Source organism: Sinohyriopsis cumingii, chromosome 16 (assembly GCF_028554795.1).
Source record: "Sinohyriopsis cumingii isolate HCF-2022 chromosome 16, ASM2855479v2, whole genome shotgun sequence".
Taxonomy (NCBI): domain Eukaryota; kingdom Metazoa; phylum Mollusca; class Bivalvia; order Unionida; family Unionidae; genus Sinohyriopsis; species Sinohyriopsis cumingii.
The window spans coordinates 83,696,600-83,969,439 of record NC_142976.1 but is presented as its reverse complement, the minus strand read 5'-3'; the positions used below and the strand labels follow the sequence as shown (position 1 = coordinate 83,969,439).

The 272,840-nt window shown below is 35.5% G+C and overlaps 1 protein-coding gene and 2 pseudogenes across 1 annotated transcript; 1 reads left to right on the top strand and 2 right to left on the bottom strand.

Annotated features, from left to right (window-relative positions):
* Window positions 1-29,281: 29,281 nt before the first annotated feature.
* On the bottom strand, window positions 29,282-249,612 carry LOC149780916 (Golgi apparatus protein 1-like). Its single transcript, XM_089938010.1, has 25 exons — window positions 249,156-249,612; window positions 215,051-215,077; window positions 207,494-207,580; window positions 198,353-198,571; window positions 197,580-197,825; window positions 184,338-184,515; window positions 171,940-172,157; window positions 168,774-168,898; window positions 153,174-153,278; window positions 150,806-150,959; window positions 146,991-147,140; window positions 142,042-142,191; window positions 140,621-140,734; window positions 139,573-139,661; window positions 132,617-132,731; window positions 112,296-112,388; window positions 108,826-108,897; window positions 93,963-94,022; window positions 79,890-80,016; window positions 67,920-68,062; window positions 66,742-66,843; window positions 62,790-62,918; window positions 60,284-60,404; window positions 54,983-55,089; window positions 29,282-44,417 (listed from the first exon to the last, which is right to left on the bottom strand). Exons 1-25 carry the CDS (start codon window positions 249,588-249,590, stop codon window positions 44,250-44,252), a joined length of 3,534 nt encoding a protein of 1,177 aa, XP_089794136.1. The 5' UTR covers window positions 249,591-249,612; the 3' UTR covers window positions 29,282-44,249.
* Window positions 88,165-89,347, bottom strand: LOC149780918 (uncharacterized; annotated as a pseudogene).
* LOC149780917 (uncharacterized) lies at window positions 245,547-247,702 on the top strand (annotated as a pseudogene).
* Window positions 249,613-272,840: the final 23,228 nt, after the last annotated feature.

Genomic DNA, 272,840 nt, shown 5'->3' with positions numbered 1-272,840 from the left:
TGAATGAGACAAGGCCACGTGCGATTGGAGTTTGAGACAGCTAAATTTCGATAGACTTAAAGCCAATGCAACCATGGTATTACGGAGTTAAAAATATTAACATCCAACAAAAATGTTTTGGTATGAACTTGTGCTGTGGCACGTAGTGGTAAGAAGGTCGTGGTTCTGAGCGCAGATGTATCGCTTCAAAGAATCGAGTTTAGGTACCGTAGATAGTAAACTGGCCTTGTGAGCAAGGATTTAGGAAATAAAGCTGCTAAATTGCAATACCTTAAGTTGAAGAAATGTGAAATGATATATATGGAGATATTGTGACGTGTACAGATTTGTAAGAAACGAATATATATATATATATATATATATATATATATATATATATATATATATATATATATATATATATATATATATATATATATATATGACTCAGGCTTTTACAAAGAGAAATATATAAATTGGTTCTGAGTACGGATGCAAAAATTGATACGGTACTTTATAGGTCAGATGCATGAATCTTTTGATGTGAGTGAAAGAACATGAAAAGCAGGAACAGTGTGAAGATTGTTGATTTATTCCGGACACAGATTTTCAAATATGTTATTCAAGATTTTACTTAGAGCATGGTATTTCATATTTGAAGTTGTTTCGGTTCCCAGAGGGGATGTTATCATCGATGAAGTAAATGTCCGTATTCTGCATGTTATCGGCACATGCTTGTGAAAAGGACGTGAATTTATATGCGGCAGTAAAGATCTTATTCATTTTGTCATTTGTTCTGAAAGATGTATAAATATCAGAACTCTACTTTTATAGAATTTTCTTTTTACCAGGAATGGTTGGTTCTAGGCACGGATGTTATAATGGAACATGCAGTAAAGAATAGACTTTGGTCGATTGATACCCTCATGGTACGATTTGTGTCTAAAATAAGGATAAGTCCTTTCATTTACTGGTGATTAGTATCAGATGGTTATTGTAAACAATAGTATTACTGATGCTTATTTTGGCATCAACTTACGCTGTGAAAGGCAGTGGTAAGAAGATAGTGGTTTTGAGCGCAGATGCAGCGCTTCAAAGAAACGGGTGTAGGTACCTTGATTTCATAGTGGAACTGTCAAAATTGAAAATGTCCAGAAACCGTTAGTCGAAAACCTGGAAGGTCAGGATGACCCTAATTTTGGCACTTACAGGAAAAGGCGGTTTTATATTTTATCCTGATTAGTTACGCTAAATAAGGGGCATGTTTCCCACACGAAATTTCCTAGCTGTAAATATTCCCCTGCCCCCATCGAAAAATCTAGTTAGTCTAATCTTTGCTGCAAGAGTAAAGGTACAGATGACACCGAGAGTCAATATGTAAGAAATTCTCCCGTAAGACATTTGTCCAAAAGACCAGATGTCTGGAAGGTCGACGGACACAATTTTGGCGCTATAAACGAACAACGCTTGAAAGCACAAGGGGTATTTGCGTTAATTTCATCAAATTCGTTGATACCAATATAATGATTTGCTTCCATTATTTGATAACGTGTGCATGAATTTAGTTGTTTAAATTCGTATAACAGTTCCTCTGATATGAATAAAACTCTGTGTGTATGTGTGTGTGTGTGTGTGTGTGTGTGATTTGGATTTTAACATAGCTTTAAAAAAATTTCAGTCATTTCGCCACGATGTATGCAGTGTGGCAGTTCATAGTGATGTTATCACTGGGTCATCATGCCGCAGACATGTAGCATGATGTCCCACCCAATCACATTATCCAGATACCAGGCCGACCAGTCCTAACACTAACCTCTTAATGCTGAGCGCCAAGCGAGGCAGCTGTTAGTACCATTTTTGTAAGTCTTTGGTATGACTCGGCTGGGATCGAAACCATGATCTACAGCATCCGAGGCGGACGCTCTAACCACTAGTCCACCGGAGCGACATATATATATATATATATATATATATATATATATATCGTGCATATAATTTTCTTTATATTAGGCTGTTGAATTTTGTGAATTAGTCGTCGTTTTAATAGGAATTAGGTTCTAAGAATGTATATCTTTAGTTGATATGAGTTACGAGCATCCATGTGAATTCATGTATGCTAAATGCTTGAATGCGTGTATACGCTGAACATAACGTAAATCCAGGTAGTGATTTTCATTCATTCGTTTGTGTAATTGAGACAAGAGTAGAACTTCAAAGTCTCGTGTGTTAATGCTAAGTGATGAATTGGCCATTAGGAAGTCCATCAATCTTATGAATACAGGTTTGTTTTGGTCTGCCATGTTTGGCCCGTTTAAATAGCCTTTGGTATCTGTTTCGGTACGGATAGTAATTTCTGATAACGATAGGGCAGTAATGTTCTATCTCCAGTAGGATAACCGAGAGAACATATAGGTTGTTCTCTGCTCGTTTTCAAAGGGGGAAATAGCTCTTCATATGTATCCGCAGACGTATCCTCAGATGTACCTACACACTGATGTTTCCAAGTATATCTGTATCTACATGCTTACATATCCCCATACCCACACAAAGTCTGAGGGCCGAAGGATGGAGAAACAGTAATAAGGTTGGAGAGAAAAAGGAAAAGAAAGAGGGAAGGCGAAAGGACAGAGAACAGCTAAAGTGAGATTGGAGTGAACCAGATATAATCAGGTTATGCAATTGTACAAGGCAACGACTTCGATTGTTCACTTAATCGTATGATGAACTAATTCTATCAGTAAAACAGATCGGCTATTTTTTTCAAATTATAGTTGTGTTTTGAAATTCGGTGAACGATTTATTTCAAAAAGAAGCGTATCTTCCTAATGTATTTTATTACCACCATTGTTTATGTAATTGATTAAATTTTGATTTTTAATGTACGGGGCTTCGAGTCGTTCTATTCTACATATCTGCTCAGATCTCTATTTATTCTACCTGTAAGTCTATCCGATCCGGGCAATAACACCGAGAGCGATCATCTCCTAGATAACGAGAACCGAATAAAGCAGACACATTGAAAGAAGGTACAATCTGCCAATCAATCCTCACCCTTTAAAAAGAAGAGGTGGGCCGTTTACAACTTGTGATTAATAGATATGTTCACTGAATAGCCTATACCAGGGTGAATAATTAGTGATTTAAATAGTCGGTACTTTGGGATTATGTAATCAACATTCTAGGATTTGAATATCTAATTTCTATCGGATTATTGAAACTTTCCAGGACTTAAGTGATAGTCTACATTCACGAGAATACACTGAAGCAAATACATTTGTAGTAATAATTGTGCTGAGTTAAGTTGTGTTATCACGGTAGCAAGTACTCTACAAGCTCCTTTCGGATTACCTAAGAAGTTTTATTTAAACAATATTTATTTGAGAAAGTTTGTCAAATGCAATTATAAACATATTATTCGGAGGATTCAGTATAAAGTATAAGCACTGTCTCCCCAACCACAACAAGAAAGAAAATATAACATCAAAGATCTCAATGCCGGTACCCATGGTTTTACAGAAAATATGCATACACTTAGATACAAAGCATAACAATGAATATGAACTGATTAATTGCAATTCAAATGGTTGTGAGTTTAGTCAATTAATTAAATCTTTTAAACATTCCAATCTAATTTTGCACAGCTAATATATTTGTGTGTTGTTTTCTACAGTTAACATAGTGTTACTAAATAATACTGCTTCAGTCGTAAGAGCAAAAGGGAATGTGCACAGGATTTGATCTCTAAGATTTTGATATTTGGAACAGCCTAGAAGAAAATGTCTTGCATTCTCAATTTTAATGCAGGAGCAATACTTAATATATACATGATTCGTTTATAAAATAAGTTACTACAATTTGTTCTTAGCTTAGCATGCATGATCTGAGACATTCTATAAACAGCGTAGCAGTAACATGGAGTGGTTTCTTTCTCACGGTTCAAGTAGGTTTAAAATTATGTATTGAAATGTTGTTTCTCACTTCAACGGGTAACAAGTTCCAGATTGTAGAAAAAGGTCGTTCTACACATTGGGGGTCGAAGATCGTTTGAAGATCGATTGGAATATGTCTTACGTTCAGAAAACGGTTCTGTAAATAACGGTCTAATGAGGTATTGCAGTTATGAGGGAGACAGTCTGTGGTAAAGTTTAAATAACTGAAGCAGTTTGTGTTTATAACGGTGAGAGTTTAGGCTTTCCCAGCTAGTTTCCTGGTACAATTCCACCCGTTATTATTCTCATCCCTTCAACATTTATTTTTTCTTGGAGTTCTTTATCATGCATTGTACAATTGTCCCAAATGTGATCAGCGTAGTCATAAATTGGAATAATATAAGATTTGTACATCTTTTGTCTAGGATAGTCTATCTAGTTTGAATTTGAAGTTTAAAAATATTAATTTCTTTAAGGTTCTGTCGAAAATTTATTTAATATGTGATGCACAGAATAACATAATGCCCAGATGTCAGTGCTGAGTAACATCTTGTAGGTCTGTTTCAGCCATGTATAATAAAGGATGCTAGTTCTGGCTCCGTTTGCGAGTTATTAGTATTTATTCAGCCTTATCTGGATTAAATGTAACCAACCAACGTCTGGACCAAACTTGTATTTTTTGGATATAGGTGTTTACGATTTCACAAACTGTGGTCTGGTTATCAGCTATTTTATATAATGCTGTATCGTCAGCAAATATTCTGATTGATGATTCTATATTCTCCACAATATCATTGATGAAAATTACAAATGACAGTGGTCCCGAAATGGAACCTTGGAGTTAACCAGCTTTATAGCATCTAACATCTGAGGATTTGGAATTTTTAATATCTCGTTGTTTTCTTGACAGCAAATAACTTTCAAACCAAAATAACATATTGCCATGAATACCAATACTTTTTAATTTTGACAGCAAGCTATTGTGCGAAACTCTGAAGAAAGCCTTGTTAATATGGAACAAGAAAAAGAACCTAATCTCCTTTCCTAGGTCTAGCGCAGAACAAATTGTGTTGTAAACGCCTGTTAACTGACATGTTGTCGAATCAACCAATGAAAAAGAACACAGATTATGTGAAATGCACAGGTAGTACGTTTGCTAGTTTCCATAGGTCTGAAAACACTGAAGTTTTCAGGGAGATATTGATTAAGCAGCATCAAGTGTATTTCATTGACTGTGCAATATCTTGCAACAATTTAGGGTGCAGTAAGTCAGGGCCACATGCTTTCGAGAGATTTAAACCTACTAAGACGGTATAAACATCATCCTCAGTTATTTTAATCTCATCAAGTGGAAGATCTGCTAGTAAGAGTTAATTCGCGAATTTATGGTAAATATTTGGTTTGTATAGTTGACTGCTAACAAAAGAAATCGTTGAAAACGTTTTCCTTTTCTTCGTCCTCATTATAACCTTTTGATTCACAATAAAATATTCGAATAGTTTCCGGATTAGTGAATGATTGATAAAACATTTCAGGATTATTAGGATACTATGAATTCATAAACTGTAAGTTAATTTTAATTCTTTGATTTGATATTATATTTAAATGAATTTATATTTTCTTATGTCATGTGTTTAGGCTCGAATAAACAGTAACAAAAGTAAGAATGAAAACAACAAGCTTTGAAAAATACAATATTCTATTTTCCTGAAAAAATTCTGTAAAAATGAGATAAAAATATGAACTTACGGTTTTAGGAATCCAATCCAAAAATAATCCAAGAATAATCCAGGAATAAAATTTTTGAAGTCCTGATAACAAAATGTTCTACTGAATTCAATCCCGACGAAGAATCCAAGATGGAAGACGATGACGTATAATGCAATATGTAGTGTTGCAGTCTACAGTTCCTTGTAGAAACACAAATTATCAATCCGGTTTGGGAAATCTGAATAAATTTTATAAAAGCTGTCATTATTCAACAATTTCACACAAGCACATGTATTTTCCAGGAAAATAACAGAATTAATCCTTTTGAATCCAAGTAATTTGAAATAACTCCAATCCAAGTAATTTGAAATAACTCCAAACAGCACAACTTCAGTGTAACAGCACAACTTCTACTGAGAATATCTCTCCAAAACAAAGGTTATATCGTCTTCTAAAACGTAAAGAGGGGTCATGTGATCATGTTCTAGAAGCTCATAGAAATTAGGTACTTGTAAAAGATCACGTCCACCCAGTGTGTCCCTGACGAAAACCAATCATTTTACTCTAAAAAATAAAAAATATAAAAAATGTTTACATCTTAAACACGTAATCCCATCATGACCTCGACAACAACCAATCATTTTAAAATAAAAATAGAACGTATTTACGTGGTTGCTACTAATTTTGAATCAAGGTCAGGATCTAGATCAGCACCTGGTTGTTTACAAAACGAACAGTCAAGGTCAAATTGTTTTCTGAAGAAAGTATCATGTCTAGTGAATAAATTTACATTACAATATCATGTAATGAAAAATATAAAAAATTAAAACTTACTAACAATTAAATTAATATATATATATATATATATATATATATATATATATATATATATATATATATATATATATATATATATATATATATATTAAATCAGATATAATTAAATCGAATATTCATAACAAATTTGGAGACTTTAATGCTTACTGGGTTGTCTTGTTATGTTATTTACGTTTAAGCCCCCAGATGTAACGGAAAATTGAGTTACCTGTCCGAAATTGAAATCTATTTCAGTAATATCAGGGTTTCAATTTATTTAAATATTTCTTAATTTTAAATATTTAGGAGTTGTTTTATATTTTCGAATATATTTTAATTTCATTGTTTTTAAGTTTAGTATCTGATATTTTGATTTCATAACTGAAAAATTAACATTGAATCCAACAGCCTTTTACCATGACATCGAAAGTAGAGAATTTTTATTATAGATCCTACCCAGGAGGAGAGCGAGTCTTTAGCTTTTAGATCCTTTATCTGTATATAGTGTATTAAGACTATGCAGGAGTATGATAGGGAAATGCAAGAACGAAAGAAAAGAGAGAGAGAAAAGGAAGGTTGAGAGAAAGAAAGAAAGAAAGAAAGAAAGAAAGAAAGAAAGAAAGAAAGAAAGAAAGAAAAGAGTAGATGAAAGACGGAGAAAGTAGGCATCGGGAAGCATGACAATGAACGGTTAAATATTTTAGATTTTGTGAAAGTGAAAGAACTAAAGTACATAGATGATTAGGAGGTTTCATGGAAATGGTAATGAATGCGAAATCTTTAGGTTGGTCAGAAGGTGAAGTTAAGTCAATACAACTTCTGCTTCAGCTAGAAGAAAAGCTGATGCAGATACGCAGATAAATTTAAGAATTGGATAATCATTTAGTATTGATGTTAAAACATGCTTTGATGAGAAATGAGTTGAAACTTTAGAGAAGACAGCAAGTACAGATGATGATTATTCATTAATTCACAAGGTTCTATTTGTAAATATTCTGCTCAACACATGTTTTAGTTTATAAACCATTTCTGTCTCGTTTGAGTACTTACAAAGGTAACTGTGAAGAATCAAGCTTCTGATAAGATGGATCAGAAAACCTTGTCTCGCCCATGGTACACTTGCTGTGAGAGGAAAGTCCTCGTTAATAAGAGGTAATGGTCATGTATTGAAAGAGATTATTGTGTAGGGGCAAGCTTAGTCTGATTTTGCTGTTGAGATTTAAGAACCATTCTTGTCCAAGGGTCTAGTCTCACTCGTTTGTGACTTAAAATCACTTAGTAAGATATTAGAAGACACATACACTTCTCAGAGTTTATTGTTGTGGAGTATATTGCCCTTTTCTGAGCAGTCTTCTTCTAGTGAAAGTACTATAATAAAGGGAGTAGACTGTGAAAAGGTTAATATTCCTCTCAAGTGTGTGTGCCTTCAGACTTAGTTTGGGGACAGGTACCGCAAACCTCTTCGCCCAGTGAGGGTGTTCATTTGTTACTAGGTAATGACCTAGCATGAGGTAAAGTCGAAGTGAATCCACTTGTAACTGACAAGCCTTGTATGTATGGATCGATGAGTTGATCTTCTCGAATTAGAAATCCCAAGTTTGTATTCATCTTGCGGAGTTACTACAGCTACGGCAAAGCATGCTCTTGAGAATGATGTTGTTGAACGGTATGTTATTCCTTTAGCGGACACCTTTTTGAGTCAAGCTTTTAATGAGGTCGTCTTTGCTCCAAGTTTGGATCAGTCATGAAGCATTGATCACAGTGAAACTCCTTTGGCTACACATTTTCTTAAATCTAATCAGGGTAATAAAAGACGATTGCTAGTTGTCTTAAAGGAAGAAAATCCAGAGATCTCCTATTTCTCTCAGAGGACTTTAAGTGAAACTGAAGCTGCACAAGAGGGCACTTGTTACTTCTTGAAGAATTGGGCCCTTATGAGGAAATGGAGGCCACCTGCGGTACCCGCTGGTGACGAGTGGTCAGGTAGCTATCATATTTTTATTCCTATATTGTACTGATAAGGAACTTTTTGTCCAGCCCATGAAACGTCGTTATCTTGTCATTTAGGAGTCGGTAATATCTATCACAAGATTTTAAATCATTTTACTGGCTGTAGCTTAAAAGTGATGTTTCTAGGTTTGTAGATCTTATCATATTTGTCAAATGGTAGGAAAACCCAATCAGAAGATACCCAAAGCTCATATGTTACCTATTCCTGCATTTGAATAACCACACACATTTGAATGAAGATGAGAAATCGGATAGTGGCGACTTTGAAGCGACTAATCTTCTTAATTCGGAAGCTTTGGACAATCTGGACCAAAAACGTTTCGCATCTGCTGCAGCAGGAGATGAACGAACTGAACCACTAATCAAAAAATATGAACACTTATTTTCAGATATTCGAGCACGAACAAATGAGACTTTTGCCACTTTGAAATCGTGAATTGAACGCCTATGTGTACTGATTACAAAATAGTGAACTATGTAATTTCCAATTCCTAGAATTGATGACTGTATTTACAGGATTGGAAATGCCAAGTACGCCACAAAGTTTGACCTCTTGAAGGGATTCTGATTCAGTTAAGGAGAGAGCACACACAAAAAAATCAGCATTCCTGACTGCAGAATGAGATGGACTTTCCCACTGCAAAGTCGAGCATTTGGGATAAAGGGTTCCCCCATGTTCTTTCCAACGTTTGATGCACATGGTAACATCTGCAATAAGAAAGTGTGACGCTTACATCAATGACGTCATCATCTACACCAATACCTGGAAAGACAACATGGAAACCATCTGGAAGTTTTTCCAAAGGCTCTGCGAATCAAATATGACAACCAGCTTAAGGTAAAAGTGACTTTTGTCGTGCTCGTGTTACATGGTCAAATAAAACCTATAGAAGTTAGGTGAAGGCTGATTCTGAGTTTCCTGTGCTTATCAGTAAGAAGCAACTGATGCGATGTTTGGGTTATTATCTGATATTTTTTTTCTAACTTTTTTCAATGATTGTAGAACCCCTGACCAATTCGCTGAGTAAGAAGACCACGTTTCATTGCTCAGACACAAGTCAGGAGGTCAGGAGGCTTTTCATAAGTTAAAGGCCATACTCAAAGGTGCACCCGTATTGTCAGCTCCAGATTTCACTAAATCAATCAAATTGTCTCTAAATATAAGTGATATTTGGGTGGTGGAGTACTGTTACAAGCAAGATAGTGCAGTAGCGTACTAACGGGGGAAGGTGGTTGCCCCGGGCGCCAGAGGTCTTGGGGCGCCAAAACCCCTTTGGGTCATCATCGTTGCCCCGGGCGCCATTTGTCATTAGTACGTCACCGAGACAGTGATGGTGTGGATCATCCTATGTATTACATTTCAAAGAAACTGAATAAGCACCAGAGAAATTGTCCCACGTTAGAGATGTGTTTGGCTTTGCTGATGGCCTTGAAGCACATTGATACGTATGTTAGTGCAGCTCCATCTCCAGTCATTGTCTTCAGCGATGACAATACCATCACTTTCATTACTAAAATGAAGAATAAAAATCAAAGAAAGTTACGATAGAATCTGATGTTTACAATCATATAACATCGAAGTCAGGCACAACAAGTGGAATGTGAAAATTTGATTGTAGATGCACTTCACGTGCGTAGAAGTAGAGTACTGCATTGATTTGTATACATGACTGTATCATTCATTTTTATCATGTTATATCAATTACATAAATGTTTGATATTTGATAGAAGAAAGTTTTATGGTATAAATATGTCTTCTTTTAAGGGAGGAAGATGTTATGGAAATATGTATCATCTTTATAATATAATTTTTATTTATGTTGGTTGAGACTATGAAGTTATATTTCATACGTATCACGACTCCATGGTCACAACCTAAGTAACAGAAAGAAGCAGAACTAACAAGTTTTGTAAAACTTAACAAACAATACAATTATCAGTGTTATAAAGGAATATGTGCGAGGAACTTAATGTATTGTGAAGTGAATCCAAAATAATCCTGAAAAAGTTCTATTAAAGTCGAAAAGAATGAAAAGTTCTATATAAGTTTCAGGACCGGAAATGTACTCGTCCACCAAGAATTGCGATGTCATCAAAATGGCGTTGTCCAAAACTCCTTTGAATAACTCACAATAGTTCCAGAATAATATTAAAGTCCAATGAGCACTTTCTATTTCTAATGAACAGTCCAAAATGTTTTCCTTCTCAAGTATCTAAGGACAACATAAAACACGTCTGCAGATTTAATTATTTTACAACAGGATCACAAGAAGTAAGAATGAATTCAAAATAGGAACGAATCTGATTGATCAGTTCTCTCCTTGTATTCACCTCGAAGAATCTACTGCTACTATATATCACAATATACCCCACGTGACATCTTGCTACTGAATCTATTTCAAAATGCATATTCATGTGACCAACTCATCCAATAGGAATTAAATCAATTCTTCTAAACTACTTCCAGTCCAATGGGAAAAAGGCCGAATCGTGTCTACATGTTTACTAAAACCTGTATTATTAGTAACTATAAACACATACGTAAGCATCTATTTATAGATACTACACAATTTTGCGATCTAAAACATACGTTAGACCTTAATCACGTACACCAAATCCAACTATATATAATCACTACAACATACATTCGTGAATAAAGATTATAACAATTATAGACAAAATCATGTACCAGGAGTCACACAAATAACATATACAAAACAATTGTTCAGTTCAATGATTAGTACTATCGCAAAAGTATTTTTGTACTACGCAATAGAATTCATTCACAATATTGCTCTGAGGTGAAATAAACTGAAAGCAGTCAGGATAATACGCGAGTACTGCTTGTAGGCTGCGAAAACAAGTGTACAAAATCAAGGAACAATCGCCCTGACAAGCGCGCTCTAGGATTTAATTTGTTCAGTGAGATTTGATGATCAGAACAGTACTTTCTAATTACGACCAGGTTGATATGTGTTGAAACAATAAAAGCTGAGTGTTAGAAATAATTTTGAATCGTAAACTGTTTATTTAAAACGTAAAAGAACAGTATATATTGAAGATACACTCATTGTGTGGATTCCTTCAGTAATACACAGTGTATGTACGAATCGTTGGGAGAAGAACTTGTGATTCATTGACAATAGGTTTGCTGGATACAGCAGAGTGAATAATTAGCGATTTAAACATTGATACTTCGGAATTGTGTGATTAATATTCAAGGATTTGAATATGTAATTTCTATCGGATTATTTAAACTTTCCAGGACTTCAATGATAGTCTGGGTTCATGAGATTACATTGAAGCAAAAATATTTGAATCAATAATTTTGTTTAATTCAGCTGTTACCGCGATAGCACATACGCACAATACAGGCTTTTTTCGAATTACCTGATAACAGTTTTCAGATTAGTGAAAAATTGATAAAACATTTCAGGACTATTATAATGATTATGATACTAGGAATTCATACAATGTAATTTATTTGTAATCACTTTGTTTGATTTTATGTTTTATTTAAATAAATTTATATTTGAGAAACTTGAATGCTTGTTGGGTTACCTTGTCCGGTTACTTAAGTTTAAGTCCCTAGACGTAACACTTTATATCATATACTTATGTGTTGCGAAGTAAGTAAATATTTGCAATGCAATGGATGTAATCACGGAACGGGAGATAATGGTTTTGTTATAACTAAAGGAATGAAATAGTGCAAGAATGTTTATTTCGTATCAGCAACTTAATAGTGAAATACTTTCAAGCAGCTCACTCAGCTTTGTGCTAAACTGCTATCACTTTAATCCTGGTGATTATTTAATCTATTTCTTTTGTTGTGGCATCTGTGGTACAGCCCCACCCACCCACCCTGAAAAATAAACTTACATTCTTCGTTAATGAGAAAATGCCTTGCAACGAATCTATCGCACGATTCTGACCAGGTTATTTTGTCCCTCAGTCTTCTTTTCAGAGCGAACTGTTTCTGCTTACCTGCTATACATATTCTTATGCTACTAATGTAAGTACTTTATGTACAATGCAGATGTAATCATATGAGTCTGACGTTTTGTCAATAAAGTACGGCGAAATCTCTGACAACATGAAATCACCTTATTGGTAATATAAATGAACAACTGTTAATGGTTTAGTTAGGGTTATCTTTTACAGTATTGAACATGACACATATAATTTTACTACATTATAATAAAATAGGGTACATGGCAGTATGTGCCATATAACAGGAAATGTAATGGAGCTCTGTACTAAACAGTGTTTCCCTTTATTTTCATTTATGCATCATAGACCCCGAAATGTTTAATTTAAGCCCCGGTTATGACACCAAGGAGACTTTTGACACTGTGGTTGCTGATCCAGCCTGGTTTAATAGTAGGATTTTAACCCATATATTTTAAGTCACAAGTCTGGCATGCTGACTACTGTGCGTTTGTGACTCCTACCTCTATTAGCTGCCTTTTATGACATGTAGGAGAGCACATTGGCCTGTTCTACATAACTGAGCTTCAGAAGGAATAAGGGTTAGAAATGATACAAGTGTGATGGTGCATATTGGCATAATAACTGAAATTATCCATAATAAACTGGTACATTTTCATCTGCTTTATGCACTAAAATTCTTTGTAGTACAATTTCAGCTAAATTTTAATTAGGCTCCATTATGTTTTCTCTTATTACAAATTATCAGATATGTTCTTCATTTACTCTACATGTGTTGGTACTGTAAATATTTTCCTATGTCACACTATGAAATAACAATAATATGAATTATTATAGCATCATAACATTTTCTTGAATTCAGTAATATACCTCGTTCAGAACATAACACTTGTATAATTTGTTAATTGGCAATCTGCATATACCATATTTTTAATCTTGTGAACATTTTATGACTCACGGTATGTGTAGGTCATAGGTAGTCATATTTCAGTTGTACATTACCATCATCTGGGACATCCTTGTCTCTTTCCAATATGTGTTGAAAAACATTGACTCTCAGAAAGAGACTGAAATAATTGTACAGCTTTGCACAAGAAATGAATATTCAGCCAGAGGGGTGTGAGTTCATCAGATCAGCCCAGGTCAGCTATAATGGTGTGTCCTTGGGCAAGGCACTTGAGTTTAATTATCTCTCAGCATGAAAAAAACATACTTGCTGTGCCCTAAAACCCCAACCAAATGAACATTGAAACCCTTCAAACCTGAACCTGCTGAACACAGTAATCCACTCAAGACCAAATTCGAGGATGGAGTTCCTGAATTTGTCCTTCTTTAATATTGTATAATCAAACCTCTCTAATCCGGACGTTGAAGAAAATGTTCACCCCCAATTTCAATTTTACACTCTAAATAAACCTCATAAAGCTGAAACTAACTTACAAGTTGGAAATGTATTTTAATCTGAAATCCCTCTGCTCCTGAATCTGAAACAGAGTTTCATCCCCATCCCTAATTTCAATTTTACAATTTAAGAAAAAAACAGCTCATAAAACAAACTCACCTCATCTGCTCCAGAACTGAGACAATTTTTGTATATCCCTGATGTAAATTTTACACTTTTCAAAAAGAACGTCATAAAACTGAAACTCTCTTAAAACTTGGAAATATATTTTAACACCAAGCTCATGTGCTCTGGAATCTAAAGCATTTTTTATCCACATCCCCAATTCAAATTTTACAATTGAAAAAAAAAAACTCATAAAACTGAAACTCACTTCAAACTTGGAAATGTATTTTAGCTGCTGAATTCCTGACTCACACTGGACCAGATTGTTAATGGTTAACAAATAATGTAGTAGGCTTATTGGTGGGAAAATATCCCAAGGGCATGTGAGGTCATAACTATATCTGACAAAGGTGCTGGCAGGATTACATCGACAATAGACTAATCTGAACTTTTTGCAGCTTTTAAGGTAAATTATTAATAACAATGCCTGTGGATAAGCCATTTAAGAAAGATTATATTCATCAGCAAGTGCAAGTGCAAATAAAGTGCAAAATGTAAGCAGTGACCTTGAATATATACCTGGGTCAGACAAGAATGGTTCCAAACATTCTATGTTGTACAATTAATGTAAATAGGGAACTCGACTGCCAAATATAAGTACTTTTTCATTAGTCATCTGCCTTTGCTCTCTCTATCATCATCTGAAAATCATACAAGAATCAAGTTGTTCTCTCTCGCATCGTCATTAACTGTAATGTATCGTATTACATATTGATTTTGTCCGTCATTGCTATTTTTTCTCTCTCTCTAACACACACACACACACACACACCATCATCATCATCATCATCAGTGGCTAATCAGTGGTGTAAAGTATCAGCTATTCTCCTTTCCTATTGCTTTTTTTCTCTCAATCATTATCATCATCATCATAATAAATAGTACATCTCTCATACAAGTATCTTATTTTATTCTCCACTATTATTTTCTGTTATGAAAAAAATATCAGTTCAAACAACAGATAATCTTACCAGGTGGCAACCTCTAGAAAATCGATGAAACATTTCTTGTAATCTACCGGGTCCAGTATCCGTCTTTAATATTTGAAGTGATGACGTTATCAACCGTTATTACTACTATCCGAACTTTAACTACATATTTCTGTTCTGCAAATTTATATAAAATTATAAAATGATACAATCTGAAATAAAAAGAAAGCTAAACATTTTATCTTGTGAAATTACTTTCATAATGTTATTCAGCCAGCGGTAGAAACGCCAAGCCGTGAACAACTGAACAAAGGAAGTGCACAGAACAAAGGTACTCTCGAACAAAGGAACGATAGATCGTAATACAGTAATATAATTTAAACCTGCGGCCAATTGCATTCTCTCTGCTGTTTTGAAGTATTTTAGCTCATTACTGTTAACACTACCCTTATATATTTCTATTTTCTCTTAACTAACAATAACAATCTTATTCTATTGGCGCCATAACCCTAAAACAAGGAAAACAAGTCCACTTTTTCTCATCTCCACTAAGCAAAAATAAACTATTTAATCAAGAGTTAAAATCTTTTTAAATAAACAGATTTCAGTCAATACCTACAGCATATGACTGATAGCTCTACCTTACTAAAATATTAATAAGCAATCCAACTTACATAGGAAAAAAAAATAAGACAATACCATAAAACCAAAATTTACAATAAAAACCATCAATTGAAATCAATCTATACGCAAAGTAAACTAAACCTAAAACTATAAATATCCAAACCTAAGGAATTTACAAAAGAAAGGTCTCAACTTAATAGTAACACATCATTATTCCCACCGCCAGAAAAAAAAACCAAGATAGGCAACTTAACAATATCAGAAAAATGTCACTTACCAACCAAACAGAAAACAATTCCCCAATACGAAAAGGACAACTAGACACTAGCTTAAGCCCTTCAATAAAACAAATCCAACAAAAAAATCTAACATTCACTACCAGCTTCCCACACAATCGCAGCAATAAACGATCTTGACCCAACCCCACCTATAGACTTCAAGCACCCTGATCAGCTATACGAATATGAGGAATTAGATGACACAATACCCACACTATACATGGAACACATAATCGCACCCCCACCCCACCCCCTGAACTGAACCAACACTTAGATATCAAAACAACACTACCAACATACAAACTACTTGAAATTCCCCAATCCAAAACACCAATTGGCATCCTGATAAGCAAAGAACCAAAAACCACTATTACCCCACCCAAGCCACAGCTAAACCAACTTAATGTAAACGATCCAGCAACCAATATAAACGTAACAGCTCCAACTACAACTACACAGCAAACTACTACCCGCCCCTCCACACTCAACACAGCAAAATCCAACAATAATGGAAAACAGGATGTCTCAAAGAATAAACCAAAAAAAGAAAAGAAAATATCCACAACAGCCAAACCCCAGGCCCCTCAGGGACCAATCAAGGTAATAAAACCAACAGCCAACCACCTAAAAATACCCCCCCCCCCAACCCAACTACCCATCTACTAATAGACAGCACCAGGGAACAAGTAACCTATTTAGGTAAAGGAAAGCTTCCTATGCAGAAAAACCACACCACCACTCCAACCCGAACTGGGAAATAGGATACAAGTACTAACAAACCCTCTCCCCCAGGCAACAACCAGGAAGTAAAACCAAGATTTCATTCACTGGAACATAACGTTATACATAAGCAGTAGGGGCAAGCAACTGCTCCACCTAAGCAACAGCAGCATTATAGGCGCCCTTTCCCGAGCACACAGTGGGCAATTTAGGTTAATTAGACCAAATTAGACTACCTAATTGTTCACTGCAGTACGCTCAACCAAGTGGAAAAATTCCTGCAACTGGAAATTCTATGCCACATTAGAGCTAAAATCGAAAGGCACCACAAAACAGAAAATAAACCTACTAAACCTGACAGCAAAATCCCATCTGAATCAAAAACAGACAACAAGACTATCAAACCACTCCTAAATACGAACTTCAAATCAGTACTAACCCTCAAAGGATATAATAAGGATTTAAATGACCAAACAATGCTTAAAAAACTCAATGAGAATGGTGCAAAAATAGAAAAAGCATACCAACTTAAAAATCGTAAAGGACTACCCACCACAAAAGCAGTTATAGTATCAAAAGATACTTACAACCTTGATAAAATTAGGTCCCTCCGGAGTAAGACACAAACTAGAACCTTTTGTCAACAAACCCCGATTCTGCACCAACTGTCAACATTGGGGACACTATGCCAACAAATGTCGATACAGATATAGATGAGGCCGCTGCGGGGGCCAACAAAGAGAGGCATGTTAAAAGAGAATTATCAAATGCCCCAACTGCAGAGAACCACACCATCCCAGAGCATCTGAATGACTCTATAATATCAAAGAAAATCAAATAATTAACCTCATGAATGCCAAACATTTGATGTATGAGGCAGCAAAAAAAAAAAACAAAAAAAAAACAATTGATAACAGCAACTTCTATCAAACTGGAACAAAGGAAGTCACCTAACCTCTCAACTCCAACCACAACACAACAACAACAACAAAAAATCCACCTCCACAAAAGACTAATCCGCCCCTAACTGTACCAAAATCTGAAACCAAATTAGCAGGAATGCAATCAGGAAAAAATCAAAGGGATAACAATACCAACAAAAAAAAAGTCATACCCCCCCCCACCAAGGTTATCAAAACATCATCACATGGCAGATGTGGATTGAACTGTTCAAAGAGATAATTAAATCTAACAGCACCAGATCCCCCACATTAGAAAACATAATAGGACACCTAAACTCAAGTGTTACCAAACATTATCATGCTACACTCACAATTACAGGGGCCCCGAGTGGTCTAAAGCGCTCTCCGTCACAGATCACTGCCATCTCACCTCTGTCTGCGTAGGTTCGAGTCTCGGGCTCGGCCAATGTGGATATGTGAGAAAGCTTGCCGGTAGCTTCTCGTGGGTCGGTGGTTCTTTCCGGGGTTTTCCCGGGTACTTCCTTCACCATTAATACTGGCCTCCATGTATAGCCTATTGTGTGCTGAAAAATGGCATTAAACCCTATAACAACAACAGCAGCAACAACAGCAACAACAACAACTCACAATTATTCCTCAGACCACCATCATAACCACAACCACCACCAATCTCAATGGATAACACAACTAAAAATAACTTACTACAGTGTATCTGGCAATGGAATTGCAGGGACATATCCAAAAACCTACATAAACTAAGACACAAAATCATTAAACAATCAATAAACCTGACATAATCTGCCTCCAGGAAACACACTTACCAGAGAATCCGAAACTTATACCCAAAATCTTCTGATACTCACCAGGCATATTCAAAAACCTACATAAACTAATACACAAAATCATTAAACAATCAATAAACCTGACATAATCTGCCTCCAGGAAACACACTTACCAGAGAATCCGAAACTTATACCCAAAATCTTCTGATACTCACCAGGCATATTCAAAAACCTACATAAACTAATACACAAAATCATTAAACAATCAATAAACCTGACATAATCTGCCTCCAGGAAACACACTTACCAGAGAATCCGAAACATATAAACAAAATCTCCGGATACTCACCAGGCATATTCAAAAGTCGTAGCAATGGGAAAAAGGGAGGAGGACTTGCAATATTTGATTCCCTGCCCTACTCTGAAACATTAACGATCCCAATGCTAATCGACATAAATAACAAAATTGAAATTCAAACGGCATTAGTCAACACTGGATCGAATAATATAATAATAACTAATATATATGACCCAGGGGGCAGTGACAACCCAATCAACTTAGAATCTTATCGACAAATCTCCACTAACCAGTCTGGGAACCTAATCATTTATGGCGACTTCAATGAACTATGGGGAGAAAGTAGAAGGGATAAAAGAGGCAAATTAATTGAAGAATGGATTGCTGAATCAAACCTCTTAATCCTGAGGATGGCTCCCTCTCAGCAATCGATCTTACTATATGCGCACCCAAACTTACAAACTGGTGGGTTGATCAATATAACACATTAGGTAGCGACCATTTCCCCATCATAATCTCCCTCCAAATATCAGATCAGCACTACCCCCATGAAGCCCCACCCAGATGGAGACATGATAAAGCTGATTGGGATAACTTTAGAAACATCCTAACCGCTATTAATACCAAAGAGATCGAAGACCCAGATATAACAATATTCCATGACAATGTAATTAATGCTTTACTTAATGCAGCTACCCTAAATATTCCCCAAAAAACAAATACTCAAACTAAACAATCAGTTCCATGGTGGGATGATCAATGTCAAGAAGCATATAGAGATATAAAAAAAGCACTTAACAACTATAAGCGAACAAGAGACTCAATAGATTTCATCCAATATAAAAACAAAGAAAAACACCTTAAAGGGATCATCAAACTAGCCAAGGAAAAAACATGGCAACACTTCTGCTCAAAATTGAACCTGAAATCTAACTCTAAACAAGTAGGGGACAAAATAAAATCTATCCGGGGAAAGCTAACACCTAAGCTCAAAAAATGCTACAGCCAACCATGACAAAGCTGTCCTACATGCTAACCATTTCTCGGCCATGAGCAGTAATACCAATCACACTAGGAACTTCCAAGAACACAGACAGAAAGCTGAAACCACACTTCCTAACCTCTTTAAAGACTAGGGTTCAAGAACTCAGATTTAAATTCCGAAATCACCCTATACGAATGGAAAATAGCGCTATGGTCTCAAAAAGAAACCTCACCTGGGAAAGATCAAATTGGATATATCATACACAAAAATCTTCCAAACAACATTACAACAACCATTATAAAACTGCTCAACCAAATTTGGCGAAGTGGAAAACTACCATTCAGCTGGAAACAAGCAAATGTCACCCCAATCCCTAAACCAGGTAAAGACCCTAATAATATTATCTCGTATCGTCCCATCTCCCTCACTAATAACATATGTAAAATGATGGAAACAATCCTAGCCAATAGATTAAAATACCACATAGAAAGCAACAAACTCCTATGCGAAAACCAATGTGGCTTCCGTAACAGGCGCTCCACCACAGATAAAATTTTAAGACTAGAAGCTGATATCAAACTAGCTTTCAACTCCGAAAGAAAATCAGACAGACAACTTATAGCAGTCTTCCTTAACCTTGAAAAGGCGTTTGATCTTGTCTGGACCAAAGGATTGATTACAAAACTCAACCACTTTGGAATTACTGGACGCATGTTTAACTGGATCGAAAACGTCCTAACAGGTCGCACAATAATCACACCACCTCAGAAGAATACACCCTTGAAAACGGTACCCCACAAGGGAATGTACTCAGTCCTACGCTATTCAACATCCCGATTAACGAACTAGACATCAACTTAGCGACAAAACGGGTTAACATTTCCCAATTCACTGATGACAGCGGCATCTGGAGGACAGGAAACCGTTCTAGCAAATAAGCAGTCAAAGAAATCCAGAAAATCCTAGATAACATAGGGATATTGGCAGATAAATGGGGTGTTAAGATCTCACATGGAAAAACGGCAGCAATAATTTTCTCCCCTAAATGCAATAACCAGATAATTTACCCCAACTTCTATAGTTAAAACCAGTTAATCAAATATGCTTAGGTAGTCAAATTCCTAGGTATGTTCTTCGACGATCATCTAACTTGGAAACACCAGACTGAACAATTAATTCAAAATTGCAATAAAGATATTAATCTCTTAAAAAATCTTAAAGGGACCACATGGGCATCCAATCAAGAAACCTTATTAACCATATATAGATCACTAATAAGGTCGAAGCTAGATTATGGATGCCAAGTTTACAAATCGCGAAACAAACATTACTGAACAAACTGGATACTATCCAAAAGAAAGCATTATCTGTTTGCACTGGCACTCTACATCATTGGACTAACCAGGTGGCAAACAAATCATAGAACTCGGGAAAAGCTGCCAACACTTGCTCTACAAGAAGAGTACACTCACTTCCCTGACCCCGCCCCTTGGACAAACCCTATCCCTAGGATCAACACTAGAGTCATCAATTATGGAAACAAATTGGAACAAGAATCTAAACTCAAAACCATCGTAGCAATGGAAATACAAGACACCTACTCTGGCTTCGTAAAAAGTTTCACTGACGGATCCAAAACAACCGAACCCCCCAGAACAGCAGTTGCAGTTGTTATTCCCGAATTCAACATACAAATGTGATCCAGATTACCAGACCACTGTTCTACTTTCACCACAGTGTTCTGGGCAATAATATAATCATTAAAATGGATTAAAGACCAAAAAGTTCCAAAAGCAGTTATCATCTGCGACTCACTTAGTGTAATAGAACCCATCAAATCTAACAGCACCAAATCAAGAGAGCAATTCTTGGCTAGAGCTTTCTATAAGCTTAAGGAATTATCCACAGCATATCAGATAGTTTAATTCATGTGGATACCCTCGCATATAGGAATCCCTGGTAATGAGCTAGCCGACAAAGTCGCAAAAAACGTGTTAGGGAACCCTAACCCTGCCCCACTCAGATATAGCATAACAGAAGCACAAAGCATAGCAAGAAACTATATTAACCAGAAATGGCAGGAGCACTGGAACTCCACTACCAAAGGTCCATCAAACCACCCAAAGTGAACAGCCTGGACCAAAAAATTATCAATCGCATCGTAAACGGAAAAACAAAATTAGCAGGAAGTTTTGGCAAACATCCAGGACCCAAGCCTGCTAATATCAATTGCTATCACTGCAAAACCATTGAAGACCTGCCACATATATTCAATAGCTGCTCAAAATATCAGGAAGCTATAAAAAAATAATATTGGATCCCTTACCACCTACACAGATTTCCTTAAAAATAACAACCCCAACATAAATATGACCTACCAAAACATACTTAAATTCCTAAACACATCCAAGCTAAAAAAAAAAATATAAAACACCCTATAAACATAAAATAAATAACCCGACCTCACTTAAAAATAAATTTCCACTAGCAGATGGGCACCCTTGACATGTCCTGGGGGAGCTGAGTATTCAGCAAGAGTGTCCCTTCGGCTTAAAAATAACAACCTGTAAAACATACACAAAACACCCAAATACTCTCTAAAACCAGATTAATATACATAGACAGACGGGCGCTTTTGAAACATCCCTAGGGACCCGAATACTCAGCAAAGGTTCCCGTCCTCTTAATCCCAAATATATCCTTACAAATCAACAAAAATACTATTTTTAAAAAAAATCTTAGTCTCTGCTCTCTTCCTAGCCCTAACATGAAAGACAGCCAAGGTAATAATGCGGCCTCTTACTGTGATTCAGACCATACTAACACTAAAGCAGCACAGTTTTCCATCCAATGCAACCTAGCTCATCTTTAGAGCAATTTTAGACACAAGAATCAAAACTCAAAATTCGTGCAAGTACATCCATTTAGACCAGTACCCTGGAATGAGCGGACTCCTGCATGCAGATGGTCGCCTGCCTTCCTGGTCACTACTTTCCTTGCTTCAGTCGGACACAAATAAGCGTGCAACGCGTGCATGAAACACCTAACATAAACAAAAGCAAAAATAAATAAATAGCGAGTGGCACTATGGTGTCAGAATCCTTACACAATTAGATCAAGAGGCCTACACGAAGTACCCAGTCCAGCAGCTAGTAGAAGCAGCTAACTACATTTTTACGTTACACAGCTACCATTTTCCCAAAATTACCTGACATGAAAAAGGAATGCGGAGAAATGTAAAGAAGCAGAAGAAAAACGGGGAACTTTTGCTTAAAAAGCCCTTCTAAGGGCTACCAATATTGCCTCTTATCCTGGGAACCATTTTGGCTTGGTATCCCGTTTCAATAAAACTATTATGTACACTAACTTGGTCCTTCCAGACACCGATTCAAAATTCAAACCTTTTATGACCTAATAGTGACCAAATTTTGTATATGTCGCTCAGACGTATTAGTTATTAAAAATTTGTAGGGCATCTACAACGTACACTATGCACTAGAATTTTGACGATTGTCAGGACTAGGACAATTTTACAGCTTGTTTTAATTTGACCCAATTGCACAGGTGGCTAACACATTATTGGCATTTTTTATTGTCCATTAGTACAACTAGACTAAAATTTGACTTAGTACGGGCTGGCGTTCTTGGGAGTGCAGGACATCCATAGCTGGCTTGCCGAGTTCCTTGTCCTCTTGACTATCTCGGACATCGTATAACGGCGGAGATGTGGAACAATTTCCATCCGTTTAAAACCAGGTGTCTTGATGTGACGTCATCGTTGCGACCAATCGCAACGGGCGTTACATACTGCTTGGGTCGACACCTAGTACAGTCAATAACGGACTGAAATCAACTCTTTGTTAACACGAGTGTGTGTTGGGCCTATTCCCACTCATGAAAGCCCTTCATTCAGGCTAAATTAGCAGTGCACCTTGAGCACATAAACACCTGGGGGTTGTGACACTAATTCCTTCCCCCTGGAACATTTAGCATCCTGCTGTGCGGGAATAAACCGTCGCACATGCCCTTTTGGGCGCATGCGACGTAAATCCAAGTAATCAATCAATCAAAACGGTTTGTGACAGCAATGGTGAAAATAAAGGTTAATTCCCCGGACTGAATTAATGACATGCTCGTCCGAGAGTTATGCGTTGGGACGTCACTGTCTTTTGAACGTATATGTGTAGTTGTTTAGTCTCCTTGCGATTCTGAAGCGATAAAAGACGCGTGAAAAAAGTTGAATTGAGCGGAGGGTTGTGGTCACAGTTGCACTCATTGTGTTCATTTATATTATCGATAAGGTGATTTCATGTTGTCAGAGATTTCGCCGTACTTTATTGATAAAACGTCAGACTCCTGTGAAAGAAGTATCCATGTGTTGTCCTTGTACCACAATGTCCGCCATTTTGAATTAACGTTTGACTTTCGTATTTGGAGATTCTACACTTCACTTTTTTCAGTTATTCTGTCCATTAGGGTACTGATAAGTCAGTAATTGACATGTTTTAGTGATATTATGGTTGCAATAAGGTTGCATCTGTGTATGCAATTTATGCTTTGATGCGACAAGAGGTCGTCATCACTACACGGCGACTGTAATCTGCAACCACAGGCACTAGTCCTACAACGTAAGACACATCACCCAATATTTTTAAAGCACTAAAACAAAACCAACATGTGCCATGTCTTACATTGTAGGACTACCACATGCACTTGATTCATGGGAAAACTATTGTGAACACTCACCAATCATCACCAATCAATTGGCGAATTTGCACAGTAGTTTCCCGCTGAATATAGTGTCTGTGTTGATGAATTGATTCGATTATTCGAGATTTAAATTATCATCATACGATATTCTTTCTGTATAGACTACCCCTGCAATACTGAAATACTTACAGATATTTTTGTGTATATGTATTTAGTGTTGACATTTTGTACCATGCAAAAAACGTAAATTGCAATCCACGGTACAAAACAAGACACTGATTGGTTACATGGTTTGCTATCCATGCAAGCGATAAGTTTAATTGTGTTACGTTGTGTCCAGGGAAGGTAATAAATAGGGTTGCGTTGTCAGTTATGGACATACAACTGATGAGTCATTGCTCAGTTTGATTAAAATCAGATCTCTACTGGCCTATGTGTAGATCTGATTTTAATCAGATTGAGCCATCGCCAGAAGCCAAAGTTAGTACATTCTGAACTTTGAGAAATAGATAGTTCCCGAATGACCTCATCAGCAGCCATATTTGTGTTATGCTGACAAATTAACTTTGAGTTTATATGGTGCCTGGAAGTTGAAATAAATTCATTGAATCTGAAGATACTGTTACAAAAAATACATACATAAACGGTATGCAAACTATCTTTTTGTTAGTATCTATATTTGTCATTTATAAGTTGATTTTGCTTCAGTGTGCGTTTTAAAAAATAGTCAATTTTGGCGGTCGCATATAGGAGAAATGGCCAGGTTGCCCATTATCCATGTAAAATAGAAAGAATGTCGTCTGCTAGTAACCTTATCGGGGAGCATCTATAGTACATAACAGTATCAAATAGACAAGAATATTAGATTTATTCCGAAATAGATTGGAACAGTTGTCTTCAACCACACCCAACAGCTCCTGCTTCCATATCTCCAGTTTATATATTGTAGGGAAGATCGATAAATAGATGTCATGTATAGATTCCAGCTTAAGCAAGGGGTGTTACTCTGATATCGTGATAATAACGAAACAAATATATTTACTTTGACATATGATACTTAACATATATGTCATATAATACATGTCCTAATCTTAATATATACACTGCACAACTTGTAAATCAATTTGGTAACTGGATGCTACTTCAATGGCTCTCATTCTGTCAGCGGTAGTCCCCACCACCACCACCCCAACAATAGAATCTACCAAGTGTTACAACGAAAATAAATCGTGTTTCTAAGTCAACACCTGTCAATTACGAAAGCCACCAGAATAGAACAACATTTAAACATCCATCATGTTTTAACTCTTATTTGCTACCATAGATTCGATCTCTTGCTTCTGGACAATAATCTTGCAAAAAAAATCATTAGACATTATCAAACGACAAACTGGTTAACCGATTTGTTACAGTGATAACGATTTTAAGGAGATATAGATTTTATTTGAGAACATAGATACCCTATGTGTGTATGCAATTTATGCTTTGATGCGACAAGAGGTCGTCATCACTACACGGCGACTGTAATCTGCAACCACAGGCACTAGTCCTACAACGTAAGACACATCACCCAATATTTTTAAAGCACTAAAACAAAACCAACATGTGCCATGTCTTACATTGTAGGACTACCACATGCACTTGATTCATGGGAAAACTATTGTGAACAGACACCAATCATACCGGCCATTGAAATAGTGTACTTGCCAGCAGTTCCAACATTTTCCCAAAGTAAAACTGATGATGCAGAACTTTCAGACTTCTAACAATATTATGGTTATTCCGAATATTACTGATCCTGGTAAAAACCGCTAAGAACAACTAAGAAGCACTAAGAGGCAAGCCAGTTCAGAGGTAATCCTAGTTTCTAATGACCCTAGGGTCAGAGGAATTGTATTAAGCTGAATGAAGCAACGTGAATGAGCCAATCCAAATCAGTCATTCATAGTGTTAAAATTTATCATTTATCTTTGTTTATTATTTCATATTTGTTTTCAATCATTTATTTATTTAATCTCGTTTTGCTACTTTATGGCATACTTTTGTCCATATTTGCATTTCACACACACACACACACATATGTGTGTGTGTGTGTGTGTGTGTGTGTAGTTACATTTAACCAGTGATATTATTTTTTATTGAATTATATTTGTTACAAGGGTGGTACCAAGTATCTTCCATGTTGTTGCCATATCCATGGATGCCATTTTTAGCAGTCTCAGCATAAAACAAATATTTGAAAGGCATCCAGTATTTAAAGGGACTGTTACTATCATCCCGATGAGCCACATTTCTCAGCTATGAAGGTTACATAACTTTTGCATCCTGCCTGCATGCCATTTTTCAGCATTTGGTCTTAAAAAGATTATTTCACTGGTAGGAAAGGCTCTGACGGAAGTTGTTGCATAAAAATTGTCTAAAAAGAGCCATGTTTCACAATTATGGGGGTATTCCAAGTTGTTGCATGATGCTTGTATACCATTTTTTAGAATTTATGTTCCTGAATAAGTATTTTAAAGGTAGGAAAGTTAGTAATGGGAGTTGTGGCATAAAATGAATACTTGTATTGTTACTGTAACCCCATTAAGATATATTTCACAGTTATGGGGATTATTCCAAAACTTTTACCCGATGCCAGCATGCCATTTTTGGGAATTTAGTCCTGAAAAAATATTATAAAGGGACAAAGGAAAGGTCTTGTTGCATCAAAAGAATATATGGAAATGTATTCGAGGTCTTAATGAACTTACTATCCCCTGTAGAGTCCCATTTCACAATTATGATTATTCCAACTTGTTGCAGTATGCCTGCATACCATTTTTTAAAATTTAGTCTTTAAAACACTATGTTCGTGTACTTAATTAAACATACATCGATACACAGACACCCTTATTTATACATAAATTACTTAAATGGCTCCCTTATTTAAAACACTGCCTACTTGTTGGGCTGCCTTGAACAACCTTATCAGAACATATTTACAACACAGGTTACTTGTATGGTGCCCCTTTACAGCATGATGAGATGGGCTGCGTGCATCACCACTTTATGCCTGCTTTCATTGTATACATGTGTGGGGAAATTAGTACAAGTTGGACTACTTTGAATTACAAGTACCATGAGAAAATAAACATCTTTTATGATAGTACGCCAAATGGATGTTTTTGAAAGATCTTGTGATAAAATGCAGAATATCAGCTTATGTTGATGAACAAATGTTTTTTATATCAGTGATCAATATTATGATTTTTGGCAAGCAAGACAAAAATTATGATCCACTGTCAGCCTAATTTTCTTTTACCTACTCAGAGTAGACATTTCTGCTTTTTCAATAAAACTTTGATCTTGAATGTGTTATTGTACACCTGAATCCCACAAGTTAACAAAATGCAGCAATTTTAGTTCTAAAACATAATGTCAATAATAACTAGAAAATCACATTTGTCATCTCTTCATGAATGCTGACAAGCTTGACAATTAGTGGTTACCTTTCCTAATCTATTTAAAACCAGTTTTCTCTCTTGTCCTAATATATTAGCATGGCCCCTATCATCATCATCGACTACTGCTTCAGCAAGAACTGGCAGTCAGTAAAGCATGGGTGCCTGCAAATAGAAAAAAACTTGCCCCTGACAGATTTCACCTCCAAACATGTTTTTGCCAACGTCTTTAAAACTTAATAGCTGGCAACTACGTTTGCCCTCCCCTGAAAGTAATTCTGCAGATGCCCCTGCAGCAGTGTCAGCTATTCATAAACCTAACTTAAGTTAAGATGTAGTGTGCAGCTACTTTTAGTATTAATTTTCCATTCATGGGAGTCTAATCTGCATTTTACTTAGCATGGTTAACCATTAATTAACAGATAGTTATCTGCTAAAGTTACTGTAAACATTCATTTTTTGTATGGGATTATCTCTAGAGGAGCATCAAACTCAGCCAAACATATGCAATATATTCTAATTAAAATGTACAGATCTCACATATTATTCAACTGGAGACAGTGATGATAAAAGCAGATTTTCCAAGTTTGAGCCAAATCGAATCTAATTTGGTCTATATTATCTCATGCTTATGTGAAGATCTTGTTCATACTCAGACTTATCAAACATCTTGATAATATAATGCTATTTAATAAGCTTAATCCAAATAATATAGTTGCAAGACTGTTAAAAAGCTAAGCCAATCAGTTGTAAGATCAACTCATTAGTATGCATAGGTCTTGTACTCGCAATAAAACTTGAATATCTTTATGATGATCATTACAATATTAGCAAGTTTTGAAATTTTGTTAAAGTGTGAGCCAGAAATTATTAGAATTTCCAGCAAACTGATGCTAGCTCAATTCAAATGCAATCATGTTCATAACTAAGCTCATTGGACATATTGAGATAAGCATATTTTCAAAGTTGAATAAAAAATTGTATCAGATTAGTGTGGTAACAAGCTCAGCCAATCAGATGCAAGACCACCTCATTTATATGCACAAATCTTGCTCAGTGTCAATTTATTTCAGAGATCCTGATGATGCAAGTCCAAATTCCAAGTTTGATGAAAATTAGACCATAAATATGACCTTCAGATTGATAATGGGCTCAGCCAATCAGATGCCAGACCAACTCATTTAACTGGTCTGAAATCTTGATCATAGAAGCCCATGTTCCATGTTTGATCAACTGAATCTGGAATTTGGCCTCCAGAGAGGCAAGAAGCAATTACTAAAGGAAAGGACAACCAATTATGGCCAGTGCAGGGTCATATTCACATGCCGATAAGGCTGACATGGACAATGCAGGCCATCCTCACCTAACCTTAAAAATCAAAGACAAAAAAATATACAAGAATAGGAAGGAAGCAAGAAATATGCTTTAGGAAGACAGTTATGTGCGTATGTATATAAACAGGTACAGTAAAAAGGCACATGTAGCTAACTGTAAGGCAAGAAACGTGTACAAGTGAATAAATAAGAATGGAATATAGATATTAAGGTATAGGTACAGACAGGGGTTAGACAAGCATCCACCCATTAACCACGAGCCTTGTAAGCCAAATCACAAGACATCCAAATCAATATAAAATAAATATATTTTATTTCTATTTGTTATCACTCTACATGATACACATGGCTTACACAGAAACATTATTTATAATGGCTTATTATCTCTTAAGGAAATAAAAAAGACCTAAAGGATGACATTACGGTTAGCTGTAGAATTTTTTATGAACAGGTACAAAACAAAATACAATGCATCATAAAAATCTCCAAACACAGTTCTAAAGAAATAAAGAAGGCATCGAAGTATTTGGAGCAAATACATGTAATGGGTACATTTTCAAAGCTTACCAAAAAATACTTGTAATGTTTGCAACTCTACTTTACCAAATAAGACGTTATTTCCACAACAAAACCAGAAGTTACTGACACAAAATACATTTTAATTAGGCCAACAGTAATTAATTTAGATTAAGTTAAGAACCTTTAGACCATCAAGGTTCTGATAACTATTGCACTCTTAAAATTTATTTTGTCCAGATCATTTCCACATTTTTTCTTCTTTTCTACTCATAATAATTGTCAGTTTGATCTGCATATAATATTATGTTAATACATGAGTAATATTCATTAGCTGATAAAATTAATATCCTCTGGATACTTATCTCTCACCATGCAAGCTGTGTGAACTCCATTAAGCGGATATACTGGTTTAACTTTCCTAGTTATTTCATAAAAATTTCATTATAAAGTCTCACTGGCATATTCATGGTGATGCATTTACCACTCAAAAATTAATAAGTGACAAAAATCTCTGTAACACGTGGTTCGGCCTCAATACAAATGAGACAATTAAAATATGTACATGCCTTATTTATTAACAGGATTCATACTGACTCGTGTTCAGCCATGATGAACTTCCTTTTTAACATGTTGGAATCAGGTTCATAAGTGACTCGCTTGTTTACATCAGTCATATTTACAATGAGGCTAAATCTCATGAAGAGATTGTGTTTTAATTCACTTTTGTTTCATCAATATTCAAGTGTCTCATTCCCTTTTGACTTAGATTTATCAATATCAGACTCCAATAGGATCTCATTTACAGAACTTCAATTCTGTCCATGTGCGACTTTGTCACATTCATGTATGATTGAGAAACTATTACTCAGTCCCATCTCATCCATTTGAAAAATATCAACAGATCTTTACTTCTGAACAATACTAATACTTTTCTTTAAAAAGGCCAAACTATTACTTTTTCGTCCTTCAAAAACCTTAGCGTTAAAAATTTGCCATAACAGAAGACTGTATATTCTTTAAAAGTATGAACTTTAAATTAGGCTAGTGACATTTTCTCTTACAAAGAACTAATTCTAGTTCCATAAAAGGTCATGTATCTTCTAGAATTTACAAACACAATTTAACAAGTGCAGCTTTGATGGCTTGCCATTGCAGCACTCCATGTTTTTTTAAATTACATACTGAGATTCAAACCACACAACCAGTACTAGCACACAACTTCCAGTGATGAAGTAGTACAAATACGTTAGTTAAAGGATGCAACTTTCAGCTACAACTACTTCCATGAAGTTTTATCAGAAAATAATTGAAAATTTAATTTTGATAGAAACTTCTGTTCATCTGATTTTGAACACTCCTTCCAAGGACCAACAGCCATAAAGAATGCCAGCCCTTATGTACAAGTTAAAGACAACTACAAAAACTACCTGGCAGATGAAAGAACAGAAAATACCAAAATATTCCCCCATTTAATTCTAAAGCATTGGAATACACATAATGTCCATATAATTATGCTGAAATGATTTCAGATTGAACATCTGACAGATGGGTGAAGTGATGGAATGAGAAAAAGGTAAGTTGTTCTTTGTTAACATCAGTAATAAGCAAAAGATACACATGAAATGCACATAAAATGCATATACAAACACTTCAATCTACTGTTTATTCAGATAATGTAATCTCATGATTAAACTTTATTCTTCAAAAATGTTTACAATGAAAGGCATTATAGCTACAATTCTGCTTTTGTACAAAAAGCATATTCTATGTTTATACAGCATCCATTCATAGAATCGCACCTCAAAAACTAAAAAACATTTTCTCAAACATAGCAGTCGAAGTTCTATTGATGTTGGACAAGAACTGATTATGGGGTTCTTTCAAAATATTGCCCGATTCAGAGATAACGCACATCTAGCAAAGAGCAAAGAACTTTCAGTTTTTGTCTGAACTTGAGTTCTGTGTTAAGTCAATGAAAAGGCTTTTGGTTTCGTAATGCCACTTTTGAGTGGCTGAAAGTTAAAACTCTGTCTCAATTTCCAAGTTTTATAATCATCAGACCAGTCCTGGAAATCATAAAACTCTGAGCTAGAGATAGTTTTGTCAGCCACTCAAATAGAACTTTACTTTGTATTGTCATTTGATTGTGTGGAAACTCAAATCTCCAACTGTATGTTGGTTAAATGATTTTCAAGCCCCAAAAGCACCACCAAAGACAATCATGGAAACTCAGTTGGTGACTCACAATCCAAGCATCCTGCCCAGGCCATCCTAGGTTGGCTCCTTCAATGTATTCTTGGGTAAGGCAACTAGCTCTCATCTCCTCGACTAGATATAGTGAATAATGTTGAAAGTGCCATTAAAACCAACAAAACCAAACCAGCAGCATCAACCCTGATTCAGCATCTACTCTTTGATAAATGTTTAAATTGAAGTACATTAAAGATGAAATTGTACATTTTCACAAAAAAGTTTATAAATCTGCAATTCCCCATACAGCATTATTTACCTTAAAATTATGGCCATGTGCTGATTAGTTTCAGCTAATATTCAAGACCTTCTGAAACAACACATTCTAAACACACTGAAACACAGTAATGGAAGTCTCTTTTACCATATATACTCACAAGTCCAGTTTAAATGCAAACAAGACTGATGCTGATCTATTATTGTATAATGCACTGGAAGATCAGTGTCTGTTATTTATTCTAATGATTTCTCCAACTGATAGCATAGACTGAGATATGTTAATTCTACTTTTAATTTAAAGAAAAACTGTATAAACCCAGATTTTCTGTCACATAATGTGTATCAGGGTCTACTTTTTCCACATGTGATTAAAATCCAAATAGCATAAATCCAGATCTGCTGTGGCTGCAAAGATGACATGCATTGTCAATATTAAAAACATATTTTAGCCGTGGTTTAGTAGATGAATACATGTGGCAGAAAAGACAGATCAGGTCAGGACATATCAAATTCCATTTACCTGATTTATTGCATGCAAATGGACAAAAATTAGAACTATTGAAGAAATTTACAATTTTTAATATTAAAATATGCACATCATCTCATCAAATCAGTCCTTTCATTGTAATTGTTGCCATTTAAACTCTTCTTATCTGTATCGCCATCATTTCTGGCACTTCATGGGAAATCATTGCTAGATTATATTGGTGGCATTCCTCATTATTGTGGATCTTATCACTCTGGAGATGATGTACTGCTACTAGATCAAGGCTTCCTTTAGAGTCTGCATGAATTTTCCTCAGAATGGAAAACGTCCTTCTTAATGACTATTGAAATGTGGCAATATTAGTACAACTCTGACGAGTCCACCAAGAAATTTAAATTGTTTTCCGCTTGTGTGTAGATTCAGACTGCTGACTAACTGCCAGTACTGCTCATGACTGATACTGTCTAGGTCTAATGTTGGTTTAATGCCAGCAAGATTCTTCACATAAACACAAACGCATACATAATACCATCCACTCTTTGCGGCTAAACCTAAGTTGCATATACTTTTGTTTTCATCACTATCACCACTCTTTAATAATGTCAATTAAATCTGGAAAATGGTTAATCCCTTACTAGTATTATAGATGAGGACAAAAACCAAGGCCTGCCAAGGGAGTAGGTAGGGAAATTGCCCAGTGACCTCACAAATTTTAGGGACCCACCATCAACTCGGTTATAAAAATAAATTAATCTTTGCAGTCAATATTAAAATTTGTTCCTTGCAACAGTCCAAGTTATGGTAGATTACAACAGGTTTTATATGCAACCCTGTACACAGGTTCTTATATAGAAAAAAATTAATCTAGTTTTGGGGTCCATTACAGTTCTACTCAGAGGCCCAGAATTTCTGTTAATGGGCAAGTGAAGAACCCATTCAACCCAGGCATTACAGATGACAATGCCAGTTAGTGACATGAACTTTAGTCTGGTTTACATTCATGTTTACAAAGAATTAAATCAAAGTCAGTGGCACTTGTATCAGTTGTTGTGATGCATTGTTCACAGTAATGCCCAACACATTTTGACTAAAATTTGTGGCGACTGGTTGCATTCTGCAGATTGTCACTCACAACAGTGAGCTTATATAATAAGTTAATTTTATGATTATTATTATTATTATAAAATCAAGACTATGATTTCTTGTGAACAATGTCACTATGCGAGTTGTTATCCATTTGCACAAGAACTTTTGTGTGATTTATGACATTATTTAGACTAGATCTGAAAATGTATCTGCTACCAGAAATAGAAGATTATCTTGGTATGTGTAATTTTACATTTGATGCAGATTCTGCAAAAATGGATTTCAGTGATGGCATATTTGTTTGTCACAGTTCATATACTCTTGAGATTGGATTTTTGCATGATGTGATGTCATTCTTGCCACCATAACATACTTTAAAATCAGTGTTACAGGAAAAGCAGAATGCATATTCATGTCCCCTAAGTTTGACTGCAACCAGTGAAATTCCCATTTCCAATCATCACTAAATACTGTGTGATATCTTGGTTGCTTGGATTTTGGTGTTTTGGTATTGGCATGCTTCGACATTGCAGAGAGAATCAAAGTGATGTTTATTGATTTATTGAACTCTTTAGTAACCATAATCAGTTAGTAACTTTAATCCTTACAATAACTTTTGCTCACACACTGTATAATTCTCTTCGACAAACATCAGATAATGAAGCCAGCCAACCATTTCACCAGGATGAAACAGTGAAATAAGCAACTACATCGCCTTGCACAGCTTAACCCAGTTCATTTGATCACATGCAGTATTGAAAAAAAAATGAAAAAATTAAATTTTTTAGTAATAATTTTGCATGTGAGGGAGATTTCAGTGAGTGATGGGAATCACCCCTAAACTTTCTGAGCATAACCCTCCCATGCGAGAGGTTCACATGTAGATGACACTGTCAATTCCAAGGACATATAGTAGATGTAGTTCTCAAGATGACACAGCCAATATTGGGTACATATGGTAGTTTGTGGTTCCCTACATGAGACAAAGTCAGCATTAGGTATAAAAGTTTGGATTGGGGTGGGGGTAGGGGGATTTTTCATAGCTTTTAAAAAAAAAAAAATCAGTCATATCGCTACAATGTCTGCAGTGTGGCAGTTTATAGTGATGTCTAGCAATGGGGCATCATGCCACATACATGTAGCATGATGTTCTGCCCAGTCACATTATCCTGACACCAGGAATACCACTTCTAACACTAACCTCTTGATGTTGCCATTTATAGTCACGTAGTGTGTGTGTGTTGGGGGGTTGAACTAAGCATACAAGCCAGTAAATATAGTATGTGATTCTCTCATTTCATTATTCTATGTGCCTTACTTGTCTTATTTCCATTAATTTATTTTACTTTCTTCAATAGGTGATATTATACTCTGTTGAATTTCTATACACCAGTAAAAAGCAGCACAACTATCAATAGTAATAGACAACTGGGTGTAAATGCTCCAATAGGCTCAGTGCTGCAGAATAGGCCTGATGCACTCTCCTGTATGTCATAAGAGTCGACTAATTGAGGCAGGAGCTGTGGTGATTCAGTGATTAGTGTACCAGACTTGTAACAAATAGGTGCAGGTCCATTAGATCAGCTATGATGGCCTCTCCATGGACATCATACTCAACTCCAACTGCCATGGCAATAAATAATTTTCTTGTGTTGCTGGACTGTTGTGTTTCCAGACTGATGTCATGGACAATTTCTTTAAAAAGAACAAATTGGGTAGACATGCCTCTGCTTAACATACTTTAAAGAGATGCAAAAAGTTCAAATTATTTAATTCTGCTGTTTAATTTTATCACATTCATCATTTATTTTCTCAAATAAAAAAGTGAGAATTTCAGAAAATTGTACCTTGCCTGCTTCCTGCCTGGTACAGGTTTTCTTTCTAAATGTCCTTGACCTTGACTGAGAGGCAGAGAGAGGATAAAAGTGTATGGATATGATAGAACATTCTTCTATTTAATTATCATAGTTGTTGCCCATCCTTTGATTTGGGATTGCAGAGAGGGATTAAGGCCACAAGGATATGAAATGGCATGCTTAGTAATTCTATAGTTCTAGTAGGAAAGCTATATCTTCCAGGGGTTGTGACTTAAGACTATAACCAAACCTTTACAAATGCTGACAACAATGCCAACAGTCCTAGAACGAGTGATACTATGTCTTGTGAAGGACAAAAGTTTGTGATACAAAAGCTGATATTGAAAAAAATAAGTAACGCCAGTTAAAACCAATTGGTCATTGGCCAGGGAAGAAACTGTTGATGCTGCTATAATACCATTTTGATGGCCATGAAAATAAACTCATACATACATACATATGGACAAAACTGGGAAAAAGGCATGCTTTGAAGCCATTTAAGATCTATTGCATCAAATGCAAGTATAATGTCAAACAAAAACAGTTTAATCTAGTGAACATATAAATTGTAAATGACAGCAGGCAACAAACAGTAACAGTTGCAACCATCTCAACTGAGGGACATATCATAAAAGTCATGTACCATAAAAGAAAACATGCACACAAATACACATATAGTGATCCATGTACACAAGAAAGTTTAAATAAATTCAGCCACATAGTATACTTAATTATTTACATCTGTATGAAGTTATTAAATATATGTGTGAACTGTTCCCACCCCCTATGAGAATGTTAAATGTGTGTGAACCATTCCCACCTCCTAGGAGATTGTTAAATATGTGTGAACTGTTCTCACCTCCAAGGAGATAGTTAAATATGTGTGAACCGTTCCCACCTCCTAGGAGATTGTTAAATGTGTGTGAACCGTTCCCACCTCCTAGGAGATTGTTAAATGTGTGTGAACCATTCCCACCTCCTAGGAGATTGTTCAATATGTATGAACCATTCCCACCTCCTAGGAGATTGTTAAATATGTGTGAACCATTCCCACCTCATATATACATGCAAAAAGTTTAACAAAAAAGTTATGCATCAAGTGAAAAGATATTTTATGAAGGGAAAATTAAAACTGAAAGTTGGAAAAAAACTGAGATAGTTATTTATATGTAAATAACGTACAAGACCCTCCATTGGCAAAAATGTCACAATGGTAACATCAAATATATCAAGTAATACAAATCTGTGGCATAAAATTAATATAACCACTAAATTTCCCAAAAATGACTCAGTACTCTAAAAAGAAGAAAAATTAAAACTGTTAATGATCTGTACTTTTATTATGGAATCAAAAGTGGCATGAAAGTCTGGTTATATAGCAGAGTTAGTACAAATATGATGCAATATAATTTTCATATAATTTATGAAAATATAGTTTGAGAAAGACATTTATGACCTACAAACAAGAACACTTGCACTATATAAATTTGATCAATCTCAATATAACAGTTTTATGAATACACCTTTCCATATTTAAATCAGCTGTTTACAAGAAGCAAAAGATAAAACAGAAAAGGTAAAATTATCAATTCGACTAAATTTTAGGTTTCCAAAATTAAAATATCCTAGATTATCTCCCTCTGGACTGCTGCCAGTAATGCAGAATCTAATCTTATTCTCAAAGTTGGTCAATATATGAATTGTTACCATAAGGTCTCATTTTTCACCATGATAAATAATTGTTTCAAAGATGCCGTAACAAGCAGTTTTACACAAAAAGAACATTATACACAATTTTCACTTGTCTAATTTGCATATGTTATTATACTGATATATGAGTAAGTAATACCCATTAATTGACATTATTAAGTTATTATTTCTTGTCATACTAATCTTAGAATATTATGCACATAAAAAGCTTTGATACAGTATTTGATCAATTTCAATGTGAAGTTAGTAAAGCTGCTGAATAGAAATAAAAATAAATAAATAAAAGGAAAACATTATTAAAGCAACCAACAATCATGGCTTAAGTTTTCAAAGTTTAAACATCCTTCAAAACTCCCTGCCTTTTGGACTGAAGAAAAATGTTACTGTTACTTGCCTTAAAAATGTTGTGAAATCTGTTAATTTTTGCTACAAAGGCTCATCTCGTCAATGAGAGAACCATGATGGACTAATATGCCATAGAAAATCTTATGTATTGATTGTTCTCCTCATACTCATATTCAGAAACAATTTTATTAAATAAGGGCACATCACTGTTTGTAACCTGAAGTATCACTTTTTATTAGTTTATCTTTCCTCCCTTAACAGGTTTCCAAAAATGACTGGTTATATTTCACACAACAAACATTGCAAAATAGATGTTTCAATCTGTAAAAGAGAACATGAAGTTCCTAATAAGAAAACAGATTCTCTCAAATAATTAGAAAGAGATAAGGGAAAAGATACTCTTGTAAAATAGATTTCAAATCCTTTGGTAGCATCAACAAAAGAAAACTGGTTCTTCTATAATCAAACTAGACTATTCCTCTAAATGGAAACAAATTGTTTAAAAAAGAATTCTAAACCTGCTTTATTTTTGCAGCTACATTCTTTTGCAGTTATTATAAAGCCTGGGCACGCAGGTCAACCCCTTACCTTAAATTACTACTGTAACCTTCACTCAAAGCTCAAAAGGTTAAGCAAGCATACTGCAGAATAAATCATCTCATCATATCAATAATTCATTGAAACTATAAAGAGTATCAAAAATGAGTTTAGAAAATATGAGCACCTGAAACACCTGTAACCAAATCCTTAATATAAATTTTCCAGAACTGTGACCTTGACTCCAAGATCACATGTGAAGAATAAACTGTCTTAGATTTATGACGATACTTTCCATGTATGAGGCAAAAAGCCATTATGGGGTTTAGGAAATCTCAGAAATGAAAATCTTTACATGACATCATAAAACACAAATTTTCTGTGACCCTGACCTCAAGGTGAAAGGGGTGAGTAAGCGTATCATAAAATTAATTATCTTGCTTTCATAATCAGTCAAGCCAAATATAAGGTAAATCTATCCAGTTGAATATGTTCTGAAAATATGTCCAAATGAAAAACTGCGTCTTCCAACTAGCATGGGCTTGACACTTAAATCAAGACTATTCCTTACGACCCAATAAAGTGTCTTGAAAATAAAGGTAAGCTTTTAAACACATTACAGCATTTGTTATAATGACATTACATGTAAATTAAAATATAAATTACTTGTTGCAACTGTAACAGTACATTTATAGCAACTTTGACCTTTAATCTTTAGCCCAACTTTGCTTCTGATCCTTCATGTCTTGATGAAATAATGGCAATTGTTGAATGCAGATTGAAGACTTTTTAAAACTAATTTTATCTAAAGTTTAACCTGAACAAAAATGGGCTGAAACTTGTTTTGTAAAAGTTATCATAACAAGATAGAACAAAGTAGTATAAATCCATTTCAGTTGAAAGATTATTATGTTAAATGCCTACTGTAGAGATCTTAGTTTCATTCTTTGGTAAAATCTGGTATCTCAAAAATATTTCACTGGCTACACAGTACTATTTGAAACTAGAGTCTACATGTACCTCGACATAACAATGGCTACAAAACAATGAGATTAAATACACATGAAAAAAAAGCGAGAAGTCAACATATCCAAATTTTACTATTACAAAAGTCAAGGATATTAAATTACAGAAATGTATGATCAGAATAAATTTGAACCCCCAATTTAAAATGGATGGGATCTATCTGGTTTTGGACCACACATGACTAATGAGTTGTAGTTTGGAATGTTTCTTTACATTCACTGAGTATAAATGAACTAACACAAAGTACATTATGAGACATTCAATTCAATGCTAACATTTTGCAAAAAATGTGTGCAAATCTGCTATTTTTACATATCTGCAAATAAAAATCATTTAAATGACTAAATGATCAATTAATAATATAGTTACAGGATAAAAAAGTAAAAGCTGCAAAAAAACTATCAAGTGAAAACACGTCATCTAGAGATAACATATCCCCATGGGTACCTGCTTATGTCACGACTCCTACTGAATGTACTCCATGGACCAGTACTAAAAAATTTATACCACTTCTCTAGTACCCTATGTTATTGCACAGTTAATCTGCATACTAATAAGACTACATACTACTTGGCAACAAATATTTAAGAGGGACAATTCTAAGTATGAAAAGGCAACTCCACATAGTTTGCTCAACATTTATACCAAGATGGACTGCAACAGGTGCCAGAATTTGGACTTGAGTATTCAAAGCGCATGCATAGCTTGGCCTCAATTAGTTGAAATTCAAAAACAATAATTCAGCCTGAGAACATGCCTACCCACCCACCCACACCACCTTCTCTAGTACCCTATGTTATAGCATTGTTAATCTGCATACTAATAAGACTACATACTACCTACATACTACTTGGCAACAAATAAGTCTAAGTATGAAAAGGCAACTCCATATAGTTTGCTTGACACATGTATCAAGTTGGACTGCAACAAGTGCCAAAATATTAGGACTTGAGTATTCAAAGTGCACATATAACTTGGCCTCAGAGTGCACATAACTTGGCCTCAGAAATATGTTGAAAATAATATATATATATATATATATATACACACACACACACACACACACACATTTAGTAGAACACACTAAAAGCTCAGTTAGAAGAATTAGAAGTAACTGCTAATCATTTCAGCTAACCAATCAGTATGTAATATTTCATTTGGCATAATGCACAATGCCTAGCCAGCATGATCATAACCATAGGTAGACAAGCTGAAGCTATTCAATACCATAAAAGTAAGGAGATTGCTTTTAAGGCATGAAAAGTTGAATATCTGTGATAAACATCAGTAAACTTGTAATTAGGCTATGTGCAGGTGCAGGTTCCAAATTAGTTTCATGCAAAGGTCAGTTATGTGAAAGTGTTCTCCACTGTGTTTCTTAAAATAGTACAAGATACAAACCTCACATATGATATGTAAGAAAGAACAAGGGCTACTGGATGGCTAATATATGGTCAATTTAACTGAAAGCAAACTGTTGTTGTTGTTTTAGGGTTTAATGACATTTTTCAGCACACGATAGGCTATACATGGCGGCCATTATTAATGGTGGAGGAAGAACCCGGGAAAACCCCAGAAAGAACCACCGACCCACGAGAAGCTACTGGCAAGCTTTATCACATACCCACATTGGCTGAATCTGAGACTCGAACCTATGCAGACAGAGGTGAGATGGCAGTGATCCGTAACGGAGAGTGCTTTAGACCACTCGGGGACCCGAAAGCAAATTGTAACCTCTTCCAAAGTATCAGTAGTTGTCTCTTCTTTTTGCAGACTACTCCAAGTCCCAGATTCTGGCCTGTACTCAGATACCCAAGTACTCTCTGACTGGTTTGTTTGTTGCTTCAAAAACAAAGCCACTCATAGACAGGCAATGGACACTCCAAATGCTATATCCCCCAGTATTACAGATTTGGGTGTGTATGTAACAATATATATATCCACAAATTCTAACAATATTTAAAATTTGTGACACACTTTGAAAATAAAATCTGTACAAAAAAACTTTCCAACTGATTCAATATTTATGGAATTTCAAAAAGTCTGAAGATTTGTTTAGAAGAATTTATCAAAATGTATATGCATCTAGTGCAATAGTTTCACTTTTGAATAAGAGCGACCTTGTGTACATTAAAGCAAAGACTTTCTTAAGAAATGTTAGTTTAGAACATTTTTAAATTTAATAGGCAATAAACATCATTCAAAATAATAAAACTGTTCATTGTACAGGTAGAATGCTAGCATTATTACTATGTAACAAACTACTTTTACTGCAAAGAATACAATTATTTTTGTGAGAAGGCATTAGAGCTGAATAAAAGTACAGTAGTATATAGCTTGCTTACCAAACTTTAAAGTGGTCCTTGGCTGTACATGCAAAGTAGTCAAGCATAAAATGGAGATCATGTATTTTGTAACACTGTAAGCAAAGACACCAGTCAAGCATTATATTATTTACATTTAAGTGCCACAAAATACTTGCAACATATTAAATGCATGTGTTAGGTTTATATACCCTAAGGGGCTATCCATAAAGTATGTACACAAAATAATTGGCCAGTTTCAACCCCCTCCAATCGCACAACATACAATTTTGTATAAATAAATAAAAAACGTATATGTATGCTTGTGAATCATCCCCTCCCCTTCCATCAATAGTGGGGACAATCAAACTTTGAAAGATTAAGTTTCATTAAAATAAGCAGTTTTAAGTTTTAATGCAAGGTAATGAAACTTAACCAGAATGATTTTTAATGCTTGAAGACAAACGTGAGGAAGTATTATCAACTGTAAAATTTAGCTTGAATTTTACTCAAAGTCACCACCAAAGCTTTTCTAACGTACATGTAAAATACTTAAAGTGCAGAACATATGTCTTTATTAACAGTCCCCCAACTTCCCCCCTCCCAATATGCAGGTGTACGCTTTTTTCAAACCTACTCCCACCCACCCATGAGTATGCAATTTATGTAGGTTCCCTAATAATAATTTTTCCATATGTAACATGTATAATAGAAATTCATTAGATAAAAGGTGACAAAACATTATGTAATGCTAAGGCATAGTGATTGAGGATTATATGTACTTCACCTTCATTTTACTACATTATTTTACTTTTTTTGTTAAATAAAATTAATTTTTGTCACACTTCTGTGCTCATTCCAATCAAAATTTTAACAAAATTATTTGATGAGTTTCATGAATTTATTTTAAATTAGCATGCATGTGAGATCCACTATATATATATATATATATATATATATATATATATATATATAAAATTTCCATTTCAAATTTATCAAGGTCAGAGTACGGAACTGAATTATTATGCAACAAATGGTCTAGTCATGCTACAGTTTCCTGAATATCAATGCAATTTCGATGACAATGAAGTCAATATATAGCTTCAAGTTGAATACTAATGGATTTGTGCACCTTATATTTTGTGTCATTAATCCAAATATTGACATATTAAAAAATCATTACTTTTTTGCTGTTTGGACAAAAGGTATGCAATTAAAAATTAGAATATCATTCAGAAAATTAATATTCCTACTTTGTTCCAATGCACCTAGTGCATTCTGTCACCATGCAAGTTAGAAGTGGGACAGTTAAATGTGGTTGTATTATATCCTTGCTGGCACAACAAAAAGACTTACATAATAATGTCATGGCCTTTTCTTTTACAACTGAAGAATACTGTTTGCAGTTCTGGTTTACTGCTGTTGGAGATAAGTGTTCACAAATGTCAAGCTGTATTAGATGTTTACAAATGATCGATCTTTTTCAGAAATACGACACACACCATTTTGCACACAAGTCTGAAGAGTATGGCATGAAAAACATAACTGAAGTACGACAGTACTGAAAAATTGTATAACCTCTACACAGGGAAGTGAAATCAGTTTCATTCTAAATGTACTATGCACAGAAAGTAGCATTGTTTTGATAAAGTGACAGAGTGGCAAGAATATGATGACACCTCAGAAAAATAAAATCACATCTAAGAGTATGGTAAACATGAGTCTCTTGAATGGATTGATGCTCTACTGGCTGAAAAGAATTTCCAGTAATCTAATGTAAGTCTGTTGTTTCTTCTAACACCGGAGTGTTGAAACCATCCCTGATATTCTTGAGCAAATGCTCGCCAAGCTGGCCATTGTGGTGGGCATATTAGATATAAGACTGGTACCATTTGCTTTAGGACCAACTAGATATCACAAGAAGTCTAAATCAACATGATTATTAAATGTCAGATTGGCATATTTCTTGTTTTGGACCAATCAGACATCACAAATCTTGGTGAATACCACATGTCAATGACTTACATTTAGAAGGAACAGCAAAAATAAGACTTTAAAAAGTCAATGTAGTGGCAGTCTGATAAGCACCATTTCCATTTAGGACCAAGCAGATATCACATAAAGGTCTTTTGGTTCCATGGTGCCATACTGGATTTAAGACCAGCCCAATTTTCATTATTCAGGAACACTAGACATCATAAGAAGACTTTTGGAGAAAATCCTATGTTGATATGGAGCAGTGTTAAGATTTTGCACAATGCCACTGTAGTCATATTTGATAATTGAGAGGTACTATTTTCTTTTCATCACCAACGAGACCTTGAATGTGTGTCAAATTTTTATGACAATTGTACCAGTAATTTAAACAAATTAGCAATAACTAACCTGTTCTTATGAATGGATGGTTGACAGACAACAGGTCACCCAATAAGTTCTCTTGGTCCATAACAAGTAGAGTTAAATAAAAACGCTGGCAAGACCATTTAATCTGAGTAATCAAAACTGCATTAGGGTCTAACAGTTATCTATTCCACCACACATTTGTGAGTATGGGCAAAATAAATGTTAGTTTACATGCCAGCATGAACTTATTTTTAACTTCTTAAAAATAAAAGTACTTGCTGTCCAAAATTTTTACAACTACTGACAGTGTTTAAAAAATCTGGAAACATGTTGTCTAAGAACTTGAAGAATCCAGATATCTGGATTACTGATGATATGATTTAGTAACAAGCTTTTATTACAGGAAATTTCATATGTTAAACAAAACACCAGAAATATTTTCAAAACTTTTCTGGAAAATTAAAAGATTTGTTAACCAAATTTTGTCTGAACTTATAATTTATTCCATTTTTAGGACACAGGCACAGAGGGATTGGTCAGGACAAAGGTCATATAAAAAATAGATTAGTTTTGATCTTGTTCATCATTTGTTTTTCTGTTCTTTTCCAACTCTCTTTGAAACTCGACCACAGGTTATTCCAACACAAAGTATAAAAACTACTACTGTCATAAGGATTCCAATAAGATAGTGTCGGGCTGGCGATTCTATCACTTGGTTGTACATTTCATTCAATGACTCTGGTGGAGCTACCTGTAAGTACAGAATAACAAAGCAAAATTAACCACAGCTAAATAACGACTGTATTTCTCTAAGCATATCAGAAACTAAACCTCATCTCCATTTGTTTAATAAAAAATTAAACTTCTAGCAGACACAGGGAATCCTTGAAATCTTAGTCTCATTTTTCTAAAACATTTGCAAGCATTAAAAATGTTCTGTAATTTAGCTGCAAAGAGTCAAAAAGAATAATAGGTCTAAACGTTTTAGTTCACATGGCATGCAAAACACCATTAAATTCCAACAATCATTCAAACATGAATATCATGAATGGGACATTATATACACACAACGTCTAAAGGCTCTAGTACGGTCTGGTTTGACTCGGGAGATTATTGACCAATGGGTCTCAATGTCCTTAACCTTTTTTGCTAAGATACTGGGTCTTGAACTCAACTTACTGTGCAGGAACCATAATTTTGTTATCTGACTTAACATTCACCATGAAAATGTACAAAATGTACTCATTTCATCCATTTATTTATAATTTCTAACCCAACACTGTCATCAAGTGGTCCCTACCATCTTCATCTTCTTTGCATTTCAAACCAAACTGATGTTTTCAATGTAACCAAAGAGCATGTTCATTGTAATTTTCCGAATGCTGGTAGTTCATTTCAATGAAGGGGTGGATATTAGGCCTACATATACAGAGAAGATAATACTATGTCATCTGCATCCTATGTCTGCAATGTCTAATTCTAATATGTCTAAAATACTGAGGGGAAAAAAAGTAGTGTGGGAGAAATACACACTTACATCTCAAAGTTACAGAAATTTACAGATTGATCCAGAGTCTACAGAACACTAAGAACTACATCACTATTGCTGTCTTTACAACACATACTCACCTGTGTAAATATGGATGCGGCATTAGTGCTTAAGTTCCTTTAGGTATGAATTGCAAAGAAAGTGACTGTGTTAAGGCCCACTTGGTAGCAATAAATTTAGAAATTATAAAAGAATCAATAATTGATCAAGTTTAGTTTATTTATTATATCCTTGATGCTTTCAGTTTGAAAATCAGTAATGGGGTACAAGCTGCTGGCAGTGTAGGATGAAACTATAGTCAGATTAGAAGACAGATTGATAGTACACTGAAGAGCGAATTTATCACTGATAAAGCGGTAGTTAATTAAGAAGTTAAAAGCTCCCAAAGTTGGAGTTTCTAACTGTATATTGGATCAAGAACATGAAGGCAAGGTTTATGAGCTGATCCAAATACAATCAAGTGATAGTCAAACTGTATAACAGAGTCTGTGTTTGCCACGACTCATATTAAATCAAGGAATTAGGACACTTTGCCCTGAGGTAGCTAATATGTAAATTGCTAGTCAGATTTTAATGGTAAAAAAAAAAGTTCTAAAAATCTGGTCTCTTACAAAACGGGTAAGATGGTTTGGGTTGTCATGTATTTTACATAACTGGCATAAGTGCATACAGATAATTTTTATTTCAAAACCTCTCTGTCCAACATCAAAAGGCTGCCACTTGGTGATTTGAGTAGATTTTAAAGTTCTTGCCAATTTTTCTTTTTCAACATAAAGTATTGGTCTCTTATTTTCTGTACATTGACCTCAGTTATCTTACAGTTCAGTTCACTACTGATCTTACAATTCAGATTTGTGGGCAGCATTGGAAACACTATTATCAATCAAGTATCTGGCCATCTCTGCCTGGTTTTCCTTGCTGTACCTGTTATACTCTCTTCACTTTCTTTTCTGTGATGGTGACTGAATTAACACTAACCTCTTAATGCTGAGCACCAAGCGAGGTAGCTGTTAGTACCATTTTTAAAAGTCTTTAGTGTAACTCAGCTGGGGTTCAAACCTGTGACCTCTCACATCCTAGGGGGAAGTTCTAACCACTAGGCCACTGGAATGGTCAGCTAGAAAGTGAGGGGATCTACTGTAAGTTGAATTTTACCACACTTAAGCCATTGTGTTAACACCATCATATTCAGAAGTAGTGATGGTGCAGCTTTATTGACAATGGTTTAAGTAAGAGATCACACAGATGTTATTAATTGATTGCCTTAGTGTTGTTGGTTGCATTGGCTTCCACTGATACTGAGCACTTGTGCTTATACAAGTGGTAGCAGTTTTTAATTGTTGTTGGCTGTGTTGGCTTCCAATAATGTTATGAACTTGATAAAAGCACAGTGCAAGTATTGATCTGGTCGTGTCTTTGATTTGTAATCATACATGTAGTAGTATTGTTTTATCCATTCAAGTGACCACCATTGCACTGGCACAGTTTTGTTCTTTTGTATCCATTATTTTGTGTATTTCTAGATGTTAAACCACAACATTAAATGCCTACAAATAAGCAAACTATGACAGGCAAAACCATGAATTTATGTACCCATGAAAATAAATGATACTATGGTATTCATATTTCTAATGACATTTAAAAAAAGTTTGATCACACTGAGTACATAACATTCATGTCATTCTAAAGTGAAAATACTGATTCCTTCAAAAACAGTTAGGCCTTACTTACATCTTATTGCAATTATTACACATATCTATGTGATGCCCCTCTAGAAATGCACCTGCTAAAGAAGTGGTGGCCTCACAAGAGGGGTAGTGTGGTATCCTGGCCTCCAACAATGCTCTACACAAGAGGCCAGGCACACACTGTTGAATGGTCGATACCAGTGGAGAAATTCAAGATAAAGATGTCTGAAATGTTACTATGCAGCACCGTCATTTAAGCCATTATGTGTGAGTTTGGGGAGGGGGAACATAGTGAGAGACTGCAAGATGCTTTATTTGAAAAAGTCTGATCGATTGTTTTACCATTATCTCACATCACGTTTCAACATCTTATAATACTGTATTTACTGCATATATTGGAACACGATAACATTTTTTTTCCCTGTCCCAGAACTTATGGTGAAACTTTGTTTTCACCAATAAAATAGATAAAAATTCTTATTTGATAATAAAATGAAAGAAACTAATCTTATATTAATATCATTTATTATTCTTTCTTTCATCATGAATAAAATATGTCCACCAACTCTGTATATGTAGTGTAGGTATCCATACTGTAGCGTGTTTAACTTATGTCCGGTAACACACAACACATTGTTCATTAACATGAACACTGAGAAACAAATCGTGTTTGGTTGTACTCGAAAGTCTGAATGTATTATCTGACTGAAAACTGTATCCAACAAAATCGCAAACAAGATGGAAATAATCAACCAATTGCTGGAAGACAACTGCCATTCATGCATGACAATATAGGTGCTATATAATCAAGACTGAATTATATCCAGTCAACTATATGACAGTAGCCCACAAATAAAAATCATTATTTGAAAATACATTCACTTGAGTGCAGGTGACAATCTTTTTGCCAGCATGGGTTACAAAAGGTAGGTTTTTCTGTGTATACTGTTTACCCCCAGACATCAACGGCCATCTGTATTAGTTATAACTACAGATGCCAAGGCCAAGCAGATATAGAAGCCGAGCCTGTGAATCAACAAAACTGGAAGCAAACAGTAAACTCATTGTTTGAACCTACCGACAGGACATCAATGACAAAGGTTATTTTAATTACAAAGCAAGCAGACCTCGGTAGCCAAATATGAATACTTTTAAGCCAATTTTTACAAAAAAAATGATATTATTACAAAGCAAGCCGACTTTGGATTCTTTTAAATGTGTCAATTGTTTTTTTGTGTTTGTTTTATAAATACAAAGTCGGCTGAGATATGGAAGCTAACTTCCTTTTCACCAGTATTCAGGGAATTTGTAAAATAAATTGAAACAATGGAACATTTTTAAAGTGACACGAAATATAGTGTTTCATGCATGGACAACAACGACCCAGCATTGCCCAGAAGATTATATGAACAAAAAATTCAACTGATGAATTCATGAAGGCCAGAAGAGAAGATGATTTCGCTGACAATATGATCCTTTACATGGATGAAAGTCTAGAACTTTCATCTCATTCCTGAACAGACTGAAGATAATATGGGGGCTAAAAGTGTGAGAATTAGCATGACTGACTTTGGTCCTTCAAGTTTCTGCTTCAGGAGATGTGTTGCCTCTAACAATAATTTTTCATGGGAAAGCTAAAAAAAGATTCAAGTACTAAAAGAAAGGATTGTACGTATGCAGAAGGGTTGTGTTGACAAGATGCTGCTGTGGTGAATTAAAGAGTTTTGTCTCAGGTACAGAGTTTTATATTTTTTTAAATAAAATTTCAGTTGGAGTGCATTTTCCGACATGTAATTTTCCAATGATTTAAAAGGTGTCCCACAACTTCAGACTAAAAAAAAACCGATGTGTCTCAGAACATACAGTGCACAAAAAAAATTACTTTAAAAATTCATTAATGGCGTCACAACAAATACAGTATCCCAACATACATGGTAAATTGATTTTCATGCCACTGAGCATACAATGAATTTAAAATGCAAAAATGGAACAGATAACAAGGTTGGATGGTAGGAATCGGTAATACAACAGATATTTATTTATGCAATGTAATTTTGGGGGACAATTGCATGGTTGGAATCTTTGCTGCCAATAACTAACAAGTATATTAGCATAAAATAAGGAATAATGCTTTTAAACACAATAACTGTTTAGTTTGAAAAATTTATTTCCTATAATACATGCCCTGAGGAAATATATCATTAAAAGAATTCCCATTATATAAACAATTGCTAATAACAATATTTACTTGAGTTATATTTTGGTAATGATTGTTTATATTTGTTCATACTTCTTGCATGAGATCTATGTTTATATAGGTAGATTGTGACACCTGCCAATTGTGCAATGATTCATATAATTTGATTTTGGTAACCTTGTACAGTAAAACCTGTTATGAGAGACCGCCCCTTCTGCCAACCAAAAGCGGTCTCTCAAGACAGGTGGTCTCTCATAAGAGGTGTGTGAAAATGGACTGGTTTTCAGGGTCAATAGTTAGCATTGTTGAAAAATAAATAATACCCATACTCACTGTACATGTATCATATCCTTTATTCATGAATCTTGTTAAATAATGCATGCATTCCTCTCAAAATATCTTTATATAATAAAGATATACATCTATCAAACGAGAATAAAATTTATGTTTCAACATCACATTAATATATACAAAAAATTAACAGATATGATGTATATATCTTATTTTATACACTTATTCACTTGTTTTTTTTTAAAGAAATCCATTATACTTCTTTGTTGACATGTTTTACTCAGCTATTTAGTCTGAACATGTATCTCAGTTATTGCCCTTTCATGAATCAACTTCCCACTTACTGGTATGTTTTTACTCCTTGCGACACAAAACCACTCCCATACTCGCTCGTTCAGATCTCCGTAAACTGTCCGTCGTGCCGTGGCATATTTCCTCTTTGCTTGTGCACCTTTCTGCCATTCGTTTCTAATGGACTTCTTGTCTTTGATTACATTTTGAACTTGCGTTTTACCGACGCTTAAGCTGACTGCTATTTTGCGAGTGGTCTCGTCTTTTTCATTTCTTTCAATGACATTAATCCTTTCTTCCAGTGTTAAAATTTTTCTTTTTCTCAGCGGAGATTCTGCCGTTGTTATTAGTGTTGACGTTATAAAGACTATCGGTTTTGATCAGGTTTTGGGGAATTGTGGAATAAATATATATTATGTACCAATGAATGAAACCAAAAGACATAATTAACTCGTCAGGAAACAATACTGTACATTTATTCTGAGACGAAGTTTAAATCAACAGCGTTATAGCTCGATAAACAAATGTTCCGACCATCTGCACCCACGTAAACAGATTGTGGCTTGGTGAAACACTAACAAAAGAAATAAAAAATAATTTTAAAAAAATCCGGAAATGATTCTCACTTACTAGTATTAAAGACAATGAGCTCATTCACCGTCCAGGCATTATGGATTAACTGGAAAGAAAACGACGTACTCAAACCAACACTGAAGCCCTTTCAAACGATTTCTCACTTGGACATAAGGACTACCGGCGTTTTGTGAGTTTTCATACAGATAAAGAAAAAATACAAACCTCTAAATTGACTGCGTATATCCATCATTACTCCCTTTGATGTTACTCTTACTGGCTATTCACATGACTTCGGCAGTACAACGGCGGTTAGTGACATGTACTTTAGTCTGGTTTACTGCAGTTTACAAATGACACCGTACGCTGGAGTTGTAAATTTCACAAAACTGGTAAGACAAATTATTTTTAAATACTTTATTAGAGCAATCTTTGCTATTTATGCAGTCTTTGTTACAAAGGATTAAATGATGGTTAGAGGTGTTTATCCCGATATATGGTTGTTCAACTATAGTGTTATTTAATGTGCACTTTGTTTGCATACTACATTTATCCCGAGCTCTAGTGTTTACAAAGGATTAAGTTAAGGTCAGTGGTGTCAATCTGTTTTGATTTTTTGGCGATGCGGTCGTTCATAGCAGTGTCAAAATGCATATTTTGCCAAGAAATCGCGGTCGCTGGTCGCGTTCAGCAGGTGGTCGTTCATAACAGAGCGTTTATATAGTAAAATCGATCCGTGCATTACGATTGTGGTCGGAAATGACAGGTGGTCGCTCATAGCAGAGGTCGCTCATGACAGGTTTTACTGTACTTGAAAATTCAACATCACTAAGATGATAAAATACTCGAATTGGCATGATTAATGCACTAATGGCCATCAGCTTTTTTTTAATTACATATATTAAGCAGCAGTTCCATAAAGACAGTTTGCATATTTGAACAACCAGCAATATCCAAGCCAGTTAACTGAGCATTAGTCAATTGTTAATCATCTCCGAAAATTCTCAAAATTCCTCAGTAGTATGGTGATATATTCTTGTATTTTCTCACCCATGCGACAGTGTCTGTGTGTGTGTGATTTGGATTCTTAACATAGCTTTAACAATTTTTCTGTCATATTGCTATGATGTCTGCAGTGTGACAGTTTATAGTTATGTCTAGCACTGGGGCATCATGCCTCAGACATGTAGCATGATGTCCCACCAAGTCACTTTATCCTGACACCAGGCCAACCAGTCCTAACACTAACTTCTTGATGCTGAGCACCAAGTCTTTGGTATGACTCGACTGGGGATCAAACCCACAACCTCCCGCATCTGAGGCAGACGCTCTAACCACTAGGCCACTGGAGCGGTCCCATGCGACAGAGAAATCTAGCTGTTTTGCTAACCTTACTTTTCTTATCTCAGTCTAATCATCTCAGACCAGTCATCTCAGTCAAGGTGTCCATGTGCTCAGAACTACTTTTTAAAAAAACCTTGATGTCTTCTGCTGTGCCTGACATAGCTGTTCTAAAACCAAACAACAACAAAAATATTTTTTTAAAACATGGTAACCTAACGTCTATCCATCTTTGAGAACACACCATACAAAAACTTTTTGAGACAGACAAAGACACACACTGGTATTATGCTAGTTTGTTCCAAACAGCATGGTCAATTTTATCTTTATGCAGACCTAGCTCAGTACATTTTCAGGTCAGCGTCATTAAATGTAGCTAAAGCTACCTAACTAGAAGTTTTAAATACTTTGTGTGAAACAAATTATATACGGTTAGCTACATTTAATGATGCTGACCTGAAAATTGACTGTGCTACAGATAGGATAAAATTGTCAATGCTGTGTGTAATGAACTATGACAGAAAACAATGATCCATGCACATAGACTATATACCTATACACTTCATAGCCTCCCAACTCTCTTAACAACCGCGGAAAACTTAGTAACAGCCACAAATGTGTTATGTCAAACATGCTTTATTCTTATTTTGCTGAGCATCTCCATTGTGCCCCACTTGAATAAAAAATATACCTACAACATTTAATGACAAATAATGCACTTACCAGCCAGAAGGAATCATTTATCCATCAACACATTAATTCATAAGCAAACTTCACTATAGCACTTCCCATATTTCCAAGACAAACAAATAAATTTTCAAAGAATCTGTCAACTTGAAAGTTTAGCATATGGTTATTTGCTAGGGTCTGTACTTGGAGGGTCTCTTATACACAGGGGTAATTTTACAATCAATATTAAGGACAACACAAGTATGTCACAAACAGTTTCACCTCCTCCAAAGAAAAGGAGAGCTATATACGATAGTGACACAGATCACTAGCCCCTGAATAATCTAATGCAACATGTTACTCTTCGTTGCAGCTTGTACTAAAAGTAACTATAAATACATTAGAGTACCCAGTATTGTTTCATTATTTACAATATAACTTTTCAAAATTGGAACTGATGAAAATGAAAGAGTTTCTTGTCATAAATATTAATTATTTATTGTCAATTTCATATAAAATCCATATATTAAATGTGATCATACCTCATTACTATGCGACATTTTATGTTGTTATTTTTCTTTGCTCACGCTAATAAAATGTTATGCAAAAGTCACACCACAGCCCACATTAACATATTTGTATTAAGGAGCCACATGTAACATTTTCATGTGAACTATATTACACTAGTGATGAGTTCGTTTTACATTAAAGGAAAATATTGGGTGAGAAAAATAATCTACATTGGGGTCTGGACCAAGACGAGGAAATCCCAGTCACAGGGTTACATTATACATCTCCCCACGAGGCTTGCCTCGTGGGGAGACAAATAATGTAACCCTGCGACCGGGATTTCCTTGTCTCTGTCCAAAACCCAACATAGATTCTATATGTCACACTCTGAGTAGCAGTTCTAATATGTCATGGACAACCCTAAAATTTCTGCATATCTGACCAAGAGATAATCAAATTATAAGTAAACAGAAAGATAAACTATTAATATTTCTTTACATCAAACAACATCTCCTGAAATAAAAATATCATCACCACCTGTCAGACTAAATTATGAAGGAAAATATTATTAAATTCCAAGTTAAGTTATATTTTTTAAAAGTCTCTTAAGATCACCAGTGCTTAACAGCACATAGGTAAACCTAACATCTACTTTACAGAAAAGCACTTTTTTTTTTCATGTTAATGATACTCAGTTAACACATTAACCCCTGAAGGTTTGTCATTTTTGCCTGAAAATCGAGTAGGAAACACATTTTGAATGTTATTTCTGAATAGATCCAAAAACACCAAATCCCAAGTGATCTTTCAATAACATACTGCCTAGTTGCGTTAGAAACATCGTTTTTCATTGGTTATTTGGCTCGCGCATGAGCAGAAGGGTAAAAGCTGAGTTCTTTTTTTTTTTTTTTTTTGCTAAAGGGAGCCATTATTTTTGTATCGAGACCACTCTTTATTCCAAATGCCCATCTTATCCTACTTTTTTGCAAAGGCTCGTCAATCTGTTTGCAGTTCATACTGGTTTGCCTTAGATCTGAGATCAAAAGGTCTAAAATCCAGACACAAAATCGGATTCCGACCACGGGCGAATTTTGGGTAGAAAAAAGTTGGGTCCAAAAAATGAGATTTTTTAAATCCGTATTTTGTAGTGCAACTAGATATTCCAGATTATTTGATATGATTGTAAGCTACATCTGTCTACCTTTCTATAATACCACCCACTTTAGTGTATCATGCATGACTATGACGCTACAGAGCTCGGCAGTAGGCTACGTTAACTCGTCGCTAGGGGTTAATGTGTTAATAGCTACATATATCAAATAATTTCTGTGCAGAAACAAGTCAGTGATCTAAGATAGAGATTTATTCTCTGAGCATGTTTTTAATGTAGTACTAATAATAATACTTGACCTATCCAGATTTTCAGTCATGGTTATCACATTGCAACTAGAAAACTTTTATTTCTCTAAATGACATAGATAAAATTGGTAAAAATGTAGGGCTCCAAAAACTGCATTGCTTAAATAGGTATCTATTGAATTACAAAATCCAATCACATCCATCCTGAAAACATTATCTGTTCCATTAATGCATTTTAAAATACAAGTTTGCTGCATGACATGAAAGTTGGTATACTCGAAAATGATGAAACTTAATGTAACCTAACAGTAAACCACAAATGATAAAACTGTCCCTTAAATAAAGCATCTCAGACAATAATGGTGCAGCCAGCCCCCAAGTCACAAATAATGGTTGAAAGTGATGGTAGTGCATAGTGACACCTTAAATAAATGCGAAATACTTCTTCAACTGACATAGTTTTGACTAATACAACAAAAAATCCAGTGGCACAGCAGCTGGACATAACTTATTTAATGTTGTTTCTTTATTGCCAATGCATTTTTTGTATTACTTATGCCATCTTGTAGATTCGGCCAATGTTGGTATGTGAGAAAGCTTGCCAGTAGCTTCTTGTGGGTTGGTGGTTCTTTCCGGGGTTTTCCCAGGTTCTTCCTCCGCCATTAATACTGGCTGCCATTTATAGCCTATCGTGTGCTGAAAAATGGCATTAAACACAACAACAACAACTGCCATCTTGAACTTCTCCACTGTTATCAGCCATTCAATGGTGCATGACTGAACTCTTGTGCAGAGCATAATGGGAGGCAAGGGTACCACTCTAACAAGTGGGAGACCACAGTACTTACTTTGGCTGACAATTCCCAGAGTTCTTTTCTCTGCTGTAACAGTTTTAAACACTCTCTGCTCAATTTTGCTGGACGATCTTCTTGAATTGAAAGAAGGCATGTCATTTCTGGGAATAGAAAAAAAAATATACTTACGGATGAATCAAAGTTATCCATCAATATTTGTAATTCATGGAGCTCACTGGCTGGAAATATCTGAATTTCAATTGATATGATCAATGTAGTTTAGGTTTGGCTTGATGACATACTAATAAATGTTCAGATGGTCAAGATACAATCATGCTTTTTGAAAGTACAAATACTGTAAACAATACTAGCAAAATATGTGAAATCATACTTCCAATCGAGTCCAACCTTCTGACTGACCGGTTCATGGCTGACAAAATGCAAGCTGAAACTTCAAAGTTTCAAGCACTAGCTGTGGGTAGAAAGACATTCAATATGAAGCCTGTACTTAAGATAAACAGTAATGTAAATGATTGTGAAGAAATTCTCAACTGCTAGGAACTGACATTGACTATCAACAATAATTTGACTTGTATGTAAAAAAATCCCATCTTTGTAGGAAAGCTTTTCATGGCAACTATTTGTCTTGAAACATAATGTCAGAAGTTAACTAGACTCCACAAACTGATAATCTTACATATAATTATTCCCACCAATCTAATGTAAGGAAAAAATGCCATACCAGACTGTGTGCAGACTTTGGACCAGGACTACAGAGACTTTTACAATTCTGAATACATGTGTTTCCAAATAATGCAGTATCATCAATTTTCATGGGGGGACCAATTTTTGTGGCTTTTATTGTTGCCCTGAGCCACAAATTTAAATCCCCAACTAAAATGAGCCACGTAGGATGATGACACCCCCATCCCATTTTTCTTACAGTGTTTCAATCCTAGAGATCAACACAGCTACTAGCATTTGATACAACAAGAAGTATAAATCATTTTATATTGTTTCAATGCACATGTCTAAGTTGAATTTTACCACTCTGAAGCCACTGTGTTAACACCATGATTGTCAGAAAAGTACTGATGGTGAAACTTGATGGATAGTAGTTAAAGTAAGAGATCATTCATATGTATTTTAATAACCGATTGGCCTAGTGTTGTTGGCTGCATCAGCTTCCTTTGATGTTGAGCACTCAAACAAAAATATGGCGAAAGTGATTAATCTTGACAGGTATTTTATTTGTGCTCATAGAGAAGGAAGTATTGTTTTAGTGTTGTTTGCTGCGTCTGTTTTGACTGATGTTACTCACTTGGTCAAAAGCACAGTGTATGTATTGAACTTGACAGGTCTTTGATTTGTGCTCATGCAGGTGGCAGTATTGTTTTAAACATTAAAGTAACCGCCATTTGCGTCGGCATAGTTTTTTTCTTTTGTATTCTTGATTTTGGATATTTGTAGAGGTTAAACCATGCAATTAAAAAGCTACTAATATGCAAACTTTGTCAGGCAAAACTACAGATTTAAGTACCCACGAGAATGCCTTTTTTTAAATACAAAACCATGAAAATTGAGCCCGGTGAAAAAAAATAATACTACAGTATTTGGATTATTTGATAGGTTTTACAAACAATATATACAATTTTTGATAATCAAATTACTTACATGTCCTTATAATTAAATTTTTTATACTGATATAAATATATTAATAGTATATCTGCCTAACTATTGAAATACATTTAAAACAACACTGTAAAACTTAAAGTGTTCACAAGTAAACAACTACAACAACAACATAAAAAATCCACCCCAATTTGAAGTTTAATAACAATTCAAGATACTTTAAACTCATTCCAAAATCTTTTGGCAAATTTGTGGGGAAAATAGACTGTTCAATGTCAAAAAGATATCACAAATTAGTTAATATAGGTCCAGTCAAGTAATCCTTGAAATATACTCTTATTGAAATCACATTACAAATACATTAATTCAAAGACTGCATAATGCAAATAATTTGGCAGTGTTTTTTCAATGTGAATGAATCCTGATTTTGCAATTTTGCAGGAGGAACAAGTAGTATACCAAACTTAGCTGTTCATGAAGATCAGCTGCTGTCAAAGTTTTTTTAAGGAAACAGTAGTTGGGAGTTGACAGAGGGTGGGGAAAGCTGCTTAAAGGACAAAAATATTTTAATTTGCATACTAATTTTATATGGTTAGTGGAGGTAATCCAGAATGCTTGTAAGAGTTTTTGGGTTGAAAAAAAAAACCCAATTAGAATTATGTAGCTAGTGGACTGTATAAAAATAAATCCTTCCATGGCCCCTGTGCATTATTTGTTATGAAAAAGCTCTTATCAAATTATGACCTCTGTCTCAGACAGCTCTCCATCATCACAACACACTTCATTTTTAATATGATTCCAGCTATAACATGGTACCACTATGAACCCAATGAGACCAAAGTTAAACCAATGCATCTAAAATGGTATATTAAATATATGAGAACATGTGGTAAATGAAAACCTTGTGCATATTTTTATTTTCTGTGTAAAACAATACTTGAAAAATTTCAATCACTCTTGGTATACTGCTGTTTGATACATATGGTCCCCCCCATGTATAAGTTCAGTACATCATGTTTTTCTAGTTATATTTTGATTCATTACACAATGCAGTAATCTGTTATGAACCTCAACTACTACACTACCAAATAATGACAGTGAGCTGCATGAAAAATTAACTTCTTAGAAAAAGTATAATAATTTTAAACTTTTTCCAATAAACAAATGATGGAATATAATGAAATAATAATAATAATAATGAGGACTTTAAGCTTTAAGCGCTTTACAACATTACACAACACCTATAAGATAAAAAAACATATAATAATATTATTACAAAAACAAACACCATGAAATTAGAAAAACATTAAAAAATAAAAAACATGCTGAGAATATTTTATATCAATATCAATATCAATAAGTTGTCCTACTTAGCACATATGTTCCAAGCAATTAGGCTAATTGGGACTGCTCTTTAGGGAAGTAATGTACCTTTTTTCACAAGGAAATAGGAACATACTGCTCATTTGTATCCCAAACAAGATTTATCAAATGGCAAATATTTCTCACCTCCTTCATACCCCTGACGAGGAAAAAGTGTAATCCAAGTGGACAAAAAGAGGAATCCAAGCAGAAAAAGAGGAATCCACATATAACATGCTACAAATTCAATGAACAATGATTTATTTGCCCCTCTTGTCTTTTAACATCCTTTACTGCTTCAAGTTTTCATATGTAGCACTTTTAGCTTTAGAAAGCAACAGATTTTCATGTTGCATTTTAAAACACTTTGTACCAGCTGAGACCATGAATGTTTTGCACACCAGTAAGGCACAAAGTACTGGGTTACTGAGCCTGGATCTGAATTCACTTTCATGTTTGTTAACAATACTGAACAATCTCTCACAGTCAGCATTAGAATGGTAAAGAACCAATATTCCTTTCATAACCTGACAAACAAGAGGAAATTTATATCTTCCAGTGATTGTGTCTTTTAGCTGGGAAATAAGGTGCCACTGCACATCAACTCTATCTGCATTAAGTATATTGTCAGGTAGAATCCCAACTTTATACTTCAGGAATTCTCCTTCCAGATGATCCAAGGTAGACAAGGATGGTAATAGAAAGGGATATCTCTCGACAAAGAATCTAACACTTTCGAAGTTTTTTGACCATCTCTCATTTACATCAGCAACTGAAGCATTTAAAAGCACTTTATCTCCATAGGGGAATTTCTGGAGCATGTAATCACAGGCTGTAGCATAGTAATCTCTAACATTATCATAAAACACGTTCACACCTAGAGCAGAATTGTGTTCTATGAATTCTCTTGCTTCTGCACCAATAGCAAGATCTTCATTTTCTTTCTATTAAGAACTCGATAAATAACACCTCTGCATTTATAGCATTTATGTCTGCACTTTAGTTCTGCTGCAGATAAGAAGTTACCTTAGTATTGGAGTTCGTAAGACGAGCTAATTCAATGTATTTCTTTGTTTTCAAGTGTTTCTCCACATAAAATTTACCAACATGCCCAATATTAAAATCGTTTCCGCACAGACTGCAATGAGCATGATGCTGCTCTAGAAAACAGGGACTTGCATCGTTGCTTAAAACTGACCTGTCATACATGTACTATATAGTACATGTTTGACAGGTCAATTTTAAGCAACGATACGAGACCCTTTGCCCGAGAATGGAACGCTGTATTATGCCATTCATGTATTCATCTTTGAAGGATTCGTTTTTTTTGTCTTTTTCTGATCCACCTGTGAAATTCTTTGAAAAAATATATGTGCTCTAACACAAACATCGACTAGAATACATCTGAAGACTTTTAGTGCCAAATAGTAAAATTATTTCCACATGGCCTGCAATAGACGTCATGTGATGCTGCCCTCGTGTCCTCATGTTTGGAGTATTCTGTTATTTTTTTGTTTTGTTTATTTTTGGCCTTTCTCTAATCCATCTGTGAAATTATTTGAAAGGAGATTTGCTCTCATACATGCTTTGACTCAAATAAATTATACTTTTTAGCGCCAAATACCTATAGACTGGTTATGTACTAAATATAAATTAGAAAAAAGAATCTGCAAGTAAAGATTAAAAATTTGAAAACCAGTCTGGTCTCTCCTCACTAAGCCATACAGCTGCTATAAATAGAATACAAGGTCGAAAGTTTTAAAGTAGAACCAGCATGTTTCTGGGTAATAGGATAGTTGCTATAAATAGAACATAATACTGTTAGGAAAGTGCACGGACAAGCATACTCTTATACTGTAGAAGCCATCTTTTCTAAAATATGGTCTGTGGGATTAATGGGATGTTAATAAAAATGAGAAAACAAACAATTGATTTTTTTGGAAGGTGGATATACCGAAAAAGCGTAATCCATATACGTTTAAGCGTAAAGCGTAATTTAATGAAAAAAATCGTAATGATTATGCCAAGAGCGTAATGGTTGGCATGTATGCTCCTTCCCATTTATCCATAACACTACAACAGACAAATGTCTAGTTTTTTTTCCTCCAGTTTTAAGACTACTACATGCTAATATCTATGCCTTTGAAAATATTTATTGTAAGACATTGCCAAATGTCAAGTTACAAATAAAAGATCGAGGAAAACAAATCTTGAATGGCAGTCAATGTACATTAAAACAAATAACTAAATAAATTTCAAACTTAAGTAATATTTTCTGCACGAAAGTTATTTCTGAATCTACAATGCTCTATTTCCCCAACTTTTTCCTACATTAATTTTCACATTCTAATCTCCACTTACGCCTGCCTTCTCCAGCCTGCACATCTCCACAGAAGCGGTTGATATCATTCTGGCATGTGGAATGCAGTATAGGGTCTATATTCACATCTATTTTAACTTCTACAGAAAGTCGTAGCACCTCCTGCATAAATCAGAATGTATAATATAGTGATCATGAAATAATGAAGTTAAACAACTGTGACAAAGCTGTCATGTGAATACATGATATATTGGAAAATTTATATATAAATATAACTCAAGAGGGAAAACAAACTTTTTAAGGGAAGAAAAAAAGATGAATAAAATGAGCTGTCGCAGCAGATATTAACATGAGGAAAATCTGTTATTAGAAAGGAAAGAAACTGTCAGATGTCACTGATCTAGATGTAATGGAATAAATTAGATTTTTAATCATGTTTGGTTGTTTTGTGGCACAGCAATACAAGCAGGTTATTAGTGTCAAGGTAACTCCAGTAAAGTGCTTTAGATTTGTGTAAAACGATACAGAAAACTCAAAGGGATAATCTACTGGATGAAAAGACTTTCCAGGAATTCATGACAAGTCAATTTCTTCTTGTCAAATGCTGAGTACTGAAACTATATTTACCAAATTTGAGTGAGATACTAACAAGGATGATTGCATATTGCGGTGATTGGGAGGGTTTTAAGTGATGTTATTGGGTAAGTATTCTCTTGCTGAAATCCTAGTCCTGCTGGAAAGACTCCACAAACTTGATGATTCTTATTACATGAACATAAGGAAGTCATACTCGATTCTGGTAAGTTAAAAATTCCATGTCCAGATGGACAAACTTCTGGAATGGATGCAGGTCCGACTTTTCCCAGTTACCTAGAAAGCCTGGATGACCTAAAACAGAGAATTAACATATGTTTCTGGAGTATGTCAACAAAGGTACAGTGCCATCATTGGTGATGACTCCATTGGAACAGGGTGACGACATAATCCATAATCCTGGTAAAAGCCCAAGGGTTGATGTTGAGGCCTAAGGGAGAACTCTGAACTGATAAACTGTGTTGCAGCAAGAACAAACATAGAAAATGTGACACAAAGTGGATAGGGATGTGTAAATATGCGTTTGTTTGTTTGAGACTCGATGACATACTCATCCCATCGAATGGAGAGGCAGATTGATCATGCCATTTCCATTTGAATTGGCTGAGGTGACTCTAGTTGACGATGGGTCTCAACTTACTGTTTGCTGTCCCAAAAAGAAACAGCCGGAATAAAGCCCTAGGGATTGTGGTATTTGTGCAAGCTCCACCACCTTTTGATGAGCCACCATATTTCCTGTTGAAGGCATCCTTCTACCGGTCTGACAGTGCATCTGTGAAGTGGGACGGTGGAGGAGAGAGGAGAGGATTGCTGATGAACAAAACCTGCAGCCCCTTTGAATGAACTGAATTACCCACCCCTTCCCTGTTCTCAGAGAATGCTGGCGAAGGTGAGGTGTAACAAGACTTTCATGAGGAGCCACATTTTCATTTAGGCCCAACAAGACCATGGGATGTATGCTGTTTTTTTTTTTATAAGTTTAATGCCATTTCTCAGTGCAAGATAGGCTATGCAAGGCAACCAGTATAACTGGTGGAGTAAGAACCAGGGAAAATCTTAGTAAGAACTACCCACAGGAGTTATGGTTGCTTTCTCAGATACCAACATAGGCTGAAACTCAAACCCATGGGCAGAGCTGAGATGGCAGTGATCGGTAAAGGCAAACGCTTCAGACCACTACGCCAGGGGGTCCCTGGGATGAAATGTGTTTGTAAAGTTTTGCATCAATCCACTGTACTTTTGGAGACGTAGTGATAACAAACTTATACTGAGTGATGAAAACACTACTAGATGAAAGGCCATTACACAAGCTTTTTAGGTCTATGACCAATACAGCTATAAATTAAAGAAAAGATTTTCTAAAATTTCATTTCAAGGCTCTGTTCCTACTATCATGAATGATCAAGGGACAAAATAGTTTCAAAGTACATGTTGGAGCATTACAATCCAGTCATTAAGTAAATCTTCAAAAAGATTACCGAGCACACTCTCTTTGAAGTCCTATTTCTTTGTTCAGTATTTTCCTGCTGCAAATCTACCATCTTCATTTTGCAAAATGACCTCAATATACAACAGTATAAAAAATATAAATTCTCCATGAAAATATTTATAAAAAGGATGAAAGGTTCTGAGTTTTATTTTGGGAATTTAACTTTTAGCTTCATAATTTGGCCTGTTTATACTTACATAAATCTGATATAAATATTTTTTTACTTTTGTTATACATGGCAGCCAGTATATTATGTGGAAAAAACAGCTGATAACACCGGAAAGAACCACCAATGGGCAAGCTATCTCACATTCTGATGTTGGCTGAACTAAAGATTCAAACCCACCTGGACAGGTGAGATGTCAATGACATGTAAAGGCAAGTGCTGTGGACCACTCAGCCACCCAGGGTCACAATGAATCAAGTATAGAAAAAACAGCGATAACCACTTAATATAAACTCACCTGGAAGCATCGAGAGCTCTGATTTATTTTTTTGTCATAAAGCTTTTCCTTCAGACATTCCTCAATCTGTCCCCCATCATATCCGTCTGTTTCCAGCTTCTCAAGCTCCACGGGACAATACATTTGGATCTGAAATGATACATACAGAAGATCTTTCACAAGTGTTTGTTAGATCTGAAATCATACACAAGAGGTCTGTACATGTACAAGAGTGTCCATTAGTTCTGAAATCATAAGCAAGAGGTCTGTGCATGTACATGAGTGTTCATTAGACATAAAATCATACACAATAGGTCTATACATGTACACGGTGTTTGCTGGATCTGAAATCATATAAAACAAAAGATCTTACAAGTACATGGGTGTTCATTTGATTTGCAATCATATACAAGGGATCTAACACATTCATTGGTTGTGAAATCATGCACAAGAGGACTGAACATGGGTGTTCACTAGATGTGAAATCCTACAAACAAATGAGCATGAGTGTTCACTGGCTATGAAATCATATACACTGAGAAAAACAGTGAGTACTGAACATGAGTGTTCAGTGGACATGAACTAATACATATGCAGATCTGGGTGTTTATTACATCTGAAATTATACACAAAAATCTGATCTAAATGAAATGTTCTTTAGATCTGAAATCAAACAGAGGATATTAACATCCACAAGACCTAATATGATACACACAACGATCTTACATGTGTTCACTACATCTTAGCAACCAAAGACAATTTTGATGGAGTATGCTCTAAACAAGAGTCCTTCAAAGGGACTGATGCTCTGTTATCCAGAAAGAATTCCCAGAAATTTATGATGAGACTGTTTCTTTCATTTAACAGATGAGTGTTGACTGTGTGTGTCTGATTTGGATTTTTGACGTAGCTTTAAAAAAATTTCAATCATATCGCTACAATGTCGGCAGTGTGGCAGTCTAGCACTGGAGCATCATGTTGCAGACACGTAGCATGATGTCCCACCCAGTCACATTATCATGACACCAGTCCAACCAGTCATAACACTAACCTCTTAATGCTGAGTACCAAGTGAGGCAGCTGTTAGTACCATTTTTTAAGTCTTTGGTATGACTCGGCCAGGGATCAAACCCACAACCTCCCGCATTGGAGGCGGACGCTCTTACAACTAGGCCACTGGAGCGGTCTGGTGAGTGTTGAAACCATCTCTGATGTCCTAAAGTGACAAGTAGCAACCAACATATTGGATGTATGAACATAAACAATTAATTTAGGACAAACTAGACACCATTTGAAGACTATAGTGAAAACCACAAGTTGATATGATCATCCATTCAAGAGAACCAGTGACATGATTTTCAATATGTTCAATGTGGCTGCCTTGCTTGAAGTCAGATCAGCATCATTTTGATATAGGATCAACTAGATATCATAGTTACCATAGTCTTTTGCTGAACATCACATGTCAATATGGCTTTCCATTTAGGAGGAGGATCTGGAACCTAATTGTCTAGCTGGCTCCAATTGTGGCTATACCAGCTGTCAGATCGGTGCCACTTTGATTTAATACCAACTAGACACCATAAGAAGACTTCTGGCAAAATCCAAATGCTAATACTTTCCATTCAGGAGAAGAAATAAGATTTTTCAAAGATGGCTGCTGTGATAGCCATATTTGATATCAGATCAGCATCATTTTCATTTAAGACCAACTAGACATCACACAGAAAAACACCTTTTAGTGAAAACTCCAAGTCCAGAAAACAGCATTTTCAATTGGGACCAACTGGACATCATAAGAGGTGGTCTTGGCATAGATTGTACAACTCTCCAGGGATGGTTGCCTCTCTCCTCAGGTAAGGGTGAACAGTCTGCAGATTTCCTCCCCGGCCCATCTGGTCACCTCATCATGAGAAAGATGGACATCAAGGAGTTTTAAACTAGATCTGAGAGTTCTGCTGGTTCCATAACTTAAGCGTTTGGGAAGTGATTCTTTGCTGGTTTAGTTGGGGTCTGTACTGCAGCTAGGGATCAGTACTGCTGATCCTTTAAGTCTTGTGAGGCCACAGAAGAGATTAGCCCTCTGGCAGATGAACACAACAGATGGATACAAATCAGATGAATGAGCAGATAGAAATGGATTGACAGGGAGTGAGTGAGAATCGACGGACAAAGAGGTGAATAGAGACTAACTGGCAAAAAGTGATCAGATGGATAGGCAACTTGCAAATATAAGGATGAAGGAAATGATAGGTAGACAAATAAAAGGATGGAAGGACATTCAGAAATGGGTGATAAATGATCAATGGGCCCATACACAGACAAACAGATGAGTGGATTGAGAGTATAAATGGACAAATGCATAGACAAGTGAGTTTTGGACAGGTATTCAAGTTGCTTAATCAATAATTGGACAGAAGCATAAATAGTTTCCAATAATTCTATAGTATTCATTCAAACAAATGGCTGATTAAAGCATCTATCAGACAACAACACTCGAACTGGATGAAAAGAGAAGTAACTAATTCTGTGCCAATTTGTTAATTTAAAAATAAGGAGATGCTGCTGATGTCCAATAGAAAGTTGCCTCTTTCATGTAACTGCCCCCCATCTTCATCTCACATTAATCCTGGACTAGTTTTTGTGGAATCCAATTAATATGTATTCTGAACATCTCTCTTGATAGATTGCTCTTTACTGTAGGTCTACTCATTTGAACTACATCTCTATTTTGCCTTCTTTAAATTCCCTACAGCAATTTTGCTTTTTATTTCCAATAAGTTCACAACTCAACATATTTACATCATTTTGATAAAAAAAATATAGATTACAAGGAGTACTTAACATGTACACTTCATGTCTTCACACAAGTACACTATGACTACTGAAGCAGAAGAAAAAGCATATCCGATTGATTTCTTTGGTAAAATCCACGAATCCTTTAAAAACAGAAAAACTTAAGAACACAAATACTTTAACAAAATCAATCTTTACACATAATTTAAAATTATTCTTCAAAGTTTGATTTCAACATTTCAAATCTCTGCTTAAGTAGCATATGAATGATATAACATAAAACACAGAGACCTCTAAACCTAATTTAATAATGCTGTATATACTTGTGCATAAGCCCCCCAAATTGAACAGGTAAAACATTAAAAAGCGCATGACCCACACACAAGCCTACTCAAAAGTCCAGCCATATTGAAAATCTTGTCATTGCTACTCCATCTGAAAGGACGGTCATATTCACATGGAATTATAGTACAGGAGGCCCTGGGTTAAGTGTGTGGTCTTGTCTTTAGTGATCTACAATAACAATTTATACCAGTAGTCAACAAGAAAACTTATGTTTAGACCTTGTCCCATGTATAAGCAGACCTCCCTTCTTCCAAGCTTTAATTTTCCCTTAAATTACTTGGCTTATATGTGAGTATATATGGTATTTCTCAAGCAATTATGATTAAATAATTATAGAATTTCTTCCAAGTTTACTTTATAAATGTTGAACATTTTGTTGTTTTTGTGATTGTTTGATGATCTTTTGAAGAGTAATAAAGAACAAACATTCAACTTTATTTTTTATATATATCAGCCCTTACTACCACACGACAAAATATTGTATTGGTAGATGCATGTGTTCTATGTTAAATATTGCCCAACAGGTGTACTTCTGGCTAAACTTGCATTTCTCAGCATTCTACTACCATTTTGTTATGTGTCATGACATTGGCATATGCCTAAGACATCACAGAGGTACCAAACTGAACTTTTATCGATACTGTACAATTTATGACAACACAAGCCTATCCATGAAATGTATTTATGACTAGATTTTGAAACTGTTTAGATGATAAGGTGAACCTTTTCCTTTGTGTTTCCTACTCTTGCATAGAAACTTGCAGTTGTTGAGGACAAATAACACGAGTATATAAATAAATGAAATTAAACTTTCATGAAATTAAACCCTTACCTCCATTTTACAAGCCTTGGCAAGGACAGGGTCTTGTCTGTAATCTTTTGCTGCTTCTTTGATGATCTCGTATATCTCATCAGTGCATCGCTTGGATAGCATCTGCTCTCAAGGAAATGTTTGAAAATTACACTCTTCAGGTAAATTAAAGGTGCAAAACAAAATCCTTTTTAAATTAAATTTCATCAACAAAGACATTCTGTTACAATGAGAATTTCCTTGTTCCTCCATTAACATATTTTTATTTAATAATTGTTCATCAGAGTTTTGAAGAACTCACAAATTAATGTCAACGCAAAATTCTTATTTCATGTACTTGTATTATTTAACAAGTTTTAAAAAAAGTTGATAATTTTCTTGTTCAATGCTGCATTTTAGATTGTGTTCTATCAAATCTATTATTTAACCCATGAAATCATTTCCCACACTAAGAACTAAGATTTTTTTTAGAATCCTTTGTCTCAGCTGTAACAGGTACTATGACCACACCGCTTTACATTATCAAAGACAGGCTTGGTTTTTTGTTTTATAACATACCATATCATGTCAAGACAAGTAGGGAGAAGTGCCTTCTCACAGGACACACAAACATAGCTGATAAGGACTGGTCTAATGGTGACAATTGAACCACTTAATTTACAAGATATTCTGAGCCACTGTGTTGTTTATCGATAGGTTGCCCATCACCATAACTGTTCATTCAATCTAACTGAAACAAGATTGCACCAGTTATAAAATCAATGTTAAGCAAACCTGGGATGTAATGAGACCTAGTGAAAAATTGTCATTGTCCACTGACTGGTTAACTGCCAAAACCAACCTGGCTACACAATCTATGTACTTTCAAAAGTACCTGTGGCAAGCTGTAACAGAGGCAATCTTCACACACCACCTTGTTGACCAAAAAAGTCTGCATTGGACAGGTGTCAACTATATAAAGCATATTATAAAAGGATTTTTATTGGTGCTCCCTGAAAGTTCCAAATACAATCAGGTGTCCATTATATGGAAGTGTCTTCAAAGGCAAAACTTCTGGACACAAAGAGTTAACATAGCCTACTAAAGCTTATGCCACAATCATTGTCACTGTCAATCAAGCAATGCCATACATCCCCATGCTTACACAGATGTAATCAAAATCTGAATAATCAATACAAGACAATTACACTTTGCTGTACCTTTTTGACAAATCTTTGCTTCAAACACTGTATTACTTCTCCCTCCATGGATTGGTCCTCTTTGTTAATTTTAACAACATCTTTACAAAATTTGTCTATGTCCATTTTACAAGAAGTCTGCAGACTGGGATTCAGTCTATAATCTGAAAACAAGAAAATATTAAAATAAGTAATTTTCCCAGTGATTAAAATTTTGCAGTACACATATACAAACTATGTATACCACCATGTTATTGTTTGTGAATCCAAGTGCACACTCACTGATTGACTCTTAGTACATGTGCCAACATGGTGCATGCTGAATTTTTACTTCTTGTCCCAAATAATCACCATGTACACCATGTATCGTGATAATGAAAGGCATTACTTAACTGGAATGGAATAAAAACACTTTAAAGCATAATACTTCAAATTATACAGAAAAAATCCATCAGGGCTGTTCCAGTAAAACATATACCCCACCCCCGGGGAAGGCACTTTCAAATTCAGCCAACCCACAACAGAAGCAATTTTAAAAAATTATGATCCACCATCAGATGTGTTTTAATCGAAAAACACTGCTCCCTACAGAAGCATATTTTTTAAACATAATTTCTGGCTATGGGTTAGTGGGCGGTAGAAGCGATTTTAATATTGGGTTGGGGACAGAAGCGATTTAAATAGCAGCTGGCTGGAGGCAATCTACTGAATTCTTACAGATCATATAATCTACTCCATATTTTTATTTGTATTCATTCATTATAATCAATTTTTTTGTCCTTTTGTTTGTTTGTCTGTCAGCCAAGTATGTCTCTCATACTGTGAAATCACAAATTTTCATGGTGGTTTATTATTTGTAGATGTCATTGATCAGTCCCTTAATACCTACTAATTTACCATCCATGAATACAGATTTTATAATAGATATTTCTATACTAATACAGAAATCATGAATTTGTATCCTTACTAAACTGTGTGTTTACTAAAGTGATCACTATGTCTTGCTATTTTTCTATACTCTCAGGCATGCTGCTTTTGATTAGAATAATAGTTAAATCTTGTATTGCTTTAAATGTGTGGTCAGATTCTATGATTCCTTGCTTGTTTTTTCAATAAATGTTTTGGTAAACTTATAATATATGATTTGTCAGAAGAAAAAAACACTGATGCCTGTGGAAGTGATGTTGCATTATTTCTGTCTACTTTTACACTATATCATTTCTTGTAAGAACATCTTTTTCAGTTACCAATGTCTTATTTTTATGCCTTGTTGCAAGACTAATACAAAGTTATAAAGAAATTATAGCAAGTCAAACATTTTTATATCATAAGTTAGATTTTAAAAAACGGATGAAAGTCAAGGAATCATTTTCCCTAGAGTACTCATTGCAGTTAACTGTATTGTCAACAGCAGCATCATCATCACTGATGGCCTAGCAGTAACATTCTGCACATTCAATCCAGTTGTCACAGGTTCTATCTCCCACTTCTAGTCTTTCATATGAGACTTATACCTATGGCCTGTGGGGCTTTCATGGCAGAGTGGTATAAGATGCTAGTCTTGTGATAAAGATCTGAGGGGCTTCCATGGCAGTGGTACAAAATGCTTGTCATGTGATTACTTGCCTCCAGTGTGTAAATAAGAATGCTGCCAGTTACTTGTGGAAGGTCAGTGGTTCTACATAAGTGGTGTTTGGTGTCTCAAAAGGACTTGGATTTTCTTAGCATTAAAACTGGCTGCCATATATAGATTCTCTTCATCTGAAAATGGTGTAAAGGCCATAATGATCTACCGAAACCCAAGATCTCAAGTCTGCTTCGGCTGTTGGAGATAAACGTCAAATCAACAGAGGCTCCATGTGCCCAAGTGTACTAAGGTGCTTGCTTTTACACCACTTGCACATCTCACAATCAACCAATTTAGGCTGGTGGTCTTTTGGGGTTCTTCCTCCACCTAATATATTGTTAAAAAATATTTAAAAACAAATCAAACTAAATCAACCAACTAATCAACTGTGGCAACAGCAGCAAAGGTACTAGGCAATCATTTTTGCCACAGCTGTATGAGTTCATAACTTTTGACTCTAGTAATTTTTGTAGACTTTTGAATATCGTCAATTTTGCTTTTCTGACAGATACCTAAAAGTCATCATCAGTTAGTACAAATGGATTTTTCATGGTGAGCATATGAGATGTAAAAGTCGAGCAATCCTGCATCACACACTTCCGAAAAGTTTAAATTTCAGCTCACTTTAATTTTCTCTATCAATGTTCATTGTTCCAGCTAGAACTGTTATAACTTATTCAAGCTATATTCACCAATATCTGGAGATATGCATCTGTAATAAATATTTGTAACAAAGTATGAGAATGAATCAATGTTTTTCAATGATGCATTTGAATTGAGCAACAACCACAATCAACAAATCAAGAAATAAAATTATTCACATCTCAGGCAGAAGTAGTGTATGATCATAATCTGCCAAAAGATTTTTCAATTTTTAAATTTGCCAAATATTTTTTCAACCATACTGATTCAGTGGACATATCACCAGAATGGACAGAAACAGACCAGAAGGTTAAAATCAATCTGATACTTCTTTTATGCAGCTAAATTCATATTGGTTTAGTTAACTGTACACCCTTTACTGTCTTCCTTTTGATGAAATTTCTTACTGAAGCTGAGAAAATAATGTTTCACACATAAAAAGGAGGCACACTTCTACTCATTATTGTTTTTATTATATTTCTCCATTCCAGCCTGTTCTTATGATCTTGTCCCCCCACATACTGTTTGTCTTGTTTATGATATGTATCTAAATTTCTCACTTTTCCTACTACTACAGTGGAACCCCGCTATAACGCGCCCCGCCATAACGCGAATTCGGATATAACGCGGTCGTAGCATGGCTCCCGAAATTTCGTATATTTATTCACACATGGAGAAAAAAAATTTGGAGAAAAGTAAAAAAAAAGAAAAAAAGAAATTAACTTCATTTTGGGCATGAGATTAGTTGTGACTTTTAAAATAATATGATCGTGGCATGGGTCCTGAAATTTGAAATTCATTTACGTGTATTTTTTTCGGACCGTGAAAATATTTGTTTAACGTACGAGAAATAGTGTGTAAAACGTTTATTATAATTTGGTGGAAGAATTCGCGTATGACTTTTAATAATAAACGATCGGAACTTAACAATTTATCCAGGTTCTTTAAGTGATTTTGGAGAAGTGATCGTGTATGAATTCTAAAATAATACGATATATATAACGTACGAGAAATAGTGTGTACAACGCTTGGCTTCTGAAATTTATCAATTTGAACAGGTTGTGGTGAAGCTCCGTATTCTACTCTAGAAGAGAAAACTGGTTTCATTAGGTTTTTGAATTGTTAAGCCGAAGTAAACATTATCGGAAGTGTTACTTATTACGGATCCATGAGTAAAACCAGTAAATCGTCTTTGTGATTGTCTTCCATGAATTCTGTATACAGTCGTTGCTCAAACAATAGCCGACATGGGCTTCTTATTTAACTGCAATCACAGCCAAGCAGCAGACAAAGCTGTGGTTGATACAAGAGTCGCACAATTTAATAAACATCAAAGGACGAAAGCCGCCAACATGTATGCTGTGCTTGGCGGTGTGATCAAACAACAAACAGTTGAAAGTAAATAATATCCACTTTATTATCTGTAAATTAAAAGGGTATGAAATTGTACATCCGTTCAGCTTAATTTTGTTTTATATAAAAAGTGATTCGTAACCATTGCAGGCCTTCATTACTTAGTTATCGAGCTTTATCTGTGTACGTTGTTTGCTTATATAAAAAAATATTTTACTGTTATGGAAAAGCAGGTTCAAAAACGCAAGTCGTTTTCTGCTAAAGAGAAACTGTATGCCCTAGATCAACTAAAGAAGGGCAAACAACAAACTCAGCTTGCCAGAGATCTAGGAATCAGCGAGTCCACTTTGCGAGGGTGGAAAACAGATGGTTTGTACAAGCTCGCTCAGAAGGTGTTCCAATTTCTGGCCCAATTCTGAAAGCCCAAGCAGAGAAATTTGATCGCCGTATCAATGGAGATGATTCCAAATTTAAGGCGAGTAATGGCTGGCTAGACAGATTCAAGAAAAGGCACGCTATCAGCCAAGTTCTTGTGTCTGGGGAAATCCGCTCCGCTGACAAAGAGGCTGCCAATTCCTACCCGATTGGGCTTAAAAAGTTGCTGGAGGATGGTTGCTACACAGCCGGCCAAGTTTACAACTGCGATGAGACTGGTTTATGTTATAAAATGTTACCCGATCGCACCCTTGCAACCAAGACTGACAGTCACAAATGAGAAGGTTTCAAGAAGAGGAAGGACAGAGTGACTCTCTTATTTTGTGTTAACAAGTCTGGCAGCCACAAAGTCAGACCTCTGATGATTGGAAAATCGAAAGCTCCCAGATGTTTTCATCATGTAAATATGAAGGCACTTCCATTTCAGTACACTAACAGCAAGAATGCTTGGATGAATAGCTCCATATTTGACGACTGGTTTCACAAAACATTCGTTCCAGATGTTCGGGCTCATTTACGAAAACTCAAGCTGGAGGAAAAAGCTCTCCTCCTGCTGGATAATTGCCCTGCCCACCCCCCAGCGGAAAATCTTGTCAGCAGTGATGGCAAGATCAAAGTTTCGTACCTCCCGAAAAACACTACGTCAGAAATCCAGCCACTTGACCAAGGCATAATTTCCGTATTTAAACAAAATTATCGCCGTGAAATGATAAAGGGAATGGTAGCAGATAATAACGCATCCGTCGACACATCATTGGCATTACTCAACTTAAAAGAAGTATGTCACCTTGGAGGTAAAGCCTGGGATGCTATCACTGCACGCTGCATTGAACGATGCTGGATAAAGGGTCTTGGGCCAGCTTTTACGCCCTCGACACAAAATGATAGTGACGATGAGCTTGAATTTACAGGATTCACTGAAGACGACGTACGTTTAGCAGAAGAAGCACTCAAAAAATACGAGCACAGTCATCATGATATCCTTAACTGGTATTCAGTAGATGACATCTGCCCTATATACGAACACATATCAGATGACGAAATTGTTACAAATGTCAGCAGGAAGAATGAAGCTGCACAATCAGAACCTGAAACCAGTGACGATAATGATAACGATGACGATGGCACCCCAACTCCCCCACCAAAAGTGTCTGAAGCAGTAGTACATTTAGAAGCAAGTTTAAGGTGGCTGGAAACACAAGATGTTGACAGCGTCAAAGTCCTTCAATTAAGAAACATTCTTGACTTTGCTAGAACCCAACAGTTCGCGGCAAAGAAGCAAACGTCATTGGATATATTTTTCAAGAAATGATGAAATTTAAATTTGGAACCACACTGACTTTGCACTTTGCGCAACGATTAATTTAGCAGTTTTCACATGTTTCTTTTGATGTTCACAAAATCTGAAATAAAAGTTATTTGCATGCTGAAATCATGCGTTGATTGTTAATTATTCTTGCAGTTGTCGCATATGATAAAATTTTAGCAGTATGAAATTTGTACAGACACCGTATGTAGACCCGGGAATAGCTGCATGCAATGACCGTACGATATCAGACGGCAAGTAAATGGTTTCAATATTTTGTTCATCCTATATTTTACACGACGAATTCAGACTATTACAAAATTATTGAATATTTTAAATCTGTACGATTTTCAATGAAATTACATCCATTATGGATGAACTGCATGCCACGACGGCATGGTAGCATACGGTGTTGATACACTTTTCATGATATAGCGATAGTCTGGTATTATCGGTCAATCTGTATTATCGTTCAAACAAATAAAAATTAGTAAATGTTTTTAATGCACAGTAATAACCTATAAATATATTAGCCATCGATTATTTTGAATATATCTTAATTAATGCATTCCAGTTAATATTGATCTGATGATAAGCCGACTTTTGATCATTGTACATGTATACACGTATATGTTCTCGGAAAAAAAGTTAAATATTGTAAAACCCCGCATTAACGCGACCCCGCTTTTAACGCGATCCGATTTTATGGACCCCGATCATCGCGTTATAGCGGGGTTCCACTGTATTCAAATGTTCTGTGACTATGCATATCAGTGTGAAATGCAATGGGGAGACTAAATCCAAGATTGAAAACCTCTACATTTCTGGACGTATTCTGCTTGGATTCCATATTTCTGCACAAAACTCAAGAGTTCAGGACTTTCTGTACTAATTCAGTTCCCACTGTAAACCTGTGCAAACACCATGATATTAATATTCAATAACTTAAAATTTCGAGTGCTCATGATCAAATTTGTATCAGTATAGGCACATCTATGACGACAGCTTTTGTGAAAAGAAAGCCATAACAGCCGCACCATTTTCTGGATCTATACAAATTTGAAATGTGTGCTTTCAATACTGCACCAAAGAGTCAGCTGCTGATTTCAGTAATGAGTCATCCAAACTCAGGTTTGTAAAGGGACGGAAATTATGTTAATAAAACAATGTCCCTCACTCTTTTCAGTTACAAATAGGACAGGCTCTCAAAATTTTTTAAAACTAAAATCTTACTTTCATTATCAACCAATCAGAGACAGTCAAACCCATATATACTCTATTTTATCTTCACTGATTTAAAGTATGGTTCTCGTTCTTTCACATCTGTAGTAATACGAGTCCTTTAACAACTCTCAATGGTTGAAAGCCTTTTCAACCATGCTGACTGAACACACTAAGATAATGTTCAAGTAACCGAAATACCATGGGATAACCAGAGACCAATAAAATCGAATAGTCAAGTTATCTCCCCTGCAGGGATGCTGCCAGGATTTCAGGATTTACTCTGTGATCTCCAATGAGGAAGTGGTGGCAGGATGAATAGCCATTGTTAAATATCTCCATAACACTTAAATATCTTTCTTACTGTTCCACTCTGTTAAGGCTCTACTGAAATCAAAATTCTCGAAGAGATGTCATCTCTAGTTGTACAGTGATTATTACTGTGAAGTCATTGGGCATTGTCACGTGGTTGTGGTGGGGTCTTGGCTGGGATGGCATAAAGACCATAGGCTTACTCCATATTTGACAGCTAATTACAATGTTGTCAAAAGAATTAAAAATTTTCTAACAATTCAGTTGGACTATCATACTTGATTCACAGTCAATGAACAGGTTCAAAAACTGATGTGTTTATTTTAGAGATATGTTCCTCCATCACATTCAAGATCTGGATATACCAAAGGTGAAATTAGTACAGTTGCATCCTAAACTACTATCGTGGCTACTTCAAATGTTATTTAATGTGAGACTTTAATGCAAGAACTCGTAGCTTCAGTGATTTTTGGGTTAAAAAAATTAATTTCTTCTCAAACAACTCAATTTGGTGCATATTACATTGTTTTTTTAATGATCCTGTGAGAATTCTTGATGTGTAAAAATTGCGCAAGAAATGAACAACATCAGATCAGAAAATTACTACCACTGGGAAAATACTGATTGGAATATACAGAAATAACGATAGTATTATTTAAGTAGAATATGTGATGACAATACGAGCGCTAGTTCTACAACTTTGCAAAATACATCTTGTACAACTATTCTATTGTTTCTAACAACATTGTAATATGGCAATAATTTCTGCCCACTTTTTACTTTAGTCCCATGCTAATAGTTTTAGATTTTACAACACTAAGCACATTTTACCTTTTGAAAATAACACAACATTACAAATATTTAGATTCCAAGAAAATAAAAGTTACAGTTTTATTAAAAGCACTGGTACCAGTAAGACTAAAGGAGATAGAATCAGGATGAACAGACTAGAAGTGTAGTAAAGGATCCAAATATCAGAATGACATCAAGTATTTTTTCATCAATTTCATCTTTAGTTAATAACACAGCTTAAAAATATAGTGTACCAGATAACAGACTTTTTGAGTTATCGAATTTGTAATACAAATACCAAATGATGGCTTGGAACCAAGTGCCAAAAGGTCTGCAGAAAATATCACCATGATCAAAATATACATAAGAAGAACCGAACACACACAGGACAAATTTTATCCATCTTGCTCTGAGTTTACACAGACCAGTCATTTAATTTTTGCACATAGAGAGCATGTACTTCATTTGGTCATACATCTGTATGATATAAAACTTTATCTCTTAATCTTTTGTTACCACAGTGGTTCTGCCAACTAGCGATCTACACACACTTAATTATGTTGTATGGGGATTCTCTGATGTTCCCTATGAGCACTGATATGTTAATTGTTTCTGAATTTAATATGATCCTCCTCCTCTGTGTACGAATATTATTCTGTGCTGTGAACTCCTTTCATTGCCTTCTGTCTGAAACGCATATGCATAACTAGCTTGAACAAGTTACTGTTCTTTATGGTTGTGCAATTTTCAACATCTCCCAGGTATGGCCCCATGGGTATTCTCCCTTGGATATCTCTGTTCCAAAAAGAAAAGTTTTGAACCAGAGGTCTCGTTAGGATTTTAAAACTATGGCTCCCATTTTGGTAAAAATATGAGTCCTACCAGCAAAAGTTGCAATCCCCTTCCAGACAACTATGCAAATTATAAGAACTATTGGTTGCCATAGTTTAATTTCTATGTTCTTTATAACACTGACATAGCTCTTGTTTGTCCATCAGAGTGAGTCTGAATTTTTTCGATCCAAGGAAAGTCTTATTCAAAGCACTAAGCTAGGCATCACACACTTTCTTACACTTGGCTACTGTCCCATCCAAATTATCAGTTCTAGCAATTTTAGCACTCTCTTGAATCTCATTACAATCTTCGTCAGTTTGCCGTTGAACCCCAAAATACTCATTCAAGTCTAAGTCTCAACATGTCATGATTCCGAGGTCATGTACACTGCTTATTCCACTACACCTGGAAATGAACACAATAATGAAAGCTAAAGTTGTTTATTTGATGTACTGTTATAAATGACCACACGTACATCTCTGGGTCTTTCTGCCTCTTAATTCAAGCACTGTAAATATCAGTAGATCTTCCCATCCAGCTGCCAGTCAAAGCCTTTGATCTTGCCGCTCAGCTATTGCAGCATGTTCTTTTAATGTACTCTTATAATGGTGACGACTTGGGGGGGGGGCTTTCAGCCACTAAATTCTGTCATTGTAAATATCAACACTGCTAACTGATCAACACATTTTCCCACTATGCAGGTGACGGAAGCAGGACTGGCAAGTCTTTGAATTTTACTACCCACCTAAATAAAAAAAACTGGCATCAAAATACACGTGATTATAAGCGTTTCCGAGACCTCTGTCAGTTTTCACTAACACGAACTGTGCCAAAGATTCACTTCCTTGAATCAGTGCTTTGCTGCCTCTTATGCCAGATTTTTCTCTTCCATAATGCTGTATTAGGGTTTTAAGTCCAACACTCCCATAGTCTGCTTGTTCAGACATGGGTATCTTGAATAAATATAACCGGCATATTGTCCATCCAACACGTACATCAGACTCGCACTCAATATCAATTTTGGGCTCAAAATCACACACTGGTATTTCCAGTGACATTTTCCCAATGTTCAACAGACCGATATACATGAAATTTATTGTCATCATAGCTATCACCAGCCAGTATTTGCAGACTGAAGACGTCGTCTGAAGAAAAACCATGTTGTGATTCAGCCATTTTGGTTTCCTGTGTGGCCCTTATTTGAAACACGCATTTGTAAAACTTTCATGATGAAAGTAAGGCTAAAACTACCATAAAATGCTTTTTCCAGGGCAAATGAACCAATAAAATTTAGTTTATCAGCCATTCATGTTGAACTGAAGTATCCAGATATCTGGATGTCACATCAATTGCTGTGAGACAGCAGCGGCAGCGCAAATTACGTCGCGAAATGCACTTTTAAAGTTAAAAGTTTAATAAAAATTGCATACTCCGCAAAGCACATTTTTTTATAACTGCGATGTTGACGTAATTTGCTGAATGCGTATCACTGCTTTAAAAGTATGTGAATTCGTACAAATTACGTGCACTAGCATGTACTGTCATCATTTTCTGACCCAATGTTTTATTCACGTTAGACCGCTAGGAGGGGGTTAGATGCAATTTTAAATATATATTCTTTTTTTTTTTCTGACAACCCCAGCAGCGATTTCTCTTTTTGTTAACACAACCCACAACAGAAGTGATTTTCCTAACCAACCTTCCACTGTCAGAATCAAGATAGTTTGAAACACAACCTCCTTCAAAAGTTTTTTTGAAGTGCCGTCCCGGGGGGAGGGGGGAATATATGTTTTACTGGAACAGCCCTCAAGAGGTTTTGGAAATATAAACAGGTCAAAATCAAAGCCTTAACACAAAACTGTCTGACTACAACCGTGACACAAAAACCATAGTGGCAAGCAAAAAAATGTTGACTTTGCTTCATAACAATTAATACCAAGTATGATGAGAATCTGTCAATGGGTTCAGGAAAAATTAACAAAAGAAAAAATTTAAACAAAATCTTAATACTAGTTTTCTACAACTGTGACCTTAACCCTAAGGTGAAGAAGTAGTCAAGCTTCTTGAAGAATGAATTTTCCAAGAGTCATAACGGTTCCAGTATAATGAGAATATATGAAGGGGTTTTGGAAATATAAGTAAACAACAGACTTGAACCAAAACCATAAGAAATTGTTCTGGATGCCATTGTCTCACTTCCAACCAAAAAGGCACTTGGTGCCAAAATGCGTTTTTAACTTTAGTGACATTGCCATCCATTGTGTGAACAAATATTACCAATTATTGAATTATTATTTCATAAATTGCTGGCCACAAGTCTAGCTGGTTCAGAAAGTTTGTTTAATCCCACATGTGTATCTTTTGTGATTTGGAAATTCATCAGTCCCCCAAAAATTGGAAGAATTTGATTTTTTTTTAAACCTGTTATCAGACCAAGTCTTTTGACACCTTAGTTTTTTTTAATGAACAATTTTGTTAATGCACCCTAAATTTTTGAACAGCAACTGTTTTTAATTTTATTCTTGTTCCTCATTTACATATATAATTGATTTAATCATAATTTGCAGGAAGAAAAAGAAAAGTAATTTGATTCAATACAGAAATTGGTATTTGAACAAAATCCAAAATGATACATGATTCCACTAAGCTGCCATTTTTTTTATTTAACATGAAGTTTTATACATATATCTTGTGGGGGAAAAATACTTAAAATTATAAACTTTTAAATTTTTATATTGTATATAGTCATTATGATCAAGTTCACATTGATCAACGGATACAAGAAAAGAGAACTTTATATCAGTTGTAGGAAGAATTTCCAGTTTGAAATTCATAGTATACAATTTCAATTGCTGCAGACACATTTCTCAATGGTCTCTATCACTGTTCTTCAAATACTGATGCATGTTTTAACATAACCATTTATGATATGCCATTTTCACTTCAATCCTCCTTTGTTCAGGAATTTGAGCAAAATAATCCTACGCATGTGTGTTTGATAGGAAAATTCAACATAAAAGATTCTATTTTCTTTGAATTTTTGCATGAAGGCTTCAACAGACTACTCTTCATCTACCAATCAAAGTGAAACAGTTTAACCTTGTACACTGAGAGATGATCATGTATGGCAGTTCTTTCAAATGAACCAGGACTTCACTAACAGACACAAACAAACTGATGTCTCAATGGAGGTATTTTCTTGTTTGAAAAAAAAAAAACTATTTATAGCAAAGGTTTCAAGATCACCTGATATACAGACTACAAAGATTTTTTATTGTCATATCCATATTGCAAACAAAATCATTAACTGACTAACTCCAGAAACAAAACCATATGTCCATCTTTCTAGAAGTCAGCTAACTAACCCTCAGTTTTCTGAGAGTTTTGTTGAGAACTATTTATTTGTCCAACTGTTTTTGGACATTAAGAAAAATCATTATTTTTTTGCCATCTAAAAATAAAGGCCTACCTTTGTTCTCCTGGATCTGACGACGGCTGACAAACATTCTGCATTTTGCATCAAATTCTGGAAGATTTTTCTGTTTCTTTAGACAATCAAGAATATCATCCATTCTATCTGTGACTTGACAGTATTTCTGAAAAGGTAAAACTTGTGTATGTATGTATTGGCTTTAATGATACATCTGCACAATAATGACAGCATATTGTCAATTAACATTTTGGCTGTTTTGTTATTAATTGCACTTCAATATATTATTTGGCTAATTCTTGCCACAAAAAAAAAATGTCCTAAATACAAGCATGTCATGGTAAAATTTGCCAAACATTTGTAGGATGATAAACTCTTTACTCTTTCAAATCAGAATAAACATTTATTAACAGAAGATAAAATGAAAAAGGTATTAAAATTCAACCAAAACAATTACAGTAATACCTCGAACATTCGTGAGGTTAGGTTCCAGAACCAGTCACGGATCAGAAGGAATCGCAAATGTTTTATACGAGTCACTAAAAATGCTAATAAATGCTTATTTCTAGGGTTTAAACCCTAAATATGACCCAAATCATGCTCCCAAAGCACTTTAATTTCATTTAAAAGTTAGCTTAATACATTACCCTTAAAAGGAGAAATAAATGGTTGACGTTAAAATAGAGTACAGTATCGCCTAATGGGTATTTGCCACACTAGCACATTTACAGTACGGTACATGTATACTAATATTACCCCTATACTAATTCATTGGCTGCCGTTTTCTTTTGCGAATCCAGAAACACGATTGCACGAGGTATTACTGTAAAGACAAAGGAAAAATGAGAACCCCCAATATTATTCACTTTCAAACTTAACATGTCATCTTGTACACTTAAATAAACACACATTATGGAACTGTTGGGGAGAAAGAAAAGGTTGGCACACATAGTTGCAACATTGCCTTTTAAAGGACTATATTGAATAAGGGCCATTTTCTGCCCCCTCTCCAAATGTCCTTATATTATGTATAATGTACATATGAGGTGGTTAACATTTATTTCTGACATCAGTTTTGTGTTCACGTGTCCGTTGCCATGGTTACAGGGTGTCAAAACAATTATCAGAAAATACATGAAAAGCAGCATCTTTCCCATTTACTTCTCATCGATACTGCTCTTCCATGAGCTATTCACTCAGTTTCAAATTTGCAATATTATTATTTTAGAGGTTATAAAGCTGTATATATATATAAAGTTTAGTTTCTAAAATTATTCCACAATGGTCCATCGTAGACAAAAATAGAATATCAAACTTATACGTCAACTGAAAATTTTCTAAAATATGTTGTCAAAAAGGTATTTAATCGTACAATACAAACACTGTTCCTCAATAAAACATTATTTAATATTACTGAATGATGTTTAATATTATTTAATTATTTAAATTATTGTTTGATATTATTGAATATAACGGTAAAGGAGGCGTTAACAGACGCCTGTATGTTCACTTCTTCGCCGAATACATGGGTTTCTTACCTTCAATGTATTTATGTACTTTTATCCTTATATTTTCATGGCTATATAACACATACACTACTGTTTCTATTGTTAGAAGAAAAAAAAATCAATAAATTGTCTCCCACACCCCTTGATGTAGTCTTTAGTCAAACTGTAATCTAGTTATAAACTATATATTCATCCGTTTAAGATATAATATGGACATTAATAAGAAGGAAAAAAATAACTATTGGTTCAACACTTTTAATGAACTTCTGAAAACTGTGAAATATGTTTTAGAAGTAAAGGTATTGGAGAGTACAAGAAAGAAACACTATAGGTTTTGTACTCTCTAGACCTTTTGCGTCTATTTTTAAACCAGCGCGGGAATACTGATTGCATGCTGTTGTATGTGAAATGAGAGGATGTACACATTTATAAAGAACATATACCTATAAAAACAAATGGAAACACAGTCATTTTATTATGCGTTTTGCAAATGCTATTTACCAGCACTCAGAGTCGGCAAAGATGGTGATTTACATCGTGCAAGATTCAGGGATTCATAGAATGAATGCAGCTTTAAAGAATTTTTAGGGACAAGTTTGCACATAATCTTCGATGAAAAACTAGTCAAAGTATTTTTCTACCTTTTCATCGTTGAAAATAACTATATACGACTATAAATTCAAAAACGTATAGAAACATTTTAATGAATAAAATAACGTTATATGAATAAGTAGTGTTCATATATACAATTAAAGGAAAGCTAGTCGCATTATCTCATTGACTTTTATAAGTTTGCAATGGTTTCAAAGGCAATTTTTGTGCCTAAATATTGTAAGTACTGTAATACATACAGGCCGACGTGTTTCTCCGTATTCCTACGCAAACATTGCGAATATCTCGCCGTAAAGCTTTCTATATAACTGCAGGTTGAGGAACGTGTTAAAAAAAAATCTATGCAAGCAAGAGACGATGAAACATCTGATAAAAGAAATGCACTTACTAAACACACATTACCTAACGGTGGCAGTTAACCAAAACTAATAGTAAATCCGTTGCCATGGTTACAGGTTGTCAAAACACTTTAAAAAAAGACATGAAAAGTAGTCATCTTTTCCATTTACTTCTCATAGATACTGCTTTGTCAAGAACTTTTCACTCAATTTTAAATTTTGCAATATGCATTTTTATTATTTTTGGGTTATAAAGCTCTGTAAATAAAATTTTATTTCTAAAGCTATTCCATATGGATTTATCTTAGCCAAAATCATCTATATATATATATATATATATATATATATATATATATATATATATAACGAATACGTCCACTGAATACTACACCTAAATTACATTGACAAAAAAGGTACTTAACCATAAAATAATAAAAAATGTTCCAACATGAAATACTGATTAACATTATTGAACGATGTTTCATGTTATTGAATTATTTGAATTATTGTTTAATATTATTGAATGCTATGAATATATTTAGGTATTAACAGGGACCAATATAATTGCTTCTTCACCGAACATATTGGTTTGTTACCTTCACTGGAAATGACAAGTGTTCTTTATGTATTTTTATCTTTATACAGTGGAACCCCGCTATAATGCGATGATCGGGGTCCATAAAATCGGATCGCGTTAAAAGCGGGGTCGCGTTAATGCGGGGTTTTACAATATTTAACTTTTTTTCCGAGAACATATACATGTATACATGTACAATGATCAAAAGTCGGCTTATCATCAGATCAATATTAACTGGAATGCATTAATTAAGATATATTCAAAATAATCGATGGCTAATATATTTATAGGTTATTACTGTGCATTAAAAACATTTACTAATTTTTATTTGTTTGAACGATAATACAGATTGACCGATAATACCAGACTATCGCTATATCATGAAAAGTGTATCAACACCGTATGCTACCATGCCGTCGTGGCATGCAGTTCATCCATAATGGATGTAATTTCATTGAAAATCGTACAGATTTAAAATATTCAATAATTTTGTAATAGTCTGAATTCGTCGTGTAAAATATAGGATGAACAAAATATTGAAACCATTTACTTGCCGTCTGATATCGTACGGTCATTGCATGCAGCTATTCCCGGGTCTACATACGGTGTCTGTACAAATTTCATACTGCTAAAATTTTATCATATGCGACAACTGCAAGAATAATTAACAATCAACGCATGATTTCAGCATGCAAATAACTTTTATTTCAGATTTTGTGAACATCAAAAGAAACATGTGAAAACTGCTAAATTAATCGTTGCGCAAAGTGCAAAGTCAGTGTGGTTCCAAATTTAAATTTCATCATTTCTTGAAAAATATATCCAATGACGTTTGCTTCTTTGCCGCGAACTGTTGGGTTCTAGCAAAGTCAAGAATGTTTCTTAATTGAAGGACTTTGACGCTGTCAACATCTTGTGTTTCCAGCCACCTTAAACTTGCTTCTAAATGTACTACTGCTTCAGACACTTTTGGTGGGGGAGTTGGGGTGCCATCGTCATCGTTATCATTATCGTCACTGGTTTCAGGTTCTGATTGTGCAGCTTCATTCTTCCTGCTGACATTTGTAACAATTTCGTCATCTGATATGTGTTCGTATATAGGGCAGATGTCATCTACTGAATACCAGTTAAGGATATCATGATGACTGTGCTCGTATTTTTTGAGTGCTTCTTCTGCTAAACGTACGTCGTCTTCAGTGAATCCTGTAAATTCAAGCTCATCGTCACTATCATTTTGTGTCGAGGGCGTAAAAGCTGGCCCAAGACCCTTTATCCAGCATCGTTCAATGCAGCGTGCAGTGATAGCATCCCAGGCTTTACCTCCAAGGTGACATACTTCTTTTAAGTTGAGTAATGCCAATGATGTGTCGACGGATGCGTTATTATCTGCTACCATTCCCTTTATCATTTCACGGCGATAATTTTGTTTAAATACGGAAATTATGCCTTGGTCAAGTGGCTGGATTTCTGACGTAGTGTTTTTCGGGAGGTACGAAACTTTGATCTTGCCATCACTGCTGACAAGATTTTCCGCTGGGGGGTGGGCAGAGCAATTATTTAGCAGGAGTAGAGCTTTTTCCTCCAGCTTGAGTTTTCGTAAATGAGCCCGAACATCTGGAACGAATGTTTTGTGAAACCAGTCGTCAAATATGGAGCTATTCATCCAAGCATTCTTGCTGTTAGTGTACTGAAATGGAAGTGCCTTCATATTTACATGATGAAAACATCTGGGAGCTTTCGATTTTCCAATCATCAGAGGTCTGACTTTGTGGCTGCCAGACTTGTTAACACAAAATAAGAGAGTCACTCTGTCCTTCCTCTTCTTGAAACCTTCTCGTTTGTGACTGTCAGTCTTGGTTGCAAGGGTGCGATCGGGTAACATTTTATAACATAAACCAGTCTCATCGCAGTTGTAAACTTGGTCGGCTGTGTAGCAACCGTCCTCCAGCAACTTTTTAAGCCAATCGGGTAGGAATTGGCAGCCTCTTTGTCAGCGGAGCGGATTTCCCCAGACACAAGAACTTGGCTGATAGCGTGCCTTTTCTTGAATCTGTCTAGCCAGCCATTACTCACCTTAAATTTGGAATCATCTCCATTGATACGGCGATCAAATTTCTCTGCTTGGACTTTCAGAATTGGGCCAGAAATTGGAACACCTTCTGAGCGAGCTTGTACAAACCATTGGTACAAAGCTGAATCTAGGACATTGTCATTAGCTAACTTAACCCTTTTACGCTGTAAACCAGTTTCCTCTTCAAGAATGTTGGGTAGACTACGGAGCTTTCCTTCATCTGTTTTCCACCCTCGCAAAGTGGACTCGCTGATTCCTAGATCTCTGGCAAGCTGAGTTTGTTGTTTGCCCTTCTTTAGTTGATCTAGGGCATACAGTTTCTCTTTAGCAGAAAACGACTTGCGTTTTTGAACTTGCTTTTCCATAACAGTAAAATATTTTTTTATATAAGCAAACAACGTACACAGATAAAGCTCGATAACTAAGTAATGAAGGCCTGCAATGGTTACGAATCACTTTTTATATAAAACAAAATTAAGCTGAACGGATGTACAATTTCATACCCTTTTAATTTACAGATAATAAAGTGGATATTATTTACTTTCAACTGTTTGTTGTTTGATCACACCGCCAAGCACAGCATACATGTTGGCGGCTTTCGTCCTTTGATGTTTATTAAATTGTGCGACTCTTGTATCAACCACAGCTTTGTCTGCTGCTTGGCTGTGATTGCAGTTAAATAAGAAGCCCATGTCGGCTATTGTTTGAGCAACGACTGTATACAGAATTCATGGAAGACAATCACAAAGACGATTTACTGGCTTTACTCATGGATCCGTAATAAGTAACACTTCCGATAATGTTTACTTCGGCTTAACAATTCAAAAACCTATTGAAACCAGTTTTCTCTTCTAGAGTAGAATACGGAGCTTCACCACAACCTGTTCAAATTGATAAATTTCAGAAGCCAAGCGTTGTACACACTATTTCTCGTACGTTATATATATCGTATTATTTTAGAATTCATACACGATCACTTCTCCAAAATCACTTAAAGAACCTGGATAAATTGTTAAGTTCCGATCGTTTATTATTAAAAGTCATACGCGAATTCTTCCACCAAATTATAATAAACGTTTTACACACTATTTCTCGTACGTTAAACAAATATTTTCACGGTCCGATAAAAATACACGTAAATGAATTTCAGGACCCATGCCACGATCATATTATTTTAAAAGTCACAACTAATCTCATGCCCAAAATGAAGTTAATTTCTTGTTTTGTTTTTTTTACTTTTCTCCAAATTTTTTTTCTCCATGTGTGAATGAATATACGAAATTTCGGGAGCCATGCTACGACCGCATTATATCCGAATTCGCGTTATGGTGGGGCGCGTTATAGCGGGGTTCCACTGTACTTTCATGGCAATATAACACACACACACACACACACGTGTTTCAATCTATAGCAGAAATAAATATAAATACCTTTACTTCCATACCCCTTGATGTAGCCTCTATTCAATATATGATCCGTTTATGAACAATATATTTGTCCACATATTAATGCGAATCTCAAGCAATATTTAATATCCCTTACACCAACACTTGTGTAATTTTTACATACTTTTGTAAAACATGAATGGCAATGGGTAAATGGGCCACCCCCCACCCCACCACAAAAATGCATCTTATTGTTACGTTTTAGCTGTGAAATCTATAATGGCGAGAACACACTTTGTTAACCCTTTACCTCATACAACCGTCTTTGGACGCCTTTACAAAAGTCGCATAGAAGCGACTATTGACGCTTCTACAAAAGTCCCATAGAAGCGCCTTTTTACGTCTGCTGTAAACAACGGCCATTTTAAGCCGGTTTTCGTAGCGCCACCTTCGGGGAAAACCCCTTATTAGATACTACATTCATTTCTGTGAATGACAATTACGTCAGATCACGTGGTCACTGTTTATGTACTGGTCGATATCTGCTATTTAAAGTAACTGGGTCGTAATCTCCACTCTCCAAAATGGCGGTCGCGGATTTCATTCAGTACTTACGAAGTTTTCATGATTAGAATCACAACTATGAAAGATTCAATAACCTAGGTAAAGGCTCTGATATTGATATAGGCTGCAATTAGTTTTTATAAATTATCAAATTTAGGTGACTTAGTGATGTAGACACAGATGAAAAACTTGTAAATTTCGAGTATGAGAAATGGCAGCTCTACGGTTGGTCACACGGCCTCACTGATATGACGGTGAACGAATTCTCTCCAGATTTTAAAGCACATAACAAATTCTTCCGTGATAAATAATTACACAGCTATAACAATCGGACTTTACTCTTAAATTGTACCACATGTAATAGATGTGTACCAAAAATGTAAAATGGTTAAAATTGCTGTTAAACGTAACATACACTACATTGCTTAATAGTTCACAGGCAAGCTATGCGTATGCGGTCGACTAGGTAACCTCTGTTCTATGTACAGCGAGCTGCACTTTGTCACTATGCTCTATGAGGTAAAGGGTTAATATGCCAATGAAGCACAATAGTAGATTTCAAATGAAATGCACTGAATAAATAATTTGTACCTAACGTTAGTAGTTAAACACAATCGCAAATCCGGATGCTTGTAATCCAACCACAATAATAAGAGTCATGTACACCTGCTTATCATAAGGGTGAGATGAGTAACTGTTTCTGTACTTGCCATTTATCCTTTGACCCCTCATAGAGACACCAAGGGAGGTGGCCAAAAATTATACATTAACACTATTTCCAGTGCTTATTATACAGGCAACACATCACAAGAAACTAGTCAGCTACACCTTTGCCATTTTCTATAGACCGAACCTGCCATGACTGCACAGTCATCAATGATAAAAAGTATTGAAAAACAAACTAGTCAGTAAAACACAAACATAATAAGTCAAAATAATTGAAGAGCATGTCTTAAAAATACATCTTATATTCATTTAAATGTGGAATGTATTATCATTCTCACTTTCTTATTATCACCCAAATGACATGCCATAATAATATAAACATCTTGATAATGGATGACAATTAAAATTATAAAAAATATTTTTACACACACACACACACACACATATAAACAGAACCAGATGATTATTGGTGCAGGTAGTGGTCGCAGTGTAGTAATCAGTCCTCAATTGATTTACCGTCTCTATTTTCACATTCTGGAATAAATGATGCATCCTTAAGATGACAAGTTAGTGATTTTTTCTTTGTCAACTCATCATTTTTCCCATCTTTTGCAGCCCAGAAACCATATGACACTTGACATGTGTGCACAACACCCTACAACCCGAGCAACAACCTTGCAGGTACAGTACCATCCTTTGATGGGATCCGTGTAATCGTTAGGCTTGTATTGGATTCACAGTGAATGTGTTTTCTTTCTGGAGTGGCGAGACTGGATTTTTGCATGTAACAGGCCTGGAAAATCCATGCATACCATAACATTATAAAGCCCCTCATTTGTGAGATGTTCATTTGTATAACTTGGAGCCTGTTTGACTTGATAAATGCCCAAAGTGATGTAACGCAGGTAATCAACTGAGAGCCTGGGGAAATCAGTCAGTTCATCAGTGGATGCATCCTTTTTAAAAGTAGATTTTGCACTTATTCAGCAAGTTGTTCTCTTGAACCAGGATTTGAACACTGTTCGGTTCCTTTGCCTTTTTAACCATACTTCTTGCGGTCTCAGCAGTTGATGGATCCATGTTGGCCAGGGGTGGTTGAAATTTATTCATTAATGCACAGATAATTCAAAGGAAGTCACCTATATGAGGAACAAATGTATTTGGCACTACTTTGTCAAAAAACTTCCACTGTTTTACTCATGCATTAATGCTCTCTACTACCCATCATACTTTTGTGACCAGTCTTGAAGTGTTGGCATCTTCTGTTGAATGCTGCTTCTGTCCTTTATGTAGAAAAACTGGCATTTCAACTTTAAATCCATGTTCCTGTAATAAATCGACAGTTGCGGAACCCCGTCAACAACAAAAACATCACCCTACTGTAACCAATATCTTCAGCATTTGTTCTTACAATGTGTTTACTTATGCTTGCATCATTGTTATAATGATCAGCTAAATATGGGCCTAGAACAGTTAAAATATAACCATCAGTTCCCACAACCATCATTGGCTTAACTAATGGTCGATTTTTATGTAAACTGTATGAACGTCGTTGGAAGTTATAGTCAGAGCTCTTTTGTGTGTGTGTGTGTATATATATATATATATATATATATATATATATGTACCATCAAGGACAAGGACTGCCTTGTTGCTTCCATGATTAAATATCTCCCCTGCAGGTGGAGTAGTGTGGACAGATGAGAATACATCATGTGTGATGTGTTGAAAACCCAAGTGTTGACCAACAAAGTAAACCACAAGGGACTCCCGCATGGTTTTAATTATTCGTTGCACTTGTGATGCTGTTAGATGGAAAAATGTGGATAAAATGGTGTTTGGAAGGCCTACCCGCAGCTTTGTTAGAAAAACACCCAGTGATGTCAGTGGTGATCGACCACGTGTATTACGCAGTGTATTCAAGAAAGAAGACACTTCGAGGAATTGATCTCTTTTCAAGCCAGTAAGATGGAAATAGTCATCATCAGACAGGGAAGAAGGAATATCAAAGTTAAAAAATGACTTTGTTTTAATTAACTCACACACATTTTGCAAAAGTGAGGTAATGTCTGTTCTTGAAGTCTTCAAACTCTTTTTTTGCACTGATAGATTGTAAGGCTTCATTACTAAAGTATGAATTTTCCAAATAAAATTTGCAACATCTACTATAATAATTTATAAATATACCACACTCTATAAAAGACTGGGTAATACCACAGATTGGGACTTTAACAAGATGATTTTGATGCCCATGTGGTCTTTTACATACAACACGTCTTAAAAAGCCCACAAACAATTCAATTGTTTGTGGGCTTTTTAAGGCAGCACTTAAAGTAGTTGGTAGCTGAAAATCTGGATCATGTGTGGACTTGGTGAACTTGTGACTGACAGATTTCTGTAATACTTACTACAACAACTAGAGCAAACAACATCATCTTGTGTTACAGGCCTTTGTAATACATGTAATTTCTCTGTACGCTTTTCTAGAATGCTGTAAGTACTTTTGTTCTAGCTGATGGTTTTACCCTTTTGTAGCACCAGGAACATTAATATGCTTTAGACATTTCGATTTTTGTAGAAAATAATTGAACATTTTGTACTTCTAAATCACTTTGTTCTGAATATATTTTATGCTATATATGCTTTAAGGTTAGTTAGTACCCCCCCCCATTGTTTATTTCCCATACAAAAAATGGTATGTGGGCTACATTTTGTTATTATTTTACTACTGCTGTTATTAATTATTATTACTAGTAGTAGTATTAGTGATATTTCTTATTCAAGCATGTTCTACTCTGAATAAAAGATTTTCACCTGTACATTTTATGGCATTATAGTTTTTTGTTTTATTATACCTGATTAGTAAGTTTAGAAAGTTTTGAGGTGCTCTTTTAATGAAATAAAGAAATTATGTAATTACTATAAATATGCAGTAATTAGATAAGTAGATTGAACTAATAGGTTTTTGGCACAGAATGCAAATATTATTTTCAGTTATAGAATCATAATTACACACATGTACTTGGCTTCCATCGGGACTGTGGACATTGTTCCCACTGTTTGGACAGTTTACAATTTTAGCAATTGTTAATTTTTTAAAGCAATTGTTAAAAACATCATCAGTGTAGTAAGCAAGTTAAATTTTTTTATGTCATTCTTTAAACGATTATTCTTGTTTTGGACGAGTGTAATGGAAAATGTGATAAAAATTCAGTATGAAAAAATTTAATATAAATATACTTGCATGAAATATGGAAGAATAACCGCTTCACATCATGGGTTCCACTACCATTATTTTCTGATGCAGACATGATTGGCCACCCTTGTAATGTTCGATTTTAGATGAATAACATATTGATAAAAATGTTACCTTGCTTGAAATAAAAATAAAATGATTTTAAAATTGTGTATTATTTTTGTTGGTTTTGCTGAGCTGTTACAGTAGAACCTGTCTTGAAAGACCACCCCTTCTGCCAAATAATAATGGTCTCTCAAGACTAATTTTATTTCAAAATAAATTCACAGCTGTTGATATTATGAATAGTAATTCTTAAAAATAAAAAGATATTAAAAAAATAAAAAAAAGAATCGGAGCAAGGCAGATTCAAACTTGGTTCAATAGGTTTAGAAATAAATGCTCAACCATTTGAGCTATTCAAACTTTCGCAGTTGCATATGTATATCATGCAGATGACATTTTTTTCAAGCTGCTTTATATAACTGCAGACTATTGTTGTGTGCACATTTAATAATAGAATTTAATAAAATTGTTATTGTTACTATATAAAGAAAGACACAGTTCACAAAATTTAATGAAAAAGTACGTAGGTTGTAAACGTTATTTCCAGCAGAAAATTGACAGATTAATTTAGATGACATGTACGGAATTGCACTGTAATAGTGAATTAAACATAGCAAACGGTATTGTGATGTAAATGAAGAAAAACCCTTGTTATTAATGTATAAAATAAATAATATATATGTAATTACCCTATTATTTAAAGCATCCTTTTGCCAAAAATTGGCAACGTAAAAATACAATTTCATTTAATGTTTAATCCACGTAGCCTTTGTTTATATATAGTTCCAAATGCCCCTTCAGCGCCTCTTCGAAAAATCTTGTTCCCAATGCAATTTAGATAGAATGAAGAAAGAGAAAGAATGAATAACATTATTTTTAAAATATCTGAATCGTTATTATTCCAGGAATTTTTTTAATATAATAATGAAGGAAATAATATAGCGCACTCTAGAAATGTGGGTCTAATTGCTCACGCGTAGCAATACTTTGTCAGGTATGGTGCAACAGGGAAAACGACAATGATACATAGACAGCAAAATTCAAGAATTTTTTAATTTTTAGTGATTAGCGCAACCGTGAACACGAGTTAATATGAGAACCTTAAAATTTTAATAAATATTAATCAGTGTAAATACCTTGTCTCATCAAGCCTGCACTTATATCTTATTTCTAGTTTCAAGTTGTTCAAATGTAGCATTTTCTTTTAAATTTACCATACCATACCATGTTCAAAGGTTGTGTTTTGGTATGAAAAAGAAATTTATGTGCATATTTAATGCAGAATAGGGTGATTTATACATCGATTAATACAATAAAGCACAGAGTTGTTATATTTACAAGAATTTTTTCCCCCCATAAAAACGGGGGCAGAAAATGGCCCTTATTCAATATAGTACTTTGATGTCATTTACCTTCTTCCCTAGTCCAGATAATTTTCTCAGCCATAAAACACGAAGTTATATATACAACCAACATTGTTGCCTGGATCTCTCCTTCTTGGGGTCTTGGCCATGATTCTAAACTAGGAAACTGTTCCCAACCCCACAATTAAAGTATATCCTCTTACTTGGCATTCCAAGGACAGTAAAGGGATGGATTCCCAGGGCCCATGTCTAACCCAACCTGCTAGGATCTATGTCAATATAATTTTCTGTTCCAGATGATATGCAAGAAGAAAGTTTTTATGATGGCTGCAGTGATGGCCATACAGGATCCTGGATCAACACAGTCTTCAGTTAGGACAAACTAGACATCATAAAAAGTCTTCCAGTGAAAACCCCATCTTGGTATGACCATCCATTCAGAAGCAGAATCAATAAAAAGATTTTCAAGAGGGTTGATTTGATATTGATGTCAGACCAGCACCATTTTCAATTAGGACAAAGTAGACATCATATAACCATCCACTCTGAAGTAGCAATAACAAGATTTTCAAAATGGCAATTGAGGTGACCATATTGGATGTGTGAACAGCACCATTTTTTTCTAGGAATAACTAGTCCATAGGAATTATGTTTGTAAAGTTTCATGGCAATCCTCAAGTAGTTTCATAGTAGCAGCAATAATAAACTTATGTTAATGGAATCAGATCACAATTATTAGTTCCAGTTCAGTGCCCGTGAATGTAGTCCCTGTCTGTTTCAAGTGCATTTTTTCCTGTCTCCTGTTTGTGGGAATACAAGAGTTCGATTTAGGCATTCTTGGTGTTGATTTAATTTAAAGGTAATTAGAATTTGAGCATTAGGGTGTTGCTGTGTGTATTTTGGCAACAGTGCACAGTGAGTAATGATGAAGTTCAAGTAATGAAGTTTGGGACCCAATGTACAGTACTTTGTTATAGTCCAGTCTAAAAAAAAATGCCAGAAAACCTATAACAAAAAGAACCTCACTTTCATCTTTGAAGGTACTTTAGAATAAGATATAGTTTGTTTTTTCTCCAAAGATTTTCAAAATGGCAACTGTGGTGGTCATACTGGATGTGTGAGCAGCATCATTTTCTTCTAGGACCAACTAGACCATACAAATAGAGTGTGTGTAAAGTTTAATGGCAATACTCAAAATAGATTAAGTGGAGTAGCAATACCAAACTTGTGTTAATGGTGGGGTCGACAACAGAAGACAGATAACAGACCACCTCATAAGCTCTTCTGATCTATGACCAGTATAGATGAAAATCATGCGAGGATAAAGATCTGTCAATATGTACATCTTTATACTGATGACTATAAACACAATACAAATTTTCACTTCAATCCATAAAGAAAGTGCACAACAAACTGTGGTTGTTGGGGAAGGCCATGAGCCTGTCACAAGTGTTCAATAATCAGATAAATGAAAAAATGTTCATTGTCCATTCCCATGACAATGCCAAAGTTGCTTGTTATTTAAGAGGCTTACAAGTTGAATAAATCAAACCTTTTGGCATGTCTTTACTCTGAAATACAGAGAATTTATTACCTTTCATGGGAATGAATGGGACATAATTTTTGTTGAGTCTTTAAATTCACAGTTTGTAGCAAACATTAAATCTACAAAAACTGGTATTCCAGGAATGAAACTGAATTCGGAGTAATTAAGTAAATGGCTCACCTTAATCATCTGTTTGCAAACTGTGAAGAGAGTGTAGTCTCCAAGACTGGCCTCTTCTTTCTAGAAAAACAGAAGTACATTTTTGACCAATAAGCAAGAGTAGACGGTAGTACACACTATGTGAAGCACCTATGGGCAAAATTTTAAAGAATGGAGGAACACACTGAGGTATCATGAAACGGATGATTTATTCATTTATTCATATACAGTCTAACCCACTTATCTTGATCTCAGTTATCTCGAGAACCCATGTATGTTGAGCTTTTGGTCTGGTCCCAAAAAAATCCTTTTTTGTTATGCTAATTTTTCCTCGATTATCTCAACCACTGTTAAGTTGATAACCCCATTATGTCGGGCTTAAGTTTTGGGCCAAAGTAATGTGGACCTGGTTAATTCGACAAAATGCAACCATTTTCTTGGAGATAGTTTACAACAAATGATCTGGCATTTCAGCTACTGTATTACCGGTACCTCATACTGCAAGGACAGAAAATGTTGATACAAGACCAAATTTTACAGGTACAAATGCTAATCAGCCAATCTCATCAATGTATGGTTTTATCACTTGTATAGAGAAAAGTATGTTGTAAACAATACTTTAGAGTAAGGAAATTTAATGAATGTATTTCTGACCTTTATGGGAGCTGAAATTCATAATGGACAGCATCACATGTCAACACCATGACAATATAGTTTGTTCCACACAGCATTACAAATTTTATCTTTATGTAGCTCAGTAAATTATCAGGTCAGCATCATTAAATGTGGCTAAAACTACATAATTCATTTTACACTATATATTTAAAACAAATTAGGTACTTTTAGCTAACTGAAAATTGACAGAAATACAGACAGGATAAAATTTGCAATGCTTTGTGGAACAAACTATATTGTAATCACATTCCAATAGTGTCATGTCAGTCATCAACTTTGTTCATACATAATTAACAACTTTAGTTCAGAGTTAACTTACAAAGTAAACAGTTGAAGTGTTTCTATGCTTGGAGCAAGTGCAAGCCTTCAAATTCAGCATAGCTAGATCACTTGACTTATAATCTTCTATAAATAGAAAAAGGAAAAATTCCAAACCAAGCTGGTACCCACTCCCCCCCCCCCAATCAACAAAGACGTGGATCTTAATTTGTTTTGCACAAGAGTAAATATAAGCACAATTGATATTTTAAAAAATTCATAGCGCCTGGTATCTCTTTTTAAAAATGAAGTTGTCCATCACTATGCCATGATTACAGATTCTTCAATGCAAAAGAAAAGAAACAACAAAAAGAGGATTACTTTCATTTGTATTGTTTTATCTTGAATTGAATATCAAAGCCTTGCATTCCATCAAAGTGCCATGTTGCTGCCGATGATCACTGATCAAAGTAAGGAAAGATATGGGACTACAACTTTATGAAAATAATCAACTGCTTACAAAATTTGATGTTTAGACAGTTAACTTTAAAGATTTTAAACACATTTTATAGTTTGCTGGTACATAAATAATAATGATAATAATAATGAGGACTCTGTATAGCGCCTAATCTCTAGAAGCTCTAAGTGCTTTACAACATTAGACAAGACCTATAAGATAAAAAACATATAATATTATTACAAAAACAAACACCATGAAATTAGAAAAACATTAAAAAATAAAATACATGCTAAGAATATTTCAGGTAGGAAACATTATTAGGTCTTTAACTCATTCAGCCCCAGACCTGTTATCAGTATCACTGCTGCTATGCCCCAGCAGCACTAAGCTGTGTCTAGCTGCTTGTGCCCCAGAGAGATTTTACCTGTTTGGAAAATTGTGTAAACATCATGCACATGCATTCACTCTTACCTTAATTTCTCTTCTTCTATCCAATCCAAATCCATGAAATTTTCACCAATTATTCCAAATGAATTTGTCTACACAGTGATGTATTTTTTGTAAATATCATGCACATGTATTCACTCTTACCTTAATTTCTCTTCTTGTATCAAATAAAAATCCAAACAATTTTCACAAATTATTCCCAATGAATTTGTCTACACAGTGATTATTTCTTTCCTATTTGTCCAGGTCTTTCACAACTTATTTATATACTATTTACAAAATTATGTGCCACATTTTTAGAAATATCACGTCACCAGCCCTTAATTTCATTGAAATAAACCAGGAAAATTTAAACTGTGATATGGTTTGAAACATTTTGCACATAAATTTATTTGGCACTCTTCACATCCAGTTGTTGGTTCAGATCGAATTTTGTTAAGGGTACACATTTTGCAGGTTTTTTTCTTTGGCATGACCACTGGCCAATGTTGACCTTGCTGAATTGGGGATTGAACTAATACTTCCCTTTTCCTTTTACCTACAAAGTCTCCAAGTAGCTGATGTGCCAGATTCATTCTAAAATCCAACTGGGTTCTAGCTCTTTCCTTGTTGTTCTTGGTGACGATATTATGGTTTCCTGATTCTTTGATCAGCAAATATGAATTTACTATTGAAGTGTCAAAAAGGAAGAAAAACAGATACTTCCACCATTTCATGGACTTTCTACCAGTGTTGTAAGTTGCTCGCATTTGATCCGCATGGTCTACTCCATTCATGTACATGTTGTACAGTCGGACTGGCAGTGGACATGGAATATCCTTGATGGAACCATCTTTCTGCTTCCGACTAACAGATGTGGCCTCGCCGTCACAGTTGGTACACAGTATAGTGATATTCTTCTTGTCACGCCAAACTGTAACTGTCATGTCTCCTTTCTGTTTGATTATGCTTTGGCCCTGCTCCTTCAGCTTTATTTTGTGTAATCCAGATGGAAGACCCTTTCGATTTGATCGAACTGTTCCGCAGCCATACGTACCTTTTTGTCAAAGCTCAAGAAATAGGTCTGGAGATGTAAAAAAACTGTCAATGTAGACATGGTGTCCAAGATGAAACAAAGGCTCCATCAAATCAAGAACAACTCTTTGTCCAAGATTCAATTCTGGATTGTTGTCATTCCTTCCAGTGTAAACCTGAAAGTCCCCAACATAACCATTATGAGGATCCGCTCGAACCCATACTTTGATGCCTCTCTTGGTCGGTTTTAAAGGAACATACTGCTTAAATCCCAGTCGTCCTGAAAATCCAATCACTGCTTCATCAATGGACACCTCACGATGTGGGTTGTATTCTCCAGCACATGTTTTGCGAATACGCTCCAATATTGGTCGAACATGGGCCAGTTTGTCGTAACCAGGTGCTCTTCATGGTGGGTTGTTGCTCGTGTCAGTCACATGAAAATATTTTTGCAGATTTTCAAATCTTGTACGACTAAATTTCAGTTCAATGCAGGAAGGATGGAAAAGTTTATCCTTAAACCAATACATATCTTGGGCTGGTGCTGGAAGAACTCCCATAACAACATGAGCCCCAATCAAAGCTTTTATCTCGCCTGGTGTTGTTGGATACCACGTTTTGTTTGGTGACACTAATATGCATTTTTGGGCATATGCGTTAGTTTCATTTGCAATGTCGGAGTACAGTTCCTCTGGAAATAACAAATGAAAAAAATCAATTTCTCTTTTTTCCTTGTCCATTTTTGTTGTAGGTCCGGGATTTGGCCCAATAAAATCAACAATTTGGACAGGTCGAAGATGATCGTTCCAATTTGCTAGATCAGCAAGAAATATATCATCATCACTATCAGCATCCTCCTCTTCTGACGATTCAATCTCAGAAATTTCTATATCCGATTCTAAATCTACATTTCGCAAAATATCCAACTGCCGAGCATAACGTTCCTCTGCTTGCTCAATATTTTCGAGATCAAACCCGAGAAACTCCTCATTTTCACTCTCATCATCATCAAAAATTACTCTTACGTCTGCCATCATTTTCGACTTTTCATGAACAGACCGCGTTAAACTGCTCTCAAGCGGTAACCCTTGGCTTCTGAACAATTCAAATTTCCACAGATGAAAGTAAAATCATTTCTGATTGGTTTAATAGTTGTTTACTTCTTGGATAAACAACATTTGTAACCAATTAGAGACGTTGAATCTAACACACATTCATCATGCCTGGAGACGGGATCGGCCATTGAATGCAGTAAAAAAATCACGAGTACAGGCGGGATCGGCCATTGAATGCAGAAACCAGATCACGACTACAGACGGGATCGGGGCTTAAAGGGTTAAGTTTGTTCTTGCAGTCGAAATAAGTGAGTTTTGAGAGCACTCTTGAATGTGATCACTGTGTCTTTGTGTCTAAGTTCAGTGGGCAATTCATTTCACATTGCTGGGCCCTGGTATGCAAAAGAACGCTGTCCGTATGACTTTGTTTTCATAGTGGGAGTAATGAGTATACGATTGTTAGAAGAGGAGTGTAAGTATTGCTGGTATGTACACATGGGTGAGGTCGGATAGGTATGTTGGACTAGAGTCCGACAGTGAAACGTAGCACAGAGAACAAATTTTGTGTTTGATTCTGGATTGAATGAATAGCCAGTGTATGGTACAGAGCAGTGGGGAGGTGTGCTCTGATTGTGGTACTCTAAGTATGATCCGAGCAGCTGTGTTTTGAACCTTTTGAAGTTTCTGGAGCAGATGAACCAGACAGAATTGAGTTGCAATAGTTCAGTCTTGATAGTACTAATGAACACACAAGTGTTTTACTGGCATCAACGGAAAGATATTTGCAAATTGAGCTGATGCGTCTCAGCTCAAGATATGTAGCCTTGCATATGTTCATGACATGTTGGTGTAATGTGAGAGTACTGTCCAGAGTAACATCCAGGTTTTGTACTGACTGTGTGAATTTAATGTTGGTGTTGCTGATATTTGTTGTTTGAGGTAAAGGATGTGAATGAGAAAGTCTTTGTGTTGTGATCAGAATGGCCTCAGTTTTATCATCATTCATCTGCAGCTTGTTACATGTCATCCATGATTTCACATCAGAAATGCACCTCTCTACACCTTGGATGGTAGCATCAACTTCAGCTGGGTGGCTAGATTTGTATATTTGGGTGCCATCAGCGTACAATTGGTGAGACATTGGATGATGATCTATGACACTTGAGAGCGACTGAATGTACAGAATGAAGAGAACAGGTCCAAGAACAGACCCCTGTGGAACACCACAACATAGATCAACTGGGCTGGAGTGTATTCCATTTGCCGATACAATTTGTGTCCTGTTGACCAAGTAGGACTTGAACCACAGTAAGGCTGTATCATGAATGCCAAATATATGCTGAAGACGGTGAAGTAATATATCATGGTCTATTGTGTCAAATGCTGCAGACAAATCAAGGAGGGTGAGGACTGTAATCTTTCCGTTATCCAACGCAGAGAGAATGTCATTAACTACTTTTAGAAGAGTAGCTTCAGTACTGTGGCAAGGGCGATATGCAGATTGTACATTGCTAAAAAGACTGTTTGAATTTAGATGAGATACAAGCTGGGATAGAACAACCTTATCTAAGATTTTTGATATGAATGGGAGATTAGAAACTGGGCAGTAGTTCTTCAAATCATTATGGTCTAGTGTTGGTTTCTTCAGCAGAGGCTTTACAATGGCAGTTTTGAAAAATGATGGGAATTCCCCGGATGAGAGAAAGGTATTAATAACATCAGTTAGTGAAGGCAATACTGGATCTAAGCACTCAAGCAGCAGTGATGTTGGAATTGGATCAAGTTCACATGACTTTGGTGCACCCTTCATCAGGATTGTATGTATGAAATCCATAGAGACACATTCAAATGCTGCTAATGGTTGCTGCTCAAATTCTGTATCCCAACTGTATGGTGACGATGAATCAATTGAAATTGTGGTGTCAAGCTTATCTCTAATGGTTTGTACTTTGTCACGGAAGAAATTTGCAAACATGTCCGGAAGGTCGACTGGAGAGAAGGTAGTTGGAAGTGGTGTTGATTTGCTCCTTGCCATTAGCTTGTTAGTAATCTCGAAGAGCTCTTTGCAGCTGGAACTTTCCATGATCTTAGTAGTGTAGTGGGCTGATTTCGCTGCATGGACTATATTTGTGACATTCTTCTTAGCAACTTCATAGATTTGCTTATGAATAGTGAGTCTGGTGGAAAGCCAGAGCCTCTCAGCTTTACAGCGGTCTCTTTTAGCAGTGCGAAACTGGTCCCTAACACTGCTATACCATGGAGAACACTTTTGAATTGATACTCTCACTTGGTAGCTGGGGCATGTTTGTCAAGCAATGAACGCAGACAGTTATCGCGTTGTTCTGCGAAAGGAGGTAAACAAGTTATAAGGTTAGCTAGGATGTCATAGTTTGGTTCTATTTATCATAAGAAGGTTTCTCTTAGTAGCAGATAAAGGTGAATGGTCAGGGACTGATATGTCAAGATGGCATATAATGCAGAGGTGATCTGATGCAAGGTCATGGGATACCAGGGAGGACCATATAATGTTATCATCAGCTCTATGAAGAATCCAGTCTAAAATGTGACCATGTTTATGGGTGGGTTGGTTAACTGACTGTTTGAGGTTGAAAACATTAATGGAATCTATGAGTTTTGATGTATTTGAGTTACCGGGACAGTCAAAGTGAAAGTTGAAATCTCCAAGAATAATCAGGTTGCCACCTATTGAATTTCCATAGTCCAGGAGATTCGGAAACTGCTCCAAAAAGAGAGAGTCAGCCAACTTTTTTTTTCTACTAGGAGGAGGGCAGTATAGGCAGAAAAAATGGACTGACCTTTGCTCCAGTGTGAGTGTGGTTTGGACTAGTTCAAATGATGTGTGGTCGAAATTGAATGTTGTGGTGTAGTTAAGACGTTTTATCATGGAGTTCTTTGTGATGACAGCAATTCCACCTCCGCGAGAATTACGGGGGAATGACTTGATGGAGTAACCAGTGGGTGTTAGATCCGCACACTTGGGCACATCGCCTGGTGTTTTTAGCCATGTTTCTGTCAGGAAAAATATGTCAACATTCTGGTCATTGATAAAATTAACTATTTCTGTGCGCTTTTCCGGTGGTTCTATTGACTGGGCATTGAATTAAGTTATCTAAATTAATGGTCAAATTTTTTTAAATGGTTGTGCCAAAATAAGGGAGATAACTGGGATTTTTCTTCCTGTTCTACACCGGCCAGCTTTGAAACGACGTCTCTTTTTTCGCTTCTGTTTACATTTAGGTAATAATGAATGTAGTCTCAGTTCGTTTAGTCTAGAGCACAATGTAGTGTGGAGAGCCAAGGAGTGATCATTTAAAGTAATTAATGAGGGTCCATCGTAGGATAAACGGGTTGACTGGCGAGTATCACGTGATGGCGGTTTGTTCAAAAACAGTGGAGCAAGATAGCTGAGAAAAAGTCTAATTGTTCTCATTTCCAAAACAAGGAGATGAAAAAACACATACGAATTTAACATCCAATATATAATGAACACAATAACGAAGATGAAAACAGGCAACAAGCACAAATATCATGAAAAAGTCACTAAAAAACAGAACAGCTGCTTCAAGCCGGTTAAGCAAAAGTGGACATCTTGTTCAGACAGCCTCATCTCTTTTTCCGGTACAGAGGCAAATTTTATCGGTAAAAACTAGCTTACTGGTGTATAAGAGCCTCTGATGATTAAAAAAAGCAATTGATTTTCATGCACTCTTTTGGTCAGTTACATATTGCTACTAGTCACAAGCCAACACTAACAAAAAAAAATATTTTTTTTTTAATTAGTCCTGCAAGTACATGTACTTAAGTTGGCCTAGATTTTGGTCAGCATGAGAAAACAATTGCCTTGCTGAGGCTACTAAAGGGATGAGGCTATTAACAGGGAAATAAAAACAACTTTAAACCACCAACATTGTTAGCAAATTAAGTGTTGTAAAAATGTGTGACTTGCTACTTAATCTCACGGTCAAGTGGTCTAAAGTGCTCACGGTTCCAGATCACTGCCATCTCACCTCTGTCTGGGTGGGTTCGAGTCTCAGGCTCGGCTAACAGGTATGTGAAAAAGCTTGCCAGTAGCTTCACATGGGTTGGTGGTTCTTCCCAGGGTTTTCCAGGGTTCTTCCTCCACCAGTTATACTGGCTGCCATGTCTAGCCTATCTTGTTTGGAAAAATATCATCAAACCCTACAGAAACTTAGTCTCATTTAAAAGACCTCCAATCTTTTTTTTCTGCATCCTGGCATGACTGAAGTATTATTTTTATAGTGCATTAGAAATGCCATTTGTTTTTAGAAACAAAACTCCTCATTTTTGGTGCTTCAAATACATAACCATTGTTCTGCAGTACATTGTCAACTAAACCCTGGTATCTCCAGACCCAATATGTCAATGATATTTGATACCCCCAATGTAATCGAGATAACCAGGTCTGACTCTCTGTGTGGGGGCCTCAGACTGGTCTGTCTATATCTGGAAAAAACATCTTACTCTGATTTATAGCAAAATAACACTATATTATATCGACACTGACCGTTAACCATCCGACTCCAATATTATTAGAAGCCTTTCTTGTCTTAAGAGCAAGCCATCCACAAAGTCTGATTATGGTTTGGGACAGAAGACTTCCACTATTTTGTTGCAACAATTTTCCTTTTTAGAGAAACTCTGATCTTGACCATTGATCTTGTAATTTTAAGCACAATGCTTATTTCTTGTTTCAAATGCAAGCCATCTACAAAGTTTAGTCAAGACATGTTGTACAGAACTTGATGTGCTCAGTGGAAATCATTTTTCCTTCTTTGTTACCCTGATCAATAACCTCGAGATGTGTGTGTGTGTGATTTGGATTTTTAATGTAGCTCTAACAATTTTTCAGTCATATCACTACCATGTATGCAGTGTGGCAGTTTATAGTGATGTCTAGCAAAGGGGCATCATGCCACAGACACGTGGCATAATGTCCCACCTGGTCACATTATCCTGACAACAGGCCAAGCAGTCCTAACACTAACCTCTCAATGCTGAGCGCCAAGTGAGGCAGCTGTTAGTACCATTTTTTTAAGTCTTTGGTATGACTCAGCCGGAGATCAAACTCACGACCTCCCGCATCTGAGGTGGACGCTCATAACCTCTAGATCCCAAAGTGAATATTTGTCTTTTTGATAACATAAAAGCTATGCAATTTTCTTCATAGAGTCATTATGGGCTTGCTCTTTGTTTTGGCTGTTTGATCCCAAAATCAACAAGTGTCTTTTTTTTTATATCTTAAATGCAAGCCATTTACAAAATTTAGACAAAGTATCCATTAATCAAATTAGGTTATAGCATGGAAACTTATATTCTTCTTTCCTGCTTTCCCCAAAATGGAAGCAGTTTACAAAGTTTGGTAATGCAAAATGGTGGAGCACTTGAGTTATTATGAAGAATCCAAATAGGGAACAGGTGGGCATAACAACAAAACCAACTGATTGGAAGAAAATATCAAGACCTAAGGTCAGCATATAAGAAGAGACTACCCAACAGCTGTCATGGAGATTGGAAAATGTCTCAAAGGGAAATATTTTCATTGATGTTTTGAAGCACACATCATTAATTATTACATGACTACTTACCACATGTCCACAAAATTCTCCAAAACTGAAGGTGGATTTAAATAATCAACACTGACATCAAGCAAATTCCACATGAACATACTCGAAGGAAGATACATGTGTTGTTTATCCAAAAGTAGGACAAGGCATTCACATGCATAATGTGCATTATTACCTAGTATTAATCTTCTAGCTCCATTACAAGATGAGCCAGTATTTCATTCCAATAAATGTATTTTCTTTTAATGGCATATAATATAAACAAATTCACTTAATTTTTGTCCCCTGTCTACCGTAGTGCAGTCAAAATGGTTTACAAGAATGAAATCTGAATACAATCTTTAAAACAGAGCTATGACATTACTAGACAGACATAGAAAGCAACCAAATTGCATTGCCATATCTCAAAGAGCATTACAATAAAAGTGCAGGAAAGAGGTAAAAAGAAATTATCAGTGACCTTACCTTGAATATGAAACCTTCGCAGATACAAGGGATGACATCAAATTGAAAAGTACAATTGTCCCCTCATTAAACCCTGTAGCTCAAACAACTTGCATGATATAAAGTAGAAGCAAAAAAACAACCTAAACATATTGACCTGTGATCTCAGTTTTGAAGACAAGACCAAAGTGACAATATATTGTATACCAAATTTCATCCATTCATCTTGAACAGTGGTCAAGTTTGAAAGGAAATGGTAAATGTGACTGAAGCCAAAATATACACCTGTGAGTTTGACCCTGAAGATAGGATACCCAATGTGATAAGCAACACTCCATTCTTTGATTTCATATAGTTATACCAAGATTTGAAGCTCAAAAAAGTTTTTGTTGAAAACGGGTCACACATTTTTGGATGTCAAATCAAAACAGACATGGACTGGAATCACAGCTACTCCTAAATATGATAAGAATGACCAGAGCTATTTGAATGAGATAGTTGCTGGCAATAAAACATAGCTTTACTTTTTTTAAACCAACTCAAAAGACACTAATGAAGTATGTAATGGAGAATACAGTCCAAGACCACAAATCACACAATGTAGGTGGACAGTTCTGAACTTTTTATGTAAAAGGCAAGTTTGTCCAGGTACATGTGCCTATTTCTATCTCAAACTTTTTATACTTCCAAAATAATGTCAAAAATTGTGGAACAGTTATCAAACCACCTGTCTACACAACAGTAGCCAAGCTATCCAGGTATCAATCTATTCAATGACAACAAAATGACATAAAAATCCACTCTCATGACAGACTTCCTTAAAAAACATATCTTCCAAACTTTACCACATCCTTCATGCAGCCATGATTTAACTCTACATGAATTTTGACAGAATCCTATTACACCTCTCCCTCGATAACTCGCACACATTGGGGTCCACAAACATAGACCACACTATAAGCGAGGCGTGAGTTACTGAGGGACCTCCAAAAATTGAAAAAAATCGTTTTGACATCGATAAAACCGTAGGGAGGGGGAGGGTCTTTAGGGAAATAGGCTGTTTAATGACTGAATCCTCATTTTACAATCACATCAATAATAATTTGTAACAATGCACTTTTTCTAATTAAGTTGTTCATTATTCTGTTTAAATAACATTTTTTTTCAAAATATCCAACATATGAAAGATCGTTCCAACTGGTTTGTACAACCATCACGTGTATGCGAAAAATCTGTGTATTACGTCACTGCTTTTTGTTTTCTTGATGAGTCTGGTTCCCGTAGTGGTGCTTAATAGTACCTTGCCAAATCAGTAGTCCATAATTTGGGAACAAGACTAAATGCTGATACACCACCAAACAAGATTCCTTTTTTTTCAAAAACACGCAACATTGTTTCGTGACACGTCTATGTCGAAACTCAATTTTTTATTGTTCAATTAGTACAATGTTAATGTCATGATTTTAATGGAAGTAATAATGAAATTTCTTATCATCGCAGAGGATATCTCTAAATGCCAGTTCAAGAATTCTCTGAAACTCGCTTGCCCACAATGGTCCATATCTGTGAAATCAAGCTCTATATTTTATGATATATTCATTTTGCTTGGCTGCCTTGTTATCTTTGATCACAGTTATGAAAGAGTCAGTTAATTTAAGGTAGTCTCTGTTACATACACAATAACGTTTATTACAGTGTTCGATTGATGAAATGAAGTGAGTTCACCTGACATACGACCGAGGCCACCAGATTTTAAGTTAGTCTGGTTTTTATGCATTTTAACTTTGTTTTATTCAAAAGACATAATTAATGTGATAATACAAAGGAGGCCAGCTTTTAATTCAGTGCAACAATACAACAAATACTTCCGCAAGTCAGTTATCAAAACACGGTCGGCACTTAATTAGGTTCTCAGAGAAATGCCAGCGGACATAGCTGTTACAATAGATTGATGCATTTTACGTTTAATTACAAGAGAACACATTGCATTTATGGCGATTACACTTAAAAGGAACTAAAAGATGGATCTAGAACACAAATTTCAATTGATCAATTATTTTATTTAATTTGTATTTATTTATCAAAGTACTGCCTCCACTCGGAGTAAGTGACATTTTCAATGATCAGAATTTCCTTACATATCATTAATTGCAGTGTACAAGGAATGTCGTTTGGAAAGAAAATGTAAAACACTGTATGAGCTATTTTTAAATTTGATATTTTAAAGTGTTAATTAAAATTTCCAGGTCCTATCTACCGTTTTCAACGATAAAACGAGCGATACATTCAAGTTTCTGTTACCAATTTTGATCGAGATTTTCTTCAAGTTCAACAAATAGGGGTACATTTTTTGGTCATTTTTGGGTTTAAAAAATGGGATCCACACCTGACACCGCGTTATAAGCGGGTTCGCGAGTTATCAGGGTGCGAGTCATCGAGGGAGTGATGTATCAAAAATGTACTGACCAGTAGATGAACTGCAAGACACCATGCGGTGGGAATTGAAATTTTCTACTGTAAGAACAACATACCAATATATGAGTACAAAATAGCATTTATAAATTGGATGATCAGACTGAGAAAGTGAATTTGGAGTGCAGTGCAATAATATACTTATATTCTGTTCACTAATGACAACCTTGCTGTACGACTAACCAATTTTCAGAAGTTTTTTAATTCAGTCAAGATGACAACACCATACCCTATCAGAGCAATAACAATAACGTGTTAATGGAGTTAAAGCAGTGATTGATATTCAAACTGCTGCCACTTAATGCTATTCAAACATGACCAAGTGAAAGCGGGTTAAATAACAAGTGGATTAAGAAGACTGTTATTTCATCATTGGTCCACATGGTTTACCTCTCTGCAGATTCAGAGATCAGGCATGGAAAATATTTCCCCTTACACTTAATGCTTGGCATCATACACCTCTCCTGCATCAACCTGTGCACAGTGGGGTCAAAAGACACAAACTGCAGCAAGAGCAAGGTTGCAAGTTACTGAGGAATCTTTGAAAATTTAAGGAGATGCCATCCCAGCTGGACATCAATAATGAGAAGACAAGGGGGAGGGGCAATGTTAAATGTTTTCATACTCATTTGTAATCGTGTTGGTAATAATTTTCAATAAAATGCTTTTTCTAATGACATTGTTTGCTTTTTGTATAATGTACTTTTATTTCAAGATAACCTTTGAGAGTTCGTTAAAAACATTATTTCAAACATTTGGACACAACTTACTTCTGAAAACATCATCTATTACATAACTGCTTTTTGCAAGTGAATGTGGATAAATATGAGTGTTACTGTTAATTCTCAAGAAAATTTGCATTTGAATAGCTTGCATTACTTCTTACCATGTCAATGTTTTATTAAATAAAATATTCCCGCATAATTAGTTTATAACCACTAAGGGGACAGCATTTCATCCTAGTTTCAATAAGATTGTAAGCACTGATTCTTATGGGCTAAAAAATTCCTCCATTTGTGCCTTCAATAAATAAAATATAAATGGAAATGTATCCTAAAATGTTACTGAAATCTACTTACCATGTTCAAGATATGGAGGATTAATTTCAAACATTTGTGTCAATGGCCTGATGAACATAGTTATGTTGACACTGTGTCATATCTGGTTTATTGCCAATGCAATATCTTAAGACATTTGATTTTGTGATATAGTTCTGGATTTAAATAACTAAAATTGTTATCAGGATACTACAAAGCACTGCTTGCTAAGACATACTTTTCACATGAAATAAAATTATGTCCAAATTATCTCCAAACTTGCAAAGATCTACCAAAGCTTCAAGTCACTTTGATCCAACCAACAACTTGTCACATAACCTGAATGAACTTAACAATGTTATGGGGGCCCCGAGTGGCCGAGTGGTCTAAAGTGCTCTCCGTTATGGATCACTGCCATCTCACCTCTATCTGCACCGGTTCGAGTCTCGGATTCTGCCAATGTGGGTATGTGAGAAAGCTTGCCAGTAGCTTCTCGTGGGTCGGTGGTTCTTTCCGGGGTTTTCCCAGGTTCTTCCTCCACCATTAATACTGGCCGCCATGTATAGCCTATCTTGTGCTGAAAAATGGCATTAAGCCCTACAACAACAACAACAACAATGTTATGGTACACACTATTACTGCTTCCACAGATGAAGAGCTTACAAATATGGTGGTAGCCTATGCACTGAGAAAATAAATGACTGCAGAAAATAAATTGAGAAATCATTCCTTACTAAAGCAGTAACAAGCAAAACTGATAACTATTTTATTTTCTATGCATTTTATGTTTAACAAATTGGTCTGTCACAAATTGTTTTTCTTGGACCCTCCCTTATTACAGGTCAATATCACCTGTAAAATGAACTCACATGTGGGCAAACTACTACCTACCATTTCAAACAGGCAAAAACTGATATTCAAGGTTAAAGAATAAGTCTCTGTAAAGACAATCTAGCCAAAGATCAATATAAAAACACCTGAATCATAAATAATCAATGAAATGACTGTGAATGACTTAAAAGTTCCCATAATCAGAGCATGGATTATAGCTTATATACTATAGTGCCAGGATACTCCTTGATGTTGACCATTTTTGACCAGCCAGACAGTTCACATATCACCTGAATGTTCCTGATCCTTGGGTCAGGCATTAGGAAAATAAATTTTGATGCCAGTTCTATTTAGAGCTTTCATGTGAATGACTTCACTGATTTTCTTTACAAGCTGCATCAGAAATAAATGTGCATTCGGTCACATTTTGTTCATATCATCATGAGGTCCATGTTTGAAGACTGGCCACTGATGAAAAATAAATCTTGAAAATGAAATGTTGAATGAAAACTGCATGAAAAGTCTGCAGCAATGTATAACTGAAAACTATCAAGATTGTGAAAAATGCTAAATGATAGTACTCACCTCACGCTTAAAGATGACTTTGAAACACTCTTTGGATAATTTATCCTGGTTTTCTTTCAGACATTCAATAATCTGTAAATTGCATTTTAAGAACGTAAATGAACACAAACAAATATTGCTTCCTCTGTTATATTACAAACAGTAAGAACTACTATAACAGTGAAACCTGTCTACAATGGAAACTCCAATTCTGTGTTGACATAAATAGGTATCTTTATATAAAGATATGTATGTAGAAACTGTAGATAAGCAGTGTTCTAATATATTTTATGCATATAAAATTAAACGAAGTGATACAAATTTTTATTCATATTTTTAAAATATACAAAACTTTAATTTTAGGCAATTAGTCTAAAACAAATTAGTTATTACAGCATATTCTGTCAATATAAACTAAGTGAATGGGACAAGTTCTAGATTTTCCAGACATATATGATATAGTGTTACTTGATAATGGTTAGACAACTTATCAAACAGGGCCATATGATCGAGTGCATATAGTCGTGGTGACTAGTTCATCTGGTACATTGTCAAAGGCATGATAAACATCTTAATGATAAAGACCAAGTCTGGCATTACAAGCTGTACTATATACATCCTCTAGCCATCTGATACATTGTCAAAGGGATTAAGAGAGTCTTAGTACAAGCTGTATTGTACATCCTCTAGCCATCTGATACACTATCAAAGGCATGATAAACCTCTTAATGAATAAGACTCAGTATAGTACTGAAAACTAGTGTACATCAGTGTATCCCCCAGGGGTGTAAAACTGAGGGTAAAAAAAACCCATTGGTGTCAAAACTGGGGGTCAAATAAAAAATGTGGGGGTCAAAAATATACTGACAAATTTTCATCCAACTCGTACTTTTTTTATAGCTTGAAATAGAATATTGCAACTTGCACAACATACTCTCTCTCTCTTTCTCTCAACATACAAATAAACTAACAAATGCATTGTCCATTCAAAGAATAATTTTATTAGTTCTTTTTTCTTTTAAAGTCGTACTCTCCTTATAATCTTTTTGAAGCAATATTATAGACCAACACATTACATACAAGCCAATACAAAAAGACTAATAAATCTTTTTAACCGAATGGCAGTCAATTTACTGCCTGTAATAAAATGTGTACTATCATTGATTTCATTGTACTTTATTCTAGAACAAATTTACTCAAAAATCAAGGAGGCTAATGAATCATCTTGTTTCTAATAAGTTACACTTGAACTTTACGATCTTTTATTGCAGCAAAGTTAAAAACCAAACAAAATCTGCAATGACCCCCTGACTGTGTAATCCAAATAAACGCATTTGTCTCGGCAAGTTTACTTATCTCTTTGTTGTGAAAGAATGTCTTGGGTTATAATGTTTTCTCCAGATATCTTGTGGCAAACGAGGACAGATTTTTCTTAAATTCTTAAACCCTGCCACGAAAGGATTATTCACTTTTGCAGTCTTCGCAATCACGCAATCATAAGTCACACCGGTAATCCTAATGGATGTGCCGTATTCCAGTCAAGGGAATTATTTTCTCCATTTTTCATTAAAGTTAGATCCACAGTTACTCTTTTGTGTTCTGCTTCTTTCACTTTCTTCGCTAATGATTCTTAGTGCACCACGTTTTAATTTGGAGATTACTTTCTAATGCAACAAGCACTGAGGTGAAACGTCTATATGACATCCTGCTGAGCTCGATGGAAATCACGTGAGGGTTCATGAGATATGGGAAAGCTACTCCGTCATAACATTGCCTATGCTAGTCTGGTTCCATATTTCATATGTTCCCTGCATTGCACTCCGCTATACGAATAGAGGGGCGCAACAGAGGGAGTAAACAAAGCGGAGAACCAATCAATGCCTATGCTCAAAGTATACACGATGCCACCCCTTGTCCAATGCATTGGATATAAAATAAATCCTGATCGTATTATGCAAATCCTTTGTGTAAAAAAAACGCACAGCAACAAAATGTGTGCGCCAATTTTCTCCTGCGTGTGTCCCTGACGCACAAATGTGCGTAAAGGGAAACACTGGTACATCCTCTTGTCATCTGATGTATTGTCAAAGGCATGATAAAATCATAATGATTAATACTCAGTCTGGCATTACAAGCTGAAGTTTACACTCCCATGTCATCTAATGCAATGTAACAAATACAATAAGCATCTTAATGATTAAGACTCGAGCTGTGTGGTATTAAGTTCACAAAATACCTCAATGAAGTTAAATCAATACCTTATTAGGTCAATAAAACTTGTTGTTGTTGTTGTTGTAGGGTTTAACGCCATTTTTCAGCACACGATAGGCTATACATGGCGGCCAGTATTAATTGTGGAGGAAGAACCTGGGAAAAACCACCGACCCACTAGAAGCTACTGGCAAGCTTTCTCACAAGCCTACATTGGCTGAATCCAAGACTCGAAATAAAACTTGTAGAGGTACATTTGTCAGTGATGATATCACAGCAATGGCAGTTTTAGGGACAATTTCATGGCTGGTAAATAGTGAATAAGAGTACTGAATGTCACATTATATGCCGACCTATAATTTAAAATTCTTCTATATAGACAATAGTTGGTATGGTTGGCTCTCGAGATTATTGGCCAATGGGTCTGCATGACTTTGCTCAAGGTATTCATCCTTGCACTAAACACTGGGTGCAAAAACCAGTATTTTCTTATTTGACTCATCATAACTATGACCTCTGACCTTTAGACCCTTGACTCTAAAGGTTCTTGATTAAACCAAGTGAAAGCTATCCAAAATTTGGTAAAGGAACTTATTCTACAACAACAGTAAATCTGCCAAAGCAATTTTTCTTTGACAATTGTCCTTTTGACCTAAAAATCAACAGACCCCTCGTCAATATCTCAACTGGAAGCCCTGTCCAAACTTTGGTCAAGGTACATGGTCGATTTCTAATGGTATCATGCAAAAACATTTTCTTCTTTCAGTCAGTGACCTTGACCTTTGACAATCAAATCAACAGACTTCTGCGAACAAAACTGTTAATAAACAGATGGATTGATGGACATTATAATTACATAATGGCTCACATAAAAACTTGTATATTTGTGTAAAACATAAAAATGTGATCCCTGCAAAGATTTTTCACCATGGAAATTTAGTATCAGCCCAATATATGGGTAAATAAATTTCAAATCTCTTTAAGAAATGCATTAGTGTACTATTTCATTTATGCTTCCTTGTTCTCTATTTGATTTCCTTCTTAGTGTCTTCATCTTGTTGTATGAATTCATTCTGAATTTCATTTGCACTCCATCTGCATTTCATTTGTATTCATTCTGCATTCCATTTCTTTTACTAATTGATAACATTAATCATTCAGCATCTGAACAGCAGTTGTCAACTGAATTATCGCTTTCATTGTGGCAAGATCAGAAATCTACAATATGAAAGTAAACAAACACAATGAAACTCGACAATCACTATGAAACTAGACAATACCTGAGCATCTCCAGGATGCTTATCCTTGCAGAAACTTAAGGCATCACCAATACATGCAGCCTTCAGTTCTGGATCAAGATCTATATTCTCTCCCTACAAGAAAAAGAATTGTTATGAATTACAGTCAAACAAATACGTTTTTATATGCATCTGAAAATGCCTATTTATCTGCATTTTAATGCAATCAAGTATAGAATGAGCTCACACAGATCTGCAGCTTTAGGAGTTCTAAGAAATAATATACTGCTGAACAGCTGAATCTCATGAACAAGACATGTTTTAGGCCAAAATGTTTGGAAGACTTAAATTGTTTTGAGTTTACAGAGTTTGCAAGAAAAGTCTCTACAATAAGACCAAGTCATTTATTCAAGTGATACAAAGTTTGCAAGTGACTGATGTTAAAGAGTCTTTATTACCTATAATACATTTTATTTTACCTTTCCAACATAAATGTAAATATTAATTTTATATTATTACAGACAAAGGGAAAGACATTTTATTTTTCCCTCCCCTACAAGAAGCATCAAAAGGCATCTCACAGCCTGTCATAAAAAAAATAAAGTAACAACATGGTATATTCCTTATTGGCCTTTTGTACTTTTAAGTTCCAATTTTTAACGCATCAATGAGTATGTGGTCATGTTATTCCAAATATTGAGATTGAATTGGGGCAAGACACCAGCATGCTAACCATACTGTGGTAGTTGCTGGGGCGGATAACTTTTAAAATTTCAACTAAATGTATCTGTGTTTTATTGTGTATCTACAATGTCTCAGAAAAGCAGTCTATCTCCGTGTCTTTTTTTGATATCCCTATCCCATCCTCTCCCATTCCCTCCCTGGATGCCACACCAAGTGGTCCTATACTCAGGAACAGGCCTAAACTCTAAAAATGATTGTTGACATCTCCTAGGATACTAGTGCTCAAACCACCTTATACTTCAGGCCTCGTGCATTCTTTGTTAGTGTTACCAATGGAGACCTTTTATTTTACGCAAATTTTGCTAAAAATTGCCACTTAGGTGACAGATTTTAGGTCCATAATTAAGTTTATGACAGACTTACTGAATAATGGGACATCATGCAGGTTTTTTAAAATGCAAAACAATTGTTTATAGGTGTAAAACCGATTAAATATGAAATAAAATCAACTTTTGTGCAGGTTTGATGGTTTCTCATGCTCTCAATTACACACAAAGTTATGATTTGACCACTAACCATACAAAATGTGAAACTCTTGGAACCAAGTGAAATTCCAAAGTTTCTCAACCCCTAAACAGAATACTGTATTTTTAAGGAACTTTAAGACAAGCATTATGAAGATATTTAAGAAGTTACATAATATTTTATTTAAAAACATAGCATGTGCTAATTTACCTTCATTGATTGTTAGTCAACACTTTTCAGTAACAGACACCTATTTTCAGGGTTAGTCTTCAATATGTTAATGAAGTTATGGAGCAGAGCTTTTTTCTAAAGATGGAAAGGTTTTAATATCTCATAAAGTATGGTGAATAGTTTGTGTCTTTTTACAGTATTTAAATTGCTCAGCCAGAAAAGAAGCTGTTGAAGTGTCACAGATAAACAGTGTATCCATGTATTTCAGTGAATTGTAACAAATAATTTTCTTCCAGTATGCATACCACATACAGTGCGACCCTGCCATAACATGCCCCACGAAAATGCGAATTCGGATATAATGCGGTCGTGAAGTGGCTCCCGAAATTTTGTATATTCATTCGCACATGAAAAATATTTTTTGTTTAAAATACATGAAATAGTGTATAAAAAATGTATTATTATTTTGGGGAAGAGATCGAGTATGAATTCATATATTATATGATCATGGTGTGGTTCCTGAAAATTTAATTACATGTGTAATTTTCTCATACCAGGAAAATGTATTTTTTGTTTAAAGTACGTGAAATAGTGTATAAAAAATGTATTATCATTTTGAGGAAGAGATCGTGTATGAATTCAAATATAATACAATTGTGGCCTGGTTCCTGACATTTTTAATACATGTACATGTATTTTATTTCATACTGGGTAAAAACATTTTTTTTTAAGTATGAGAAATAGTGTGTAAAACATTTATAATCATTTTGGGAAAGAGTTTGTGTATGAATTTTAACATAATATGATCGTGGTGTAGCTTCTGAAATTTAACAATTTCACCAGGTTCTTCAAGTGTTATGCCAAAATAAACATGATCAAAAATTTTACTTATTCCATGAGTAAAGCCAGTAATTCGTCTTTGTGATTGTCTTCAATTAATTCTGTATACAATCGTTCAAATAATAGCCAACATGTGTTTCTTCTTTAACTGCATATACAACCAAGCAGCAGACAATGCAGTGGTTGACAAAAGATTCTCACAATTTAATAAACATAAAAAAATCAAGAGCCGTCAACATGTTATTAGATGCAATCAGTTGACCAGTAAATAATGTCCACTATATTAGCTGGAAATTGAAAGGGCACGAATTATACATACGTTCAGCTTTAAATTAAATTATACAAGTGACTCGTGACCTTTGCAGGCCTAGTGCACTTAGTTCTCAGGTTTTACATGTGTATGGTGTTTGCTTATGAACTTGTTATTCATTTCCTTTTTTATAAAAATATTTTACCACTATGGAAAAGCAAGTACACAAATGCAAGTCATTTTCTGCACTTTGCGCAATGATTAGTATAATAGTTTCCACACATTTCTTTCGATATTCAAAAACTCTTAAGTAAAAGGTAAATGGATGCCGAAAGCATGTGTTGATTGGTAATTATTCTTGCTTTAGTCATTCAAATGAATAGGCGTACAAGCATAAGCATTAATTATTAAAAATGTACAATAGATGAATGAACAACGTAAAGCATATGAGAAAATTTTAGCAGTAGGAAATTTGTACAGACACTGTTCATAGACCCTGGAACGTAATGAACCATGCACATGCTTCATGTTTCTTAACACATTAACCCTTGGAGCTTTTTTGTCATTTTCGCCTGAAAATCGAGTAGGAAACACATTTTGAAAGCTAATTTTGAACAGATCGAAAACACCAAATCCCCGGTCATCTTTCAATAATATACTGCCACGGTGGGTTAGAAACATCGTTTTTCATTGGCTATTTGACTTGCGCATGAGCAAAAGGGTAAAAGTTGGAGGTCTGTTTTTGTTTTTTGCTAAACAGAGCCATTATTTTTGTATGGTGACCACTCTTTATTCCAAATGCCCATCTTATCCTACTTTTTGCAAAGGCTCATCTGTCTGTTTGCAGTTCATACCGTTTGCCTTAGATCTGAGACCAAAAAGTCTAAAATCCGGGCACAAAATCGGATTCTGACCACGGGCGAATTTTGGGTAGAAAAAAGTCATGTCCAAAAAATGAGGTTTTTTATTCTGTATTTTGTAGTGCAACTAGATATTCCAGATTATTTGGTATCATTGTAGAGCTACATCTGTCGACCTTAATATAATACCACGCACTTTAGTGTATCATGCATGACCATGATGCTACAGAGATCGGCAGTAGGCTACTAAATCCAGCCCTGTTAAGTCGTCGCTAGGGGTTAATGTGTTAACCTAATTTTCCTGTGAATTTTTCCCACTGAATTCTGACAATGATCTGTGACAACATTATTTAATAGTTTAAATATGTATGCATTTTTTGCATTGGATTTACATGTATTATGGATTAATTGCAACCCCTGACAGTATGATATCAGACGGCAAGTAAACAGTGTCAATACTCTGTTCATGCTATATATCAGATGTTGAATTCAGACAAAATGATCTGGGACAAAGTTATTGAATATTGTAAATCGTGTGGAATTTTTTCAATAGAATTACATGCATTATGGATGAATTGTGTGCCACGATGGCACAATAGTAAATGGTATTAATACCCTATTCATCATATACATTAGACGTGAATACATTGATATGTGCCAATGAGTTGTTCTCTTAAAAAAGTAAAATACTGTAAAACCCCAAATTAACATGACCCTGCTATTAACGCGATCCATTTTTTTAAAACCCCAATTATTGCATTATAGCAGGGTTCCACTGTACTGAAGTATCAGAAATTTTTGTGGGGGACCAATTTTCATGATTTTTGCTGTTGCCCTGAACAACAAATTTGAAGAAAAAATTAAAAGTTAGTCATGTATGATGACAACACCCGACAAATTTATTTTTCTGCGTTTCATTCCTAAAGATTCATAATATCACTACGAGTGTGCTAGCAACAATAATAACAAAATGTAAAAAGTGTGCACTTACAGGTAAATATGTGCAATGTGGTACAAAAAAACACAAATTTATTTCCCCTGACAAGTTAAGGAAAATTGGTGGTGATATCGCTACTTCATTAGGAAAATTACCAGGAACTCCATGGGCTAAATACCCAGGAGAAAAACATCTTCCAGGATATAATTATTGTGGTCCTGGTACCCGACTTGATAACCAAGATCATCCAAGACCTGGTGAATATCCAATAAACATGATCGATAAAGTATGTCACGCTCATGATGTAACTTATAAAAGTAAAAACCTACAAGATAGATATATTGCAGATGTGAAGTTTATTCATACATTAAATTCCATAAAAAATAAATCTTTAAACGAATCATTATCTAATTGGTTGGTAAGATCTACGATGAAAGGTAAACTAGCATTAGGGCTGGTAATTAATTAATCAATTATTAAATAATGGAATCAATTTATTATAGTCCAAGGGGATACTGGAGAGGTAAATTTATTTGTAAATTTGCTGAAGCAGCAGGTGTTGAATGTTCTGCTGCCACAGCGTGGTTAGCACGACAGCAATATCGCAAATTTATCTACCACTACCTCAACGAATTCAGCATGCACATTTTGATGTCAGCACTCCTAATGAAGTTCATCAGGAACTCTGAAATAGCCATACTGTCACAGGATCCTTTTTACTTATTTAGTGAATAAAATCAAACATGTTTTCTCCACGGTCTTTCTCTGGATAAGATCTTAACAGTTCAATCTCGTAGAAATATTATAACTGCGCTGGTCCAGGCATGAGCATTACGCTCAATAATTTCAATGGAAGCCCCTCTCAATTTATTTTTTGATTCGTATAAAATCTCCCCAGTTAACGTTTTTACTATTATTGTAAACTTTATTTCCTAACTTGGTGACATCATTTTATGTAGCTCCGGTATCCCTGACAGATTCAGCCCATTTGTTTATTTTTTCACGTCGTAGATCCGTTAACCCATTTCCATGCATTGCGTTTGTAAAATGTTCAATTACTCGATCAGCTACACAATTCAGCCTTGACAGTTTCATAGGTGTAAGATCATTAATGTTGAGGTTATCATTTAGCTGATAAATTCCATAAACAACCATGGTCATAGGATATGCTCGAGCGTAATATGGTCTGTCAATTCCAGTCAGCATTCCTGGCTTGGTATTTTAACTTAACACAGTGGTTTTTCCATTAGCAAGGACAGGGTCACGTTTGTCATGGATAATCCACTCGGCGGAATCTGTTTCTGCTAGTACAATAATTTTCATTCTCAAAAAATATCTTTTATCGTTGAGATAATTGATAATCGTTTTCGCCTGCGTATCACTCATTGTAGCATCAATGACAATGTCATCACGTATAATTTTGAATGTCGACCATGTGTGAGATGCCCCATCATCACGAAATTCTTTTTTAGCATTCCGAATAATATTAATCAGATTATCTGACGGATCAGCCACACTTTGTCTCAGTAAGTCAGGAGTTATTCTGTCAAGATCGCATCTGGATTTAGGAAATGAAGTTTTCCAGGGCTCAAATGTAGATAATCTCTCAAATTCTTCCATATTATATTTCAGACAAGTATTTAAATTAAAAATATTATATACATGATGACTCAAATAAGAAATCAGTGCAAGTGCTTGATGGTAGGGTCTTCAACCTCTTGTAACAAATCTTGTGTAAATGAATTCTGCAGACAACATTCGCAAAGTGTACAAAGAGGAAGTCTTGGTTCAAAGCCGTGTTTACTGTGTGGTGTTGGAGTCAGGGGGAAAACGCAGTTGTGTGCGCATTGTGGTGGTAAATATATAGAGAAATAAAACGTTATTATGATTTAAAAAATAACAATCCTGTCCTTGATAAGATTATAAGAAACCCTGAAGATTATATAGCCAGATTTGTAAAGACAAATTATAATTTAGACAAATAATATTATATATAAATGGAGCAAAAAGAATTTCTCAGACATCCTATCATCAAAAATTATAAAGCATCTCGTGATGGTGTAATCAGCCACTGTTGGTTGAACTGACCAGTTGGCACTGTTGATAATGCTGGTTATCTTAGATTTACTGTTGGGAAGAAAAGGTAATTACAACCATAGGTTTGTATTTGAGACTTTTCATGGGGTGATCAAAGATGGTCTAGTGATCGATCATACTGACGAACAAAAACTTCATAATTCTTTACAGAACCTTCAAGCTATCACAAAGAATGAGAATTTTGTATGTGGGGGGACCGGGAAATGTAAGACTGTTTCAAGAAAGGCAGTTAAATCTTTCAATATTGAAACGGGTAAAGAAATAATATTTCAGTCAATGATCACAGCTAGTTAGTATTTTGGTATCAATCCACGGGCTGGGTGGGTTTTAATATGTAGCAGATAAAATAACCAAAACAGCGTTTTCACACAAGCATGAAAACTGGATTTTATTTTCTTATGTCCTAATCATGTTAGATACAGAAAACGGAGATAACTCTGCCTCGGTTATGTAACGGGATAGATTTCACAATAATACTGACTTATAAACATTTTTTTTTCTTATGGTTAACTCTCTCATCATGTATTCCTAAAGTCTCAAAGTCTAATAGTTGAAAAAAAAAAAAAAATCTGAAATACTGTAATCTTAATTCGACAAACTGTACTTGTTTACTTCCGCATTCAATTTCGGTTTGTCGAGAGTGGCTTAATCATTCTGTGTTATACACGAAAGTATCAATTATCTCCCTTGTACTTACCATTGTATTATATCAAGGACTGTCAGTACGGGTAGGAGTAATCGTTTATTATGGATAAATAATTTATTTTTTAAGAAACATTTTTTTTGTTTTATTAAATTCGTCCGGTTTCCTGGTTCATCTGTATTTTTTTCTGTGATTATATTTAAGAAAAACACAAGAGTCACACCATTTCCTGAATTATTTTCAGGTATATATATCATCCAGAAAATAAATAACTTTTAAAATCTGACTTGTTAAGTAGAAATACGTTTATATAGCGTAATTCTTCTGAAATTGTGTGTACACAACGAAATTCAAGTTGTATCTTGTAATCCAACTTATAATAATTTCTAAAACATATATCTATCAGATGTCTCTGTAGCTCATTGCTAAAGCATAGAACTCTGATACTGAGGTCTGGCAATCAAGTCCCTGTGATGGATATTGTCGACGGTTGCGCATATTTTGCGATTTATATATATATATATATATATAATTGGGGGCCCAGCCTCCGCCTCGAATCCAACAGGAAAAAATACACTCCCTCCCGTTTGCACTCCCCCTGGGGTTGATTATGGGGGAGGGTGTGCAAAAATCTGTTGAGCGTAGAGAATGGCTCCTGTGTATGTTGTGCTGTCCTTAATTAAAACTGTATATACTACATGTACTATGCCGTCCTTACTGTAAATACTATACGGAATGTGCCATCCTTAGAATTAAGATTTATATACTGTGCCATCCTTAGCATTAAAACTTACTGTATCCTTCTGGACTTGCTAGGATATCATATGGCACCCTAGGAATTCACATAAGTAATTGTGCCATCAAGGTTTATGTACTGTGCCGTCCTTATGGGGGTGCTCACCAATTTTTATGTTCTTTTGAGAGAGTGACATATGTAAGGTGAAATTGTTCGCATTTAAAACATGCACAAAGGAGAGAATGGTGGCATACCTCTATGCTACATTAATGTAATGTGGATGATATTTCTTTGGATATTGTACTTTTGGAAATTGTACAGATTTAAGCACACTGCTAACTAAAATGACTGCTTCCTTGTGCTAAAAAAAGATCCTGAATTAGTACACTATCCATAGGAGCTATTAAAATAGGAAAAATGAATTTTGGCAGGCTAGACAATACCAGCTTCTAAAAGTGCAATGAATGAATTACGAAATATATAAAATGTAAAAAAAGTTATCGGCTCTTTTTTTATACAATTTACCTCTGAAGTTCAGGAAGTGAAAATGACCAAGTAGAGCAAGCACTTTTTTGAAAGGTGCACATCTGGAGTAAAGCCAATCTGTATACTCTATAACAAATATTACACCCATCAATCATACATGAAAATAAAGGGAAGGGAATTAAAGGTTCTTTGAATTATACCTAAGATATACAAGGCATTTTTTAAATAGCCAGTATAACCAGTGAGAAAAGCCAGCGAAATTATTTTTCTTTAAAATTCTAACCCTATGCAAAATATGAAACTGTAGAGTGCCACCTTAACACGCCCTCTTGAGCCTGCTAGACTGTTGTTTGACAGGTTAGGGATTCACACGGGGTTGTGTTTCATGTGCCCCTGAGCCTCCTAGGATGTCATATGGCACCCTAGAGGTTCATATGGGTTGTGTCGTTCTCAGTGCAAAATATTTTTTTATTTTAAATATATATTTAGCATATAATGAATTATGAAAATATCAATGATATTATTTCTGCTATTGAAACATTAGAAAAAGTCAGCATAAATATATCTGATGAATTAAATCCTGAAAAATTTATTTCTGATTTTGAAGCATTACAAGAACGTAAATATGAAGGTGGATACAAGCTACCCGGAATACAAGTTCGTAAAACGAATTCAAACAGTGATGTTTCAATCTTTAGTTATAGTAAAAGAAAATGACGTGAGGGAATTCGTCCCTCTCTCTTGCAGTAGAAAAAATAATTATCTTGTGAATAGGAAACACAAGAAAAATTAACACTTGTATAAGACAAGAAAAATTATGTCAGATCGTGAAGCGATCCAAAGTAACTCTGTTACTGGTGAAAGTGAAAATACTGACAAAGTCACTGAACACGTGTAATATTTGTTTTAAAAATCTTTGATCTTTCAGATTTATCTTTAGTTAGATTTATTTTTTTAATTCTGATTATATTTTTCTTGTTGTTGATTTTCTTTGACAAATCCCAGATTTTTCGTCAAAATTCAACGTTTTTCACCGATTTGTCAAATAAATGATTTATCGATAAATCCATAAATTCTTGTATAACATGCCTAAAAATGATGTTTTTCGTGTGTATTTTTGACTGATTTTTGAGTAAGAAAAGAGAATTTATCGATTTATCAATAAATCATTTAAAAAATTGCTGGCATTTTCACCCTCAAGAATTAGGAAATCTGACAGATTTTCTTTGACAAATCAGTGAAAAAAATATGAATTTTGACTAAAAATTACGGATTTGTCATAAAACATAACAAAATTAAAATTAAAATAAAACATATTTTAGAAAAAATAAAAATCATTATAATAAAAGTATTGTCCGTAGATTCCCAAAAGTTAAGAATAAAATTCTTTGGATCATACTATCAAATCAAAAAGTTACATATGATACTAAAATATAATGAAAATCGTTAAGATTAAAAATCTATGATTTTACATACAGATTTGTATTAAGAAATTCTCCAAGTAAATGTAAAATATTTTTATTGTTCTGAAATATTTTTTGATTTTTATTTTTCTGAAATATTCTGAAATTTTGTTTTTTTTCATGAAAATTAGTCAAAATTTATCAGTTTTTTTAAAACCAATTTTTGTAGTTTTTTTATCAAGAAAAATCGCCAAATTTCCAAAATCGTGAGGGTCAAACCCCCAGCGTATCTCTAGTTGACTTTGAGGTTTTTTGTGATTTTTTGTCTTAATTTTGTTGAAAAATCGCTAAAATTAATCATTTTGTATTATATTTTAACCAAAAATCCTAAAATCAATTAGAGAAAAGGGTGCTTGGGTATTGCCCTCAAAATTTAAGAAATCTGATAGATTAAAATAAATCTGATTTCACGCAGAGGTTGAAAATTGTGAAGATCAAACATCTTTGATTTTATGTGCAGATTTATATTAAGAAATTTTCCATGAAGGTCAATTAACTGTCCGGACTGATCAGTAAGTTTGAAATGTATTAGCGATAATCGATAATTATGACAGCATAGATAAACAGGATTGATCGGTTCTTGTACAATCAAATATCCAGGAGGTACTTACGGTGTAAATGTATATAAAATATATCCTTGTTGAACTTGATCTGATTTTGCAAGATCTATTTGATAGCTGCCATCAATTACATCACAAACAAGATTGACTGCGATCGCTGAAGTTATGTTCACAATTCCTGGTGAAACATGATGCCTGCCTCCGTATGGATCATTGTCATGTTTGAGAATAACTGGAGGTGGAGCTATTTTTCTCCATGACTCGGCAATTTTAGTAAAGTTTTCATTGATAATATCATTGAGTGATTTCTTTAGTCCGTCAGTGGCAAATTCTGGTATTACAAATGTTGGTAATTGTTTTTCTGTAATCATATATGATTCTAGAAATAATTGTTTATTTGTTGAATCATAAACTACTCTATCAGCAAAATCAATTATGTTTTTAATAATTTGTTTACTGATAGCTTCGAGATCAAATATAACATGATTTAAATGTTTTATCATTGCAATGATCTGATATTTTATATCATCGCTGTAATGTTGTGTAATGCTTAAAAACAAATTTTGCAGATGAGTAAATATATATCTGAATTCCGAAGTGATTTTGTGAGAAAAATTATTAACATGTTGTTTGTTAAATTTATGTTTATTAGTATTATTATCATAATAAAAAACAAGTCTGATTCTGTGAAATGTTAAAACCTTCAAAATCAGGGGAAATATATCTCTCAGATACCCATGGTTCTTTGTCTCGATATTTAGTTGTTGTTATAAATTTCTTTTTGTTATGTGATAAAATCATCTTGTCACGGTTCTTGTGTTCCGTGATATTCTGGTGCTACTTCAGGCCAACCTAAAACAGATCTAATTGATCACTGATAAATATCAACGGCATAATCTTGGGAATATATTTCAATCGAGGATGATAAAGTTGGTTCATGAACTGAAATGGCTATTTTTGATTCTTTTCCAGTTACTGATTTGATTCTCCGTTGAAATTCATCATTGATTTGTTCGATTTGATAACTGCCAGTAGGAACAGAGATGACTTGCCAATTGGGGGTTCCATCTGGTTTATTTTAATTTGCAAATACAAGTGAATTATTTGCACGTAATCCACCAAATGATGTTTGGCCAACTGTAATATACTCGTAATTGTGCTAGTGCGATTTCTTTTACTGGAATTGCAGTTGGAACGTTGATGTTAAATTCAGGATTAGTCGAACTTGCTGATATCATCATGGTTTTCAATGGAGCTGTGTTCGTTACAATTTGCTGAAGTAGTTCGCCTGATGATATCATTATTATTATTATTTAAATTGGACACATTTGTACCTTTAATGGCAGTGTCATCATGGTAAATTTTAATCATTTCTGAAATCTCAAAATCAGAAATTATTCCATCATTAAGGCTCTTTGATAATAATGATGATAATTTGGAGCATGCTGTTGTCGCTGTGTGTAACTTTATCATATAATCATGCAATTCTGCATTTGTGCAAGTACATATTTTTTGGCAATGATATTGAGAACACCAGCAATTGTTGTTGTAGCTGAAATAGAGATTGTTACAGCTAGTGGCGCCATCATTGTTATCGTTGATAATAACACGGCCGTTCCAGTAGCAACAGCAGACACTGAATAAACAATTACATCAACAATAACTACATGTCTGCGATATTTCTTTATTTTTATTGTGTATTGTTCGACGGTATCTTTTAATTTTGTTTGCCATTCATGTGCTTGATTGTACCTAAATTTTTGAACGTCGATTGAGGTACTCATTATATTTTACTTAGTAACCAAATGAGGTGTTTCAGCTACAAATTCTAGACACCACCAGTAAGATGTTGTGGTTAATTTCTTATCAGCTGTTTCCAGAATAAATATTTCTTTGTTTCCTTTATTTAATATGACAGACACAACTCCAGAAAACTTATCGGCTGAATGCCGCCAGGGTTACGTTGTAAATATCTCAAATTTTGCAGCACTGAACACAGACAGTCTATACACACCAGTGACTTCAGCGGCATGTTTGAGAGTTTTATTTTGCTGTGACCTTGTTGAAAATCCAGATGATACTTTGTATACTATGCTGGTAATCTGTTCCGGAGTTAATCCCGGTGGATTTTAATCAGATTAATTTGTTAACGATCACAGGAATTCCACTTACGACATCTTCTAGTATTTTTTTAATGGTTTCAATGCTCGTCTTGACATCAGAGAGTTTCATGTCAGCGGTCAACGGAGCACCAAAGAATTCCTCTGCGATTTCATCAAGTTTCCTAAAGTTTCTACTGAGATTTTTAAATGTACTTATGTGAACATCATACTCGGCCCGCAACGTGGATAATTTACCATCTACAGTATTGTAGTTAATGTCCATATACTTTTTTGTTGCAGCATCTTCATCAGATGCTGGATCTCTTGAAACAGCTATCTTATTTCCGTTCATGCTGAGTGTGCCTGTCTTCATATCACCAGTGTTCAGTGTTCCGCAAACGATTAGCGCAACGCTTCTTGCAATTTCATTTCTAATAGTTGAATGATATATTTGAGTCTCTGATTCGACCGCCGTCAGTAAATACTGGAATGTTATCCATGGCCGCACCAAGAACTCTAACAATGATATCATTCCATTTGATGTTGCTTGTTTTTAAAACATCGTATTTATCCTGAAAAATAACTTCATCTCGGTCAACTCCAGTACGGTTCATGATATCAGCAAATTCATCTTTAGTTGCGTCATTTGATAAATCAATATCTTTTTTTTCCTTGCCCCCCAGTGATAACACTTGTAGAAGATCTTCCGTAAATATCAACTATTATACTTTAAGATCTGCTTAAAACGACGTGGTTACTTGTATAATCATGAACGACTTTATGAGGTGCATTGGAAGACTTTGATAAGGCATCAAGTACATTAATTACTTCACAACCACATATTGGTGGATCCGTTATTGTTTGTGTTGGTAATGTTGAATACCAGATAGGCATTGAAAACACAAGAGTTTTTATTGTGTTTATGTCTTTTAAAAACTCAAATGGTAGAGGAAGCCCATATAAATTGATTTTTTTGTTGTTGTTTTTCTAGGGTTTAACGCCATTTATCTGCACAAGATAGGCTATACATGACGGCCAGTATAACTGGTGGAGGAAGAACTCTGGAAAACCCAGGAAAGAACCACCGACCCACGAGAAGCTACTGACAGGCTTTCCCACGTACCCATGCTAGCCGAGCCTTGGACTCGAACCCATGCAGACAGAGGTGAGATGGCAGTGATCCGGAACGGTGAGCGTTTTAGACTACTCGGCCGCTTGGGGCCCCGCCCATACAAATTGAAATAAACGATTCCATATGGATAGTAATAATAATAATAATAATGAGGACTTTGTATAGCGCCTAATCTTTAGAAGCTCTAAGCGCTTTACAACATTAGACAACACCTATAAGATAAAAAACATATAATGATATGATTACAAAAACAAACAATATGAAATTAGAATTCATTAAAAAAACATGCTGAGAATATTTAAGGTAGGAAATATTATTAGGTCTTTAAGCTTCTTTCTGCAGTTGAAATAAGTGAGTTTTGAGAGCCCTCTTGAATATGATCACTGTGCCTTTGTGTCTAAGTTCAGTGGGCAATTCATTCCATGTTGCTGGGCCCTGGTATGCAAAAGAACGCCTCCATATGACTTCGTTTTCATAGTGGGAATAATGAGTATACGATTGTTAGAAGAGGAGCGTAAGTATCTTGCTGGTGTGTACACATGGGTGAGGTCGGATAGGTATGTTGGACTAGAGTCCGACAGTGAAACGTAGCACAGAGAACAAATTTTGTGTTTGATTCTGGATCGAATGGATAGCCAGTGCAGGGTACAGAGCAGTGGGGAGGTGTGCTCTGATTGTGGTACTCTAAGTATGATCCGAGCAGCTGCGTTTTGAACCTTTTGAAGTTTCTGGAGCAGACACTGAGATGAACCAGACAGAATTGAGTTATAATAGTCCAGTCTTGAAAGTACTAATGAACACACAAGTGTTTTAATGGCATCAACTGAAAGATATTTGCAAATTGAGCTGATGCGTTTCAGCTCAAGATATGCAGCCTTGCATATGTTCATGACATGTTGGTGCAATGTGAGAGCACTGTCCAGAGTAACACCTAGGTTTTGTACTGACTGTGTGAATTTAATGTTGGTGTTGCTGATATTTATTCGTCTGGAGCTTGTTACAGGTCATCCATGATTTCACATCAGAAATGCACCTCTCTACAATTGCATAAGACACCCAGTGAGTACCAGGTCCTGAATTATCATAAAGATTAATAATACCTGCTTCAAAATTGTTTGCTTGTTTTGGTAATTGGTCACGCATAAAAACACCTCTAAAAAAATTTATATTTAATTTTTTAGCAGCATCAAGTGAATCAAAATTTGACATCGGTAAAAAATCTATCGTTTTTTGCTAACGAAGTGTTCCTGGAAGTCTCAGACCTTTTCCACATCGATAAGGGGTTCCTGGTAATCTTATGCCTTTCCCTCTTCTTTTAAATCCTTGTCCTGTTGCTTTCTTTAATGCCATTCCAGCAGCGGTTCCGATGGCAGCTAACGCGCCCGCTTTTGCCACAGCTGGGGCTGCAGCGGCAATTAATGCTGGTATAGCTGCGAGAAGTGGAAATATACCATGAACTTTAACCATATCTTTATTAGCGCTCTGAGAAAGATGAAGTTGAACTCCCGTTTTTGATTCCAAGGCTTTATTAAAATGTCTGAGTCATGGTTAATGATAATTTGTTTGGACCGCCATTAGAAATTTGGTCATTTTTTAAGTGATATTTTTGTTCAGCATTTACTCGCGAGTTTTGATTGTAATTTTTTCACCTGACCAGAAATCAGAGTAACATTAACATGACTATGCAACATTTTTATAATATAAGTGATTTAATTAATTGTTTTCTACTGGAGCAACAATAACCCTCATTCTTCCACCAACAACTTCAAGTAACATTTATTTATCTGAAAGAATAGAATAACTGCAATTGCTCTGTAATTAGCACCAGCACCTGGATTCACATTAGCTCTAAAGTGTATATCAATGACAGATTGTCTAGATAAATCAAGATGTTCCAATGAAAAATAATAGAACGGATACAGATTTTTAAAATCTAACTGTTATATTTGTAGAACGGTATCTATATTTTGATCACGTCCCATAAATGTCATTAAACGATGATATGCACGTGCTATGTAGTTATTTTCAAAATTTAAAGTTACATCTTCAGATGGTTCTTGATGTCCATTTATCCGTAAAGAAACCTCACTAGTATTAAAACTGTCAAATATCATATGATTATGTTTTTGATTATTTAATCGTTCAGCATTTTGTAAAGCGATGAATATATGTCTTGACACAGAAACTCCTTGATGGGATGCAATATGCCATGTAAATAACCCAACAATATTACTCTGAATGCTGTGGTCATTGTCAACCATGATAGCAATGACTTACCACCTGAATCCATAAAAGAAAGTAATTTTTGTTCTTCACCAAGAAATGGGGTCATTACTGGCATCAATAATGTTGTTGTTGTTGTTGGGTTTAATGCCATTTTTCAGCACACGATAGGCTATGCATGGCGGCCAGTATTAATGGTGGAGGAAGAACCCGGGAAAACCCCGGGAAGAACCACCGACCCACGAGAAGCTACTGGCAAGCTTTCTCACATACCCACATAGACCGAATCTTAGACTCGAACCCATGCAGACAGGGATGAGATGGCAGTGATCCATAACGGACAGCGCTTCATACCACTCGGCCACTTGGGGCCTCAGGAATCCATAATGAAAGTTTAAATAAAATTACTTTACCTTCAGCAACAGCAGCTGGTCGCTAAATAGCATTATTATCATCACCCTTTCTCACAAGTAAAACTGTATGTTTCGCTCCGAAGACAACTTTTCTGACATTTCTACAAAATCTAAAGATATGAGATAATGGGATAGCGCATGAAAATCTTCTACGACCATCTTTCAACATTAATTTACTTGTAGCAAAACCTAAATTGTAATTTGGTCTGGTGTTAATAATGTTTTCAGCATCAATATCAGCAGCGCCTGCATTATTTCTTGGTCATCTTATACTGGTTACTTTCAGGATGATCAGTGTTATCCTTGGCAAACATCACTGATGGTCCAGATGATCTGTATAATCATCTAATATCTTGCTAAATTTATTAATGTTGTAGCAACATCAATGTCTTTTTGAATTGTTTCAATATTTCTTCCATCAATCATGTAAGTGGCACTATCAAATAACGCCATAATACCATTGTTAACAAACCCAACTATGACATCAGCTCCATATGCTGTATTAAGAGGAGCATCTGTTACAAGCTTTCCTTCTAACTCAATAAATGCTTCAGCGGGGAAGAAATATCTGCTTGTATCTTGAACTTGTAATTCGATTTGACCATGCTGGTTTGGTTGTCTTGCATCATAAGAATAAAACTGATAATCATGTATCGAATCATCTTTGAGAACCGGTGCGTTTATATCGAACACCGGAACGGATACACGTTTGAACATTTTATTATAATTGTTATCGTCTAACACGAAGACCACTTCCTGAAATAAAACTTGTATTTGTCGGTAAAATTTCACTAGTTAACTTTGTGGGAACAACTTCATTAGCAGCCAATTCCACTAGTTTTTGATTTGCAGCTTGATTTATTATTTTACTGACATTTGCGGGCATAACTTCAGTGCTGGCCAGTTTCACTGGTGGCTGCGGTTTTCATCTAATTTACCGTGCTAGTCTATCCCTGATAGTCGAGAATGCTTTACCGGCAACATTACTAATTGTGCCAGGAATTTTTTCATGAACAGGTTCAATAGATTTCATTCCTAGTTGTTTTGCAATCAGTATTGTTTTTGGGGCTATCCTCGCAAATAAACCTTTAACAACATCGCTGTAAACTGCTTCATAAGTTGGTAACCATGAATTTACTACCCTGATCATGATTGGTCCAAGCTAAGTATTGTGTATGATCATCTTATTTGTTATTCATTTATTTAATCGCAGCGATCTTTATCACTATAATAATCATCAACGACTTCATCAACGAGAGATTGATAAACATTGATATCCATGATACTGCCTGTAAATAATCTTCAACAAATATCAGATATTTCATTAATGATTTCTGGAGAATTATTTCCAGCACGTTTTAATCCAATCAGAATTTCTAGCCATTCAACATCAGAGAGAACATTGTTAGGACAAGTAACAAAGCCACTTCCTTGAGTAGTCAAAGGAAAACCACTTCCAGTAGCACTAGGAGGATCATCATAAAATTCTTCTTTAGAATCTTTCTTACTTGGTAAAAGAGACAATTTCTTTCTCCGCTCAGTTTCTCTCTCACTCAATTCTTTTTTTTTTGTCTCGCTTTTTTCTTTTTCTTGTTCCATTTCTCTCAACATCTGTTCCCCTTCATTTTTAAATTCTTTAATTGACTCCTGCCTCGGTGAATGATATTGTTGCTGTTGTGAAGGTGGAGAAAGTTGATACGAGGGCTCTTGCTTAAAAGATTTTAACACTCTTGGTAATCTTGATGGTTTTTGTCGTTCTATCTCTTGCTGCGGTGGAGAAGATTGTTGTTGTTGTTCTATTTGTTTCAGTGTCTCTTCATAAAGTCTTTGTACTTCTTCAACAAGACCTCCATATTCTAAATCATCATATCTGGCTTGTTTTTTGTTTTTATGTATGCAGTATATCCATTTAATAAGTTTATCATCACTTGCGCCCTCATAACCAGGTTTTAAAATACTAGATTTATTAAACATACCAATTAATATTTTTTCAGGTAATTCTTTACTTTTAGTATTTTTAATATCTTCGACAAAATCTTCCCTAAATTTTTTAATCATATCAATATTTCCTTTTCCTACTTTAGGTTTAGGTGCAAGTTCTTTTGTCACATCGCCGATTTCAGTACGAACTTTACCAATACCCTCAACCATTTCACCGACAGGTGGAGGTTGTGCGGCAGTTGGAGGTCTTTGTAAAATCTTTTTTGTTTGTTTAGTTCTTCTTGCTATCATTTCAGTTTGCTCAGCAGTTTGTCTTACTGATGGAAGAAGACCTTCAGTAGCTGTTGCAACTCTTTCAGTAACTTTTATAACAGGTTTAAATAACTGTTCTGTGCCTTCTGCAAATTCAACTTGTGCTTCTTGACATCCTTGCAATGTTTGTCTAACAATCACGAACAGAAGAAATTTTTTGATTGCTTCTAGTCTCTCTCAAGCTAATCTAGCAGTGTGAGATTCTTTAGCTGGTGGTATTATTGATATGATAATGATTTAATTATAGCATTAGAGAGGCGCAACCTCAAGTTGGTTCAATTTCGTAATATATTTGCACTCATCTCTGATTTTTCAGTCCGAGAAAAAAATTTAAAAAAATAAAATAAACTAACCCAATTAGAGAAGCCTTAGCTTTATTAGAATATCTTGATTTTTTAAGTTATTTACGCCATTTAATCTTTTTTTTTTTACAAAGGTTTATTTCAGCCTTTGGACCCTTCAAAAAAGTGGTATGTTCACCCTCTCTGCTGCCCATAATTTTAAAGCCAATTTGATCCGCGATAAAAAAAACCACTCCATTTTACTGCTATGCTGGTGACAGAATGTCTTGGATCATTCATGCTAGGCTAAGAACAAATTATAGTAAATTATGATTTATATGTAACTTAAATTATGATTTATATATGAATCATGTATCTAACAATAAGTATTGTTCCTGCAGTGAAATTGAGGATGCAATACACTTTCTTCTACTCTGTTCTAAATATTCAAATCTTAGAGTTCAAATCCTATACACACTCCCTTTTGCTCTTCTTACGACTGAAACATTATTATTTTGTAAACCTATGTTAACCATAGAAAAAAACACAATTATTTTTATCTGTGCAAAATTATATTAAGATGCCCAAGAGATTTAATTAACTGACTGATCTCACAACTGTTTGAATAGCAATTCTTATTAACTCTTACACTATGTATATCAGTTTATGTATATTTTCTGTATCACAGTTTGTACTGGCATCGAGATCACTAATGTTCTATTGTTTGTTACTGTAGGGGGGAGTGCTAATAAGCTTATGATTTCTACTAAATCCCCCATTTCATATATTGGTAAATATTACAAGATTTCTCAAATAAATATGGTTTTACTAACTACACTAATATTGCTAAATTTGATTCAACTTCAAACAAAATTGGTAAAGTCATGCTACTGAAACCACAATCAGCAGGTTAGGCAATCAGAGAGCACAACATCTATAAATGATGTCCTGGAAAGCTAGAAACTCAACTTGTTCAAGGTCTTGTCAATATAAAATTGCTTCCTAAATTTGGCTGAAATACAACAATCTCTGGTATAATTAAGTTGCTGAAATGAAAATTAGGTAGATGGATAGTCAGGACCATCTCTCACAACTCCTCTGGATGACACAGAAATCAATAAATTAATCTCAAGGTCTCATCAACAAAAATTTGCATATCTAATTTGCTTATAAATCAACAATTCACAATAAAGCTATCTTGTGGAATCCCAAATACTGACAGATGTATGGACATCATTGCTATGGGCTCCCATGCCTTCAGTGAGCATTACACCTGTAAATGATGTGCTGGAAAGCTGGAAATTGAACTTGTCAGTATCTTGTCAATATACTATGCATCATACATTTGGCTGAAATCCAACAATGTCTGATGGAATTAGGCTGCAGAAATGAAAGGCAGATGGATAATCAGGAGCAAAAGCTCACAGCTCCTCTAAATGACACAGAAAGATGTAAGTCAATTTCAAAGTCTCATCAAAATAATTTGCATACCTAATTTGCTTATAAATCAACAATTCACAATAAAGCTAACTTGATGAAACCAAAATAATGACAGATGTATGGACATCATTAAATTAGGTCTCTAAGGACTTCATAAAGTGGGGCCATCTGTGGCCAATAATTTTACTGGCATAGGTTCTACAGCATACAACTTGAGATATCCAAGACAGTTCCTTGTTGTGATAAGTTCTGTATATTTATTCTTACCCTTCTAAGAACCTCCACTTTCAACTGCTTGCGACACTCATGAGGAATCCGGTGTTTGCTTTCAAGCAGGATATCATTGCGGACTATTTCACTCAGGCAAGACACAACTTTTGATCTGAATGTAAGAAGTATTGTAATGACAAATTTTTTACAAAGTTCTTTAATGAAAATGTTCCTTAATTCATAAAGGATAACAAAATCTCAAAAATGTACATAACTTTCACTACTGTCAGTATTAACTCTTTTGAACTGCAAGTTTTATACCGCTACAGATATCAAGAAATTTGTAATCAGTAGGAAGGTTACTTAAACTACAATTTCTCATGGTCAGCTGAATGTATGGCCAGACATATGAATACCAATGTCTGGATTGTTCCAACAAATTTTACCCCCAAATTTCAGCAGTATTGATTATAACGGATATGAAAGGCCAGAGAAAACTCCAAAAACGAAATTTGCATGGGATACTCTGATCTCCACAATAAACCATTGTAGTTTGAAAGAAAAAAAACTGGTAAAGTCTTTTTTAAGATCACTGTTCTGCGAAATGCCTCATTTCAGTGGTGTCCATTCACTGATGTGACACTTATATATCCAACTTGAATTAACTTGAAAAACTTCAACATTATTGAATATGATGATGTCGCCATCAACACAGGTAAGAAAAATATACAAGCTGAATCCGAACAATTTCCCATAAATAATTTCCACTAAGGACATCCTATTAAAGCCATATTTGGATCAATAAAGATTTCACTTTTACTCCTCAGCTACAAATTTTCATAGATTCATAGCTGCCACAAACCACAAGTTTAAGAGCGATCTCTAAAGGCAATGTTACAAGGTAGTAGCTTATGTGATGCTTTCCATATTATTATCCTCTGACAATTTCGAGGCCAAGCTCATGCCAAATATGTAAGAAATTTTAACTTAAATAAGGCAGATGATTACTGTGTCCTTTCATCCCTTATGTACTTAAAAGTAAAAGACACTATGACAGAGACTGAAAAGAATGAACTTTCAATTTGAATTTCCTGTAAAGTTGTCACAAAGGGGAGAGTGCACAAGACTAATTTCTGGAGTAAAATACATTTCTTTGTTAATACTTACCTTATCATAATACAATAGAAATACACCCACTAACTCACAAATCCTGATCTCCCAAGCAAAATGGTCATCTGACTACCAAGGTGTAAGTCAGTCTAGACTTGTATCCACATGGAGACAGGACTGATACTAAATGGGTTTGTCATTAATTGTTACTTACACTCATCCAGGGATGTAACTGCTGGCAGGGTTTGGAAAGGTGTGCCCATAAAATGACTGGGTCCATATTATCAAAGAATATCATTTTACTCTAAACACTGGTTAATTATACTGATCATTACATATTCGGAGAACAGGTAACTGGAGGCAAGAGTTACAGCCCCTTATGCCCAGCTGACCCTGTCTCTGCTCTCCTAACATGCATAAGACAACTTTAAGTTTCATATGAAATATGGGCTAGAGTTAGCACATAGTTCTGAATGGATGTGGTTTAGTGAAAAAGTTGCCACCCTCACATATCCAGCAGAAGCATCATAACTTGCATGACACAAAACTACTGAATGACTTGGGATGGCAGCCTAATTTACTGCTGGTATAGTTTTCCCCTAGGTCAAATTGTGACTCCGTTTGGATGGAAGTTCTGTGAGGTAAATGCCGTCTTCCATGAACTAGATTTACTTGAGTAGCAGACACATTTGAACCATGCCAGTGGTAACCACTCTAACCTCATGAGAAAATATGCACAAGAAATGCCAAAGACTTAATTTTCAAGACAAATCTATATTCACAAGATGGGTGAAGTCCTTGCTATGGTATGTAATATCCTCTCCTTTATGAGGGCGAAACATATCCAAGTTCATGGAGAAGTAGCCCTTTTTAATTGTGATGAGACCTAACTTCATCTTGAAAAGCATATTGTTGTGGTACTAAGAGTTTAAAAAAGAAATGTCTGTTAGTTGGGTTTTTTGTTTTAAATGCCAACAAATTAATAGCTATATGTTGAGGAAATGGCAGCTAAGTACCTTTCCCAAGGAAGTACTGGGCTGGGCCGGAAGGGTAGTGAATCCTAAGTGATAAATGATCTCTATTCACACTGAGGACATAATTATCCACTTCCCCTCATAGACTTCCCAAGCGGTGGACTGTCTTTCAAATAGAAACCTGGATTCATATTTGATTCAGCAGGCAAATAAAAGTTTTGAGAATCTCTGATATTAAAATGTGGTAGCTAATCTGTGACACTTCCTAATTTAGGCGAGTAATCATTCACATTTTCTTATTTCTGCATGACTGGCAATCTGAGGGTAATGGGAATGATGTTTAGCAAAAATCATTTCAAATCTGGAAAAATGCATTGGCTACCCAGGCTTTCAGACCTGCTGGTGAGACAAGGATTATGGTGATGGCATTCCACTTCAATAAAAGGACCAGAAGTAACAATTTCAGTTGGTGCTGGTTTGACGGAAATCCAAGGGGCATGGATAGGCTGATTTGTCAGGATGGTGAGTCTAGAGACAACTTGAGCATGCCTGGTATGTCAAAGACTTCAATGTAGATTTGTCAACAGACACCATTTTTAGAAAATCCCATTTGGAAAAGCGGAGGTCTGGGGAATGGGTTCTTGTTTTCTAAATTTAAAGTCAATAGTCATGATAACAAGAAGAATGTGAGCACCCTTTTTCAGATAACATTTCCTACCATGACATAAGGTGTTTGACATGATCTAATGGCATTTGATATGGTATTCATCTCAAGGAAGTTGATATGTATTGACTGCTCCTGAAAGGGCCACACTTGGAAGGAGGGCATGAGATGGGCACAGGTGGCCACTGTGCCAATATCCATGCAGACAGTGGCATCTGGCTTTTGATCCTTCGGCAGTATACCTGCCATAGAACAGAAGTCATTTCACTGACCGAGATGGAACATCACATAATCTCAACACAGATTTGATATGTAAAGTATCCATTGCTAATGAAGATGGAGAGTGATGAGGTGGGGGTGGAGTGTGAACCAGCTGTTCAGGGCGCAGGGATTTTCAACTTTGAAAGGAAGACTCAGGAAGCAAAGAACTAGGATACAAATCTTTAAGTCTTCACGTTGAGGGGAGAGCCACTGGGGTTATCCCAAAGAGACATTCTAGAGGCAGATAAAACTAAAATTGTTTTTAGCCCCACCCCATATGAAGAACCCCACTATCAGAATAACGGCAAAATGGGTATGACATAATTTTTTTAAAAAGACTGCCAAAAACAGAAATTAGGTCAAAAATGGATGTTTTCTGCAGATATTGAATCTTTGATCACTGGATTGGCACAAGGTTTACCCTTCTGGCACCCTATTTTCTGGATACGAAATTTATAAGTAGGAAGATACAGGGTGTGGTCTGAGGATGGCCTTGTGATCGTCTTGTATCAGCATGGATGTGGTGAGGAATAATCCTCTTTACATAAGCTAGAGATTATTGGATGGCATTAGAGAATGAATTTGTTGGGCGGCACAATTAGGCATATGAGACAAATGTGAGACTGACTTCAGGAAATAAATGGGATTTAAGCTACGTTCAGGTTGCTAAAATAGAGCCATCAAGACCAAATGAAGACAATCATTTTGACTTTGCAAATTAGTTGTTGCATATCAAGCAGTTTCATGTCTATGCACAAAGATGAAGGATTCAACATTCCCAAGCCGTGATGTCTTTGTGATCATCTGGAACTGCAGTGTAAAAGATGGGTGTATGGTTTAAATAGCTGAGTGGAAATTTATGGGAAGTGTCACTGTGCAAAGAAAATACCTGCTGATGCTTCAAGATACCTTTTCAAGTAATGCAATATGTCTGCAGCTTGACCTGACTAAAGAAGATGTTTTAAACAAAAACAATCAGGAAATTATTTCCACCACCTACTGTGGTGAGATCACCAAAAGTATACAATGATGAAATCTGGCTATGACCCTTGTAACAGAGCAGCAGAGTTACTAGGCACACTTGGAAGGTAACCAAATTTCGTGTCTCTATCTCTAAGGACATTTTCGTACAGAAATGGGAAGAAAATTGATCAGTGACCCTGATCTTGATAAAACTGATGCAATGAAATACCATAAAATAGATAACACAAATGTACCATGGTTCACCCCTGAACCTCAAACATCTTTTAAGATATAAAGCAGAAACTAAACTAAAATAAAATATACAACTGTGACCTTGACTCAGAAGAAAGGACTAATGTTATAGAATGAAAATGACTAATGTTATAGAATGATAGGAAAGTATAATGAAAAAAACACCCCATAATATATTAACACGTGACCTGAAACTTAAGATTGGGCCACCAATGTGGTATGTAACACCTCTATAAATGATGTATAAATCACAGTGAGGAAGTGAAAGTATTATGGAAATGTTAAAAAACTGACCCATGACAAGTGTGAAGATACGACCAAGAATTCTGTGCATGACATGAAGTGAAAGAATGATAAGGTATTAAGTAAAAAGTTTCATCCCTAAATCTGACGATACAACTGCCAGAGCAGAACACAACATGCCTTCTAATGATCATATGTAAGTATACAAACTTTCATTCCTAAATCTCAAACAGATCAAATGTAATAGAGTGGAATGGAAAGTGTGGTGGAAGTCTTAAAAATACTGAGCAGTGACAATGACTGAAAACAGCACCTCAAACATGGTACACGACACACCTTCTATTTATGATGTGCATGTATGCCAGGTTTCATGATTTAATCACAAACAAATCTTACGTTATAGACTGGATCCAATGTGACTCAAGAAACACCTAATGATGATGTACACATGTACTAAATTTCATCTCCAAATCTCAAATGGCTGTAAAATTATTTAGTGGAGGGAAAGTGGAGGAAAAAAAATAATACCGAATCATGACCTTGATCTCAAAGATAGAACACCTGATGTGGAAGGTTGTTGCTGTTATAGGGTTTAACAACATTTTTCAGCACAAGATAGGTTACACATGGCAGCCAGGATAAATGGTGGAGGAAGAACCTGGGAAAACCCCAGAAAAAACACCAACCCACGAGAAGCTACTGGCAAGGTTACTCACACACCAGACCTGCCAACCCTGACGAGTCCGTCTCAGTAAGGCAGTTGATTTTCTTCCGTAACATTGACCAGTTTTCAGTAAGATGTAACAAAATATAAATAACTCCTACTGTAAAGCTGGAAAATGTAATTAAAAGTTTGACGCAACGATAAACATTATGTTCAACTGAAAAGTTTGTCAAGTACGTGTAGACTTTATTTACCCCAGGTACAGTTGCACAAAATCTAGTTCCAAACCCTATGCAGCTCAATGGCTTGTTGTATCTCTCAACTTGACATAGTTCCTGGAAATTCTTCTCTATTTCACATGACAACGGCAATCTTATCTCCCACCACGAGACATACTCAAATTGGCACGTGATGTCCAATAAACGTAATTGTGTCCTTTCCAGCTTTTATTCACAGGAATCTGAATACTCCTTTTTATTCTTCTGTGTTGATTATCAACACTTTTCTAGAAGCTTATTTTCAATTTCGTCTTAAACATGCATCTCTTTCTGGATACAATTTAAAAAAATTCTATAATCAACAGTTTGATCATGCAGATGCTTAGCATGAACAAATAGGTACAGTTTAAAGAGTCTGGGGTGCTGCTGTAAAGTTTGTCTGGTTCCCTGACTAATTTCACTAAGATGAAACCCGGATCCAAATAAAACACGGATGAACCAAATGTCCTGATTTTTTGGCAATGATAATTTTTCTGTAGATTTTGCTAGTATGCCTTAAGTCCGTATTTTAAGGGTAATTGTTGTAACACTTACAGCAAAATCATAAGAGTTGGCAGGTCTGATATACCCACACTGGATGAGCCCAAGATTTGAACCCATGCAGACAGAGGTGAGATGGCAGTGATCCATAACGGTGAGTGCTTTAGACCACTCGGCCACTCGAGGACCCGATGCATAAGGTAACACACCTTTTAACTGAGGATATATGAGTATACCAAGTCTCATTTTGTAACTGCAAAACAGTTTTCAAGTTATAAAGCAGACACTAAAGTGTAATGGATCAATGATGAAGAGATGGTGACTATGACCCTCCAATTATGAAAAAAGTGTGGGTGACAAAAAAGTTGGGCTTTTGGGATTTTTAAAAAGAGATGAGGTGATTAAAAAACTCTGTATGAGGCCATTCCATTGATGGAACAGGAAAATATGGAGGCCTGAAGAATATTTTGTGATGTGGAGAAGGCTGGATCTTCCCAAGACAATGTTTTTTCAAAGAAGATGGTGCTTGTGAACATTTTATTGAACTGAAATCAATGGGCTGGCAAGCTAACCTCTTGTAAATGTAGCAAACAACCTGTGAAGCAGGATGTAAAAAAAATAGGGGAGTGTGTCCATGCTGGGACAGGGTGATCTCCAGGCAATATATGCCAACACCCAGAGAGTTATAAGCATAATTATTACTAATATAAGGGGCAAAAAAGCATAATCTGAGCTTAAAAATGTAATTTATATACTTCGAGCACACTGTATGAAAATTGTACATTTATTTTTGCTACTAACCTGGATCTACAGTCAGTTAAAATTCTTGTCATAAATCGACTAAATCCATGTGGATTAGTACCAAAAATACAAACATTTTGAAAAATTATTTATATACAACACTCACTTTAACTAGTCTACATGTCTTTCACTGAATAGACATAAAGTCACAAAATTCTGCATTCCACCTCCATCCCACACACCACAACCTTAATTTAAGAAGCAGTCTTTGGCTAATGTTTTGGATGCCACAAACTGAAAAGCTTCCCTTAATGATCATGATGAAACAATTTGAATTTGCCACACTGAGGTTTCCTAACTGAACTCAGCTATACAGTACTTACTTGTCTGTCATTCTGTTGCAATGCTTGATAACAGACTCCTTGCAAGCCTCTTTAAACTTGTGACTAAATCTGTAATCTTTTAGAGTTATCTGAAATCAGAGTAAATGCATATCAGCTGAAAAGGTTCAGAAAACAAAATGCATTAGACATACTTTATTACTGATAAGATGCTTCTTTTTTTTTTATTACACGAAACCTTCTTTCCTGTGGTAAGGTATGGATTTTTCTAAGTGTAGTACAGCTCATAATATTCATCAATTCAGGAGCTTTTTCCACTAGTGATGTATGTATTGAAACACTACAAATTCGATAACGAAAATATTATTATAACATGTGTTTCCCAGTTTGTATGTGGTTCTCAGTAAGTACACTGACCCTATTCTTTCCGTAGAGACCTTCTGACATCTGCCTTATTTCTGGTGAATACAACCTGACTAGACAATATAATGAAGGCTTACTCTGAAATTAAAATACTTGCACAAAACTAAGATAAAAACTAAGATAAAAAAAATAAATAGTATCTTGCATACATGGTCCTTTCAAGTGAAATTTATAAAATGATTTTCTAACTTTTTTCAAGTCTTTGCAAGCAAACTTTTTAAATTATACAGTTTCATAACTTTCAATTAAATGAATACAGTTTTATGACATGGCAAAACTGAATTATTTTATTTCAATAAACTACTGTACAGTGTAGCAAAATTACAATGAAACACATTCAAATTGTTCCAATATTATACATTTGCTTTAATTCATTCATATCATGGCATTTATGACACATGGGCTTTTACTGCAGCATTTTATGTCAAACAAATAAACCATAATAACACAGCAGTCATGTGATAAAAAATATTTAAAAATCATAATGATTTCTCTCTATAAAAATCCAAAAAAATGTTCATTAATATTGCAAACAGTTCATAAACAACTAATTGATGTCACCAGAGCCAAGAAGCTTATTTGATATGAAACATTAGAACTTACTCAATCAACATTCTATCTTATATCTTTACAGGATACAGCCCTGCTAATTAGTGATCAAACATACCAGCTGGTGGTGTTCTATGCCTGCAGCACATTTAGGATCCATTTCTGCATCATGCTTATGCTCTATAAGGCAGCTCATTACATCTGATGCATCTGTGTCTCTTCCCATCTCAAACTGCAACACACATACAGAATAGTCATAGCATTTTAGTTATTAAACATAAAAATGGGGGAGGGGTTAAGATTTTGTTAAAAAATTTCAGGCCCTAATTATACACAGCACATATCCAACCATTTTTCACTACTGCTGAAATGAAAAGTAGAACTCGTCAAGTTTCATGATCCTTGGTGAATTCTGACGTACACGGCATGTAAAAAAAAATATACAAGCATATGAGCATGAAGTAAAATCTCAACCAAGAATGTACGAACTCAAATACCAGTTACAAATACAAAAGTTAGCTCCCTTGACCTCCTCCGCATGGGGTAGATGTAATTAAACCTACTCCAAACTGTAGCCAAGGACACAGGAATAACAACTGAGCAAAAGCTAGGCTGTTGATATGTATATGACTTTAAGTAGCATAACATTTTCTATGGTTGACTGAATTCGTCTATTGTTCCTGTGCAAATTAAATTTAAAATTACTTAATGTCAAATAGTCTACTTTAATGAAAAATGTAATATGAACTGTAGTCTTATCTATTTGGTACATTGAAACTTAATTGAATATACCAACAAAACACATAAATAGTAAATAGACTTTACACTTGCTTCATCAAAATATCCTATTATGTTCACCAAAACGAATCTGGATACACAATAATCCATTAAACTATAATTTATTATTCTTGATGTAAAATTAAAAAGATCTGCAGACAGATGTAGCTCTACAGTGATACCAGATGATCTGGACTTTCTACTCAAATTATATTATGCAGAAGGAAAAAAGTATTTTGTGAGATCTGTCTGTTTGCAGTTCATACCAATCTGCCTTAGATCTGAGACCAAAAAGTCTAAAATCTGGACACAAAATCGGATTTCGACCACGGGCGAATTTTGGGTTAAAAAAATCTGGTAAAAAATAAGGTTTTTCCCTCTGTATTTTGTAGTGCAACTAGAAATTCCAGATTATTTGGTATCACTGTAGAGCTACATCTGTCTACCTTTCTATAATACCACCCACTTTAGTGTATCATGCATGACCATGACACTACAGAGCTCAGCAGTAGGCTACTACCTCCTGCCACGTAAACTCATCACCAGGGGTTAATGTGTTAATGTAGGAAGAGATACACTGATAAATAAAAAGTGAATTTAACTGTATGTGCTCAATATTGTTAAAGCAAAACATGGCATATACATGCACTTGGAAAGTACCACCTCTAGCTGCTACATTATGATTTTTCAGGTCACATAATGATAGGTAACCCTAATGTTACATGTTTTTTAACCTTTCTTTGCTGGGCATTATAACTCTACCTCACAAAACTTTTTCAGCATTGGAGTACATGAACGCATCAAGATGTTGTCCAATTCTATGTCTTCATCCTCATCTTCTGTGAAGTTACCAACAGCTTTTTTACAGTCATCCCTCAACTGGTCAAAGTGATCCTGCAGACAAGCTATCTCCTACAATGGAGGTCAAAGAAAATTTAATAGAGGGTTTTCAGACCTTGCAAGCAGGAATTTTTAGTGATCCTAAACCAAAGACTTTTTCTTAAGAAAAAATACTGATTATTGCCGAGAAGTTTGCTCACATGAATTTACCCCCAGCCCTACAGAACTCCACCCGTATTCATGATGGATAATACTCAATAGTAAAAAAATCAAATAAAAAAGGACATAAATCTTCTAAAAATGATGCAAGTACAGTGATGTCTCATCAAACATAGCTTCTAATGAAGACCATAACATGTACTAAGCTTCAAAGCAATCCACACAAAAACTACATTAAGAAATTATGTCATACTTTGCATTCAGCTACAAGTCAAAAAGGGCAATAACTCCTACAAACAGTACAGAAGACCAAAGATTTGTTAATTTGTGCATGCTAAGATCATGAAGATAATAGGTACCATGTTTCAAAGCACACACACACACGCTACAAACTGTTTACGAAGTTTAATGGCAATCCATTACAAATGGCAAAACTAGTTATACTAACAAGATTGGGTCATACAGCCACATCGCAAATATGACAACAGTTCTGACAAACATATTCAAATAATGACTACGATAACATTTTATAGCAATCCATCAAGACTGAGAACTAGCTGCATTAATGAGATTGTAACATACACTGCATTTAGTTACAAGATAAAAATGGCAGTAACTCTAATAAAAATTGAGTGACCAGTGATTTGTCAAAGACAGATCTTCATATCATGACCAAAATATTTAGCCAGTTTCATTACAATGCATCAAAAACTGCAAGACTAGTTGCACTATTAGAATGTGTAACAAAAAGCTACAATGTAAAAATGTAGCAATAAACAAACATTGCAAAAGGAAACGGATTTGTTGATGTATACATCTTCAGGAAATGACAAAAATCCTTCCTAAGTTTCATAGCAATCCATCAAAAACTTGGAAACTAGTCATGTTAATGAGATGTCATCATACATTAAAACAAGACAGAAAAGCAAAATCTTGTGGCAGCAAAGCGATTTGCCAATATGCACATCAATAAAATTGACTGGGGGTGGGATGTGGTACAAATCTGAAATGGTTTTGTGCAAATCAGACTTTCAGTTCTAGTGGCCTTGACTTTAACCTCAAAATGAATAGTGCTTCTTCCTTGTGTCAAATATAAGTCACCCACAAAGTCTTTTTCACATACCTACATTGGTCAAGCTGAGACTCGACCTCATGCAAACAGGTGAGATCTGTCAGTTATCTGTAAAGGTGAGCTCCTTGGACTACTCTGCACCCATGCCATCCCTTTATCATTGGACTCCATATTAACATCTCTTATCTCAAATACAAGCAATTTACAATGCTCATTCAAAGCATCTGGTACACAAGTTATTGTTTGGAAAGTTTTCCCTTTCAGTTTATGACCTTAACCTTTGACCTTTTGAGCCCCAAAAATCAATATGGTTCTTCTCTATCCCAAATGTAAGCTATCTCTACCTCAAAGTTTAGTAATGGTAGATGATTGTTGTTGTTGTGGGTTTAACATCATTTTTCAGCACATGATAAGCTCTATACATGGCAGTCAGTTGAACTGACAGAGGATTTGTTGTTGTTGTAGGGTTTAATGCCATTTTTCAGCACATGATAGGCTATACATGGTGGCCAGTATTATTGGTGGAGGAAGAACCTGGGAAAACCCCGGAAAGAACCACCGACCCATGAGAAGCTATTAGCAAGCTTTCTCACATACCCACATTGGCTGAATCCGAGACTTGAACCCATGCAGACAGAGGTGAGATGGCAGTGATCCATAATGGAGAACGCTTTAGACCACTTGGCCACTCGGGGCCCCACCGACAGAGGAAGAACCAGGGAAAATGCCATTAAGAACCACCAACCCATAAGAAGTTCATGGCAAACTTTCTCAAATACCCATATCAGCTAAGGCTCACACTCAAACCAACAAGGGTGATCATTTTTTCTTACTTATAAAGTGAAGTGCATCAGACCACTCAGCCACCCAAGCCCTGGATAGATGACTGAGATCTGTAGTTATTATGTGGGAATCAAACAGGGAACAGATGGACCTACCAATTAAAAATATAAGATACTCTACCTTATGGCAGACATATAAAAATATAATTGTATTAGTTTTATCAGAAAATGTTATTTCTTATTTTATTTTACTCAGATAAAAACTGTATTGATAAAACCACCAGTCATAATGTCAGCATGTCAATGGTGGTTGTTGATGCCTGCCTTAACAAGGACAACATCACAGGCAATAGTGGTACAAAGTTTGTCAGTCAAAGTAAAGAACCTGATCCAAGACTGCCACTCAAAAGGGCTTTCAACTTTGAAAATTTAGTGATGGCCTGAAAATAATCCATTTTCAAATCCATTCATGATGCCTTTCTGCTTCATGATGTTTTCATTTACCATTCATCGTCATGCAGTTTGGATCTGTCACCGGTGTTTTTTTACCAAAATCATTCATTATTTATTTCTTCATTCTGCAGTGTGACGCCGCTATAGCGTGCTCCGTTATAACATGAATTCGGATATAACACGGTCGTGACATCGCTCCCAAAATTTCATATACATGTATTTTACTTGTGCACAAAATAAATTCTTAAAAAGTATGAAAAAAAAAGTAAAAAGTTGCTTTTCATTTTGGGGAAAGATCGCGTATGAATAATACAAGACGATTGTGGCCTGGCTCCTGAAATTTTATATGTATTTTTCTTGTACATGAAACAGTATTTTTCTCATACATGAAAAAGTATTTTTTTCTTCTTCTTAAAAGTAAAAAGAAGAAAAAAGCGCATATAAAGTTAATTCTGGTATAGCGTAGGTCTTCGCCAATATCACAAACTTGGATTGTTTTTCCTTATTGGCTGCAAAACATACCATGTGGCTTTTTTTATTTGTTGGCAACATTGTTGGCTGTTTAAACTTTTATATACAACCACTGGTTTGGAGTGCAGAAATTCAGAGGCCCCTTGAAAGGAAGCCACAAACAGGATATAAAATGCACTGAAATTTATCTATTGTTACATAAACAAATTCTTTGTCCATATTGACAAACCATCTAAACAGTGCATGAGTACTTTATGTCACGCAATATCCGCTTTTTTGTTGTTGACAGTTCTGGTAACGGAGATCAACCGGACGAGGTATTATCTTGTAATCTATCTTTCATCGGATTTTCGGCCGCTCGCTAGTATTTAATATATTTACAAAGACTGACATTTGTATGTGGATGGTAAGTAAAATTCCTCTTCTTTTCACTCAGAATTAAATCCTTCAGAAAACTCACATTTTCTGTAATAATCCCTGTCATCAAACCAGAACACCTGCGTCTATATCGTCTGTTGACCCTATGTTAATTTTCAGACGTATGCATGGAAGGCAGCATCATGCTGCTACCACAAATGTAAAAAAAATTAAAAAATAAAAATAAAAACTACATCTTACTTATTGGTTTCTTCAATAGGCATGGAAGGACAGTAACTAGAATAGTCCAAACGATGGCCAATTCCTTTTTAAAATTGTACCCAGATGAAATAGTCTGCTGAGATTTCAAAGGAAACTGATAACCTTTGAAGCACTGATTGTTATAAAAACGTACTCAGCGAATGGAAAAAAAAATCAGTCTCAATCATGCAATACAATTATTTGATGTTGCCACCACAATAAGGAATGGGCATTTGTTTGGTCCTCCAAAGCTGTCCTTTAGCGGTGACTTCAATAACGCATGCACCCTTCACCAAAGAAAGCCGACTACAATCTTTCAATAAAAACAAAGAACTTTTCATCAAAGGATGTCAGTACCAAACTTAAATAAAACTGATGGAATCTGATGGATTTTTGCATTTTCCAACATGACTGGAACATGTTAACTGTGCCGTGAAAGTTTTCTTTTTGTAGGGAAAAAGTTTATACTTACGACCACTACCAACGGCAGCTTAAAATGAAAACTAACTTTTACCGACTTGAGACGTACTGAAAAGTAAATGCTTTGTCAATCATTACATGATTGTGCTACATTTTCCCACTGAATTCAGACCAATATGACCCGTGACAAAATTATTGAATATTTTAAAGCTGCATGTGCATATTTTCGATGGAATCACTTGTATTGTGGATTCAATGTATGATGAGGTTAGCTGGTGAGTACACGGTGTTGATACTATCCATGCTATACATTAGACATGTATATTTAAACAGTATTCACGTATATGTATTAATTCTAAATAAAGTAAACTATTATATATGTCTTCTCTGTTTTCTGTTTTCACTACAGGTGTATTTCTCATTTAATATGCATCAATTTAAGATGGTAACTGTGCCAATGAAGCATGTATTTTACTGCCCGCATTTATTACCTACACCTCCTCCCTGCAATTTTTTTTGGGTACATGGATATTTTTCTTCAGCTAACTGATCTGGTTGCTTATAACACGGTTCAGTCTATAACGCGGCCTGGTTCTATGGCTTGGCAGTAGTTTCATGTGGGTCATATCATACAATGTCTGCAGTTTATAGTGATGCCTAGCAAATTTTCTGACATTAGGCTGACCAGTCCTAACACTAACCTCTTCATGCTGAGTGCGAAGCGAGGCAGCTGTTAGTACCATTTTTATAAGTCTTTGGTTAACTAGGCCAGGGATTGAACCCACGACCTCCTGCATCTGAGGCGGATGCTCTAACCACTAGGCCACCAGAGCGGTGCGAAGAAATGGCTATCCCTGATCTTAACAAAAAACCATTTTAAACTAGTGCAAACTTACCTTTCCCTTTTCACTCCGTGTAGATGTTGCATTTGAACAAAATTTGCCCAGGTCAACCATGCAATTATCCTCAATCTCTGGCTCAAGGTCAACACTTTTGGCACGCTGACGTAAAGTTCTCCTGATCTCATGCTTGCAGGCTCGAGTAACCTGTATATGGAGGTGATACAATAAATGTATTTTGTACAAGTAAATTAATTTTCTTAAAGAAACCTTACCAAACTTGCATTATCTCCCTCCTAAATGCAAATTTTAGTTGCAGGTTAAGCTGAAATCTGTGATTCTCATATATTCTCCATGAAACCTCATGGAATTAAGAGAAAAGCATACCAGATGAGCTAAAATTATCACACAAGCATCTGCTAATGTTTCAATTATATATGGAAGTGATTTTCGTGGTAGCTGTGTCATTCTTAAAGCAGCAACTGAATGAAATGTAGTGATTACTACAGGCAGTTTTCCATGAATTTTCTTGCTGAAGTACTCCTGTAAGTCTGTTCACAGATATGAGTATCAGTTTAAACTTTGGTGTTTTATGGCACAGCAACAAAAGTAGTTTCTTAAATGCCAAATCAACTGGGATAAAGTTCCTTGCCCAAGGACACACAATGGTAGTGAACTCAGGGTCATCTGATTGTAGGATTCAAAACTGCATCCTTCTGGTCATCAGCCTGGCATGCTAAATGCAGCTCCTGTCTCCATTAGTCGAACCTGTAACAGCATATGTGCAGGAGCAATGGGTCTATTATACACCACTAAGCCTGCAAGAGAAGGTGGAGGCAGACCCACACTATATTGTGCTGCAGAATATTATACTGGCTAATTTACAACCCATGAAGGTACAATCTGTTGCAAGTCTCTAGGGAAACTAGAACTACTTTACTGTACACTGTGCAGGTTGATCCCACCTGTGCCTGAGCAGATGAGTAGTGCAGTTAGTACCAGAATATAACAGAGCAATGTCACTAACTGCTCCCAACTGCACCTAATTCTAGTAGAAGGGTGACTAGTGCAATCCACTTTGTGTGCCACATCACTCATTAACTGACCTCAATTGCACTGAATAACAGCACAAATATAGCATGGTCTATTTTGTATGTATCACATATATCACTAACTGCCCTCAACTGCACCTAATACCAGCATAAGTGTAACATGCTTTTTGTGTGCTGCATATGTCACTACCTACCTTCACACAATACCTGCAACAAGTGTAACATGTTTAATACACTTTGTGTGTGCTACATGTCAATAACTACTCTCAACTACTTCCATTTCCAGGACAAGTGTAACATGGTCAAACCAAAATGAGTGCTGCATGTCACTAATTACCCTAAATTACACTCAATACCAGCACAAGCGTGACATGGTCAATATATCCTGTGTGTGGACTACAAAACACCAGCTACTTTGAATTACCCTCAGTTGCATATAAGTACACAAGTGTCATATAATCAAACCACACTATGTGCTACAAGTTACAAACTACCCTCAATAGCACCAAAAAAAACAGCACAAGTGTAAAATGGCCAATCCATTTTGTGTGTATTGTATCATGGGTTTTTAAAGATGTTAACAATTGTGCCAAGAGTATAACTTGTGATATGTATATCTTCATGAAAAAAGCAATAGTATATAGAATAACAAAATTTCTTGCTGACCATTTTGCCCTTCTTTTGAAGAACACAGATGTCGCAAATTTTCTTTGCTTCACATGCATGTTCAGGAGTCTTTGAAACTCTTGGTGACAAATACTATCCCCCACCCCATCACATCTGACATAGAAATGTCAAAATTTAAGGAAAGTTCTATCCAGTACCAGTCGATCCTAACAATCAGTTACCTAGGTACCTGATCAAAAGGAAATTGTATTAAATGTGAACCTGAACTGTTTTGTTGTGCGTTCACACATGCCAACCCCTAAGAGAGGAATAAGCATAATTATTACTAATATGTGGCCAAAAAGCAAAATCTGAGCATAGGAAGAACAATCTATATATTACCTGCCATAATTAGAGACATTTATAGGACAAACATACATTTATTTTTGCTACTTATCTGGATCTGCAGTTCAAATTTTTGTCACAGATTGGCTAAATCCATGTGGATTAGTAGCTAGGACAAGAGTATAGACACAGAAGAAACTGATAAATTATTTATGCATTAAACTCACTTTAACTAGTCTACATGTCTAAAGTAACTTTTGCAAACATGCGTAATTTCCACAAATGATGACTTTATTGTTACTGTCGAATGCTTATTTCAAAATATTTTCAAGTGCTATTGATTTGTCATTTTCTGAATGCAACATGTTTTTAAGTTAAATTCCACGTACTCTAACATTTTTCAGTCATATAACATTGATCAGTAACAATGATAAAGCCCATTTATTACAATAACTGGCACCATTTATGTTCAATTTAGACTGGTCTGCTATGTATGTGGCATCAAAATAGAATGAATCTGTGACACGTGTTTTCAAATTTAAGAAACCTGTCTGTTTTCTTGGAACTGTTTCATTTAGATAGATACACTACACCAGTGGCCTAGTGGTTAATTGTTCATTGTTAGACCTCCGTCTACTTTCCTTAATTTTTATTTACAGTATCTGCATGTGTGTGTGTGTGATTTGGATTTTTAACAGGGCTTTAAAAAATTTCAGTCATATTGCTACCATGTCCAAGTGTGACAGTTTATAGTGATGTCTAGCACTGGGGCATCATGCAGCAGCATGTCACTAATTACCCTAAATTACACTCAATACCAGCACAAGCGTGACATGGTCAATATATCCTGTGTGTGGACTCATGTTCCACTCATTCACATTATCCTGACAACAAGCTGACCAGTCCTAACACTAACCTCTTAATGCTCAGTGCCAAGCAAGGCAGCTGCTAGTACCATTTTTATAAGTTTTTGATATGACTCAGCTAGGGTTCGAACCTGAGACCTCCTGCATCCCAGGCAGATGATCTAACCGCTGAGGCCATGGAAGCAGTAAAGCAACCTTTAAGTATACACTGATAAATACAATCTTGAAGATGAGGAATGGAACATATCATCCAGTGACAATACACAAATTTACCAAATTACATTCATTGATCACAAAAGGCTCATTAAGAAGTAAAGCAGGGGGAAATGATGCTGAAACCTTAAATACTGGTGTGCAGCCTTGACCCTGACAACTGAACCTCCAATGCAGAACATGGCAAATACAGCAAGTTTAATTCAATAATATCATAAGACTCTAACAGTTATAGAATTGAAAGGAAAGTGTGAAGGAAAATACTAACTCATGATCACCTTGAAGTTAGGACCCACAATGTGGTATCCGACATACCTGCTAATGATATATAAGTATGCAATATTTCATCTCTTAATCTAAATAAAAAATACACAAGTAATAAGAGGGTTGTATAAAAACATGTAAATCTGTAAATTCCAAACATTATCATCTGACATCAGCTAGCTGTGTTGGTATGTCATCAATGGACAAGACTGGAAGTTTCAGCTAACTTAGAGTACCTTGATACAGCCCAAACAATTTGACCCCGAAATAAGTGAAGTTTGGCCAATTTTGATTACCCGATTAGCCACAACTTTGAAAATTAATATAACAGCTTAAAATGTTATGAGGATTGACAAAGTTTAAACTTTTAAGGTCATACTCACCCTTTAATGCAGAACCTTAAAATATGCACCAAAGTTATCGCGACCACTTAGCTGTTGAGGCCAAAGAAAAGATACACATTCACAGGAAAGACAAAAACTGATGTTCAACAGGAGTTTCAATATTAAAAGAATGATAACTGTACCTGTTGGTCCTTATCCTTCATGTGTCGATATAGACATGGCAGCACCATGGGTGAGTTGTCTGCTGAATAGGATTTGGCATTATACCACTCATCTGATGCATGGCACAGCTCCTTGGCCTCTTTGTGACAGTACTTATACAAGCTAGGGTCAAGTCTGCAGGTAAATCAAAAGAGTTATCAGTAAACATACACAAATTCCGCAAAATGCAATGTCTTGCCACATCTGCCAAGGCATATTCCAAATACCTACCATCTATACTCGCTTGTAAGTTGAGTCAAACTGCAAACAGCAATATTCATTTGCAGTATAATGTACCCGCAGATCAGGGTCTATGATGTTTGTTCTACTGATTACTCCTAACAAACTGCACAGACCTAGATGTGAGAGTGCATAATGCGTTGGCAAATCTGGGTCTGTGCCGTTTGCAGTTTGACTAAACTAATAAGCGAGAATATATGGTAACAATGTCGCTGGAGAGCACACACCTTCTGCCCTCCATGACTGATATATCCTTCTGTGTATGTGGTTCAAATCCACTCATTGTCCGGATAGCTGTGTACAAATTCTGACATCATGGATGGTATCTTCTATTAAACTCCTCTATGCTTTCCTGGTAAAACAATATAGGTTACAATTACCTATATCTGATGTGACAATAATCATCCAAACATATGCACACCTGCCCTCCTTAACAGTGCTCTATGAAGGCATTCATATGGAAAGATTAAATGGCAATGACCAATCTCAATGACCTTGACCACTTGTCAAAGTATGATATCTTGAACTAAAGTTAATGTGCAGAAACAATAATTTTCTTATCCCAAGTGGCCGAGTGGTCTAAAGCGCTCTCCGTTACGGATCACTGCCATCTCACCTCTATCTGCACCGGTTCAAGTCTCGGATTCAGCCAATGTGGGTATGTGAGAAAGCTTGCCAGTAGCTTCTCGTGGGTCGGTGGTTCTTCCCGGGTTCTTCCTCCACCATTAATACTGGCCGCCATGTATAGCCTATCATATGCTGAAAAATGGCATTAAACCCCACAACAACAACAACAATCTGACTTATAAAATGACCAAGACCAATAACATTTAGACCACAGAACCTATAAGTTTCTTTGTCATCCTAACTGCATGCCACACCCCAAAAGCAATCCAACCAAAATATTTGGTCCTGATAGAACTAATGCTATTGTGTAAAAACCATTCTATTTCAGTCACAGTGACATTTCGGCCAATAAAACAGCCTCACATCTGTAATGACACTGACTGAAGTTATGGGGCTGATCCCAATTATTCATTAAAACATACAAATATTTGCAGACACTCTTGTACATTTTATACACTTATTGATATTTCTCATAGCAGTTGTGTTACTATTGGTTGAAGGGTTCTTATGGCCATATGTACATAATATTTTCGGATCAAAGCCCATCTTCAATGACTAGTAAATGCACATGAAATAGCACAACCTTATGTCCTGTAGCCATTTTGAATTTCACATTAGATATGGTTGTTACCAAATGCTGGTAAGTGCATAAAAAAACTGAATGCAAGTGTGTTCCAAATAGATCTGCATGCAGGAAAATTGTACTTTTTAATGAACAGGTGAAATCATACCCACAAATCATCCATCATTATCAACAAAGATCTGGGGATTTATCGGACAAAGTGACATTTAGTTCTAACCCTAAAATCAATATATTTTTTACTATTCCCAAGTGAAAGCCATCAAAAACTTTCAGTCCAGGTATGTGATACAGAACTAATACTACTGCGCAGAAACCATTATTCTTCTTTAAGTCAAAGTGGCTGACACCTCTAACTTTTAACTCTGAAATTGAAGGAAGTCTTTCTATCCAAGGGTAATCAATACACAAAGTTTGGTGACTGTTTATGGTGGAGACCATTTCTCCTACTTTAGTCAGTGACTTTGACCTCTGACCTTTTAACTTCAAACATCAATAAGGTTCTTCCTTAAACCATGTGCAAGCCATCCACAAAGTGTCGAAAATGTAGATAACAGAGAACTCAGGTTATTCGAAGCTGGAAAAAGACAGATGGATATCCAGATGTATATCAAAAGAATGTATCAGGCATATTTAAATGAACACAGATTACATACTGAAAGGCTATAAGTGCTGCCAAAAGAGTATTACCTTATTCTTGCCATTCACAGGCAACACAAAACAAACTGTCCTACAATGAAAAACAGATAAAAAACAACCATTCCATAAACTTTAAATTAGCTGGACACCAACATCAACACAAGTGATTAAAATACAAAAGCTTTCTCCATCTAAGTATTTGAGTTAAAAAATAAATGTACATATGCAGATTAACAAATGTACAATTTACAAGAGACACTTACCTAAAATCTCTGACAACAAAATACTGAATTTCCATAAGCTTTTCTTCACAGTCTTCTGTCATGAATTTGGGGTTATCCAGATTTTCCATTAAACAGTTCATTATCCTACAAAGCAAAAGCAGTAAAAACATGAAGAATGAGCTTGCATGCTTTATTTCATATATTAAAAGTCTCTCTCCCTCTCTCTCTCTCTAGTTGGTTTGGACTGGAAACAAAAAAAGTTGTGTGGACAAGGAGGAGCAACTTAAATAATCTATTTCAAGCAGGAATATTTTAATTCTTGTGCAGGTGTGAGATTTGTCTGTACAAAGTTAACTACTGTCAGGGAGGAAACAGTGACCTACAGGTGTGGAATTCTGCTTTACAAAGACTACAGATCTCAGAAGGACACAGTGACCTACTTTCATACTTTATTAATCATAGGTACATCTTTCAGACTCAACTGCATGCCCATGGTTGACAGGTTAGTTTTAATGCCATTTGTTATGTATATGTAATTTAATTGTTTGTTTGTTAGTTTTTTTTAAATTTAATTCCATTACATCAAAAGTGGAGATCTTTTTTCAAATCCTACCAAAGAATACTTAGATTTCTTGATAAAAGATGAATTGCATCAACTTGCCAAAAAATATTATCTTTCTGAGGCAAAAGCTTCTTTAACAAAGCAATAAAGAAAGAATATTTTGGTCCAGTATTTGGTGGAAAAAGAATGTTTTGGATAAAAGTGCTTTGGTTTCAATCAGTAAGTCTGTACCAGACTCTGACATAAAAGTAAAGAAATTATAATTAAAATACAAGATGGAATTAGAGTTAAGAAAGCTTGAACTTCAGGGGGAAAAAAGAGGACAGAGCGGAACAAATGCAGTTACAGAAAGAGAAACAATTTGAGAAAGAGGAGAAAGAGAGACAGATGCAAATGCAAAAAGAGAAGGAAGAAAGGGAATATTAGTTTAAATTAAGAGAATTAGAACTGGCAAATGAAAAGCACATTCCCACTTTAACAAATTCAAGTTTTGATGTTACTAAGTATATTAGGTTAGTGTCCCCTTTTAGAGAAAAAGTAGTAGACAAATATTTTCCTTATTTTCAAACATTACTGAAAATCTGAAATGGCCAATAGCGCATTGCACTCATTACAATGTACACTTTTTGAGAGATCTATGCATCCCTGTCAGTACAGTAAAGTACCAACTATGATCTAGTTAAGGAATGCATAAGGGGTTATGAGTTAGTCCCCAAGGCTTATTAACAAAAATTCAGGAAGTATTAAAAAGAAGCTGGACAAACTCATGTCAATTTGCAAGAGAAAAAGAACAGTTATTTGATTAGGTGGTGCTTAGCCAAGAAAGTTGATAAAGATTATGAAAATCTCAGACAACTTGTATTACTTAAGACTTCAAAAACTGTCCATAGTGACATTAAGACTTATCTAGATGAGCATAAGGTTGAAACCTTGGAAAATGCTGCTTGTACTGCTGAAAAGTATTCCTTAGCTCATAAAGATTTTTTGTAAATAAGTCTTCCACAAAGCCATCATCTGGTAAATAAGTATTTCAGCCTAATATGAGCCCTTCCAAATTTCAATCTGGCACAACTTTTAGAAATCAAGTTTCTGACAAGACTGATCAGAAATCCTTATCTCTTCCTATACGTACGTATTGCAAGAAGAAAGGACACATTATTTCTGATTGCTAAAAGTTGAAAAATAAGCATCAGAATTAAGACAGGCCTATTCCAAATGCTCTTATTTCTAAGAGATCAAGGTCACGGTCATGTATGGAAAGCAATACATTTGTTGGGTCTAATAAACCCCAGTCTGATTTTATTATGGAGAATTATGAACCACTCATGTCAAAGGGTTCTATATCACTCATGGGTGATTCAGCCAATCCCATCCCTATTAAAATTTTAAGGGGCACTGGAGCTTCTCAGTCTTTTATTATCAGGTACTTTGCCTTTTTCTGAGAAGTCTTCTTCTAATGAGAGTGTTCTTATTCAGGGAGTAGAGTGTGGCTCTGTTAATATTCCTCTCCATTGTGTAAATTTGTCATCAGACCTTGTCTCAGGACCCATGACAGTCAGAATAGTGCCTTTTTTTACCTGTTGAGGGCATTCATTTATAACTAGGCAATGACCTAGCTAGAAATAAGGTTGTGGTTAATCCACTTGTAACTGACAAGCCTTGTTGGCTCAGAAAGCTGATCCTATTGAAAAAGAATTCCCTAACTTATACCCAGCTTGTGCAGTTACTGGAGCTATGGCAAATCAAGCTCTTGAGAATGATGTTGATCTGGAAAGTATTCCTTTAGCTGATACATGTATTGGTTAGGCTTTTGATGAGGTCACTTTCACTCCTTGTTTGGATCAATCAAAAGATGTTGATCACAGCGATCCTCTTTTAACTACTCATTCTCCTTATTCTAATCAGGGTGACAAATGACATTCACTTGTTGTTGAACTGGAAAAAGATTTTGAGATCTCCTGTTTGTTTCAAAGGGCCATTAGTGAAACTGAAGCCACAGAAGTACCCATTTGTGATTTTATTAAAAATGGGATTCTTATGAGAAAATGGAGATCTCCCAAGGTACCTGCTGGTGACGAGTGGTAAGTGAACTATCAAATTGTAGTTCCAAAATCATACAGAAAAGAAATTTTTAGTCTCGCCCATGAAACTCCTTTGGCTGGTCATTTAGGGATTAATAAGACTTATCACAAGATCTTGAATCACTTCTACTGGCCAAAAATTATAAGTGATGTTTATAAATACTGCAGATCTTGTCATACTTGTCAAATGGTAGGAAAATCCAATCAGAAGATACCTAAGGCTCATTTGCAACCAATTCCTGCATTTGATGAACCATTTAGCAGAATAATGGTAGATTGTGTTGGTCCCATACCTAAGACCAAGTCAGGTAACCAATACTTGTTGACCATAATGTGTGTGTCAACAAGATTCCCAGAGGCAATTCCTTTGAGGAATATTAAAACTAAAACAATGGTATAAGTGTTGATAAAGTTTTTTACTCAATTTGCCCTTCCCAAATCTGTCCAATCTGATCAAGGGTCAAATTTTAGGTCTGGTATTTTCCAGACAATTATGCTTGAATTTGGCATTCAGCAAATCATGTCAAAAGGAAATTATGGTTTGACAGACCTACAATGGAAAGAACTTTCGAGTTTGGTAATAGAGTTCTGTCTCTCTTGCTCATTCTTCAAAATTTTTTTCAGATAAGGTATTACAGCCCTTACAAAGTTAAGAAGAAAATTAATGAGTTAAATTATAATAATAGTACCCCTGGGATGTAAATAAATTAAACGAGCACCAGTATGTTGAGAGAGAGAGCCAGGTTAAACATACAATTGATTTTGTTGTACCTGTCCCACTCAGTGAGGACTCAAGCGAAGGAATGCAATCGGACTCTACTGATTTTGGAGAGAAAATCTTCGGAATTCAGAAATTATGAATAATCTGGACCAGAGACTTTCACACTTGAAACAACAAGAAAGGAAAACTTAAACAGTTATTACTTGAATATGAGCATTTAATTCTAGATATTCCTACAAGAACAAATAAAATCTTCCATGACACTGAAATTGTTAATTCCACACCTGTGAAACAGCACCTGTAGAGGATGAACCCTCCCAAACAGGAATACTTGAAAAAGAAATTCAGTATTTGCTGGAGAATGATTTCATACAGCCGAGTAAAAATGACTGGAGTTCACCATGTATACTTGTCCCAAAACTAGATAAAACTGTCCGCATATGCACTGATTACAGAAAGGTGAACAGTGTGACTAAAACAGATTCATTTCCATTACCAAGAATCGATGACTGCATTGATATAATTGGAAATGTAAAGTAAGTCACCAAATCTGACCTTCTTAAAAGATTTTGGCAAATTCCACTGACGGAAAGGGCAAAGGAAATTTCAGCCAATCATTTAAACTGTCTGTTGATGAAAGTGATGTTGGGGTTGGAGCAGTATTGATTCAAAAAGATAAAAATGGTGTTGATCATCCAGTGTGCTATTTTTCTAAGAAATTAAATAAGCACCATAGAAATTATTCAACAATCAAGAAGGAATATTTGGCCTTGATATTGGCATTACAACACTTTGAAGTTTACACTGGTTCAGCTCCTTCTCCGATTATTGTGTTTAGTTTTCACATTCCCCTTACTTCAGCGACAAGATGAAAAAGAAAAATCAGATTATTAAGGTAAAGTTTGCTATGCAGGAATATAATACTGACATCAGGCACATCAAGGGAAAAGATAATTAAATAGCAGATGCACTTTCACATGTATAGAAATGTATTTTTTCATGTATACTTTGCATCATTCATAAGATTTCTTGTTATGTTATTATTTTATACAAATGACATGTATAATTGACCTATGGTAAAAAGAAAGCTTTATTATAGTTAGTTTAAACTTTGTAAAATTCCATTACATGCTATTGTAATGTAATATTGTTTACTGGGCTTGTTGTTGTTTGTTGCTGTTGTTGTTCTAGTGTTTAACGCCACTTTTCAGCACAAGATAGGCTATATATGACGGCCAGTATTAATGGTGGAGGAAGAACCCAGGAAAATTCTGGAAAGAACCACCAACCCACAAGAAGCTACCGGCAAGCTTTCTCACATACACACATCGGCTGAGCCCAAGGTGAGATGGCAGTGATCCATAACAGTGAGCACTTTAGACCACTCAGGGCCCTTATTAGGTTTGATATTGTCCAGAACAAACACAGTTCAGTTCTGCTTGACTCGACTGATCTTTTTAATTTTTTTAATTTTTGATGTAAACAACTAATAATAGAAACATTGTATCTAGCTGCTGACCTTGTTTCAAAATCAGTGACAGTTTTAGGAAACAACTTTTTTATAATTTTTTGTCAATTATCCTTCTTAGAGTAAGAATCATTGAGTCAAGGTCATACATGGACTACATGACATCAAGCATGTCATGTGTCAATTGATAACAAACTTCTATTTATTCTAGAAGGATGAACTCTTGACCCCCATCTGGGAATCTATTTTGCATTCTAGCTAGTCATATAACCGATGCCATGATAAGAATTTTATCAGTCCTGCAATAACACTTGAGAGGTCAAGTTCTTTTATGTGGTGTCCAGTTTGGGTTGAGTTTATATTTTCTTCAAATTATTGAATTTCGAGTGTTGTCCCTAGAAATACAATAGTGCTCCAAAAATTCTTGAACAAAGACATTTAATGAATTTATATGGAATTCAAAAACTGGAATAATATTTTCTGTGATTCAACAAGTGACTGTTGACACATCAGTACAATGCTAACTACTACAGACATCATTGCCTTCCATTCTGGATTTTCATCGGGATTTAAACTGTGATTCACTTAGGACTTTTCATTGATAAAGTTTGTGTTTTAATTCTTGGATTAATTCTGGATTTAATTTGCAATACCATAAGTTCTATTTTTCTCATTTTTTGTAACTTTCTATTCGAGGGAAATAAATTATTTGTTAAATTTTACAAAGCTTGTTGTCTTCAATCTTTTCTGTTACTTGTTTAAGCACACAGACTCGTAACAAATTGCAATTTAAAAGGATGAAATCCCTATCTCTAATTAGGTCAAACTTGCTAATAATGTGATATATATCTCATAATTAAACAAATTTTGCAACACATTTTGTTCACAGGCTATTTCAAAACCCAACATTCAACCAAGCATAAAGTACAAGTCAAAGTCACTATTACTTCTTGTAAGATTTAAGTTCTGCCTCTAAAATGGACCACTCCAGTGGCCTAAGTGGTTAGAACGTCTGCCGAAGATGCAGGAGGTCATGGGTCCGAACCCAAGCCAAGAAATACCAGATGTTTATAAAATGGTACGAGCAGTTGCCTTGCATGGCACTCAGCATTAAGAGGTTAGTGTCAGGACTGGTCGGCCTGGTGTCAGGATAATGTGACTGGGTGGGACATCATGCTACATGTCTGGGGCATGATGCCCCAGTGCTAGGCATCACTATAAACTGCAACACTCAGGGTTCCTGCAATCTTTTAAAAATCTAATTCCATGACTTTTCCCAAAATTTTCCAACACCATTTTACCAATTTCAAGAGAATCTATTATACATGTTTATGTTTAATATGCTTCACCTGTAAATTTAACACAAAAACATTGTAGAGCTGGCTTTAGGCATACTTCATCCTATTGGATAGGTCATTCTCATTTGAGTGATGCAAGTACATGATTTTGAATGGTAGTAAGATCCCTGGATGTATTCTGACAGTGAAGATTTTGGAGAACCTACTTGGACAAATCCATTATCGAAGTCAGGTACATTGGTAAAACTTGCATTGGCTAACAAAAATAATGACTGGACTGTAACATTATACATGTGTAACTGACCAATCAGAACCCTCTATGCACAAGTCATAGTTCCACTAGTACCATCTACAGGCATCTGCCTCTTTGATACCACTCTGTGTTAAGACCTCACAGTAGTCATTTGTATATATTCAAGTTATTGATAGTTTGAACATGGCATCCCATCTTATGTTTTACACAACAACACAACATGGTGTCAGATGCAATCATAATTGGAATAGCACATGGATCATAAATGGATATTTTGAAACAATAACTTTACAATCCACAAAGATTTTGCATGAATTTAAAACCTTAAAAAAGTTGAAAATTCTGCATACTAACTTAATACCTTCGAAAGGGATCTTTCCGGTGTGCCAATCCTTACCATGGACTGGCACAATTCCAACTTTACCACATCATAGGCTAAATTCCAACAACACTGTGAATTGATATTTAACAGACCCATGAGTAGAAGAAGTGATGCGGTCAAAGCAAACTACATTCTACTTTGGGTAGGAGACAAAGGTAGAGATATTTTCAACACATGGACTCTAATGGATGAAGATAAAAGGACCCATTAATGCTCTTTACAAAATTCAAACATCACATGCAGCCAAAATTAACTCCGGTCTTTGCCAGATTCAAGTTTAACAATGAAATTCACGGCTCCAGGACAAGATACCAATATGTGACTTCACTGAAACTCTTGGCCAAGGAATGTCTCATCAAAGACGAAGATGGCATAATTCGTGATAGAATTGTTTTCGGGGTATCGTCATTAAGGATACAAGAAAAACTTATCAGCAAAGGTGAAAAGTTGACCTTGGACTACTAACATCAAAGCCATGAATATGCCCAGGAGTAGCTCCAGACCATGTCTGCATCAGCCAGACCAGAAGTGCATGTGACAATTCTACAACAGGCCAAGAGAAAAGAACTACAGCCAAAGAAGAAATGGACATCTTCCAGACATAGCATCAACGCAACCTGTGCACAGTGCGGATACAAATCACATTCAAACCAGAAAAAGTGTCCTGCAAAAGGAAAGACTTGCAATAAGTGTCATAAACTCACTCACTTTGAGAAAGTCTGTAGATCAAAAATGGTCAGTTTGATTAACAATGAAAATCAAAACGAGGATTGATATATTGACAGTGTTAAAATGGATATAATTGCCAATGGCCAGGTGTATGCGGCTATAGAGGTAGGACCTAATTTTGTTTCTATTGATTTTAAATTAGATACAGGCTCTCAAGTTAACATACCCTTGCTAGGCATAAAGCATCCCCTTCAACCTACATTATACACATTATCTGCATATGATGGCAAATTACTGAATACAATAGGTACAGTCAATCTCACATGTAAATGCACTGAACATGCACATGAACTCGAGTTCTACATTGTTAAAATGAAAGCACCACCTATACTTGGTTTACAATCTTGTATGGAGTTAGGCTTAGTTAAATTTACATACTCTGTTCAGATACAGCTGTCAAATTTACAATGTAACAAGAGTACGTCCCTCACTAAGGCAGTTGTTCTCAAGGAATATGCCGAAGTCGTCAATGGCATAGGTCTTTTCCCAGGGGAATGTACCATACACACTGACCCCAAAGCTACACCTGTAGTGCACTCTCTGCAGTGAGTACCTGTCACACTTCAAGATAGACTCATTGCTCCGGTTACATCACCTACAGCATAGGGTAAATTCTATGGTTGTCATAGAAAGTAACTGGGTAAACTAAGGGTATGTCTCGACCCACAAGTTCATAATAGAGCAATTTTGTGTCCCCATTACCCTATGGCCAAATTATCAAAACATGATACCAATTTGAGAAATGTTCTCAACTGTTCCCTCGAAAAAGGAATCCGGCTAAATAAGGAACAACTCGAAGCAGGTGTCATAGAAGTGCAGTACTTCAGGCACATTCTGTCAGCAGAATGTCTCAAACCCGACCCTGCCAAAGTAGCAGTGGTCAGAGATATGGAACCCCCTCGTAACTGCGCAGAGTTAGAAACCATTCTTGTTATGGTTAACTACTTGTCCAAATTTGCCCCAAATTCGGCAGAGGTCACCAGTCCATTAAGACAACTGTTAGCGAAAGAGAGTTTTCATGGGACTCTCTGCAAATAGACGCATTACAAAAGGTTAAAGACATAATTACTATAAGCCTGGAACCTGTTCTGTCCTATTTTGACCCTAAGAAACCACTGACTTTGCAAGTTGACATGTCAAAATATGGGCTCGGTGCCTCCCTAATGCAAGACGATAAGCCCATGGCTTATGCATCCAAATCCTTGACTACAACTGAAATTAATTATGCTCAGACAGAGAAAGAAATGTTCACTATACTGTTTGGATGCAAACGGTTCCATCAATATATATATGTGAGAAAGGTACACGTTCAAACTGACCACCTTCAACTTGTCTCTATAATGAAAAAGATCCTTTATGCAGCCCCACCACGACTACAACGCATGCTTTTGCAACTGCTGCGTTATAACCTAGAGATAAAACATTACCAAGGTAAGAAGATACCCATAGGAGACACTCTCTCGTAGGTTCTTATCTGATACACACCCCACCTTATCTGAAGGTATAGATATGCATGTGCATATGGTGTTATCAGCATTACCTGTATCTGATCCTAAGAAGGAAGAAATTCAATCTCTCACTGAACAAGAACCATCAGCTGGTCATATTGAAACAGGTCATAACTGAAGGTTGGCCTGAAAAGAGGTCAAACTGTCAATCAGAGATAATTGATTATTGAAATTATAGAGACAGACTTTCAGTTGATCTTGAAAGGTCAAAAAATAGTCATACCACAAGTCCTCAGGCAGAAAATGCTAGAAACTGTACATTCTGGACATTTAGATATTGAGAAGTGTCTGAAAAGAGCCAGAGATATCTTGTTTTGGCCAAGAATCTCAGCTGACATTTCCAACTTAGCGTCAAAATGCTCTATCTGCTTGGAGCACAGAAGTTCTAACCAAAAGTAACCTCTATTCACCCATGATGTCCCTGAATATCCATGGCAAAAAGTCGCCAGAGACCTATTTACATGGGATAATAAAGAGTACATTGTTGTAGTGGATTATTTTAGTCGCTACTTTGAAGTTAAGGCACTCAGAAGCTCAGAAAGTTGCACTGTTATCAATCACATGAAAAGCATATTCATGCAATTCGGAATACCAGAAGTCGTTGTCAGCTACAATCAAACATGCTATTCTTCCCGAGAGTTTGCAAGCTTCGCGAAAGAATGGGGCTTTAAACATGTTACATCAAGTCCCACATACCCTCAGTCGAACTGCCTAGCAGAGAAAACAATTCAAACTGTAAAGAGAATTCTTTCAAAAGCAAAAGCCAATGGTAGAAACCACTTTTAGATATATTAGAATATCGAGCCAGTGCTCTTGATATCGGGTTCTCACCAGCACAATTGTTGATGGGGTGACAACTCAGATCAATTCTCTCAATAACCCGCGAACAATTCCCAAAACAACCATCACTGCTGAAGTCAAAAAGAAAATTACACTTCGCAAGAAGAAAACAAATAATTATTATGATAAAAGTGCAAAACCACTAAAACCACTTAAAGAAGGGGAATCAGTCAAGAGTTCAATTCAAAGGCCAAAACTGGGAGCCTGCCGTTATAATTAAGAAAACACAGCGAAAGGTCATACTCAGTTCGCACCAAAGATGGTACCATTTATTGTAGCAACAGACATCAGCTCATGAAAACTAATGAAACACAACCCCTGCAATGTAATATAAATGCGCGCTTCTCTCAGATTGAAAACACAGTGTACAGCTGTAGCACTTCCCGCAAATGCCAGTAAATCAATTTCACAATCAATGGAATCTCAATGTTTCAGTCAAAGTACGCTGAAGCATGAAGCAACAATCCCACAAGATTGTCAGCAAAGTGGATACTACCACATGTTCTGGAAGGCTAATAAAACCAAAGATAATAGAGTCAGTGTAATATCAGTTCCTAAAACCTGTACATATCCTGGATAAGAAACAGTTGTGAAATCCTGTACTCACAGATAAGAGAGACTCAGCTAACAGAACAGTCATTAGTGTAGCACAATGTAGGGTTTTGTTGATAAACACAGATGGTGATTCAAGTTAAGGACCAGCAGTGTACATTAAAAAGCAATCAAACAAGCAACAGGATCTTTAAAAAAATGTACAACCCATTCTCAGTCTCAGAGATTTATTTGTTGACCATTGTAATCATTGCTATCAAAGACACGCTTGAATCTGATATGTTAGTTATAATGGCTCATGATTAATTTAGACAGTTTATTAAAACCTTTTCTTTGTAGGAAGAGACATGTAACATTATACATGTGTAACTGACCAATCAGAACCCTCTGTGCATGAGTCATAGTTCCACTGGTACTATCTACAGGCATCTGCCTCTTTGATACCACTCTGTGTTAAGACCTCACAGCGGTCATTTGCATATATTAAAGTTATTGATAGTTATAACACAGTGTCCCATCTTATGTTTCAATGCAATAACACAACATGGATAATGCAAAATAACAAAATTTCTTGACTTTTCCAAATCTCTGAATCACTTATGAAAATGTAGATATCATACCGATATGACTGGCATGGTTCCCACACTTAATTAAAGATAAGTTTCCAAGTCATTTCCAGGGTCTGTTCAAAAGGAAATTAATTATTTCAAGGTTCACATATGACCATTACTGAATGGAATTCAAAAACATTTTAGCTTATAAAACATGCATTTTTTTAAATCAAAGATTTTTCTATTTCTAGACTGCCAAAACATCCAAATTAGAAAGACAATTATGCACTAAACCAAAAATATGTCACTGGAAACAAGTCTGATTACTTTATATTCCTGTGAATTGAAACGTAAAATCATTTCAATGTACAGAATAAAATTTCTTACTTTACTTGGCTGACCTGCATTATGTTGGCATGAGGAAACAACATAATGAACATAAGTTAGTTTTGTTTCCTTTCAAAAATATAATTCTAAACAAATTAGAATAATCTGCTGTAAATCAAGATAACAATGTATATACATGTTATATAAAATAAACATTTCATATCACAGTATGAAAAAATAAACAACCAATAATTGGAAAGTGTTAAACCCAGAATTAATCTGTGCCAATAAAACCAAAAACAAGATTTTTCAAACAACCTAAACTTCTTGAGACAATCTGATTAAAATCAATGATTTCAAACATCTTTTAGAAAGGAGTAATTCTTACAAAAAGACCTTCAAAATTATATAGTACTGTATAAACAAGGACTGAAGTTTCTGTAAAATCAACATATGTCTGCTTGTAATGTGATAAACCAGTTCCTAAACCTGTATTGATACTCACAGAAGATCGTTTTGTGATATTCAATACAAAGGATGACAATCTTCCATTTCTTTCTGCAGCCTATGTAAAATTTGAAACCAATGTTTCAAGCTACATATCGCAGTGTAATAATTTAGCAGCAAAGTTCAGCTCAGATTTCTGACAGTTTTTACTACAAATATGACTTAAAAGGAATGGCAGTCCATTTTCTAATCCGGGTTTCCTCTGAATATAGCCACCAGTCTTCCCATTTGGACATTCAAGTTGGGATGTGGGGTCAGAGCAACTGCCAATCGAAAAATTGGAATTTGTCGCCTTGTTGTGGTAGTGGCATATTGTACTGGTTTACCAAAAGGCCTAGCAAACTTATGCAATGTTACATTGAGTCATACCTGCATGAATATGAAAAATTATTTATCAGAAATGGCAAGTATAATAATCATTATGTTGTTAATCTGCTGACAGACTAGACAAAACTACAGCATAGATGAAACCTGACCTGGTATTTGCCATTTGCATTACTAGGGACTAATTTTTGTAAGTACATAAATCTCAGACTATCACATCATCAGTCCAATAGTCATGGTATATTACCAAGCTCCTAATGTTGTTGTACAAATATTAAAATATATTAAATGAAAGTCAGATACCCTTTGTAGAAACCAGAAAGAACCCATGATTCTCAAAATATTTATTTCGAGAAAAATGACCAGAAACCTGCCACTGCAGCAGCAATCTGGAGAGTCAGATTCATCAAGCACAGAGCACATGTCAACGTGTTAGTCATGTGATACAACAAAACCTATGTAGTTGTTCATGGAATAAATATATAACGAATTTTATGTTCTTTTCATTTTTGTTCTTCATTATTACAACATTTTTTCTACATCTGGTGTGGATGTTGTGTGGTTTAATGCCACTTTCCATCACATGATAGGCTATGCATGGCGGCCAGTATTAATGGTGGAAGAAGAACCAGGGAAAACCTCGGAAAGAACCACCGACCCACGAGAAGCTACTGGCAAGCTTTCTCACATACCCACATTGGCCAAATCCGAGACTCGAACCCACGCAGACAGAGGTGAGATGGCAGTGATCCGTAACGGAGAGCGCTTTAGACCACTCGGGCACTTGGGGCCCCCTTTTCAACATCTAAAATGGGTTATTACTGATATCACGTGATTACTGGATCTATGATGTCATGAACACATGGTTTGCGAGATTTGCGTATTTGTGAGACTAGCAATGCAGATTGTGAGTATCTGATCAAATTTCATCAATGCTGTAGTTTCATCTGGTCTTTCAGCAGATTAAAGGCATAACAACGTAAAGCTCATAATTTCTGAGAAAATAAATAAATGTCATATCGATTTCATCCAGGTATGACTTTTTCTAGGACATTTGGTATAATCTGAATATACCTCCCCACCCATTTGTTTGTTCCCGCTGATCGATTTAAAAGACAAAAAGCACAAATGAGATAAAAGATGCACAGAACTTAGTGGTTCATTTATTGATTTATGATTTCAAACCTGATTATGCCCAGGTGTGACCCTAAAACCATTATCATCTGTGCATTTTATTCCAAACAGATGTTTTCAGTGTAAATGACAACCTGTTCACCAGTCATTTCCAGTTCCTGGACAAGTCGATTTTCAGCCATGAGATTTATTTACAACTACACATGTATGTACATAGAAGGAAAATATTATGTCATCTGCTTCCAATATTTACAATGTCAAATCAAGCAAAGGAAAAGAACAACAATTACAAATTTACCTTTCATGAGGATTTAACAAGAGGTGTAATTTCTATGTACATGTGTGCAAAGGATATAACTCTAAACTCTCAACATTATGGTAATTTACGGAATTATCTAGCAGTTACCAAATAGAACAAAATGTCGCAATGTTGTCTGAGGAAAGCAACTTGCCCCTAGTGTACGCAACATGGTGCTGTGTACATATGAAAAGTCCATTAATTCATTCAGCCCGGGAGGATTTTGTCGTTTTCGCCTGAAATGTGAGTGGGAAAGACATTTTGGGGGCTATTTCTGAGTACATCCTAATACATATACTTTCAACAGATTTTCCATTAGACTAATGCCTAGTTGTATTAGAAACATCATTTTTCATTGGTTATTTTGCTTGCAAATCAGCAGAAGGTAAAAGCTGGAGTTCTTTTTTGTTTGTTTTCATTGTTTTTTTTTTTGCTTAATGGACCCATTGTTTTCGTATGGAGACCACTCATTATTCCAAATGCCCACTTTATCCTAGTTTTTGCAAAAGTTCACCTGTTGGTGTCCAGTTGAGACCAGTCTGCCTTAGATCTGATGCCAAAAGGTCTAAAATCTAGACATAAAACTGGATTCTGACCACGAGCGAAGTTTGGGTGAAGAAAAAAAAAATGAGTAAAAAAAATTAGGTTTTTCCCTCTGTATCATGTAGTGCAACTAGAACGTCCAGATTATTTGGTATCATTGTAGAGCTATATCTGTCTGCTTTTTTGTAATACCACCCACTTTGGTGTATCTTAAATGACCGTGATGCTGCAGAGCTCAGAAGTAGGGTACAGCCTCATCATGCCTAAAGGCGGGATTGGGGCTGAATGAGTTAAGCCTGAAAAGTGCAGAGAATGCCAGGGCTAGGGCCTCTCTATTTTCAGGTTATAAATAATAAATCGATGAATGAATTGACTAAGTTCTCTGCACTTTTTATCACAATAAAGATTACTGTCATTAAAATCAGTAGGGGAGTACAAACAAATGGGTAAGTATAGTCAGACTAAAAATGGCTACGCTTTGCTACCACCACAGCTTCTAGTGATGACAGACTAGTTTTCAAACATAGCTGTCTGTGAAACAACCAGTCTAATAGCCAATTATAATCCAATGAGTGTCTGGATTAACTCAGCAAATATGTTTAAGGCAAGCGCTTAATAGGACACATGGTACAAATTATACGGAAGAACTGTGAACCAGTCTAGAAATGGGTGAACAAATAATAGAGTATTTATGGGTTTGGTGGTCCATAATTGGTTAATAATGAAAATTAAAATTTTAGTAAAAATATCTTTTGAGAGTTTATCCTATTTGTAATTTTTTTAAAAATATAGACAAAATTATATTGATGCAATTTTATTATTTTTACAGGCTTGACTACTCATTAATGAAAGTAGCACCTGATTCATTTGGTGCAGAATCAATAACATGTGTTTCATGCACATGTAGATAAACAAAATGCCGTGGCTCATGTGGTGTTCTCCACACATAAGCTTGCACCAAGGTTAGCTGTGCATGGAGAATTATAGGTCTCATCATCAGCACCCAGAAATTTTAAGTTATTGAATTTTGAATATGATATAGTGTTTCCATATGTTTACTACTGGAGTTGAATTAGTAACATGAGTCCTTAAATGATCCATCCTGCAACCTCTGAATATTCTGGTATGAACTAAATTTAACTCGCACTCAATTCAGTCATGACTCAATTTAAGTAATTGTTCCTGGTGTAAAGTGATGGTGGAAAAATCCAGGGTTTATCCCAACTTTCATCAGTATTTACAAAATTCAATGACTATTCACGGTTGGGAAAAAAATTATAATTTCTAAAGACTTTTTCCCAATTTCCCGGTATTGTGGGAAACATGGACTGAAAAACTGTAAAAGCTACATTAAATATCCACATCACACACACACACTTCTAAAACTGCATGTATCCATATGGTGTTATTTACTACTTTAAAAGTGAATAAAAAACCTAAAGCAAACAACAATTTTACACAGTTAACCAATCAGTATGATTGGAAGAGTAATAAGTACAGCACATACTGCTACAGACAAGACTAAAGCATAGTCTCTGTGTTTAATAAAAAATGGACCAACCTGTCGCCATCTGATGATGGGATGTCCTTACAAATGGTGTTGACCACAGGCTCACATGCCTCGGCTAGAACTCGGTCAATTTTGAAGTTGGACACTGGATCAGCTTCTCTGATTAAATCTTCAAGCTAAAGACAAAGAATTGTAACATTAACTGTTCATATACAATAAATTTAACTATTTTCATTGGAATCAATTATATGGATTTGTAAATCACTACCTTAATTCATTCTGGGATGTCTCTTGTCACTGATGGTAGAACATAATCTTTTTTGGTCTCATAATTCATGGTTGGAATCAAACAAAGATTCCATAAATCTAGTAAATCATGTAAAATAGTCATTATATTCCAGACAAAAGATTCCATCTATTTTCCACATCTGGAGATGCAAAGCATTAGCATTCCCCTAAAACAATCAAGAAACACATCCTTTTAAGAACCACTGACAAATAAACCATTTTAAAAACCAGTTTTGTTTTCTTAAAAATTTCCTTCTGAACAGATCCTATGAAAAGAACTCATTGAAAAAATGCCAGTATATTTATTTGACTGCATATGTGATCCCAACTGTCTTAACAATGCTGATTGTGCCACTTTTTTGTGTGGTCCTGCATATTTTATTTCCCATATAAAACTTTAATAGCTAGCATCCCCTCATGCCAATGCTGCAAAAACTCAAATGTCGTACAGTATATGACAGTAATTCCTTCGTATATATGAAAAATATATGACACAAAATAACCTTGCAATATGCCAGATCTTTACAGGTACATGCTGCTATGGTTGCCAGTAATGCAGACAATGAAGGCTATGGTGCAAATATTTCAATGTCTTTTAGGTTCAAGTTTATTAACAATGGCAAAGTTTGTGATAAGTGAGTGTGGAATAACATTGTCCCAAGTCCAACACTGTATACATTTCCTTTATAGCAAGGGCTGTTCCATTTAAACATGCATGGGACCCAGGGAAGGCATTTTTTTTGAAAATATATATGCATGGTGACCTTGATTTCACAGAGTTAATATCAAAATGAGAAGAACCTTCTAAACTGCATCTATTGTGAGTACCCTACATCAAAAGTGCCTTCCCTGGGTCCAATGTATGTTTTAATGGAACAGCCCTCATGACCAAACAACATGAATACCCATACCAAACTGCTGACAAAGAACAGTCAACAGTCAGTGCCCAAAATTACAGAGTACAAATGTGCAAAATAGAAACTTGATATCCAAAAAAAATTTTCAGTACATATGACTGCATCAAGATTCTTTGGTTAACTCCAAGCTCAAAAATCAAGTACAAGGAATGAAAAAAATACCATATATACTTGCATATAAGCCGAATAATTTAGGAAAATATAAAGACCTGGAAGAAGGGGGGGTCGGCTTATAAATAAATAAGTTAAATAAAGGTAAATATAGACTTCATAATTCGTGGGCCGGTTGGGTTTACCAGGGAGACCATGCTGAACTATAATGTACAGTACTTACACAGTGAAAAGTGTGCATAGCGTCACTTAAATCCTTAATTATTCACAAACACAGATGCAGATTTTGCTTTATTCATCGTTTTGACCAAAATGCATTCTTCTAGATAAAATTTCAGCTAGTCCTTAATAGCTGTTTCATTTACATTTAATCAGGTGCTCACTAGTTACTCATTTTCAATGATTTAAGCGATCCTACACTTTGAGGTGACATTTTTAAAAAGGTATGCACGTTTATTTGTACAAGGCACATAACCATCCTAATTTACATGTTCACGAAGAGTGGTAATAATAAAGGCTAAAGTTCTCAAAGAGATCAACTAAGATCAACATCAATCAATTGTAGTTTTGTGTTTTAGCTGAACAAACATAACTTTCCACACAATGGAAAGCTTGATGTCTTGGTGTCTCCTATGTTGATAGTTGGCGAATTTGTCTTTTGTTTTGCAACAGCAGTACAGGCCACTTAATCATTAAAACCCTGAAACTGGCTTGTGATAAGAGGGACTTTTGACCGGTAACTATACCAGTTTAACATTGGCATATATGGTATTAAAATGACAGGTGTTTACTCGTGTAAGTTTCATTCGTGGGAATGGAGCTATAGCATATGGAGTTACAGCATTCGTAGTGATCATTCTTGAAATCGAAATTAATTGTGGACGATTTTATTGTTGTGGTTTATTTTTTTGTTCTGGTTTATTTTTTATTTTTGTATTATTGTAGAGGTAAAAATAATCATTCATTTGCGTGAATAATGTTTAAACTTAACATTCTATTTAGTGAAGAAGCGAATCTTTTATACTAAAATAATTATTTTGGTCACAACAATAATTCACAGTGATACAACAGATCATGTAGGACTTTTCTTGTTTAGAAGATATGAAAACTGAAGACAATGTAATATCAGGAGTTTTCTACAAAAATCTTAAGATATTATGAAATCGGGAGGTAAGCGTGGAGTGACCCAAAAAATGGGGAGTTTTTTCCCCCTCTGGCATGAAAGTTGACAGGTATGGTGTAAGGTCGCTACATCAAAGCAAACTACAGCTCGGCTTTTACGGTATTAGCATAATTTTCAAAGCATTATTTCCAAAAGTTTATAAGAAACAGAAAATTAACTTAACTCATGCATCTTGAGATGTCTCGGAGTTGTAAGTCGGCTTGTACACAGGTCATGCACTTTTTAGTGTTTATACTTGTTCAGTTTGGGTGTTGGCTTATACGCAAGTATATACTGTAGGCTGCATATTTATCAAAGTTCAAAGTTTGACATAACTAACAAACCTGAGCAAGGTAACTCTGCCATGTATTTACTTTTGGTGTTACTGTTTGTACTGTATGTATACAGATATACACACTCTCACAAACACACACAGAAACTATATCTCGATTGAGTCAGAGATTAAGCCATGACTTTAGATAAAGCTGACATCCTAATTTTTTTTAAAGCCCATAAAAATAAATACAATTTATTTGGCGCTGCTCTTTTTCACCCTTTTATTTAACTGAAATTTCTAATAATTTGAATTAGCACAGGCTCTTGGCCTGACAGCATCAATTTATTCTTATAACATATCAAAATTTCATTATCCACTGACTCAAAACACATACAAAATCTGAGTGTTTTGGATGCCAAGGAAATAAAGGTCTTGTCCAAATAAAAGTTGGCCCAAACTTACAGCTGCTTTACATTCAGGTTTGATGAGGTCTTTGGTTTTCCTCTTGTTGGCAAAGTCCATCAGGCAGTGAAGGGTTCGACCCTCAGACTGGAGGCCCTGACACATCTTGATTTCTGTGTTACACCTGATCACAATCTCAGGTGAAATCTGGTAGTCTGACATCAAACTCTGTCTCATCTCACTCATCTCTGCCATGCATTCTGGTGTCACAACCTGATCTGTCAATGGACATTGTAATATTGTCAAGCCAATTCTATATTTATCACTTATATTTTCTTTGTATAAACAAATAACAATTGTAATTACTGTAAAAAACATTTCATTTATTTTTGTGCAACCAATCCTTTAGGCTGGGGAAAGATGATATTTTCTTAACAAAATTAGACCATTTTGTAACCAAGCAGTTTTCTTGTTACTCTGCTAACCCTTGAAATGGCACCAAGCATTTGTTTGTGACCTTGCATGGTCCTAAAATGACACCACGCCATCTGTAAGCAAATAATTATATGTTTACCTTACATAGTTCCGATCTCACTAGTTGTTTCAAAATCTGTCCATATCAAAAAGTTAATAAAATTTTTGTTCTTTTGTACCAGTTCTAGTGTTACAAGTTGTTTTGCAACCAATGCCATCTCATAAAGAAAAAAAATGTGCATAGCTTTGCTAAATATAATCAGAACGAAATAAAAGCATAACGAAAGATGGAAATATTTTGGTAGTTTCTGATTTGAATAGCACTGTATGTAAATGGATGAAAAATATTTTGAAACTGCATGAAGGCTGATTACCATTCAATTTCACTCATAATAAATAAGCACATTAACTGATCTAAACATTTTCATGTTGGAAATGGCTTCTGTTATGAAGTGATTTAGAGAAAAAGGAATTTGGTAATGAAACTTCTCCTGAACCTTTTTGAAATAGTTTTTTGACATTACAAGAGATTTCACTTTATTTCATATAACTTTATTTCCTTCAAAAAAGGTCACCTTGAGCTATTAATGATGGGTGCATTACAAACAGCTTCACTCACTACAATTTGTCCTTAAGGTTTTCCAGGGTGAAACTTGTATTGGGAAATCCAGCTTAACAGAAAAATGGTCATTGATCGGACCATAATTCACCTAAATCAGAAATGATTCTGGTCTTCCATAAAAAAAAGCTGAACAAATTTTAAGGTGGGTTTTGGGGTCCTCGAGAGGCAGCTCCTGGTGCAACTTATGATCATAAAAAAAACAAAATTAAACATTGGATAAACTAATAACCTTACCAAAAATGTTCAACTTGACTTACAATTCCACATTATTTATTATCACGTGAATTTGTTCTCCAATACTATTGATGCTGAAGTTATTTCATGTGCACATCAGTGTTCACATCGTAATTAAGTCACAATAATTTGTCAATTTTTGCAGCAAATATATTATACTTCTCTCTTTTCATAACAAATCTGTAAAATAAACACCAAAATATATCAATTATATACAAATAATCCCATACATTCGCTTGTCTTTTTCTCCACTGGACACAACCTGTTGATATTCCAGTTGAGCTCTTTTTGCGACTTTGGCAAATATTTTTTTAGCTTTCCTTTTTGACTGATGTTTTTGGATCAATGTGCAATCATTTCTTTTCCTTCTCAATGAAAGCCTTTTTCAAGCTGGTGCTTGTATTGGCAACATGCAGTGCGCATATTCTGACAGCTACATCTGTTCTCTCATGGATAAAATCTTTCTTCTTATAGTAATTAATTGCACTTTTTCCAGATGCCTTCTGAGCTTCAATTATTCTGTATGCAGCTTCTATTGTAGGTGCTGTTCCAAACTCTTACAACCACAATTACCATAATTCAGAGCTTTCTTGCAGAGGTCACAAAATGCCAGTCCTCTAGTGACCAGTTTTCTTATAAACAGAGCAACTAAAATTCTGTCAACTTTTCGCTCTAGCCATTCTGATTTCAATACATTTGTAAACCTTTATCTAAACATTTTATGTCATGGTCCCTCTCAACAACTCGGGAAGAAATGTTTTGCAAGCATGCTTCTTTTTTCCACTGCCATCAGTTTTCGTTACACTTTAAAGATTCTTAGATGAAAGTAAACTTTGTACCAAACAGAATACTCTTTACAAGAGTCGTGTGCTAACTAATATATGGAACAGATGATTTACAAGGGTCATTGCGTAATGGGACCAGAAAGAACATTTTTTAAAAACCAGTTCAGAGATGATATAAAAAACAGACTTTACCAAGATCTGATTCAAGTCATGAGAAAAGCAGAATTCTGCTTCAAAATGGAGAAAAATCATGTCTGCTAAATCATGATGTGGAATGCTTGAAATCCAACTCATTCAATCGCTCAAGGAAAATTCAATATAAAGATATGCAGCTGAGTGACAAGGGCCACAACTTTCCAAAACAGCGCAGATGAGACAAAGCCTAGAAAAATACATCTGGGTCTAATAAACAATGTTCACATCAAATTTCATCAGTATTCTTACAAACCTGCACCAGAAATATGCTGAATAGTTCTTTAGCTATACTGAATGCAAGCAGCACTCCAAGTTTCCATGTGAAGACAAATATTTACTTGATAAAGGGGATAATTTGTCCAAAATGGAGTACATGAGACTAAAGAAATAAAGGCACATACAAATCAATATGATGAAGTTTATACCAAACTGCATCTGAACATGCAAAATGGTAATTAAACTCTGCAGTTACAAGCAACATTGCATGTGAAGATATGCGGTTAGTTGCCAAGATGTCAATAAAATTTCTCACACCCAACCGTTTCTTCAAAAAACAAGATTTAAACAAACAATTGAAACATTGTAAAAAATGTGCCCAAGATGCAGACCAGTACTCTCATGTAATGCTATTTTTAGGATGTGATTCAGAGCAATACTAATATGCAAACATATACACGCAAACTCATTAACAAACACAAGTGCCATTTTCTTCCTGAGACTTTCACAGATTTTAGTCTAGACACAACAGCAACACACAATTTTAAAACTTGTTGTTTGAGAGATACTAATCATCAGCCTGACTGATACTGTTTACTATTATAACAAAACAATCAAAGGTGGGACCTATATATGGAGTTCATACAAAAGCAAGCTGGAAGTAAAACTGTCAACAAGTGTAACACATAGGATTCACTCCATCCTAATACCAGAAACTTTGATCATGAAAACTATGTGCACAAGCTTCTTTCCGATTGAAACATTAATGGTTCAGTTGATCATGTATCATGTGTAACTGGTTATGGAATTTAATAGTTGTCTCAGCCCATTCTGGCAATGGTTTTAACTATTCAAAAAATGCAAATGATGAGACAGAAAGGCATGTTTAGATCAGGCTCCGATTATGGTGAACTTTTCTTGAGTTAATGCTGGTAACATCCCTTTCAAGAATACAATTCTATCCAAAAATCTATATAAAACATATTTAGATCTATAAGACAACATATGTGCCAAATTATATCATATGTTGAATAGTTCCCTGAGCCACAGTACAGTTCATGTGATTCTTTTCAATTCCATATGCTTAGCAGGTGGGTGGGGGGTAGAGAGTGTGGACAGGATTAAGAAAAAAACATGGAAAATATCTCTGCACACTATGTTTTCTCACTGAGCTGGATATGATGACCACTGCAGAGTGTATGCAGTCTCGATAAAATAGACTTGGTTTACTGTTTATGACCCCTGCAAGCATGCTCCAGAGTGGTTCACGAGAGAGAGAGAGAGAAAGATAGGTGCCAAGATTTATCTACATCTTCATCTCTTTGAAGAACAATCTTTTCTTGATACTGAAAAAACATATCATTCAGCTAACTATAATCATTAGCTAGTTCTTATGAATATAATGTATGATCCATAATGCCAAATCAAATTTTAGATCAAATTCATGGACTTTGTTGAAAAGTTAACTGTGGGTGCTTATGCCCCAAATTTGGCTCCATGAGTGATGCCCTGATGGGGGCTCTGAGAGCAAAACCCCTGATGCTTACAACTCTTTTGTGGGTTTGTTTTCTGTGCTATTTATATTGAGAAAAATGTAACCATGGATAAGTGAAAAGTGTTCATATTACTGAATGAGTCTTTTGCTGAACCATACTGTATGCAGTAACCCACTGAGTTTTTTACTGTTAGATTCTCATTAAAGAAAATTCAGCAATAGAAAGAAGAATGTGTGAACTAATCAAAACAGCTAGCAATTTATCTGTTTATTCTCTTTCATTCCTCGCATTAGTCAGATTGCCCAAGGAAAAATTATTTGTTATGAGGAGAGAAAGACAGCTCAAAATAAGATCAGCTGTTTAAAATGCACACTGCCTTTGTTCCGAACTACTTACATTACAAGAATGTAATTTGACCTTTGGTTATTAACAATGAGACCTACATCACTTGATCATTTGGCACTCTTTCTATAAACTACCTTATATCAAAATTAATTCTTGCCTTTTACAATTCAAATGTTGAACATATTACACTGGACAACAAATTTTTACAAAAGTCATGTTACTGAAATAAAATTAGTCAATTCTTATCAATTTTTATGTGCTGAACACGAATATGACAGTCAAATTGCAAAATTGGCTCTAGTTTTTTTGTAATCTGCAAGAAATTAATGTTTACATAACGAAATGCATTCCAATAGTAAAAGGTCAACTGTAATAGCCTACCTATAAAAAATCAAGTCATTGACTACATCTTAGATTTCTTCGCCTGTCTCTTGTACAGCTGTTCGGGAGCATCTCTGAGGAGTGTCCAGCAGTAGTCAGCCAGCATTGTAGTGGACCATTTTCCCTGATATCTTTGTTCCATTGTTGCGATATCTTGATGAAAACGTTCGCCGTGTTCATCACTAACAATACCACAGTTGCTAGGAAAGAAATCCAAATGGGAATGAAGGAAGTGAATCTTTAGAGACATATTGCAGCCAAGTTTCTTATACTTCATCAACATGTCTTCTACTAGTTCCTTACAGTTTTCTGCCCTAACATTTCCGAGGAAGTTTGTAGAAACTAGGCGAAAAGCATTCCATGCTTGTTTCGCGTCACCTTCCAGCAAGTTGTTGAACCGGTCATCTTTGAAAAGCTCTCGAATCTGAGGACCCACAAAAACTCCCTCTTTAATCTTTGCTTCGCTGAGTCGAGGGAATTTTTCATGCAGGTATCGGAATGCTGGCAAAGTCCGGTCAATGGCTTTCACGAAGTTCTTCATCAAACCTAGTTTGATGTGAAGGGGTGGTAGCAAGATTTTCTGAGCCTCAACCAGAGCTGGGTGTTGGATATTCTTCTCTCCAATGGCTACATTCTGCCTGTGAGTCCATTCCTTCCTCATGTAGTGCATTTCCCTTGCTCGGCTATCCCACTCGCATAAGAAACACATGTATTTTGTATATCCTTGCTGCAGTCCCATTAAAAGGGCAACTACCTTCAAATCACCACAGAGGTGCCAGCTGTACTTGTTATACTCAATGGAATTCAGTAGCTGCCTTAAGTTATCGTATGTCTCTTTCATGTGGACAGCATACGCTACTGGAATAGATGGAAGAATGTTTCCATTGTGCAAAAGCACAGCCTTGAGACTCAGTTTCGAAGAGTCCACAAATAGTCTCCATTCTTGTGGGTCATGAGTGATTTTTAAAGCATTCATGAGGCCCTCAATATCGGAACAGAATATCAGATTACTTTCCTTTCTGAAGAAAGGCTCCAATTGCTGGTGGCGCTTTCGATATGCAGTAATTGTGACATCTTCTTCTAGAAGATTCCATTGTTGGAGTCTTGATCCTAGCAATTCTGCCTTGTTCTTTTATAAGTCCAAATCACGAATCAGGTCATTTAGTTCTTCCTGTGTTATTCTGTGTGGGGTTGATGATGCACCACAGTGAAAATCTGGATCACTGCATGCTGATGGACCAGGAGAAGAACAGGTCGACTCACCTTTGTCTTCGTCAGATGAATCAAGAGAATATTCTGCTGGAGGTTCTGGAATAGGAAGTCCCTCACCATGTGGAACTGGTCTCAATGCAGACGGAATGTTTGGGTAGACTATTCTCGACTTCTTTCGCTTCGTTATTCCGCCGGAAAGAGGAGGAACCAAGCAGAAGTAACAATCATTTAGGTGGTTGCTTGGCTCTCTCCACACCATTGGGACTGCAAACGGCATTGATGACCTTTTGCAATTCAACCACTGTGAAAGCTGTGTTGTACATGTAGCACAGCATATATGCGGAGCCCAAGGCTTGTCTTGGTCACCAACCTTGCATCCGAAGTAAAGATGATATGCCTTCTTCACTTGAGAATTGATACTTTTCTTCTGGTTGGCAAATGTCACTTCCCCACAAATATAGCAAAAATTGTCCGCGGTATTAACACACTTTCGAGGCATTACTGTTCTTTATTGTACGTAAATGGATAAAATAATAAGTTTTATGTAACAGTAGCTTGAACTGTCTCGCACAACGTCTAAAATATTTTAAATGCTGAACCTATCTGATTGGGCTTTATATAGTACACTGCTTACGTCAGCTTCAGCAGCCGCCTGGCATTAGTATAATAGGCCTACACATGTATAGTACACTGCTGACGTCAACTTACTTCAGCAGCCGCATGGCATTAGTATTGCATTGCATCAGAAAATGATGCAATCAACTGTGGATGATGTGAGCATGATGGTATTATGCAATGTTACATCATTATTCCGGATGTTGCTGCAGTCCTACTGGAGAAATTTACACAGTGAAACATAGAAAATGAGGTATATGAATATCTTCAAAACGAGAGCCAATACAAATTTTTCACGGTTATATTCGTGTTCGGCACACCAAAATACTACAGATTAGGGCCTTTTCAAGTCAGTAATGATTTCACTGTTGACCAGTGTTACCAACAGAAATTACAAGCAACTCATCCATAAAATATCTCAAACCTGAAATAAATATATTACTCCAACATGCACATTTTCTAACACTGATGATTGTGTAATCCAAATCCTGCAACACCCCCCTGGGAACCATATTTAGTAGTTTATGAAACAATCCATTTTTCAATTATTTTTCAATTATGCTTCCAACAGTATGTACTGTACATCTAAACATCAAAAGGCTGAACCCTTCCTATCAGCATGTCAACAATGTATAGCTCTACCACATCATATCATCACCATTTTGACACAGTTATGATGACATTCTTTGGCAATTCCATGTACTCTGGTGAAATTAAATATGCATATCTTTATGACAGTACAAACCTCCCTAAAATCATAAAAGCATTATTCAAATTAATCCTGTTCACAACCAAACCCATCTGTTGTATCTTCTCTTTAGTATATGATCTCTGCAATCACTGCACATACTCAAATTACTCATGTATATATTTATAATTGGTTATGATCCATCTACTTTATACAGTAGGCAAATATTGAATGTTACAGTGCTATTATGACATGGTTTTTAATAAACTTCTAGGTTTTCTACTGAATCTCCAAATACTGCATCATTATGAAATATACATTAAGATGTTTTTTTATAAAAAAAATTTTGTATGGAAACAAAAAGTTAAATCATTTAGCTCAGTCCTCCATTACTCAAGATGTGATACTTTACATACTTTCTGTGATGATGTTTGCAATAAATACTGAAGAAACCAAACCATACAACTTTATACATGGAAAGTGATATGTATTTAAAATGCTTTCTCCCCAGTCAAGTAGACAGATAAAATATAAACAATTTTGTTGTGTTTCTCTTTTAGATTTTTCTGTGCAATCATCTGAAATATATGCATGAACAATTTAAACAAATTACTGTATTAAGCAATGTAATTAACCATTAAAATATGCACTCAACAGGATACAAAATAGAGTCAGCTGTTTTTAAGGTTTTAAACTTTCTAAATATCTTTGTACCCATAATCATGTCAGAGCATCAAAGATATATCTCGGTTACATGCACCATTAGAAAATATAGTTTCATAAATTTTTATGCTGTTCTGCATCAGGCAGTAACTTTGATTTTCTTATTAAATGAGATTTCACAAAAGTGCTTCATCTACTGGTCATTAATTTGTCATTAATTTGTCATAGTTTACCTTTTATTTCCACACTATTTCCACACATTTTCAATTATTGAAATTACAAACACTAGTTCAACAAAAGTCAGGACAGTTCCTACCTGATAATTCATGTGCATCAGTGTTTCAAACAAAATATTAACTGTTAACTGAAAGTGTCAGAAAACCTTGCATCTTAAAACTAAAAGAATCTCAGTTTGTGAAAAACAAATCTGAACTGATAAATGCATTTGATGTTCTCATCTTATCTTGTAAAACTGGTCTCGAGCATTATAACAAAAGCTAAAATATAATTACTTCTTTTCCCAATTGGAGACCAATTGTTTAACTTAATTTTATAAAAGTGTAATTAACTTGATTAAAATCTTAACTCGGTTCCCTTTTTCTAAAATCCAGAACAAGTGTACTTGTTTCAAGTTATATGCCATCCATCCATCTTTCTCTTCCAGCCAACAACTCCCCCGCCACATATCGTCATAAGTGTTACGTATATCTGATTTAACATATATATATTTATTCACTGGAGATATTTTTCCAGAAAAGTGGTTGACCTGAAAAAGTGATGTTGGTAAATACTGTAGGTCTTGTCATACTTGTGAAATGGTAGTAAAACCAAATCAGAAAATTCCCAAGACTCATCTACAACCTATTCCTGCATTTGACAAACCATTTAGTGGAATTATTGTAGATCGTGTTGGTCCCTTACCTAAGACCAAGTCAGGTAACCCTAAAGTTTTTTACTTAATTTGGCCTTCCTAAGTCTGTACAGTCTGATCAAGGCTCAAATTTCATGTCTGGAATTTTACAGCATGTTATGTATGAATTAGGCATTCAACGATTTAATATCTTCTGCCTATCACTCTGAGAGTCAAGGTGCATTAGAAAAATTCCATCAGACTTTAAAAAACATGATTCGATCATATTGTTTTGAAACGGGTAAAGACTGGGATGAAGGCATTCATTTACTACTCTTAAGACTGGGATGAAGGCATTCATTTACTACTCTTAAGGAATCAATCCAAAATGAAGTTAAGATATGATAAAAACTCTTAAGGAAAGGAGTTTTCAGCCTGGTGATAAAGAGTCCTGGCTCTCTTGCCAATACCACAAAATCCTCTTCAGACCAAGTATTATGGTCCCTACACAGATGACAGGAAAATAAATCATTTAAATCACTAACACTCCTGGGAGGCGTAAACAAAAACAACTCTGTCACATTAACAAGCTAAAAGGGTATATTGAAAGAGATAGCCAAGTTAAACATGCAATTAATTTTGTTGTACCTGTCCCACTCAGTGACTATTTAAGTGAAGGAATATCATCAGATTCTACTGACACTGGGGTGACAAATCTTTGGAATTCAGAAATTATGAAAGATCTGGACCAGAAACTTTCACATTTGCAAGAGCAAGAAAGAAATGAACTTAAACAGTTATTATTTGAATATGAGCACTTATTTCCAAATGTTCCTACAAGGACAAACAAAATTTTCCATGACAATGAAATTATAAATTCCAAACCTGTCAAACAACACCCATACAGGATGAACCCTCTCAAACAGAAATACTTGAAAGAGGAAATTCAATATTTGCTGGAGAATGATTTTATAGAGCCCAGTAAAAGTGACTGGAGTTCACCACGCATGCTTGTTCCAAAACCAGATAAAACTTTCTGTATGTATACTGATTATAGGAAGGGGAATAGTGTGACAAAAACAGATTCATTCCCATTACCAAGAATCAATGATTGTATTGATAAGATTGGGAATTCCAAGTATGTCACCAAATTTGACATTCTGAAAGGATTTTGGCAGATTCCACTAACGGAAAGAGCAAAGGAAATTTTGGCATTCATGACTCCACATGGACTTTACCAATATAAAGTAATGCCGTTTGGGATGAAAGGCTCGCCAAATACATTTCAATGCCTCATGAATATGATTACCTCTGGTCTAGACAACTGTAATGCTTACATCGATGATCTCATCATCTACAACGACACCTGGAAAGAACATTTAGCAACGATTCGGAAATTCTTAAACTCACAGATGCATGTTTGACAATTAATTTATCTAAAAGTGAGTTCTCCGTGCTAGTGTTACCTTTTTGGGACACATCATGGGACATGGACAAGTTAAACCTAAGGTCAAGGCTATCTCTGAATTTCACATGCCTGTTAATAAAAAGCAACTGATGCGATTTTTGGGTATGGCCGGATACTATCGAATATTTTGTTACAATTTTTCTAACATTGCTGAACCCCTGACAAATTTATTGAGTAAGAAATAAAAATTCCTTTGGAATGAAAAATGTCAGGAGGCCTTTCATAAGTTGAAAGCCATACTTAAATGCACGCCAGTTCTTACAGCTCCAAATTTCAGCCAATCTTTTAAACTATCTGTTGATGCAAGTGATGTTAGGGTTGGAGCAGTTATGATTCAAGATGAATAGTGGTACTGATCATCCAGTGTGCTATTTTTCCAAGAAATTAAATAAGCACCAAAGGAATTATTCAACAATCGAAAAGGAATGTTTGGCGTTGATATTGGCATTACAACATTTTGAGGTTTACCTAAGTTCAGCTCCTTCCTCGATTAAAGTATATAGTGACCACAATTCCTTAATTTCATCAGCAGGATGAAAAATAAAATTCAAAGACTACTATGGTTGAGTTTGTTGTTACAGGAATATAATCTTGACATCAGGCACATCAAGGGAAAAGATAATTTAATAGCAGATGCACTTTCCAGTGTAAAGAAATGTATTATTTCATATACACTGTTTGTAATCCATAAGAGTACTTCTGATTTTCTTTTTTTTTTTTATGGGGGAAGGTGTTGCGTATATCTGATTTAATATATATATATATATATAATTTGTTTGTCAGTTTTAATTTTTTTTCATTTTTTTTACATGCTATGGTAGCGTAAATTTATTCACTGGAGATTATATTTTTCCAGAAAGTTGGCTGACCTGAATCATTCTATTCATAAACAACAGGTGATGGCCTAGATGCTGACCTTGATTCAAAATTAGTAAACACAGTTCTATTTTATTTTAAAATGGATGGTTGTTGTCAAGGTCATGATGGGGCTTTGGGTTTAAGATGAAAACGTTTTTATTGCTTTGAGAAAATTACTGGTCTAATCAAGGCCATATTCTGTGTATGTGATAAAAACATGATCACGTGACACACACACACACACACACACACACCCCACCCCGATTTCAAAACTTGGGGAATTTCGAAACTGCGTCTTATGATACAATATAACCTTTGTTTTAGTGAGAGAGATCTCAGTTTTGGGCTTTTCACACTGATGTCAAGTTAATTTGTTGTAGCCAAATTTTAAGTTAATTATCTTCAGATCATATGGATTTCAAAAGGATTAATTCTTTATTCTCTGGAAATATTTTGAGGAGTGCTCACATAGAAATTTTGGAAAAACACTGCTTACAAATTTAATTTGGATTTTTCAACACCAGAGTGCCACTATTTGTTTTTCGATAAGGAACTGTTGATAAGAACAGCACTGACTACAGCATATGTCATAGTCATCCATCTTGGATTTTCCATCAGGATTCGAACTTGAAATTATTAGAACATTTATTACTAGAACTTTTGCAATTTAATTTGTGGATTATTCTTAGATTATTTTTGGATTTGATTCTTGAAACTGTTAAGTTCTTCTCCTTTTTTCATTTTTACTGAATTTTCCAGGAAAATAAATTATTTGTCAAATTTTAAAAAGATTGTTGTTTTCACTCTGTGTTATTGTTTATTTGAGCCTAAACACATAACAATAAGCAAATACAGCTTTAAGTTTTAAGTTACTTAAATTTAGGCAAGTTCTTAGCAGCTACTGGTCAATGTTGCAACTCAATGGTTCAAAATAGACACTGTTGAATGAAAATGTTTCTTATTGTCACAAAACCAAACACTAAAAAATTATGACATTAGTTCATGAAAAAACAAATTAGAGAAGTGCATGTCCATTAAGTTCTGATATTATTGTGTAAAACTGATTTATAGTGGTGTTTAAAGCAAACCCAAATTAAATGTAACAAGTTATAATGGTCCTGATTCACAATTAAAATTAATAATATTTTATTTTCTAAATCTCACAACAAAAGTACTTTTTAACAGTTAAATCTGATCACACCCCCACACCCCAGTAGCGTTCAGAAAGGAAGGACGTAAAATTATTTAAATCAGGCTTCAAGCATATCATGGGAATTGTTATTAACAGTGACTGTGTGCTATGTCAGTTTATGACAGGTATAAGAATTAGATTGGAAAAAGTCCAATGAAAATTACCTTTCTTCATTGCATTCTCAAGACAAAGAAGGGCAGTCGACCGCCTGACAGCTTCATCATTATGGTTGATGAAGCAGTGGTGTCTGTCGATATCAGGTTTACAGGCAACAAAAAATGTCTTGTCTACTTTCACATCCTCTGCTATCATCTGTTGCCTCAGTACAAGCTTCTCTCGACACTGGATAAAGAATGAGGAAAATGCTTGAGTTGTATTATTTTTCCGTCTTAGTATTTTTGTAGCAATCTGAACTGCATTTATAAATTTAGAAAGTAATGAACAATTACACAGCTCACCCCTATAAAGCTTTCATTATTCTGCAGCACTTGTAGATATTATCATGCATAAAATAAATTCAGCATAAAGTGATCTTGAAAACAAAATGCTGGATCTTGACATTTTTAGAACTTAACTTTCGATCAGCACTATATAGCCAATGATGTACCAATAAACAACATGCATGCACATTTACACACACACATGGTATATCTATAAATTGTGTTTTATCATTCATGATTATTGTTTGTAAGGGTTATTTAATTATTATTTTAAATACTAACTTCCTTTAAGAATGAGTTTGTACTCTTAAATGTCATTGTAGTAATCATGTAAAAATTCATTCATAAGTTCCAAGGTTGAATCCATGTCTATATCACATGAGGTGAATGGAGATCATGGGTTTTTCTAAACAGACCAAGTTGACCTAATGCTTGATTGGTTAATAAAGAGCACATAATCATGTGTACTAGTTTAGATCACTGAATAACGAATATACATCTTACATATCTATTTCATTTTAGCATACTGTACAACAGAAGTAATACTTAAAATGAAGCATTCTTACTAGGATCACCAGTCCTGGAAGAGTTTTACTATAAGGAATTCATGTATTTAATTTAATCATTCATAGGAATTAGTGTTCGAAATATTTAGATTAATAGGAATAATAACAGAATAGAATTACTTTGAATCCATTTTACACATAACTGCCAACCCCAAAGTACAAGCCTTTTCCACACCTTGTCTTTTTAGTTATTATTTATTCCAATGCACCATCGTCCATTAACGATCTGAATTATGTGTGACTGGTTGTTTTTACTGAACTAAAAATTTTCACAATCAGCATTAGAATGTGGTAAAAATAAGTCATAACATAAAATAAGTCATACTAATGTTTTCATTCTAGCACAAGAGTAATCTTTTGCAATTTTACTGTCTGGAAATCATGAGCATCATTAGCAACTTAAAGGAGAAGGTTGCTTTCTAAAAGAAATTTAGTAAAACGAACTTCCAATCTAATTACAACAAGGTTCTCTCTGGTATTTACAAACGTAAGTTAAGGCTGTGCTGTTGATAATGAAGCAGCAAGCTGACAATTATTAGCTTTCTCATGCCATTTTATGTAATTGGCACCCCCATGCCCAATAATGAAATCACAATTGCACAATTTTCACAATGCAAAGTTTTCTCCTTTACTAGATGGTTTCATAAATTTAAACAGTTCTGTTTTCTTGTCTTTGCTGAAGAAAATTCTGAATCTTCTGCTTTCCTTTTCAACATGACAAAGATTATATACAGTGACAGTGGCACATACTTTTGCAATCCAATATGGTGGTTATAGACTGGCATGATAGCCTTGATTCGAATGATGTTGTTGTTGTAGGGTTTAACGCCATTTTTCAGCACACAATAGGCTATACATGGCGGATGAAGAACCCGGGAAATCCACGGAAAAAACCACAGACCCTCGAGAAGCTACTGGCAAGCTTTCTCACATACCCACATTGGCTGAATCCGACACTTGAACCCACGCAAACAGAGTTGAGATGGCAATGGAGAGCGCTTTAGACCACTCTGCCACTCAGGGCCCCCTGATTTGAATGAAACAGTCATAGTTTAGAACTCTATATCCCTATATACATGCAATACATTTACTCTAAGAATGGAACGGGTGCCTGTTCTAAACAGAAAATTACAAGAAAAGTTTTAATTAATTAAAAAAAAAACAAAAACAGATATTTAACACAGAAACAAACACCCATATTCAGTGCAAAATAAAGGGCAAATATGAAAAAAATGGGATGCTAGGGAGCCATGTTGTTGTTGTTGTTGTTGTGGGGTTTAACGCCATTTTTCAGCACACGATAGGCTATGCATGGCGGCCAGTATTAATGGTGGAGGAAGAACCCGGCAAAACCCCGGAAAGAACCACCAACCCACGAGAAGCTACTTGCATGCTTTCTCACATATCCACATTTGGACTTGAACCCATGCAGACAGAGGTGAGATGGCAGTTATCCGTAACGGAGAGCACTTTAGACCATTCGGCCACTCGGGGCCCCGGGAGCCATGTTAAGGTCATTTGGATTTATAGCTATGAATTTATTTGAAGATAAATTACATCCTGGTGATTCTTCTGTACCACTGATACATCAGTACATTATTTAACATCATTTGGAATACCATTGGAACTCATTCGGATTACTTTATAGAACTATTCAGGACTTCAAGATTTCATTCACCAAACTTTAAGTTATTTATACGTTTTCACTTTGTACTTCAGTGAAATAAATTATATCCTCAATTACAAAAAACTTGTTGGTTTTGCTCTTCATTGTTACTTTTTTAAGACCATAATCATTCATTAATTCACACATACACACACACACATATACATACAGCATGCATGCCTGCCTTGAGTGAGCATCAAAGACATAAAACAATCAAAAGAACATTCTTTTCTATCATATCAATGAACAGGTACAACAGAGAATAGATAAAAACAATGATTTTGTTTACATTATTCTTTGTTTTAAATTGTTATTCTTGAAATCTGCTTTACAAGCTAACACCTGCAACCCCTAACAAGACTCTCTCAAGAATAGTCATTTTTCCACAACTAATACCAATTTTTGTTATTGGCATTGTTGGGATTATTGACCAATGAATTTCAGTGGCATTATTTTCTTATCAGACTTTCCATGATTGTGAGATTTTACCCAAATGCAAGCCATCCAAAAAGTTTTGTTCAAGGAACTAGCTAGAACAAGAATTGTTATTCTTCATAGTTCTTCTTTGAGTCACAATGACCTTGAGGTCTGACCATTCAGCCCCAAGATCAATATGCTTCTTCCACACCTTAACAGCAAGTCATCCACCAACTTTAGTCAGCCAATGGTCTAGAATTAAAATAATTATGGAAAAACTAAATTCTCCTTGCAGTCGGTGACCTGACCTCTCAAGTCCAGAATCAAAGGGTATCTTTCTTATCCAAAGTTCAAGTCATGCACAGACTTTAGTAAAAATATATCTTTCAGAACTGAATTGTTTGTTTAGAAACCTATTTTATTTATTTATCAGCCAGTGACCTTGACTACTGCCTTCTGATCCCAACATCAGTAGGGCTTCTGCCTTACTAAAACCAGGGGCAAGTCAACCTCAAACATTTGATCAGATCTGTCTTGCAAGATTATCTTTTTGCTCAAAGATAATTTTTCTCCTTTCAGTCACGATTCCAACTCTTGACCTTTTCACCCTGAAATCTACAGAATTCTACAGTTTGGTAATGCCCAAAGGTGGATGGTGAAACCTTTGTGCAGAAATACAATAATGAACAGATGAATGGTTGGCCATATCATGGATGGACAACAGATTAACATAATATGTTCTGACATATGATGTGAATCAGAGGTTTCGGCAATCCTTAATCATGCAAATCTGATGCAGTAATTTTATCTGGGATACAGAAAATCACTTAGGCAGGAGTCCTGTGTACGTATGTAAAAGGTAGGTGGCAAAATTCAAGGACTTGCCAGACTTGCTTTAGCCATCTTCTGAGTGGGAAATGTGTTCATCAATTAGCTGTGCTGATATTTACAATGACCAAAATAAGTAGCTGACAAACCCCCAGATCAGCACGTTGCCATTATAAGAGTACATCAGAAGGACATGATGCAATAGCTGGGTGGTAAGTTCAAAAACTGACTGGCTGCTGGTAGGGAAAATGTGCTGATATTTACTGTGATTGAATTTAGAGGCAGAAAGACCGAGAGATGTACATGTGGTTATTTATAACACTACATCAAATAAACAACTTTAGTTTTCATAATTGTGTTCATTCCTGAGTGTACATGTAACCTAGAAATCAAAACATATTGAGACTTAGATAAAATCAGACCTGCCAACACATAAGAGACATTCTCAGTCAGTCAAAATTTTTCATTAAGTTAGAGAAATTTTCAGTAAGGTGTAAAAACTATTATGTACTGGCAACAAGTAAAATTTTAATAACCATTACACTTTACATCCATGTTGTAACTTACAATATATATAGTTATTGATGTGACTGGTACATGGGACTTTTGCACTTTCTAAGAAACTTCTGGTCAAATTCCAATCTCTCTCCTTCACTTTCATGACTTAGTATTGCTTCCAAGGTATCAACTGACATAGATGATAAATAATAATAATAATGAGGACTTTGTATAGTGCCTAATCTTTAGAAGTTCTAAGCGCTTTACAACATTAGACAACACCTATAAGATAAAAAACATAATAATATTATTACAAAAACAAACACCATGAAATTAGAAAAACATTAAAAAATAAAAAATATGCTGAGAATATTTCAGATAGGAAACATTATTAGGTTTTTAAGTTTGTTCTTGCAGTCGAAATAAGTGAGTTTTGAGAGCCCTCTTGAATGTGATCACTGTGTCTTTGTGTCTAAGTTCAGTGGGCAATTCATTCCACGTTGCTGGGCCTTGGTATGCAAAAGAACGCTGTCCATATGACTTTGTTTTCATAGTGGGAATAATGAGTATACGATTGTCAGAAGAGAAGCGTTAAGTATCTTGCTGGTGTGTACACATGGGTGAAATCGGATAGGTATGTTGGACTAGAGTCCGACAGTGAAATGTAGCACAGAGAACAAATTTTTTGTTTGATTCTGGATCAAATGGATAGCCAGTGTAGGGTACAGAGCAGTGGGTATGTGTGCTCTGATCAGAGTACTCTAAGTATGATCCGAGCAGCTGTGTTTTGAACCTTTTAAAGTTTCTGTAGTAGATATTGAAATGAACCAGACAGAATTGAGTTACAATAGTCCAGTCTTGAAAGTACTAATGAATACACAAGTCTTTTAGTGGCATCAACTGAAAGATATTTGCAAACTGAGCTGATGCGTCTCAGCTCAAGATATGTAGCCTTGCATATGTTCATGACATGTTGGTGCAATGTGAGAGTACTGTCCAGAGTAACACCTAGGTTTCAGACTGATTGTGTGAATTTAATGTTGGCATTGCTGATATTTATTGTTTGAGGTAAAGGATATGAATGAGAAAGTCTTTGTGATGTGATCAGAATGGCCTCAGTTTTATCATCATTCATCTGCAGCTTGTTCCATGTCATCCATTATTTCACATCAGAAATGCACCTCTCTACTCCTTGGATGGTAGCATCAACTTCAGTTGGGTGGCTAGATTTGTATATTTGGGTGCCATCAGCGTACAATTGGTGAGACACTGGATGATGATCTCTGATACTTGAGAGTGACTGAGTGTACAGAATGAAGAGAACAGGTCCAAGAACAGACCCCTGTGGAACACCACAACATAGATCAACTGGGCTGGAGTGTATTCCATTTGCAGATACAATTTGTGTCCTGTTGACCAAGTAGGACTTGAACCACAGTAAGGCTGTATCATAAATGCCAAATACATGCTGGAGACAGTGAAGTAATATATCATGGTCTATTGTGTCAAATGCTGCAGACAAATCAAGAAGGGTGAAGACTGTAATCTTTCCGTTATCCAAAGCTGAGAGAATGTCATTAACTACTTTAAGAAGAGTAGTTTCAGTACTGTGGCAAGGGCGATATGCAGATTGTACATTGCTAAAAAAGACTGTTTGAATTTAGATGAGATACAATATGGGATTGAACAACCTTTTCTAAGATTTTTTTATATGAATGGGAGATTTGAAACTGGGCGGTAGTTCTTTAAATCATTATGATCTAGTGTTGGTTTCTTCAGCAGAGGCTTTACAATGGCAGTTTTGAAAAATGATGGGAATTCCCCGGATGAGAGAGAGGTATTAATATCAGTTAGTGAAGGCAATACTGGATCTAAGCACTCAAGCAGCAGTGATGTTGGAATTGGATCAAGTTCACATGACTCTGGTGCATTCTTCATCAGGATTGTACGTACAAAATCCATAGAGACAGGTTCAAATGCTGCTAATGGTTGCCTCTCAAATTCTGTATCCCAACTGTATGGTGACGACGAGTCAATTGAAATTGTGGTGTCAAGCTTATCTCTAATGGTTTGTACTTTGTCATAGAAGAAATTTGCAAACATGTCTGGAAGGTCGACTGGAGAGAAGGTAGTTGGAAGTGGTGTAGATTTGTTCCTTGACATTAGCTTGTTAGTAATCTCGAAGAGCTCTTTGCAGCTGGAACTTTCCATGATCTTAGTAGTGCAGTGGGCTGATTTCGCTGCATGGACTATATCTGTGACATTCTTCTTAGCGACTTCATAGATTTGCTTATGAATAGTGAGTCTGGTGGAAAGCCAGAGCCTCTCAGCTTTATGGCGGTCTCTTTTAGCAGCGCGAAGCAGGTCCCTAACACTGCTATACCATGGAGAACACTTTTGAATTGATACTCTGCACTTGATCTGGATTTTGAGTGGTTTTTGCAACAAATGAGAATATCCTCTCACAACCTGCATTTGAATGAGGAAATATAAGTACATTCTTCGTGATGCTGGACAACAATTTTTAATTGAACTGGCCATTAGCATCCTTGAGTTTACTAATAAGATCCCATTGCTTGTCAACTCGTTTAGTGTTTAAGATCTCAGGATTCAATTCATCTACTTGGTAATTCAAAAACTCTGCTTCCAAGTTGTCTTGCCAGTTGGTTTCTTTGGGTTTCATGCATATAAACCTTGATGGGAAATACATCACACTGCTAAAATCACTCATCATCCTTTTTGACACAACAGCAACTGCACTGTGTTTCAGAAGTTCATTATTCAAGGGAAACTGCTTAACACATTAACCCCTAGCGACGACAACGGGGCAGGAGGTAGTAGCCTACTGCCGAGCTCTGTAGTGTCATGGTCATGCATGATACACTAAAGTGGATGGTATTATAGAAAGGTAGACAGATGTAGCTCTACAATGATACCAAATAATCTGGAATATCTAGCTGCACTACAAAATACAAATAAAAAACCTCATTTTTTGGACCAGACTTTTTTCTGCCCAAAATGCGCTCGTGGTCGGAATCCTATTTTGTGTCCGGATTTTAGACTTTTTGGTCTCAGATCTAAGGCAAACTGGTATGAACTGCAAACAGACAGATGAGCCTTTGCAAAAAGTAGGATAAGATGGGCATTTGGAATAAAGAGTGGTCTCAATACAAAAATAATGGCTCTGTTTGGCACAACAAAAAAAAACCTCCAACTTTTACCCTTTTGCTCATGCGCAAGTCAAATAGCCAATGAAAAACGATGTTTCTAATACAACTAGGCAGTATGTTATTGAAAGCTGACCAGGGATTTGGTGTTTTCAGGTCTATTCAGAAATAGCTTTCAAAATGTGTTTCCTACTTGATTTTCAGGCAAAAATGACCAAAAGCTCCCGGGGTTAATGTGTTAACAATGTATCACAAACAGTTGTGTAATAGTCTCTTAAAACTTTATAGAACTGACAAAGGCTACTTTCATATAACTTACTTTCAGTCAAGTATTTTTTAGTTTCTGAACCTACTATAAGCTTATCATCTAACTTTTGTTTCTTACAGTCATGATAATCGATATCAGTAAGATCCTTGGCTTGTGAAATTTCTGTAGCCTTTACAAACCTGATAAGCAATTGCTTTAATAATTCAAGTATGTTTTTTCTAAGTTTGTGGATCATAGGCTCCTCCTGTTGAATGATTAAGTTGTACTTGTTAAATAATGGAATTATGTGGTCTAGTAATAAGCAATAAATATTCGCCCTCCAGGACTGCAAAGCCTTACACACACTCATAGCCTTTTCCTCTCTGTAACTGATATTTTTACTGTCGTTCCGGTCATTTCTAGCCAATGGTGTCTGACATCTAGACTGAGCCTTTTTATCTGATTTCTTTGATTTAGCTTTCTCTAAGGAACATATCTTGGGTTTCATTTTCTCAGTCTTTCCTGCTGAGGCAGACTTGAGGGTAGAACTAGCCTGACTTCTAGATTTATCACAGCTCAAAGCTTTACTGCATGTGCCTGCACTGTCGTTGTTTCCTTCTTTGTTGCTAGATATATGTGAAACTTTATCCTTGAACTAGACATTCTCTTACATCCTACTTTTGGCTTTAGCTCTTTTGACTTTAACCTCTTGCTTCTTGGTTTCTTTACCAAAATATATTGTAAGGGTTCCCACTGTTCCAACAGTCTCTTTATACCTTCACCAAGAGACAACCATCTTGTTACACAATGCTTCAATATTTTTCTCTGTTCTTTCCCATAAAGAGGCTGAAGATCTTTTAGTTCCATTTGTCTATTCACACCTTTATCCAAATAATATGAAATGTCTACTAATAAGTCATCAAAATTAATAGGCAGCACATCAACCCCCTGTTTAGCTGCTAAATGTATCAAATGGCATGAACATCCGCTCAGATACACTGAGGGATTCACCTTAGTTATATATCCAAATACACCTTTACTGCAACATGTCATCACTGAAGCATTATCTGATTCAAAGGCAATACAGCTTTCTAACATATGTTTCTCTTTTTCAAATCATCATCCAATAATGTGAAAATATTTTCCTCAGTAGAGGCTCCATCACATGTTGGAACTAACAAAAGTGCTTCAGTTACAACCTCGTCTGTGTTATCAAAATATCTGACAACTGCGTACAGCTTCTCAGAATCATTGCTACCATCTGTTGCTATACTGAATGGTTGGGATGAAATATTATTAACGCATTGTTAACAACACCTAAGGCAATTGACTTGCACTGTTGTAATACAATAGCAGTAGCTTTTGTTCTGCCACACTGATAACTATTTGCTACTGACGATTTGGGAAACATGCACTTGAATAGTTTAGAAGCATGGTCAGATGCAGCAATTGCAACATTATGCTCAACCAAAAATTTTGTAAAATATACTTCGGCCTTAATGACCTCCAATTCAGTTTCTGGCACTGCAGTTCCAAATCCCACAAAGGTCAGCAACTTACAACTTGATTTGATTGCAACGTATTCTGTATGTTTTTTGGAATTCACATGGCGGCAACAGTCATCTCGCCCACTGTGGGAAATGTTGAAGTCAACATGACATAACGTGCAATAAATGTAATGGACACCTTTTTTACACTTTTCTAAGCATGACCAGGTATCTGAGTAATCTGTTTTATACTTTTACAACCACTGTTTCAGCTTTTAATGAGGCTGGTTGTCCTCTCCACCTCTGATGCATTTTCGTTTTGAAAACATTTTCAGACGACCAGATGACAAAACGAAAAACGAAGTCTAGATCAGATGTGCGCTTTTCACAAACAAAATAGGCAGGTTTAAAGCATCTGAGGTACCAGTCTGGTTCACAACCAAAACCCACTCAGTCTAAGATGAAACTCCGAATCCAAACACGGAGTCTAAAACGAAAATCCGGATCCGAAACAAACCAGTACAAAAAATATCAAGAACAGAAAAAATTATCATATTTCCATATTTTTTGCTATCGTTCCATAAGTCTGTAATTTTAGTGTTTTTTTGTAAAATCGTAAGAGTGGGCAGGTCTGTAAAATGCCATTTGCAAATTTGGATAAGTATTTGGGGTTAAACGGCAAACTGACGAAGACTGTAATGAGATTCAAAGAAGGCTAAAGTTGCTAGAACTGATCGTTTGGATGGGACATTAGCCATTTGTAAGGAAGTGTGTGATGCCTGGCTTAGTGTTTGGAATAAGACCTTTCCTTGGATTGACAAAATTCAGTCACACTCTGATGGACAAACAAGAGCAATTTGTCAGTGTTATAAAGAATGTGGAAATTAAACTCCATGTCAACCAATAGTTCTTTTAATCTGCAAAGTTCACATCTTTTGGGAGGGAAATGAAACTTTTGCTGGACTCCTAGTTTTAAAATCCTAGCGAGACCTCTGTGAATGTAAAATCTGAGCAAGACAGAAAAAACAAATAGGTATAAGTAATGTACATGCTGTACAAAATCAGCCAAGACAGCTCCCACCACAAGGTGTAGGTGACATGAAACTACTGCCCAGGACCTAGGAAGTGTGTGTGTGTGTGTGATTAGGATTTTTAATGTAGCTTTAACAATTTTTCAGTCATATCGATACGATGTAATCAGTGTGGCAGTTTATAGTGATGTCTAGCACTGGGGCATCATGTGGCAGACATGTAGCATAACATCTATGCATTTATAACATTCATGTCCACAACTGAGCTTTGCTGTAAAAAAGAAGTTACCTTAGTACTGGAGTTAGTATGACGAGCTAATTCAAGATTTCTTTAGTTTTCAAGCGTTGCTCCACATCAAATTGACCACCATGAATAATATTAAAATCCTTTCCACACAGCCTGCAATTGGCATGAATCCACCCTCAAATGAAACGCTGTATTATGTAATTCATGTATTCATCTCTGAATCGTTTTTCCGTCTTCAGCCAATATGTCTGTGAAATTATTTGAGAAAGTTTTATTCTAGCACAAGCATCGATTAGAATAAATCTGACTTGACTTTTAGAACAAAATACCTATATACTGGTTCCGTACCAAATACGAATTAGAACAAAGAATCTGCCAGCAAAAATTAGAAAACCAATCTGTTCTCTCCCAAATAAGTCATACAGGTGCTATAAATAGAATCCAAGGTCAAAAGTTTGAAAGTAGAAACCAGCATGTTTCATGGAAATAGGACAACCACTATAAATAGAACCTAATACTGTTAGGACAGTGCACACAAGTCACAGGACAAGCGTATTCTTATGTCGTAGTTACGTAGAAGCCATCTTTTCTAGAATACGGTTTTTGGGATTAATGGGATGTTAATAAAAACGAGAAAACAAATTACTGATTTTTTGGGGAGGAAGATATACCAAAATCGTGTATTCCATACATGATTAAGTGTAAGGCATAATTTAGTGAAAAAAGCATAATGATTATGCCAAAAGTGTAATGGTTAGTATGTATGGGCATCATCATCCTACTTTTGGTATAGACATTGTATCACTATATGTCTGTGCAAAATAAAATTATATATATTGAATGTATTGAATGATTTTACCAAATCTTAAACAAAATCTTGCATCAATACTAAAACTATATATGATCAAGCAGGGTAGTACCTTTAAAAATGCATATATATATTTTTATGACATCAGTTCTACTTGTAAGATCTGTAAAAATACCCGATATTAAAATTCTCAGAGTAGTTAGTCAATATGCAAAAGTAGTTATTTCAGCACTATTTCTTTACCACATTTTGCTTTCGAGACAATCTGAACCAAAAATACAATTGGTCTGATAAGGTCATTTTAACTTTACATCTTACAGGAAATCCTAAAACTCAGTTGGCAAGATTGTTCTTCAATGCCAGAGGTCTCGCTAGGATTTTAAAACTAGGAGTATAGGACTCCCATTTTGGTAAAAATAGGAGTCCCACCATCAAAAGTTGCAGTCCCGTCTATCCTATAGAATCAACACAGACCTGAGTGCATCTATCTTTAGATGGAGAGGTTTTCGTAATGTAATCACTCACTTTAGTATAGCTTCTTTACAACAGTCCATTGACAGGATTGCAAATTTATGGTTTATTTATTTGTCTACGTCCTTGTAGTAATTTTAGGCAATGGTTACATAGTATCTGTTTGCTGTTTTTTTCCCCATATTTTCGCAAATACATGTCAAGTCGGAAAACAGCTTAGACCTTAAAGCGCATCTCGCGAATTCCACAACATAGCATTGTCCCGTAAGTTTTTGACCTACATAATTTGCATTTTAAAGTTAAATCTTTAATAAAATAATACTTTATTTTGCTTTCAATGATTTGTATATTTTTCTGAAAATATTTGCCTGACGATTTACAAAAACAGACAATATAATAAACAGGTACATCCCAGACTTAGCGAAGTCCGACATTATTTCCCATTAGGCCTACTGGCTCACTTACAGTTTCAAACTAATTTATGATGAAACAGTGTACAAGAGGCAGTTAACATATATCCAGATCACCGATTCTGATCTTAAAACACATGTTTGTATGTTTTATCATCAAAAGATTTCATGCAGGAAATTGATAGTTGCTAGCTTACTCGAACAAGGGTTAATGGTCAATCAGCTATCAAAACATATGCTTATGAATGGGCAAGAGTTTGTTTGTCAACGTAATTGATATCAAAGCTAGGCCTGGCTACTGATGTATTGATGAATACATTTCGCTGCAACACTAGAACTAAGTGGGCTAAGGCGAGGGGCATTTTTTTAAAAATATGGTCAGTCAATGTACCTCTTAAATAGCTCTTGTTCGTCCATCAGAGTGATACTGAAATTTTGTCAATCCAAGTAAGGACATATTCCAAATACTAAGCTAGGCATCACACCCTTTCTTACACTTAGCTACTGTCCTATCCGAACTATCAATTCTAGCACTCTGAATCTCATTACAATATTCGTAAGTTTGCCATTTAACCCCAAAATACTTATCCAAATTTACGAATGGCATTTTGTCCAAGTCTCAACATGTCTTGATTCTCGTGCACTACTTATTCCGATACATTCGGAAATGAACACAATAACGAAAGCTAAAGTTTTTTATTTTATGTACTTTAATAAATGACCACATGTACATCTCTGGCTCTTTCTGCCTCTGAATTCAATCACTGTAAATATCAGTACATTTCCCACCCGGCCGCCAGTCAAAGCCTTTGAACTTACCGCCCAGCTATTGCATCATGTTCTTTTTTGATGCATGTACATCATGGGGACTTTCAGTCATTGAATTCTGTCGTTGTAAACATCAGCACAACTAACTAATCGACACATTTTCCCACAAAGCAGGTGGCTGAAGCAGGACTGGTAAATCTTTGAATTTTGCCGCACACTTATTATATGCATACAGAGGACTCTCACCTCAGTGATTTTCTGCATCCCAGATCAAAAATTGGCGTCTAAATACGCATAATTAAGCATTTCCGAGATCTCTGAATGCCTATGTTAACAATTTTAATTATTCACTTACATTTTTGGACATCTCCCGGTCAAACTTGTGCTTGAATAAACATTCAAAAACTTTGCCACCTCCTGCTGGAATTTTCTCACAGAACCTCTCACGATCCTCACGGCATGCATAATACAGAGGTCTGTCCATATGGTAATCATCTGACTGTAACTCTGCCACTCTCAATAATTGTCTCTTGCACTGGGGAGACAAAGTTGTCAAATGCTTGGCAAGACATTCAAGTGTTGCCCCCTGGGAATGGGGATGCTGAAAAAGGAAGAAAATGATGACATCAGATCAGGACCATTTTATTCCAGACCAACTGGACATCATTAAGACATTTTTTATATAAAAAAAACTCATGTTGAGGTGACCATTTTTGAAAGAGGAGTATGTAACAAGATTTTCAACATGGCCATTCAAGTGGCATGATGGACTTAAGAAAAGCACCATTTTCAACTAGGACCGACAAGACATGACAATAAGTATTTTTTGAAAACATCTCATTTAGGACAAGATAAAGAATGTGATCAATGTGTGTGAAGTCTCTTGGCAAGCTTTCTAGTAGTTTAGGGGGAGTAGAGATAACAAACTTGTGCTAATGGATGGACAGACAAAACCATCCCATAAGCTCTTCTGGTGTTTGACACTAAAGCTAACAAAAATGACCTAAACATCTGAGAGGTAAATACCCCCAAAGCATGAAAAGTAAATTGTACTGAGAAAACATATCTAACAGGTTAAAGTATACTTTACAAATATCTATGTTTATAAAAGATAAATAATTAATTTACCTTCTCACTGTCCTTTAATCTGCCACAACCACTATTCTTTATGTCGTCATTACACACATCTGCAAATTTGTAAATAAGTCTGTAGTCACTGAATACAATGGCAGCCATTCTTGTCAGGTACTGGCGACAGTTTGATGAGATCTGCTGCTCATCCAAGTGTTCTACAAGACAAGGGATTTTCATACCTTGACCATCAGGTTGAGACTTGCAGTCTTGAAACTGAAGAAGACAATGAAATCAATGGAATTACAGTGGTCCCCCTCATAAGGAGCCCCCCTTACCAGTGGCCAATCACTCTTTACAGCAAAAAGCCTTTGGCACCAACAAGTTTGTGTTCAAAAGTACCCCTCAAGAATGGCCACCCTTCTTATGCAACCAGTAGAAAACATATAAGTGCAAAAATGTAAAATGTACCTGTCACAAGCAGCCACATTTATTTTAAAATGTGTACAGAACCAATATTTAATTATGGTAAGGCAAGTAATTGGATTATCTTTCCCTACGACTGTTTCCAGATGTCAAGTTTTCATTATTGAAATTCTTGGCTGAAAAAAATCTTGGCTAATTACATGTACCACTAAGGTTATTATTATATCATTAACACCAACGTTTACAGGAAATGGGGTCAGCAATGTTTTGATAGAACTTTGGGTTCCACACGTCAGATTTTTTTAAAATTGACAATTATGAACAGATGTAATTAGCAAGATCATAACAAGGCCAGATAGAAATGGAGTCAGCAATGCTTTGGGCTTCACACAGAGGACTTTTTTTTATTGTATTGGCGATTACAACTGGACATAATCGTCCAGATCATAACATGGTCACATATGTTAAATATAGATTTTGTGGATTAACACACACGCAGAAATTAACCTTGTACAAAACAAGGTACTAGACAAAGACCAAAAATTCCTGTGACAGTACATGTATCACTTCCTTTAAACATGGTTCCCACACTTTTCTAAATATAAATTTCCAGGTCTTTTCCAGGATAAAATTAATTTTTTCATGGTTAACAAATGATCATTACTTAATGGAATTAAAGAACATTTTGGATTATAAAACATGTATTTTTTTATCTGAAGATGTTTCTCTTTCAAGGCAACACAAAACATATGGTATAATTTAGGAAAAAATAAAGGCCTGAAAGAAAGGGGGGTCGGCTTATCCGCGGGCCAATGTCTAAACTTGACAATTTTTTTAATTTTTTTTACTACTGTAATGGCTGTAAATCTTGGAACACGAAGCAATAATTTTGTCAGTGTCCTAAGACATGGGGCATGTAAAAAAAAGATCAACTTTCCGTGACCCGACAATTATTAAACTATTACATAGTACTATGATTTTGTTATTATTTTGCATGTGCATATTTTCTGATTTCTCCAACATGAAGTTAATTAAAGGTAGTTGTTGGGTTTAAAGCCATTTTTCAGCACACGATAGGCTATGCATGGCAGCCAGTATTAATGTTGGAGAAAGAACCCCAGAAAACCCCAGGAAGAACCACCAACCCATGAGAAGCTACTGGTAAACTTTCTCACATACCCACATTGGCTGAATCCTAGACTCGAACCCACACAGACAGTAATTAAAGGTAAACACAGACTTCATAATTCGCGGGTTGAGTTTACCAGGGAGACCATGTTGAACTATAATGTACAGTACTTACACAGTGCAAAGCGTCACTTAAATCCTTACTTATTCCCAAACATATTCAATGCAGATTTTGCTTTATTCATTGTTTCGACCAAATTGCATTCTTCCAGCTAACATTTTAGCAAATCCTTAATAGCTGTTTCATTTACGTTGAATCACACGCTCAAGAGTTACTCATTTTCAATGATATAAGCGATCCTACAAATTGAGGTAATATTTTTAAAAAGGTACGCACTTTTAATTGTACAAGGCACGTAACCATCATAATTTACATGTTCTTGAAGAGTGGTATTAATAAAGGCTAAAATTCTCATATAGTTCAACTAAGATCATCATCAATCAATTTTAGTTTTGTGTTTTAGCTGAACAAACATCATAACTTTCCACACAAAGGAAAGCTTGATATTTCGGCGTCTCCTATGTTGATAGTCGGCGAGTTTTGCAACAGAAATTCAGGCCAGTTAATCATTAAAACCCTGACACTGGCTTGTGATAAGATGGAATTTTGATCGGTAACTATACAAGTACATTGATGTGTACTTGCCTTTTTTTTCTTAATATTAGCATGATTACCGTAGTTTTGTAAAACGGGGGCAAAGGCATACCAAAATATCCACCCTCATGGTCAGGCATACCAAAATAGCCAGCCTCATGGTACTGTACATGTGGCAACTATTTTCCCCATTTTGTATATCCAACCATATTTCCTTATTGTAAACTCGTAAAGCATTTAGTAATGATTTTTATAAAACATGCATTCTAAATTAGTTTTTTAAGACACATTTGCTGTGTGGTATGCATTTTCATTCTTTCTTTTATAATTTTAACGATGGTACTTATCATCGGTATATACGATATAAAAATGCCAGGTGTTCACTCATTAAGTTTCTTTCGTGGGAATGCGCAATAGCATATGAAGTTACAGCATTCATAGTGATCATTTTTGGGATTAAAATTAATTGTGGACGATGTTATTGTTGTGGTTTACTTTTTTGTTCTGGTTTATTTTTTTAATTTTTGTATTATTGTAGAGAGGTAAAGAAAATCATTAATTTACGTGAATAATGTTTAAACTTAACATTCTATTTAGTGAAGAAGCAAATTCTTTATTGAAAAGTAATTATTTCAGCACGACAATAATTCACAGGTGATACAACAGAACATGTGGGACTTTTCTTGTTTAGAAGAAATGAAAATCGAAGCCATAATGTAATAATCGGGAGTTCTCAGCAAAAATCAGAAGATATTATGTAATCAGGAGGTAGGCATGGAGTGACCCCAAAACTCTGGAGGTTTTTATCCTCCGGCATGAAAGTTGACAGGTATGGTGTATGGTTGCTTACATCAAAGCAAACTACAACTCAGCTTTTACAGTATTAGCATCGAACCGTATTGTTTTTGTTCGTTGTGTTGTCATACTGGGATTACATTTTAATAAGTTAGGTATTTACAATTTCAAAGCAAAGTAAAAACGTAATTACCAGTGCACTGATATAAAATGTCCAATGCAATAATGCATAAACAAACAATAATCGAGTCAAAAGTGAAAGGTAGTATTACAGCAACTTGCGCATGCTAAATTCTGTCATCTTTCGATCAAATTATACACAAATCTAAATTAGGCAGAAACAATAAGAAAACAGAAAGTTAAATAAATTACTTTTCAAACAAGTTTATACCATTTCTTTTTAATAATCATGCACGCTAACCTCGAGATAAGTATACATGTAATTTTTTAAAAGTATAACTTTGCCTAAATAAATGCATTTAGAACTTACTTTGTGCATCTTGAGATGTCTCAGTTGTAGGTCGGCTTATACACAGGTCCTGCACTTTTTAGTGTTTATACCTGTTCAGTTTGGGGCTCGGCGTATATGCGAACGGACTTGTACGTGAGTACATATGGTATGTCAAAAATGATGATCATGTAGAAAACCACAAAATGAGTCCCACGAAACAATTTGACTATATGTCCATCAATTGGCATTTAAAGCCATTTCAATGTACAGAATACAAATTCTAACTTTACTTTGCTGACCTGCAATTTGTTGCTACATGGAAACAACATAATGAGCATAAATTATTTTGTTTCCTTTCAAACTTTTAATTCTAAAGAATTCTAGAGCAATATGTGTGCAAGTTATACAAAGTAAACATTTCCAATCACAGTATGCAAAACCCTAATAAATGCAAGGTATTAGAATCTTATCTTGTAACGAAAATAGTTTAACCATGAAATTATGTGTGCCAATAAAATCTCAAACAAGATTTTTCAACCAACCTAAACTCTAAGATGATTTGGTTAAAAATTCCATCATTTAAAGACATTTACAAAAGGGTTGATTTAAATTCTGACAAAAAACCTTCAAAATTATATATTACTGTATAAACAAGGACTGAATATTCTGTAAAATCAACTTATCTTCTTGTAGTTCAATAAACCAGTCCCCAAACCTGTATTGATACAGGGCTCTTATCGTTTCTTAATATATAATAAAAGGGACGACAATTTCCAATTTCTCCTGCGTTCCATTCAAGCTACATGTCACTGTGTAATAGTTTCGTACCACAGTTCAGTTCAGAGATTCAGAACTTTTCTAATCTGGGTTTCCACATAATATTCCAACCCCATTTTTCACATTTGGACATTTTGGATGGAGTGTGGGTTCAGAGCAATTACATATAAAAAATTTGGAATTGGCTGCCACTGTAAGATAGCTTACCAGCAGACCTAGACAATTTAAACTAGGTTATATCTATTTATACCTGCATGAAATCAATAGGAAAATTATTTAATTTCTCAAAAATGTTAGGTATTATAATTGTTGACTTTAATCTGCTGACAGACTAGACGAAACTCAACATGGATGAAACCTGACCCGGTACTTGGCATTTGCGTTAACAGTCACATGACTACACAAATCTCAAGAAATTTAAAGAAAAATAATTTCCCCGGCTTTCCTCACTGGTTATACTGGTTGCACTTTCAAAAGCTGGTATTACCTAGTCTGGCAAAATTCATTTTCCCTATTTTAACACATTAACCCCTGAAGGTTTTTGTCATTTTCGCCTGAAAATCAAGTAGGAAACACATTTTGAAAGCTATTTCTGATTTCTGAATAGATCTGAAAACACCAAATCCCCAGTGATGTTTCAATAACACACTGCCTAGTTGTGTTAGAAACATCGTTTTTCATTGGCTATTTGACTCGCGCATGAGCAGAAGGGCAAAAGTTGGAGTCATACTGGCTTGCCTTAGATCTGAGACCAAAAAGTCTAAAATCCGGACAAAATCCGATTCCAACCACAGGCGAATTTTGGGTAGAAAAAAGTCGGGTCCAAAAAATGAGATTTTTTTTATCTGTATTTTGTAGTGCAACTAGATATTCTGTCTACTTTTCTATAATACCACCCACTTTAGTGTATCATGTATGACCATGACACTACAGAGCTCAGCAGTAGGCTACTACCTCCTGCCCCGTTAAGTCATCGCTAGGGGTTAATGTGTTAATAGCTGCTATGGATAGTGTACTTTAGACTATTTCAGACTGATTTTTTAGCACAAAGGAGCAGTCATTTTACTTAGCAGTGTGCTTAGATTATATACAATTTCCAAAAGTACAATATCCAAAGAAATATCATCCACATTACATTAATGTAGCATAGAGGTATGCCAACATTCTCTCCAATGTGCATGTTTTAAATGAAAGCAACTTCACCTTACATACGTTACTCTTTCAAAAGTACACAATAAATGGTGAGTGTCCCCTCCCCCAAACAACGACATCCGAAGTCCAATAGTCACGTGATATCAAAATTTAAATTATATTAAATGAAAGTCTGATACCTTTTGTTAAAACCAGAAAGAACATATAATTCTTAACATATTTATTTCGAGAACAACTACAAGAAACTTGGCCAGTCTGATTCATCAAGCAGAGTAGACTGGTTCCCTGCTTCGTATGCTCCTTGTGTGAGAGAGCACATGTCAACGTGTTAGTCATGTGATACAAAAAACTCTGAAGTTAGTCTCGGAATAAATATAAATTTTGTGCTCTTTCGTTTTTGTATTTTTATTACAACCAGTATACTACTTTCATTTAATATTTTTCTACAATATTTGAAAATGATGGTTGTGAGATTCTGTGTGCTCATGCAACATGCTATCGAAATCGCTAGCACCAGCTCAAGTTGCATCAACGCCTTAGTTTCATCGACTTTCAGCAGATTAAAGACAAGATGGATTTTAATACTCTTGCAATTTCGGAGAAAATAAATAATTTTTATATTGATTTCATGCAGGTATAACTCGATTTAACAATGTTTAAGTGTGCTAGCCCATCCAGTAAGTGACTACGCTTTAACGGCACTATGTTGGCCTTTTGTAACGCTAGACTGGTTTTCAACCTTCCAGAAAAAAATACGGATATCGAGCTGTCTGTGAAACAAACAGTCTACTAGATGAATCTAAACCACTGAGCACTTGGATTGTCTCAACAAATATATTTATGGCAAGCACCCAAATGATCCATACTGTAATCTCCTAATATTCTGGTTAGAACTCGATAAATTTAAGTTCCTGGGTTTTTCCAGACTTTCATCAATAATAGCAAAATTCAAGGAGTTTATCATTTCTCCTGTCTTCTTCCAGATAGCGTGGGAACCCTGTTTAAAACAAGGCATTTCGTTTACAAAAGATTCGTTTGCAAAATTAAATTATAGCAATGTACAATTAGCAACAAAGAAATAAATGGTTGCCAAATTTTAACATGTCATCATACAAACATAAAAATAATACTTTCGAAGAGAAAACTAAAAGATAGTCAACTTGACAATGGGTAGGGTTCACTTGCTGAAATTTTTGTTGGGAGACTCAAATAAGCAAGATCGTAAAAAATAAGGAGAATATTCTGTAGCAGTGGTGAAATGGAGTAAACAGAAAGAATTCTTTTAAATTCGAAACAACGTATATACCAGATTTAAATAACATTTTTGAATGGTTTTGTACTGTGCATGCCAACGACACCCCATTCACATTTCACGCTTAAGAATAAGAACTATTAATTTAGTTACCTTGAAATAAAACTTTTTTTAAGACAAGAACATTTTAATAATTAATGCTACTTATCAAAGATATTAACTGCTTTAAATTATAAGTAGCTTTCCTACTATATACACATATATATACATACACATCTCACAAAAATAGTCTCCCACTGGAAAGGCCACCATCTTTTAAGGCCACTTTCCCAGTGCAGATGGGGTGGTCATATAAGAGGGGGACCACTGTTCTAAAGGTTACAAAACGTGCATCACCATAATACTGTATAATATGTAACAACAGATTCTTGCATAATATTCAAAATGTTGTATCAATGAACTCAGTAAAATACCATTTTAAGTTAATTTCAATCTATACATGTATTTTATAATAGCAACATATGAAACTAAAACCCAACATCAGAATTTTGACAGCATAAACAGTTACACTAACACTAGCTATCAGCACCACTCAGATTCATTCTCAAGACCAGAAGATCAAAGTCAAATGCACTGTGACTAAAGGAATGCTGTTCCTCAATATGAGATACTACCAGTTGTTTTATGATCCAATTCTGGTGACCTGGATAACCAAGTAATCACATGTCTTGGTAATGCAAAAAATCTTATGTCAACCATGCCATGGGATTGGACATTGCTGTGTTAATATCAGCTGTTGTTGATCTCAATCTGGAGGCAGTAAAGGAACCTCCGAAATAATTGGAGCCATGATTTTACAACTATTTTCATGCTCAAGCTCAGGCTGTTCTCATAACAAATGGTTAAATGACTATGACCAATCAGACTTCTAAGTTATTTAGAGTTTATCCTAGGCCGCCTCAGTGAATCCTAACCCAAGTGCCATTAAAAACCAACAAAACAATACAAATAACAAGCAAAGAAACATCCGAGGACATCGAATTAGAGTCACTTCTTCCTCAAAAACTACACTGAAATTAGAGGCTATCATGAAAAACTGGATAAATCTGGTCATCATAACACAATGATGAACTCCATTTTTCTTACTACTACTACTACTAACAATAATCCAACAAGAAAACTATAGGAAAACTGCAAGAAACATTCTGTAATCTTTCAAAATGCGTAACAACAGAACTTAAATTTACACTGCAATAACACTTGAGAATCTGCAAAATACTGAGGGTTATTGTTTTGTTTACAAATATGATAAAAGCTTTCACACACATACATGCAGGGATCACACTCTACTTCGCCAAAGTCGAAAATTGAGATTTTTTCCATTATTGGAGACAAAATATACTCTGGCAATTTTTTGGTGACATTTTTAGCTTTTAAAATATATATAGTCTTGGCTTTGGAGTGGAGAAATTCAAAGGCACCATGAAAGGAAGCTGCAAACTTGGATATAAAATGTACAAGAATCTATTGTTACATAAACAAATCCTTTGGTCATATTGACTAACTACGTGAACAGTGCATTGTTATATCATAATCCTCTTATGGTGATGTCTGAACTTACTACTGTAATGCAAGTGAAACAGTCATGCTCCCCGACACCACCTCTGAAGGGGGAAAATGGGAAAAAATATACCAGAAAAAATAGTTTTGCTGAAACTTAAAAGAAAACTGATTACCTCTGAAGCGCTCATCATGATGAAGGGTCACCTCTTAAAAATTTCACTTGTATGCAAAATTTCAATTTATTTTAGCTCCCCCCCCATAAATGTTCGCTCATGTCGACAATATTACCTTGGTCCCGAGGATGTCGAGACAAACAGATAGAACTCTATTAAAGAAAATGGCAAGATTTTTTTGAAAATTGACAACAAAATATTGAGGTTGCCGATTTTTTTTGTGACAACTTTATTTTAAAGCAAGCACCATCCCTGACATGTTTTCAATTTGACTCATTAAATTGATGGAAACCATGGGAAAGAGACAAAACCTGGGGAATCCAGCTGAACTGACATTCGAGTGTAAAAGGCGCAATTACTGCATCGGTAACAGAATCAAATAGCAACAGGTCATACAAGTTCGGTCATGGACAATCTGCATGGTTCATCTAGAAAACCAGTCATAAAAAATGTTAATGCCTGAAGCTTTTTGTTTTTTGGGGTTCATTTTTAGGCATTCCTGATGACACTATCTCACTGATTACATAAATGGATAATACAAAGTCAAAAGTCAAGACACATGTTAAGATCTGTTTATCTTAATGGGGAGCGTGTGGGGGGCAATGAAAATATGGAAATACTGATCTGAAAAGCTAACATAATGGCAGACAATACTTCCTAAATGAAAAAAGTAAACAGTTGCAAAAGAGATATGGTCCCTGTGGTGATAAAAGTGATACTGCCACTGTGGCCTGCATCATTTTTCACCCAATGAGATATTTCAATATCTCATTATGAAATGTATAATAAAATCACACATTCTGAACATACATATGATAGTTCTAACCATTTCTAGCTCTTGACTGCAAACTTGTTTGGCGGCCGAGTCAAACCTTGTATCAAGTGTTAAATTCCTCTTATACTGGTACAGGAACTGAAAAAAGATCAAATATCAGTAAATCATTCTAGCTGAACACAATGAAAGAAACAAAACAAGCATTTACTGTCAGTGGCAAACTGCTTTTTATTCAAGCTATACTGCACTAAAATGTACCCTGCAAGATGACAGTTACATTACATCACCTAAAGATCAAATATGGAGGATTGTTTCAACTCATTTTTTAATTATCCATACCTGAAAATCCCATATTTGTTGTCAATGTAAAATATTACTCTACTGTTTATGAATAATTACATTTAACACAGTAGACCCTGGAGGTTTTTGTCATTTTCGCCTGCAAATCGAGTAGGAAACACATTTTGAAAGCTATTTCTGAATAGATCCAAAAACACCAAATCCCAGGTGATCTTTCAATAACATACTGCCTAGGTGGGTTAGAAACATCGTTTTTCATTGGTTATTTGGCTCGCGCATGAGCAGAAGGGTAAAAGTTGGAGGTTTTTTTTCTCCTAAACGGAGCCATTATTTTTTTAACGAGACCACACTTTATAACAAATGCCCATCTTATCCTACTTTTTGCAAAGGTTCATTTGTCTGTTTGCAGTTCATACCGGTTTGCCTTAGATCTGAACCAAAAAGTTTAAAATCTGGACACAAAATTGGAGTCTGACCACAGACGAATTTTGGGTAGAAAAAATTGGGTCTAAAAAATGAGTTTATTTTATCTGTATTTTGTAGTGCAACTAGATATTCCAGATTATTTGGTATCATTGTATAGCTACATCTATGTCTACCTTTCTATAATACCACCCACTTTAGTGTATCATGTATGACCATGACGCTACAGAGCTCGGCAGTAGGCTACTACCTCCTGCCACTTTAACTCATTGCTAGGGGTTAATGTGTTAAAAGTAATGCCCTCACAAAACCGTCAGTTATTTTGCGCCCCTGACATAGTGAAATATCACTAGAATAAACAACCTGCTAATGTTGAGATCCCCCTACATATAATTTGCATTAGTTTATAAAATAAAGCAGTGCTCCTGTGAAAATTTAATTAATTGATACAAGTAATGTTACAACTACCATGAATCATGTCATCAAAAAAAAAGAGAACAACTGATGATGGATAACTGTTACAAAGAATAAGAATAATGAAACATGAATGGTACATAATTATACACCCACCCACCCAGTGGTCAACAGTCTGCCATGGGTCTAAATAACTTTAGACCTTTGGTCTTCATGAGCAGACTTAAATTAACAACGCTGATCTTCTGACACCACAATATTCTGCTGTCCGTCCAAGTCAGCCTCCAGGTCTCTAACAGCCATCAATTTGCAGAGTAACAGATAATATTCTCAACATATGAATTTTGCTCAGGAAAAGTAGCAAAAACCAAGATTTTCAAAACGGCTGATATGGCAGCCATATTGGACATCGGATCAGCACCATTTTCCTTTAAGGCCAACAAAAAATCATAAAAAGTCTTCTGGTGACAACGCTATGTCAATAGGATTTTCTGATCAAGTAAAGCTGTCATAACAAGATTTGTAAAATGTCTAATATAATGGACTGAATGAAAGATTGGCACCATTTTACTTAGGACCAACTAGACATCATAAGAAGTCTTTTAGTTGAAACTCCATGTTGACATGGCTATCGATACAAGTGGAGTAGCCATAACATGATTTTTTAAGATCACTGCCTGGTGGCCATACTGGATGTCAGATCAAAACTATTTTTCCTTTAGGACTGACTAGACATTATAAGAAGCCCTTCAGTGAAAACCCCATGATGATATAACATCCATTCTGGAGAAGCCGTAATAACATGGTTTTAAAGATGGTCAATGTGTTCATATTGGACATCAGATTGGCACCATTTTCATTACGGACCAACTAGACATCATAAAACCATGGCAATATTTTTTGTCAATCATGAGGGTTAGCAATAACAAGATTTTCAAGATGGCCACTGCATCTGCCATATCGGAAATAAATTGCAATTTAGCACAAACTAGACATCATAATAAGTCTTCTGGTGAAAATCTCATAACAATACATTTATTCTGATGGATTATCAATAACAAGATTTTTCATGAAGGTCAATGTGGTGCCCATATTGGACATCAAATTGGCATGATTTTCATTTAGGACAAACTACCAATCATAAGAAATCTTTTGGTGAAAAACACCTTGGCAATTATACATTTCATTCAGAAGAAGTAGCAGTAACTAGATTTTAAAGATGTCCAGTGTAGTGGCCATAATGCACATCAGATCCACATGAGGCTCACATTTTTAAACTAGAAAATACACATAAAATTGATCCCAATTTGTTTAACATGAAGAAAATCTCGATCAAAATTGGTAATGGAAACAATGATGTATCACTCATTTTATCATCAAAAACAGTAGATACAACCTGGAAATTTTAATCAACACTTTGAAATATCAAATTTAAAAATAGGTCATAAAATTTGTTACATTTTCTTTCCAAAAAACATTCCTAGTACACTACAATTAACGATATGTAAGGAAATTTTGATCAATGAAAATGTCACGCCAAGTGGAGGCAATACTTTAATAAAAAATATAAATTAATTTTTTTATCAATTGAAATTTGTGCTTAGTTTTATCTTTTAGTTCATTTTACGTGTAACCATCATAAATGCAACGTGTCCTCTTGTAATTAAACGTAAAATGCGTCAATCTACCATAACAGCTATGTCTGCAAGCGTTTATCTGAGAACCTAATTAAGTGCTGACAATGTTTTGATAACTGACTTATGGAAGTATTTGTTGTATTGTTGCACTGACTTAAAGGTGGCCTCCTTTGTATTACCACATTAGTTATGTCTTTAGAATCAAATAAAGGAAAATCCCACAAACTTAAAATCTAGCGGCCCATATTGTAGGTCGGGTGAACTCACTTCATTTGATCAATCGAACACTTATAAATGTTACTATGTATGTAACATAAACTACTTCAAATTAACTGACTCTTTCATAACTGTGATCAAAGATAACAAGGCAGCCAAGCGAAATGAATACTTCGTAAAATAAAGAGCTTGATTTCACAAATACAGACCATTATGGGCAAGCAAGTTTCAGAGAATTCTTGAACTGGCACTTAGAGACATCCTCAAGGATGATTATGATAAGAAGTTTCATTACTATTTCCAATGAAATCATGACATCAATATTGTACTAATTGAAAAATACAAAAATTGAGTTTCAACATAGACGATTGTCTCACAAAATAAATGTCGCGTGAATGATCTTTCTATGTTGGACATTTTGAAAATAAATGTTATTTAAACAGAATAACGAACAACTTCATCAGAAAAAGCATGTTATTAAATAGTATTACTGACATGATTGTAAAATGAGGATTCAGTCAATATACAGCCCAGTTCCCTAATGCCCCCCACCCACCCGGTTTTCTTGATGTCAAAGAGATTTTATTCAATTTTTGTAGGTCTCTAGGTAACTTGCGCCTTGCTTATAGTGCGGTCTATGTTTGTGGACCCCGATGTGCGTGAGTTATCAAGGGAGAGGTGTAATGGAAAAAAAAATGGAAAAGTAAAAAGAAATAATAAGAGATTTATGTACAGAGGAGCCTTATTAATCCGGTCTCCAGTTATCCAGAAACCTCACTCTATCGACATAATTCAACGGGAATGGAATACCCAAACATTAACTTGTTCCGTTAATCAAAAACCCGCATTCCAGATTTGGAAATCAAAATCAGGGACCAAAGTGTAAAAGTAATATCAAACTTGTCTCAACAATATGGAAATAATCTGTCCAAAAGCAAGAAAGTTCGAAAAATTGCATATGAAAATAGTAGAATAACACAGATTCGCCTACGCAAATTTGGAGGTGTGTCAATGTATCAATCTCTGATTGGTCAAATTCTAGTGGTATCTTAAAGTTATCAATTGATCACATGATCAAGTGTATGGAAAACTAAGTAGCGTGACCATATTATAACCAGCAATTGCATAAACAATGTCTGTTTTAGCTAGTCGCCAAGGGGGGTGGGGGTGGTGTTAATAATTAAATAAGCACACTGGGATCAAATCATCCATGCTTTTTGACCTAACATATAGTTAATAAATTAAGTGTGTCATTAAGCCTCTTTGTATATTACCAGTTGTATATAACACAGTTTATTGATGGCTGTACAGATACAGTTGATTGATTTAAGCTGTGGACAGTATAGGGCTTCATATCAGAATAAAATGGGGATGTCAATTATCAGATCATTAGCAACTATAACAGCTGTAAAATATGACAAAAAAATTACTGCATTCTATTAGTTTACCATAATGCATTTAACTGCAAGATATGTTTGTATGCGTTGTACTTTTTACATATATTATGGTGACACCATCAAGCAAACGTAGACAATCAGAGATACCGGACAACATAAAAAAACGATTTGCCAGCACAAAGAAGATCAAGCGCATGTTATAATAATGTGAAATAAACACAAGTCAATAAATGTATTCATTAATTTATTTCAACCATTATTGAATATACAGTACATTTACAGTTAGCATAAACTTGTACAATGTACATGTATATACCGTATGATGACATTGTAAAATAAAAATATGCAGGATTCATTTATCTGAAATCTCATTAATTTGGACATATTCACGGGAACAAAGGTGTCCAGATTAACAAGGCTCCTCTGTATAAAATTCATTGCATTTTTTTACATTCAGCATAATATGGCCACTGTTTATAAACCAAGACAATGCTGCTAACTGGCTATCTGATCCAGATCTATACAAATCTCATCTTGAGACTGGGCATCAGAATCTAACACTGTCATTGATGACCAGTCAGAATCATCGAATGATCCTCATCCAGCCAATGACTTGTCATTAATAACAGCATCAGAACTTAGACTCAATTTCCAAATTACAGCTGCCCATCAAATTTCAGCTGTGCAAAAATAAGTACCAGCAGTGAATTCCTAAAAATGGACCACATGCATACATGCCAACCCTTGGCGAGGAAAAAGTGTAATCCACGTGGACAAAAAGAGTAATCCGAGCAGAAAAAGAGTAATCCACATATAATATGATAAAAATTCAATGAGCATATGTACAAAATGATTTATTTATCCCTCTGGACGTTTAACATCAATTACTGCTTCAAGGTTTTGTATATAAAACTCTGAGCTTTAAAAAGCAATAGACTCTCGTATTGCATTTCAAAACACTTTGTACCAACTGAGACTATGATTGCTATGCACAGTAGTAGAGCACTAAGTGCTGGGTTACTGAGCCTCGATCTGAATTCAGTTTCATTTTTGTTAACAATACTTAACAATCTCTCACAGTTATGTTTATTCAAAGCATTATCAAGCAAATAAAAATATGTTTTTTCCAGTGGAATCTACTGTTAATTCTGGTAATGAAAGAAGAACACTCTAACTTTGCCGTTCTTGTTGTCAAAGTCTCTTACACTGACTCTAAAATGTGTGTATGGCTTTTTAGCTCTTCGATACACATGTAGCAAAGTTACCCAGTGCAGTGCGCTATAAACAGAAAACCTGTTACCTATTTAACTCCATACACATAGGCCTGTCTGTTAACTGTTAAACAGTACAGTGTATATTACGTTTAACAGCAAGTTTAACCTTTTACATTTCTGGTACACATCTATTATGTATGGAAAAATTTAAGTGTAATGTCCGATTGTTATAGCTGTGTAATTATTTTTCACGGAAGATTATTTTTTATGTACTTTAAAATCTTGAGAGAATTCATTCACCGTCAAGTCAGTGAAGCCGCGTAACCAACCGTAGCTGCCATTTCTCATACTCGAAATTTACAAGTTCTTTGTTTGCATCTACATCACTAAGTCATCTGAATTTGACAATTTATAAAAACTAATTGCTGCCTACATCAATATCAGAGCTTTTACCTAAGTTATTCAAGCTTTCATAGTTGTAATTCTATTTGTGAAAACTCGAGTAAGTACTGAATGAAATCAGCAACCTCCATTCTGGAGAGTGGAGAATACGACCCAGTTACTTTAAATAGCAGATTTCGACCAGAGCATAAACAGCAACCACATGATCTGACATAATGGTCATTCACAGCAATCAATGTAGTATCTAATATGGGGTTTCCCCTCGAAGGTGGCTCTACAAAACCACAGCTCAAAATGGCTTATGTTTACAGCAGGCATCAAAAGGCGCTTCAATGAGAATGGTGTAGAGGCATCAAAAAGCGCTTGTATGCGAACGGAGTAGAGGTGTCCAATGGCACTTGCATGAGAAAACAAATTATTAATTTTTCTGGGGGAGGGGGATATATAGAAAATGCATAATCCGAACAAAGATACGTGTAAGGCATAATTTAGTGTAAAAAAGCGTAATGATTATGCCAAAAGCATAATGGTTGGCATGTATGCAAATGCACACATATCATCAGATGCAGCTGAATAGTTCTCATTATCTTGGTCTCAGCATGTGTCGTACTTCTGTATGCTGTCTAGAGCTGATTCTTTTGAGGCTAGTCTCTCTCATACATGGCACTAAAGTCTGGTAGAGACAGGAGTAAAATAATCAAGTGTCGAAGGATTCAAATAATTCTACAAGCTGACATTGGGAATCAGCAGCAGCAGGTGTCAACAGATATCAAATAGATGCAGAAAACTTTTTATACTGGTTGTTGTTGTTGTTGTAGGGTTTAACGCCATTTTTCAGCACACAATAGGCAATACATGGTGGCCAGTATTAATGGTGGAGGAAGAACCCGGGAAAATCACGGAAAGAACCACCAACCCATGAGAAGCTACTGGCAAGCTTTCTCACATACCAACATTGGCAGAATCCGAGACTCGAACCCACACTGACAGAGGTGAGACGACAGTGATCTGCAACGGAAAGCGCTTTAGACCACTCGACCCCCCTTTTAAAACATGAACTGCAAGGAAATTTGGCATAGCAATGACAGCATTAAGCATGGCAATGACATAATTTGGAATTGCAATAATTGCATTGGGCATGACAAAGGCAGCATTAGGCATGGCAATGACATAATTTGGAATTGCAATAATTGCATTGGGCATGACAAAGGCAGCATTAGGCATGGCAATGACATAATTTGGCATGGCAATTAGAACATTAATTTGACAGTTATTACAAAAGGATTGGACAAGTTGATGAAACTTCATCGGTGTGTAATGTCAGGCTATGGCATAGATATTCATGCTTTTCCAGCTGCAACCAGGAACCGCAAGGAAAATATAATTCCAACCTTATCTGAGAGTATGGTAAATTGGTAATATGGGATCAGAAAACAACAGCATCGTTTTCCTACTTTTGTATTTACATGTAATAGCAAAATTCTGGGTCATTCATGGGTAGAAAACTGAAGGTATATAATTTAAAAAATACATATCACTAGAAAAGTTGGAACAATGCATGCAAAAACTATGATTTCTAGAAAGTGAAGAAAAAATGTTACTTACATGCTGACAGACTTCATTCACACTTTCCTGCAACAACAAAAATAAACAGGTAAATTCTGTTAATTTTTTGGGTCCTTCCTACCATGGCAAGGTCATAGAAGTTAACATTAACAATAATGATATCTATAACCTTTAAGACAGCTGTTAATTTAATGAAAAGACAATAAGAATGGGTTTAAAAAATCATCACTGACAGTGACCTTGAAGATAAAAAATGACAGTTGATATACGAGATATCACCAAACATTGAAGCACGAGTGTGCTATGGTACAAGTGTCTTTAACAGCTTTTATGAGACAAAGCAGAAACAAGAGAAACCTTAAAATACTGACCTGTGACCTTGACTTTAAGGGTAAGACCCCAAATCCACAATGCAAAACATCTTCTAGTAACAATACAGATATATAAATAACACTATAACTTTACCAAACTTCAACCATTCATCTTTAACACATTAACCTCTGGAGGCTGTTGTCGTTTTCATCTGAAATTCGAGTAGGAAACACATTTTGAAAGCTTTTTCTGAATACATCCTAAAGCACCAACTTCCATGTGATCTTCCAATAACATACTGCCTAGTTGTGTTAGAAACATCATTTTTCATTGGCTATTTGGTTCACTCATGAGCAGAAGGGTAAAAGTTGGAACATTTTTTTTGCTTAACGGACCCATTATTTTTGTATCGAGGCCACTTTTTATAACAAATGCCTATCTTATCCTGCTCTTTGCAAAGGTTTATCTGTCTGTTTGCAGTTCATACCGGTCTGCATTAGATCTGAGACCTTCAGGTATAATATCTGGACACAAAATCAAGTCCGACCACAGGCAAATTTTCTGTTTAAAAAAAACTGGGTCCAAAAAATGAGGCTTTTCCCTGTATTTTGTAGTGCAACTAGAAATTCCAGATTATTTGGCATCATTGTAGAGCTACATCTGTCTACCTTTCTATAATACCACCCATTTTAGTGTGTCATACATGACATTGATGCTACAGAGCTCGACCGTAGGCTACTACCTCCTGCCACGTAAACTCGTCACCAGGGGTTAATGTGTTAACAGATCTCAATGAGCTGAAAGGCAAACGTTCCAAGGTGAGCTGAAAGGCAAACGTTCCAAGGTGCCAACCCATCAGCATGCTTATCAGGAATCCTAAATTAAAATTTCATTATTTAGGCAACCTGTGTGGAATAGTCATGTTCATTACAAGTAACATTGTAAATAAGTATATAGCATCCTCCTATGTAAGCCTATACCATGTACACCGCTCCCTCGATAACTTGCGATCCCGTTTATAACGCGGTGTCTGTCTTGGCTCCCGATTTTTTTCCAAGAAAGAGTATTTAAAATATCTTTAAAATATGCTGAACTTGAAAAAATTACGATAAGAATTGGTAAATTAAACCTTGATACATTGCTTGTTTTATCATCGAAAATGGTGATTAATGCCCGTAACAATATAATCCATATTTTGAAATTTGCAAGTTCTAAATAAGAATTAATTTCAGTGATCTCGAAACGCTTAATTACGCATATTTGGGCGCCAATTTTTGATCTGGATGCAGGTGTCCTCCATACGCATGTAATAGGTGTGCGGGAAAATTCAAAGATTTGCCAGTCCAATTTCAGCCACATGCTTTGTGGGAAAATTTGTTGATCAGTTAGCTGTGCTGATATTTACAATGACAGAATTTGGTGACTGAAAGACACCTTGATGTACATACATGTTGCCATTTTATAAGAGTACATAAAAAAATAACATGATGCAATAGCTAGGCGGCTAGTTCAAAGGCTTTGACTGGCGGCCGGGTGAGAAAATGTACTGATATTTAGTGATTGAATTCAGAGGCAGAAAGACCCAGTTTTTTAAAATCCTAGCGAGACCTCTGTTTAAAGATACCATATATTATGTAAGTTTTTATGATAAATAGTTGTCAGTATACCGAAAATAAACAGTCTGGTGAAATAGCGATCAATGAAAACTTCTGGTAAATGCTAACAGGTGGCAACAGAGAATGAAATAAACACCAATTAAACGTCTTAATGTGTGAAAGTCACGTTCTAATCCTTTAATTCCATTTCAGTGTAAACATAATCGCAACATATTCTGTTCATTGAAAACATGAAAAGAGTCAATCGACCATCACATCGAAACCCGTGAGTACTTCTGTGAGAACCTAATTACATCCCGGCTTTGTTTTGATCAACAACTTGGGGAAGTGTTTGCAGCATTAAAAAATCAATTACAAGAGACCTGGGGTGCTGGATTAAGGGTCTTGGAGCTGCCTTTGACGTAAAGCAAAACAGTAACAGAGACAGTGACGATGATAGTGACTTTGAAGGTTTCAGTGAAACTGATGTCATTAATGCCAAGGCTGTTTGGGAGAAATTCGTACAGACTCATGGTCCTGAGATAGGCGTTTCTCTTGATGATATGGAGGATCTGATTTGTGCTGACAATGATTGCCCCACATCCGAATACACGTCAGATGAAACAAAAATTAATTCTATAACTAACAAATTTGCAGCAGAAGACAATTCTAACTGGAGTACCACAAGTGTTGAAAGTGATGCAGACGCAGATGTTGCACCACCTCCCCCCTCTGCACAGGAAGCAATCAAATCTTTTGATATTGTCATAAAGTGGCTGGAGACCCAAAATGTTGACTATGTAAAGCTCATGCAGTTGAGAAATCTGAGGGATTTTTCTCTGCAGCAGAGAAACCAAGTAGCAACGCAAAAAAATTAACTGCTTTTTTCAAAAAGTGAATTGATATTTGTCAAGCGTGGCACAAATGGCAAGTATTAACTTGTTTTAATTTATGTTATTTTAAATTTGTAGACCCATTAAATTCATGTTAGTACTGATTAACCCGTTTTTTGTTTTCCATTTTACTTCTATTGCAATCAAATCTATCTATATATCTATCGTTCGATCAACACTGTTTCTCGAAAAGAGTCGATCTTTTGTATATAAAAAAAACGTCTAATTTGGATCAAACAATAAAACTAGAATGTATCCAATTTAGCATAAAAATTAGTGACGTAGTACACAATGTGTGAAGTGGTACACATGTTAAGCGAACGGAAACCGTGTGGAATAATGTTTTCGATGATCACCTAAACATACTGTAATTTATCCTGAAATTAATGTTGTTCAGAAGGGTAAAAGTTGGATCATTTTTTTTGCTTAACGGACCCATTATTTTTGTATCGAGGCCACTTTTTATAACAAATGCCTATCTTATCCTGCTCTTTGCAAAGGTTTATCTGTCTGTTTGCAGTTCATACCGGTCTGCATTAGATCTGAGACCTTCAGGTATAATATCTGGACACAAAATCAAGTCCGACCACAGGCAAATTTTCTGTTTAAAAAAACTGGGTCCAAAAAATGAGGCTTTTCCCTGTATTTTGTAGTGCAACTAGAAATTCCAGATTATTTGGCATCATTGTAGAGCTACATCTGTCTACCTTTCTATAATACCACCCATTTTAGTGTGTCATACATGACATTGATGCTACAGAGCTCGACCGTAGGCTACTACCTCCTGCCACGTAAACTCGTCACCAGGGGTTAATGTGTTAACAGATCTCAATGAGCTGAAAGGCAAACGTTCCAAGGTGAGCTGAAAGGCAAACGTTCCAAGGTGCCAACCCATCAGCATGCTTATCAGGAATCCTAAATTAAAATTTCATTATTTAGGCAACCTGTGTGGAATAGTCATGTTCATTACAAGTAACATTGTAAATAAGTATATAGCATCCTCCTATGTAAGCCTATACCATGTACACCGCTCCCTCGATAACTTGCGATCCCGTTTATAACGCGGTGTCTGTCTTGGCTCCCGATTTTTTTCCAAGAAAGAGTATTTAAAATATCTTTAAAATATGCTGAACTTGAAAAAATTACGATAAGAACTGGTAAATTAAACCTTGATACATTGCTTGTTTTATCATCGAAAATGGTGATTAATGCCCGTAACAATATAATCCATATTTTGAAATTTGCAAGTTCTAAATAAGAATTAATTTCAGTGATCTCGAAACGCTTAATTACGCATATTTGGGCGCCAATTTTTGATCTGGATGCAGGTGTCCTCCATACGCATGTAATAGGTGTGCGGGAAAATTCAAAGATTTGCCAGTCCAATTTCAGCCACATGCTTTGTGGGAAAATTTGTTGATCAGTTAGCTGTGCTGATATTTACAATGACAGAATTTGGTGACTGAAAGACTCCTTGATGTACATACATGTTGCCATTTTATAAGAGTACATAAAAAAATAACATGATGCAATAGCTAGGCGGCTAGTTCAAAGGCTTTGACTGGCGGCCGGGTGAGAAAATGTACTGATATTTAGTGATTGAATTCAGAGGCAGAAAGACCCAGTTTTTTAAAATCCTAGCGAGACCTCTGTTTAAAGATACCATATATTATGTAAGTTTTTATGATAAATAGTTGTCAGTATACCGAAAATAAACAGTCTGGTGAAATAGCGATCAATGAAAACTTCTGGTAAATGCTAACAGGTGGCAACAGAGAATGAAATAAACATCAATTAAACGTCTTAATGTGTGAAAGTCACGTTCTAATCCTTTAATTCCATTTCAGTGTAAACATAATCGCAACATATTCTGTTCATTGAAAACATGAAAAGAGTCAATCAACCATCACATCGAAACCCGTGAGTACTTCTGTGAGAACCTAATTACATCCCGGCTTTGTTTTGATCAACAACTTGGGGAAGTGTTTGCAGCATTAAAAAATCAATTACAAGAGACCTGGGGTGCTGGATTAAGGGTCTTGGAGCTGCCTTTGACGTAAAGCAAAACAGTAACAGAGACAGTGACGATGATAGTGACTTTGAAGGTTTCAGTGAAACTGATGTCATTAATGCCAAGGCTGTTTGGGAGAAATTCGTACAGACTCATGGTCCTGAGATAGGCGTTTCTCTTGATGATATGGAGGATCTGATTTGTGCTGACAATGATTGCCCCACATCCGAATACACGTCAGATGAAACAAAAATTAATTCTATAACTAACAAATTTGCAGCAGAAGACGATTCTAACTGGAGTACCACAAGTGTTGAAAGTGATGCAGACGCAGATGTTGCACCACCTCCCCCCTCTGCACAGGAAGCAATCAAATCTTTTGATAGTGTCATAAAGTGGCTGGAGACCCAAAATGTTGACTATGTAAAGTTCATGCAGTTGAGAAATCTGAGGGATTTTTCTCTGCAGCAGAGAAACCAAGTAGCAACACAAAAAAATTAACTGCTTTTTTCAAAAAGTGAATTGATATTTGTCAAGCGTGGCACAAATGGCAAGTATTAACTTGTTTTAATTTATGTTATTTTAAATTTGTAGACCCATTAAATTCATGTAAGTACTGATTAACCCGTTTTTTGTTTTCCATTTTACTTCTATTGCAATCAAATCTATCTATATATCTATCGTTCGATCAACACAGTTTCTCGAAAAGAGTCGATCTTTTGTATATAAAAAAAACGTCTAATTTGGATCAAACAATAAAACTAGAATGTATCCAATTTAGCATAAAAATTAGTGACGTAGTACACAATGTGTGAAGTGGTACACATGTTAAGCGAACGGAAACCATGTGGAATAATGTTTTCAATGATCACCTAAACATACTGTAATTTATCCTGAAATTAATGTTGTTCAGAAGGGTAAAAGTTGGAACATTTTTTTTGCTTAACGGACCCATTATTTTTGTATCGAGGCCACTTTTTATAACAAATGCCTATCTTATCCTGCTCTTTGCAAAGGTTTATCTGTCTGTTTGCAGTTCATACCGGTCTGCATTAGATCTGAGACCTTCAGGTATAATATCTGGACACAAAATCAAGTCCGACCACAGGCAAATTTTCTGTTTAAAAAAAACTGGGTCCAAAAAATGAGGCTTTTCCCTGTATTTTGTAGTGCAACTAGAAATTCCAGATTATTTGGCATCATTGTAGAGCTACATCTGTCTACCTTTCTATAATACCACCCATTTTAGTGTGTCATACATGACATTGATGCTACAGAGCTCGACCGTAGGCTACTACCTCCTGCCACGTAAACTCGTCACCAGGGGTTAATGTGTTAACAGATCTCAATGAGCTGAAAGGCAAACGTTCCAAGGTGAGCTGAAAGGCAAACGTTCCAAGGTGCCAACCCATCAGCATGTTTATCAGGAATCCTAAATTAAAATTTCATTATTTAGGCAACCTGTGTGGAATAGTCATGTTCATTACAAGTAACATTGTAAATAAGTATATAGCATCCTCCTATGTAAGCCTATACCATGTACACCGCTCCCTCGATAACTTGCGATCCCGTTTATAACACGGTGTCTATCTTGGCTCCCGATTTTTTTCCAAGAAAGAGTATTTAAAATATCTTTAAAATATGCTGAACTTGAAAAAATTACGATAAGAATTGGTAAATTAAACCTTGATACATTGCTTGTTTTATCATCGAAAATGGTGATTAATGCCCGTAACAATATAATCCATATTTTGAAATTTGCAAGTTCTAAATAAGAATTAATTTCAGTGATCTCGAAACGCTTAATTACGCATATTTGGGCGCCAATTTTTGATCTGGATGCAGGTGTCCTCCATACGCATGTAATAGGTGTGCGGGAAAATTCAAAGATTTGCCAGTCCAATTTCAGCCACATGCTTTGTGGGAAAATTTGTTGATCAGTTAGCTGTGCTGATATTTACAATGACAGAATTTGGTGACTGAAAGACTCCTTGATGTACATACATGTTGCCATTTTATAAGAGTACATAAAAAAATAACATGATGCAATAGCTAGGCGGCTAGTTCAAAGGCTTTGACTGGCGGCCGGGTGAGAAAATGTACTGATATTTAGTGATTGAATTCAGAGGCAGAAAGACCCAGTTTTTTAAAATCCTAGCGAGACCTCTGTTTAAAGATACCATATATTATGTAAGTTTTTATGATAAATAGTTGTCAGTATACCGAAAATAAACAGTCTGGTGAAATAGCGATCAATGAAAACTTCTGGTAAATGCTAACAGGTGGCAACAGAGAATGAAATAAACACCAATTAAACGTCTTAATGTGTGAAAGTCACGTTCTAATCCTTTAATTCCATTTCAGTGTAAACATAATCGCAACATATTCTGTTCATTGAAAACATGAAAAGAGTCAATCGACCATCACATCGAAACCCGTGAGTACTTCTGTGAGAACCTAATTACATCCCGGCTTTGTTTTGATCAACAACTTGGGGAAGTGTTTGCAGCATTAAAAAATCAATTACAAGAGACCTGGGGTGCTGGATTAAGGGTCTTGGAGCTGCCTTTGACGTAAAGCAAAACAGTAACAGAGACAGTGACGATGATAGTGACTTTGAAGGTTTCAGTGAAACTGATGTCATTAATGCCAAGGCTGTTTGGGAGAAATTCGTACAGACTCATGGTCCTGAGATAGGCGTTTCTCTTGATGATATGGAGGATCTGATTTGTGCTGACAATGATTGCCCCACATCCGAATACACGTCAGATGAAACAAAAATTAATTCTATAACTAACAAATTTGCAGCAGAAGACAATTCTAACTGGAGTACCACAAGTGTTGAAAGTGATGCAGACGCAGATGTTGCACCACCTCCCCCCTCTGCACAGGAAGCAATCAAATCTTTTGATATTGTCATAAAGTGGCTGGAGACCCAAAATGTTGACTATGTAAAGCTCATGCAGTTGAGAAATCTGAGGGATTTTTCTCTGCAGCAGAGAAACCAAGTAGCAACGCAAAAAAATTAACTGCTTTTTTCAAAAAGTGAATTGATATTTGTCAAGCGTGGCACAAATGGCAAGTATTAACTTGTTTTAATTTATGTTATTTTAAATTTGTAGACCCATTAAATTCATGTTAGTACTGATTAACCCGTTTTTTGTTTTCCATTTTACTTCTATTGCAATCAAATCTATCTATATATCTATCGTTCGATCAACACTGTTTCTCGAAAAGAGTCGATCTTTTGTATATAAAAAAAACGTCTAATTTGGATCAAACAATAAAACTAGAATGTATCCAATTTAGCATAAAAATTAGTGACGTAGTACACAATGTGTGAAGTGGTACACATGTTAAGCGAACGGAAACCGTGTGGAATAATGTTTTCGATGATCACCTAAACATACTGTAATTTATCCTGAAATTAATGTTGTTCAGAAGGGTAAAAGTTGGATCATTTTTTTTGCTTAACGGACCCATTATTTTTGTATCGAGGCCACTTTTTATAACAAATGCCTATCTTATCCTGCTCTTTGCAAAGGTTTATCTGTCTGTTTGCAGTTCATACCGGTCTGCATTAGATCTGAGACCTTCAGGTATAATATCTGGACACAAAATCAAGTCCGACCACAGGCAAATTTTCTGTTTAAAAAAACTGGGTCCAAAAAATGAGGCTTTTCCCTGTATTTTGTAGTGCAACTAGAAATTCCAGATTATTTGGCATCATTGTAGAGCTACATCTGTCTACCTTTCTATAATACCACCCATTTTAGTGTGTCATACATGACATTGATGCTACAGAGCTCGACCGTAGGCTACTACCTCCTGCCACGTAAACTCGTCACCAGGGGTTAATGTGTTAACAGATCTCAATGAGCTGAAAGGCAAACGTTCCAAGGTGAGCTGAAAGGCAAACGTTCCAAGGTGCCAACCCATCAGCATGCTTATCAGGAATCCTAAATTAAAATTTCATTATTTAGGCAACCTGTGTGGAATAGTCATGTTCATTACAAGTAACATTGTAAATAAGTATATAGCATCCTCCTATGTAAGCCTATACCATGTACACCGCTCCCTCGATAACTTGCGATCCCGTTTATAACGCGGTGTCTGTCTTGGCTCCCGATTTTTTTCCAAGAAAGAGTATTTAAAATATCTTTAAAATATGCTGAACTTGAAAAAATTACGATAAGAACTGGTAAATTAAACCTTGATACATTGCTTGTTTTATCATCGAAAATGGTGATTAATGCCCGTAACAATATAATCCATATTTTGAAATTTGCAAGTTCTAAATAAGAATTAATTTCAGTGATCTCGAAACGCTTAATTACGCATATTTGGGCGCCAATTTTTGATCTGGATGCAGGTGTCCTCCATACGCATGTAATAGGTGTGCGGGAAAATTCAAAGATTTGCCAGTCCAATTTCAGCCACATGCTTTGTGGGAAAATTTGTTGATCAGTTAGCTGTGCTGATATTTACAATGACAGAATTTGGTGACTGAAAGACTCCTTGATGTACATACATGTTGCCATTTTATAAGAGTACATAAAAAAATAACATGATGCAATAGCTAGGCGGCTAGTTCAAAGGCTTTGACTGGCGGCCGGGTGAGAAAATGTACTGATATTTAGTGATTGAATTCAGAGGCAGAAAGACCCAGTTTTTTAAAATCCTAGCGAGACCTCTGTTTAAAGATACCATATATTATGTAAGTTTTTATGATAAATAGTTGTCAGTATACCGAAAATAAACAGTCTGGTGAAATAGCGATCAATGAAAACTTCTGGTAAATGCTAACAGGTGGCAACAGAGAATGAAATAAACATCAATTAAACGTCTTAATGTGTGAAAGTCACGTTCTAATCCTTTAATTCCATTTCAGTGTAAACATAATCGCAACATATTCTGTTCATTGAAAACATGAAAAGAGTCAATCAACCATCACATCGAAACCCGTGAGTACTTCTGTGAGAACCTAATTACATCCCGGCTTTGTTTTGATCAACAACTTGGGGAAGTGTTTGCAGCATTAAAAAATCAATTACAAGAGACCTGGGGTGCTGGATTAAGGGTCTTGGAGCTGCCTTTGACGTAAAGCAAAACAGTAACAGAGACAGTGACGATGATAGTGACTTTGAAGGTTTCAGTGAAACTGATGTCATTAATGCCAAGGCTGTTTGGGAGAAATTCGTACAGACTCATGGTCCTGAGATAGGCGTTTCTCTTGATGATATGGAGGATCTGATTTGTGCTGACAATGATTGCCCCACATCCGAATACACGTCAGATGAAACAAAAATTAATTCTATAACTAACAAATTTGCAGCAGAAGACGATTCTAACTGGAGTACCACAAGTGTTGAAAGTGATGCAGACGCAGATGTTGCACCACCTCCCCCCTCTGCACAGGAAGCAATCAAATCTTTTGATAGTGTCATAAAGTGGCTGGAGACCCAAAATGTTGACTATGTAAAGTTCATGCAGTTGAGAAATCTGAGGGATTTTTCTCTGCAGCAGAGAAACCAAGTAGCAACACAAAAAAATTAACTGCTTTTTTCAAAAAGTGAATTGATATTTGTCAAGCGTGGCACAAATGGCAAGTATTAACTTGTTTTAATTTATGTTATTTTAAATTTGTAGACCCATTAAATTCATGTAAGTACTGATTAACCCGTTTTTTGTTTTCCATTTTACTTCTATTGCAATCAAATCTATCTATATATCTATCGTTCGATCAACACAGTTTCTCGAAAAGAGTCGATCTTTTGTATATAAAAAAAACGTCTAATTTGGATCAAACAATAAAACTAGAATGTATCCAATTTAGCATAAAAATTAGTGACGTAGTACACAATGTGTGAAGTGGTACACATGTTAAGCGAACGGAAACCATGTGGAATAATGTTTTCAATGATCACCTAAACATACTGTAATTTATCCTGAAATTAATGTTGTTCAGAAGGGTAAAAGTTGGAACATTTTTTTTGCTTAACGGACCCATTATTTTTGTATCGAGGCCACTTTTTATAACAAATGCCTATCTTATCCTGCTCTTTGCAAAGGTTTATCTGTCTGTTTGCAGTTCATACCGGTCTGCATTAGATCTGAGACCTTCAGGTATAATATCTGGACACAAAATCAAGTCCGACCACAGGCAAATTTTCTGTTTAAAAAAAACTGGGTCCAAAAAATGAGGCTTTTCCCTGTATTTTGTAGTGCAACTAGAAATTCCAGATTATTTGGCATCATTGTAGAGCTACATCTGTCTACCTTTCTATAATACCACCCATTTTAGTGTGTCATACATGACATTGATGCTACAGAGCTCGACCGTAGGCTACTACCTCCTGCCACGTAAACTCGTCACCAGGGGTTAATGTGTTAACAGATCTCAATGAGCTGAAAGGCAAACGTTCCAAGGTGAGCTGAAAGGCAAACGTTCCAAGGTGCCAACCCATCAGCATGTTTATCAGGAATCCTAAATTAAAATTTCATTATTTAGGCAACCTGTGTGGAATAGTCATGTTCATTACAAGTAACATTGTAAATAAGTATATAGCATCCTCCTATGTAAGCCTATACCATGTACACCGCTCCCTCGATAACTTGCGATCCCGTTTATAACACGGTGTCTATCTTGGCTCCCGATTTTTTTCCAAGAAAGAGTATTTAAAATATCTTTAAAATATGCTGAACTTGAAAAAATTACGATAAGAATTGGTAAATTAAACCTTGATACATTGCTTGTTTTATCATCGAAAATGGTGATTAATGCCCGTAACAATATAATCCATATTTTGAAATTTGCAAGTTCTAAATAAGAATTAATTTCAGTGATCTCGAAACGCTTAATTACGCATATTTGGGCGCCAATTTTTGATCTGGATGCAGGTGTCCTCCATACGCATGTAATAGGTGTGCGGGAAAATTCAAAGATTTGCCAGTCCAATTTCAGCCACATGCTTTGTGGGAAAATTTGTTGATCAGTTAGCTGTGCTGATATTTACAATGACAGAATTTGGTGACTGAAAGACTCCTTGATGTACATACATGTTGCCATTTTATAAGAGTACATAAAAAAATAACATGATGCAATAGCTAGGCGGCTAGTTCAAAGGCTTTGACTGGCGGCCGGGTGAGAAAATGTACTGATATTTAGTGATTGAATTCAGAGGCAGAAAGACCCAGTTTTTTAAAATCCTAGCGAGACCTCTGTTTAAAGATACCATATATTATGTAAGTTTTTATGATAAATAGTTGTCAGTATACCGAAAATAAACAGTCTGGTGAAATAGCGATCAATGAAAACTTCTGGTAAATGCTAACAGGTGGCAACAGAGAATGAAATAAACACCAATTAAACGTCTTAATGTGTGAAAGTCACGTTCTAATCCTTTAATTCCATTTCAGTGTAAACATAATCGCAACATATTCTGTTCATTGAAAACATGAAAAGAGTCAATCGACCATCACATCGAAACCCGTGAGTACTTCTGTGAGAACCTAATTACATCCCGGCTTTGTTTTGATCAACAACTTGGGGAAGTGTTTGCAGCATTAAAAAATCAATTACAAGAGACCTGGGGTGCTGGATTAAGGGTCTTGGAGCTGCCTTTGACGTAAAGCAAAACAGTAACAGAGACAGTGACGATGATAGTGACTTTGAAGGTTTCAGTGAAACTGATGTCATTAATGCCAAGGCTGTTTGGGAGAAATTCGTACAGACTCATGGTCCTGAGATAGGCGTTTCTCTTGATGATATGGAGGATCTGATTTGTGCTGACAATGATTGCCCCACATCCGAATACACGTCAGATGAAACAAAAATTAATTCTATAACTAACAAATTTGCAGCAGAAGACAATTCTAACTGGAGTACCACAAGTGTTGAAAGTGATGCAGACGCAGATGTTGCACCACCTCCCCCCTCTGCACAGGAAGCAATCAAATCTTTTGATATTGTCATAAAGTGGCTGGAGACCCAAAATGTTGACTATGTAAAGCTCATGCAGTTGAGAAATCTGAGGGATTTTTCTCTGCAGCAGAGAAACCAAGTAGCAACGCAAAAAAATTAACTGCTTTTTTCAAAAAGTGAATTGATATTTGTCAAGCGTGGCACAAATGGCAAGTATTAACTTGTTTTAATTTATGTTATTTTAAATTTGTAGACCCATTAAATTCATGTTAGTACTGATTAACCCGTTTTTTGTTTTCCATTTTACTTCTATTGCAATCAAATCTATCTATATATCTATCGTTCGATCAACACTGTTTCTCGAAAAGAGTCGATCTTTTGTATATAAAAAAAACGTCTAATTTGGATCAAACAATAAAACTAGAATGTATCCAATTTAGCATAAAAATTAGTGACGTAGTACACAATGTGTGAAGTGGTACACATGTTAAGCGAACGGAAACCGTGTGGAATAATGTTTTCGATGATCACCTAAACATACTGTAATTTATCCTGAAATTAATGTTGTTCAGAAGGGTAAAAGTTGGATCATTTTTTTTGCTTAACGGACCCATTATTTTTGTATCGAGGCCACTTTTTATAACAAATGCCTATCTTATCCTGCTCTTTGCAAAGGTTTATCTGTCTGTTTGCAGTTCATACCGGTCTGCATTAGATCTGAGACCTTCAGGTATAATATCTGGACACAAAATCAAGTCCGACCACAGGCAAATTTTCTGTTTAAAAAAACTGGGTCCAAAAAATGAGGCTTTTCCCTGTATTTTGTAGTGCAACTAGAAATTCCAGATTATTTGGCATCATTGTAGAGCTACATCTGTCTACCTTTCTATAATACCACCCATTTTAGTGTGTCATACATGACATTGATGCTACAGAGCTCGACCGTAGGCTACTACCTCCTGCCACGTAAACTCGTCACCAGGGGTTAATGTGTTAACAGATCTCAATGAGCTGAAAGGCAAACGTTCCAAGGTGAGCTGAAAGGCAAACGTTCCAAGGTGCCAACCCATCAGCATGCTTATCAGGAATCCTAAATTAAAATTTCATTATTTAGGCAACCTGTGTGGAATAGTCATGTTCATTACAAGTAACATTGTAAATAAGTATATAGCATCCTCCTATGTAAGCCTATACCATGTACACCGCTCCCTCGATAACTTGCGATCCCGTTTATAACGCGGTGTCTGTCTTGGCTCCCGATTTTTTTCCAAGAAAGAGTATTTAAAATATCTTTAAAATATGCTGAACTTGAAAAAATTACGATAAGAACTGGTAAATTAAACCTTGATACATTGCTTGTTTTATCATCGAAAATGGTGATTAATGCCCGTAACAATATAATCCATATTTTGAAATTTGCAAGTTCTAAATAAGAATTAATTTCAGTGATCTCGAAACGCTTAATTACGCATATTTGGGCGCCAATTTTTGATCTGGATGCAGGTGTCCTCCATACGCATGTAATAGGTGTGCGGGAAAATTCAAAGATTTGCCAGTCCAATTTCAGCCACATGCTTTGTGGGAAAATTTGTTGATCAGTTAGCTGTGCTGATATTTACAATGACAGAATTTGGTGACTGAAAGACTCCTTGATGTACATACATGTTGCCATTTTATAAGAGTACATAAAAAAATAACATGATGCAATAGCTAGGCGGCTAGTTCAAAGGCTTTGACTGGCGGCCGGGTGAGAAAATGTACTGATATTTAGTGATTGAATTCAGAGGCAGAAAGACCCAGTTTTTTAAAATCCTAGCGAGACCTCTGTTTAAAGATACCATATATTATGTAAGTTTTTATGATAAATAGTTGTCAGTATACCGAAAATAAACAGTCTGGTGAAATAGCGATCAATGAAAACTTCTGGTAAATGCTAACAGGTGGCAACAGAGAATGAAATAAACATCAATTAAACGTCTTAATGTGTGAAAGTCACGTTCTAATCCTTTAATTCCATTTCAGTGTAAACATAATCGCAACATATTCTGTTCATTGAAAACATGAAAAGAGTCAATCAACCATCACATCGAAACCCGTGAGTACTTCTGTGAGAACCTAATTACATCCCGGCTTTGTTTTGATCAACAACTTGGGGAAGTGTTTGCAGCATTAAAAAATCAATTACAAGAGACCTGGGGTGCTGGATTAAGGGTCTTGGAGCTGCCTTTGACGTAAAGCAAAACAGTAACAGAGACAGTGACGATGATAGTGACTTTGAAGGTTTCAGTGAAACTGATGTCATTAATGCCAAGGCTGTTTGGGAGAAATTCGTACAGACTCATGGTCCTGAGATAGGCGTTTCTCTTGATGATATGGAGGATCTGATTTGTGCTGACAATGATTGCCCCACATCCGAATACACGTCAGATGAAACAAAAATTAATTCTATAACTAACAAATTTGCAGCAGAAGACGATTCTAACTGGAGTACCACAAGTGTTGAAAGTGATGCAGACGCAGATGTTGCACCACCTCCCCCCTCTGCACAGGAAGCAATCAAATCTTTTGATAGTGTCATAAAGTGGCTGGAGACCCAAAATGTTGACTATGTAAAGTTCATGCAGTTGAGAAATCTGAGGGATTTTTCTCTGCAGCAGAGAAACCAAGTAGCAACACAAAAAAATTAACTGCTTTTTTCAAAAAGTGAATTGATATTTGTCAAGCGTGGCACAAATGGCAAGTATTAACTTGTTTTAATTTATGTTATTTTAAATTTGTAGACCCATTAAATTCATGTAAGTACTGATTAACCCGTTTTTTGTTTTCCATTTTACTTCTATTGCAATCAAATCTATCTATATATCTATCGTTCGATCAACACAGTTTCTCGAAAAGAGTCGATCTTTTGTATATAAAAAAAACGTCTAATTTGGATCAAACAATAAAACTAGAATGTATCCAATTTAGCATAAAAATTAGTGACGTAGTACACAATGTGTGAAGTGGTACACATGTTAAGCGAACGGAAACCATGTGGAATAATGTTTTCAATGATCACCTAAACATACTGTAATTTATCCTGAAATTAATGTTGTTCAGAAGGGTAAAAGTTGGAACATTTTTTTTGCTTAACGGACCCATTATTTTTGTATCGAGGCCACTTTTTATAACAAATGCCTATCTTATCCTGCTCTTTGCAAAGGTTTATCTGTCTGTTTGCAGTTCATACCGGTCTGCATTAGATCTGAGACCTTCAGGTATAATATCTGGACACAAAATCAAGTCCGACCACAGGCAAATTTTCTGTTTAAAAAAAACTGGGTCCAAAAAATGAGGCTTTTCCCTGTATTTTGTAGTGCAACTAGAAATTCCAGATTATTTGGCATCATTGTAGAGCTACATCTGTCTACCTTTCTATAATACCACCCATTTTAGTGTGTCATACATGACATTGATGCTACAGAGCTCGACCGTAGGCTACTACCTCCTGCCACGTAAACTCGTCACCAGGGGTTAATGTGTTAACAGATCTCAATGAGCTGAAAGGCAAACGTTCCAAGGTGAGCTGAAAGGCAAACGTTCCAAGGTGCCAACCCATCAGCATGTTTATCAGGAATCCTAAATTAAAATTTCATTATTTAGGCAACCTGTGTGGAATAGTCATGTTCATTACAAGTAACATTGTAAATAAGTATATAGCATCCTCCTATGTAAGCCTATACCATGTACACCGCTCCCTCGATAACTTGCGATCCCGTTTATAACACGGTGTCTATCTTGGCTCCCGATTTTTTTCCAAGAAAGAGTATTTAAAATATCTTTAAAATATGCTGAACTTGAAAAAATTACGATAAGAATTGGTAAATTAAACCTTGATACATTGCTTGTTTTATCATCGAAAATGGTGATTAATGCCCGTAACAATATAATCCATATTTTGAAATTTGCAAGTTCTAAATAAGAATTAATTTCAGTGATCTCGAAACGCTTAATTACGCATATTTGGGCGCCAATTTTTGATCTGGATGCAGGTGTCCTCCATACGCATGTAATAGGTGTGCGGGAAAATTCAAAGATTTGCCAGTCCAATTTCAGCCACATGCTTTGTGGGAAAATTTGTTGATCAGTTAGCTGTGCTGATATTTACAATGACAGAATTTGGTGACTGAAAGACTCCTTGATGTACATACATGTTGCCATTTTATAAGAGTACATAAAAAAATAACATGATGCAATAGCTAGGCGGCTAGTTCAAAGGCTTTGACTGGCGGCCGGGTGAGAAAATGTACTGATATTTAGTGATTGAATTCAGAGGCAGAAAGACCCAGTTTTTTAAAATCCTAGCGAGACCTCTGTTTAAAGATACCATATATTATGTAAGTTTTTATGATAAATAGTTGTCAGTATACCGAAAATAAACAGTCTGGTGAAATAGCGATCAATGAAAACTTCTGGTAAATGCTAACAGGTGGCAACAGAGAATGAAATAAACACCAATTAAACGTCTTAATGTGTGAAAGTCACGTTCTAATCCTTTAATTCCATTTCAGTGTAAACATAATCGCAACATATTCTGTTCATTGAAAACATGAAAAGAGTCAATCGACCATCACATCGAAACCCGTGAGTACTTCTGTGAGAACCTAATTACATCCCGGCTTTGTTTTGATCAACAACTTGGGGAAGTGTTTGCAGCATTAAAAAATCAATTACAAGAGACCTGGGGTGCTGGATTAAGGGTCTTGGAGCTGCCTTTGACGTAAAGCAAAACAGTAACAGAGACAGTGACGATGATAGTGACTTTGAAGGTTTCAGTGAAACTGATGTCATTAATGCCAAGGCTGTTTGGGAGAAATTCGTACAGACTCATGGTCCTGAGATAGGCGTTTCTCTTGATGATATGGAGGATCTGATTTGTGCTGACAATGATTGCCCCACATCCGAATACACGTCAGATGAAACAAAAATTAATTCTATAACTAACAAATTTGCAGCAGAAGACGATTCTAACTGGAGTACCACAAGTGTTGAAAGTGATGCAGACGCAGATGTTGCACCACCTCCCCCCTCTGCACAGGAAGCAATCAAATCTTTTGATAGTGTCATAAAGTGGCTGGAGACCCAAAATGTTGACTATGTAAAGCTCATGCAGTTGAGAAATCTGAGGGATTTTTCTCTGCAGCAGAGAAACCAAGTAGCAACACAAAAAAATTAACTGCTTTTTTCAAAAAGTGAATTGATATTTGTCAAGCATGGCACAAATGGCAAGTATTAACTTGTTTTAATTTATGTTATTTTAAATTTGTAGACCCATTAAATTCATGTTAGTACTGATTAACCCGTTTTTTGTTTTCCATTTTACTTCTATTGCAATCAAATCTATCTATATATCTATCGTTCGATCGACACTGTTTCTCGAAAAGAGTCGATCTTTTGTATATAAAAAAAAAACGTCTAATTTGGATCAAACAATAAAACTAGAATGTATCCAATTTAGCATAAAAATTAGTGACGTAGTACACAATGTGTGAAGTGGTACACATGTTAAGCGAACGGAAACCATGTGGAATAATGTTTTCAATGATCACCTAAATATACTGTAATTTATCCTGAAATTAATGTTGCTCTATGAGGAAATAATAAACAAAGTACACGATTATGAAGAGATATTTATTCACAGTTAATCTCAGCACGATTATAAAGTGAGTATTCAACACTATAATCTGCCTACCCCCCCCCTTATTTTTCCTTTATGTCGTCGATCACTTTATTGGTTTTGGGCTTATTTTATAGGTTCCCCGATAACTCGCGCCTCACTTATAGTGCGGTTGATGTTTCTGGACCCCGATGTGCGCGAGTTATTGAGGGAGTGGTGTACATTCATGTACCTATATAGTCATGCAGAATTAAGTTGCATGGAATAAATATAGTGTTAGAATTTATCAAATTACAACACCGTAAATTTCTTCAACATTTTTGCACAATAATAATAATACTGTGTTAGAATTCAAATTCCATCACCCTGAATTCCTTCTACATTTTCGCAAAATAATAATAATAATCATTAGTTTTCCAAACAAATTAACTGCATCTTTCTTTTCATCTCTGCAACCATTTTTCATCCATTTACATACTAAAATGTACCAGTCTACAATACAGATTCTTAATTTCTTCTATCTGTACCATTATCCGACTGTATTATGAAAAAATACAAGATTTATATGCATTTAAAAATTATAGCAATTTCGGTGTCCCAACACTTACATTAAAAAATCAAAACTGAGATAAAATTGGCAACATTGCCATACTGTATTCAGCAATGTCCAGCTTTTGTTCATTTACTACTATTGTTCTTTTTATGTAATTATTCTGCATGTGCATATTTTCCAATATTTTCAACAAGAAATAAAATAAAAGTAAATAAAAACTTCAATAATTCATGGGGCGCTTAGAGTTTAGTGGGTAACTGGTACTATATATAGTGTACAGAACAGTACTTACAGTGCAAATTGTATATTTCCTGTTTATTCCCAAAAATACGAGATGCAGATTTTGCTTCATTCATCCTTTTTACACAATCTCATTCTTTCAAATCACACCTAAAAATGATGTCAATTGCTATTTTATTTAATTTGACCCACGTACTCAAGAGTTACTGTTTATTCAGAGATATAAGCAGCAGCATGATGCCCCAGTGCTAGACATCACTTTAAACTGCCACACTGTAGACTTCATAGCGATATGACTGGAAAATTGTTAAACCTACATGAAAAATCTAAATCACACACACACAATCTGAATCAAGGCAAGGAACTAAGTCAGCATTAGATACAAAGTTTCTATTATTAGTTGTTTACATCAAAACCAGTCAGAACTGAATAATATCAAATCCAGTACATAAGGTTACATTACAATAGCATGTAATGGAATTGTAAAAAAAAGACTAACAAACAAACAAATTAAATCAAATATACATAACACAATGATTTCCAAATATTTTCTGAGTGAACTTATCAATTTTTGTCCCAGATTTCATGGCAGTTGCTTTACACAAATACTGATATGTCTACAGGTTCTGCCATTTTGATATATGACATCATGTGCCACAAACAATGTACCATAAACAAAGATGTCATAAATATTTGAGGACAGTGAATAACTCAACTCAACACTACCAGGAGACCTCTTCTGCATTTTACAAAACACAAGCTATGAGATATGATATAGTAGCCTTAACCGACATTATGGATAGGTCCAGGACTAAGAAGCAAAATACAAGTTTTTAAAGGAGCAATAAAACTAAGGTCGAAGTTACCAAACAGATTAAACCAAAGTATGTTTCTTTAATGAAAAAAATAAAAACATACTAAGATTTAAGTGTCTTAACCGGTTTCAGCATTCCAGGCTTTCAAATGAAATTTAGGTGCTTGGCAGAGATCATGTATCATGTTACATCTATGCCAAAAACTGAATATATGTAAACAACTTTTTTTTAATGTACTAGTTCATACCTTTGAGCGCAATTTTAATGAATATTTATAAAACTGACCTCAGAGATTCATATTTTGAGTTTAACATGACAAGAAAAACAACACATTGAAAAAGTTGTGCATATAACCTAGTGTTTTCTTTTTGCACAAATTACAAGAGGATATAGGCATAAACAAGCATAATAATATAGAATATTTCATTTCACAGCAGTCACTTCTCCTTTTGGACAGAACATGGAGAAGTGAGACCTGAACAGGAAGAAGTGGGAACCAAGTGAGACACATAATGTGCATGTGTGTGTGTTTTTCATTCTCTTATTTGAATTATGACATCTATTTCCCAGTATGCATATTTGCATTTAACACTGGTTTTAAGCAAAACTTTATTTTCAAGTAGTTCTATCTATATAATAAACACATTTGGTGCATGTTTAAAAAATATCATACTCATATTCAGTGTATTTTCACAATATGACTTAAAAAGAGAATGGAAGCTGTATACTGTAATGAATTTTAACTGAGTAACTAGATTACAGTATTGTAACTGCAAGTTAGTACAAATGCTTCATCAACTACCCTTAATCAAGAATTTTTTTCTTTTAACTTTCTAAAAGTTCATTATAAAATGGCATTTGAAAAGATTTCTAAACATGCACCATGTACATGACAGAAAATGCTCACTTCTTTCAGATCATACTGTTCGTCTTAATTTCTTGGTTGCAGATAAAACTTTACCTTAACTGTCCACAGACAACACACTGAAGAATTGAAGTCAGCATATGAATGAAGTAAACCGTTTTTTTTACAACCAAATCAACACAGTCACCATGCAAGTGCATCTATTTTTAGAAAGAGGGGTTTCCTTAATGTAACCACTCACTCTTCAGCTTCATTACAACAGTCCATTGATAGGATTGCAGATGTAAGATTTATTTGTCTAAGTGACAAGGTGTAGTATTAGACATTGGTTAAATAGTATTTGCTTTGCTGTTTTGTTGTTTTCTTCCTATTATACAAAAATTAGGAAACTCAGAATACCACATTGACCTTACAGCATCTCATGGAATTCCACAACATAGCATTGTCCCATAAATTTGTGACCTACATTATTACATTTTAAAGCTAAATCTTTAATAACATAATCTTTAGTCACTGCTTTCTAACAAATTGTATATTTTCCTGAACATATTTGACCATAGGTTTACAAAAAGAGACAATCTAATAAAATAGTACTTTCTAGAACAGCGATGTAGGTCATTATGGTACCAAACAGATTTTTATCAAGAAAATAATGTACATATGACAGTTAATATAGTCATGTAACCGATTCTATTCTTAAAACTCCAACTGCTATTTACATAAATTTAAGTTCTGAAAAAACTAGTCTGTAGTATGTGTTTATCATCAAAAGATGACTTTCAGAAACCAGGCAGTAATACATGTAGTTGGTAACTTACCCAGGAAATGGTTAGTGGTCAATCAACTATCAAACACATGTCTGTGAATGTGCAAGAGTTTGTTTGTTGGCTTTTTGATACCAATACCAGCTATTTGATGGCTTGAAGTGTACATTTTGACTTGAGGTATATATGGCATAACACTGGAACTAGCATGGCCAAGGCGAGATAGCATCTCAAAAGAGATGGTCATTCAATGTTCATCTAAAAAAATCCACAGGGTGAAGTCATTTTCTCTTTCATAACAGAACGCAGCAAAGTTTACACCTCTTCAGGCAACTTAGCTGCCCACTCTGCCTGGTAGCATGACCCCTAATAATGATGTATTTTGCTGCTCTTACCTTTGCTAAAATTACATAGATCTGCTTCCAGGAAAGTTATGATGATCTAACAAAATGGTGGTATAAAAATAGCTCAAATTTTCATCAACGAATGCAAAAATGATAATAGCTGATTGTGCATGCTGGGGGTATTTTAATTATGACTTCATTTATATATCTACAGCTGGCTGCTCAAGGATAAACTTTTACCGTCGCTTTTACATCTAAATTCAGTCTGTTGCAGAGTTACAAATGATCTCAGCCAAGCACAGGTCAACATAACTTAAAAACGTCATTTTTGCTTGTGTGAGAATTTTAATTTATTAGAAAATATACATCAGAGTAAGTAAAGTATAACAAAAGCAATATGTCTTTAATTTGTGGAAAAGGAGCAATAAGAGCTGCCAAGCATATGAGATATTCATGAAAATACTGCCTCTTGTTCCCGTAAGTCGACTGGAAAAATGCTACACAATGCAGTTTTTAGGCAGCAAGATATTGCACCAAAAAAACACAAATATCAGGGGTGACATCTTATATCGTAGAACTACCTCACCCCCGACCTCAAAACACATTTTGAGTCTTAAAAAACTAACACTATCTGGGAATAAGGCAGGTTAGTCCTACAATGTAAGACATCAACCCTGATGTTTATGTTTTTTGGGGGGGTCAAGGTCTTACTTCCCAAATAACGGTACTGCATAGTGTTCCAATGTCGATTAACATCAGATCTAAAAGTCCTATTTTCAGGAATATCTTACACAGCCCATATTGGCGCTTTCCTACAAATTACAGTCATAATATTTTAGTCCAACTTAACTTACTATAACATCTTTTTTTCGAATAAATTCAAACTCTCAGACAAACAGACATGTTTTCAAGTTCCGTTGGCTGGAATGCAATGGACGCCAGGAATTCCAAAATCGGTTAAAAGGATGAAAAGAACTATGAATGAAACAAAAGCTATCGAAAGACTTTCTTCAATTTAATCTGATTTTGACATTTCTGGCTTCCACTGCATTCCAGGCAACTGAATTCATTGGAAAAAAAGACATCAGAGTAAGTAAAGTCTGACTAAAACATTATGACTTTAATTTGTAGAGAAGTGCCGATTTGGTCTTCCAAGTGTGCGATGTAAGGGATAGCAGTGGGCTTCACAAGGTCACAAATTGTCATTTTTATTTACTTGCTGACAACAAAATATACCATCTGACCATTTTCTTTGCAAGAACATTTTCGGGCTGTTTAAACTTGTATATACAATATTGGGTTTGGGGTGGAGAAATTCAAAGGCAACTGCACTGGAATCTAGCGTTACAAAAACAAATCCTTAGTTTATGCTGATGTTGACAAATGCATCTTAACAGCGTATTTTTGCACCATAATCCACTTATGCAGACACCTGTCCTGGGTAATGTATGCTGCGATAGTCATATAGTCATGCTAAAGCCTACCAGAATACCTAAAATCAAATCCAGGGCTTGAAATTAGTGGCAGTCCGCTAGCCCGAGGCTAGTAGATTTCCTGTCAGACTAGTAACTTTCATAATGTTAATAGTCCAATGGGCTAGTAAGTTTTGGTTATCAACAGTCAGCGTTTGTTTACGCCATTCCCTAATAAAGACTTGACTTGGCAGATTTTCTGTAGAATCAAAGCAGTGGCCATTGTAAACACAGTCATAGAATATTAGCATGAGAAGATGAAGTCAATTTCTGCCTCGGAAAGGTGCGTTTCTATAACAAGAACCCATCCGATTTTGTGCATTTCACTTAACAGCGCAAGTTATGGTCCCGTCATTAACAACGGAAGTTTGGTAACTGATCCTAATTAATCTGATAACGAATTAAATGAAAAAAAAGATGTGGTATCATACTTTATTCACTTGACCACAGTAACAAACTACAAAGTGGTATACCACACAAAAGAACACGCCAAAAACTATTCAAAGAAGTTAGTTTGCAAGTTTTTTTGTCTAAGGTTCTTTTTTTGCTCGCTACCCAAATGCTCCAACAGTAACAAACAGGAAACTACATATTTTACATTTCCATCTAAATAATTATAAGAATTAGATCAATTTATTACGATTATGTTATTGACACATCCTATCCATACAACAACTTTTTCTATGATGATAAGAATAGTTTTTATATTTTTCCCTTACAAGAATTAACAAATAATTCAATACACGTGGAGATATCCAAGCAGAATGCCGTACATTTGTTTGGAATTAAAATCACTGAGCATGAGCATATAAGATTTGAAAATTTTCCGCCTTATTATTAGTTTCAACAATACATTTAGGTTTGATTAATTTGGAATAATTACCAACTTATGACTTATGATACCATAATTAGAGCTGTTAAATACAACGCACCGAGTGTCAGATGGCTTTGTTTGATGGGAACACACCTTTTCCAAGCTGAAACTAACACTATCTTCTGATGCTAATATTTTATACGTGTTTACAGTAGCCACTGCTTTGATCATGCAGAACATCCGCTGAACTTAAGTCTTTGTTAGGGAGAGGCCATTTAATTGTGGGAGGGGGCTCTGACTTTCTTATATAAAGGACACTGTGCCATTCCTTTTCTTGCTTTAAATAATTCATGTCAGCTATACTAAAAATCTTGTATTTCAAAACAAGGCACAATTCCCTCCTTATAAGACAGGCAAAATGTGGCATTTGATAGGTGTTCAGCCACCGGAAAAAAAGCAAAAGTTGAATGAGAATGATGAGGAATAACTTTTATGATAGGGAAAAGTGTAATGGAAAACTTCAGAAGAAATGGACAAAAGACAGGGAATGGCTGAATTATGACGAGGAAAGGAACGTTATGTAGTATAACTGGTGTATGCAATTCGCAAAAAACACACAGAAAACATCCAGTTTTGTTGCGGGTTGTTCGAACTTTAAAATTGAATCGGAAAATGTACATGAAAGCTGTGTGACATTGTTTTGTGAACAGAACCAGTAAAGATTTGGCAGGACTAGTAAATTTCTCAATATACTAGTCCTTCTGGCTACAAAGAAATTTGTGTTAAATTCGAGCCCTGTAATCACCAACCAACGAAGGCAATAACAGGAACAACTACAACTGACTAAATGACCGGTCTTTTGTGTTTTGTATTAAATGTACCCCCCCCCCCAAATAGTTTGGCTGACACCTTAACCCTTTAGCTACTACAGCTGTTGTGCAGTCTCACTACTGCTGAGTGCTATCATATCAGTTACTGAGACTACTGAGGCTGGTTGCTAGGCTGAATACTAGAGCATCATCATGGCTGACTACAGAAACTGACAATAAAAACATGGTTACATTTATATTCATTATTTCATTATTTTTTGGAGGATTTCAGTGAAATGAAAAACAACTTACCTTGTATAGTGTCTGTTATTCATATATTTTCACTACATATACTCCTACATCCCATCATACAAGAAATCTCAGTCATATAAACTGTATTGAATCACACAAAATAAATCCAATATTTAATATGTACATATAAAAACATGAATGAAATCCACACCCTAATTAAAAAAATGAGAGTGGTACAGTCATTATCCACACATAAATGTACTTGGCATTGTTTGCATCCTATGAAAACTTCCTGTCTCCTCCCTTCCCTAACACACATCTTGCATCTCCCACGTTTTGGGAACCGTCCTGGCCAATGCCTTAAACCTTCAGAATCAACACTGGACAGAGCTTTTCTTTTCCTACTTCCCTGAAAGCCAGCAACCATACATTTGGCCAAGTTCATTCTAAATTCAAGCTGTGTTCTTTTTTTTTCTTTTCCGGACTTGGTTTCGATCTGGTGGTTTGGTGACTCTTTCATACATATCAGCACATTACATATCGCTGTATCAATGAGAAACCAAAAAAGATATTTCCACCATTTCTTTGCTTTATGACAATAACTGTATTGCATTCTGTTTTGGTCTGCAATATCCACTCCCCCTTTGTTTTTGGAATACTCATCTGCAACTTTTGGGCAAGTTACTTCTTTTCGTCGGCTGGTTTTTTCTCTTCGAATTACACTAGACAGCTGTGTGGGATCCATGTTGTTATATAAAATATGGAAAATTTTCTTGTCTTTCCAGGCAACACAGACCAGAGTCTTTTTATGCATAATTTTCATATCCCCCTGGCTTTTTAAACCACTGGTTTTTTTTTTAAAAAGGTTCTGGCATTCCTTTCCTATTTCCTTGGACAGTACCACAACAGTAGAGTCCATCTCGACGTAAATCTTCAAATAATTGGGGATTTGAAAAGAAATTGTCCATATAGGGTGGTTTTTGTTTATTATTTTTCTGGTAAGGTCTTTCACCACTCTAGATCCTAACCCTTCTTCTCTCACTCTCCCTCTCTGTCCATCGGGCTTTCCAACATATACTTGAAATTCATGGACATAGCCGGTTTGAGGATGGGCTCTTTCCCAGACTTTAATGCCAAATTTTGTGGGTTTGGCTGGCAGATATTGCTTAAATGACAGTCTTCCTTTATAAGCAATCATGCCTTCATCAACTGACTGGTTTTTGGGAGGGTCATAATTTTCCAGGCATTTATGCAAAACTGTGTCATAGAAAGGTCTTATATGGAAAATCTTGTCATGTCCTGGTTAGCCTCTGGGTGGGTTGATGCTTGTATCGTTGGCATGGAAATATTTCCCTATTTTTTCAAACCTTTCTCTTGTCATGATTTCGGGTATTCCTGGGCTCCCAAAATATACAGATGTCATCCAGGCAATGGAATATTTAGGTATTTGCATAATACTCATGACGATGTATATTCCAAGATATGCCCACATCTCCATGATGCTGGTTTCATACCATTTCTGGTCTTGTTTTTGGCCCAACATTTTCTTGGCATAATCATGTTTCTTTCACAAGTTTTTCCACCAGACTTTCTGGGAAAAACCTGAGGAAAAAATCTTTCTCATTGCTTAGAGGTCTAAGCTCGATTGTTGGACCAACACGAGAATCAAAATCATTGATCTCAAACATGGCGAGATCATCACTCCATTGTGCAAGTGGGACTATGTCTTCCTCGTCATCCGATTCACTTACATCGGGTGTTGAAACCGGACTAATATCAATATCAGATCCATTTTCTATGAATGCTCCATTAAATTCTTCAATATCGCTCGCACTGAACCCTTAAAGTCGCTCATATCTGAATCAGAATCCATTTTTGTTTGTATCAACTACACGTGTTTCGTAAAGTGCAGAAAACCGCTTACAGTGTGTCTAAATTTAACCTCTCAGCTTTCAAACTTGTATCATAATGTTGAGTAACCAGTCATCTCATTGGTTATTATAATCAAAAATATGTAAACTTCTGTACTTTCAACCAATCAACGTTTAGTTAACATAGCGGTCACATCCGCATAGATGCGACACTGGGGTTCGAATACTGCTGGATTTTATGCACATAAGCAACACTAAGGTAGTAAACTAGGCTTATCAGCACTGCATATATGCGTCAGTGAGGTTCAGGAGCTACTTACAGTAGACGCTTAGATGCAACAGTCAAAGCTAAAGGGTTCAAGACATCTGATTATCTCTGAAGCACTGATTTTTCCGTATAAATACTAAGCAAAGAAACAACAGCAAAAAAACTTCTCAGTCAATGTTTTATGATTATTTTATGTTACAGTCCATGTAAATCCTACTCAATGAGGGCTGGTTACCTCTTTCAAATTTCCCAAATATGCAAAATTTGATTTAAAAATAATACCCCCTACCTATCTCAACATCTGCTCAAGTCGATAAATTATGTTGGTCACAGGGATATTGAGCTAAACAGGTAGTACTGTATTATGAAAATGGCAAAAACAAAATTAAAATTGGCAACAAAACATTGCAGTTGACAATTTTTTGGGCAATAATCCCAGCACCATACCTGGATATTCCTGAAAATTTTACTTCTCATTACAATGTCAGTCAACATTAAAACATGCTACACAGCACCATTATTTAGGCAGCTAGGCCTTGACCTCCAAAACATAAATAATAGGATTGATATCTTACATTATGGTATTAATGGCAGGTATGCTAAGTTAAGATACAATAAGATTTATTTAATGACTGCATTTGTTTCAGCTGAAATAAACTAAGGATACATCTGTCTGTAATAGTAGATATGCATTATTAAGAACAGGATCAAAATAGTCTTACATGTAAGACCTCGACACTGATGTTTGTTTTGAGCATCAGGGTCTTACTTCCTAACTAATGGCACCTGTAGCATGTTTTGATGTCGACTAACATCATCATAAAAGTCAAATTTTCAGGAATATCTTCTATAACTGCAAATAAAATAATGATGCTTATCTACAAAATAAAGTCATAATGTTTTCATCAGACTTTACTTACTCTGATGTCTTTTCTCTAACAAATTCAAATTCTCACAAAAGAAATGGACCTGTTTTCAAATTTTGTTGGTCTACATTTCAGTTGGCTGGAAAGTGATGAAAGCCGGAAATGCTGCAATCAGGTTAATTTGAAAAATTATTCTTTAACAAAATGAATACAAATATATTATGCCTATTGGAACTGTAAGCAACATTTCGTTTCGTTCAAGAAAAATATCTCCCACATGAACCTACTGCATCTTACCTCGACTACAGTAGCATTTCAACAAATTCCAATGCATGTCAACGGAACATTGGAACTCACTATACAAGGCAGTTATTTGGGTAGAAAGACATAGCACTTAAACAAAAAATGCAAATGCTGTGTCTAACATTGTAGGACTAAGCAAAAGTGTTGCTCCATTGATGGATACTGGAACCAATTACTATGCTTCTAAAGAAACCAATTAAAACTAACTTGAATATACAAGCGTCTATATTATTTTACGAAATTATATGTAATTACAATGATCTCTCTTTGCTTGCAAATGTCTGACTATACTTCCACGTTTGTTTGTACCCCTTACCAATTTCAATAATGGAAACATTTATTGTAGCAACCCCAGTCTAACACGGTCAAGACGCCAGTTTACCTGGAAATCTGATGAAAGTGTTGACCAAGTGTAGAACTTTCACTGCAGCATCAATACATGTCATTTGATTGCAACACATTTTATATATTGTAAAAGCTAATAAAATTATCTATAATGGGCATGTTTTCCTTTTATATTTGATGCTATATTAATGGAATTATTACTCCACAATCATCGAAAATTACAGATTTCACGTGTCATTGGAAATAAGCGTTGATCATGCCACGATCGCGTGATCCCACTCTTCTTTGTAACAAAATGCAGGTTATTAAAACTTCATGAATATTCATGAAATTTTCAATCCAATCAGAGGAAATGTAAACAATTCGGTCAGTGGTTGTAGCACATTCCTATGATATTCCTATACAAAGAAATAATCCCTCAAACTTTACGCAGATTTGACCATAAGTTTGACAATTTAAATAAATTCAACATACATAATCAAAATCGGCATACTCCAAGCTTTATTTTGATACCAAATTTATATATCGGAAACGTTTTTAAACCACCCGCAACGAGCATCGAATTTGCAAAATATTTGAATCTCCCCGTGTCAACATTATCCGCCATATTTAAATTTTCTAACAGCTGATGATGATGTCAACTTTTCCAACTTGAATCCTTTTCAGGAACTAACAAATGGACTTGTACTTGAAATAAATTCATAAATTGAACACCATGGCAAAAACTTATATGCCTTGTTCAATATTATTTCAAAGTTGAACTCCAACAAACAAAAGTTAGTAGAGCATGTCAACAGAAAAAAAAGCTTGTTGCCAAAAAGAAAGTTTCTGGGTTTGAAAATGTAAAGGAGCTAATGAGTGCCACATTCAGCCCATATTTGACCATGAAAAAAAACTGAACAAATAGTTTTGTGATGAAGCAGTTACAAAGGAAACTATTCAGCAGATAGAAAATGAACATTTAAGTGAAAATAAATTTTGCACTAAGAAAAAGCCCATTGATGTTCAGGCAAGTGGTAATCTTGTTGATAGTAATGACAATGATAATGATGATGAAACTCTGAAAAAAGAAACTAACTTACTTAAGTATTCAAATAAGAAACAGTTGAAACAGTGCTCAAAACTTCTGAAGAAAATTGCCGAAAATACTGAGAAGTTAGAAAACATTAAAAACAGGATTGGTCACTATTCTGTGCGGAATGTAAATAAAAGAGATGAGACCTAAAAGAAACACTTGCATGCATTGCGTGGCTTGAAACGATTAGCCAGCAGGCAAGAGAACCAAATAAAGAGGATGACTGAAAAATTGAAAGAAAGTGAACTAAAGCTTGAAACTGTGACTAATGAGAACCAAGCATCAGCTGACAAAATTACTGTATTAACAGAGCAAGTGAAAGTTATTTCTGAGAAAAGAAATAGTGAGAAATCAAAGATCTTGTCCCTTCAGAAAATCAACAGTTATTTAAGAACTGAAATTAAAATTCTCTGCTTGAAATTTAAACAGAGAGACTCTTTAGTACCTGATGATGCTAAAGATGTAATGCCAAATGTGACAACTGTGAAATGATTAGATCTCAAATACTAGACAAGGAGAACAATGTAGCAGAACTTGAAGATGTTGATGAAATTATAAATGAAAGTATAAGGACCAGAAATGAAGATGGAAGCTATAGCCACGAGGTTCCTCTTTGTTTGATTGAACTGGTTGGGTTAGAAGTTGCTGTTGAGAAAGTGTCTCCAGTACTTCAGTCTGTGTTAAGACATATCTTAGGAAAAAGTTTAGACAGAACAGATTTGCCAAACCCAACAACCACTCAAGCAATAGTCGATGAAGGACATTACATAGCAGAAACATTTATTTCAGAAAAACTCAATAAAGATGAAAACTGGGGCTTAGGTAGGGATGGCACAACACGGAAAAAGCAGAAAATTGTAGACACTTCTATAACACTTCACAGTGGTGATGTGATCAGTTTAGGGTTTGACCGAGTTTATAAAGAGAATGCAATTTCCATAAATAATGTTACAAAGAACCACCTGAATGAGTTCTGTAAATTTCATGCAAACTTAGTCAAGGAAGAAACAGAAGATGAAGCAACATTTGTGGCCCGGTCTTTAGAGAAATTATTTTACACAATGAGCGATGGAGCAAGCAAGGAAACATTGGCCAATAAGTTGTTAGAAGAATGGCGTGATGATGTTCTGAAAGACTTTGAAGGGGACAAGGGTATTGTTCATCATTTCTACTGTATGGATCATGTGCTTCTTGGCTTCCATAGCTACACCAAACCCAGCATTAAAAAATTAGAAACTGAACTAGTCGATTCAGTGGGACTGCTTGGATGTGATGCTCTACCAGTGTTCCAGTATTGGAGTAAAAAAGAAACTGTCATTGAGTGGGTTGTTATGCAACATCAGAAGTGTTTGGACCAACTGGTGACCACAATGGAATACGGGACAGGTGGGATGCACACTGCATGGCATTAAGTCAGTAATATGAAATTATAGAGACAACAGGTCTAATGCAGTATTTGAAACTTCAGCTGAAGTATTTATCCACAGACAGGACTTTATAAAAGTTATTGAAATATTGAACAATCCCAATTTGAAGCTAAAATCTGTATTAATGGATTTAAAGTCTGACATAGTCTGTACATTTTTACAGTGCTTTGGTCTATTTTTCATGAAGTTGACAGGGCAATACTGGAATCTCATCACCACAAGCAAAGTAATATATCCAGACCTTTCACAACATATTCTGGAAATGAAACAATTCTTACAACAGGGTATGGAAACACCCACTCATCTTCTGAACCAAAATGAACATTAGTCACCAAACGACCCCTCAGATATTGGAAAGGACAATCATCATCAAAAATTAGCTGAATGTCTGTTTTCAATAAAAAAAAAGAGACCAGAGGTCTGTTATTGAAGACCATCATAACTGTTGCCTCGGCTATGGCTGCAGTAATCGACAAACAGCTGATAAACTTTCTTGATGTGGAAAGTTCCATGTTGATGCTGTAATGATCAGTGAAATGGAAGAACAGAGAACAAATTTTGCGCATCTTACTAATCTTGTATGTGAGCATCACTTTGGTGATCTGGACAGCAGTCAGAGGAGGCGACCTAGTGCATCAATGCACCACCATACATCTGTACAGTTGCTGAAAGGGAACAGAATTCCCATGATGAAGTGGCTAAGTGAAATGAAGCCTGATAATCGTCATAACATTATGCTTTCGGCAAGAAAAGGTGGTCGGGAAATGTGACAAGACCACATATTAAATGAAAAAAATGTTGTGTCTCAAATTCACAAAGAATTGGTCACAAAGAAAGGCCAAAAAAGGAAAGGATCTGCTCCTGAAAGGGGAAAAAAGAATCAGCGCAAAGTTTCAGACGATTCTCATGACATAATGTTTAAAGGATTAAACCACGTGTTCAGAGAAAATGAGTATGTGGTAATTGCATATCAGGACTCCTGGTATTGTTGAAAAAGTAAAGGATGATCAAACAGCATGTGTGAAGTTCATGTCACCATGCAGAAAGGAAGGGACTTTCAGTGGCCTTGTAGGGTAGACAAACAAATTGTTGAGAAGCAGTTTATTCTGACAAACAAGTTCATTCCCGATTGCCTAAATTCAGGTCGACAATGGCTCATCAAAGAGTTCAATGAAATTGGAAAGCAGTATGAAAACATAAAATGTGCATACTTTTAATAAAAGCATGGCTTGGGCTGGAATATAAAATGTATGGTTGTGCACAGATACTGGTTTTATGTGTTTACAGTACATTTTATTGTCAATTCTTCATTTGTTATTTTTTATTCTATACAAGGAATTAGTGACATTGTTTAACATCATAGTATGTTTTAAATTATGTCTTGCAAATTTTATTGTCAATTCTTCATTTGTTATTTTTTATTCTATACAAGGAATTAGTGACATTGTTTAACATCACGGTATGTTTTAAATTATGTCTTGCAACATTGTTTCAATCACAATTATGAATAAACATTGCATTTTTGTTGGTTTTGAAGTTCTTTTACATACATATGAACTCTTGCTAATGTGATATATTTGTATTAAGTTAACTGTCATAAAAGTTGTGAAATGTTTATATGATTTTCAGTTGTAAATGAAAATATTGAAGTCAAACCACAGATTTAATGAGAGCAATGAATTCAGCAGGAAAAATGCAATCCAAATATCAAATTTCATAGTAATATCTCAACAAATAAGAAAGTTATAACATTTTTATAGAAATCAAATTTTACTTCGGTTCCGCGACTGCCACATAATCTGAATACATTTCTATAAGACACAAATTCTAGAAATTTGTAACTATTTTGGAACTTAAAAGTTAAATAACTTTTTTTCTAATAGAGATATTTTAAAACAATAAAGTGTGTTGGAATGCTGTTAAACAGATCTATATGAAGATATCAAGTGTCTGCAGTTATTTCAATATAACAAAAAATGACTGGGGTTGCTATTTAATGTGATAAAAAGTGCAAGGAACTTAGTCAATTCATTCAATGATTTATAATTTCTAACCTGAATGTGAGTAGAGTGGCCCAAACCCGTCATCAATTGCACGTTTCATGCTTAACAGAAGTTTTCAATATAATAGATGGACATGCTCAAGATCCATTTCCAGTTCCTGAACAAGTCCATTTTCAGCAAAGGGGTGTGTGCACGACTACAGATGGACATGCATATGTCATCTGCTTCTGATAATTACAATGTTGAAACAAGCAAAGGAAAAGAAAGACAACAACAAATTTGCCTTTCACATTGATTTAACTTGTGGTTTAATTTATATGTTTATGTGTGCAAAGGGATTTAATTCCAAACTCTCAATGTTACGGTAATTTACGGAATTATCTGGCAGTTACCAAATAGGATGAGCTACGTAATTATGTTGTGTGATGAAAATAAACTAGCCCACAGTGAATCCAATATGTCGCCGTGTTGGTATGGAAAGGCCGTTAAACATCAAAAGTGCAGGGGATGCCAGTATCAGTGCCATTCTGGTCAGTTTAGTTTAGAAATTATAAATCAATGATACAACTGACTTAGTTCTGTGCACTTTTTACCGCACAAAACGTTTTCTTTATTGGAATCGGCGGGGGGGGGGGGGGGTACAAACAAGCTATATGAATTATTTTACCTCCTCTGCATTCTGCAAACAGTCCAAGATTGCAAAATTATTTTTCTGGATTCTAGGACTGCAAAGTCTCTGAACTTCTTGTCCGCACTCTGCCGAGTCCCAAATTCTAACTGGGGGCTGTCCTCCTAGTTTTTGCAACGACTCTGCCTTCAGCGGTATCTCATTTTCATGCGTAACAGGTACACCACTTCCTAGTCCAGGTACTCCGCCAGATACATCTTGAAGTCTGGACTGTTGTGGTGCCCATTGTGGACGATTATTACCTCCTTCTAACACAGGCCTCTGGTTTAGGTTATGCACATTGACAACAGGCATGTTATTTCCCTGTGATTCGGGTCCACTATTTTGCACAATAGTGAAAATACCAAATAACAACATGATAAATAAAAACAGATTTCCACGTCGAACGCAAGCCGCCATTTTGACAATTCGCATAGTATCTCTCCGCCATATAGTATACGACAAGCGGCGGAAAATTAGTTTTAAAAAATATTAAATCTGCATTATTCATTAATAGAATTAATTACAGCAATAATGTTTTCATAACCTAATGAAACAGTATTAAATATAGTTTATGGATTATTTTTTAAAGGAAGCTTTCTACCGTTCACCTAGCTAGTCGCCGGAAATAAGTGGTTTGATTCCGGTTAAAACTAACACCAAAATTAAGCGCAAAACCCGATATACACAGAACTACATACCGATATACATGAGGATATATATATATATATATATATATATATATATATATATATATATATATATATATATATATATAACCGTTGTCTTAGTAAAACTTTACATGGCTATGACTTGTTGTGGATGTTGAAAGAAATTATATATCTTTGAAAAGAGTCGAAAAAACTTAGGCTAGCTAGATACTAGTTTTGCACTGTTCATAGTCAGTTTATTACATTTATCATAATAATCAATCCCTGAAAAACGTGATCCCTTGCTGGATCCAGTGCACTTGAAAGGACTTATTCGCCATATGATGTGTATTCTTTATATATATATATATATATATATATATATATATATATATATATATATATATATATATATATATATATATATATATAATTCAGCCCTGGAGATTTTTTAGTTTTCACCTGAAATACGAGTAGGAAAGACATTTTGGGGGCTATTTTTGAATACATCAACTTTCAACAGATTTTCCATTAGACAAATGGAATCGGGTCACAATTAGTACTTCCAGTTCAGTACCCACAAATGTAGTTTTAGTCTGTTTTTAGAACATTTTTTCCTCTCTCATTTTGTTGGATGTTAGAAGAGTTTTATGTATGCATTTTTGGTAGGGATTTAAAGGTAATTGTTTATTTTTGATAATTTGAGATCAGGGTGTTTTTGCCTGTGTGTATTTCGGCAACAGTGCACAGTGAATAATAAGGCCTTGGTGATGATCCGGAAGTGAAATCTGTGTTCTGTTTACATGCTGCTATGTTGACAGTCCAGCATCTCAAAAAGAGCAGGACAACCTTTGACAAGAACTTCACCATGAAGTCATCTTTGAAGGTATTTTAGATTAACATATGATTTGCATTGATTGTCACACAGTGGAAAGGTCAGTACTGTGAAACAAATGTAGAGAACATATAATAAAATTAATTGTGTTCTATGTCCAAATGCCTAGTTATATTAGAAACATCACTTTCCATTGGTTATTGAGCTTGCGCATGAGCAGAAGAGTAAAAGATTTTTAAAAAAACATTTTTTGCTTAATGGACCCATCATTTTCATATGGAGACCACTCTTTATTCCAAATGCCCATCTTATCCTAGACTTTGCAAAGGTTCACTGGTCTGCCTTAGATCTGAGACCAAAAGGTCTAAACTCGGGAAACAAATTCAAATTCCGACCACGAGCGAATTTTGGGTGAAAACAAAAACATATCCAGAAAATTAGGTTTTTGCCACTGCATTTTGTGGTGCAACTGGAAGGTCCAGATTATTTGCTATTACTGTAGAGTTATATCTGTCTGCATTTTTGTAACACAACCCACTTTGGTGTATCTTACGTGACCTTGATGCTGCAGAGCTCGGAAGTAGGGTACAGGCAGGATGAATTAATGAATGAGTTAAATATCATATGGCAAATAACATTCCTTTCAAATGCACTGGATTCAACAAGGTATTACTTGTGTCAGTGATAGATTAAGATAAATACAATATACTGGCAATGAACAGGGTGAAACTATTATCTAACTAGCCTGAATAGCCTGAGCATTTTCGACTCTTTAATGAGTCTTTTTCAAAGGCAAAGACAAAACTTAGACAAACTGTTATGTTTGCAAAAATTTGTATGGCTGTTTCTACAGGAATTCAACCATTTAACTCTATTATGTGTCAACTAGCTTATTTCAGCTTGTTGCTGATACTGGAAAATATTTGTATTGACCTAGAAATTGATGAATTTAAGGTGGCAAAGGTGTTTACTCATGGGTTCTTTTTATATAGCCTAAGCTTTCCCATGAGTATGGCTATGAAATTTCAGTTATGGGTTCTTTTAGATAGCTCGTCTTTCAACGGCTTTCCCATATTCTAGTTGTGAATATGCAGTTATGGGTTCTTTTTAGATAGCTCATCTTTTGACAGCTTTCCCATATTCTGTTATTTTGTATATATTTATTCATTTACAGTAAGCCATATTTTACTTTTCCTGGTTTCGATTGATAAAATTATGAAGTTGGTTACTTCTTTACATAAATCTTTATCATTAACTAAATTTGTGTGTAGTAAACCTATTTTATTTATTATTTTTTGTTTTATATTTTCTCTCTGTATTTCTAATTTTTTACAGAATAATATAATATGTCTTTAATTATCAAACTCATGGTGGATTATTTCTGATTATTTTTCTTAAAAAGGCTTTTTCTCCAGTCCACCATACATCATGAATATATTCAAATATTTTGGCTTTATTCTTTGGTCCTTTAATGTTTTCGAAATTTTTCCAAACATCTTTCCATATTATGTGGGGGTTTCTGTATTTCTATTTTGTTTGGTGGTAATTCTATACCTCTTGTAAGATTGTAAATTTCCTTCTTATTCTTTTTTACCCATATTTCCTTATTATTTCTATATTCTTTTAATGCATTTGCTTGTCTAAATGCATTAATTGGTGGGTTGATGATTTTGGTAAGTATATTATTTTGGTATATATCTTGTCTGTGGGACATTAAGAAACCAAACCAATATAAATAGATGGCTTGCCAGTAATATTTTGGTTCATTATTTAAATTTTTAAATCTCTCTATATAGTTTGTTGTTTGTTTTATTTTTAGGTTAGGGACATGTAGTCCCCCTTGGTGTTTTCCTTTTTGGAGTGTATTTTTAGATAATTTTTGTATTCCATTATTCCATATAAAGTTGTATATTAACCTTTCTATTTTGTTAATGTAGTATAATTCAAAGTCAATTACACTGAACTAGCAGCAGAGAGGGTGAACAGACCATAGAATTCCGACAAAACAAATAAAACAAACAAATAAATCATCTCGTAGAAAGGTCAAGATTTTACAAATGAACTTTTCCTTGAGATGTTTTATTTCTGTAATGGACGATTGTACTAATGAAACCTCAGTTCGAAATAGTAGCTGAAAAAATAAAGTACTCTACGTGTTTATTTATTTCTTGTTTATTTTTTTGACGACCAACGTTGGTAGGTACCCTCTCTGCTGCTCCCCCTGTTACCCAAATATTTTATCAATACCCACACGATATCTTGTTCTTGGATCATGTAAATTTATTGTTATAAATCCATGCGGGGTAGCTTGCGCTCGTGAGAAGAAATTTTTGAATTTAATTATATCCATGTCACCACCACACCAGGTTTGATGAATATTTCGCAACGTGTGTGTGTCTACGCCATTAAACACAACTAAAATGTTGCAGTTGTCTCTGATCACCTTCGGAATTTGTGTATATCGTTGAGTAACATAGATCACATCTGTATTTTTATGTCTACCTCGGGAAAATATTCTGGCTGGATTTGATTGTTTATCTAGCATCACATCGTCGTATACAACTAAATTGTTAATAAATCCGTCTATGGAATCTACGGATGGTGCTTCATCAATATCGGTTATAAACTCTATAACATCATTATCCTCATCCAGTAATCGTGCGTTTTCATTGAAATCTTTAAGTACATCATAACATCGTTGATCATCAACGGATGGTGCTACTAAATATAATTTATCCCATTTCAACCATCTCATTATCAGATTAAGTAATAATTGCGTCTTACCCGATCCAGATGGTCCTATGATAATCATTCTGATGGAGTTCGGTAGCGCAGGATGATGCTTAACTGGTTCTCGCTGCCGAGTTGCTGAGAAATCAATTATATCCATATATATCATAACATGAATTTATATTGTTTACGCTGTAAAGTTAAAACTCCAACTACTGATTTAGCTACGGTTATAACAAAAAACAAAAAAATAGCGTACGGTGGAAAATGTTCTATATGCGGTAGAAAGAAATTTTCGTTTTTACCTAATAAGCGCGGTGGTGATATTGCTAATTTGATGTCAAAGTTTCCAGGTGCTCCATGGGCTAAATACAGTGGAGAAAAACATCTACCAGGATATAATTATTGCGGTCCTGGTACCAGACTTGATATCAGGCTCGATGATCAAGATCAACCAAAACCAGGCGAGGAACCAATAAACGCTATTGATCGAGCTTGTCATGCTCATGATGTAGCTTATAAAAGTCAAAATCTACAAGATAGGCATATTGCAGATGTAAAATTAATTCATTCATTAAATTCTATAAAAAATAAAAATATTAGAGAATCATTAGCTAATTGGTTAGTAAGATCCTCGATGAAAGGTAAATTAGCGATTGGGGCTGGTAATTAATAATGGAATCAATTTATTATTCACCGAGAGGATACTGGAGAGGCAAAGCAGCAATTGGTAAACTCGCTGATGCAGCGGCGGTTAAACATTCTACTGCTAAAACGTGGTTGTCCAGGCAGGCAATATGGCAAATTTATCTACCACGTCCTAAACAAATTCAGTATGCGTATTTCGATGTCAGTGTTCCTAATGAAGTTCATCAAGTTGATATTCTGTTTTTACCGCATGATACTGTGCGTGGAAAAACGTACAAGTACGCGTTAACCGTAGTTGATGTTGCAAGTAGATATAAAGAAGCAGAGCCGCTATCAGCGAAAACATCATCTGAAGTAGCCGATGCGTTTGAACGAATTTATCAACGAGGACTCGGACCACAAGGTGGTGGACCACGAGGTGGTCTGCGATAGCCACAGCTACTACAGGTTGATCCTGGTAAGGAATTTCTTGGTCCAGTATCATCGCTGATGAAACAACATAATACCAAAATACGACGAGGTCATACTGCAATTCATCGTGATCAAGCAATTGTTGAGCGATTTAATCGAACACTTGCTGAGCGGTTATTTGGATATCAATACGCGAGGGAATTTATTCAGGATAAAAGATCTCGCGAATGGGTGGCAAGATTACCAGGCGTGATAGCTGCATTAAATAATGAGATCACACGAACAACCAACATGAAACCCATTAGCGCGGTCACAAAAAAAAATATACCAACACAACGAAAAGATGCTGGAAAACAAAAAATATTAGGTGATGTTACAGTCAGATATTTATATGAGCCTGGTGAACTTGAAGGTGGTAAAGCGAGAGCGACCGATCCTATTTGGAGTGTTACCACACACAAAATATCTACCGTGACAAGATCCACTGGGAGAAACGTAGGCGTTTCCAGACCTGCAATCTACAGATTAGATTCGGCCGCTCCTCAACGTGGATTTACACGTGAACAACTACAAATAATTCCCGCGGATACACAACTACCACCGCGATCACTTCAGTGATTTCGATCACTTAACTAGCACTAGTGCCAGCGCTAAGGGTGCCTGCACTCAAGGCGCTAGCGCCTCTACGTCGATTACACTCGAGACAGGTTAACATGGTATTTTCTCGTGTATGACCGCGACTATTATCTTTTCTATCTACGGTAAATTGTCTTGAATCATTACTCGAATACCGCCATAACATTATACAATTACAACTGGTGCAATGATTATTCTGCTGCTGTTTTAACTCAATAATAAATTCAACATCAAGATCAAAGTCGCGTTTATTTTTTTTGTCAGATTGTTTGTATCCGATTAATTTTTTTCTTATTATATCATCATCGATGATGTTAAATTTATCAACGATTTCAGGAATTATAATTCTACGTAATTGAGATATATTTCTGACCCTCGATACCGCTAAATAAACTAAATTTGACCACTCGATGCGATCGTCTACAATCCAGACTCGTGTATCAGAAATAGTTAATCCCTGAGACGAGTGGATTGTCATAGCGTATCCCAACACCCATGGAGATTTGTCAGCGTGTATTGCATCTTCAACCACACTGATATCAACGGCGACAATATCATTTAATACGAGATTCTGTTTCCTTGACTCTGTCAAGGGTCCTGGAATATCAACATTAATATTCTGTTTTCGTGTATCTGATGGTCTATAACACAACGGTACGGGTAATTCTGAATATTTTTCTTCATGCAGCTGAAATAACTGTTGTTGTAAAGCGTCTCTGATTATTTTTCTACTTGCTACGATCAAATCGGTGGGTCTCCATGAGTTCAAAAAATCACTCATTGATGTCTCTGAGATCACTCCACGTATTATTTCACACTGAATTTTGTTTGATTGTAATCTGATTAATTTTTTAAACTCCCTCAAATTTGCATCAAGAGCTCTATGATCATCATCTATTTCTTCGTAATAATCAACGAAATTTTTTAACCAATCACGTGGAGATGGTCTAACAAAAGGCGGCGGTTGACCATGATCGCCACACATTATTATAGCGGTATTTTTCGTCAACAACCAATCAAGAAACTTTTTTAATGTATCCAATGAGACCGTGCATATCTCGTCCCAAATAATTATTTCAGGTATATATTTTTCTCCCATCCGTTCAGGAGTCCATGTATCTCCGCGCCACCGAAAGAAACTATGATACGTACACGATTGTACTTGCCGCTGTTTCATCTCACGTGCAAGTCTACGTGTGGGTGTCAGCACGATTATATCTGAATTTCTAAAAACATTAATCGTTCGAGTTGTTTTGCCGCATCCACCAGGTCCATTGAGATATACTGTCTTATATCTGGTTATTGGATCACTCAACGATGGTGCCTTCGACATTTCTGATATTTTATTACCCTCACGATAAAAATCTCTCATTGGAACATCTGCTGATTCTACATAATTGTGTAATAGTTCCTTTTTTATTCTCCACGAACCCCATCGTTCATCATTACTTGTAAATTTCATAACAGGTTCTAAATATTTACTTGAAATATAAAACGAATCTGTTGCGACTCTGACTGCGGTCTTAGGAAATCTATTAATCATCGATAATAAATTTATAGAAACATAAGCCAACATGGAAGATCTTAGATGAGTATATTGCGGGGATACGTCATTTATGTAACTAACGATCGTACCCAATTTTGTTCCGTCGGATAAATAAACACTTTCTCGATTTACAAATATATTTTTCGCTGTTGTATCAGCGATTATAAAATCGTACTCGGCATCATCTAGAATTAATCGTGCGTGATGTCTTTTATAATCATATGCACCACCTTGAGTAAATTTACCTATAATTTTTCTACCGAGATCTTTTGCGGTTTTGAGTTTATTAGGAATATCATCCTTAAACTCGCTTATAACTTCAGAATCTGACATGGGCAACCAAACTTTGGTCTGTGCATGATATGATATAATTGCCTCACTGACCACCAACGATGTCAGTATCATACAATCTAGCATATATCGTAACAAAACTATAGGTGCCCAACGTTTTTCACAAAAATGTCTGCCAAACCAAACATAACAAATCTTGTGAAGATTTTCGTTAAACTCGAACGATTCAATACAGGCGAATCCAGTCAGATCAAAATCAGGTAATGGTCCATTAATTGCCACTCGCGTCATCTCGTTTGTTGGGTGACCAAATCTTTCAAAGTACGTAGAACAATCTCCGTATCCCAGAAAACTTCCTGGATAACATGCAACCATATCAACCGAAATAACATCATTGTAATTGTATTTGGTATTCCATAATCCGCCATGTCCATATTCGACGCAACTTGCGCGTACGTCCTCGAGTAAATCAAATCGTGTTGGTTTCCATGAATTTCGTTCTCTGGCGAAATGAGCCGCAACAGATGGAACGGTAAAACAATTAGTTAGTAATTTGTCAGAATTTTCCGCGTGCTTGCACTGTAAAAACGTCGCAAGATTTTTCATCTCGTCATGGAGGGATTCTGTGCGATATATTTCACCGTTCGGTTTGACAAACTGATCAAATTCACCCTCCTCATTACTTTTAAATAACCATACCGATACAGGATCGGTTTTACTTATTTCTTTAATAAAATCAAACATACTATCTGCCCCAGAATTATCTGGGGGGTAAAATCTAACAGTTCGATCACGTGGAAATATTGTTACCGCGTTAGTCCATGCGTGCGCGTTATGATCGATAATATTTATTGGAGCTCCCTTCGATTTATATTTCGACTGGTACAGTACTTCTCCCGTTATTGTCGCCACAGTTATTGGAAATTTTAATATTTTTCCTAACTCAGCAACATCTTTTATTGTAGCACCGGTATCCTTAACCGAATCAGCCCACGAGTTTATTTTTTCACGCCTTAAATCGGTTAATCCATTTCCACGCATCGCGTTTGTAAAGTGTTCTATTACTCGTTCAGCCACACAATTTAACCTTGAAAATTTCATCGGCGCTAGTTTATCAACGTTGGTTTTTTTATTTATCTCATAGATTCCATAAATAACCGCCGTTACAGGATATGCTCGCTCATAATACGGTTTGTCAATACCTGTCAGTAGACCCGGTCTGGAATTTTTACTTAATATGATAGTTTTATTATTGCCAAGGACAGGATCATATTTGTCACGGATAATCCAACTACCTGTTTCTGTTAATACAATAAATTTTACTCTGAAGAAATATTTTTGATTGCCCTCGTATTCAGCGATGTAGTTAATGATAGTTGCCGCTCGCTTGTCGTTCATTGTGGCGTCCGTGACTTTGTCGACACTGACTTTGCCAGTGTTGCGTATAATCTTGAACGTTGACCATGTATGAGATGCACCATCCGTGTAAAATTCTTTCTTGGCGTCGTGAATTTTCGAGATCAGACTTTTATTTTTCGGATCAACCAAATCTCGCACTGGCAAGTCAGAAGATAATCTGTCAAGGTTATAATCTGTCAAGGTTGAATTTATATTTAACAGGCCTAGTTTGGGATAATCTCTCAAACTCGTTCATATAATTAAAACAAATATTTAAATAAAGAAAATTATATATATATATACAATGTCCCAATGCAGATGGTTGATGATCGGCTCGGTAAATCGATGCAACAAATCCTGTAGAAGGGAATTTTGTTGGATACACTCACAAAACATACGACGAGGAAGTCTAGGACCAATACCATGTCTACGGTGTGGTATTGGAGTGCGAGGAAAGACAGAATTATGTGGGAAGTGCGGCGGAAAACGGTTCAGAGAACTTAAAAGATATTATGACAAAAAAAATAATAGCGGTGAAAACGCTATAAAATCCGTGAGGGATTATATATCAAGATTTCAGACAAACAATGATTTAAACGCATAATATTATTATAATGGAGCAAAATATATTTGTCCCACATCCTGTCATAACAAACTATGAATCAAATATTAATGGTATCATCAGACACTGCAAGTTGAAGAGACAAGTTGGTTATATTACTAATGTTGGTTATCTAATGTTCACATGCGGTGGGGAAAAGAAACATTATCTGTGTCATAGATTTACGTATGAATGTTTCTTCGGAGTGATCAAAGACGGTCTTGTTATTGATCATATTGACGGGGATACTCAAAACAATAATTTATCCAATTTACAAGCTATCTCTCACAGCGAGAATAATACACGCGGTAATACAGGAAGATGTAAGACAATCGGAAAGAGGGCGGTAATTTCCACAAGCATAGAAACTGGCAAAGAAATTATGTTTCGTTCAATATCTTCTGCTGCGAAATATTTTGATATTCACCCGCATTCAGTACAAAAAGTAGCAGAAAATATATATAAAACCACTTTCTCGAAAAAATATAAGCAGAAAATTATCTTTAAGTATCAATAACTATCATCACCACATTATTAACTATCATCACCACATTATTAACTATCATCACCACATTGAATTAATTTTTTTAATTTATGTCACAGTAGGTCCTCCATACACTACTGAATTTTTGATTATATAAAAGGGAGATTACTTTGTAATATATAGTTTTCTTCGTAGATTTTTGGTTTTTTATGATCGTAATTAGTCAGTTTAACTAATTACATCGTAATTAATTACATCGTAATTAATTACTCGTAGAAGTATTATTTATGTTTTTTAAATATTTCCCCATCATACAACATTACGAGAGATCATGACAATGTTATTGATCCGTAGGAAGCTGTGTGTGGAACAGAAACCGTTGTCATGGTAATCGACCTGCGGGTGTGTGTTCATGCCACTGCTATTATTGATTCGCAGTCTGCTTACGAAAAATGCTGTTATAAATACAGAAACTGTTATTATTCAGAAACCGCTGTTATAAATACAGAAACTGTTATTATTCAGAAACCGCTGTTATAAATACAGAAACTGTTATTATTCAGAAACTGTTATTATTCAGAAACCGCTGTTATAAATACAGAAACTGTTATTATTCAGAAACTGTTATTATTCAGAAACTGTTATTATTCAGAAACCGCTGTTTAGTGTAAATATTGGTTCCTTAGCTATATAACTAGCTATATAGCTAACTATATATTAACTTCCGAAACATATGTTCGTAACAAGGTTTGATAGCTCAATCAGTATGGTATTGGACTATGACGCTCGCGGTCCAGGATCAAACCCCCATGGCTGACAATTTGTCGGTGGTGTACGCATAATTGCGATTTTTATAATAGTGGGGGGAACCGCAAAACCCCCCCCGCTCAGCAAAATTCCCACCCACAACATTGACTTGTGGGTGATACATATTTTCGTATCACCCGCTGGATTAATTATTGTGGGTGGGATTTTGCTGAGCGTACATGTTTGTACTGTCCTTAGTTAAGTTATATGTTTGTACTTTTCATAATCTGAGCTCGCTAATACACTCGATAGGGGCTCTTCATTCATTGTATATATCCATTTCATTGTATATATGTTATGTGTATATCCTCTAAACTTGGTAGATTGCGGTGGCAAGCTACGAGTTTAATGAGGATTGTGCTGTCCTTGTGCTGTCCTTAGTTAGTTATATGTTATATGTATATCCTCTAAACTTGGTAGATTGCGGTGGCAAGCTACGAGTTTAATGAGGACTGTGCTGTCCTTGTGCTGTCCTTAGTTAGTTATATGTTATATGTATATCCTCTAAACTTGGTAGATTGCGGTGGCAAGCTACGAGTTTAATGAGGATTGTGCTGTCCTTAGTTAGTTATATGTATATCCTCTAAACTTGGTAGATTGCGGTGGCAAGCTACGAGTTTAATGAGGATTGTGCTGTCCTTAGTTAGTTATATGTATATCCTCTAAACTTGGTAGATTGCGGTGGCAAGCTACGAGTTTAATGAGGATTGTGCTGTCCTTAGTTAGTTATATGTATATCCTCTAAACTTGGTAGATTGCGGTGGCAAGCTACGAGTTTAATGAGGATTGTGATGTCCTTAGTTAGTTATATGTTATGTGTATATCCTCTAAACTTGGTAGATTGCGGTGGCAAGCTACGAGTTTAATGAGGATTGTGCTGTCCTCCCTCTTGGGCCTCTAGACCGTTGTTTGGCGGGTTAGGGGCTCTCGTAGAGGGAATATTTGCCTAATGAACTTGGTAGATTGCGGTGGCAAGCTACGAGTTCTTGGTTGTGCTGTCCCTGAAACATCCCGACGAACTCGCTAATACACTCGATAGGTGTTCTAGGGATATTTTTTTTTATTTTAAAGATTTATATATTATATAATGAACCATGAAAATATCAATGATGTAATTGTTGCTATTAAAAAATAAAAAAAAGATGGAATTAATATATCTGATGAACTTAATCCTGAAAAAATAGTTTCTGACATTGAGATTTTACAAGAACGTAAAACCCAGGGAACACACACACTATCATCTGAATACAGGCTCATGAAACGGATTCAATCGGCAATGTTTCAGTCGCTAGCTACCGTAGAAGATGATCATATGAAGGAGTTCGTTCCTCTTTCTACCGCCGTAGAAAGAATTAAATCGTTATTATCCCACGAGTATGAGGCAAAGAAAACGATTAGTACTCGCATAAGACTATTAAGAAAAATTATGTCAGATCGTGAAACGATCCAGAGTAACCTCGTTACTGGTGAAACGATCCAGAGTAACCTCATTACTGGTGATAATGAAAATGAAAGTTTTGGTAACTGGGGTCCATGTCAACGCTGACCACGTATATTGGTAGTCAAAATCAAGAAAGTTCTAACCTTGTCAAATTGTTCCTAATAAATTTTATTTATTATAAATTTTATTTATTATAAATTAATTTTATTTATTAATAATATTATTTTACTGAGGTTTTATTTTTTTTTTACTAAAATCAAGAAAAATGCACGAATTACTTGATTCTGACGGGGTAGTTGGTAGTCAAAATCAAAGAAAAATGCACGAATTACTTGATTTCTGACGGGGTAGTTGGTAGTCAAAATCAGGAAAATTGAGCAATTTCGTTGTATTTTAGTAAAAAAAAAATAAAAATCTCAGTAAAAATAATATTATTAATAAATAAAATTAATTTATAATAAATAAAATTTATTAGGAACAATTTGACAAGGTTAGAATTTCTTATTTCTGACGGGGTAGTTGGTAGTCAAAATCAAGTAATTCGTGCATTTTTATGTTTCTGACGGGGTAGTTGGTAGTCAAAATCAAGTAATTCGTGCATTTTTATGTTTCTGACGGGGTAGTTGGTAGTCAAAATCAAGTAATTTGTACAATTTCAGTAAAAATCAGGAAAATTAATAAATCCTATTTTTTTTGTGATAGAAATTTTAATTTTTACTTTCATCGACCAGCTTTTTTAGTTGCCTGGGCCGATTAATTTGTACCAAACACAAATTTGTGCCAGTAATAATAAAATATTTTTTTATTTATTTTTTTAAGTTGATCGAATTTGATTCTGATCTCTGTTACAAATGTTCTTCTAACTGTTAAGAAATCCTCGCGTGTAAAAACCCTCCATTACATGAAGATCTACGACAAAAGTCCTTAGGACAAAACTCTTACGACGGAAGTCTTACGACGGAAGTCTTACGACTTTACATACAGATTTATTACAAGCTCTTCTTCACGTATGTCAATTAAGCGATTAAGGTGGTCTGTGAGTTTAAAATTGATTCGTGTTAACATATTATTGTGACACCGTAAATACACAGGATTAGTTGGTTCTTGCACGATTAAACTTCCAGGGGGGACTTGTGTACAGGATGTATCCTTGTTGAGCCTGATTTGATCTTCCGAGATCTATTTGATAGCTGCCATCGATTACGTCACAAACCAGATTGACCGCGACCGTCGGTGTTATATTAACGATCCCCGGAGATACGTGTCTTCCGCCGCCGTGTGGATCATTATCATATCTGAGAACAGCTGCTGGTGGAATTAATTTTTTCCACGCATCGAGTATTTTAGGGAAGTTTTCGTCGATAAGATCGTTTAACAATTTTACTAGTTCTCCAGCATCAATCCCCGGTATTACAAATGTTGGTAATTGTTGTTCAGTTATTTTGTAATGATTGAGAAACCATGGTTTAGCTTTATAATTATCAATATTTTCATCACCGTGTTTAACCATGTTCACAATGATAGTTTTATTAACGTATCTAACGTATCTAATATCTGATATGACCTGATTTAGATGTTTTATCGTCTCAATGATTTTTTGTTTTACGTCATCGCTGTAGCTATCAGTAAAGAAATTTCGTAGTTTGTTGATTGATTGTTTAAATTCAAAAATAACAGGATCAGAATATGATTTAATAAATTCTTCATCAACGAGTGGATATACTCTAGCATCTGAATGAACATTACGTACATTATTTATTATTTTAGGAAGGTCACCATCAGGAGCACTTGTAAAAAATGGAAAAGGCCCCCATCTCCACGGATATTTACCTCTATATTCAGGAACTATCATAAATTTTCTTTCATCTGTGATAAAATCACCCCTCGTTGGTTCTAGTGGTCCTACATACACCGGGGGAATTTCAGGCCATCCTAGCACGGATCTGATTGAAGATTTATAAATATCAACGGCATAATCAGGCGAGTTTATTTCAATCGTCGAGGACAGGGTGGGTTCATGAACATTAATTGATATTTTTGATTCTTTTCCCGTTATTGATTTTATTCTACGCGCAAATTCCTCACTGATCTCTTCAATCTCGTAACTGCCAGTTGGTATTCCAACAACAACCCAGTCAGGTGTTCCATCGGGTTTGTTCTTGTTAGCAAATACAAGCGAATTATTTGCTGGTGTACCATTAAATGATTTTGATCTGATATTTGGCCAGCTGTAATATACTCGTAATTGTGCTAGTGCTATTTCTTTTACTGGAATTGCAGTGGGAAAATTAACACTAAATTCAGGATTAATTGAACTTACCGAGATCATCGTTATCTTTGGCGGAGTTGTGTTGGTCACGATCTGCTGGAGTAATTCTGTCATTATTGATACTTGTATCTTTAATACCGATACCTTCGTCGTATATTTTGGTTATCATTGAAAATTCGAAATCAGATATAATTCCATCACTGAGACTCGCTGATAACAACGAGGATAATTTCGAGTATGCTACCGTCGCTGTATGTAATTTTATTTTGTAATCGGATAATTTTTCGTTCGTACAAGTACATATTTTTTTTTGTGATGATATTAAGCACACCTGCAATAGTTGTTGCTGCTGAAATACAAATAGTTACAGCTACTGGTGCCATCGTTGTCAACGCTGATAATATTACACCGGTTCCAGCAACAACAGCGGATACTGAATAAACAATCACATCAACGATAACCAATCGTCGTCGATATTTTTTTACTTTTACTGTATATTGATCAACTTGATCTTTTAGCGCAGCCTGCCATTCACGCGCTTGATTGTATCTGTATTGTGCACCGTCCATATATATTTTTATACAGTAACCAATTGATGTGCTTCAGCTACAAATTCCAAACACCACCAGTAAGATGTTGCGGTTAATGTCCTATCAGCTGCTTCCAGAATAAATATTTCTTCGGTTCCGATATTTAATATAACAGATACAACCCCGGAAAACCTGTCTGTGGAATGACGCCATGGAAACGTTGTAAATATTTCAAATTTTGCAGCACTAAACACAGATAGCCTGTACACGCCAGTGCTTGTTGCGGTATATTTGATAGTATTATTTTGTTTTGACCATGTTGCAAATCCCGATGATACCGTGCATACGATGTTTGTGATATGCCCGGGAGTTATTTCAGCTGGAATTTTAATCAAATTGGTTTTATTGATAATCTCAGGAATTCCCGCTACGATGTCTAGCTGTGTTCGTTTGATCGTGTCTAGGTTACTTTTGATATCAGAAAGTTTTATATCGATGACGGAAGGAGTTCCAAAGAACTTATTTATGGCATCATCGGTTTTCTGAAAATTTCTTCGAAGCCTTGTAAAACCGGTTACGTGAACATCATATTCGGCCCGCAGCGTGGATAGTTTTCCATCCACGTCGTCGACGTATAGTTTGTTTGCGACGTCGTTGTCAGATTTTGGAGCTGTTACAGCTACTATTTTGTTCCCGTTCATGCTAAGTTCACCTGTCATTGTGTCACCGGTGTTTCTCACGCGATTAGCAACACTTTTTGCAATTTCATCTCTGATGGTTTTAAGTGACATACTTGAATCTCTGATTCTACCACCGTCAGTAAACACGGGAATATTATTTGTAACTGCACCGAGTACTCGCCGGACTATATCATTCCATTTGATATTGCTGGTTTTTAGTTTACCATATCGATCTTGAAAAATAACAACTTCATCTGGGTCAACTCCAGCCAGGTTCATGATATCAGCAAGGTCATCCTTGGTCGCATACTTTGACAGATCAACGTCGGATTTTACTTTCTACTAGTAGAAGATCTTCCGTAAATGTCAACCATTATAATAAGATCCGTTGTTTAAAATGCTTTACGCGCAACAAATCGGTTGCTTGTATAATCGTGCACGACTTTATGTGGCGGCCTGGATGATTTTGATATAGCATCGAGTACATTAATTACTTCACGGCCGCATATTGGTGGATCTGTCATTGTTTGTGTGGGTAACGTTGAATACCAAACTTTGGAACCTCTGGTTGTTGCGTGGAGTGGTGCGACATACTTGATAAATTCAACAGGTGGAGCTAACCCGTACGAATCAAAATAAACAATTCCACGTGGATCAACCGCGTATGATACCCAATGAGTACCGGGTCCTGAATTCGAGTCTAGATTAATAATACCTGTTTCTAGTTTGTTTGGTTGTTTCGGTAATTGATCTCGCATAAAAACACCTCTAAAGGCGGATATTTTTAATTTTTTAGCGGCATTAAGTAAATCAAAATTTGATGCTGGAACGTCTAACGAAATGACCCTGGAAGCCTTAGGCCTCTCCCCCAACGAGATCCTGGCAATCTTAAGCCGCGCCCCTTTTTTTTGTTATATCGTCCACCAGTAACTTTTTCGAAAATTTTTTTACCCGCCGCTCCAGCAACACCTAACGCGGCCGCTTTTGCTACGGCTGGAGCAGCTGCAGCTAGTAATGCCGGAATGGCAGCGAGAAATGGGAATATACCACCCGTTTTAACCATGTCTTTGATGGCGCTCGGGGAGAGATGAAATTGAACTCCAGTTTTTGATTCCAGGGCTTTATTGAAATGCTTAATCTGATTATTTGTCAACGATAATTTGTTTGGACCACCACTAATCTGATCTCGTTTTAGTGATATTTTAGTTCCGCATTTGTTGGCGGTTTTTGATTGAAGCTTTTTTACCTGACCAGGAGTCAGAGTAACATTAACATGACTATACGACATTTTTATATAAATAATATTTTTCTAAATAACACGATTAAATATTTTCCACCGGTGCATCAACGACCCTCATTCGACCACTACCACCTTCAAGTAACATGGCTTTGTCGCTAAGTATGACCGCGATCGCTCTGTAGAAGCCGGGAACAATTGGTGGACCGGGTATATCAGGAGGAGGGTTAGTAACATGAGCTCGAAAGTGTATATCAACAACAGATTGTTTGGATAAATCAAGATGTTCTAGTGAAAAATAATAAATCGGGTACAATTTTTTAAAATCTAGTTGTGATATTTGCAAACCTGTATCTATATTTTGATCACGTCCCATGAATGACATTAAACGATGATATGCGCGCGCTACATGATTTTGAACAAAATTTAGTTGTATATCCTCGGCTGGTTCTTGATGTCCATTTATCCGTAAGGAAACTTCATTAACTCCAAGGTTATCAAATATCATATGTGAACGTTGTTGATTATTCGTCCGAGCATTATCTTGTAGTGCAATAAAAATATGTCGTGGTGCAGAAACACCCTGTTGTGATGCTATATGCCATGTAAATAAACCATTAATATTGCTTTGAGCAGCATCTGTGGTTACTGTTAACCATGATAGCAATGATTTACCGCCTTGATCCATAAAAGATAGTAATTTTTGTTCCTCAGTAATAGATGGAGTCATTACTGGCATCCATAGTGAAAGTTTTGATATATTTACTTTACCAGCATCAGCAACACCAGCACCTCGCCAGATTGCATCATTATCATCACCTTTTCATACGAGCACAATTGTGTGTTTAGCTCCAAAGATGACTTTTCTAACATTTCTGCAAAATCCAAAGATGTGAGATAATGGAATTGCACACGAAAAATTTCTATCATCTCCCGACAGCGCTGCTTGGCGTGTTGCAAATCCTAAGTTGAAAGTCGGGGTAATATCTTTTATGATTTCAAATTCAGCAGCTGGTCTAGCTTCACGATCGGGGTTGGCAGCTTCTGCCTGATTAGCAACAGAAGTATCCCGTGGTGTGAGTAACTTGATATACTGATTATGGTTGGCGTTGTCGGTGATATCTTTAGCGAACATCATTGTTGGACCAGCTGATCTTGTAAAGTCGTCAGAATATCTCGCCAGACCAATTATTGTTGTAGCAACATCAACATCCTTCTGAATTGATTCAATATTTTTTCCATCAATCATGTATGTGGCGCTATCAAACAGTGCCATAATTCCGTTGTTGACAAAACCAACACGCAAATTGGCACCATATGCCGTATCAGCTACAACATTCGTCACAAGTTTACCTTCTACTTCAATAAACGCTTCAGCGGGCAAGAAATATCTACTTGTATCATGAACCTGTAATTCGATTCTCCCCCGCTGATTTGGTAGTCTTGCGTCATAGGAATAAAATTGATAATCACGTACCGACTCGTACTTAAGGACAGGTGCCTCCATATCAAATGCTGGGTCTGATTCGCGCCTGAACATTTTTATTATAGTTACCATTTTTCCAAATGATGATCATCGTCGACGAAGACCACTTCCTGCTATTAAATTTGCTGTTATATTTTTTTCTGCTTCTTCAGATATCGCCGCTAGTTTTTGATTTGCAGCCTGATTTATTATTTTACTTACGTCTGCGGGCATCACCTCAGTACTTGCCAGTTTCACCGGTGGTTGTTGTTTTCGTCGCAATAATCGTGCTAGTCTTTCCTTGATCGCCGAGAACGCCTTACCAGCAACATTGACAATTGCACCAGGAGCTTTATCACGAACAATATCAATAGCCTTCATCGATAATTGTTTTGCAACAGGTGCTACTTTTGGAGCTATCCTCGTGAATAATCCCCGAATGACATCACCAAGTCCATTTCCGTAAATAACACTATAGATTGGTAATTGTGAGTTTACCGCTCTGACCTGTGTGGGTTTACGATGATTATCATGCACAATCATCTTATTTTATTTACCATTTATCTAACAACTAATCATCAACGAGCTCATCAATAAGTTCTCGGTAAACGCCAATATCCATGATACCACCTTGAAATAGTCGCCGACAAATATCAGCTGCTTCATTGGTTATTTCTGGTGAATTATTTCCAGCTCGTTTTCCTCCTATGAGAACTTCTAACCGTGACACGTCATTGATGATATTATCAGGACATAAACCACGTCCTGTTTTAGGTTCATCTTGGGGTGTTTTAAATACTGGTGGTTGCATTACCGGAGTAAGTACTTCAGTGGTGGCCGGGGGTGAGTCACTTTCTCGAAATCCATGTGGTGAACCTGTCGGTGTAAATGTTACATCCGGTGCAGAAATTTTATGTAAAGGCGAAGAAATTTTCTTCGAGGAGTATGGTTTAAGTGACTCTTTAGCCTTTTTAATTTCCGACCTCAACCTTTGCTGTGGCGAAGAAGATTGCTGTTGTTCTATTTGTTGCAGAGGTGGAGGAAGCTGATACTGGGAGAATTCTTCTTGTTCTAGTTGTTTCAGTCTCTCTCTATAAAGTCTTTTTACTTCTCTATCAAGACTTTTGTATTCTAGACCTCTAGCTTGTTTTTTGTTGTAATATACGCGATATATCCATTTAATGAAATTATCATCATTTGTTTTTTCATGACCGGGTTTTAAAATACTAGATTTATTAGATATATTATCTAATATCATCTCAGGTAATTTCTCTCTTTCAGTTTTTCTAATTTCCTCAACAACTCCTTCGTTCAATTTTGCAATTAATTCTAAGTTTTCTCCTGCTGATTTGGGTTTGGATGCAAGTTTTTTTCTCACATCGGCGACTTCAGTACGAAGTTCTCCAATACCTTCAAGTATTTCCTCACCAACAGGTGGAGGCTGAGCTGCAGCTATGTCAGTTGGAAGGTCTCGTAAAATCTTCTTTGCCTGTTTAGTTCTTCTTGCTATTTTTTCTGATACCGGAAGAAGATCTTCTTTGATGACAGTTGCAACTTGTTCAGTAGCTGCAGTGACGGGTTTAAACAGTTTTTTAGTGTCTTCTTCATACTCAACTTTTGCTTCTTGCTGCGCTTGTAGATTTTTTCTAAATGAGTCTTTGACAGGAAGAAATTTTTTAATTGCTTCTAATCGTTCTCGAGCTGTTCTTGCAGTATGAGATTCTGGATGTATCATTTTTATTATAACATAATAATTTAATTAATATCAGCAGAAGAGGAGCAGCAGAGAGGGTACCTACCAACGTTGGTCGTCAAAAAAATAAACAAGAAATAAATAAACACGTAGAGTACTTTATTTTTTCAGCTACTATTTCGAAATGAGGTTTCATTAGTACAATCGTCCATTACAGAAATAAAACATCTCAAGGAAAAGTTCATTTGTAAAATCTTGACCTTTCTACGAGATGATTTATTTGTTTGTTTTATTTGTTTTGTTGGAATTCTATGGTCTGTTCACCCTCTCTGCTGCTGAACTTATACTACATAGAATTATATAGGTATGTTTTAGCAATATGTGTTTTTTCTACTATAGTGAAGTATCTGTTTTTTCCGGTGTCTGTGTGCTTTATAATCCTATTTTTAATTTGTTCTAAATTTAGTCTTTTATTGTTTTGCCCTAAATATACTCCTAGAACATTTGCATGTTGTCAAATTTTTTTCTGGTGGAATTCCTGGATGATTATTTTTCCATTTTCCTATGAGTACAATTTCTGTTTTTGCATGATTTATTTTAGACCCTGAGGCAAGTCCAAAATGGTCATATTGTTTTATTAGATATTGATAGGACTGATGTGTTGTAATAAAATTAGTGCAGTCATCTGCATGCTGGAATGTTTTGCATTCTTTCTTTATATTGGGTATGTTTATTCCTTTAGTAGTATGGTGGTTTGGGGTTTTTGGACCACAACGGTTTTTTCTTATCTTTATTACCTCCACAGGCCTCAAACCACGATAAAAACTTCCGCTGCGGCAACGGGGTCTAAAATCTCTATGGGAAAATCCAATGTTAAAAAACAAAACCAGTTGCCATTTTTTTATAAGGTCTGGTTAACCAAACCGAGGGCTGTAAAATTCTTCATTTTGGGGTACCTAAGTACATTAAAATGAAAAAAAAAAACAGCTGCATCAAAATACAACTCCACACAGAGGGCAATTCGTGGTAATCAAACTAAAAACAAAATTTTTGGTGAAAATTTAAGTTAACTGGAGATTTAACCCGGGGACAGCTCTACGGAGATTTTTGGGAGGGTATCCTGGGAGGGCTCAGATTGGGCAACTGAGGGTTTAAACAGAAAAACAATATGATTACCATAAGATTTCTCAACGAGAAAGAAAATACCACAAAATTTTCACAAGATTTGTCAACGAGGAAGAAAATATCGTAAAATTTCCACAAAATTACCCATCAAACCGTATGATTTCTGCAAAATTACCGACAAAATCACAAGATTACCACGAGATTTTTACAAAAATTTTTATTACACAAATATAAAAATGCCTAACACGCCGACTTATTTATCGGAAGAACAAGAACGCGAAATAATAAATCTGCGCGGAGTTGAAAAACCTGTTCATGTGGCCTCAAAATATAAAATTGGACTTAGCAGGTTATATCGAATTTGGATCCGCGCGGGTGTATACGATTACCCGGCGGGGTTAACCGGAATTGGTCGTGGTGGTGAAGAAGTAACTGATAAACTAAAACGACTACAACAAGAAAAAGCTGAAACGATAAAACTAAATAACAAACTCAAGGAAACCAAAACCAAGCGAAAAAGATAATCAATCAAATCAGCGAGGTGGAAAAAATTAATAAAGAACTCGATAAACAATAAGCCGACATGCTACCACGAAATTCAGAAATGGAATCCAATATTAAGTTTACGGAGTGGGAACATTTAGAAACTAAAAAAATGCACGAACAAACACAACACGACTACGGCAAACTAACCCAGGACTATAAAACAACGCAAGATGAACTTGAATCAGCCAAAGAAAAATATGAAGCGACCATACGCGCGTTGGAAAAGTTAGACGAGCAATACAAACGCGCTTGTGAAATTCATCAAGAACGTAAAAGTCAGCTATCGGGGCTTCAATATAGTGTTAGAACTATAAATAATCAAACTGAGGTCTTAAATCGTGAACTCACCGAGGATAAAAAGATTCGTCAGGAGCTTAAATACGAGTTGTATCCGGTTTCTCGACGGATTGGTCAGCGGGCTGCAGGCTGATTTTATCCTCACAGTTTGTGCTGATGAGATCTCCACAGTCTGCGGAATCTTTAACTTTACTTTTTAAAAATTGAGATATTCCTCAGCGATTGGAGGATTTCTTTTGCGATATAATGCTTCGTCGATCTTTTTTTGTAATAAATCAATAACGATCTGAGAGCGTTTCCTTCGCATCTCCTGCAGATTTCAATATCACCTCGTACTCCGCGCTTACAACATAAACACGGTTTGGGGCCTGTTGATCCTTTATTAATACTTTGTGTGTGGTTTCCGTAGTATTCCACGTAACACCGCTTGTTACAAAGTTCTGTTGATCCTGCTGGAAGCCACTTACAGTTGTTTGTTCCGATTTCGAATGGCATTATATAATACGATTTTAAACTTTTAAATTAAATAATTAACTTAACTATAGAGTTATATGATGGGCGAAAAAAAAATAATGAGACAAACCAGGGTGAAGATCTACTATATTCCTCAGGCAAAAATCTAATTGAAGAATATACCGACGATGATTTCGTTGACGATTTAGGACCAGGGCGATCTTACATCAAATCCCTTCCAGATAGTTTTTTTGTATCACCGGAATCCTGGCACGGACTTCGGGAGTGCTATTCGAGGCAATTAGGCCCTATTGTGCATGTTGCGAGTAAACAAGACGCCATTGATCTGTTAACGTGTCACAGTTTCCTCATGCAAGGAATTATAATTCAGCGATTTGGTGAGTTTGACATGTTTGTGTCCGACGAGGATTTTAATCGAAACGCATTTCAGTTTCAAGGCGGTTGTTCGGTCCCTGAAATTATTCCCCGAACCCGATTAAGATACCCGATATTTGATCTCGATACGAAACCCGCCGTGGGTGTATCTGAAATTATTGATTATTTTTCGATGGTGTGTGACAGTCCGAACGTGTACTTGTTCACGACTAATAATGGTTATCACGTTCTTGTCAAATCCGACCCGGTAACGTTTGACGAGCATAAATCGCTGTTGAAAAAAGCTGCTGCGGAAAAACCAGAATACACTGTGGATACTCAAGCTGGTCTTTATTCGATTAAACTTCCTCTGACACGATCTTACAAACCCGGCCGAAACACGGAATATAAAACACTGATTTCAGGTCAGGCTAAAAACCCATCTGAGTTACTTGTTTGTCCAGTATCGATACAGCCTAAATATTCGCGTGTTGAGGAAAAAACTATAAACAGTCCTATAACAGTGACTGATACTGA

Coding starts and splice junctions, on each gene's coding strand:
- LOC149780916 (XM_089938010.1), bottom strand. CDS start 249,590: ATGCGAATTGTCAAAATGGCGGCTTGCGTTCGACGTGGAAATCTGTTT. Junction 147,141..150,805: donor TGAAGGATAAGGACCAACAG/GTACAGTTATCA, acceptor CTCCATATACAG/GTTACTCGAGCCTGCAAGCA. Junction 139,662..140,620: donor GCATAGAACACCACCAGCTG/GTATGTTTGATC, acceptor CTCTGATTTCAG/ATAACTCTAAAAGATTACAG.